This window comes from Zosterops lateralis (assembly GCF_965231275.1).
Source record: "Zosterops lateralis genome assembly, chromosome: Z".
Classification (NCBI taxonomy): domain Eukaryota; kingdom Metazoa; phylum Chordata; class Aves; order Passeriformes; family Zosteropidae; genus Zosterops; species Zosterops lateralis.
The window spans coordinates 13,411,761-13,689,576 of record NC_139800.1 but is presented as its reverse complement, the minus strand read 5'-3'; the positions used below and the strand labels follow the sequence as shown (position 1 = coordinate 13,689,576).

At 37.6% G+C, this 277,816-nt stretch overlaps 1 protein-coding gene across 3 annotated transcripts; it reads right to left on the bottom strand.

The window, feature by feature from the left end:
* Positions 1–45,322: 45,322 nt before the first annotated feature.
* On the bottom strand, positions 45,323–271,188 carry ARL15 (ARF like GTPase 15). Of its 3 annotated transcripts, none has more exons than XM_083883217.1 (8): positions 271,123–271,188; positions 261,959–262,013; positions 260,042–260,123; positions 259,366–259,422; positions 191,399–191,543; positions 188,554–188,613; positions 176,230–176,438; positions 45,323–49,170 (listed from the first exon to the last, which is right to left on the bottom strand). In XM_083883217.1, the coding sequence occupies exons 4-8, from the start codon at positions 259,417–259,419 to the stop codon at positions 49,018–49,020; spliced, it is 621 nt and encodes a 206-aa protein (XP_083739343.1). In that variant the 5' UTR covers positions 259,420–259,422; positions 260,042–260,123; positions 261,959–262,013; positions 271,123–271,188; the 3' UTR covers positions 45,323–49,017. The 3 variants fall into 3 exon arrangements, with proteins under 3 accessions (XP_083739343.1, XP_083739344.1, XP_083739345.1); XM_083883219.1 differs by lacking the exon at positions 45,323–49,170 and adding an exon at positions 167,339–167,438; XM_083883218.1 differs by lacking the exon at positions 261,959–262,013 and having other exon boundaries at positions 271,123–271,139.
* Between the last annotated feature and the right edge of the window lie 6,628 nt (positions 271,189–277,816).

Genomic DNA, 277,816 nt, shown 5'->3' with positions numbered 1-277,816 from the left:
TATTGACACATGATCAGTAAAATGTATTACAAATTAGGGAGGTGTACACATTTTCCTGTGCAACTGAGAGTTTTATCCCAGTTGTCACAAAAGATACAGTTGGAACGGCTCTCTCCACACAGACCTAAGTAATCGTGTGAGTGCTGTGTTAAATTTTAATTAAAAGAAGGCATAAAGCTATCTTGTATTGCCCAGGTTTTATTATTATATGGCATATATTCTTGTTTCAGTTTTTACCAGCTCCCTCTCTAGCATTCATGTAAGACATTGGTTCTGACCCAGTTTCAGCATAATCAAGCAGATGGATGAAGTTGCTATTTTCCTATCACAGACAAAAATTGATATTCCAATTCATCTTGCTGAATTTTGAATGCCTCATTTTGCAGTGGAGCCTGAAGTCCTCCAGGAATGCCAAATTTCACCAAATGAAAATCTTAATAGCCAGAATCTACTGCATTTCCTTTTATTCCAGTTCAGCTTAATATACTTATCTTACTAAGAAGACAGTAAAAAGAAAAACCATTCATTGGATCTTTTCCTTTTGTTTTTTCTAAGTAAAGAGCAGAGTTTTCTTAATTTAATGATCTTCAAGCTTTATCAGAAATCCACAGGTGTCTAATGCAGCAGAGACACAGTTTGGTTTTTGAGATGACATGGTCCATGGAATTGACTGATGAGTGTTAGATATCTTATCTTTGGACACCTAATTCATGAAATTGCTCTGTTAATTTATACTTATATATAACTAGAACCAATTTCACATAAAGCACAATTTCTTGTTTCTTTGTTTCTCCTGGAAAGATAATGGAAATACTTAAAAGGAGAATTTGATATATCCCCTCTGTTTCTAAGGAAGAAATCTCTTTTGTTTATTTCTTTGTTAATGATTTTGTATTATTCATGCCAACTTGAAGTCTTTAAGTTGTGTTTGAGCCCTGATCTTCTTTTCCTTTGATCATTTTCCTAGGAATTGAATTTTTTGATCCTGTTGCATGGTTTGAGAATGACCATGGTAACCAGTAGGAATGGAATTGACTGTAGTCACTATGGTCTTCAAACCTTAGAAGTAGTACTGAGGGCATGAGCTTGGAAAGGATCAGTTGCAGCAAAACATGTTTTAGAGATCAGAAGTTCTATTAGATACTAAATTTCTTTACCCTTTCATTAATTTACCAAATCATTACAGCTCTAGGCTGGGACTGAAATGGTACAAGATGATCTGGCTGTCTTTAGTTAAGTACTTTCAGAAGTGAATGTTTCATAGGTGAGCTCAAGCTTGTATCTACTCCAGAGTCTGTTGGGGTAAGTAAAATTGCTCCTGAACCTTAAGTATGTCAAAAGGCACAACAAGTAAACTACCACAGTAGGTCGTTAATGATTAATGAGATTAACAATTCCTCTTAAAGAGAATTAGAATGCTGAATGAGATTAAAAATTCATTTTGGTGGTAGACTTAGCTGTGCTGCAGGCAACTAATCAAAGCTTTTAATGGGAGGAATATTTGAAACCGATGAAAGTAACAAAATCATTACTGCATAAAGGGAAAGTGTAAAGCTCACAAGTAAACTGAAAATATTCTTTACCATGGGATTTGTTTGCATCTCATGTGTCTTGCCACCTTACATGACAATAACAAAAGAGTGTTAAAGAATATTACTAGACAGTTGCAGTATTGCAGAGTAATATACCACAGACGTTATATTTACATTTTTTCACTGAACTGTTTTGGAATTGTGGTCTTTTCTTTCCAATTTTGTAGATTCCATTATTGTGGAAAGCCCTGTGCAAAGAATGGGCTGATCTGAAGTACTTTATGCTTTGGCTTCAGTAGTTATGTTGTGTGAAGTACTGGAGGCAGTGTGCTGCTGCCGGGGACAAAGTCCTTTCCCATTTCTAGCAAAAATTGTTACATGGAACCGTCAGTTTTCTGAAAAAGGCTTATTTTCTGTCATTGCTGTCTCAGCCAGTATATCATAATGAGTTTCGGATTATTCCTGTCAAGTCCTGATAGAAGTTCCTTCTTTAAAGAAACAAGCAGCATCATAATATTTTTTCTCCCATATGCCACTACTTTTTACTCCCATCAACTCTACAAGGTACGTAGTATATAGCTTTGGGGGCTTTTAGTGTCTCTTGTCCACTTGAAATTTTCATACATGAGTTTTGAAAGGTTGACCACTCCTGTACTATAATTACTATGTAAAACCAAGAATATTTTGGTGAAATTTTAGCTTCACTAATAAACTACAGTTTCTGTATTTTACCATACATTTGCATTTCCACCTTCATGACAGCTGATACCAAGTATGCACCCGGCAGGTACCAGAAATATTGGCATCATTCATAATTCCAATTAACATTTTTTAAAATTAATAATAAAGGGCCTTTTAGTTCTTAAAATCATGATGTAAAGAACGTCAGGAAACTAAAAACAGAGTTTCAGATTTCTAGCAGAGTATTTCTTAATTGTGCAGTTTGATGGATAATTTAAAACAAATCAGACTATTAACAGATACTATGAAATGGAAAAATTATTTATCCATATATGCAAAGTTTCATCATGTGATAAAAAAGGAGAAGCTAATTTGGACAATTACCAGCTTTTTGCCTGTATTTTCAGAGTTTCGTAGTTTGGGCTTTGTGGCAGATACAGTTATCTGACTGTGTCTAGTTACCGGGGAGGTCAACGTATTTTGTTGTTTCAAAAAGAAAAAATGTGCAAGTAAAGAAACCTGAAGTAACCTAAGAAAATAATTTTAGATAATTGTATCATAAGTTATGGCATATCTGGTAAGGCAGGTTGCTTTGGTAATTCCTTTGTCCCATTCCTGCATTCTGAGAGAGATTTACATTTAGTTGGTACTTGATTAATGCTGGAGTATATCACCAACTTCACAAGATTGTGCTTACAGCAACTTTTAAAAAAGGGGAGCAAAATAATTTTGAATTGGTATTAAAATGTTGATTTTAGTGGATGTAAAATACTGATTTTTCGTATCCATGTTCATCATGAGGGAAAGTAGAGAGGTCTCTGTCGTGAATGCCTCCCACACAGAAATGTGAATTTAACACCCTTTAAGACAAGTTGATTAGAATAAGTACAAATAAGTTGATTAGAATAAGACCATAGTTTTGAAGTAACTGAAATTGGGAACTATGTAACTATTACTTGTGGTTTAACATTTTTCTTAAAACTCTCTCATCTGAATAACAGGTGACAGGTTTTGAGGTTTTTTGTTTATTGGCTTTTCTTTCATTCCTCCCTACACCTCAAAAATCTTTATAAATAATGCTGTGAACAGATACATAAAAAGGATGTGATAGTTTGGCTATTTTAGATATTACTTATTTTAACATTCTTCATTGTAGTTGGTTATTTTGGAGACAGGGTGATTTGAGTAGTTCATTTGGTTTTACAGACCATTTTCAAAAAGGTCTCTTAAAAAGTGGTCACTGAGAAAGGCAATAGCACACCTGAAGACCTAAGTATCTTTTGTTTGAGGAGCAAATCTCTAGCATGCACGAGAGAGAATTGAGGATTAGTATGGGTGGTCTCTAAAATCACAAGTAATCTAGGGAAAACTGTAATTCACTGGCTTTTAACAGGGACATTCTCACTCATGAGAATAAGTACATTTTCGCATAGCAGATTTTGAAATTCATTGGCAATTATTTGACTACCAAAACTAGCTTTACACTAGATTCAATACACGAAATGCATGTAACAAAAAATCTGCATTAAATATGAAATAGTATCTTGTTTAGTAAAATTATTGAGCGAAATGCTGTTGACAGCTAGGAAAGGTATCTTTGGAGTATCCCTGTTTTTATCAGCCAGTGCCAAAGCTGTGTTTCTTCAGATCTCTATCCTGATCTGGCTAAGAATGGCTGTTCTTTGTACTATTTGCCAGTATGGTGTTCCAACATTGTAAGCTATTGTGTTTTGTCAGTGTTTTGTGATAATTAAATATTTCCTTTATAATGAAGAAGTGACCACAAACAGTTTCCACTTCAAAGCTGAAGGACATTCGCTGTTGACCATCATGATCTTCAGTGATCATTAGGTTTCTTATAAACAGGTTATCATACTCAGATACCTACATGTGACCAAATTCCACTGATTCAAGAGTATTCTCTAGGACTTCAGAAATACTTAAATAAAGGTATATGTACAGTTTTTCTCCTAAAACATTCTGGTAAAACAGTGGCTAGTCTTGATAAATAACTACAATTCTTCTTAAAAAATTTATCACTAAGAAGAAGTGAAGAAAACTGTTTATTCTGGTACTGTACCTATAAATACTGGAAGATATTTTAATTTCTCTGTTATTAGGTAGAGAAAATGAAAAAATTCTTATCATGTCTATCAAGTAAAGCAGTTGTCTTCTTGGCATGCCTTGGTTGTCTGTTACAGGAATATGTATGCAAAGTTGTAGTCAGTCTACTGAGACGATTTCTATAATTGAATGCAAGCTTGTCATTGCTGCCTTCTTCCTTAACTAGCTAAGGGAAGTCAAACATCAAACTGAGAAGTCCTATAAATTTAAAACCAGGATATGTTCCTTATTACAAACAGTCCCTAATAAATTCTGTGCTTATTCCAGCACCTTTTTTTGATCAGTTCTTGGAGGCTTCACTGTTTTTGTTTACATGATCCCATGTTGCTGCCAAATATTTTTGTCAAAACTACAATCTGCCTATAAATGAAATTTATTTTTGCTTTCTTACCCTTTCCCCCACCTTACCACTTTCATTGCTTCACTTGAGATGTCTGCACAGTGCTTGAGAAAATATTTTTGAGTATGACTGCGGGAATGCTAGAGTTACAGTGCCCTTTACATTTCAGAGTGTCTTACTCATTACTCTTGCATGGAACATTCAGGTTTTAGCTTTTAAATGGTGCATTTTCTGTCTTTCCAGTTTATTATATAATAGCAAAGTTCTTTTACCAATCAACGCCTCAAAGTATAGCCTTCAGACATGCAAAATACACAATTTCTAGAACAGACATAAAATCTCATTTATCACAATCAAAGGAGTTTCACAGAGGCATTACAAAATAAACTACTGAATTGGGGGGGGAGGGGTGCAGGGGGAGTAATTTCCATTTTCTCATTATCCTTAGTTTGCAACTGTGTTTTTAAGTTAAGCATTAAACAAAACTTCGGAGTAAGAGATATGTTTGCTTCGACCCAGAATACTGAACCACAACATTGAGAATGTGCAGTAAGTGAATTCCACAGGCTGCACTTGCACAGGTGTAATAACTACCTAAATAAAATGATTTTTTAAAAACTACTAAAATAACTAGGCTATAAAAAAGCAAAACTTGCCACTCTTAATATAATCCAAATTTTTGAAATAACAGTAAATTGGACACAACTTTGCTGCAGCCCATCACTGTAACTTGGAGTAAAATTGCAAATCCAGAATCTTACAATATCTGTTTTAAAATGAGGTGAAGTGAGAATTGCCCACCTATCCACAATATGGGGATATTTGCACTTAAACTGGGTTCCTTTAGTAGCTACTGGATTTAGATTAATTTAGTTAGTGCACAAATCTGAAGAGATGAGATGCACAGAGCTTTAGAAATACTTTTTTGTCTATTGCCATGTCTGTGATGTGAACAGATGTTAAAAGTGCATATCTCAAAAGAGAGACTAAACAAGTTATTTGCCGGGGGTGGGGGGAGAGAAAACCCCTGAAGGATTTTTAAACACAGCAGCTACCTTCAGCATAGAATTCCCTAAAGCACAAATGGCTGAAGGCTGTCAGAATAAGCAAAGGAACACAACTCAGCAGGCATCTCTGCAAAGCTAGACGGCTGTCTACATTTGTTCCCCTTCTGAAACAGGACCTGAGCTAGACGGAGTCACCATAACCACCTTTTGTTCTTAAAACCACTTACCCAACTGTAAACAGAGACCAGTTATATGACTGCCATCTCAGGTGTAAACACCTGAAGTTCAGTCATCAATACCACTCTTCATGTCTGAGAGATAATTAATGTCTGTTGAATTAATTCATCACCTGAGTGATGATGAAACTGTTGGATTTATATCTCTATATCTGAAACTCCTTCCTTTGCACAGCTTAGGGTTGAATTACATATATTTTTTTATTTGATTATATTATCGTAAGTTCCTTCAGGTTTTTATCCTGCCTGCTTTAAATACGATGGCTAAAGCATCCTCTGCTGTTATTAAGAGTGGATAAGAAATTATTTTTTTGGTTTTTCTTTTTTTTTTTTTCTCCAGACTAGTAGTTTAGTTTGCTGTCAAAGTCCTGCCTGTGTCTTGAAATTCCATATGCTTTCTGAACAAGGTATAGATGCTACCAGTCAGTGCAACAGAGGAATGGAAAAAGTTGGGTTTACTCAGTTCTCTTGATGTGCCCTCAATAACAGCATCCTCATTTGACATCAGTGCCTATCTCCAGATTTCAGGCTGATTAAGAAGCACAGGGGAGAGAAATAGCAGGCCTGATGTTTGAAATTAAGTCTTTATTTTCCTAAAGAGAGCCAGAAGACCAAAAGAAAGATAATATAGGAATTTCATTTCAGGAAGGGCAGATGATTTACTTTATAACCTGAAATTATTTGAAAGAAAGAGCCAAGATAGTTTTTAGATCCACCCGTGCCTGCTTTCTATACACTGGAAAGCAGGTTATGAGGAAAAGTGGGATAGAAATACAATTACCGCTTCTTTTGCTGATTTTTACATGTTAGAACAGGGTAGAAAATAATCAGCACCTGGCTCCACCACCCACCAATCACAAAATGCACCTTAGGAAATTGTCTCAATACCAGGTTTAACTTCTTGCCTCCTTTTCCCACACTACATGATGGCTTATCTTCAAAGCATTCCCATTTCACTATCTTCAGACAATTCTGTTTTGCAGGTGGAAAGCAGCTTTTTGTTTTTCCTCAGCTTTGATCATTACCATATGGTCTTTCATACGTGCTCAGGGTCTCTTTCCAGGATCACAATTTATTTTTCTTTCTCTGGACCATTTTTCTGATCAGTTCTCTACAAAAAAACTACTCAAAGTGATGTGCTTCTTGGAAGTATTGTGGGTACCAGACAGAAACAGTTGTATAGTGCCAGGGACATAGATCCATGGCCTGGCCTGGAGATGAATGTTATCAGGTAGGAGGCCTTATCTCAGAAGAATGTTAGCCTAAGATGCAAATACCTGTAAGAGAAAACAAATGGTGTCACAGAAGCAAAAATCCACTTCTTACTGGCGCCTCCTGGGCCTTTTATTCTTTTCCATAGGCATTGCCTTAAAGATTCATATTCAGTCTTTGAGTGATGTGGTTGTGTGTGCTCTATTCTGCTGCTGTGTTTTCTGGAGTTTGGAATTTCTTTTTTGGCCAGTAGGCTCAGCATCCCACATTAGTGCACTTAAATGACCTTCACCATCTCCTGAGGGCGTAAAATGGCAGAGTGTAGCCAACTGTCTCATCTGTGATTAGAATTGCTAGTTGTGTCTAGGTGCTTAATTCTTTTTATCTGTGGCATATCACTAATCTAGTAGCAGGCTAAATCAAAAAGTTTTATTTTTAAGCTTAAGTTTGATATTTTTTTCTTACCTATTACTGCCCTGCTGTTTGAGTTGTCAGCAATGTAAAAAGTTCTGTGAGTCTTGGCAGCTTAGAAATAGTCTGTATAAAATTAGGTAATACTGGGAAATGTTAAGTTGTTGAAATCATTGTAATCTGTGGAAAAATTCTGGTAAGTAACATCAGTTTTGAAATATTTTGCAGCCTGGGAATGATTTCAGATCAAAACCATTAAACTAGCATGAGATTAGGCAGTAGCAGGAAAGTACAGCATCTGGGAAGGTACAGTTAAGGGTGTGGCACATGCTGCTGCTACAACCCAGGTGAATTCCCAAACTCTTAGGCTAAGGAATTCCGCTTTTTTGCTGATGCAACTAATACCCAGTTATTTTCAGGAAATAGGACTCTTCTAGAGAAGTGACTGAAGCAAGAACAATAGATACTGATAGGATACTCATTTTGTGTAGGAATGACCCAGGTCTGATTTGAAGCCAGAACTTCAGTTCTGGATCTTATGTCTCTTAGGAAGCTGCTGTGACTGTTAATTGCTGTAGTTTATGTCTGTCTTACTATTTTTCTGTTTTTCTTTGCATGGAACTTCAAAAGCTCCAGGTTTTATTTCCAGGCAAGGTCCTCAGGGATAATATTTCCCCACCCACTTCTAATTAATTTAGAGTATCTTTGCCAGATCACAGACAGAATATGCTGCCTCGCAATTCTCTGCCAAAATCTTGGCTTAGAAAAATAAAACCAATTTCTAATGCCATCTTACTGAAGGGAATTTGCAAACTTTGGCTTTCAGAGCATCAATAAGAATCAGTAAAATTTACTTCAATTTTAAAGAAATCCCTGGGCAATAATAACCTGAATCTGAAAATACTTAGTCGTGTGATATGGGGTGCATCCTTTTCTCTTGAAGCCAGATTTTGTCTTTGTTATATGCAAGTGTTTCTGGCCTGGCATCGTGGTTCAGAAACTAAAACATTCTAGCATATCAGGTGGAACAATCCTCTTGCAGTATATATAAGGCTGTTCTCACAACCTTCACTTGCAGTGATGCTGATAAAAAGATTTGCAATCTCATATTCATCCAAATAAGCTCTCCTGCTGTTTCCCTGAGACCTGAGTAGTCTGAGCAAGTTTCAAGGTTTCTTTGTACTTAATTTAGCAGCAATTAGTCCAGCTTCTTATAGTCTCAGAAGCATTATTGTGTGTACACTCTGCAGTTATTGAGCCCTTCATTCTTAGCATTATAGGTGAAATGTACAAGGACTGGTTTTTAACTTTTTGTTTCTTAAATCCTTGTGTGAATATAGGATTCTTTATGAGCATTTTGATTCTGCTTCTTGAAAACCAAGAGAAATCCCCCTTACCTTAATTCCCATGCAAAATTTCTTCTTAAAGTAGCTTCCCATGTCAATAACATCATTACTATTAAGAAAATCTCTCCTCTGAAGACAGTCTGAGAGTCAGGGCTGTACAGATTGGAGAAGAGAAGACTTTGGGAGACCTTAGAATAGCCTTTCAGTATCTAAAGGGGGCCTAGAGGAGAGCAGGTATGGGACTTTTCACATGGGTGTGGAATGATAGGACAAAGGGAAACTACTTCAAACAGACAAGGAGTGGGCTTAGATTGAATATTAGGAAGAAATTCTTTACAGTGAGGGTTGCCCATAGAGGTTGCCCCATTATTGAAGGTGTTAAATACCAGACTGAAGGGGTCTTCAAGCAGCCTAGTCTCATGAAAGGTATACTGGCAGGGTTGGAACTACATAATATTTAAAGTCCCTTCCAACCCAAACCATTCTATGGTTAGAGCACTTTACAGTTACTTGGATCTTATTAAAACATTCCCAACCCTGATTGAGGTGACTGGCTTTGTTGAAAGAAAAAACAAACAATTTCGCAAGCAGTACTGCAGATTTTTGCCCAAAATGAACCCATATGTGATTGCTAACTCAAATACTCTTATGTTAACAGATAGCTAAATGAGAACCTTATCCCCAGTCAGATAAAGATTTACTTCATAAAAGCTTCTGCAACTTCTTTTGGAAATACTCCCATCTTTGGAGTATGCGCTATGCCACCTGTTTATGTATTTATGAAACGCTGCTCCCTGCGGGACAAGTCTGGGTTGTATGCTTATTTTGATAAAGCACTACTTTAATCTTCAGACACTTAAGTAATTACCTCCTGCCAATGAAGTTATGTCCAGAAGTAAAATATATTATACCTTTTCTCTCTCATTTCAATTTCTCCAAATTAACTGCTCATTTTATTGTATATGTGTAGGCAGTGCTCTGCTATTTCAAAGCTTTTAACAGATTTATAAATGAGGGAGATATCTGGGTCTCTGTTGAAGACCGTCTTACAACTCAGGATGAAGTATTCTGACTGTGCATTTATAGTCTGTGTGCCACAGGTGAAGAGTCATGGCACAAATTGGTGTTACAAAACAGTGATCATTCGAGGAGCAACAGTGGAGTCTCCTTTTAGTGAGTATTTGTGTTTCACTGTTGGTACGTTGCAGATGCTAATCCAGTGATAGGAAGTGATGCTTACCATCCAGCTGAATAAAGATTGAAATGCTGTTTAATCAAATAAGCTTATGTTCAGAATGTTTTCCCAGGGGTGTCCAACTGGTTTGATGTCTACATACTGTTAGGCAGCTCTTGGTATTCTCTCTACATCCCATCCTGTTTTATCCATAGCTCAGCTGTAATTCCAAGTAGATGCTACTCACTCAATAATAACTAAGGATATATAAATTATTCCTCCTTTCTGGGATCTTCACAGTTCTGCTCAGGGAATGGGCATCATATTAGCTCCAGCAGGGTGGATTTCAGAGTAATTTCCCAAGACTGATCCTTTCTTTGTAACTGTTCTACTTCTGGTTAGTCAGTATGTTTAACAGAAAATTAACAGAAAATTCATAATATATTGCAAAGCATTTTTGGCTCTGGAATTTCTTATGTTTAAGGGAAAATAGGGTTTCCCATTGCTCTCTGTGTGGCAACATCAGTAAGATGCTGATGTACACAAAGAATGAGCTGGGTTAGCAGAAGTGACTGTTCTTACTCCTAAAAATGTCTCACTTATCATAAGTCTAATTGTAGCACTAAAGACTGACTTCATGCATCAGGAAGCAATAAAAGAAGTGGCCTATACTCTCCAAGTGTCAAGATGGAGATAGGAGGTGGTGAATGACATCTTAGAAAGCTGAGCAGAGTCCCTACTGCACGTTTTCCAATCTCTTACATTGCTTTCAGAATGGTACCAAAACCTATCAATGATAAGTAAGTTGCTGAGATGTTTTTTATGCCATCTGGCATAGAAGGCTATGACTCTGATTCACATCTTCAGAATCACTCTCCTAAGACCATATCTAGATGTATTGCTAACATGCCTACATGCTGGAGTTAGAATGGAAACCTAGCTGAAATAATTATTATAAACCTCCATCCCCAGAAGCTAGAACTTACTCTTCTAGCTGATGAACTGGTGAAATAGAGTTCAGGAGATTTTAGTGCAAGAGGATGAGGAGTGCCTACCTTACAAAAAACCAAAACATATCTCCTGTGCAAACTCCACATTCTCAAAATGTTCAGGCAAAGGACGTATGGAGCAGTTCACTATGCCTAATGTTCCTTAGGGCATCAAGCATTTTCCAGCTTGTCAGTCACAGAGGTTCAACAACTCTTTGGTGAACTTAAATGATAAAGAAACACAGGTCTTGAGGGACCTGGAATCAATCACAGCCAACCATGGATATTTATTCTCCTGCTGTAAAGGAAAAGGAAAAAAGGAGAAAGGGGGGAAAAAAACCAAACAAAAAAACACACTGGAGGGTTAAAAAACCACAGTGGAGGGTAATATGTGAGAGCAAAAGTAGAAAAATTAAACATGTCACCAGTATCCCAGCCATGGCCTTAGCAACAGGACATTTTTGAAGAGAAACTCTCTAGTGGATCCTAGAAAGGAAACACTGCCTAACTCCATGTATAAGGGCAGAAAACAGACAAGACTGTTAATTCCATTATGAAAACAGGGCAGGAATCTCTGTGACTACAGATCTGACAATCAAGGTCTTCTCTGGAGCTCTTTGAACAGAAGCAGGCAAGGGTTTTTTTTTTTCAATATCATGAAGATACTAATGAATTCTGCCCCAATATCCCATCACTTTCTGTGGCCATTTTCTGATGCTTCAAAAGAAAGTAACCCTGTCTACCTTCATTCTCCAAAAGCCAAATTATACACTGAAGGCAAATGTAAATCTGGACCCTGCAGGTAAACAGCTGGCAGCATTAAAGTATTTAAAACATGGTGCAAAAAAGATATATGGAAATGCAGTCTCCTTTCAAGGCTCTGTTACAGATATAAGAAGTTAACCACCCAAAGATAAAAATCACGAGTTTTAACTTTGAACAAGAGAATCATTTCTATCCTGTCATCAAGTCCCACTTACACACTTGTGAGTTGCTAGCATGAAACATTTCATTCCTTGTGGACATTATTTCAAATACTACTCCAGAATGGCTTATCTTCAAAACTCTATTCTTATTTCCAGACTAGTTTTATGTATAACAGTTTGTACACCTTTCCAGTTAGGTGCTCTAACCGATACTCCCTCTCTGGTAAGGGCTTTATGAATTAAAATACCTAATCAGATTCCTTTCTAGGCTTTGATTACAAACTAAGCACATCAAACTCTTTCTTTAATCTCTTCTCAGGCCAATGGCTTGTCATTTGCCAAATCATTTTGGTAGCCATTGCTTTAATTTCTTTTATCCATAAATCATGCCCAGTGCAAAGCTGAAACATTACTCAGAATGGGAATTGTAATTGGTTGTTGTCCTTGAGCTGATGAAATGTGTTTCTGCCACAAAGTGCAGTTAACCCTAACCAGCATTTGATTAAGTATGAAAGATCACAGCCTAAGAATTTTCTTAGAAGTAGAAAAGGTCGTAAATTTGGTAGTGACTTGCAAATCAGGTTCTGAAGTGGGGAGTCCAGAATACCAGTCTCGTCAATCTATCAAATGGAGACACTGAAAATTTTCAGCTAAAAACTGGGAAAAATTAATTGCTGCTCTGATTTTTATTGTTGTTTTCAATGAAGTAATTTGTAGCTCATTAACAAGTTGCAGTCAAACATGGAATTGATTGAGTAGTTTTTAACTGCCTTCTGATGGCACTGAAATACTTTGGGTTTAGCAATTTCATTTTAATGTGTGAGACATGTCCAGAGACCTAGGCTAGAATAAATAAATACATACATAAATAAATCTTAAAACAGATAAGTCATTTAGAGCAATGAAAGTTCTGAGGGTTGGTCTGCATTTTCACTTTCTTGAGAGTTGGTATTTTTTCCAATAAAATTCTATCATCAATTGGCCTGAAAATGTTGTCACCTCTTTCTACAAACTTTGTCTTATAAACTTCAAAACAACAAGTAAAGAGTCAGCTGAATATAGTCAATAAATAACAAATGGGAGTTGTTTTCTTTCTAGAACAGCAGTGCCAGTGGTGGTGATTGGCCTACTAGTATTTACCTTCCATTTGCAACAGTTTGCCAATCTGATGATTATTTGTGTGTAGTCACAAATAAGATAGATGAAGGAGAAAGGGAAGTTATTCATCAAGACTGCAAACTGCAATGTGACAGTGGTCAATGTATATCAGGATTGCAACTGTTTGAAACAAATGCTGATTTGCTAAGCCCAAACTGTTAAGGAAAGGCAAAGTGTTAAGATATTCCTTTGATAGCTTTACTGTTCTGGTCCTTATTTAAGGGCTGAAGAAAGAGCTGTTGATTATAAAAAGTGTAATCTTTACTTGAAATGATACTTCCTTAATCAACTTAACTGCAACTTAACCTTGGAGCTAAGAATACCACCATAACTAAATATGTAGGTTTCAATTAAATTAATATTAACAACTCAGTTTAAGCATCATGCTGCCTGTTTCCAGTGGATAAAAGGCTTTACTTTACAGCAGTAGCAACAACACTTTCTTCTAAAAGAAGCCAAGTATATAGGCAAAGTAAATTGTCATCAAATTTTCATCCAAATCCAGGCAAAGTTCAGTTTTTGTCAGACTGCCAAACAGTATGTGAGCTTTAGCTTGAAATTCCAAAGTTCTGTGACAAAATTTATGCTTTGAACTTGTTAGTTTTCAAAAACTGACAACAGCAATATACTGAACAGGTTACTATGTAGCACATAGCTATTTTAATTAGACAGCTGCTTTACTTTACAGTTTCTAGGAATTTTAAGTGCACTGCCATATAATTTCTTGAGGTAGCTTTTTTACAGAAGGAGGTGCCAGGTGAAATACACATAGATACATATTCTAATTTGGATAAGAAGAGAAGAGGAACATGGGTGAATGATCAGACTCTATAATCTTGAAAGTCTTTTCTAACCTCAACAATTCTATGAATTGCTAAGACTTGGCCATGTCCACAAGACATTCCATTCTGTTCTGGCATTGAAGTGGGTTTGGAAACTACCTGTCAATGAGATGGTATTTGCAACACTTCTGTTTTGTGTGTCCATGGTTTCAAAATTGTATCAAGAAAAAAAAAGGTTGCTTATCACTGATGTAAAGTATTAAACCTTCATGTCTCAAAGTTTCGTAGTACTGACACTGGCCACTTTGGAAGACAATGAGAAAGAAATGCATGATGGAGTAAGAATAAACAGAAAAACAATTTCTCTTATTTAGAAATGCAAGGGCTATATTTTGCCACAAAATCCTTTGTTGGAGTGTTTCAGTGAAGAGGAAACTATTGCTCCTTGCACAGGAAGAGCTGTTGGAGGGAGATTAATTATCTGAGTTGTCAGAAATAACAACCCTTGACTATCATATGAAATAGCAGCATACAAACAATGGAAATAAAAAGATAAGAATAAAATGCAGTGTGTTAGCTAACCAATCCTCAGTGCTTTGCCAAAGTCCCCTTGTCATTAAGAGCAAGCTGAAGGATTCCAGAAGTGAGACAAAGCTGTGCAGATGAAATCTCCAAAAGAGGCCATGACTGGCTGTTCATTGTTGAATGATGAAGTTGCTGCTGTGTTTTTGAACATGGTATCTTAAGGAGCGTTCAGAGCTAGTAAACTAGAAGGAGAAAGTGTATTCATCTTGTTGCCTTTACACCATCTGCCAAGAAAGCATCTGGCCTAAGCCATCAAGACAGCCCTGCATTTCAAAACACCAGCAAGCATTCTTTTCTTTATGCATTTCATGTGTGATTAAAACTGAGTTGTTGGTACTCTGGGCCATGATAACTTCTCAGTAAGCCCCGTACCAGAAAGAGATAGAATGACGCTGTAATGGAAAACAGACCCTGTGAGTGCCTTCTCCAAGGCAGGGAGAAAGACTCATCCTTTCAATCCAGCATGGTAAACCAGTTAATACCAAAAGCACTGTTAGCTCAGCCAAGCACTGCCTGTCACTTGTGTTCTTTTCCACCTGTTGTTTTTTATTGTTGGGTTTGTTTATCTGATGCCTTTGTCATGAGGCATGGCAGAATCTTATGGCAAGATAAAGTGACTTAAATTAACCAGGCAAGGATCAGTCTAAATGTATTTGATTCTTAATGTGAAAGGATCTACATGACAGTCAGCATTATTGTTGTAAAATACCTATCAGGTGCACAAGTTTAAGAAAAGGTCCATGCCAAAGATCATTCCCATAAAAGGAAGAATTCATCAATAGCCATAAGCTGAGCAAAATTCCTGTAGTCTGAGCAAACTCAAAACATAAGGTGCCTCTTACCCAGGTGCCTGTTCCACGAGAGCTGTATAAACCTTGCTCAGTCTTTGTTGTGCCTCAAATAGGGGCTGTAACCTGAGAGACCATCTACAAGAACTGAGGCAACATGTAATGCATTTCCATAGACTCGAGGTCTTTCAAGGCGTAAGTGTTTCAGCCAGTTGCTGTGCATTGGTGTACCTGGGCAATGCCAGCTCTGGGGATTTCAATGGCTGCCCCAGAGCTTGCAGAGAGGAGCATTAAGCTGTGTGCACTTCACATGAGAGAGTCGCAAGGTAATGGATATTTTCTGCATTCCAGTGTATAACAACAATTTTTCCTCATCCTGATAGTATTATCTGTATAATGAATTGTCTGTTGTCTTCTTGTTTTGCCCAGTAGGGTTTTTAAAAGCCTCCATTGCCTGACATACTTACACTCACAAGTCTACTACAAAACTTTCTGTTGAATGCCCTGCCACTGTACAGCACCATTACAAGGAGCAGCTTGTCATAGTTTCTGGTATTAAAATCCACTTCCTCAGAAATAAGTCAAAGTGCTGCTAAAGAAGTCTCAACAAAAGCTCTTAGTCTTCAGACTGGCAATATGTGAGTAACAGTTAAAGCAGGCATAATTATTCAGTAGGAAGATGTACAAAATAAAATACCTTTAGGCAGGGAGAGGCATGTTTCTTTGACATACTCTGAAAAAAGGTGACATATAATTCAGGTCTATCATTTTGGCTGCTATGCTATTATTTTACTACATTATTGCTGTACTACAGATAAGTTGTGATTTCTAAATAAGTCAGTAATTGAAACTTGTGTGTAGAATATAAGTCCTGTATGGATTTTTGAGCACATCAAATGTCAGCACTATAGAGAACAGAGAACTCCACTTTAACAAGAGAATAATGTCAGTTTACTCTTCTATTAGAAAATACGTCCAACGTGAAAATTGAAGGTTTGTTGTAGCTCCTGGCTCCTGTAATGCAATATATAGCAGTTGCTCTGAAACCCCAGTGGTTGTAGCTCTGAGTTGTTTTCTTTTATTACTTCGCACAAGCTCTCTTCTAGAACTGGGAGGAAAGGAGGGATTAGAAATGTAAACAAAAAATGAAGTAGTCAAGGATACCTATACAGATACATTCATTTTCAAGTCCAGATTTCAGTTTTGACTCTCAGTGTTAGAAAGGTGCTGACTCTGCTGGTTTTTGTGCATTCTGTGGTCCACAGTTCCTGTTTGTATCACTGTTGCAGTGGAATAACAGAAAGTGTAACTATTTCTATATTAGCTAAGAAAGATTGTTTAAGACCTCTAATACAGAATTTACAAAACAAATAAATAAAAAGTATTACCAGCAAAATTAGATGGGAGCTAAGAATTCCAAAGAGCCCATAAAGTAAAACAGTTTACAAAAGTCACTTTTTTTTAATCTGTTAGTAAAAGGATGTTAAAGTACAGCTGGGTATATGATTGCAGAAATTTAGAACATTATTAGATATTCTGTGTAATGCCTTCTTGCCACTCTATTCCACACTCCCCAGAATGCTTCACAGCAGATCAAAATGGTCTAATACTAAATTTCAAAATTCCAAATCTCTATGTAAGTCGATCTAGATTTTTCCAACAAAATGACTCACTTTCCCAGAGTTCTTTTATACCCGAAGAGAAGTAAGAGCTCCTTTCGATCAGTTATTCATTATGTAACCTCATGCAACATAGATGAATAGGTATCCTAATTTTTTTCAACTTTCAAGCATTACAAGCAAGCCATTCAGAGAAACAGACAGGACATGAATAATTTTATTCTTTTCATTGGCAGACTCATGACTTTTATTTTTCTGTGGGACTCTGAGGTTGTATGGAAAATTCAGTTTCCCTTCCTTTATACTGTGTGTATATGAATGCCAGGGATCAAACTTCGTTTGGGCTTTTCAGCAAAGATTGAAATGTTACTGGAACATATTCCCCTAAGAATCATGGCAAGAAGATGATGATCCCCAATAGAAATTAGTATTAATGGTCCTGCAGTGTTTCTAAATATTTACTTTTGCCAATAGTTGACTTATGTTTTTCTGATAATAACATGGAAAACATGATAATAACATGGAATTTAATGAATAACTAGATTAGATGTTAAACTTACCATCATTTTCACTTACTATCTGTGAGTTGGTCTGTTCCAGGGAATGATTGCTGGCAATTGTTTAATACATCAATTATTCTAGTATTGTATATTAGATAATAACTTGACCTTATCGGGAAAACACATTTCTGAATGTCTTGATCCACTGAAGGATGATAATTGGAATTTTTTTAGGAAACACTAGAAGAAGACTGAGAATAAAATAGCAATTTAGCTATTTCCAAGCTGGTTTTGTACTTCTGGAAAAACAGTGTGGGTTTCAACAGACCATTTTGGTTAAAGCAAGACCCTTTTAGTCACAGATTGCAGCTTTAGATTAATTTTTTTTTTAAGACATGTATTTCTGAACTCTGCCTATGTAGAAATATTAAATAAAAAGGAATTGAAGAAAGTAAGACAGAGGCAGGAATGTAATGAACTTTTTTTTCTCAACCTTTGGAATTTCTAGTTGTTTTGTATTAATGCAGTACAGATCCGGGGAGGATAAACTGTTGGAAATTGATCATAACGGTCACAACAACCCCAGAACACTGCTGATGGGGGAAGCATGGCTGTAAAATTGACCAGTGAAAAAGGACCTGGGGGTGCTGGTGACAGTGACTGAACATGCGGCAGGGTGTGCCCAGGGGGCCAAGAAGGCCAAGGGCATCCTGGCCTGGATCAGCAATGGTGTGGGCAGCAGGAGCAGGGCAGGGATTGTCCCCCTGTGCTGGGCACTGCTGAGGCCACACCTGGAGTGCTGTGTCCAGTTCTGGGCCCTCACTGCAAGAAAGACACTGAGGGGCTGGAGAGAGTCCAGAGAAGAGCAATGGGGCTGGGGAAGGGTCTGGAGCACCAGTCCTGTGAGGAGCAGCTGAGGGAGCTGGGGGTGTTTGTCCTAGAGAAAAGGAGACTCAGGGATGATCTTAACCCTGACCTTTCAGAGTTACCTCCCTCTGAAAATCACACCCTCCCCAATATGATCCTCAGGGTGCACCCTCCAGAACTGCCTGAAAGGAGGCTGTGATTGGGTTGGAGTCATCCTCCTCTCACAAGTAATAGGTGATCAGATGAGGAGAAGCGGCCTCAAGCTGTGCCAGAGGCGTTTTAAATAGAAATCTAGAAAAACTGTCTTTATAGAGAGAATTTTCAAGCACTGGATCAAGTTGCTTAGGGAAGTGGTAGAGTTGACCTACCTGGAGATACTTAAAAGGCATGTAGAGGTGGCGCTTGGGAAGATGGCTTGGTGTAGACTTGGCAGTGCTGGGTTAAGTTGGACGCACAACCACTATGTGAAGATGATGTCAAAGTGGGGAGGGGGGGGGCGTGTTCCTACCTTTTTTTTAAGGCAAGAATTTGCATGGAAATTTAGAAAGAATATTGGTTCCAAAACTAGTTATATACTGCCATCCCATAGGATTTCACAGAAGTACCACTTAAGGCTGCGTGTCAGGAAGGTCTTGTGGCCTTAATTAGCATAGTCTAGCAGGCACAAAACAACATGTTCCAAAACTCATGTTTGACTTATGCCTATAAAAAAAGATTAAGCTGTGAAGAAATGCAACTCAAATAACTGAAAGGAAAAGCACTGGAGCTTAAACCCCTTGGTAGATGATGAAAGGCTTGAATGGAAATGTAGATGAGAGAAGACCAGAGTAATTAGCAGTACTAAAGTAGTTACAGCTATGGAAAGGTGTGACATAATGTGAGTTTAGATGCCATAAGGGCTATAAACAGATCAGTTATCCTTAACTGGGAACACAAACCAGACAGGAAAACAAACAAAAAAATAGAGCAACAGGCAGGAAAAAAGAGTAGGAAAAGGACATGGGTGATAAAGGTAGAAAATGAAGAGAAAAAGAAAGATAAGAGAAAAATCATAGTTACAGTGAGACAACTGATAACTGTTTATTTTTCAGTCTGAGGTGGGGAGGCGGTTGAAAGGTGGGGAGTATGGTGACGAGTGTGCATGGGAAAAGAAACTGTAGAGAGATATTTAGGGGAGACATTTTAAGGTCATTCATTTCTGTATATTGGCAGTAATCCATTGTGGAGAAGAGACAGCTACTGTACTTGTTAGTAAAGATAAATGTCATTGAATTATAGATGAACATAATGGAAAAACTTCATGTCTAGCCATTGTGTAAAATTAGGAGTGGGACATACTGGCTGTGTGGGCTTGGTGAATGCCAGGTGCGTGGGTGAGTCGTGAGCATTGAGAAAGAGTCTTACTCAAGTGGTCTATTCAGTTCTTACACCAGCACTGTAATGTCATTATTTTTTTCCTGCTCTGTCTGCTGCGTACAAACCAAAGAATAGTAAACACTAAGTAACTTAGTGACTATCTCAGCACGTCCATATGTTTCTGCTTGCATGTTCAGTGCAATGGCAGAGGGAAAATTACTCAGCTTTAATGTGGTGATTGTTCATAAAGGCCTGTGTAATCACACCTGCTAACAACATGACATGACACTGCACTGGGTCACAATGCACAACATGCTAGCCAGCCTCAAACAGTCATCCTGAGACTACAACTCATTAACTATTACAGTCTTTATCTCATCTGGCATACAAAGTTTTCTTTACCTAAAATGCATTATTTTTGCATATATGAACATTTACTTGCCAGTAGTCTGAACAAAGCCATAGTGAAGGTGTTTCTCCCTCTATGCCTGTTGCCATACAGCTGTTACTTTCCAAGTACCATTCTCACCTTTGGCTATTTCCCTCTCACACTATTCTTTATATCATACACTATTTGTCCTTTTGCATGTATGTTTGAGAATGACCCAACTACTTTTCCAGGAACCTGATTCTTCTGTCCCATATAACCATTAAAGGTGTTAAGCCTCATTTGCTGCAGATTGCACTGCCTCAATACAGAATTCGGTTTACAAAGGCTACCATGAGTTGTGTCTTATGTGAAGAATGACCAATTGAAACAACTGACCAATTCAGACAGAAGTTTGTATTATCTACAAACATAGTTTAAGAACCCAAGCATATTGAAACATACTCACTAGCAGCATACTTAAGGCAGTAACTGAAAAGCAGTTATATTTTCTAAAGCAGTTTTTGGATATTTTAGTAAAATACATCTGGTTTAATAGTACCTAGTAGGGAGAAACAAGGAGTAACCTAGATTGCATTAGTAAAAAAAATCCTTTTGAATTCCTTTAAAAGAAAAACCCTACGAACTAAATCATACCACTTCCTTTTGCTGTGTATCAGCACAGAGAGAGAATTAAAAATGGTGTTTGGGAGTGGATAGCTTAGAGGAAGTATGTCCCCCTCTCTAACATTCAGTATGAGATCTGGTAGATATTTCCAGGGTGCATCTACCAGGTTAGGATACAAGTAAACATTCCCTGAAGTCTGACCATCACCACCTCCTCCTGGTACTCCTTCCTCCTGGAGACAGAGCAGTCACCTCACATGTTTAAGACTTGAAATCATTTTGCTTTGCAGCACCTCCCTGACCATTTCTGCTTGGCTTCAGTTCTGCTTGAAAGTGAGAAAGGGGATAGTGGTATGTGATTTGGGTAGTGGCACACAACTTTCATGATTCACACTCTCTGATTTAGGGTAGAAACAAATCTACTGTCCCTACATCTGCAATTGTCAGATATTCAAATATCACTTGTAGAAAAGAAACATAAGAGATTTATAGAACATAGAAAAGTAAACACTGCAATTATAATAGCAGAAAAAGGGAGATGGGGGCAGAGAATGCCACCTCAGAATAGGGAAGTTTCTTATCTACAAGTTACTGCAAACTAGAAGACTAACCAAGGAGCTATCACTATATGATGCCTGTATGTTTTATATAGTCTTCCCAAGACATTTGCCCTCAGAGACAGTAGAGGTGCATTGTTGCGTTTACATGGTGCATCTATTCTTTATACTCAGAGATTTAGTTTCTCAGATCTGGATTTTGCCTCCACAATAGTTACCTCCCTCTGAAAACCACACCCTCCCCAATATGATCCTCAGGATGCAATCCCTAGGAACTCAAGTAAAGAGGCCTCTTTCCTTCCAGCCAGGCCCATCCCCTGGTATCACAGGAACACAGTCACTTGGCTCCAGTTCCAACATATATTATCACTTATTCCTGACATGAACACTTCACAATCTGTGCCACTTTCCGGCCACTCAGCCACCCTCTGTTTCTATGATTCAACTTCTGAAGGTTGCCGCCAGCCTGAGTGCCTCCTCCAGGACAGCTGCACAGTGTGTCCAACACAACGTAGGAACTAAACCACCCAGGGAGGAATAAGGTGTATATCTCTGCCATGGTCAACTCTTGGATCTGGCATAATGAAGCCAACTCAATTAAAAATGGCAAATAATCACCTGAAAATGAAGGAAAGCATGAACATGCATGTCTAATCTACACTTCTAATCTACACTGAGGAAAATATAGCTCACTCCAAACCAGACCAGCCTGGAAGAGAGTACTTCATTATATGCTCTGGCTACAGAAGACAAACACACCTGCAATTTCCTACCTTCTTGCATAAGCATTCCAAACAGTTCCATCATGGAAGAAACCCTTGCCACATCCTTTCCCAACCACCTAAATGTTGGCCTGCACCTAAAAAATGTCCACGCTGGGCTCCATCCAGCCCTTTGTGCTGCCCCACCTACTGGTGTTAACATAAGAGCTGCTCCCAAACCACAAGACCATGGCATGGCAGGGGTTAATGGGGTGATGGGGAGGGGAGGGTGAGACTAAAGAAAATAGCCCGACACTCTTCCCAGCTTGTTTGATGGAGATGCGACCTGGCAGCATTGAAAAGCTTCAAGATTAATGGAGAAAAGGCGGAATCTGACAGCTTTTCCGCTGGTTTCACTCCTCCTGGGTGGGCCGATTGCTCTTGAATGTCACTTGCTACTTAATCTTGTGTATCTGAAACAGACTGATGTGTTTGGGGAGCCCTGCTTGCTCTGTATAGACATCAATTGGCAAGGCAGATAAAAGGAAACTGCATTGAATTACTCTCATGCCTTTTATAGAGCACTTTCTGACTACAAAATAATTAGTAGCCTCATCCAACGAAACCCATACTGGTTAGGGTGCTCGTTAAACACCAAAAGTGAGGAGGAGAAAGTATTGCTTACTCACTTCCAGCTCCTTCCTAGAGCTACCATCAAACCAAGACTCAAATGAAAACATCTGTAGCTAATATTGTCATTTAATATCACCTCACTGTCTGTGAGATACTTGCATTGATTTTTTTTTTCTGGATGATTATTTCTGTTTGCATATTATTGCTGCAGAGTTAACAATTTATGTTACATTCTTTCTCTGCAGAGCAGAAATTACTCTTTAAAAATGAAATACATCTCCCACTCAGTGAATATGATACATTCTCCCTTGTAGTATATAAAGGAGGGCATGGGAGACTAAAACGTAAGGGCTTTTTTCTCCATCTGCGGTGAAATCAGATGGCAACTGTCTTGCAAAAGACATTTGATTCTTTTTTTAATTCTGGAATTTCAAGTCAAGTTCTTCTATGTCTTTCACCCATGTCACACCATCTACACCAACCTAGAGATGGCAACAAAATTTAAAAAGCTGGCTCTGATAGTTTGTAAAATTTACCTTGTGTCTCAAATTGATTCTCATGCTATAAATCTGAGTTTGTCCCTATTTGTTACTAAAACTTCATTTGGAGCTATACTAGTGGTATAGCACAAAGCTGACATTGCTGTTCAAGTCTGCAGCCTGCAACACAAGTAAAACTCTGTCACTGTGTGAACTGAAACTTAACATTTTAACTTTTTAGGCATCTAAATATTTAGGAGTGCTTTGTTGCCACACAAATTAGCTTCTGCCCTTTGATAGACAATTGTCTGAAATAGATGCACCGAGCCAATTTGACACAGGATGTATCTGTCATAAAATTCTATTTTTTCCTTTTCAAACAGCAGAAATAATCACAGTTTAGTCTTAAAACTGTGGATTGCATCACACCACCTTCTAAGTAAGGAAAAGTATCCCAGATTAAACATCAGCACCACCACTTTATTTCAATTGGCACCTGAAAAACACTTAATAGGAGGCAACTGTGCCTTCAGCAATTACGTAGACCTGTTCAGTTGGCAGTGGGAGAGAAACAGCTCTCTTCTGTGCAGTTTTTTTACAATATTTTTTATCAGACTTAAGTGGCCCTTTATAGGAAGAAAATTTGATTTTATACATACACTTATAACAAGGTGGAGAAATAGCAGCCATTTTAGTGGGGGATTTTTTATCCATCTAATTTCTATGCCTTTCATAGGAAGGCAGGAGACATAAACTGAATAATGAATCACTAAAGGGAAAACATCAGTAAACTCTATATTATATTTATTTACTAGTGTTTTTTAATAGGGGAATCTGTAGACACTTTAGTGTTTTTAAATGAGCAGCTGTAGTTTTCCAATTTTTCTGTTTCAGCTCATGGGACTACTAAGAGTATAGTATCTAATTTAAACAATCTTTAAATTTTTTAAAAGCTATTTGAGAAATTAAAATTAGTAAAGACTTCATAAAGTCTAGCCATTGATTTTTTAAAATGTTTTTTAAATGTAGTGATTGTGTTTTAATAAATGAAGCATAATCACACATTTAGAAATCATATCAATAAAATATCTGTTTTCTCATATTGACATTTCAAAGTTCAGATTCTCTACTTTAAGTTTGTTGCATACATTTCTCAGCCTTAAAACTCTAACAAACCTTGGAAAAAGGTAAAAAGAGCAACTAAACCTAGTAATGATAATTTATAGAAGATGGATCCCATATCAAGTATATGTTCACTTTATATAGCTTCAGAAGTGAACAAAGAAACACTAGTGAAAAAGAGGCTATTAGAACCTTTTGGCAATATTGTGAAAAACAAGCAGCATGACATCCTAGAAACTAAAGGATCTTCACATCGTTTCCCTTCCCCCTCCCCCGAAGGATGACATTTGCATTGTTAAAAAAAATACACAGGACTTTAAAGACATTTACGAAAGTTTTTTTACTAAATTGAAGGCTCTTAAAGAATTTTTTTTCTGTAAATGTAGTCCAGCCAAATTTTTATACCATTTGTCAGAATAAATCTTGATCTTTCTATATTTGGCTTTGTTTACTAAACTTTTTAAAGATTTTTAAGAGCACTGATCAAATTCTACATGCACGTTTAACTTCACCAGTTAAGTTCACGAGACCTGGCAGAAATGAAGGTGAACATGTGCACAACTGCTTACAGGACCCAGATCTTACAAGTAAAACAACCTGAAACAAGTTATTCTATTCTTTTTAAGGATTAACACAAGACAATCTCTGTTAATTATGTGCATATCCTTTATCTGTTAAATTTATCACTTGTTAACATCATACTGGTGTGTTAACAAAGTAAGAGTAGGGGATGCAGTCAAACCTTACGTAATTCATACAAAATGTCTTCACAGTTTATTGTCACATTTGGCCACAAAACAGAATTTCTTCCCTAAAGATTCTTAGTGCAACATGTTGCAGCTATGCTTTGATTTGCAGCCTGGTTCAGGCTACTTGAAATCGTGGGTCACTAACACAATACACCACTGCCTTCCCTGCGAGTCCTCTTCCCTGCTATTTGGGTGCAGTGTTAGTTCCTGCTGCCTAGCAGGATCCAGGCATAGTGTCGTGCAAACCTCTGATGTGTGCAGATACACACAGACAGGTGCATAGATCAAAAACCAGAAAGAGCTTTGTTTTCCTTCTGTTGCTATTCCACATGAAGATGCAATCACAAACCAAGAATGCCTGGATGAACAACACTGGTGGTAAGCTTAAATGGCAGACAAAACAAAGTCTGGTCTGTTTAGACTTTTATGTTACTACAGAAAAGCAAAAGACTTCCAGGGCCAAGTTAGGCTGCACATTGACACAGCCAAGGGCAGCAGAGATGTCTGGAATGGTACTGTCCAATGGAAGAGACCTCCACATGCACCTCACAGCCCTTGTGGGGCTTCACTGCCCAGCACAGATGTGACATCCTGGCAATTGTTGTTTCCTGTAAAAAAAACCCAACATAATGTTTTTTCAGCCCCACCACTCTATATTGAAACCCATGTGTTAAAAGCTGATTTCAAACTCCTGAAGGCTGATAAATCTGAAGGTAGAACTTGTACTGTTGCAAAGACCTTTGGCTATTATTCTGAGCTGGAAGCTGCCAGAGTGGGATAACCTTCAGGATCCTGTCCTAACCCTCCTATTCCAATTACATTATGTCATAGTGAGATGAGAAGGAGACAAAGTGGTCATGGTGCAAAAACTACTTTCTCTTTTTCCTAATAGGAATGTGCAGTTATGAAGACAAAAGTCATACTCATAGTATGGTTCTTTACAAAGATATTGTAGTCAATAATTTTTTTTTTTTAAATGCTTCATTGCAAGAATTCCATAAGAAAAACCTTCCCTTTGCAAAATGGGTCAAAATTCCATTTTACTAATCTCTAGATATCTTTTGTGAACTCCAAAATATTATTTTTCCTTGTGCTCAAAAAACTTGCTAATATTTATTTCAACTAAACAGTTTAAAATGTATTAGCTTTTTCCTGGAGTTCCAAGGCAATATTTTTCCCTAGTATTAAAAAGCAGGAAAGGTACATTACAAGTGTAGGAGGAATGACACTGTAATGGCTGAAATGCATGTTAGAGCCAAAACTCAGCATCACATGAGCACAGATGGGCTGCAAGGTCCCAGAGAGGACCTGGAGCTGAGAAAGCCCCAAGGGATGTCCTCTAGGCATCCTCAAAAACACTGGAACAGAGCCAGGGTTGAGGGAAAAGTGTGGGCACATTTGACCCTCATTCAGCAGGAGAGAAAGCAACACTAAGGCAACATCTCTCATCTTCTAAGCAGGGGACTGACAGTCCTTGAGGGAGATCCAGCCTGCTGGAGTGGGGCAGCTTGAAGGTGTTGGGTTTGGGGGAAAACAGTTGCTGGGGCCCATTTGTGTAACTGCTAAGGTGGAGGATGGGTAAGTGTGGTCTGTCAGAGGAAAGAGTAAAAACTTGGGAAGGGTAGGAAGGGAGCTCAAGCAGAAAGGCTGTGCATCACCAAGCACACATTTAGTTTTGGTGACACAAGCCAAAATATAATTTAATTCCAGATATATGAGAGAGCACTGAGACAATTAAGAGGTTTCCCTACACAAGCATTTAGGTAGATATTTTAAAAACTAAATAAACTATATGTAATGGTCCTAAGATATAATATTTTTGTCAAGATTTGAACAAAGTGGGAAGATGACCAGGACTTGGCAACAACTTGATTTTTTGTAAAACCACCCTCCTGCCCCCATAACTCCTAAGGCTGGGAGTTTTTCTATTGTCCTTTCAAGGGGCCCCAGCCTATACCCAAGGTCTTGGCTCCCATAGTGTTGTTCTGGAAATATACATTGAACCTCCTTTCTCATGACTGCCAGGGAAGCAGGGCTCTTGCAGCCAGTTTCAGTTTCAGGAGCCCTTGCCCAGGTCCCTTTGCTGCTTTGCTCCTTTTGAGGCCCAGCCTGTATCCAGTATGCTCCACTCTGCTCCTGGCCACAGGCTGCACTCAGATGGTCGCTTTCCAACCCCCTGCTGCCTGGCTCCATGGAGGAGTAGAGGGAGCATGCCTTGGAATTCAATTACCTCCTCCCCATGGGGAAAGGAGAGGAGGTAAGAGGCAAGTCAGAAGAACAGAAAACAAAAGGTTGAGCAACTGCCTGCAGCAAAATAGGGAATTCCACGAGGGAATGTTGAATTTGGTGGCACCCTGATGAAATGCCAAATTACGTAGCCATTGCCTTGCTGAGCACAGGGGCCCTGAGCCTTAGGGAACAGAATTAAGATGAATTGGATCAATTCACACAAGTTAGAGGCATTGTTTCAGATGCTCATTGGAGTCACGCACATGACATTGCAATGGATTACACCATATATTTTTAAGTTCTTCAGAACTAAAAGGGTTGTTTGTTTATTTTCCCCTCTGAACAAAATTGTAAATTCCATTGCTATGAAATACATGGAACTATTTTAACAAATCGTTGCTGCACATAAACTATTGCCAGTCATCTAATGGATTATTGATGATATTTTAATTAGGCTGGCCACAAAACTGAGACCAACTGTCAGTGAATCATATCTTGTCTAATTTTAAAATCCTTAACTCATTAACCTCCTTCTCCTCTCCTCTCTTACTTTGCATCTGTATTTTATACATATTTTTTTATATACATGTGTGTGTGTGTGTGTGTGTGTGTATTTACTACAGCTACGTATCTTTTTCACATTAGAGTAATTTTACTGATACATCAGCCCATGGTCCAGTGGGAGCCATCTGCAGCACTGGTTCAATACATACTGTTCAAAAATCCCTCACACTGCAAAGCTGTGGTGCAGTGAAAACTCCCAGTGGGTCTAGTTTTCTGAAGTGTTGCTGGGTAATGCTGCAGCCACAGGCCTTGTCCTTTCTGCAGTTAGTGTGAAGCCAGCATGTATCTCACTTTGTGTGCTGTGATCAGTGTGACAGAAATGATCTGAAGCACAGATTAGGTGAATGAGCCAGGGGTGGTCTTGTTCTTACTTCAGAGACTACTAAAACAAGCTGCTGCAACTGCTTCTGTTTCTAAGATGCTCTGTGAAAAGTCATTTATCTGTCTTATCCAAAGGGAAAAAGAGCTTCCTACTGTTCAAGGGTACTTTCCTCAAAGTAGGAAGTAGTGTCATGTCAGAGACTGGACATCAACATCAGTTTTTATAATGAAGCTTTTTTCTTACTGCGTCCTGTGAAAGCATGTAAGCTGCAGACACACCCAACTGGACACAAATAAAAAATAAAGTTTATGGGATTTTTGCTTAATACCTGATATTTAACACATCTGGAAGGATTGTTTCCCTGTTTTCACTTGTAAAACATGGTTGGAAAATGCTTAGTCTGGGGCAGGGAGAAGCCCATTGCTCAACACTTCCCTTTTAGTTTTGCAGTTTTAGAAAAGATGTTGGTCATTCTTTTCTCAATCCCTGAGTGATCTTACAACTACCTACCTGATGAAGTACCTCTTTCTCTTTATCTCATTGCAGAGTTTTCACAATCAGCTTCATTCACTTTTCTTTGTGATTCATGGTGTTTTATCTTCAAGGACCAGAAGTAAGGCAGTTCTGGGATGGACACTAATGAGACGATTCTTTTGGTCATCTGCCAAAGATTGTGATTGTCCAGTTTCAGAAGACAGTAAAAATCATGGCTGTTTATATCAGCCTTTAATTAAATTTACAGCAACCTCTAAAGTTTACTAATTTAAGGCAGTTGCCTAAGTTAGAGTCCTATGTTTATGTCTGTTCCCATTACTGTTCAATACATTAAAGGTGCTGTGAGGAGACACTGTTCCTGCTCTCACACCTTACAATCGTTCCTCATTGATTCTCACATTTTGTCTATTCCAGCTTCCACTGTTCCAGCAGCCACACAATGACTTCTTATTTTATAAACAGAGAAAAATTGTTACTCCCAGAACACATGATCACAGTTAAGTTCTCAGTGCCTGAAAAGGTGGTCTGTGATGGCTTTGCTGGCAAACTCATAACTTTGATTAGTGATGGTGAGATGTTAAATCCCCATTCCATTAACCTATAATCTGTCTCAAGTACTTGGAATACCACCAGGCTTGCAGAACAGGATTTCTTTTCTTTCTCTTTTTCCCAAGTTTCCAGCACAGCCTGGAAGGGCAGCTGGCTCTGCCTTGGTGTATGAGAGGCATGGTGCATACTCAGCTGGCTTTTTGACAGAATTTGCTGGGCAAAGACACAGAGGAGCAGCAGCACAGTACAGAAAGCTCTGATGAGCACTGTGATAAAATAAAGGGAGTTCTCATATGCCTGAAGTCTGGTTTTGGTATAAACAATAAACTCCAATTGTCTTGCTTTGTCCAATTGTCTTGCTGATTTGCTTCCCCTGCTCTTGATGCCCTCTCATGTTTCTTTTCTTCCTCCTCTCCTCACCACCCTGCTGTGCTATTTTCCATACCCTCTTCCCCTACCTGCCTCCTCTATGCCCTTTTTCTGCCTCTCCTGGAGTTACCCTGTGTGAGGAGCAGCCAGTACTTGGATTCCACGTGCAGTCCCTCATGCCAAGCGTGGTCTGGTGCCAAAGCAAATGTCTGGTTAAAGTGCTGGTCTGGCTCTGGGCTGGTGAGTGCTGGTGAGATGGGATAAGACCTGATGGGGTTTTGACTGGGACTTGGCAGCAGCACCTGAGACACCCCTGCCCACCCCAGCTCACCACACCTCCCCTCCTCACCACTCATGTCACAAGGACAGGGCATGTTCTTCTACCTTCCAGCCTGGGGCAGAGCAGCTGCCATCTTCCCTTCCCAAGGTATGGGATTTTATAGGGCACCTTTGATTGTTTGGTAAAAAGCTATTTTGCCCAGTTTTTCTGATTTTTTTTTTTTTTATTCCCAGTAGAAAAATTGATTACATACTTTATACATCTCACATACTTTCTTCACTCCTTCTTTCAGGCATATTCTGTTTCACACCACTTTTATTAACAAGATTATTACTGATAGTGGATGAAGTATCTGACAATCACAGCAGGGTTTCTAGGATTGTTGACCCTAAAAAGTTTAAATTTCCCACTACAGAACTATTTCACAGGCTGATCAGAAAGCAGGATCTGCTCTTTGAACTGTCTTTTCTTAGTTAATCTGGTATTCAAACAAATTAAATTAATAAATTTATATTTGGCATGCTGATTTATTTTCAAGAGCAAGGTCTCACTTAGTAATATTGCTTGAGAAGATTGTGATTCCTCCTCAGTTTTATTTTCTGAGTTCCAGACAGAGGTCATATAAAAATAGTAACACATATAAAAAGATGTTTTTTCTTCAAGCCATTATTCTTAATTACACACATCCTTGAATCATTCTTTTTTTTCCTTAACAGTTACACCAGTCTAATGTTTGTGCATTGTTATCATCTCTCCTATCAGTCTCATAGCTCCACATGACTAACTCCCCTAATCTTCGTGGCAGGGAGGAGCAGTGGAGATTGCAATTGTTGTGTATCCCCTGGCAGCCTGACAGATGAAACAATCCCCACACAAGGCTCTCTGCTATCAGCTGGAGAGTCTCATTACCTGGCAGCAAACTGGCCGCCCCTGAGAGGCTGCTCACGGACCAGAAACTCCGCCGTGGCAGCCCCGAATGGGCTCCGGCCAGATTCCTGACTTCCCTGCTGCTCTCAGCTCAGCACTTTTACAGCTAACTAATTTTACAAGTGTCTTGCACTGATTGCTTATATGCAACTGCGCACTGAGCTGGGTCAGGGGACTCATCTAGCTGAAAAGTTATGTGGAAAAAAGGACACTGGTGCAAAAGAGAAGGAGAAAGGCAGAGCACACAGCAGCGTAAGCTGTGGAGGAACATGTGCTGGCCAGAGAGGCTGTCCTTACAGTCACTGATGGCAGGCTGTCCCTGACCTGCAAAAAACCTTCCCCCATTGGGGGGCAGATTCCACACCCACCACTTTTAAAGTGGAAGGAAAATGGCATTTCCACAATCAGATATGCAATTACTCTTTAGTATCACAATAGATGCAGCTCAGGTAACCAATGACTGCTTACACTACGGGCACAGCTCTGTGTGTATTCCCACAGAGGCTACACAGCTCTTCCTCCATGAAGTGTGGAGGAGAAAGCATCTCTCTCCTTCTTTACAGAGGGGTGATGTAGGTGTTTCCATTCACTTAGAGCAGGACAGTCCTAGGAATAATACTAGTGACCTGGATGTTCCTACCAAAAATTTATCTTGGACAAAACACCACACCACTGCTCTCCACCTCTTAACAGGAGGTGGATTTTCTCCAAACAGTGATTGAGGTCTGTCTCAGTCTTGCCAGAACGGGACAGTGGTGGCTAAGGAAAGAGGCCAGGTCCCCAAAAGTCCCCATTTCCCCAGCTTATATAACAAATAGTTTAATTTCTGATGGCTCAAAGTGAGCCTATATCGAGCCCATTAATAATACAAGGTTGTCCAAGAAAAACTGGGAGAAAAGCATTAGGAAAAAAAACCTCCCAAAGAATCTAATCATGATAGGGTGAGAAAAGAATGTGGCTGTGGATTGATGGATGATGTGTAGATATTTTTTGTTAGAGACTTATGAAACAAGTAGAAAGTCCAGATGTTTCAGAGACAGAAAATAGTTCAATGTTTCTGAAATGGGTGTTGTCAAGGGAGACAGTTAACACTGAGATGCCCAAATAGGTTACATCTTCCACTTGGCTTTATTAGTTGGTTTAGCTGAGGATTTCTTCTATAAATAAAAGCATTTTGAGTTTCATCTAAGTAATTGTTTTTTAGTTTTTTTCAAATAAACACATCAGGCTGGCAGTTGTAACAGAATTGGATCCTAATGTAGGACCAGGTTGCTCCTGCACATGACCAGGGGAGTAGTACAAACAGCATGATTGTGGGCTGGTGTAATCTTCAGTCCAGTTTTATCTGTATTGCAGAAACCCAGACGCTGGACATTTCACTCAAAGGCAGAGAAATTGCACTATACTCATACATTTCTAACTTAAAAAGTCACTTCCTGTCCTCCTCCCAGTTCCTTATAGATTTGCACCTAGCCAATTCAGCTTGGAAACATTGTTCTGCACTTTTACTATCCCTGTCTTTTGTTTTCCACTGTCAGTAGCCCTGTTGCTCTTTCTGTTCCTACATATATTCAGCCTTGGAGAAATTCTAGTTCACTCAGCTCACATTAGTGATAGAGACACTGTCACTTAGTGAGAAGAGACTAACTTAAATCTCAGGTTTGATTTGTGATTTGCTCTGCTAATGCTTAATTTAGTAATAGTTCTTCAATTCTCTGACAACACTTAAGTAAGCACAGTTCTGCAATAGATTTGTCTTGACTTTTTTTTTTTTTTGGTGGATTTTCAAACAGAGATCAAACCTTGCTTCCAGGCTTTGGTCCAGTCAGCCCAGTGGCTTCCCTAGTAGCAGCACACCTGGCAGAGAGTCTTCTGTAGTCTGCAGGAAGTTTTCTCCATCACTGCTGGGTGGCTGGTTCACTGCTCCTCTCAGCAGGCTCTGACTGCTTGGTGCCAGGATTTTCATCTGCAGTCCCTGGGCTGTCCTTCCACCAGCTCTGCAGGGATGGAGGAACAACTCTGCCTTCCAGAAAGTACTCTGTGTCCTTCACAGATGTTCTCAGGGATCTTTTTGAAACTCCCCACCAATTAATCTTGGGTAACTTCTTGACCTGAGAAGCACTGGGTATTTTGACTTTTTGTCCTTTTTTTCAGACCCAAAAGTCCTTACAAACTTTCATACATGCACTAGTGAATGCTCTTCCAACGGCTTGGAAGATGCATATATACTCTTTCCCTGGCAAAAAAAGAGTGAGCTGTACCCATTCCTTCCTCCATCACTTTGCAGGCTTTGTGCTATTTATAGATGAGCACCCACCTCCTGAGTCTGTTCCCCCAGTTTACTACAGCATATTCCATATCTGCACTCAAACCCCAAGGAGTCACAGTTTCTTGAGAGGAAGACACCTTATACGGCAAGTCAGATAGATTATACTTTCCCCTTAGTTACTGCCTTTCTTCAAAGAATTTTAAGTCAATTCTGAACACAAGGCAGCTCACACTGACACCATCTGAGATAGACTGGCAGGTTTTGCTGCTTCTTGTCCTCTCTACAAGGAAAATATGCTCAGAAGTAGAATTTAATTTAAATTTCAAGATTTCTACCTATTTTTCAAAATCTTTTTTCTAATTCCTAATGGTGATTCTGAAAAAAACTTTTATCGTAAATAATATTTTCCTTGGACCTGAGGTGTGGCATATGTATTTGTGTGAGTGAGTGTGTTGCATAAAGACAGATTCACACCTCTTCCTTTTTATACAAAAATGTTGTTCCTCAGCCCCTGAGAGCACCTGGAGCATTAGTAATGCAGAGAGCAGAACAAAGGACAGTATGTAGGCTTGAAGTGTGACCAGTGTATACAAAATGTAATCATTGTTGGGACCACTAAAAATTGCATGACGAGCAATGATTTATTAGTAGTGCAGAATCCAGGGAAATACTCCCCTCTAAATTATTGTTTCTCTGGCTCTAAGCATTCAATACATTCCCAGCTTGAGCCAGGGAATTTATTTTCTCCTCTCCTCTGTATTTGTCTGTGGTTTGCATTATCATTCACTAAATATACTTGGACATGACATTACTTTTCTTGAGCTACAGATTTGAAAACTTCTGTGACTCCCCCTTTGACCCTCCACCATTTCAGGAATTTCATAATTAAATCAGTAACTTACACTCACATGATGAATGGGGCCTCTTTTTTTGGTGTTATATAAATTACATACTTTTCAAATAAGGGCAGAGTAACAAAAGTTATCTAAAACTCACTAGATTGAAAAGCTTGAAATATATAATTTTCATATTTTCACAATTCTTCCCTTTCTTCTAGAAAATATGTGGAAGTAAAGTGGATAATCTGCCACTGAGACAGCTTAATGGTAGATCTAAAATATAAATGTCTACCATTTTGTCTGAAAAGCTACCATACTTCTGTCACCAACTATTTTCCTTAAAGGCTTACATGCTTTATGGAAGTCTTTTTCTTTACTGATTACTCCAATTTTCAAGAAACCAGAGGGAGGAAGCATTTGTCATCAAGGGCCAAAAGGAACAAGTTACTTAGGTCTTAACTGAGCCAGACCAAAAAGTTTCTCATGTTGCCTAAGCTGTAACTACATGCTCAATTTCATAAGCCACTGATGTCAGGTTTGGTCAAAATTAAGATTGTCTTGGCTGTGAATTTGCTGAAGATGTTACCAAATACACTGAGGGTTGGGGAATCTGCTGATTGCAATTTGAGAAAAGGAGGGGGCAGACTCAGCTTTCAGAGAATCAATCCACAGAGATACCCACTGGTGTTTCATGGTGGCCTTTGCAGAGCTACTGCTTATTGTGAGACGTGCCCCACTATTGCTCTAACACTAATTAAGGACAAAAAACAGTACACAAAGTGTAATTTTCAAAAGTAGTATACCTATGCTTCACTGCTAAAGACAGAGATTCCAGTGTGTGCTGGATCTAGAGGTGGGTAGTCCATGTTACCTCCTTTGCAAAGGAGGAAGAAGAAGCAGAAAATATCTGCCAGAAATAGGATAAGATGGGGCACCTAAAACAACAGACAAAGCTGAGCCAAAAAATCATTAATTGAGATTCTGGTCTGGGAGTTCATGGCTTTGTAGCCATGTAAAGGCTGGTGCTTGACTCTTTCTTTTGCTAAGATGCTAGACAAGTTCATCTTTTGAAAATTAGCACATGTGACTAAATACACAATGATAAAAGCACTTATATTATTTCCATAAATTCCCCTGACAGCCATTTGAATGCAAATTGAACAGAAAGAAACCCCGTTTAAATGAATTAACAAGGAAAGGCAGCAGGGGGATGTGGGGGAAGAAACGGGACTGAATACAGACATACTAGATACAACCTTTTAAAAATAGAGTGGGTTCATATTCAATATAATTGAAGAAGGCATTGCATATACCATTATTTAGGGTATTTAATTTATCCAGCTTGAGAACACTGATACAGACAAGATAGTGAAACATTTTGTCTATTTAATCTATTTCAATACTGCAAACAAGGGACTGCCTCTTACATGTTTGCTTTCTTGCCTTTGTCTCCATGAACAAAAGAAACAGCAACCTCTTAATTGAAAAGATAACATCACAAAATTGAAATTATACAGCCCAAAAGTTGTGCCACACGTTTAGAATCTGCAGTAAACTTACCTCATTTTGGTGAGCCTCTGTTACTGTGCTTGCTGACCTGGCATGTGCAAGCTGTAGAAGATTGATGACTGTTAGAAGACTCACAAGAAAGCTAAAATTAAGCAGGTAGCCAGTTTATTTTATCTTGAAAACTGTGAAGTAAGATGAAAGTTTATACCATTTCAGTGTGTGCTGGATATTTAAACTGTTTTTTTCTGACAAAAGGGTACACTGGTGAGTGTGAACTTTTGGTTCCCAGTGCTGCTGCTCTATATTGCCATAGTAGAAACTGAGGCTGTGACACTGGTGTTAACACCAGGGGTTGAAGATGAGGAGTATGGGCAGAAATAAACTTCTCATAAACCCGCCACCAGAGAAACCAGATGGAGACTGCAGGTTAATCTGGAATCATCCCAAAGCATTTCCTCGGAAAACATCAGTGAAAATAAGATGGATGGAATTTAATCTTGTATGAAGTAGTATGGCAAAAACAACTCCAGAGAGAAACAAGAAAGAAACAAGGCATACCCTCTCTCCACATGTACATAAAACAAGTATCTACTGCAATATATCTGCATGCAGTTCTTTCAGATCATGAAGAGCAGTAGGTAGGAACAGGCCTATTGAAAAACCAAGTATGGATTGCAAGAAGTGGCACTAGTGACTCACTGCTGAACAATGTTCAATTGCCATTCAGCTCTGGTGAGTCAGGGATAACTGTACAGATGGATATATCATGTTCAGAAGAGATGTAATATCATGGCATATCTAATTTACAAGTGTATTTTCATTTGAAAATAGTTACTTAATCATAAATAACTTCCATTTAAAGAATATTTTAATTTCTTTCTCTATTTTTTCAATAAAATTGTAAATTATTTAACATAGTTCAAAATATTTGAGGCTGAAGTAGCTACATAGCACAATTCAGTTGAAGTAGGATCAGTTTGATCTTTGCCTTGAAATTAGAAAATATTTGATTCAAATTATAGCAAAAAGCAAATCACACATTTAAATAACTGTGCATCAATCCAATAGCAAGGGTTTGAAATAGGCAATAGAACAGATTCCAAACTGTGAACAGATATCCTTTCTTTATGGCTAACTGGGTTTGACTTCACATGGTTTAAAAGATATATGTGATTGTCTAGCTACAGCTGAAAAAAATTAACTACATTCAACAGATCCTCTCTTGTACAGACCACATAAAAAGATAAATCTACGAAATGTTTAGACAAAAGACTCTTTAAAATTCAACTTTCAAGAAAACTATCATTCAATTTTCTTCTTAACGTGACCCAAGATGTAAATATCCAATGCCTGTACCAGGTGAAATTACAACCCAAATTACACCATTGTACACTTTGCCTACACAAAACCTTAGTAGTGCAATGCAAAACACAGATCTTTCCCCAAGGACTATGGCAAAACTAAAACTCAAGCCATGCTGGGGACACAACCTTGTCTCCCCTGCAGAATAGCTGCAGAAGAGAGTCAGAGCTGTCTGCAAGGTGCAAGAGGACTGCATGCTAGTTGTGATTAGTGAAATCGAGCCCCTTGTTACCAGATAAATTTCATTGAGTTACCAAAGTGAAAGTGCCTCAGGAAGCTTAACATGAAAGGATTACAAACTTGCTTTGCTGGTCTCATCTGTGGGAGGCCTTAGTTACATAGGGAAAGCACTGCAGTGAGAGCCTATGCTCAAGCACCAGCTCTGCTTCAGAGTTCAGATGATCTTTAGGTCAAAATCATTCTGCATTTGATCTCTTTCTCTGCCAAATGGAAGAAAAAAAAGTCCTCACTTTTGTAAAGAATGGACTGAGGCTTAATACTGTGGGCTTGTAAAGCTATTTGAATAACAAAGGAGACAGAGCCATAGTAGAATAATGATGCTAAGACAGGATATTCCAACAACACAAAACTATGGCACTGATTAAATATTGATGTGAGAAAGAGAATTGGTAGAAATAGATCACTATATCAGGCAAAACATCTTCCGTAGAGAGCTAATAGCTAGGACTGCCCAGACGGATATTCAAAGGCACTCCATGAAACCTAGATAAAAACAGGGAAATATTGACACAACTTCATCTGTTTTAACTGCTGTTCTGTCTGGGTTCCAAGATAGCTACAGGTCATACAGCAGCTTCTGTCTGAAAATATGCATGCTTCAAACTGTTACCTACACCTGTAAACAACTGTGCATGTGATGATGGTCTGAGAGTCAGCAGCACAACGGGTCTCAGCTCAAATCCAACAGACAATGGAAATTCTGTGGAAGGCTCCAGACAAAACTAGCATCCTTGAAAGACAGCACTACATCCTTGATACTCTCCACACTATGTTGTATGTAAAATTCTAAAAATTGCCCTTTCTCCCAGCAAGATTTCAATTGCTTGAGAGGGGCAGAGGGAATCTGGGATAAACAGTCAATTAAGAAAATATTTCCCTGAATGATTTTGTCTGGCAATGGTCTGAGCAGAGCTACTGGCATTGTGCCATGTTTTTGAGGGAGCTAAGCTGTGCTGTTGAGCAGCCTTTGTGTTGAACTGTGCCACAGACACCACCTTCCATGGAGAAGATGTTGTCTGCAGCCAAATCACTGCTCAAGGCATTCCCAGGTCTCACAGTTTCTATGGCTGTACAAGAAGGAGGACCCATCCTTTGGATGTTGGGGGCTTATTCAGGATCCTGAAGATCAAGAAATTAAGCAATAAATATATAAAAGTTTAGTTGGCTTTTGTGCTTTTAGCTGAATGGGTAAGGTGAGGACCAGTGTTCTGGACCAGTCTGTTTCTGGGCAGGCACCAGACCTACCTATTCAAGGAACTGCACAATAGCCTTGAGATGGAAAACAAATAAAATAAACCTGCCTGTCCTGAGGGAAAAAGGCAAGCAGAGTGACCTGGCCAGTCAGAGAGAAAAAATTAGCCTCTTCTACTTGATCCTCAAGAGCCACATCCATGATACCATGACCAAGGATTAAGGGGTTGTTTTGAAGGTGATGGATTAATAAATTAAGCCTCTGTTTCTGAACTGCACTTGTCCCATGTGAGAGAAGTTGATACTCATCATCCCCTCTAGTCAGGTTATATAGATTTGCTAGATTCACCCTGCACTCATTCTCTGCTAAGGAAATGCTCTCTTGCTCCAAATATTTTTGTCTTGTCTTTTTATTCATTGAAGACTTATCATTTACTGGACACTCACTCCATGCTGTGTAAATGCTGCAGATACGCAGTGAATTCACAGATGGAGGGAAAAAGGTATAACCCAAATGGTTTGTTAGACCACCAGCACCACAGGGAGCTGTAAGTCTCCATAAAAGGGTTAATAAACTGCCTTACCATGAAAGTAGGCAATTCATGACCTAATTTTGACATTTGGGATAACTGCAGGAGGACAGGGAATTTTACTGGGCATCAAAACCAGCCCATGTGCTGTTTGCAAAGGTGTGTAACAAAGACATACAGAGAAATAAGAATAGATGACAAATTTTCAAAATAAAGTTAATTATAGGTATGCGTATCTGACACTAAAGTAGCTCTGGTAACAGAATCTCATATTTACATCCTTTGAAATAATATTTTTTACTGTTTTTCAACACATTTTCTTGGAGTGCATTTTGAGCATATACAAGGATTTTTCCTACAGAACTCTTTAACTGAGTTACTTTGGTAATATTTTTCTCTGAATTATCTATAACTTTTAGTTCAAGAAACTGAATCTGAAACACTGTAGCCCTAAAGTAACCACAGAACCACATGCAGAACAGACACTGCTCAATAGAAGCAAGTCATCTGACAGGTGAAGAAAAATCCGAGCAATTCTGAAGGAGAAATAAATTGAAACAATTTATGTACTCCAGCTATCACAGCCCATAAATGATTACATGAAAGAGATATTTTAGAAAACGCATGTAGACAAGATTTTTTTTCCTTTGTTCTGTAACCACACATACGGCTAAAGTTTCCTCATAGGAAACTTTAAAATAGGGAAAAAAATGATGGCATTCACTTTACCATATGGAGGTCTACATATTTCAGTGCAGTGGTGGTATCCAACATGCTTATCTGCACTCCCACTTGATTCTACATCTGTCTGACTACCCAGGAGAGTGATGCATCTGGAAAGGTTGAATAGGCCAAGGGAGTTTACATGTATTTTGCAATGTTCTTGAGAAAATTTACTGGAGAGAGGTCAACGTGTCTTTTTTCTTGTATCTCTTCACATTAAATAAAAACACATTGTATGTTATCTGAACATCCTGACATCTAGGTTTATTTGTTAGTTTGTTTGTTTTCACTAAGAATGCAGAAACGTATTCATAAGTCTTTGCTTTTGAGAACCTTGTGTGCAAGGGGAATGCTTGAGAGGACATAATATGAGGGTTAGCACTGAGTAACAGATGTAGATGAAGAGAAAAAGCAGGTTTCTGATGGAACAGATTACAGCAGAAAATGCTTTTTAAAGAAGTTCATAGAGTTGTGCTCCAAAAATTAGCATCTTTGTTATTTATGGTAGTGATTCATGGTAACCTGTGACAGGATGCATGGGAATGGGGCACATCCCTGACAGAAGTGGTGGGGAGGGTTGAGCAGTGCCAGGGAAAAGGACTTGCCTGGGGGAGGGGAGACCTTTCACATGCCTCCTCTGTCCGTGCAGCCGGCCAAGGCACAGGCTTTGATCTGCCCAGGATGACAGTGAGCCAAACTGTCCCTCATTCAAATGAATCCACCAGACAGTTGTGAGACATTCCTCAAAGGGTCACCAGCAAAGGGCTGCGGAGGAGGGCAGCTCCGGCCATGCTCCTGTGTAACATCTCCTCACAGCCTCACCACCTGCTGCAATTTCCCCCCACATCAGGCTCAATTTGTATGCAAATCCTCCCTCATTTATTCTTGCTCCCTTTGGAAAGGACAAATTAAGTATAATAACTGTAATTGCTTTAATAACATGAAGAAAATGACACCTTTATGGGACCAATAATCAAAGACTGAGACTGTAATACAGCATGACAAGTGTGAAGGCATGCCACCAGCAGTGATTTTCCCATTTCAGTATTTCTTTCGTTGCCTTGAAAAGTGCTTGTCTCTGTAAGCCAGGCACGGCTGGTCTCTGGCTGTAAACTCCACATGGATCCTGACGAGCCAGGTGGGGTTCCCCTGGTAGAGGCAGCATGAGCAAGCAGCAGCTCCAGAGTAGGAGCAGTGACTGTAGGACATCAGCACCCAGCTCTGGAGGACGTGGCTTGGCACTACCTGGTGAGGCAGAGCTGCTGTGAGGCCTCCTCAAACTGATGTCTCCCCTCAGCTCTGCAGCAAACAAACATCTTATGGCTAATAGGTCACAGGCTCAGGCACATGGCAATCCCTGAGGAGGCCAGAATGATGGAGGTCTCAGTGCCATTCAGAATGGTGGCCCACACCTTACCAGGCTCACTTTCTACAGTCCTCATGCTGGAACAGACATTATCTAATTTTGGCAACATTTTTCTGGTTTAATTCTGGTATTAGTAAATGAGAATCAACTTTCAGCACAGTCACTGGAGCAAGGCACAGTTGATTTTGGCTTTTAGTTATACTCAAAGCCATCTACTTACAGTTGCATTTTCTAGCTATTTGTATTATAACCTGTAATTTTGATAATAAAAGAGTCATAATAGTCCCTGTTTTGATGAAAGATAAACCCAGCATCAAAGATCAATTATTGCATGAACCAGGGCTCCCACCCAAAAGTAGCAGATATGGAAAACACGAGAGATGATAAAATGAGCCTTCATGCATACTCTGATGAAGAAAGTACTGAGTACTGTGTCTCATGACAACCATGAATGAGCTGGTCCTTGGGTGCCAGGGGAGCTCCAGATCTGCGTTAACTGCTCCAAGTGCACACTTGCGTGACACGGGAGAGAGATGTGCAAACAGGTGTGAACATCAAGGGGTTTTAAGATGTTATATGCAGGCAGAAATTAAAAAAATCCAGTCACTAACTGGAAACATTGACTTGTAGTGAACACCTCCTCAGGCCTCAATCAGGTTAGATGTGAAATGGTTTTCACAGACCAGGTGCCTGAGAAAATGCTGATCACTGGTATCCACATAGCATAAAATACCACACTTGAAAGAAAAATACAGTTTCTCTTGAATTTGTTTTGAAACAAAACTGCCTTCTGAATCTCTCATAAGCAGACAAAATAAGATTCGCCATCCCATACTGGTTTTATGGAAGATTTGTCCTCATTATTGAGAACCTAGGGAACAAGATATTTCTAATCTACAAACACCGTATGCATTTTCTTAGATGTCTATGTCACCAATACATATGAAACCAACATATTTGACCTTGATATTAAAATACTTCAGAGATCAAAAGTGAGTGCTAAAAATAGGCAAGATATTTATACAGCCCATAATAGTAGAAGCCTATATTACTGGCACCTCTCAGTGGAGACAGGCCTGAACCAAAATCTCAGGTCTGCACATCATACCAACAAACAAAAATAAACAAAGAGCTGATGTTCTCTCTCAGATCTCAGAGGCTTACTAGGAATGCTCCTGGTTCTGTTAAAGACTTTGGTGCATGGATGTTTGGTGTTCTTAATGCTCCAGAAATTTAAAACAACAGCAACAACAAAACAACCAAAAAAACCCCAAAACCAACCAACCAACCAAAAAACCAAAACCAAAACCACCCCTCCCACCCCCTCCCCAAAAAAGAAGCTCTCTTTAATCTGAGAGTGAGCCCTGAAGTCAGCTTGCCATGTGAATCAAATGAGAGAACCCCAAAGAAATAGCCTCAGCAACACACTGCTATCTTTGGGTAAACATTTGTTTGCAATATCTTTTAAAAATAATACTGTCGACTTCAGTGATTGACGACTTTACCCCATTTATCACTGACAACCAGAATTATTTTTTCAGCTGTGGATCATGTTAATTGTGGAAGCTAATAGGAAGGAATGTGAGGTAAATGGTCTCAATACCTTTAGTATATGTGATGACTTTCACAGACTTGCAATACTGTATTTACTGTAACCAAAAGGTCATGCTCTATAGCTTAAATGCAAAAATGAACTTTCCTGGATCAGTCACACTCCTGTGAACCATGCAAAAAATATTTTTACAAGGCAATTAGCATTTTTAAACACCAACTTTAGCTTCAAATACTTCAAGGAAGCTCAATTCAACTTTTTCAATTCTGACATCCATGTGTAAATCAGAGAGAACTACAGCTACCTAGCTAGCAAACTAAGCAATTTATTAAAAACAGACTAATGCTGTTATAATTTATATTACTGAAATAAAAATTTAAATAAATGAGAAGCTGACAAAAGACAGAAAATGCTATTTCAGTGTATGTTAACACAACACAAAAATGGATTAATTTCTATAGATAAGATTTTTAAAGTGCCAGCTTTAATGCCCAGCAGGAATTATTGCTTTAAAGGGACTACATCGAAACTGACAAACCTAAAATGTAACCTACTATAAAATTAGACTCTTTAAATTTTTTTACAGAATTACTTTTTGATCCTGAAGTATCTATGAACCTTCCTAATTCAAGACTGTCATGTTGTGAAACACCAAACACTTTGCTGTGTGATTGGCCATTAAACTTGTTTTCATTTTGCAACATTCGTATGCAAGTCATGATTTCCTCTTTCTTACACACCATCTCTGGGATTATGCATTTGAAGAGCAGCAGACCTTTTGTTTGGGATTTCCATGATTTAGCATTTCAGCTGGCAGTGTTTTATAGCAAAGTTATAAGGCTCGTGTACTTCAATGTTCAATGCTTCCTTAGAAAGATGGCAGCTCTTCATATATGGAAGTTGTAAAACCACAAAAGGATTTTTTGTCTTCTTTTACTTAGTGTATGCAAATGCTTTCTAGTGCACAGTGAAATGTAATAAATTATAGTTACATGGCATGCTAATAAAATGAACAACAGTATATCACTTTTGCAAGGTGATAGGTAAAAAATGAAGTACCTGTGTTGGCTGGTTTGATTTGTTGTCATTTTTAGGTACAATTCATGCCTCTTGCTTCTTAGCAGGTGGGAAGGTTTTCAAATATACATATATATATAGTTATATATATAGTTTTTTCATGTGTGAGTAAACGTTATGCTTAGAAATTAATTACAAGAGCTTTTAATTACAAATATGGCCTTTACCAAAACCAGCCTGAAGAGGAAACTGAAGAGAGATTTCATCAGTCTACAACTTCCTTGTGAGGGGAAGCAGAGGGGCAGGCACTGATCTCTGCTCTGTGGTGACCTGTGACAGGACCTGAAGGAATGGCCTGAAGTTGTGTCAGAGGAGGCTTAGGTTGGATATCAGCAAAAGGTTCTTCACCCAGAGGGTGGCTGGGCACTGGCACAGGCTCCCCAGGGAAGTGGTCACAGCACCAAACCTGACAGAGTTCCAGAAGCCTCTGGACAATGTTCTCACACACATGGTACCATTCTTGGGGATGGTGCAGTGCAGGGCCAGGAGTGGGACTTGATGATTCTTGTGGGTTCCTTCTAACTCAGAATATTATGTGATGAAGGCTATTTTCAGGTGAAGAGTGTCTCTTTTGCCATAATCATCCCAAACCAGTACTGAGCCTTTTGCTAATCACTTCAGTTGGGTTTTCTGTAAACCTGACAAGAAGATTAGAATTTTTCTGTTCTCTCCCAGTTTACTGCCACAGGTAACTGGAGCTCCATAGACTGCTGTTAGTACCAATACTGATATTCACATATCTGCCTTTCCTAGAGAGACTTGGTGATTAAAAAAATTAGGATATATTCAAGAAATTATAAATGGAAGTGCTGAACATGTTTGATGCACAAACACCCTCCACAAGAAAGGCTGTCCTGAATATGTCCCTTTATAACCCACCAGAATAACACATATTACCTTTTCCTATGAAATTCAGTGAATGAACAAGCATTACATATAGCCAATTTTGGCTTCTCTAAACATAGCTGTGATAAAAGTTAAAACGCATTACAAGCAGCTAGAATTAAGAATAAATGTCTCAGAACTATTTAAATTAAACATCATCTTCAGTCAAACCCACACAATGAAATTAGTCAGTACACTCAAGAGGGCAGAGGATTGAAAAGGGTAATGATCTTCTTCAGTTTCTTCACCTAACAGAATTCAGTGCAGCCTACTTGATTTCAGGTGTCCTTTTCAACTACAGATGCTGAAAAAGGTATGTTTTTTGGTTTTTTGCAGGATAAGGACTCCCTCTTATCCTCATGTTAACCTGGGCCCTGGATGACTAACCCTACAGCTGACACAAACAGATGTTTTTATTTGTTTAAACTATTAGGTCAAAGGGCTAATGAGCTAATGAAAATTCTTTTAAGAGCTATCAAATGAGGCATGATTAGCTGGTTTTCAGTTCCCATTTGTATGAAACAAAAGAATTAAAAATAATTCTCAATTTACAAATCTTTCATTTAATTCCTAGTCTTGGTTAAGAAGCAGATTTAAAAAACAGTGACATGAAAAAAGCATACCTCAGTAACTGCATTAGCAACTCCATTCTGATTTAGGAGTGGTGTTCTTCCATCAGCTGTTGCATTGTGAGAGCACCTTCTACTCAAACAGTGTTTGATAGGACAACATTGAGTTGTTTCAGCAAGCTTCTATTTTTCCCAGAATAATTTCCTTTGCTCAGCTTCTGTAACTTGTTTTGTATATGTACTTTGCCACATCATTTATTTAAAAAGAATTTCTAGTCACATAAACATGTCGCTCAGTTTAATATTATGGAATAATTGTGTAGGGATTATTCCAATTTGCTTCACCAATAAGCCTGCAATATCTTTCAGCTGTACTTCCAGACCAACAATAACTTGCTTTGGAAAGAAATCAGCTGATTTCTGGAAGTTTCTATTTCATACCTATGTGAATGTGCAACTATGTATGATGTACCAATGATTATACAGTAGTATTTGTTTCCACTTATGAGTAAATAATTTATCTTGAAGAATCCAAATCAATGTACTCCCAAACTGGCTACTTACTCAAGAAACAAAAACTTATCAAGTCAATTCTACACAGTGTTTATTTTCTTTTTTTTTCTTTTTTTTTTTCTTTTTTTTTTTTTTTTGATAGTGGAAATCATGTATAAATCACAAACAGTACAAGTTCCCCACGTCAGCAGTTGACCCCTTGATTGGGTCAACTTCTGTGTATAGACACTATTTTTAGTATAAAGTCAAGATAATATGGCAGTTAACTAATACTTTCGACTACAGTAAAGATACAAACTTTTGTAATATAAATTAATTGCCATTACAAAAAGGCAACTGTATTAAGTAATACGGTACAAAAATCTGCAACTTCTATAAATATAATGAAATGCAAGAAGTTAAACGAAATAATACATCACAGATTTTTGTATAGCGCATTTGAATAGGCAAGCTAAGATACACATGGAGCATTATACAGCAAGAAAGAATATCAAAACCCACTAAGACTTAACTTTTAAGCCATACAAATGCTAGAAGTACAAGTACAGGACACAACATGAAGCAGTTAAGATTACCAGCTAAGAGTGGGCAGACAAAGAAGCCTTACTGATGAGTTGTAAAGCATTAGGCAGCAGACAGAAGGTTGTCAAAACCAGCTGTTGTTGGATACTGATTGATAATGTTTTCATTCTGACGGCTGAGACACTGCAGACAGCCACAGGTCTGAGAAGAAGCCCAGTGTGGGCGCACACACATACACACACAAAGTAATTTAACAGATGGCTAAAGAACATTAAAGCACAATATCTTTTTTTAAAAAGACAATGTTCACTCCTTAATGAACTTGCATGGAAAGTAGAGCCTAGTGCCCAAGTTTATTCCATCTAAATGACAAACACATGCGAAAAGATTAAAACAAACAAACAAAACAACAAAAAAACCACAAAGCAGTTGAGATTGGTTATCTGAATGAAAACTGCATGGTGCTTACATACTCTACCATAGCCAGAGCATTCAACAACACTATAGACAAGGAAGTGTGACATGAGCTGCTATGAACATTTGTTATCCCCTCATAAAAAGGTGAAGTTGTTTATAGACATTAAAAAGGTACACATCCATTAAGTCCATCTAGAACACAAAACCACAGAAGTACTACATTCAAAGTAAAGTTAAGTGTTGGTCTTAGCCTTCAGCAGTTATGAGGTATTGTTTCAACCTGTGGTGAGGAATGATCGCTGTATTAGTAAGAAAAAGCATACTGAAAATAATTCTGAAAATTAAAATCACTGCTTCTGTGTAGCTGACATTTGCTTAAAGAGAAAACATTGAAGTATCAAAAGGTCCTAGTTTAAGTGGCCACTGGCATATTCCAAAACCACATTATCATGGACTTCTTGGGCCTTTCCATGTTAGTCATGTAGCACCTTCAAACAGTGCATAGCTGGGAGATGATGACCAAAAGGTAACTTGGAGCCACTAAAGTTGTTGGACCAGACAAACTCACTGATGGTAGAAATAAGTACAGTTTCAAGAACGCAATACAGTTGGGCTTATTTTCATTTCCTGTACTTTTTGGTCCATAATAAAACAAAAGCAGGGGAAAATAGTAAATAATGTTATTTCACATCTTCTAAATAATGGCCAATGAAAAAGCAGTAGAAGCTTGGAATCCCTCATTTTGCCTCCCCAAACTGCCTGCCTTCTCTGGGAAATAATGCTCCTACTCATCCTCCACACTTATTTTTCATTGTCCCTAAAAAGAACAGAAATTTGGGGACCTTGTGGAAATCTGGGGACTCTGTAGCCTTTAAGCTCGTGTCAGCAAAGAGAGAGTTTGGAAATGTAAATTAGATCCAGTTCCTCTTTAAATCCAGGGAAAGGAACCTTCTTAGCCCCCACAAGAGAAACTGATGGGCAGCTGGGTCCTGACTAAAGTGTGCAGAGAGAACTGAATCAAAGCAGGGCTCCTCCATGCTTTAAAATGAGCAATTCCAGTTCTTGGTTGTTTCCAAGAGTATTAGCAGTGAGACGATTGATCCGGCAGGAAAGAGAACATAAAACAAAGCAAGGACATGCCCTTCAGGCTTCCTGCCTATTCCATCTCAAAATTAAACAAGGAGTTTACCAGTTTTTCCAGCTTCTTTTTGATAATAGGAAGCAGTTAAAATAGTGGGAGCAACGCAAGAAACTGATGGAAATTGCAAAATAAACTAAAATACCTATGAGAAACATTTTGTTTAACAAAAAAGCGAAATTACAATTAATAGAGAAATGGCTTTTATGAGCCTTTAAAAGCTTTCTTTACTATTTTCTTATCCCCAAATAAACTAGTGAGAAACTATAATAAACTTCAAACAGAAGATAAATGCTCAGAGTGGAAAGATATGTTGCTGAAAGCCTCAAAAACAAGGCGTTGTGTGCTTCAAGACAGAGCAGAGTTGATGAGGAACTAATGACACCTCACTCGAGTTTGTGTTTGCAGACACTCATGCACAAGGGTAGCTGAATGCACAAGGCACAGCATTCAAGGCATGCACCAGTCCAGTGATCTGCACATACCCTGTTGTCACTGTGAACCAGTGGCCTGGCACGTATCTTTAATGGAAAAAATCAGTTTATGAGGTTTTTAAAAATCAGCAAAAGGCAGCCAAAATACTGCAAATCTACAATGGGGAAAACACGGAAAGAGGAAAAGTGGACTGTGTTATGCAAACCAAATCAACTTTTTCTAAATGTATTACAAATGTTGTTTTCAACGACTACTTTTTTGTCTTCTAAGTAACACTTAGCCCAGAGGAAGTTTGAAAGAACAAGATATAATCCCCTTGAAAAGAGAAGCTTTTAGTACAAACACTGGAAGACCCTTAATTAAGGGATGGATGCCTTGGCAATATTACAATAACAGTAACATAGTAGTCTATGAATGAGTGATAAAAGAAGTATTTAAAATCACATATACTTCTAACTAGTAGTAAAGCCTCCACAGATGAACTAAGAGATATTTGCCCTGCTTTTCTCCTGGAAAACTACTTCCAATGGAACCTATTACTTTATCCAACTTCTGTATATTTCTAAAATCTTTCATATACTTCTAAAAATCTTTTACTTAGATCACCTGTTTATGTCAGCTATTTTCCCCAAGTACTGCTATTTGTGCACATCTGTTTGTTAATTTAATTTTAAGCAAACTTCCAGGAAAATACCATACTGCCTCTGGCAGGGTTGTGCAGTGACTCTGGAAGAGACTCAACTACCTTGTTGAGTCAACTACCTCAACTGTGTTTTCACTTAGTAAAACCTCAGGAATAACCTTTGCATTAACATGAAACTGCCTACCTTTTAGGTATCCTATTAAGGTTCTCAGTGGCTGTGCTTTTCCATAATGTGAGGTCAATAAACAAGCTAAATTAGATTCATAAATTCTTTAGACATCAGTTATTTTTTTTAAAACTCCAGGTAACAAGTGGAATTCCTCCTTTATGGACTATGCTATTTTTGAGCACGCAAAATTTTCTACCCAGGATGATTGTGATGCAAGAAAGCAATATGCAGTGTGCAGATATAGTGGTAAACAAAGAGGAACTTCCTACTTCAGTAGTGTAGACAACTTTACTGGAAATAGCTGTGTACCTGATTCACAGAACATTTATTTTAACCAAAGGACATTCTGTATTAACTCTGTATGAACAACGTATCACAGCTCAGCCTTGATACTATACTGTAATTAAGCTGTGAGAGAGTGAGCAGGTACAGCGATGCGTGGGAACCTCTTCTTTCTCTTGGCTTTCACATTCTTGAAGGTTCGAAGTCTCTCTCTTCTAGCAAGTTTATTAGAAGGGAGAAGCTGTCTTTTACTGCCTCCATATCATCCAAGGAGCAGGGTTTAAGAATCCAGCGCTTTCCACGTGCAAGTGGCTCAAGTTCAAAATATTTTTTTATCTATTAAAAAAAAAAAAAAAGAGAGACCAATTATTATATACTATGACAGCTCTCTGTCTCTTATCAAAGAAACAAACAAAAGCGAGCAAAAACATGTAAAAAAATCAGGATATTCATTTTTAGAATCTTACCCACAGCTGCTCTAATAGTACAGGTTATTTGACATGACCTGAAAGTGTTTTCTTTAAGGGTGAGTGACCTGCTTGGAAGCTACCATTCTACCCATACATTTAACAGCATGGGAGGTCTGAGGAAGAACTGTACCAACTGAGGCAAACAGCAAAGCACATGAAACATGTGCTCAAAAACATATCCAAAACAGCAAAAGTAAATAAGAAATTTTAGGTTGTGTTTGTATTTCAATGTTAAAAATATGTGTTTCATTATACCCTTATTGGTAAACACTTAAGATATAGAATTTATCACCATACTACTGTAACTTCACAAATTAAACATAAAAAATGAATCCTAAACAGATCCTAAACATTCCAGTCAAACATGAGTTATATCACAGCATGTCTTTGTGACCAAGAAAATCCTATAAAAATAAGAATTCTTCCAAAATTACTTAGTTTTCTTGAAATTAAACACGGAAGACTAACACACGAATGTTAGTAGGATAGTAATAAGTATGATACATGAAACATGCTGCAGTTTCTTGGAAACACCAATCATTACTGACATTGTAACAACTGTCAAGGCATAAATGCAGACTCAGAAAGAGTAAGAAAAGAAACATTTTAATTTACTAGCATACTCCAATCACTTTTCAAATAGAAAACATGTTTTCAAAACATGTTTTTCATGTCTCTTAGAAGAGAACAGCAGCCTGCAGGTTATACTGGTCCACAGTTTACTGTTTTCATTAAAATATTAGTCTTTGAAGGTACTTGACCCAAAAGTCTACTCATACTTGACTTGTCCAATAGACTTTTAGTTTTTACATTCAAAACTATACGCTTCAGTTCTTGCTACTGTCCATATATCAACAGAAATACTTAGTCTTGACTTAGTTTGCACATTCTTATTCATTGTAATTATTGTCAAATACTCTTAATTTTCTCTTAGCACAGATTGTGCCAAAAAAATGCAGCACAATTACAGGAATGGTTACTCACAACATGGTAGGCAGTAGAGGCCCTAGAAAAGCAACTGGAGCCACACTGTGGCTCCATGCGCAGAAGAAATAAAAAGAGGAAGGAAAAACTCCTGGTTTTCAAAGTCCATACAAACTGCAACATCCCTGTGTAGCTCTTACAGTGTCTACTGATAGATAAATAACAGTTTTGTTTATTTATTAATGTATTCTAATAGAAGAAACTAAGTTGAGTTGTATCAACTCTCAGAATTCAACCATGATAATGCGTCAGGCAGGCTCTCTTATTTTGTAGAAAGGAATTTCAAGCAGAATGTTTAGTAACAAATATCGGGGAAAAAAAGGTGGTTTTGAGATGAGAACTTCTGCTTACCCAAAAATGACACTATGAAAAAATTTAAATCTCTTTTCATCAAAGTAAAATTGTACCAATAACATTTGAAAATGAAGTGCGGTACTTGACATTCACTTCCTCTCAAATAACTTTTAGAAAACATACAAGTTGAAATAAATGAGGCCTTAACAAACCAGTATTTTAATATCAACATACCTACTTTTTAGCATTGCTATCTCAGTATCACAACCAGTATCTCATATGTTAGTTAGCACAATTATATGTCATAAAAACCAAAATACTAACATCTACAAGGGATGTATTCCAGCTTTTCCAGCAGCTTGAATTTAATAGACTGAGTTAATGGCACTGATGACAGCATTGGAAAAGCAGGGTAAGGAAGCTCTATTGCCTGTTTCACCAGCAGCCTCCTTGACTGTCACCCGAGGGGAGGAAGTAAAAGCTGCACAGAAGGATAACAAACCAAGGTGTCAGTGCAGCTAGCAGACAGAGCTGCCCGCTGGTGTTAAGCTGACAAATATGGCTGAGTAATCCAAGATGTTTCAGACCCACAACCCAGGGATGTCCACCACACCCCCTCTACTGGAAGACTATTGCCATCAGACCCTGGAGCTCACTGAAGTCAGTTTGCAGTCTTCTTTACACAGCCTCTTGAATCAGGGCTCTGTCACATGAAGGAAGGTTATGACACTGTAAGGGCAGCACTTGGGTTTTAAAGTAGAAATGCACGCTCAAGGAAATGATGGCAGTAAGCAGACTAGCACTGAGTCTTGTGCATTTGTGGGCAAACACAACACAAGTTACCAAGGTAGCCTCTAGCCAAGAAAAACACAATGCCTTTGAGCTGTACTTCAGTGACTGCAGATGCCAACAGCATCAACCGATTTAGTGAAACAAATTTTGCAGATAGATTATTTGGGTACCCAAAGTTGATCAAAATGGGTTTTTTTCTGTCTCTACCTGTGTAATCAAAATGTTACTAAATTAGTAATGTGCTGTCATCATTTTCTACACTAAGAAACAGTTCAGAATATCTGCATTAAAAGGTCCTAGATGAATGCTGAAATGAAAGCGTTAGGCGGTTGTTTTAAAAATGTGAGGGTTTGATACTGGCATGAAAGCACAGCTGCTTATATTCACAAGTAAGAGCTATTTCATTCATACCTTCTGCAGAAAAAAAAAAAAAAGATTTCCTAGATGACTCCTGTTTAATACAAATCTAGAAAAATAATACTAATTGGCTTACAAATAATAACTAACTAAACCAGAAGTAGCACAGAAGTGATTTTTCACAACCCAAGGGACACTTTGTGGTTTGTGACTATATTTCCTCATTTAAACTTCACACCACAATGTAGTTTGCTAAACCTCAAGGTTTTGCAAGTGGGCTCTCTGGACTTTGAAACTTCCAGAAAGAAGTTTGCAGACACAAATATTTTCCAATTTACTATAACTTCTCCTCCCTTTAGCACAGAAGAAGTCATTCTGTTCTAAAAGCAAGTACTTTTTTTAGACTCGAAAAAAGAACCATTTTTTATATGCAACAGATGAAACATGAAAAGATTGACACAATCAGATGCCCAATTCTTTTTATACAGTTGAGTTTTCCACTGGAATGCACTCAGCTCTCCATCTATGTTTGTTTTTGCAGTTACTTTCTGCCCCACTGATCCTCATCCACACTCATTCCCTGCAGATTTCCTAAGAGGATGACACTGATCACTAAAGTATCCAAAGAAAGCTGAAATTCACTGAATACTCACACACTGAGGTAGCTCTTGGATAATCAGCAGTTTCTATTTTACAGCTCCCTTCAATCACACTCACACAAAGGGGTGAATTCCTAAGAGAAGCTCTTCTGTCTTCCCCTCTGCACAAGCAGTGAAGTTACAGAACAGTAACAGAAGTAACAGAAGTTTGTTCTGCCTGTTCATGGAAGCTGAAGTGAAATATAAAGACTCAAACACGCTTCAGAAGTCTGACGCATTGGATGCACATTTACATACTGGCTTTGCATTTTCAAGAGTTTACTTTGCGGTTACTAAATTTTTGAGATATAATCTTTGAAGAAAATACAACCAATTAAATCTAATTTTAAGATTTCTTTACTAATTTTTACAGGATCTCATTGTAGGTCTTGATTCCACATGGGGGCCTTGTTTTGTAGAGAACCTGACATTGCATTTACGTCACATACTGAAGTCAATAAAATCTAACAATACACGTTTGCAATTCCCACTCTTCCCACACTCCACCTTCTAAGTCCTATTCTACTGGCACAATACACTAAACATATGGTTATCAAATGTTGCTTAACCTACGTGCTAGAAAAGTCAGGACACAATAAAAAGGATCAGTGCCCAGAACCTCAGCTGGTGTAAATTATCATAGCAGTGTGGAACTGATGTTACTAAATTGATATATGTAAGCTGAGTAACCAGGCCCTGCTGAAAGCTTTTCTATGTTCTATTACTGAACCTCATCATCTAGTCAGTTCACCACCCATGTGAACATAAGATCTATAGGAAAACTTAGATGGTTGAATATATGAGAAGAGTAATCTCTATTATTCAACATGAAAAAAAAAAGCTGATTGAAAGCATTATTTTTCATTCAGAATCAAAATTATACTACCAAATTTCATCAACACAGAAAAGCTTCCAGCCCACTGTGACTAATCTGTTGTAAACAAATACAAAATTCAGATAGTCACTTTACATTACCAGACTGGTAAACAGAGAACTTAATGAATAAAATATTTTTCATTCACTGCTATTTTATCGAAAAATTTCACTGAGACAAAAAAATTTTAACAAAACATGTATATCATATCAAATCAAAGGCTGCCTGGTCTTGTCTGTGTCTCCACAAGACTAAATTTCTGAAAGACTTTCACAGGATTTACCAAGTATTACTGCAAAAGGATGAGTGATGAAGGTATGAATTAAACTAAAATAATCTAATTTGCTGAATCTATGTATTAACCATAAAACATGGTTCATTCATCCATTCCAAATCTGCATGGACAAGAAACAAAGTAATAATGGGAGACCAGAGTAGCCCATATTAACAATGTGAAAGTTTTACTGAGCTGTGATGCTGATAATATCTTTTCAGACATCATAAAAATCTGCTTTTTGGAGCCACTGTTTAGAAGATGCAGGAGAGAAAGAGAATTTTGCTTGCTGGCTCTATGAACAACCTACAAGCTGCTATAACAATTCTTGTGCAAATTCAATATATTTGGAAAAGAGAAAAAGCCAAGAGTACTTTACATAGCATTAAGTTTTAAAAACAGAAACTACATAAAATTTGGAACTTACAGAAAATTAACTGTGCAGCTAAAAAAGTGAAATGCTTGCAGGTGGCACAGAAAAAAAAATACCATAATTAGAGGCTCAGAGTATATTTATACTGCTTCAGAAGACTTTAAAATAAACAAAAAAAAAACTTTCACCAATTGCAGTAAGGAAAAGGATGGTATTAGAGGTAAAAGAAGTCATGTCTAAAAAAAGAATAGAGAAAACAAAAAGAAAGGAAATTCTGGCAAACTAAACAGAAACCACAAATGTTGACCTACTAACCATAGAGTAAAACTCATTACTTAAATCACCACTGATGCTAAAAAGTAAATTGAAATCCACTCTAGCTTATGTTGGTATGCTCAACTGCAAACTGCACTGCCTCCTGAGCTGCTACATGTATTTTTCTGCTGGTTCTTTTCCGAATACAGTGATTTATAGGATTGTGTGGAATGGACTGATAGCCATTTAATCTTAAATCAACTAGTTCAATCCACTGTCATACAGGAGTTAACATGTCCATACTTTTCCTGAAAAATCTGCTAGAAAGCTCCTTATCTGACAGTCCACTTGGCTAAAAAGGACCTCCTGTATGACCAGAGCAGCTGTAATGTGCACAACTGTCAGCCAAAGTTTTGTAATATTTATTCATCCTACAGAGACACTTCACTTCTCCTGAAAAGATACTTCATATATGCCTGCTCGTATGCTTCTTCTTAACAGTGATCTCATCCTTGTCTAGAGGGATTCTTGTAATGCACCTATGCATCATAAGCACTCCTCCTAAAGCACCTGTACCTCATGTTTATTGATTCCATATGTAATATCTCTTACACAACAGGGAGGGGAATGAAAGTGCCTCAGCTGATGAGAAGGGATGGTGATGTGCTGTGGTCTGGAGCAAACTATGCACAGGGCTACTCCCAGGAATGCCAGCTGAGGTCCAACAACACTATCAGCCTCAGAAATGCTTTTATATTCTAGCTCTTTGAGGATACATATTTCACTGCTCACCATAATGTGCTAAGGAATCCAAAGTCTGTATGTACAAAGTTAAAGAATTTGCAATGAGTCCATTAAGTACATCATATGATAATCAGATTTATGTAATTGAGCTGCCTTTTTTTTTTTTTTTTTTTTACTTCAAAATATAACCTGCTGAAGTAAAACCAAAATAAATAAAAATAACAAGTCTTCTTCAACATTTTGGTGTGATAGCAGGGTAAGCAGTTTCTCTAGAAAAGATTACAAAACCATCACAGGCCTTTTAGTACATTTCACAAGTAGTGGTGAATGCTTTAAAAATTGGTATTTCTATTTCATACAGGTTTCTCTTTTTTTTTTTTTTTTCTTTAGATTTTGCCTTTTATAAAAGACTACCTGAAACACATCCAACTGAGCTTTGTACTTAGCTTTGTAAGAGAGCCAGATGATATTTTTGGCTTCTAAGTCTTTACAAAGAGGAATACAGTCACTTAAAGTAATGTATACAGTGCTTTGTGCACGTTTCCATCCTTGTTATCTCCAGTGGCCACAAGTCACAACATTTTTCAAATTGCAAGTGATAGCTGAAAGAAATGTATTTTAAAGAAGGTAACTAACTATTCAGAATGAAGAAATAGGATGCCTGACAAATCTGCATAGCCACACTATTCCAAAGAGCACAGAGTATTGGCAAATGCAAGTATGAGACAAGAAAAAGCGGAGTGAGCTAAAGAGCTGGAAGGTTTTTTAAAATGGAAAAGCTGGGCTTTATTTTTTTTTTTACAGATAGACAGGGTCATGTTACAATGGGTCTGAAAAAATAAGATGGATGAGAGTGAGAAAATTGCAGAGGTTGCAGAAGTACCACTGAGATTTATATGTGGATGGAAGCAAAGACAGGCTTTGAGAAGCTACTAGGATCCATCAACTCTTTGCACACACTTTTTGTGTTGCCACACAACAGTTTATTATAATGCATTAGATTTTTTGTTAGATTCTGTTATTTTGTACAAAAGAAATAGTAAGTCATGTGTAGCTGTCAAAAACATGCACCTGTATTTTGCCTTCCATGTCTTATGCACCCAGGATATTCCTTTCATATAAGCACATGCTGTTTTTACAACTGAAAGAAATAGAAATGACATGAGAAGAGCAGCAGCATACCTATATAGAGAAAACCAGACTTCCAGATTAAGGTTCACATAACCATATAACCAGAAAAACAAGACAAGGGCTCACAATTACTCAACCTAAGAGTGAATGAAACAGCATCTCAAGTAATAAGGGAAACAACAAGAACAGAGAAGAGGATACTGTACAAAAATGCATGCAATGAAAGCATGGTAAAATATTTTTCTTTAACACCACTTTAATTCTTTATTTTACTTCAAAGAATTACTTAGAAATGAAAATCAATCATGACTTTAAGTTACTGCTTCTTCTGCTTTCTCCCTTACCCACCGTGTTTTACTAATTACTTTGGGTTGCCACAGATACTGTCTGACAGTTACACACTTACAGGTAAAATGTTAGAATAAAAAATCCTGAAGAGTAATGCTGCAAATTAGCCCCGTTAAAGATAGCTATTTGGAGGATATCTAAAACTGACAGATCTTTTTTCCTCCGCATAGAGTGCAGACACAAAAATGCCAATTTACTGTATATAAGGACAATTTTCTCTTTTAGTGTTTTCTCAGCACATCACAGTATATTTTTAAGCTGTGCTGAAAATGACTGATTGAATATAAGATCCATTTAAACTTAGGATAACTCATTTAAATTACTATCATTGCCCTAATCTGTTAAAAAGAAAAAAAGAATGGAACATATCCAAAGATAATTTTACAGGAAATCTACTGAAAGATTTTACTACATCACCAGTCATCTCCTCTCTACTGCCTCTCTCTCGGGTTTGTTTTTTGCTATAACTTCAGTTAAAAAGTTTAAGGATAACTGGTAGACACTCAACACTCAAGACCTTTAGGAAAATCATTCAGAGACAGAGTTTTTGTAGCATCTTTTTTTTAAAAAATAGACTGCAGGTACTCATGGTTTACTTCAGAGTATAAGACTGCTGACAGAGTATGCTGATTTCAGCAGCAAAAATATGCTAGTTTTATCTACAGATTGTGGTTCAAACTAGGAACAAAATCTGAGACACAAGTACACAAGTGCTGAGATTTTACCCTCCTCAACTCAAAAAAGTTTACCTATGATCTTGAACGTCAAAATAACCTTTAGAGTAATGAGAAGTCCAAACATAATCCTTATTATGACATCCTTTCTGCAAATAGCATGTTTTCTGTTCAGATAACCATTAAACAGTATTTTCTGGAGAAGTGCATGTGTGATGATTCATCTGCATTTGCCTGAACATGAACATAAATCTAGCACTTGAACAAATAACATCTGTATACTGTGCCCACGTCTGCAAAGCACCAAAACACTGTATGGACATGTACCCTTGTATCAGCAGCAAAGAACAGGATTTCTAAGGGCTTTGTGGTTGGCTCCCCACATTCACACTGCTGACACTGTTCCAAGTCAGACTGAGCACAAAAGAAAAGCCACCCAGCAGCAACTGTGGTTCTGTGAGGTGTGTGCTCCCACAAGCAGACATAGACAGTAGCTGTGCCTATCTGACTTGTTCCTTACCAGGTACAGAGCACAGCATGCTAGTATAGGATGGTTCCAACCTCCCTTCAGGTCCTTTGCCAATGGCAGAATTATTTGTCACACAAAGTCTGCATAGAGGCAATGGAAGCCCTGAACCAACTGCAATTAACCATTTCTTGTTCAAAAGCAGAAACTGTGTAATAGATCAATTTGAAAAAGTTAACGTAAAATACTTGTTAAGTACAAATCACAGAATCACTAGTTTGGAAGAGAACTTCAAGATCATCGAGTCCAACCCATGCCCTAACACCTCAACTAAACAATGGCACTAAGCGCCACATCCAGTTTTTTTTAACACATCCAGGGATGGTGACTCCTCCATGGACAGACAATTCCAATACTTTATCTGTCCTTCCATAAAAAACCTCTTTCCTAATATCCAACCTATATTCTCCTTGACACAGCTTAAGACTGTGACCTCTCATTCTATCAGTTGCTGCCTGGAGACCAACCTCCAGCTGACTACAGCCACCTTTAAGGGAGTTGTAGAGAGTGATAAGGTCACCCCTGAGTCTCCTTTTCTCCAGGATAAACAACCCCAGCTCCCTCAGTCGTTCCTCACAGGGTTTGTGTTCCCAGCCCCTCACCAGCCTTGGTGCTTCCTCTGGACATGCTCAAGTGTCTCAACGTCTCTCCTAAACTGAGAGGCCAGAACTGGACACAGTACTCCAGAGTACTGAGTACAAGTATTCCCAGAGAATAATGCCACTGCCAGGTTCAGTTCCTTGTTTTCAGAATGTCACAGGCTGTCACCCTCCCAGCTTCTCCAGCACCAGGAACTTCTGTGGGACCTCTTTCTGAGGATTTCTTCCTGCCCTGTGGTTAGAGGATGCAAGTCTGTACTTAGTGTTTTCTAGGTCCATGCTTCTGAGAAGATTAATGCCTTCAAACTCGCAGCAAGCCACCACTTAGAACTATTCCAGACAGCTCCAGACTCATCTATTTCTTGATACTTTTTAACTCTCCACCTAGAATTAGGGCTGAACCCCTCAGGGCTCTCTGACCACGGCTTGCTTGAGTAAGGCTCCCTCACTGCCTTCAGCTTTCTTCATAAAGCACAAGGATACCAAGAGGAAAATTACATAGCCCAATTCAGACACAGTCCTGTACATAGGAGAACATCCATGTGCAAAACAAATCTGCCACTAACCTTAAAATGATTAGAAATGCACAAGCAATCATAGCTACAGAAGAAAAAAAAAGTGAGTACTTTACAGCAAGAGAGCATGTTTTAAGTCAAGTAAATGGGAGGTAATATTAGCAAACTAATGCAGAGATTTGCAGCAGTGGTGCTGAAAAAGTCATGGATGACCAGATGGATTTGGAGAAGATGGGTGAATGCAATAAAATGCTGAAGTACATTGTTCTTTTTTGACTCAAACTTAAAGGTAAAAGGCTAGAATTTCTCTGCTTTTTAAGTGCCAGAGGTATTCCTTCCATTACCATAGGAATGGAAGCATGGAATTTCACCTTACTGAAAAGTCTTTTCATAAAAAAATTCCATGGGAAAAGATAAGAAAATGAGAAATTAATATCTTTCTCTTACTGCATCAAAGTATCACTTCTCTACATTTTATTGATACACACTTCAAGGAAAGAGATTAAATAATAGGCACTTGATCAAGAGTTGCACATACAAGAAAGAAGAGAGATACACAGATATCTCAGAAAGGATATTAACATTTACATTAAAAAATCCAAACCAGCCCCAAAGTACCATAAAGTGGCTTGGGTTGGAAGGAACCTTAAAGACCACCCTATTCCAACCCCACTGCCATAGGATGAAGAAATCTCCCACTAGACCAGGTTGCTCCAAGCCCCATACCACCTTGAACACTTCTGGGGATGGGGCGTCCACAGCTTCTCTGGGCAATCTGTTCAAATATTTACCTCCCCCACAGTAAAGTATTTCTTCTCAATATGTAATTTAAATCTGTTCTCTTCCACCTGAAAGCCATTCCCCCTTGTCCTATCATCACATGCCCTTATAAAATGTCCTCATCTCTCCAAAGAATGGCTAAACTCTGACTGACAGCATTTGCAAAATTTATGGTCTCCTTAAAGGGGAGCTACTGAAAATAATATTGAAGGAGCTTAAAACAGGTTTTGTAATAAAGCTACTATTACTTTAGGTGAATTAAGGCTTTTCTTTGTACATGCCAAGTGTGGAATACCTTTAAAATCATTGAAAAGTCAGATTATTTCTGAAGAAAAGCACCTGGAGGCAGGTGCTATGTCCTAGTAATGCCCCAATTGTCATGACTGCACCAGTGAAAAACAAAAGCAGATACTTGTAAAATGATTCTAGCAGAAAGGGAAATATGGCTTTTGCAAGCTGACAGACAGCTCCTTCCCTCTACCTTTGGATGTGACTTGCAGTTTTACCAACAGGCCCTGGTGTTACACCTGGGGTAAGCACTGCATTTATGAAAATGAAATAAAATATAGCAAGTATATAGCTGACAGTAACTTTTTGTGAGTATGAGAAGATTAGTATCAGTTGACTAAAATATCTTCAGGCAACAGATTTTTCTAAGCATTCTCCACTCACCTTAGAGAGCAACCTCTCTATTAAAAATCTAACAGAGGTAAAATCACCACTTTAAATTCTGAGCGCCCAAGTCAAAAGTCTGAACATTTGCAATTGCTATTTGAGTTTACATTAGAAATCATCATAGGCTATGTTGGCTGACCACTAGTGACAAGCTAAAAGGTTATAACCACTAGCTTTTATAGAACATACTCAAATTTGTACTATTTTACCACTGCTTGATAATGAACTATTATATATGTCTACAGCTGAAAAGACCTTAACTAAATACTCCTTACCAAGCCAGGAAAGGTTCTGTACATTGAAGCTAACAAGTTTAAGTTTCAAGCTCACATATGAGAAACAACCAATTATCCTGTCTGAAACACAGGCTTGTAAAACTCTCAGTTACTTGTAAAACGGTCTGCTACACACGAGTAAGATGTTGTTTAAATGAGTTGTTTGACTAAATGCATTCACCATGAAATTGATTCTTTTAAAGCATTATTTTTAAACTTGAAACAAGTTAACTGTGTAAACTGAAAATGGGAAAAAATCTGGCATTATAAAGCGTAGGTTCCAGTATGAGTTTAGTATTTTATGAGGTCGAGGGTTACTTGAATGAGAAACCCATCAAGAACAAATAGCCATTTGTGAGGCAGTCATTGAAAGGTTTAATATGATTAACTATTCCGCTATTTCTATGCTGAGATGTGTAGTATATTATCTATTGTTATATCACCATTGCCTGTGCAACCCCAAAGTATTACAAAGGCAATAAAACAACAAATAGAACATCTTTCAAACATAAACACCAAAAATTAATCTGAGTTGTGATTTTCCTATAGTCTGAATGTAGCACTATATCACAGCTTTTTTCTTGGCACTTCCACTTAGATTTAGTATTACTATCCTGTTCTGCTTATTATTCAGTGGGTGGCATGAGAAGGGGGTAAGTAGCAACAGGTTACTGAATATTCTTCAATTTGCAGCTCAGAGACACAGTTTTCAGCTTTACAGTGGTCCAGACTTCAAAGAAAAAGAAACCATTGCAAGGAGGTCGTGGATTTAAATATATATATCTAAAAAAACCCACAGCTAAAAATATGTTCTTCAATAACATTTTAGATTTGAATGTTTAGTACAGTCCTATATAAACAGACAGATAGAACATGCCAGTTTTACTGAAAAGACTAGAAATTGCAGACTAATATTTTATGTTTCCTTCCATAACTGGAAAATGGCTCAATTTTTTTACAGTAGATCATACTGTTAATAATTCAGATGCTTTAGTGACTTATAACATGAAAGGTCTGTTTGGTAAAAAAGTTAGAATTTAAGATATTAGTAATGTAACATTTCTAACTCTCCTCTCACTAACAAAATTACCTCCTTACAAGATGAAGTACTTTCAACAATTTAAAAAAAAAACCCTAACATTACAAAGTTTTTTACACACTGCTCCAGAAAAGCAGGAAAAGATGCTAATGCTGTCTACTGCAAAAATGTTTTGGAGATGGATCAAATTATCAGGACTTCAAATAAATAAGTATTGCACACTGTGCAGCAATTTACACAACATGCAATGCAGAGTGCCACCAGCCACGCTGTTTTATAAGACCAGTTGTAGACAGATTAATAGAAGGGACGGTGTCATCATCATGTCAGTCAGACCACAGGCAGTGCAGCAGGAATTGGAAAGGGTAAGTAGAGATCAGCCATATAAAATGGCTCTAGATGACTTACAAGCAATAAAACATCCTGCTTCTAAAGATGTCTAATCCATGACAGTAGAAATTACTTCATATTAAAAAAATTCCAGTCCAGCTGGTAGTGCATCAGCTTGATGTTTGCCAGCTAGAAAGCACAAATCTGCAAAAGGACTTGACAACATTTGAAGAAAAGTATACTGAAAAGTGAACAATGCTTAGAAAAATCAAGACTGAACAGTGACATTTGTCACAGAAAACAAAAAATATTTCCTTTGTTTCCTTGACAAGAGTTTAAATGTATTAACAGGATTTATCAGTAAAAAGAAGGCGTAAATTCAGTCACCTGGGTTTAGATTAAAGACACACATGGACAAACAGAGTACAACTGTATCCTATAAAAAAATCCACTGGCCAGTGGTCTGGTTAGATCTTCAGCCACTCTTGTGGGAGAGGAGAGAGAAATTCTGCTCGTTTTATACAAAACATATGCAAGACCATAATGCTTCTAGTAGGATTTGAATACTTCATTTTAAATTAAAGGTTGACATATCTGACTTCTCTGAATTTTACCAGAACTGTTAGACAAAACTCGAAGTTCTTTCCCTTTTAGCCTTGGCTGTTTTTATGGATACAGTATATGAGGACAAAAAGCCAATTAAACTACATTTGAAGTTATACTGTTCTAGTAATATAGCCCAGACACTCACAAGGCATATATAAACCAATCCTTATTTCTGTTAACACACTGTCATTTACTTTGCACAATGAATTTTCTAACCTAAAGGGCAAACATGAACAGTTCAATTATTTTGTTTTCAGTATCCACAGTGCATGATTGATCAGCTAAGTTGTTTGGTTTGCCTTCTTCACAGGATGACATTTTAAAGCATATGAGTAACTAGACAGATAACTCAATAAACAACAACATTAGTGTTTGTGCAAAAATACCCTGAATAACGTGCAACTTCTCATTCTCTATTTTTCTTTCACTATAAACATTCCTAGAGATTAAGTTTATTATCAGTTATGCAGTTATTGCAGTAATATTTAGTATTATTATATTCATGCTTGATACAGCAGTGTAAGAAAGATACTGGATTGTACCTTAGATATCAACTATACCTTAGCCTACAAGCAAGAACATCTCAGCTTGTATCGTATAAAAATATAAAGTGACGTTATCATTAAAACAGCTGCATAGAAATGCATAGCTGAAGCAAAAGGAGAAATACAATGTCTTGTTAATATCCTATCCAATACTGTTACGTCTTGTTAAGCTCTTCTAGTATCTTGATGGGCAGTAAAGAAGCAAAATCACTTGGTAAAAAAATATTAATAATACAGCAGTCCATGTACCTATAACCAGTACCAATATGCAAAACACCCCGTACAACAGAAACCCATTTTACAGGAAAAAACCCCAAATATGTTTTGTCCTACACTTTGATATTAGTACATACTTAGCACTTACACTTTACAAGACACTGTGACACCACAGTGATGTGGACCATGCTCTGTTTGATACAGACAAATCTGGAACATTTTGAACCTAGTTTGTGTTTAAAGCTGAGAACATTAAGAAGGAAACAGCAAGGAGAAAAATCAGCAGAGACATCAAAAAGACAAAAATAATCCTTTTGCCTACAATTGCTAGCATTAATATATTTTACAGACATGATCTAGGCCACCTTCCCACAGAAGGAAGCTAGTGCAAAGAAGTGGAGGTCAAACCTAGAGCGACATGGTTCACTGAATGACCAAACAGAGGTTTACATATTTCCTTTATGGCTGCTGGCACTGGTTTTGGCCTAGAAGCCTCTAATGAACAAAGAGAGCTCTGATCCCTTCTGGAGCCATTCATATGTGATTAAGATCCAACAATACAGCACTTTGATCCACTGAGTTACAGAAAGATTGGATGTTTCCTGAAGAAGTCATTTCGGGTGAAAAGGAAGGAGAAGAAAAGAAGAAAATTTTCCTGATTAGGTCAAACTTACTGAGACAGCACTCTTCTCACATTTGACATTCATTGTACTCTCTTGAGAGTTTTGAAGCTTTGGAAAGATGACAGATGACTGAGGTAAGAAAAAGAGGAGTGGAGTGAACTGTGGTATCAGTGTCTCAAACTCAAAGAATAAATTTAACTTTTTGAAGATGGAATAAGATTCATTTTCAAGAGAAGGAAATTGAGTTAGGTAACGCAAGGCATATTGCAACAGAGAAGGACATACAAATGTACAACCACTACAGCAAATTGGATGGCATCTTTCATAGATATGTTTGAAAAGCTTGCAGCACCATAGTCAAAATACATGCTTCCTTGTGCTGATGTAGCTGAAAACAGCAGGAGATACATGGGTAAGTCTTTAAAAAAAAATCTCAGAGAATGAACACCTGGTTTCTTTAAAGTAATCTTTCTATCTTGACACCAATATACTTCGCATAACCCAAGAGAATTAAAGGCCTGTTTGAAGTTAGAAGAGCATTTTCTTGACACACCATTTGGAGGAGTATTTAGTTTTTTTCAACAGACATAAGTATTAAGCACAGGTGATGGATTCAGATCCACAGGAATGAACGGAGGCTGGAATGTCTAGACAACCAGGAAAGCATAACACAGGTGTGACAACTCTGCTTGACTATCACATTCCAACATTTTCAGTATAAACTAAATAACTTCCATCATCTGTTGATATAAAAGCAGAAGAGGGAAAACATATTTGGCTTTGTCTACTACAAATGTCTACTCCTAATAATTTATTTTGGAAGCTAACTCTCCTGTTCATATTTGGGTTGGATGCTTCTAAGTCCACCTGGGAATGGCTCAGCTCTCTAGCTATCCAGCACAACAGTTGTTAGTTCAGAAAACACTTCAAGTTATTTGTCACTGGTACAGTCAGACTGCTCATACTTGAATGCTCTTCATGTGGCTGTCCTGTAGGACAGCAGGTGATTTTTTGCTCCAAAAAAAAAATCTTCATATTTTAAATTTAAACTCTAACTTCTTGAATCCTTTGCCAGTGTATGTGTTCTATGATTCCTCATAAACAAAACAAGCAAAACCCATTATCTTTCCAGATGATTTTTACAAACCAACAATGTAGCGCTGCATTGACAGCCAACCACCAAAATCAGGAAAGCTGAGGTAAAAACAAAGGAAATCAACAAGGTGGTAACCCTGAAAGTAAAATCTATTGTCTCTGTAATAAAAGGAGATTTGCCACCAGTCTCATACCCTGAAAGAGAAAACCACCCTCTATAAACTACTCAGTTTTATTGTGCTATAATGCCAGATGCACATTAAATAAATCTTGAACTATTAGGCGCAGTACATATGCAAGGCAATTAAAGGTTAATATGCTCCTTGAAACAGTATGACTAAAAAAACATATGTGAAAAAAGCATTTTCCATCTCTAAGAGATTGAGGTACAGTTTACCTATTTTGGAGTTGAAGTTATGGAAAAGTTTTACTTTTCCCGATGCCTTAGGATTTCAGCTTTTATATTTTTCATATATTTGTAATCCTGTAATTCTTCAGTGTACAACTCTAAACTCCATATACAGTGCTAGCTACTGTCTTCACATTTTGGACAGACAAAACAATTCCTCTCTAGTCCTGGGAATCAAGGACACCTTACTGTCTCAGGCCTTGAGAAATATAAACAAAAGTGAATTAGAGGGGAGCAAACTTGGGGTAAATTACTTCATTACATGAAGCTGCAATTGGAAAATTAACCCCCAATATGCAAATGGATCAAATTTACAAAAGTGTGAAAACCCGTGACCCGTTGTCCATTTTTAGATGTAGCCTCTGGGTGGGCTCTGTCTGCCCAAAATGTACCTGAAAATAAATTTAACTGCATTTTCTTCTCTTAATTTTGTCTGGTTTTAGGTAACTCTGAAAAGGCATCATTCTTATCACACACCTGCAGTATAGCATGTTCAGAAGACAGCTGATCAGCAAAATCTTCAGTAATTAATGTTTGATTACTCCTGTCATAATTTCTTCCACTTCACAGAAGATCATTTCTAATTAATCATTTAATTTTAATCAACTAATTAAAAATGTATTAGAGACCATTTGCTATTACAAATCCCTGAAAAGGAGACACTTTAACAAATCCATTAGACAAGTACAAATACAATTTTTGGAACTATAGAACTGTAGACAAAAAAACAGTCTCTTTTGAAAAACTGACAGTGGGTTGTTCCCTAGGACTGACCTGTGAATTAGCAGAGGGGTAGGAGTCTGGACAACAGCACTCTCCCATGACATTTACAAAGCTGCACTCATCAATATCACTGCTAAGAGCAGAGCTTGGTCTGACAAACCAAAACAACTTATTGACCCTACTTAGAATTAACAACAAAGGCATAAATTTTAATGGCAAGTAAGCAGTTAAACCAGTTGCTAATTACCACAATCTGCAACTGGATGCAGCAACACACCTGTGCTTTCAAAACTTCCTACAGTCACATACAGCTGAGAGGTTTGACAGTCTAAGTGTGACTGCTCTTCTTCACTTTTAGGAATTTTCCACTTTTCAAAGCTGTCTGTACTGCAAAAGTACCCCACGTGTAATTGTGTGACAATTTTCATTACTTTGCTTATATTGTCTGTCTTGGAAAGTCTGTTTTGTTCTTTCCTAATGACTGAGAAATTAACTGATTTTTTGACATAAGCTTTCAAACAACAACAACAAAAAAGCACTAACCTAAAGGCTGTTATAACAGAACATGATAATTAAAAATTTCATACAGAGTACCACTGTACTCCTATTGTAACCCTTCAAGAAGCTGAATTATGCCCAGCTTCTTGAAGAGGCTTTCCCAGAAAGCCTTCTAACTTCCTTCCTCATTTAAGTTCAAAGTAAAAGACATAGCAAACTTTTGACTGAACTTGTCTAAAATACATGTGGCAGAGTAGAGCTTTCACTTGGAAAGCTGCCAGCCCACCTTTGGCTCTCAGTGACAACCAAATATCCAGCTGCAGCTAGGTTGAAGGATGAGAATTTGGCATATCAACAGCAGTCAAATGGGAAAAAGGTTACTCCCAGGCTCCATAGCTACATGATCACCATTTTAGCTTTGACTGGCCACCTGGAATAAGGGAGGCAAGTTTCCTCAGCATTCACCAGCCATGAGCAAATTCTGCTTCACTTCCTATTCCAATTTAACTGTAGCAGTAGAATGGTCCGTGTTAGTCAGGGACAAAAGTGAATTTTTCAGGATTGAAGCCCGATAAAATGCTGGAGTCACAAAGGGTGACTCCAGTTGTGGGCTTACATTAAAATCGAGTATGCCCAACAGAAATGAAAGAGAGCTAAGGGGATGATACAGACGTGCAGTTGTGCGAATATATATTTATATATATATATATATATGTGTGTGTGTGTGTGTGGTTTGTTGTTGTGTTTTTTTTTTTTTTTTTTTTTTTTTTTTGGTGGGTGGTGAGGGGATGTTATTTCTTTTGGGATTTGTTGCTGGGGATTTTTAACTGCAGGTAAGTAGATTTGGGGGGATTATTTTACCTGGTTGATTGGTTGAGGGTTTTTTTTAATTTTCTTGTTTTCATAATTCAGCTTAAAAGAGAACTCAGGAAGACAGGAATAGATGGAAGAAATGGTGAAGAAGATAGACAGCAAAAGTTCCATTAGAAATACGTTCCATTAGAAACGATGGAAAAGATCTCAATGGAAAACTTACTCAAAGGAGTAAGTTCTGATCATGATTAGTTTCAGATTAGTTCTGTTTACTAGAAATTGCAAGAGGTCAATATGAGCCATTATTGTACAAGAATTCCATCTTTATTACAGCTACTCATTTCTCTTCAGGGTTTCCCATTCCTTTCAGCTGAAATCTTTCATTCCATTAAGTCCATATTTTGGGTCATAGTCCCAGGGGTTTTTTTTTTTTTTTTTTTTTTTTTTTTTAAACTAAATAGTACTGAGATATTAAAGGAATACCACACTGATCTCTGTCTTTAAAACCTACCTGAATCTGGAAAAGCTTCAGTGTGAGCAGAGCTTTTTATAATTCATGCTTACTTAATGCAAGTACCAACTGCAAACCAGTTTATTATCGACTCTAGTTAAACAATACCACTGCCAAATGTAAATCATCATCATGGTACATCTTGAAAGCATGGTTAATAAAACAATATGGTAACATTTACTCATACCCAGTTACAGTATCTAATATTCAACTAATGGAATACCTAGAATCCTATAGATAATAATATATATCATATATAGAGAGAAGGTAAATTATTTGAACCATGTCTTCAATAAATTAAAATTTGGACCTTGGAGTATTTTTTAAACATAAACATAACTGTTAGGCACTGTGAGTTCAGCAAATTTGGTTCCTCTACTTCTATATCACTTGGTTTCATTCTAAGAGCACACTTACTTTGGGCATCACTTAAAGAGGCATAAACAAGCTTTAGAATTAACACAAATTACAATAAGGATACCAGCTTTCTTTCTCAAAAATACTATTGAATTCTTCAAGACTTTTGTGCAAGAATACTATCTCATGCCCAAGATATTAATGAAGGAAATGTCATCTATCCCAGTGAGCTAAATAAGCACTGTTTTCCCAGCTTTGCAGATGGAAAGCGGAAAGGAAAGATTATAATCCTGAAATGGCAAGTTACTTCACCAAGTGTTTGATTACCAGTTTTGAGCAGTCCCACTCAGATGGGTAAATATTTCACTTCTGACTTGCAAGCAATTTTTTCCAATTTTTCCCAGCCACCCCCGTCCCAAGTATGTTGGAATAAGCTCAGCCAGGTAATGGCTAGCCAGAAGAAAAACAACACTTCTTTTTAGGAACTGACACCAGCTCAGACTTGTTCTTTTCTGAGTCTGTGCCTTGGAGAAGTTCAGGAAACTTGTCATTTCTACACAGAAACTGTCTCCTAAAATAGACTCACTTACAAACAGGTTCTGGTAGCACCTGGATCTGGCACATCTTATGACCTCAGAATGAAACAGGTGAGTTGGAGAGGAGCTGTGACATGTTTTTGCATTTTCCTTAGAGCTCCTTGTCATTTGGGAAAACATGGGGCACTATTAGTGCTTATCATCTAGCTATTCAATAAATTCCTTACAGACGAGTAACTACATCCAAATTCTCAGTCAAGTAGCTAGCCAAAAGTTAGACTGCCAGGGAGGGAACAACAGAAAAAGCTGTAGAGGGTTGGTTTGCTAGTAGGACAATGGAGTACCTCTTTCTCTTTAGATCACCTCTTTAGATGCACAGAATGGCCTAGGCTGGAAGGCACCTTAAAGATCATGTAGTTACAGCCACCCTGCCATGGGGAAGGATGCCACCCACCAGCCCAGGCTGCTCAGAGCTCCATCCAACCTGGCTTTGAACACCTGTGGATCATTCACAACTTGTCTGATCAACCTGTTCCAGTGCTCCACCATCTTCACAGTAAGGAATTTCTTCCTAATATCCAATCTAAACCCACTCTCTTCTCAGTTTAAAGCTATTCCCTCTTGTCCTGTCATTGCTTGACCTTGTAAAATGTCCCTCTCCTTTCTTGAGGCTCCTTTCAGGGACTGAATGGATGCAATTTGGTGACCTCAAAGATTTCTCATTTCCAGACTGAAAAATCCCAATTCGTTTAACTCTTCACAAAACAGACATGTTCCAGCCCTCCAATCATCTTTGTGGCCTCCTCTGGACCCTCTCTAACAAGCTGATGTCCCTCTTATGTTGGGGCTACCAACTCTGGATGCAGAGCTCCAAATGGGTCTCAGCAGAGCAGAGGGGCAGAACCCCCTCCCTCCCCTGCTGCCCACGGGGCTCTGGATGCAGCCCAGGACACGTTTGGCTCTCTGGGCTGTGAGTGCCATGGCCGGGGCATGTCCAGTCTCTCACCCACCAGCACCCCCAAGTCCTTCTGGGCTGCTCTGGGTCTGTTCATGCCCAGCCTGTGCGGACACCTGAGACAGTCGTGACCCAGGTGCAGCACCTTGGGCTTGTTAAATCTCATCAGATTCCCACAGGCCAACTTCTTGAGTTTGTCCAGATTAAATGTTGGGAAGCAGAAAATTATAGTAATTTAGAATTATGAAAAAATTTTGATTTGTCACTAAGTACTTTCCCAGTATTTACTAGTAAAATGAATTTTACATTGTAAAAACCTTCTCATCTACATGTCTCAATTTTTCAAATAACTATGCTATGTCCATATTAAGTGTTATTTTTTTTCCCCTTCAGGTAAGGTTGAATCCACAAATTCAGTGGGCTTAAAATAGAGTAAAACGGAGTTTATAGAAATCATATTTTGTTAGGAAATATATATTTTTTTTAATGGGTAAGTTTATGCATAAAGAATTGAAGTTTGTTGAAAAAATTTTTGCCATTTCCTCACATTAACAGCCATATTTAGAGTTCCAGTGCTGCATATATGTGACACATATAGTTGCTCAAAAGATAGCTGAGACTTCTGCTTGGCATGGAGCCAAGGAGAAGAGATTCTAAAGCCCATTAACAGTGTATCATGACTGGGAATTAAAGAATCTTGTGGAACCATAAACTGTCTAGAAAGAAAATGAGAAAAATAATAAAATTTGATCAGAGGGTTTATATACTTTTATTAGTTCCTGGCAGCAGACTAGTAATAGACCATTTAAATGTGTACAGCAATATAACTGTCTTTTGTCAGATGCACAGTGCTGAAAAGGTGTGTACACAGTAGAGTATTCACACTCTAGGCAGTAGAGTAATAATAATAAAAAAATCTCTAATCAACCAACCAACTAAAAAACTACAAAAAACCCCAAAACAACCCCCCCCCCCCCAAAAAAAAAAACGTGACTAGACTTCACACGGCTCTTATCTGTATTTATCAAGCTGATTTCCCTGGAACGTGGAGATTTTCTAAAGGAAGCAAGACCAAATGTTTCCAGGCTATCAATGTCAATAACTACTTAGCAAGCACTGCCAGGAAACTAGAATTCCCACATTAAAATCCCAATCTAAAACACTCAAAACATAACTACCCCACCAAACTCTGTTTAAATAAGGTAAAAATAGCTGTTGGATGCACAGCAAATTTGCTCAGTCCAGAAGATGAATGCTTCAAGCTAGAACTACCTCTCTGTCAGTGGCTGCAAAAAGTAATATTCTCAAGTACAGCTGGCCCATTAGTCAAAAATTTCATAGCAAGTCTCAGGAATAAAATACTACCTTCTTCATAACAGAATATAAAATGAATATAGAGTAATATTTAAGTTAGATTTTATCTTTCCTAAAACATTCAAGTCCTGAGAAGCCAGATTTTTTGGTTGCAAAGTCTTGTGTTTAAATACCAAAAGGACTGTATTTAGAAAACCAAGGATGTTTAAGAAGGTCCAGGCTCTTTTTTTGGCTTTCCCATTTAAGTTTAGTGACACTACAAACCTAAAATTAATTCATTTTAGCTAACAACACATTTGAGAAGTTTGTGGATATAGAGTTAATGAACACAACTGAAGGTTCTCCAAGTAAATACAAACAGAAAGTCAGAACTTTAACTGATTATGGAAACATTAACATGGTAGGTTTTTGTTGTCCTCCTCGCCCACGAAAATGGTCTTACTGTTTACTTGTTAAGATATTTATACATATTTATACAGAATTTAAAGATAGAAAGCAAAAACTTCAAAGAAAAAAGAGAAAATAAACATGGCTTGTTTATCCCTCTTCATTCTTTCCCCTCTCCCCCCCAGTCAAGTGCCTTTCCTGTGCTTACCTTGTTCTGATCTTTCAAATCCACCCAACTGGACAAGAACCATCTGCTGCAGCACCACAGCCCACAAGGCCAGGAATAGCATGGAGAACCATAGCATCACTTAGCCCACAGGCTGTTTTCTCACGACTGCTGAAAACATGTCCAACAGCCAGGTCATACTGCCTTCCATCTCCCACAGAACAGATTGCAGTGACTCAGGATCCTTCTGGGTCAGAAGTCTGCTGGGCCAACCTACTGCTGCCGTACTCAGGACTAATTCACTCTCTTAACACCACTCCACCAAGCCTATTTTCAAATAATTTAAATGTGTTCTGGCAGACAGCTATGACAAATAAATGCCTTTTAGCAGCACACTGAAATGAAGCTTTGGGATATTCAATGAATACAGACATGCAATTCAGTTCAGCACTGGACAACTTGTTTTTCTTAACATGCTTTTTTCTTAAATGATGCTTCACCAAACTACAGCAAGTGCTGTAGTGGTATCATATTTTCTCTGCAATTCTTGAAGACCTCTTAGAACTATACTGTGGTCCTAGCACCTTGCTGTGCAAAAACACTGTTTATTTTAGTGATTTGATTAATCCATTCAAGGTCAGTAAAGCATGCACACATTCATGCTAGTTGACTTCACGAGTTGACAATAAAAATGATACAAAGAAAGGGAGAGATTACTGCCAGAGACAGAAGAACTTTAAATAATAAAAATTTATAAATTCCACAGCAGAAGAATTCAGATAGAATTATAAATAATGCTTTTGTTGTTGTTTCTTGCCTACTGTGTAGTATAACTTATATTGGCAATTAAATCATAGTAAGATATATGTACTGAGGTTCCCTTATGTTCTCCTCATCCTCTCCCTAAACACACAAACTAAGAAGACACAGAAATTAACCAAACTACAAAAAGTCCAAACAACTCCTAAAATAGTCTCAAAACCATTTGCTAGAAAAAGATTCAGGTACCACCTGAAGTCAACAGAAGAACTTTCATATTGGCACTTTATGTGGAAGCAACTGAGACCTAAAATCTTCATACAGAAAGACAGCTATATTAAGCAAGATAAATAGCACTGTCTCTCCTTGCTCTTATTCTTCACTGTTCCCCATAGCCTTACTCTGATAATAATACATTGATAGCAGTATGAAAAAGGCATTGAGAGCCTCTGATACAAAGCAACATCATGACTACCTAATTAGTACCATAAATATTACGTATTTTTCCAATTAAAAATATAAACACTAGTTCCATAAAACTTTTGTATTATATTAAACCAAGTTTGGAATACATGAATTGAAGTACAGGAACAGTGAAATACCTTATTTCTCTACTTTAGAAAATATTTTGAAAGTCAATATAAAATTCTGGAATATCATAGAAAAACTGATTTCAATACAGTATAGTAACAATGATAGCTTAAGAACCAGTAAAAAGAGGCAAGAAAAAACACCAAGGAAATTATTTTCCCAAGCAATTGTGATGGCTGCAAAAGGACAGAAGGAAAGTGATTGGTAGCATCAAGACAAGTAATAAATCTAAACAGTCTGTGAAGTCACCATGCTCTGTACACCTCCATTGCAAATTAAAAATCACTCTCAGTACTGGTGGTTGGTTTTTTTTGGTGGGTTTTTTTGTTTTGTTTTTTTTTGTTTTTTTTTTTTTTCTTCTGAAAGGTGTTCCAGCAGTTTCAAAGACAAAAGTACTTAAAAAACCAGTCACAACTTTGCTGGCTGCTTGTCAGAGCCTTTTGCTGTTGACAGACGTCTCCTTAAGAGCTATAGCAACGGTGATTTGTAGGAAAGATGAACACTCAATGCTTTCCTAGCTGATCTGTACACAAATTTCAGGAAAGGTGGAAAAGCTCTTTGTCTGGGACAAATCCTCCTTTCTGAGGAGAAAAGCACAATGGAAGTTGTGCTTCAGACACATCACCTTTTTCCCACCCAGATATGTCTGCTCTTAAACACTACAAGCAACATGACTCTTTGCTGACAGCAGCCTTCTCCTTTCAAAGGTAAAAATAATCTGGTGCTAATGAAAAAAACAACTTATAAACAAACCTAGAAACCAACTAGATACCCCAAGTCACAAAGCAAGAAACTTGTAGGCAATGGGTTAAAAGCCAGAAGGAAGCATTACTAATCAGTCCACTGCAGCTGGTGCCCCTTTCTGCTTCTCCTACTGGAGAATCAGGATGATACTTTGTCCACTTTACCAGGACTGCTGAGGCATGCAGAAAGGTAGAATACAACTCAGCAAGTAGAGTGAAAACAGACAGCTACTATGCTACCCAAGTAATCATGTCTGGATATTGGCATTCTGTATCTCCACACAGGCATCTCAAGCTCAAAGGAGCTCATTCTCTATCTTAGAAGTCCTGATACTCAGAAAGACATACTGTGAAAACAACTGATGAATCTTTGTAACTATCACCAATGCTGTGACAATGAAGGAAGAACTGTTCATGAACACCGTGTCTTCTCCTGCTCCCTGTGAGGGCAATTACAAGTTCAGCTGCAACCATTCATGTGTGAAGCTCTGCCAGGTTATGCTTGCTTACAGACTGCTCCTGCAACAGCAGTATGACTGAGTGCAGAATCTCCCAACTGAGAATAAAGAGCTCTTAAGTAAAAAAGAGAGAAACATGAACCTGAAGAGACTGGGCTTTTTTCTAATGGGAATATCTCCATGGAAATTCCTCCAAATCTAATATGCAAGGCCACACTGTTTTTAACTAAGAGTTCGGAAGGCTCATTTAAATTATCTGCACAGAAAAAAATAATAACCAATAAAACACATATGAACATACTTAAAAAGTTGATTAAGCGAATACAGCTGTGAATGAACAAATCAACCATTGCAAAAAATGGATCTACTGAAATAAAGACCAGCATGTTTATGCATTTCAAGATCCAAACATTCGTTGTTTGATTTGTCAAAGTTTATAGCATTTTACAGCACTTTGCAGAGTCAAAGTGCCTACTAAGTCTTTAATATTAAACATCTTTCAATATTTACCACAGAAAAAGTTCTCTCAAGCTGGGTATCAAGAGAAGATAACTGAGAGAAAACACAACAAGGAACCACTAGAAAACACTAGGCTTCAGTGACCTATCTGGCATTAGACAAAAAAAATCAATGATAAAGGCAGTCAGATAGAGAAGCCTTCAATTACTACAACCACATAATTCTAAGTGCATTGCCTTGGGCATCCTCACAACTGGATCCTATTCCTTTCTTAAAGGATTGCCAGCAAATTAAATAGAACCAGGATTAAATAGAACACTAAGTAAAATTTCCATATGCAGTATGGATTTTAAGAACATGCTGAACTTCAAATATTTAAAGTGTAACATTAATACAATAAAAAGAATTTAAGATATTTAAGGACCAGAGATAGGACCCTTTATCATCTTTAAAAATAAGTCCTTGTTTAAGAGCTTTGCTGAATCAAGGCTTGAACACTAATAAATATTATTAATGGCTGATTCCTAAAAGAACCCTTGCTAAATCTTACTCCTTTGCCTTACCACTGAAGTACCTGCCTGTGCTTCAGACTGCCTGATGGCCCATTTTTGGCTCTCCACACTTAGTACTAAGCTCCTTGAAGCACATCTTCCACAAAAAATGCAGAAGAATCTGTAGAAGGAAGTTTAACAGCCAACAATGTCAAAAGTACAATATCACATGAATGACATTAATATTTCACGAATACAGAATGCCAAAAATAATCAGGAATTAATTTAGGCTCAATTTATCAAATGAGCTTGCAGTTATATTCCTAACACAGATTTCAATGCTGACTTTGAATGATGACTTAGTTTTCAGAGGTGTTGAGAACTTGAAAAGCTCAGGGTTTCAGACCTTGAACATCACAACATTTGTGGAAGTACCTAAATATAAATTATTTAACATAACTGGAGGTTAGCCGGACTTGCTTCAAAATTTTGTTGATGAAAAAATTAAAATTATTCACTATTCCAATGAAATAACCAATAGAAGCACCCAAAATTATGTGGTGATTCTGCTTTTTAGCAGTATGGAACCACAACTACAGTAGCTACATGAAATCAAATAACAGCAGCCAGAAAGCCACTTTCAAAACTATTCTCTAGGGCTAATTTTCAACATGGAAACAGAAAGAAATAGCAGTGATCTTTGTTTTACCCAATTTTGAACCAATTTTGAGGAAGATTATTGTAAATAATTTGGGCAGAGAAAACGTTTCCATAGATAGCCATAGCTGAAATGCACCCACACAAAAACTAAAACAGAATTATGCATCAAACTAATGCATTATTTTTTACAAAGTGCAAAAAGAATGCAGGTCACATTGAACACAAACCATAACATGCTCAAAAAGAAGACCACACTATCCTACATGTTACCAACTTAAAATCTAAAATTAATTACAACTTTAAAAAATTATTACACAAAAGTCACCTAGACATGGGTCCACATAGACTTCAGTTAATCTTGTCACTGTCATTTGTTGTTGATTAAAAAGATTAGCAGAGAAACAGAAACTTAGAGAGGGAAATGTGCCTGAAGCATAAGCCCTCTCTCCCACATACCAACAAGATCCTATCTCATGTACTTACTGGAAGCCACGCACACAGGGCAGAACCTTAGTACAGGTTCCAAAAAAGCAAATTAACTGTTTCTCAAAATAAGTAATTAAACAACCAGAAGAGAAGACATTTCTATGAAAGAGAGAAATTCTGTTCAATGTGGCATCACTGGCCACTAAAATCACCTACCAATAACCATCAATGCCTGACAAAGTATGATTCTGTAATCAAATGAAATTGCAGCAGGATGGAAGAGGATATAGAGGCAGCAGTATTTCCCCCTTAAAAACAACAATTCTAATAATGTAGCTGCAGCAGGCATGTTCTCAGACATTTCTTGTTTACATTTATCTATGTATTAGAAAATCCAAACCCTTTCACTTTACTTTAGGAAAGAGAATGTTTTTCTCCTTCTTATGCAAATATGCATCAATCTACATAAAAACAACTTCTCATGGAGCTGAGATGGAAAATTCTCTCCCTCCTACAATTTCCTTTTTCACCCCCAAATGTCATATTATACATAACAGCAAGTTACACATATGTATAGAGAAATAAATGACTTCATACACTGTTGTATCAAAAGACACAAGGAATGTTTGCAGTGGTCCTAATAAAATGCCATTTTTAGGATAGCCCACATACTTGAGCATTTGCTTCGCTTTCATCTGCCAAAAAATGTAATAGGATGAGTGTTTGGTGCTTAGCACTATTTTTTGATTCTGATTTGTAACTGCAATTACAAAATATTTTATTAGGAGAAAATGTGCTTCAAAACATAACTTATGGAGAAGAACTTCAGTGTTTTCACTCAATCTATTTCCTCTTACACAAGCCATACACAACATGTATGAAATGGATAAAGCTCAATGAAGGAATTTAGACATCTAAAACCAAATACATCCACATCAGACTGATCTAGTTAAACAAGACTGCATGTTGCAAATTTTGTCTTCCCAGCTAGTATTTTTGCTGTCTAAATTTCCATCAATGCAACAAACTACCTACTCATGAACATGGGCCCTTTAAAAGGATTTCCCACACACAGAATACAACCAAACTGTGAAACTTGCTGCCACAAAATGCTATGGATGCCAGAAGAACAAATACCTTAAAAAATGAATTTGAGAAACTCATGGAAGCACATTCTTTTAGGTGGAAAGGCATGAATGCAACACTGCAGGATCAGAAAGTACCTAAAGATCACTTGAAACCAGGACAAGATGATGGGTGAAGCATCACTGTGTACCTACACTGGTATAATGGTACTGAAATCCAACCATGGTCAGAAAAGGGCAATGGGGAAAATGAGCCTTTGGTGTGATTTAGTGCAGGAGTCTGTGTCCTGCAGTTCCATACCAAAGCTTTTATCTGAAACACAATCTACTTCCATTCTGTGTATCATACCTAGATCTTTTATATATAAACTGACACAAACATCAGAGTGATGAATTCTCTAGTGAAGCTGATGCACAGAGAACTGCAGGAACCTGTCATATATGCAGTCTGTATATTCATATTTTATTAAGAACAATTTGGTATACCTGTCTTTATACTGTCTCACAAATCAAAACGCTAATATTGAACCTATATTAAAAAAGTTTTAAAAATATTTTAAAACAAGAAATTATTTACAATAATTTAAAAAATAATTTCAATTATCAGAGGGCATCTTTGCCATAATTTAAGTCTGAGATGAGATGGGGCATCTTTGCCATAATTTAAATCCAAGATGAGATGTTTCTATTTAAAACAAAGAATGCCCCATATTTTCTGAATACACAACATTATGCTGAAGTATCTAAGACAGTTACAGAAGTTTTGGGATGTGACAGAGCATAAAAACACTCATTCCAAGAGCAAAAGACCCTGGAGTATGGAAGATTTCTCTTACTCAGAGCCATCATACATTAGTTTCCTTAAGCAAGAAAATACAAGTAAGAAAATACAACAAAATTCGCTCTGTAATATTTGAATGCAAATGAAAAGCAACCCTTATAAAATCAGATTAAAAAAATCCAATTATTTTTGAGAACGAAGATTGTCCTCAGATGGTAGAAGGGGAGCACAGTTTTGATTAAAGACAAAATAGAATTCCTTTAAAGAGAAAAAACTTCGTCAAAGCAATGCCAAAGCATTGACTGAATGGTGAAACCACCGTATAGCAAATGTTCTTGTGGCGCTACACTCCTCTCATGATCTAATGTAAATAAGAAAAATTATCAGTAAAAGAAAAGAGAGCTAGAAATCAGAGTTGTGACTTTGGTTTTCCAAATTTGACAAGGAAAAATAAAGTAAAACATGAAAGAACGGAATGGTATTAAAGGTCTGGTTGTTTATACAAGGGAGCCAACCAACTGAAAGTAATGAAACAGAAGTTAAAAAGAGATTGAAAATAATTAGCAAAAATACTAACTCTTGAACACCAACTGCAGATTTCTACCAACTTAGAATAGTTATAAAAATTTCAAAAGGTGTGTGAGGCTGAACCATCAAAAGTGTAAAAATCCCTGCACTTCAGTGGAGGATTGCAAGCTTGAGCCAACAGAGCGCAGCTTCTCTCCTACTTCAGCAGAGAAGGAAGGAACATTCCTCAGGTATAAACCACTAGTAATTAGGGTACTATATGATACACATGGCAGTTTTTAGGTTTTTATCACATTGCATTCCAGTTTATATTATTAACATTACTTTAGTAAAAACCAATAGTAATATGGGCTTTAACCTGGTACTCTGGATAGCTGCCTGTTGGACTTGACTTTCAGAGGCTTTTTGAGGGCAGGATATTTGACATAGTGTGAAAGGCCATAAATAGTTTCAACATCACTCAAAACCACCAAAAGTTATCCACAGATGAGCTACAAACTAAAGTGGAGGAACTCATGTAGACAATGCAACCTTGGCAGTCAACAAAACTGAGACCTCCCAAACTTCTTGGCTGTTTTTCCTCTTGCTTTGGGTATATAAAAAAAAGAGGAAAACACAACTTTTTAAAACTCACAGACTGCTATTAGGTTTCTTAGCAGTCAGCCCTGGGTCAGTTATGGGAAGATTATTTTCACATGATGGACAATAGCAGTAAACTGAATTTATGAAAAGCATTATGTGAGAATCTAGACTAAATTTTGTCTTGTTTTCACCAACAAGCAGCTTGAGAATTAAACAGATTACAAGCATTAAGTATTTTTAAAAAACAGTAAAGCCGTGTGATTTTATGTAGGATCTCAGTAGGGAGTCAGTGTGGGCAAGGAGGCTCACTTTGCAGGAGGTATCACTGCAAGAGTGAAGCACAGGACTGCTCACTATGTTCCTTGACCGTGTCCCCTGGATTCTTGTTTTTTCTAGCTTTGTTCGGTGTATGGGCATAAAATCTTAAGGAGACTGAAAATCTCTGACTGATAGAGATGTCCATTGGCATGAGAGCAAGTATTGATGGATTAATGGATCTCTGACGTTACTGAATTTTTTGCACAGTGATTTTCTGCAGCAACAGAATAGACCAAAAAGTTCCATTAAAATAAGTGCTTGAGCAAAACTACTGTTATCATACAGTCTTAAAATGATGTTAAGAAACCATACATTTTCCCTCACATATCTCCATGTCCTCAAAACTGTTCCCAGAATTTTCCTGTTGTTTTTTTCAGCACAGCTTCAAAAAGCTTTCCTTTCAGAAGGACTTTTCTAAATCACACCATATAGAGATACCTGCACAAAGTAAGATCTTATTATTTTAGAAAATACACTTTCCAAATAAAAAGTTCAATTACAAACCATTAGAAATGACCACCTTAGTTTTTCAAGACCACCCTTCAGGAAGTGGAATTACTTAGTATTCCATATTTTAAAATATTTGCTATTAGTTTTGTAGAACTAACCATTGCTGTACCACTGCCATATGTTTTGGATAAGTAAATTTTGCAAGGTTATCCTATTTTCAGAAGAGTCAACTAGAAACTATATTTCCTTGTCTGTAACATGTAGGTGACACTTTGATTAATCTTTCAGAAGGCAAAATCATGTTCATCAAATTATTTGGAATCCTGAAGCCTTATAAAGAAACTTCTTATTAGAACCTATGAAGAACAGTGGTATGATATAATAAACCCCTAAATGGTCTTCAGCTGACCAGAACAGCTTTTCGTGTAGTAGAAGGAGATAGTGGCATGTTTCAGCAATCTCCTTTCTAGAGGCTTAGTATCACCACAAAGCACATGATCAGTGCAATGAGATCAGACTGTTCATTGAGTTACACAGAGATCTCATTTATCTTTGGTTTTGGAAGGCAGTGTTAGGTAGGCTGTATTTTCATGCTAACAACTGCAGAGCAGTACAAAATCCTGGATGGCCAACGACATGGAATTTTCAGGTCCTATGATTTATTCTCCTCCAAAACACATAAATTAGTGTGTGTAGATGGAAGCCTTTCACTTCAACTAAAGTAGATAATGTAAAATAATTTTCGCTGACAGATCTGTTTCTTCACCTGTTTTTTTAAAATTAATTTACAAGTTATTATGATTTTGTTCAGCATATATGTATATTCACCGCCATCCTCCATTCACTCATTTGGCAGAAACAAGACAAGAAACAGCTAAATAAATCCTACAGTGCATTGTGTATCACATCTCTGCATTCAACAGGTAAACCTAAATCTAATAATAAATACTGAATAAGAATAGAATGAATACATGTATGTGTATAGATGACAAACTTGATCACAAAGCACAAAAGCTTTACTGAAGGTCACAGTGAAGTGCTTCCATTATTCACTTTCTTTTATACATGGGAAGGATCTGACATTTCCTTCAGACTGCCCAGCCGTTTTAAGTTTGTCTGGTCAAATAATTTCACTGCAGCCTTCATCTGAAACTACAGATGCAGCTATTTGTAAGTATACATAACTTGCAATGATTTTTATTCAGTTACATTTTTAATACAACAGGTTTAAAATTAAAATTGGGAAGAATAAAAGTATGAAAAACCACATTTATCAAAATGAAACTTCAGCACGGTGTCTCATGCAATTCAGGGAGACACAGCATATTACTGCACCATTTTTCCCAGCAGAGTTAACCATCAAAATACCATCTCTTGTAGTTTATACAAAGGCCAGACACAGAGAAAAATGCACAAAGTATGACATTAGCCCTACTGGAGTTATTAATGGAATAAATGCAGCAGTCAAAGACCCTCTGAAGATAAAAGCATCACTCTCTCCCATCTGTGGAATTCTGCCCAAATCACAAATATTTTCGTACTTGTCAGCCTTTTTTCCACTGTAATGAAAGAGTTTCCTTCATAATAGTAAATAAAATTTAAGTGTTCCCTTCTGTGCTTCAAAGTAAAATGGTTTCAGTAGTGATGCAGACAGTACAGTGTGCATCCTTCTAAGGAAAGTTTTACTGCTTCAATTTCAATCTAACATTTTGTATTGCTTCAAGGTTAAAAATACTAGGACATGGAATCATGCAGAAATCTATTTCTTACAAGCGAATTGGTTGCTTTTTCTGGTATCTAGCTCTATGTTTGAGAAGGGTCACATTTACGCATTAATACTCTGAGAAAGAAGTTTTATAATGTAAACATATGTGCTGTAAAACTATGTCTTGCATAGTCAACAGTAAAATAATCTTTAAAATTTCAGTGTAGAATGTTAACTAGACTTGGCCTTAAAATTCTTTCTGCAGGAAAATTAACTGAGCGAGAAAGAACAGTTATGTCAATCACTGATTTGACAGACTGACAGCTACATCAGTTATGACAATTTCTGGTCTTACAGACAATCCACAGAGTTTCTGTACAAATCACAGCTATTATTGTTTGAACTAGAACCAAACTTTAAAGCAAGATATCTGGTCTAGTTTTAAAAACTGCAGAAGCTTTGACATAGGAATAGGTCACTGTGGAACAATGAGTTATGTTTCCAAGCATCATGCTGACAGTTTACCTGGCCCAAGACAAATTCAAGAGTTTGCATCCTCCGAGAATTAACCTCATTTAGATTATTTTGTGCACGCTGAAGGCTAAGTGGGCATGGACTATGACCATGAATGAGCTGACCTGTAGCAAGTTCATATTGCATTGCAATCGTCTTTTCTCCCACCCCCACCAAGCACTTCCTGGAGCATGCAAAATTATTTCTGTATTTAACTCCTTTACATTCAACATCCCTTTCTATTCAAAATCTTCCATGTGTTCACTTACAGATGACAGTCGTTTCTAGTTTATTTACTTGTTTACATAAGAGACACAGCTTTTTATTTTAATGAATAGTAAGTGATTTTGCTGTATCTCAAATCACATATTCTTAACACTTGACTCTGAAAAAAGGCTCCAGATCTGTTAGAAATGGGGGCAAAAAACATTAGAGAAAGTATTTGGATCCATAAAGACAATGCTTTCTTTAGCTGAATGAGGAATGGCAGTTTCAGTCTTTGGTATTCAAAGACAACTTTGCTGTTACCATTTCCCAAGAAAGTCATGCTGTCTTAAGGCAAAGCTCAAGCATCAGGGAGAACATAGAAACGCCAATGTTACAAACGACATACCACTTTGTCTGTGCAATGTTTCATCTTATCATGATTGCACATTAAGTTAAATAATATTCTTAAGTGGTATTATTAATTTTCTAACTTAGCTCTCTGATTAAAAAAAAAAAAAAAAAAAAAAAGAGAGATAAAAAAAGCTGTGGCTAGCATATAGTAGACCTTTAAATCTCTTTTGGATTCTTTTTCTACATACTGTAACAGTGAGCTATTTTCTGTCCTCCCACTCTCACCCAGAAGCAATGTCTGCTTGTCACTTCGATAGCTGCTCATGAAAGATATAAGTAGTAACAAGTTGTTGATTTCAATATTTAATTTATTGCCAAGACTAGAAGCAATAAGCAAAAATCTGTTTGACTACAAGCAGTCAGCAAACTAAATACCACCACAAACAAGCCTGCATCCTTTAAGTGTAATTTAACCACACCTTATAGCTCTTCTCCTTTATGCAGCAAGTCCTTATATAATGAATGTCTAATGAAGCTGGAGTGTCTCTACACTGTCCTGGATATCCAGCCCCTTGACATAATGCAGTCAAACTATTTTTTGCTTGCTACATCTATAATTCTTTGTATTATTAGCAAATTTGGTGTCACACTATGACTGAGGCTAGGCAAGGCAGCACACATGCATGCCTTTCTCTAGCACACATTCCTTGGGGGCCTGCAGTCTGAATCTCAAGCACAAAGATGAAGACTATGAAGACTTGCAGAATATTACCCAGATGTGTTGTAACAGCACTTGAAGGACACATATTATGGATTTTGAAGGCACTTATTCACTGCAATGCATCTCTTTCAATGTGTGAGGGAAGAGCAATGTCAACTATCCTCAGAACCTAAGAGGATTTACAGTTACAAGTAATTATTTCTTTATATTTTCTTTCAAAGTCATATGCAAAAGATTACATTTTGAAACCATTATTTTTTTCATGTTTTCCGAAAGTTTTTAATGGACGTTATTTTCGATCTGAATCCAAGTGCCATTTGTTTGAATGTTCAAACACTTTTTGTTAGGTATCTATTTCACACTAAATGTTCAATTTGGTAATAAGAACAAGTTTCCTGAGCTGAGGTTCCTTTCAACCATGGTGCATGCTCTACAGATCACAATAACACATTAAATAAAAGCTGGTTTTGAAGCTTCCTGGACTGAAGCTAAGATTTTTAATCTTATTTGCAAAATAAACATGAAAAAATATGAAAATGAGCAAACGGGTTATCAAAAGTTTTCAAGCTGTAGAAATTTCCTGCATATTCAGAATGAAGGCATATTCAGCATTGCTACTGAGTCTCAGTATGGCTGTAGGAAAATAAATCCAAAGTCCACAAAACCTCTACAAGCTCTTCTAATTCCTGCAATAAACTTAGTAAGACAAAAATAGGGGCAATGAGAAAACTGCATTGCAATATTGATTGAGCATTGCCAGCTGCTGCTCTCATTTAAATGGGAATCTTTTGTTTTAGCTCTCTTGCTCACTGCTAGAACAAACTACCTAGAGAAGTTCCAAGCCTTCAGGTGTTCCATAGGCCAAAGTCAATATTTTAAATACCACTCCAAGAATACCACCAGTATTATTGACTTACAATTTTATCACGAGTCTCAGGATATTTGTTGACTTTTTTTTCCACATCCTAGTTTCCAGAGCCACACAGTGACAAGAAAACCCCTCTTGTTGAATTAAAAGAAAATAATTGTTGGAGATAGATACACTTAAATAAGCAGCACACCATGTTCCTTACCAGCATTGGGTTATGAAGGTGGGTTAAAATGCAGTTCAATAAAATTCATGCTGCAAACATCTAATCACAAGCAGACAGAAGTCTGCACTACACTGCTCCATGCTCAGTGTTCTATAAAAATACAGATGGAAAAACGGTTTTTTTGGCCATTGATTTACTTGATCATTGCCAACAGCCAGAAATCTAGCAGGATTTGTAGCTCATGAATACTTCCACCAAATTTTCTGGTAGTTTCCCTTAAACTAGAACCAGTATTTTCTTTCTTTTCTTTTGATTGAGCTTCTGCCAACCAACTTACTTTTGTGCATCAACCAGTTCTCCAAAATACAGTGACAGACTGCTGAGACCATCTTAAAAGAAAAAAGCTCGTGTTGATAGGATTATGACAGCAACAAGCCTGTAGCTCTCTATTCCTGTTGGATTTTGGTGCCAGGAGAGTTCCCCTAAGAGAGAAGAACTTCTTCAAACTCCCTGGGGGAACATTTTGCAGGAAAGGAACACTTGAAATTTGATTTGTCCACTGAATGAACAGTACTAAAAATCTGTTCAAATGCTAAAACAAACACATGAAGTACAGCACAGCCAAGTAACTTTACTTTATAAATCATATCGTTTTCATTTCCTGAATTCATAACCACAGTGATGCAATAATGGAAACTTTTGTATGTTTATAAGTTAGATGACCCACAATCATTCCCTACAGTAAACACTAGTAATTTCTGACTATTAAAATAATTGTCATATTCTATTGCTATGGTTTGCTTAACATTGTAAGGTGAGTTTTCTATTTCACAAACTGTATTACATTGGCAACAAGATTTCTGACCTTAGCCAACAGTATTGGATGTGATTAATTTCTAACATTCTTTTTGGAAGTCAAAATAAACATCCACTCAATTTTCTTTGTTTGCCATCTCAACGTCCTAAGCTGGCTGGCCTTCTCACAAATTCATGTTGGTTGTCCCTAATTAACTTCTTTTTCTTTTCAAAATGTTTGAATTACATCCAGTTACGTTATTTCCATTTAAACTCCCTTTCATCTAACATTATTCCCCAATTGTTGCATTTCATTTAAATAACAATCCCACATTATATTTAAAATCAAACTATCAATTAAAATAGACTTCAGACTTACAACAAAAGTCATTGATGTGGCAAATAATGATGGGAAAAATGAAGATATCTTTTACAAAAGTCTATATACAAAATACTGTGTTATAGAATCAGATCTTAAAACACCATCACATCTCATCAAGAAAGTTAATATGTATCATTTTAGACTATTTAGAGGAATTGCTTTAGGATATTATTTTGTAACCCTTCTTTCTTAAATTAGTCTCCATCTTAGGATCTTGTGCTGCTTAGAGGTAAAAGTTAATTTGCTCTCTCAGCTTCTGCCATAGATTCCTCACCTATGTAATTAACAAAAACTGCTGAAAAGATACCTTGCAGATTTTCTCAGAGTTCTTTGAAAGAAGAACAAACCTGTCCTTTTGTAGAATAACACACAAAGTAGCCGTGCAAGGTTGGATTCTACTCTTCACACTTCTAACTAATATTCACTCATCTGCTTCACACCTTCAGTGTAGTAGCTGCTTTCCAGACACTTGAGAAGGGCAGCTTGTTATCTGTCAGACAGCAGATCAAACTAGATGTGCCATTTAAGCAAAATAACCACAGAATAGCTTGCTGGAAGTAACAACCACACTATGAAGCTCAACAGATGAAACGCAATGAAGAAATTCTGTCTATACAATCTGCTTCATCTATTTCTTTTCATAATTAACTTTAATCTTTGCATCCTATGTCTCATTCTTAATTTGTTTAATTGGCTGAAGTCTAGAATGGCCTCCAGCTGTCTAGACCATTGAACTAAGAATGCAACCCTGCATTAGCTCAAAGTACAGTGCCTCAAGTTTTGCTCCTGGAGATTTACGCAAGCAGTTATTCACACTGCTTTCTAGTTTGTCTTTGCAAGGTACTTCCTGTTCTACTTGTTTTAATTGCCTACCTGTTATTCTACCAAAGCATTATCTGACTACCAGCATATTTACCATAGATATACATTTGTTTTGCAAACAATTAAGTTTTTTCTTGGTGTGGATCTTCCATCATTCTGTTCTTTCATTCACTTACAAGGTATATTTTATGTCCTTCCATGATGTTAATTACATTATTGTGTATATTTGCTACAGCACAATGAAGTATCTTTCTCTTTCTTTCTCTCCTCCTTTCCCACATCATAATTTTTCTTTATTATGGGTGCATGACCCTGTGGCTTAAGAGTAGAAGATTTCTGCATGTTTCATCTTAACTTTCCCATTAACTAGCTCTGCTGGAAGTGTTATGTGTTACTTTTTTTTTTTTTTTTTTTTAAGTCAGTTCTCTGTAGCACTTCAGTAAATGGTTATTTAATTTTATATCTAAGAACAAGGTGATTTTAAAACACCCATAGTTACATATTTTGATTTTTCAACCAGAAGACAATTTACCACAGCTCGTGAAGACTTTCATTCATTTTTCTACTTTCTGACATAGAAGATACAATTGGTAGTGTATCTGTATCTTGGGGTGATACGCAAACATTCCCAGGCTTCATTTCACCATTTACATCAACCAATAGTCCCTTTGAAATGCCAATCCCTAAACACTTTTAAAAAGTTCTCTGATAAGCATCTAAGTCAAATTAGTTGTCTCCCTCTCTCTCTTTCCAGCAGAAAAGAGACTTGATACACTAAGAGACTTCACTCAACTGACTCTATCCACCCAGTAATTTGGTAGATGAGGTGTGTCACCAGTATATCAAACCTCCAAGTCTCATGAAGATCAACAAGTGTGCAGATCACTATATTCACATTAACTGACCCACTCTCTCAAGGAATGAAGCCCAGATCCAAACCTCATTAGAAACCGAAGAAGCCACCAAGGGACGTAACAGCATATGTACTTAAACTACAGAAAAGCCAGAGATAATCCTCAGATCAGTTTTAAGACTCAAGTCCATTAGAAGTCTGTACCTTAGATTCCTTCCAAGTTTTTTATCATCTTCACATTTTTAATGTAGCATCTGCAGATTGTGCATCTCCCTTCTTGTTTCCAACCTTTTTGTCTGCTCATCTATACTGTTTGATAACTTGAAAGTTTATTTTCTTGGATTGCTATATCCATGAAGAGTGTCACCTTTCTGTATGACTCTCCCTCTATTATTAAGCAGTAAAATCTCAATGAAGTTTTCAATAAACTTTCCTTCAGCTTGTTTTCATTCGTTTTGATGATATCCACCAAATCTCTTTATATTATTTTTCACCACAACTCTCCATAGGTTAGGACTTCTGTTTTATCTATATTTTAATAATTCTCAGTTATATTTACCAGATTTAAAACCTATCTTTACGTGTCCCAGAAAGCCCATCTTATTTTCTTCCAGATTATTCTTCCTATTTGATCCTTCTTACTCTTCCATTATCTCCATACATTGTCAACATATTTTGGACAGCCTGTAAAGGGATTACTCACTTTCATGATATTGTTACTTGTACTTACTTAAAAGTACAAGCTTACCACGTATAAGTTGAGCAATCCCCCCTCCCTTCAATTTCATTAATGTCTTCCTTTTTTCTTGGGCCTCTCCATGGAGTTATTTCCTCTTCACATTTTACATGGTCTCCTGATTAATTTTTTCAGCAACAAAATTCAGACACTCAGTAAATAAAACTAACAACACGTATCTCAAGTATAAATTACTGTAGTGAGGCAAATGGGATGGAGAAACTATTTTATAAAGAAAGTGACTCCAAACATGGCCCAAATAGTGGAGATAAAGATGCAAATCTAAGCACAATTCTGAACAAGATCAGCTAAAATGATAAGAAAACCCAGACAATTTAAACTTGATTATTAATAACATCTGAGCATCTCTATGAAAATTTCCATATGTTTACCACTTACTTTTAGAGTGTCAGTCTTAAGGTATAATCAGTTAAAAAATAAATTGAAAAAACTAATTGAAAAACCTAAAATGCACCAAATCAACACACAAATGGTAAGGAACAAAGTAGCAACATTCAAAAATATAAGTCTTTACCTTTGTATAAAACCATGAGATTTTAGAAAAATGGAAATGCTTTTGAACAGTAAAGAACTGCATAAGAAATAAAACTGTAAGAAGTTCAAAGTCTGAACATGTCATGGCAAAAAGTGCATAAATGTGGACTATAAAACTCCGTGTAAATTGCTACTATCTGTGGTAATGCAGAATACTGAAATAGAAGTGAAAGTAGCAACCAGCCACAGAATTTATTTCAGACTATAATGAATTATCATTTCAATTAAAATATTATCAGAAAGCTATACCACTTTATCATTAATAAAAATTGCCTGTACTCAATAGTGATTCTGTCCAAAGTACTTTTAGTGTGCTCATTAAATATAACTGTAACAGCATAAGCCTCCCCAAGTATTTTATCTTGCAAAGGAAGAAGCTGAAGTCTCAATTTGAAACTGTAATAGTAGTCTTAATCAACATTTAAACATTAGGTCATTTAATACATAACAGATTTAAAATTTGTTGCTTGATTTTGTGGAATTAAAAATAGTGGTGCAACAGATTTATCTGGAGATTACTTAAGTCGGCAGGAAATAATATCAGTAGTCTCCAGACCTCCTGGAGCACTTAAGTACAAATGGAGAAAGAAGACCTGCATTTAAATAACACAGCTGGGAATGAGATAGGAACTTCCCAAGTATCAAGGGAATCAAGATAGAACAGTGAAAGAAGTTGCAGAAGTTAAAATTAATATACACAAGAGTATGCATATACTGAAAGAGCTTGTCTGCCCACAATATCAAAGCAGAAGCAGTTTCAGGACATAAAACATGGCTGACATGAAAGGACTTATAGCTCTGAATATTACTACCACACTTTGAATTTCCTTCAAATTAGGGGCTAACTCACAGCAGCTGCTTTATAAGATTCAAAGCTTTATTTAGTTTCAATAATGATAATATATATTTTTAAAGCATCCCCCACTCCTGTAGGAAAATTGCCAAGTTTAGTATTAAGAACATCATCTCTCTACCATATGGAAATACAGATAAAATCTAAATAGAGAGCTCACTTTCTTCAGACACTTTTGGAGTCAATCCTGAATGGTAACTAACTACTCCTGATTATGATGCAGAAAGGAACAGACAGAATTAAAAAAAAAAAAAAAAAAAAAAAAGAGTTAAAAAATACATCATCAAGACTAGAACTAATAGAAATCTTTGAGTTGTGCATATTCTCGTGATCTGCAGAATACTATTTTGATTTTTTTTAATTTTACATTCAATGGGTATTTTCCAATTTAAATACCTGGCAATTACTTTAGACCTTCATAAGCTTTACTTAAGATACTACCTACTTGGACTCAGCACAGTACTCTTCTCTCTTTCTGCTGAAGTCATTTTCTATTCACACAAAGGTATAAATCAGAAACCAGTTTCCAAATATCAGATTGGAAGAAAAAAAAATGCAGTAATTATTAATGGAACTACTTACTTTAGTGTAGATCAAAATAATTTACTGCTATTAGTTTTGGTTATTTTTTTAGTGAAGAGATTGAAATAGCTAGAAATTCAGTATGATCCATTTATACTAAACAGAAAGAACATAATCATCACCCCTGAATCTTTACAGGATAGTGTTCTGTCAAATCAATTTCTAGGGCTCTAAAATGGACATGAAAGTAAAGAACAACTCTTTATCTGCTAATACAGTATCTTGATTGAAAAATACACGTCACAGTAACTCAAGGTAGTGGGTGTAAATTTTTTTCTACAGACAAATAATGCCTATGGCCAATGTGAGAAACTGGCATTTAGATATAAATCCTAAATTCTATGACATATGTTTTTATTTTGAGTTTTCCCCCATCCTTGATTCAAAGCACTGGCAAGAGAAATTACATCAACAGATTTTTGGCACAGCCATGACAGATCCCACATTACAATGAAAAAAAAAATCCCCCAAAAACTGTGTGCGACATTTTCTCTTTGAGACCAGTGAAAGTCCAGCATAATCAAAACATGACACGCCAGACTTTCAATATTACTCAACTGAATACATAAAACTCCTAAAATGTTGGTGTGCAGAGTAAGGATGCAGTCCAGGCATTTAAGGTTCAGAGGGACCATCAGATCACTCAATTTTACAATCTGTGTAACACACACATAGCATTTCAGGTGGTATTTCATGCAGTCACTACAATGACTTGTATGACTTGTAACTCATGGACCCCATTCCTGATGGTTTAAACAATTGGAGATAAAGGCAATGTGCTGCACTCCAGTTGCTCAGAGGGACAATGAGATACCATCCAGAAGTGCTGGGCATGGGAATGTTGGAAGAGAAACTGAAAAGTAAATGGAAGCAAAGTACTTTAGCCAATGTTAGCATCTCAAGTCAGCTTATAGTACGAACACAGAAAACCATATTTCAGGTTGCCATGGTAACAACCATCAGATTAGAACATTTTCACCAGATTTACTTTTTTGAAAGGAGTAGAAAAACCCCATGAGTGTCATGAATCCCCTGGGGTATTCTCTATATAAGCAGAAAGCCAGGTCAGAAAAGTATGCGCTGTGTATATGAACAACCTGTACCTTTATCTAGAAGTACTTTGCCTAATCCATATACTTTCCCAAACAAACTGCTATTGTTTCACAAGAGCAGGAAAAGGAGAGACGAACATTGGGAGGCATCTTTCCGCACACACACATGGACTAGAAGACCTTCTTTGATCTGCAATGGAAAGCTGACTAGGATAAAAGGCATATCTGAGAACAGTGTTCTGCATTCAATGGTGTTCACCCAGTGATGGATCCTTCTGTCACTGAAATGAAGTCTTGGATCACCAGCAAACTGCTGGCTGTGAGTTCAGTTGATGTCTCCTGCTGAGCACACAATTGCTTCACTGCAGTGTATCTCAGGCTTGGTGGAAGTACACAAGTTTTTAGTTCATCTGTCCACACAACCACCCCCAGAGCCAAATACAAGGTATGCTTCCAGGGTCCCAACAACAAAAACCAGAAATATGTGAACAACAGTGTTTGTCATACCTTTACAAATACAGATTTACCATACCAAGAAAAAAATCCCAGCAATCCTGGCTAAGTTTTAGCTTTTTTCCGAATACCATAAAATAAATTCTTCAGTCTTTCTAACACTCTCCATGCAATTTTGAACACCTTTGTGATCCTACCAGAGGCTGTGACATAAGCTCTGTTTGTATGTTTGCATTGTGCCAGCCAATGTGTCAATGCCCACATACTGTAAGACTGTTCAGGAAAATTTCTTTGCAATAAAATACCCAAAAAATTTTTATTCACATCAAGCAACTCAAAATCCTTGCAACATCCCATTTCCTGATCAGGACTGAAAATAGTAATGTTGATACTCAGGCAGTATTATACCTTCAAATTTTAAGCTCCGAGCTTGTCAAACTGCTGTAATAACACTTTTGTCAGTGTAATAACACTTTTTGTTGTCCAGTTTGAAATTCTTCATGGCTCTATCAATTCTGGCTATGTTTTTCTCTTCTTTCATATAGTTTAAAAGGAAAGCACTACCATACAAGGGCAGATAAAAGAAATGGAAGTTGCAAAAGAAACTCAGGTTGACTAGAGGACAGGTAATCATATTTACAAATAACACTGATAATCAGACTTTAGGAGTTCTGACTAACACATAGTTAGATACCTCTCATTTATTTGCATATTTCAATGCTACTTTACATCTAGTAAGGGCAAGACACTTAAGTAAGCACACAGACAAGCAGATACACAAATTAATATCTGCACTTTGTTCAGGGGTACGTGATCAAACATAATTGTATTTTCAGCATGCCTAATGAAGTGTCTGTCATGATAAAAGGATAGAAAAAAACCCCTTACCTTGACAAAATGAATCCTGCAAAATGACAATTAGGAAGAAAAAGATCTTCTAAGCAACTTTGCACTTAAGAGAAAAGGACAAGACTGAAAAATTACTTACAATATGACAAAATAAAACCTTGAAAAAAAAAAAAAACAGCAATGCTATAATATAGGAAGTGCTTCTATCAGTTATACCTGAAAGTATTTTCCTAATGTAGAAAGTAATTTCAGAAAGAATTGAATAGCTCCTTCTTCCTATGCCATTCTGTTCAGACCAGATTGACTGCATTTGCAATCATGAGCCTAAATTTCAAGCATTTGTTTTCTATGCTCTTTCATTAATTACTAGCCCAATGAAACTGGAATTTCAATGTGATCATTTCTATCAAAGGGACTGGGATAATTTAAATTAAAAATCACAAAACGGGATAAATGAAGTTTAAGATACCATTAATTCAAACACAGCCTGGAATTTGACAGCTTAAGTGTGATCTTTTATTGTTGCTCATGCAACAGAGAACTTGTACTTTGCAGAGTCCTTTGCAAACTCTGTCAAGTGACTGACCTCTGGTAGCACAAATGTCAAAATGCAAGCCAGATTTGTACTGATACTGTGGAGTTAATAGAAAAAAAATTGAAATGAAAATATGCATTTTATTACAAGGCAAGCAGATGCAACACTGACTATATACAAGGAATAGATCAGTTGAGTAAGGTGACATTTTACATAGACACTTTTGAAAGTAGAACTACATTTTAAGGGCTTTTGCATATGTTTTACCTAGAGACCTCTGTGATGATGTGCCAATATCAACTTCCCTTTCTCTTTAGTTGCCAGTTTTATTTGATTTCTTTCTTCAGATATGTGCCAACCAGTTTCAACTTGTTTAACAACATTTTTTTAAAATCAGCTGCCTTGCTGGAATGTTGAACTGATGCATGTGTGGGTGTGCTTATAATGCATGTAAAAATACATTAAAGCAATATAAAGGGTCTAGTTTAAACCTATAAAGGTTAAAAAATTAAGCACGAAGGCCAAATACTTAAGCAGACACCTCTTTATATACCATAATACCTTACAAAAACAATCACCTAACTTGCATAGAAAGTGCTGTGGAAGTGGAAGTGCTATGCTCATTTAATACAGCTGTGGTTTATACAGTTGAACTGCAAACCCAATGGAATATCACAAGCCATGTTATTATTTAATGGAAGGAGTTAGATTTGCAAAATGTTTCACTCTCAAATACAATATGAAATAAAATTATGCAATGTAATATATTTGATGATTATGTATATTGGATTGCACACTTAAGTTCTTTCCAGAAAAATTATTTAATAAAATGCCGATGACGTGAGGGTAATCAAGCAAAACAACAGAACCAGGATGTCAGATGGGGATATACTGTTAATGAAATCAAAGCTGCATCCTGATCTGGAAAAGCATTAAGATTTCCTTATTAAGTCAGCTTGAGGCACAAAAGCTTGCCTGTTTCAGGCTCAGATCTCCAAGTTGTCATAAGCAGCAATTAGAAATCTCTTAGGAAATTTCAATTGTTTTGTCTGACCTTTATGTTTCTGCTTGAAAAAACTAGAGGGTGAGAACAGACACATAAACCTAGTCACAGAGACAAACTCTCAACAGTCCACACCTCCACCTAACCCTGGTAAATCACACCAACTACAAGTCTTCATACTTACGAAATAAACTATTTTGTACTGTTTTGATAAAATATTAAACAATAAATCACAGAATAATAGAAAGACTTGGTTCTGAAGGGACCTTAAAGATTATCTCACTCCAACCTCCAGCCACAGGTAGCAACATCTTCCACTAGATTGTATTGCTCAAAGGGGTTGCTTCTGAAGTGCTTAATACTTAACTAGATTTATTTTTGACAACTGATAAAATGCCAGATTCTTCTTGTTCATATTGGGAGAGAGAGAGTAGAGTTAATGGGAGGTTTTGAGGAAAACTTGTAGGATTTTACAGCTCTAACAGTCACTTCAAGATGGCCAGCATCACTTTGATAAAGAGCAGCTATTTGCGCAAGTCCTACCTTGTTCTTATGTGTGACTTCTATTTGCTAGCAGAGTTAACAAGCTTTTTTGCTACAGGAAGTGGAAATATACCAAGAGAATTTTTCATCCTCATATAAAAAGAATTGTTCAGAAAAAACCTTTCCTCCAGGTATCTGTCTTGCCATATCTCTGTCACCTGAATATTTTCACTATCTCTGAAGTATGGTCAGGTACTTTTGACCTTCTCTAATGCCTCTGATTTCTCCATTTTTTTCTCCATTTTTCACCTTTACCAGCTGTCTCACAGAATTTATTTTTTTCCATCAAGCACATTGCTGGGGTTTTCACAAGAAAAGTGAACAAAAAAAGCCACCCATATCATCTGCCTGGTCTTGACTTTTGGACAATCACAACGGATCACCTCCTTGAACTGCTTAATGATTTTGTGAGGGTGGCAAGAGCAGTAAGGTCCTGCTTTTTTAATCACTGCTTGATTTTTTCCATTATGTGAGGAGAATTAATTTGTTTAAATGAAACCTTCTTGGTAACTAGAAGGTATCTCGCATCAAAGACATTTTAGGAGTCCTCCTAACTCAGTAATTCTGCTTGCTTCTACCTGCCTCACTACAAGCAAATTTTGTGAGGAAAAAAATGATGCTTAAGCTTGTCTAAACCTGATTAAAGACACATGGACAAAAGAAAATGGTAGTCAGTGGAATTTTTTTTACTTTACGCTTGTTGGCATTGTTTGCCTTTTGCTGTCATTCACCCAACAGTGGATCCAAAAAATAGTAACTTGAGATTTTACTCATGCACTACTTCAGCAGACGTTCTTGCCACATGGAGTTCATAGGAAGGTCTCAGGGGATGTAAACCAACTAGTAGTTGGCCCAGATTGGCCCTTTGTGTTTATATACATTCCTTCTTGTAAAAAAATAGAAAGTTCCCTCAAACAGTCCTCAGTGATTGCAGACGCTGACCTAGCAAGTTGGAAAGATAATTTGCTAACAAATGAAGTGTTAGTCATAAAAAGTTGTCTATGCTCATCTGTTAGAGTTGTAAGGCTCTATAGGCTGTTATTTTTAAACACCTAAATACTCAAAAAGTCATAGTATAGCTTAAAAATAAGAGTAATTCCTGCAATATTATACACCTATTCAGATCGCATGCATTCTTTGACCTTTTGCCTTTAATGATGCAGGGTTGCTCTTTTACCAGTCTGTTTCTATGCCTTTGGAAAACTTCATCTATATTTGATGACTATGGCTGCATAACCCCATGCTTTGACATGGCAGATCTTGTACCACCTGCAAGAACAACCAACTCATCAGGCACCAGCCCACCAGCACACTCTACAGAGAGGAATTTGCAAGTATACATTAACCATGGAATAAAAACCAGCCCCACAAGTTCAGCTTTGTACTGTGATGGTAGCTAAATCTCACCCCAACTTTTGCTCAATATTCCAAATTTTCATGCCAATTTGACTACTTAAATCTCAATAATCTTGAGCAGAATGCTTTCTGTATCATTCCAGAAGGCAAGGGGACATAACCATCTGATGTAAAACCATTCAAACAAAGAACTTTGTCATCACGGTTGTAATTAGATTGAATTTAAATTTAAACCAGTCTCTGCTAGTAAGTACAGCAGATCAACATTAAAATGGCTTTAGTTGAATAAGATGTACTGACACAGATATTAGAGGATACCACTGTCATTTCACAAAACAATCCTCCTTTATGTTACTTCTTTGCAATTCGATCAAAAATACTTCACCATTCCAATTTAAGACTTATTTCCCTCATAATTATGCCTCTTTGACAAGCAACATAATCACTCACCTGTGCAAAGAGTAAACAAAGCTATGCTCAGCCTCCATGCTGTTGGAATACAATATCACTTGAAGTTTCTAATGCATTTCTCTCAAAATCTGTATAATATATGTATTCCTTGTCCAAACCAATACTTAGATATGACTGTTTTACCAGCATTTCTGTAAAGCATCCAGCTATAATAAAAAAGTATAACCCAGATGTAAGAATCAAAAAAGCATATTTGATATAACAGGGGGGAAGGTTTCATATATTTTTCACTCCTTTTAATGCCAGAGTTAAATTTATGTCAGAGCTATCCAAACTATCAATAGGTGAAGATGTCAATCAAAATAGGTTTTTTTTTTCCTATGGTTGAGTGCAATGAACTAGAATGAATGAAATTGCATTTAAATGCTCAGTTTAGGTTTTGTAACTACAGATTTCTCAAATTTATATTTTTTTTGTTTCCAGTAGTGTGCAATACCTGTCAACCTATGCTTAATACTGTGTTACATAAAAATTGACCTTTTTCAATTACAGAATACACAAAGGAGGGAAATAAAATTCTTGATTATTTCATGCCATTTACAACCATGTACTTTTTAAAATTTGTATGTCTGCCTTTCAAAATACATAGCCCATGTTCGAAGTTAAATGAGCAAAGCCATATGTATTAAGAACTTACTTTTCATTTAGTTCTAACATGGAAATTAGTTCAGATACTAGCAACTTTCCTTTTGTTAATGAACATACTCTTCCCACTTTCTTCCATGAACATTTTATTTTGAGTCTTGAAAAACAAAAATCACTTTTAGTTCCAAGAGAAGATATTAGGCACTCAGAGGGTATTGGTCAGGGGTCTAAAGCAACAAAATTATTTTTAAAAACTCTAATCACTGAATTTCAGGCATTTTTTTATCCAAGTGGCAAACACATTGAACATTCAGGGTCAGACAAAAAATAGCTATGTGAAGTATTTGCTAAAAAAGGAAATATTTGGGAGAGTTGGGTGGGAAGAATCTACCGAGAGAATAGGAGTCAACAACAGATCGTAGATAAAGGAGGAAATAATCCATAAAACCTATCTGCATAAACAAAACAAGACATACTTTTTCCTGCAGAAGCTCCTAGCACATTTCTTACTAGACAAAACATCGGTGTTTTAGTCGTGGTGGAGAATTAAAAAAACTAAAGCAAATAGAACAAGCCTGACATCAAGGTGCTAAGTACAGCGTAGATTCAGTGTCTGTCCTGCAGCATACGTTTAAAAGAAAAATACTACTTTATGCTGAACAACAATGTCTTGGAAACACATCCTCAAAGTACGAGTCAAACAACAAAGTTTTATCATAAAGTTTTTAACAACCTCCTTATCATTCATGTCAAATAGTAACAAATGAAAGGAGCAGAAAAAAAGATGGTGTGCATGGGGACACCAGGACCTTATCAACCCTTTGCTGTACTGCAGTTTTGAGTAACAAGGAAGAATTCTTCCCTAAATTCTTATCATAGATACCAATAGTAACAACTCTATATTACTTCAATGTAAAATATCAAAATAAATTACAGAACAAGTACTATTTGATAATTTAGCAAGTAGAAGTCTCAGAACATTAGTAAGTCTAGAAGTCCTACTCCTTTTTTTTTGCTGACAGTTTAGCAAAGCTATATATTTCTAATAAAATTAATGTTCTTTGATTTTCAAAGACAGACAATTTATTTTTGGTTAGGCTAATGATCCGAATGGTCATTCCTTTATGTCTTAAGTAGCAGATTTTAATAGCATCCACATAATGATAAAAGTGGCTCCTTTTTAAGGAAAGTCCATGGCCTGAAGCAAAGGTGAACAAGAAAATACAGGTCAAGAGGAGGAGCACAGGTGAGGGAGTGCATTGCAACTGCCTGGCTCCCACTAAAGAGACCCATGGGAGCTCTGTACTTGCTCCCGGGGAGGGCAGAAGTACATGGGAAATATTACACTTGTCAAGGTGGAAGACTTGGATAAAATTGTTACAAAAACAAGGCAAAAACTGGCAAGTAACTCTCCCAGCTTCCCTAGGACCAATGCAGGGGACACACTGAACTGAAAGCAGAAGGTAAGCAGAGTTCAAAGGAGAAATGCATCTCTCCTCTGTTCAGCTTCTAGTTAAAGCTTGGAAGCAGGTATGGCCTGCTCTGCTCTAAGCTGGTGCAGCCTCACCTCGAGTCCTGTGTGCAGCTTTGGGCACCACAATATAGAAGAGACATGAAGCTATAGAGTGTCCAAAGGAGGGCAACAAAGATGGTGAAGAGCCTTGAGGAGAAGCTGTATGAGTGACTGAGGTCACTTGGTCTGTTCAGCCTGGAGAAGAGGAGACTGAATGGAGACCTCACTGCAGTTACAACTTCCTTTAGAGGAGAAGAGGAGGGGCAGTCACTGATATCTGCTCTGTGGTGACCACTGACAGGACCCAAAGGAAAAACATGAAGCTGTGACAGTGGAGATTTAGGCTGGATATTAGGAAAAGGTTCTTCATCCAGAAGGTGGCTGGGCACTGGAACAGGCCCCCAAGAGAAGTGGCCACAGCACCAAATCGGACAGAGCTCAAGAGGCATTTGGACAATGCTCTCAGGCACAGGGTGTCAGTCTTGGGGTGATCTGTGCAGGGCCAGGAGTTGGACTAGATAATCTTGATGGGTCTCTTCTAACTCACCTTATTCTGTAATTCTATGATTCTATGGATAACTGGGCTGGCAAGGATGGAAACATCAATGGTTTGCTAGTCATGCTAGACAGCAGACAGTCATGCTAACACATCCTCAAATAAAACACAGAAAATCTAAAATATCTTTTTGAAATAAAAAGACTCAAAGAACAGCTGATATGGTCACTTATATCAGACAAGGGTCCACATTTTCAAGGCACATCATACCAAGAAACTGGAAACAGCATCCACACAGTCTATGTCAAACAGGGCCAGATCTCCTGGCTTGCTCACCTGTATGACAACTAAATCTGTCATCTCACACCTCCCCATCAAAGCAAACCAGTCTAGACGAAGACAAAGTCATGCAAGCCTGAGTTTAAAAAGAACATTTCCCAACTTGGAAAAGAAACAAATTAAATCCATATGTTACATGTGAACCAAGTGTTTCCATAAGCAGCTGAAAGAGTATTATTTGGTTTTCTGTATCCTGCACTGATTCTTTGTTATCGAGGTGAACTTGTTTTTCAGAAGACTGCTCAGAGATGTTGAAGTTGGACAAGAGTCAAAAGTTATTGCTAGTAGGGCACACAGACAGGCTCACAAATGCAGACAACACCATCACATGAGCATTGTTTTCTTCGCAAAACACACTCAAAAACAATTCCTTAAAGGATATTTATTTTAAAGCAAAACATCACTGGTGACATGACAATAATAAAGAATCACATATTTTAATAATGAGAGTTCACACCACATTCTTGGGACAAAAATCTAAAATACTGTTCCAGGGAGTAGAAAATCTGAAGGAAAAAAGTCATCTTGCTGCAATTTTCTAAGCCATTGAGGCATTTCTAAGGCTGAATTAATTTCTAATTCAGAATTAAATACTGGTAATAGAGAGAGTACTGAGATTCATAACCGGTTTGGTACCCCAGAACCCAACTCTCTTAAATTAATTCACCTCAAACTCATACTGTCCTCCCAGTACTATGTTAAAGAAGATTGTAAAAAAAAAAAAATAAAAAAAAAAAAGGTGGTCAAATAATAAGTGGTTTTTCCATTACCTCAGCTGTTCAACTGATTGTCATGAGCTCCTGTGCAGAAGCTGAGAACTTCACTATCATACTTCCTGTGTTAAATATTCAGTCACATTTGGGTTCAGAGAAGAAAACAAAATTGTATCTATCACTCAAAAGATTTCAGTCTATAAAGACCATGTCTTATTTAGCATACAACAGCTGGAAAATAATAATAAAAAAAACTTTAATAGTATTGTCAGAAGCTTTTTACTTAGTTACAATATTTGGAAATTTTACATCAATTATTTCAAAAACCAAGATTGTGGGAGTCTTGGCTACCAAAAAAAATCATTTCACTACTGGATGAAGAAAGTTGCTAGATTTAAATTTTTTGTTTGTTTGTTTGTTTTGACGTACAATGTTGCAACTGTTATTTGAATACTTTTGTTTCATCTTCTGTATTATTTTACTGCACAGAACAATCTTTTAAAAATAAAATAAAAGCAAAGTACTGGGCTTTTTAAGAGCCGTACCATTAAGCCAACAAGTTCACACAACATACTTCAGTTTCAAAAAAAGATTTCTTCCTATTGTAAACAAAAACTTTCCAACATAATAATTCAGTGGACTTTTTCAAGACCAAAGCCACTCAAGTTTCCTGACCACCACACCCAAATACAGCAGTCAAGCTGGATGAAGAACTAGTATGCAGCAGGTGCAATGACCCAACCAAAAAGACATCTGCCACCAGCATATTTACAGTTACCATTAAACCAGAAGCCCCAAACACATCATTGTTAGAGCACACACTGGCATGCCTAGAAAAGGCTTCCTAGTTGCCTAATTAATCTATTAAAAAGTCTTATTAACAAAATAGTTGACAGTATTATCTTATAATACTTAGAAAAAAACCTGACTGGTAAAATGTACACTGCTGTTGGTTTCAATATTTAATAATTGAAAATATATTTAATATTGTCTAAGCCCTAATCAATTTCTTTCTAGATCATAGGAACCAAAAGAAGTTTCTGCTACAAACATAGATTTATATGTCAACCTTAAAATCAGTCAGATGCTGTTGTCAAAGGTAACAGCCATTAACCAAGAGGATGTAGCTATGTAAACACAGGCAGGCTCAAAACTCTACAGTAGCAATAACAACCCCTCCAAAATACAGAAACAAAGATAAAGAACTATCCAGTAGTTACAATCTGAAAACCTTGTGGGCGTAGGGGAGAATCAAGTCCTTAGACAGCATCATCCTTCTTCTAACAAGACATGAGGCAATCACTCATTAACAAGAGTAACACTAACAATTTTTCCTGCTCCTCATGGCAAGTGCCACAACACCAGCCATTTCTTTAAGAATATGTTTGCAGAACAGAGCATGACACATCGAAAATACAAAAATCCAGGTTTCTTTCACAGTGTCATAAGAAACATACCACCTCAAGCATTCAGTATCTTGCTCAGCTAACATTATTGTTCTTCTTACTGGAAATTATATTCAACTATATGTTAAGAAAAGCTTATGGGCTGATTTTCTAAAGCAAGCAGCTTGCAACTTGAGACAAAGCTCAGAAATGCTTACTCAAGACAAAAAGACTTAATAAAGGTCAAAGGTTCAGATAAATTCTGCCTTTTGGCATAAGCATTAGGTGTATTTAAAAGTATTCAAAGGGACTTCAGTCACTTTTATGCTCAAGTAAGATCAATTTATAGTATTAAACACATCTGTTCTAGTATCTTTAGTAACTATGTTTACATAACAAGCATTCTCTGTCACAGAATATTATAAAGCTAGTATTACTTATTCAAGGATCAGAATTCCCTAGGAAATTATGTGGGGCCAAACAGTATTATACAGTTTTTCGTAAGTGTTTATGGCAGAACTTCAACTACTTTCCTGTTAATGAAGTGTCCAGAGTGGGCTTTTTTTTTCCATGTTTATCTTAAAAACATTAATTTTCAGAAATTAGAAACATGTGACAATAATGACTTCTGCATACTGCCAGAAGCTAAATGCAGTCTTTATAATGAGAAAGATTAATAATAACTTATGTCCCAGTAAATCAGTTAGATTCACAAAAAAGAATATTTTCACCAGCAGCACTGAAAATGCTGAAGGCTCTAGCAAATAGTCTCTCACTGCTCAGAGAGCCAGTGAACACCTATTCTGCAAAACAGTGAATACAGTACTTTTTTTTGACTTCAAAGTCTTACTAAATAGTAAGCACTCACTTTCTTAAAAGTGGTAAGATGTGACCTCTGACCTCTTCCTCAGAAACAGCACTAAATAAAATTTTATTAGACATCCTAAGTTCACAGAATAGTCACTAACATAATTTGGGGTTTGAAAAGTATTTTGAACCCCCCAATAATTTGGGAGTTCCAAATTTTCACTGCATGCAAAACTCATTCTACATTTCTGTTTAGAAACAGAGTATCCACTATATAAGATACTGGATACATAATACACATAACTCTATACACATGCAAAGAGTGTCATGAGGAGTGTCATATCTACATGCACCACTTTTTAGCAGAAGGGGTAATGTTCACTGTGTCCAGGCTTGCTGACCATCCTCATCTCAGGCTCCATAGCATGGCAAAAAAAGCTCTTTTCAAAACATCTTTTCTTTAAAAAATTACCTTTTTATTCATGTCTCCAACTCAAACTACACACACAGAGAGTTCAATGTGCAGCATATTTAAATTAGGGTATATAGGGAAGGTCAGAGAACATGGGTACTACCTAGGCACCTAGGTAGTTCTTAAACTCACTGCCAAGTTTTGCTGAATCACCTACAGATGATGCAAAAGCAAGTATGTTACCTGTAGATGAGGGAGGCAAGGGAAAGATTCATTACATTTTGCCAGATCTTTTTCCATAGAAGTTTTGGATTTTTGTTTTTTGTAGGTTTGTTTGTTTGGAAGGCAAGTCCACAGGTGTCAACTCTTTAAACATCTCTAAAAGACAATGGGCAAAAACTAGGAACTGCAGACCTTCCAAACATAGCAAACTGTGTTTGAACATAGCAGCACACAGCTCAGAGGCCCACTGTGGGGCTAGGGACTGCAGAAGGCAGCCCAGCGCCATGTGCTGGGCCGTGCCTGTTCTGACAGTGCTGAGCTGAGCTGTAGCTGAGCTCCATGAGAAGACTGATTTGTTAACTTGGCTGTCACTGCCACCTCCTTCCCTGGCATGTCAGAGCTTTTCTCTCCCTATGCTGGCATAACCGCTTAAGCAATTACTTGCTTAAAAAGTTCAGATAAAATTGCTTGGGCTAGCTTCAACAGTTTTTAAATTATTTTTTGCAAAATTTTAAGCCTAGAGATTATATGGGAGTAATGAGCAACCACATGGGTTGTGTGATGGATGCTAACTTGCAGCAGGGACAGCATCAGGGAATCCTGGAGCAGAGAGGCAAATAGAGTGAGCAGAGTGAGATGGGGTAACCAAATTTTCTCTGTTCAGCTGCAGAACAGGATCAGCAGCCAGAGATAGGGAAGAGGAAGAAGGAAGGCAAAGCTGAAGACCACTGGCATGAACCAGCAGTGACCCAGCACTAATAGGATAGCTCAAGGCCTTCAGAGTTGGGCCAGGCATAGGGCTGGGATCCTCAGAAGGGCTGCCATCAGTGCAGCACCATGTCCTACAAGTTAAAGCCACTAAGCTTGCTGAATGCCAGAGTACTCTGTGGCTGACAACGTCAAAGAGCCATTACTGTGTTAGTCCCAGTGCTCATGAGGAACCAGCAGCTGATGTCCATCATTGAGCACAAAAACACACTATTAGTGCCTCCATTGACAGAGACCTGGGCAACTCAAGTGACAAATGCTTTCCTGTTTGCTGGCTATTGTATTTAATACAGCACTTTACAAGTATGATCTAATATATTGTGAGATTTGGGACGTAGTGTTACTACGGTTATAACCTCCTTTGTTTTCTTCCTCTTACAGGCAAGAAATTAAAAATAGAGCAGGAAATATTGTTCACAAATATTAAATAGTCCAACTCTGGATTGTCTTAACATAATTCTCTTTCTCCATAATTGATTAAGGTTTATTAAAGATTAGAAGAAAACAAATGATCGTGGGTAAATAGAGTGGGGGATAAGTTTATTTTTGCTAATTGAGATGGAAAACTTCTGAGACTCAATTCCCACCTTAGGCTGCTTACCAGGTAGCTTGCCAATCTTTTAACACTATTGCAATTAGATTTATACTACCTTGCCAGACAAAACACATAAAGAATTAACTGGAATGATTAAAAGTGGATACCTTTCCCTCTTTCTTGTTTAAAAAAGTAAGTTACCCAGTTGCCAGAACCATATTTCAAATGGAAGATCCACCAAGAGCTTTCTATGACTTGTAATTTCTGTTCACCTATCTGAAACAAGCAGAAGTCTATTTAGGAATACGGCTGAGATATTTTAATCAATAAATAATATAGGAAACTGCCTAGGGAGGATTTTCAAAGGGGTTCATTGACATAGATAAGAAATTTTGCACTTGTAAATAGAAATAGTTGAAAACAATGCAATTTTCTTTGGATAAAAGATCATTCTATTGTCCAGTGTAAGTATTTTAAGAAAACCAAAAGAGACTGAAAGTATTGGCTCAGTTTAGAAATTATGACATTGAACAAATCAAAGTCAAAAAAATAAAAGCCCAAAACAATACTGGGAGATGAGAGGTCTGGTCAGGTTTTAGACAGACTATCCAAACAGCTGGAAAAGATGTAGATTCTCTGAGGGAAATTTGTAATGTATTTGACTCATGTTTTTGTGGAACTGTGGATTATCCTAAGGGGTTTGAAAGAAGGAACATAAGCCAAAAAGTTACAAACATTATCTGGAAAATGATAGTACTTTAGTAGTTTTCCAACGTAGCCAGCAATAGAAATTAAAGTTTAAAAATAATGAAAGAAAAAGTAAAACAGCAATTGGTGGGGTGGTCAAAATGAGAGATTACCTGTAGATAAAGGGGATTTTTCTGCTTTGTTTTCACAAAATACAAATAGGTTCATGTTTCCAAAAACTAAGCTTTCTTTAAAAAACACGTTCTCGGGATTATTTTTTTTTTAATATTATGAATTCCTTTCTAATTTTTGCAATTTTTTCACCCCTTAAAATGACAGAACAGAAATAAAATTCATCATTAATACAACTCTTACTGGCTTGCTTTTTCAAATCACATATGTACTACACTCTGTAAGTGACAGACTACCCTTAACATGTGTAATACTGTCTCCTCGAGTAAATCTGTTTTATAATGATTATGACTTTACAAACTATTTATTTTTAGAGATTTGCAATATGCTTCCTCTCACCATTTTCAAGTACTTCATAAAACTGGTAATTATGGAGATATTTTGTGTCTTTGCACGATTACATCTTCTCATGTTAGAAGCCAGTTCCATGTAATTAAAGATGGAGCTGGAATGGCTTACAATGTTACTTTTCCAGACAAAGGTTGCTATCTTCCCTGAAATCTGTCAAACACAGACAACTAGGGTGTGTCATCCTACTAATTACTAATAATTTACTAATTACTATATCAGTAATAAAAGTAAATATTCAGAAACTAGTCCAAGTAACTGCTTCTTGTTTCAATTAAAATATTTAGGGGTTTTTATTTCTACTTCAGTGACCCAGCATTTAACATTTGGGAGGCGTACTAAGTAATTGTCGAAGAATAATGCAGAATTTGCAAATCTTGCAAAAGAACTTAATTGTCAAGGGCCAGTGACAGACAAGTCTTTGTTTAAAAGGGTGTGCATAGTGCACCTGATCAATGACAGGTTGAGAGAGATGTGATGGGCACTCAGGGCTTGGAATGGGACACAATGCCACAGCAGGGTCCCCAAATACAGGGCCCTGGGATGGTGACACACACCTCCTCGAGCTGCACTGGTATCACAGCCTCACACAGCAATGGAGTTGACAATTAAAATACACCATTTCCCAAACAACTGTGTCCAGGTGGATGGAAGCTACAGAGAGCAAGTGAGACTGTGACATGGAAATGGCAAGCAGCACCAAGAATGCACTTGGAGTGATTAATATGTATTTTCACAATTCTCAGCACAAGAAACTTGATTCTCAGCACAAGAAATTTGAACCTCAGTATGCCAGAGCAAGGTGCAAATTATTTCTGTGTCAGGCAAAGTAATGTGTTCATTAAATTATTGATCAAACTGAAGCCAGCTTTGAACACAAGAAATTTTGATCCCCTTCTACTATGGGAAGCCTTTAGCTGCACCTCCTGAGAAGGGCTGCTGGGAGTGTCCATGTTGGAGGTTCCACACTGGGGTTTCCTGGCACAGGAGGGATTCTCATGTGTAGGTGGCTAAACCTGCTCTTCAGGGGTAGAATCATACTGGTGGACTAACCAGACATGTGGCCCAAAGACCAAAGCATTATTGCAAACAAATGACCAATACCAACCCTGAGTAAAATTCAGAAAGTTGAGCACATGGAAGGAGGTTGTAAGAGCCTAATTCTGTTCCCAGAAAAATTCAACAGCATTTCTGCCATTATTTTTTGTTTGGAGGACACAGCTCTGCAGAAGAATAATCAAGTTCAAATTGTTTGCAAGCTTAACAGTTTTAAAGCTGAATGATGAACACATCCAAACCTTCGGGGAAAAATCCTGCTTGCTCTTTTAGTCCAAAAATGACAATTAGATTTTAAGCGGCACAGTTGAGCAGATCCAAACACCAGTTTAAAATTCAATCCAGAATCCAGAACACAGCAGCCAACTGAGAAGCATCTGGGGACACCCTGATCAGACCAAAGAATTTATAACACAAACCCAGTATTTATTTAATAATCATAATAAATGTACCAGAACACATTAATAAAAAGGCCAAAAAAGTAATGGCAGATACAAAAAAGTAATGGCAGATACAAAATTTTAACCAAATTCTACTTCAAGCCCATTACATCTGAGAAAGTCTGAAACTGGGTTTTTACTTCCCTTTGAAAGTTACCCATCAAGAAGCAGAATTTTAATTTTCAGTAAATATTGACTAAAAAACATGTAATGAGAAGAGTTCTGCTAGAGTGGAAGACCTGTATCTACTTACAAATCACAGTTAGGTGGTTTTTTCCAGCACCCAAATAAAGAAATGCAGATTTACAAATTAAATCTTTAAAAAGAAAATGTTTTTCCAGTGTTTTTAATTTAAACCGTATCTCAGTGTTGGATCTGTTACAGAGGCAGAGGCAGTCTTTTTGAGATGTGCTTAAATGCTCATGCACAAATATTTCTCCATTTCAGTAATCAGATGGGTCTGTTTTAAGACAATAAGACGTGACAGGTAGCACATTTGTGGGAGATCAGTGATTCCCTTGGTTGCTGTGCAAAATGCAGGTCTAAAGGCATAGTGGCATCAACCAGCCAAGAAGTGCAGTAATCCCCTGGGACCAGCTGTCATGTCTCATTGTCCTTATGAAAGAAAAATGGTAAACAAGGAAGCCAGTCTGCAATTATGAATTTATGGATGTTTGTTAATGAGTATCTCAGACCTAGTCAGACAGCTCCTTTTGGAGCATTTTTCAAATTTCACAGGCTGTTTCAGAATGGTCCTTCAAAACTGATTAAAAATGCCACCATCATTAGATTATGTGAGAAAAAAAATCTACATCCACATTAAAATGTTAACACAAATACACTTCGAAAGCCTGGGGAACACATCCCCCCTTCTAAGTTTCAGCCACCAGCTCTTTCCCGTGAACAAATAATCCAGGGATGAAAAAAAAGGAGATGGAGAAAAGGATTTAATTCATAATGGTATAAAAAAGAATGACCCATGAGGACTTCAAGAACCAAATTTAATATATTTCTGGTTTAAGCAACACAGACAAAAATGAAATATCAGGAATCACATATTATGATTTATGCTAAAGGAATCCTTCAGAAAAATTGCCAGACAATTAAACAAAAAGATAATGAGGATAAGATGACACAATTTGAATACAGATCACCCAGACAGACACCTTCTCGGCCATTTAGTAACTCTAAACAGTTTTCAGCAGTTCTCTTACCCTAACTATCCTTAAAATCAGGGAAATCACCCAGTTAAAAAAAAAAGCCTTCTTAAAAAATATTTTTCTTAGTATTAAATTAAGTGTTATTAAAAAATAGAACATAACTAGAGTAGGAAAATATTAAGAGAGAGAAACACTGATGATTTATAATGAGTACTGGTACCAGACAGGGGAGTAGGGTTGGGATGGCAGTGGATAAGCAGTTCATAAAAGTGTCTTGGGCTACAGGTCATATACAATGTAACACAGTATCTTTTTTATGGGAGAGATTTACTTGCATGTCTGCTTAATGCTTTGCTGCATGCCTGGGTATACAAATGATCCTTTAGAGAGGTACAATACTGTTTCATATACGGTGTTTAACGGTATCCAGGCACCAGTCTGCAGCTGGAGTTTTATAATTGACCAGAATATATTTTCCCCAAATAAAATTAATTTTTCCACAATTTGTTGAACAACAAAGGCAAACATCCACTGAACTACCTCACAAAGCCTTAAGAGCAGTCTGTCTGTGAAAAAGAGAAGCAGATAACAGAACAGTGCTTACTGCCAACAGCTGAGACTCAACTAAGTTAACAAGTTTTGTCTGAAGTCACATTTTATTTTACTGCATTGCAGAAACCTACTGCTACTCATCCATTCGACACATTTGCCTTCTTGCAGATTAATCCAGGCACTGTACATTGCACAGCTCAAATTAATTTCTGAGCAGCATGCCAGTGAGCTCGTAGACATGAAGCCATTCTGGTTTAAGTTCAGAAGAATCTCAGTTAACTCCTCTGTGTTCAGTATACCTATTCAAAAGGTGGTAAGAGAGGGAGAGCATGGCATTGCAGCTGCAATATATTTCTACTCACCAGTGAACCCTCTTCTCCCCAAGTGCATCTCTGCAGACTCTCCATCTAACAGACACACTCAGAGTACTCACACACCCACAAGCTGAGCAGAGCTCAGCGGGAGGGCTGGTGTCCTAGCTCAAGCAATTCAAGTGACTTTGATAGAGCCACAGAAGTGCCGAGTGAAAATGAGAGATTGAGGTTCATGTAGCAGACTTGCAAGTCTCTGATGTGAATTATTTCACATTTTCAGGTCACCAAAGTGGCCACTGCTTCAGTTCAGCATGTCACAAAACCTTGTCACCAACTGCTTAGGAGGCACTACTGCCTGTCCAGTTTAAAGACATGGGTACATCTATTCACATTTAGACATTTCTGTTGCAATATAAAAATTATCTGATCCAAATATAAATATTTCTATGCAGCACCAATATAAGTGAACTGAAGAGGAGACTGGGTAAGTTTCTAAAATTATCTTAATTATATAATCATGGCAAACTCAAAGAAAAAAGATACATATATTTGGAGCATTTCATGTGCAATTACATGGATTATGATTAAAACACATAAAGAAAGTGAAACAGGCAAAAAATACTAATACCATATATTTTAGAATTAAAAAAAGAAAATTATTATGAATGATCCAAAACAGGACTTACATTTGTGTAAGTGACACTATTTTATCTAGGTCTAAGATACCATAGGAAAATTAACAAAATCTTTAAGGATGCTGGTTTATAATGCTTAAACATGACGTATCCCAACTCTTGCATAGTGCTTGATGTAGGTACTTTTCTTTTTCACACCTCAGATATAAGTGGAACCAAGGAAAATGAGATACCTTCTTGCTCAACAGTTGTATCTGTAGATACTGTGCTGCAGATGTTTCTACTGTCATTACACACTCTCATCTGAGCAAGATAAAACAATTATATATGCTTTAGTAGACGTCAGCTTATAGAAAAGGTTGGCTTAAACTGTCTTTATCAGTAGATTATACCAGCACATTTTACTTTGCTCCAAAAATAAAGAGGAGCCCTTGCAGAGCTGGATATGTAATTGCATTTCAGGCCTAGTAATCAGTGTTTTATGGGGTAACTTCTCAAACAGCTTATGGCTGCTCCCTACAAAACCTGACTTGGCTGCATTTTCATTTTAGTTGTTGCAATTATATTTTCAAGTTGAAGACAGTAAGATAGATGGTATTTTTTTGCTACAACAAATACATCACCTTCTTTTGGTACCAGGGAAAAAAGCTATGAAGAGATATCTGTTATTGTAAAAAAATATAATTTTTAAAGAAAAATTAATAGTATCCTTCCCAAAGGCAGTTGTAATAAGTATCCATATCAAGTGACCTACAAGTCCAGGATCTTAGAAAAACGAAGTTAAGAGTCTGCAGCAGCTAAAGCAAAAGCTTTTTTTTTTTTTTTTTTTTTTTTTTTTTTTTTCAGGGCATTAATATTTCTCCCTTTTCTCATGTCTCCAATACAGAATTACATTTTCTTGAACTGCTGGTATCTCACCAGCTCCCAGAGACATTGATCAAGAGTCTGAGTGGATTTCTGGAGCAGAAGTGGATGGTTTACTGTGAGGGTTTCTTTTTTTAAAAAAAATAGTTCATTTAAACAGGGATCTACAACAGTAAATGCACAGTGTACACACTCAAATTGTACTGGCTTGAAAAATAATATTATAGTTCAAGAGTTACCTAGTTCAAGAGTTACCAAGATCTTAGCATTGGCATTTTTTTCTCCTCAGAACAGGCAAAATTATTGTGAACAGTAGGAGCTGTGCACTGTCAAATTTAAACCATTTAAATCAAAACCTTTATTCTTAACTTCAAGGATGATAAACAACTTGTTGAAGGCATACAGACTCGAGACAAACCTTATAGGGAAAACCTGCCTGTGCAGCTTTTGATCACTTTGTCGGAGATCAGCACAGTCTTTGCAGACACAGCAAAGACCCATTGCAGCACATAAGAAACAAAGGCAGAGGTAGCGAATGGAAACTGTCTAGACAGACAGCAAAAACTTGAGCATTAGCAAGAGGCATCAGCATGTCTTTGAGCCACAACAAGGGAGGATTTTGCCCTTTCCCTAGTGAAACTTCTCTCTTTAGCACAGTTCCCACCTGTGAACAAAATGTATAATCTCTTCATAGGTTTCTAAGTGATCATCAGGTCATTCCTACTGTGCGAGCTGAGGCCACATGAGCAAGAGACCAAATCCCTATTCTGAGGACACAGCCACAGCATTTAACAACTCACACCACACAGCTTGGCTGCTTTAGCAGCATGCACGGAGTAAAAGTGAGGGAAGCAAACGGTTCTCATTTCACATCCCGCCTTCACTCTTGTTTCGAAGAAAGGAATGATAGCATAATGATTCCCGAATGTCTTAAAGAAGGAAATGTAACAGTGTCCTAAATTTCCTAATAACTCAAGCATCAGATTACTTCAATTCTAATCACCATTTCTATTTTATAACCAAAACTGTAACTTAATAGCAGTGGAACCACATGGAAAATAAACTGAGAAGAATGTTGATATTTAAAAAAACTATAAGTAAATAAGTATCATTTGATTTGGGTTTTATTTTTGTTTTTCTTTCCCATTGTAATTTTTAAAAAGGCCAGTTTGGTTTTCATGAGTATATTTCTTTTACAAAAATTGATTCTACAGATGTTTATGAATTTAGAAAAGTAAGGCAAGAGTGTTGCAAATCAGGCTTGGGAAAACTCATCACAGACTGCTTTCATCAACTGCAACACAGAAACACTTTAATACTGACCCTTCACCAGCTATAAACTATGGGAAGTATCTAGTACATTAGCTGTTTCCTGCTGGTACCTAAAGTTTAAACATTTGTGCACAGAATAAGAACTTGACAGTCAGCTGACTACAAAAATTGGTTTGGGACAGATTGCTTTGGTTGTAGTAATGCTATTAAACCTATTAGTTTTTATGAACATTAGCATAATATTTAGTATATTTGAACTGCTTTTTTTTAATCCAAAAAAGTTAGCAGCTTACTACCACTGGCAGTAAAAATGATGCTAGTCTCAGTGGCAGCATGCCTAACCTCAAAATCATTGAGGTTCATTGCAGCAAGCAAGCCACTAAATCTCCTCAGTGTCCAGTGGGGACAATCAGAATTGTGCTGATTGAGAGGAATCTACAACAAGGATACAAAAGGGTCACCACACCTAAACAAACATTGTGGCTGAAGGCAATTTCAAACTTTATATGTTTTGTAAACTAGAGAGACTTCTTTTTCCAAGGAAAAGTAAAATGAGATTCAAGTCTTCCCATGTATTTTCTCTTAAATCATCTGGTTTTCTAGTATTTATTCTTTACACTCTGCCAAGCAATATTATAATTTACAAAAGTTTTTGCTGATAGAAAAAAACCTGGAAGCCCTCTCCAATGCCAAGCGACAGCAGTTTAGAGTGTTTAACTGGTGAGTAATGCACTGATGAAATACCGCAATGCAAATTTTTTTCAAAATATTTAGGACTTAGAGATTACTTGCGGAAATGGTAATGTTTCCTAACAAATCAAGTGTTTCAAGAACAGACCACCCAAATGTATTATCATAAAAAGAAGTCAGTTACTTAATTACATAATAGAACGACACATTTCTACTTTACTTCTCTATTTTACTTTTTTTAATTCTTTTTTTTTTTTTTTTTAACAAAATGTATCCTCTCTAGAGAGTCAAAGATTTACAACAGGAGGCGGGTTGAATTAATTTGCTAGTAACCAACTTCCTCGTGTTCCAATTACTTTGGAAATAGTTTAGCTTGAACCATGATACTGTACATACAGCACAAGGGAATGAAAATGCTACCCCTTTTCCGCATCTGAAATGGCTTTACTTAGACCACCTACGCTGACTTAAACCATGCGCACTCCCAAATACATTCAAAAATCATAGAATCATAGACTTGTTTAGGTTGGAAATGACCTTTAAGATCATTGAGTCCAACCACTAACCTAGCACTGTCAAGTCCACCACTTATGGACCACTTCTCCAGTGCTTGACAACCACTTAGGTAAAGAAATTTTTCCTAGTATCCAATCTAAACCTCCCCTGGCACAACTTTGAGGGCATTTCCTCTTATCCTGTCACTTGTTATCTGGGAGAAGAGGCCAACCCCCACATCACTTCAACCTCTTTGCAGGCAGTTGTAGGGAGTGATGAGGTCTCCCCTGAGCCTCCTTTTCTCCAGGATAAACACTCCCATTCTCTCAGCTGCTCCTCACAGGACTGGTGCTCCAGACCCTTCCCCAGCTCCACTGCCCTTCTCTGGACTCTCTCCAGCCCCTCAGTGTCTTTCTTGCAGTGAGGGCCCAGAACTGGACACAGCACTCCAGGTGTGGCCTCAGCAGTGCCCAGCACAGGGGGACAATCCCTGCCCTGCTCCTGCTGCCCACACCATTGCTGATCCAGGCCAGGATGCCCTTGGCCTTCTTGGCTACCTAGGCACACTTTGGCTCATATTCAGACACTGATGACCAGCACCTCCAGTGCCTTTCCAGCCACTCTTCCCCAGACTGTAGTGCTACCTGAGGTGTTGTGACTGAAGGACCACCAGCGCAGGATCTGGCACTTGGACTTGTTGAGCCTCAAACTCAGGGCACTAGTCCAGCCTGTCCAGATGCCTCTGCAGAGCCTTCTTGCTCTCCAGAAGATCAACACTCTCACCCAACTTGGTGTCTGGTACAAAGTGACTGAGGATGCACTAGATCCCCTTACCCAGATCATTGATAAAGAGGTTAAACATGACTGGTCTTGACACTGAGCCCTGGCGACCAACTGGATGTAACTCCATTCAGCACCACCCTCTGGAGCTGGCCATGTGAACAGTTTTTCACCGAGTGAAGACTACACCTGTCCAAGCCATGAGAAGCCAGCTTCTCCAGGACCGTGATGTGGGAAATAGTGTCAAAGGCTTTACTGAAGTGCAGGAAGACAATATCCACAGCCTTTCCCTCATCCACCAGGAAGGTAGGTTGGTCATAGAAGGAGATCAGCAAGGATCTCTGCCTAAGCAGAGATCTGCCTTGCCTAAGCCCATTTTGCCTGGCATACCCGGTACATGCTGTGTGATGGCAGTCAAATGATCTGCTCCATGACCTTTCCAGCACTGAAATCAGGATGACAGGCTCAGATCCTCCTTCCAGCCCTTCCTGTAGATTGACATTATACTTGGGAGCCTCTGAGAAGGCTGTTTGGGACCTACCCAGTTTTCCAGAACTGCTTCTAATTGATGCAGAGTGGATTGGTGACCACTTCCGCCAGCTCCCTCAGTACACTTTGGTGGTTCCCATCTGGCCTCACAGTCTTGAGTGAACAATTGATCTTACTATCAAAGACTGAGGAAAAACAAATGGTAAGTACCACAACCTTTTCCTCATCCTTTGTTACTATGTCTCCCCCTGCAGTCAATGAAGAATGGAGATTCTTCTTAGTCCTACTTTGGTTGCTAATGTATTTATAGAATATTCAATGTGCCTTCTTTTGTCAGTAGCCAGATTTTTAGTTGGGCTTCAGGCCTTCTAATTTTCTCTCTGCATATCCTTGTAGATCCTTGTAGGCCCCCTCAGTTGCCTGGCCCTTCTTTCAAAGGTCATAGACTCTCTCTTTTTTCCCCTGAGTTCCAGCCAAAGCTTTCTGTTCAATTAGTTTTGTCTCCTCCACCACTGGCTCGTGTTTCAGCGCACTTGGAGGGCCTGCTCCTGCACCTTCAGGATCTCCTCCTTTGAACAGTCATCCTAGACTCCTTTGCCCCTCAGGGCTGCCTCCCAAGGGCTCTGTCAACTCTGCCTCTTCACACGCCAAAGTCTGCCCTCTGCAAGTCCAGGGTAGCAGGCCTGCTGAACCCCCTCCTTACCGGTCCAAAAACTGAAAACGCCTTGATTTCATGATACCTGTGCCTAAGACGGCCTCTGACCACCACTTCAGCCACCACTCCGTCTCTGTTCACAAACAGCAGGTCCATCAGGGCATCTTGCCTCACTGGCTTACACACCGGTTGTGTGAGGAAGTTGCTCTCCACACACTCCAGGAACTTCCTCAACTGTTTCCTTTTCACTACGCTGAATTTCCAGCAGACATGTGCCAAGTCGAAGTCCCCCACAAGAACAAGATTGTGAGACATCTTTAAGCTGTTTATAGAATATTTCATCTGCTTCCCCATCATGGCTGGGCAGTCTCTAACAGATTCCCATCAGGATATCTGTCTTGTCATCCTTCCCCTGATCCTTACCCATAAACAGTCAATCCTCTTGTCACCATTGTTAGGACCTAGACAATCAAAACATGCCCTAAAGTAGGGGGCTACTTCACTGCCTCTCCTTCCTTGCCAATCTGTTCTGAAGAGTTTACCGCACTCTAGTACAAGTCTTCCCACCATGCTTCCATCATGGTAACTATGTCATGATTTTTGCACTGTGCAAAGGCTTCCAGCTCCTCCTGTGTGTTGCCCATGCTGTGTGCATTGGAGTACATGTACTTGGACTATTGATCCACTACCATTTGGGGGAAAGAAGCCCTAAGTACTTTGTGACCATTCCTAAGGTACTTCCACGGTATCTAACACATCAGTAACCCCTGTGCCTTTGCTGCCACATAGATCTCCATTCTCTACCTCCACCAAGACAGGAGACCCAAGGACTTTACTAGCACACTTGCATTCATTCAACATATTTTATATCACTTCAATCTTTGGTCAAGAACTACTGTATTTCTGCTGTCTGTGCAAAAATGAGATATTTCTAGAGCTACTTCACAGATTTTACAACCGACCACCCAAATATATTTCTCAGATTCTCAACTAGTCTTCTTTGACAAAACATACAGCTAAAGATTGCTTAAGCAATAAAATGTGAACTAGAAATTATTTACGTAAAAATTAATCTGCATGATGATGCACCATGCTTCATTTATGCCAGGCTGCTAACTTCCAGCAGTCAGCAAGTCAGACCAGGTATTCCACTTAACACAAATAAACACACAGTTCACATTAAGACTTCACAAAGCCTTCACAAATACTGCCTTAATGCACACATATATTACTAAACCTCTCCTTCATATCTTAATTGTCCTCTAAATGAGGAAAAATATGTTCATAAAATGTATGCAGCAATGATATGTCTGAATGATCAGTTACCTACCAGAAATATGCCTTAAACTGGATAGCCTGGTGAATATTAAGCAGACACAAACTGTATTTTTCTATTTGAGAGCAAAGTGCTGAAACAACTACTTTGTACTTCACTACCTATAAGCCATATTGTGTGTTCATCACCATTTTACAGAATAGTAAAGTCTACTAAAGGGACTATCAGTATCTGATGAGAAAGCAATATGTATTGGCAATCCATTAGAAAAGGGTAACAAAAGGACAAAGTATTTAAATAATTGAATTTCACAGCAGATAACTTTAGTGGGTGCCATAAAACGTGCTATATCTGTAAAAACATGAACATACTGACGGGGAACATGGAATAAAACTGGATCAGAGGTGCTCTGGCAAAGAAAGCAGTGAAAGAATAGGGATTTGGTAAAAGAATTCAGCACTGGTCCTCCTTTTCTGGGCAATTACCCTACATTTCTTTCTGGGACTGTGACAAGACATTTATTTTTTTTCTTTTTTATTTTATTGCACTGCAGGCCTACCATTTATTTTAACATATCCAGTGGGTGACTATGTACTTTCCTTGGGTGGCTGTCCCATTGGTGTATTTCTTCTGTGAACCTGAATTTCAGAGGATCCTATACCTCATCTGAAACTAATCTACTGTGCAAAGAAACTTCTACTTATCTCCTCACTGCACTAAAACTGTTTAAACCAGATGTGTCAAAGTTATTCTGCAAGAAGGGGCTGAATTCCACATTTAATTATGCCCCATGGAGCAGGTCATAAACCTCATGCTATCGCTGACAAACTGTTTTTGATCCCTCTTGAAGAGAAGCTGCTTTGGCCCAATGACTAAACACAAAAAACAGACCTATACAAAAAATAAAAAATGTTTTAGACTTGCTTTGTAAACACAAGGAAAATAATTGGAGAAGAAAATGGTATTAGATGTTAATGTAGCATTGACTGACAAACAGCATAATGGGACAAAAAACAGCTAGCAGTGAGGAAGCAGAACTAGTGCAAGTTTTCACTTCTTGGGAAGTATCCCATTTGCCTCATTCTGCAACAGAATGACTGGAAGAAGTTTACAGCCTTCCCATGTTTCAGTGCAGTGTGACCTGTAAAATGGACCATGGAGACATCCTAGAACAAACATCTCTCTCTGAAAAGAAAGAAAGGCAAACGGGAAGATGCAGAATTTCACTGATTCTGTTTACAGCAAAGACATCTCTATCCTCCAGCTCCAAAAGTGGTGTTAGTACCACCACTGGGAACAAAAATTTGCAGCTTGGAAATGAGAAAAAAGTGGACAACTACATGGCTGGCAGAAAAAAGTAAGAAAAAAAGTCAAGATGGCTTGTTAAATCGAGTATCTAATTTAAACTTTCTCCATCTTTTCAACCCATACATCACTGGATTTGTTTGAGAATTTTTCATACCTCTCTACAGTACCTAGCTCCCAGCTGACCATCACTGCTTCATACCTTATTTGTTGTTGATGGCCTCCCCTCAAATCTGTTTCTTCTTAAATTATTGGCTGGTTCAAGTTTAAAAAGTCACCTTTTGCTAATACTGGTGGATTTCATGACTTTGGAGTGCTGCTTTTTGAACACTTTATACCACAAATCATGTGACTTGGACTGGCAGAATCTACACCATCCTATGTTTAGAAAACTTACCATAGATCTTTCAGAAGCAACACTAGCTCACTCTTTACTAAATAAAAGACCTTTACTTTTTGTGGATGGGGGCAGTAATGCCATCTGGTTTTCTCTCTAGTTTCGGTGTTTTATCCACAAACTATCACCTGTGACATTCTGTTAACAGCAAAATTATGTATGTTACAAGAATGAGATGGAAAAGACTATCTTAAAATGATCTTAGAAACAGCAGAAAGAACAGAAAAGTGCACAGTATTGTCAAAAGTTACTTTAGGACTTCATGCAAGCATTACTGAGTAGTGTATATCTGTGGTACAGAATATTTCACTCAAGTGCAGGAGACCCTTCAGCCTGAACTCAACTTGATAGCTTCAGCTAGACTTTCTTCAGGCAGCATGCCCATTAGCCTGCAAACTATCACAGCTAAACTTTACTCCTCAGGTAGTTTCTATACACTACAGCCAGGAATTAAAAATTCCCAGTTTAAGTGACATGTGGGTTGAAAATGTTGAGGAAGTTTCAGTTAAATTATAGCTACTTATCAAGGCTGAAACCTGTGGCCTGGCAGAGCATTTGTCCTGAGCAGAAAGTTTTGTCCGTGATTAACTGGTAGGAATCAAGATCTCGCTCAGGTTCTGTTCATGGGCATCAGGGAACCCCAGCAAGGCAAAACAGGATCTCTGTAGCTCCCTCAGTATAACTTCAGGCAGAAGCCTGGAATAACACCATTAATCACCTGGCAGGTTAGTTGTGGCTTTATTTCTGTGAGTCTTGAAAATCCCTGAAGGCAGACTCTGTAACTTCTCTGTCTGAGTGCAACCATGTTCTCTGGTTGATCCTCTCCCAATGTCCAGACTGAGCCACCCAACACACAACCTCTGGCATACTCCTTATGTCATCTGGCTTTACCAAGAAGTTTGATTTAATTATCTTCCCAACTGCTTCTCAAGTATTCTTACTGCATTTTAGCCTTCTCTTTGCCAGACTAGAGAAGCTCAGCTTCCTTGCAGTCTCTCTTGGCTAAAAGCTGGGTCCTGGTTACCCTGGCAGCTTGCCACTGGACCCTTCTCACTTTCTCCACATCGCTGCTGACTTGAGGACTCCCTGACTGAAATGCAGCATCCAACAGAGTAAGACAAAGGGCACAGTAACTTGTGTGCAGCTCTGCAGAGCTGCTGCTAACACCCAGGACAAAATTTGGACAACTCATTCATGGTACTAATCACTCATGTGCAATCTGTGCAATGAAAATGTAACCAGAAAGAGAGAGATCCAGATGGTAGTGGCTAGATCTGAAATGTAATTAGTTCAGTCAATACAGTAGTGTATTTTTAGATCCTCCACTAGTCAAAACAAGAGATGTTGCTCAAGCAAATTTAACATTGCTAAAAAAAAAAAGAAGAAAAAAAAAGATTGCAAAAACTGTTTGTATGTCAATTCTATAGAGACTTTTCTGACAACTTAGGCAAGAGCTGGAAAGCATATTTTAATTCATACAATGGCTAAAGGTAGGAGCACTGCCAGAAAATATGATTTGGAACAATTCTTGGAATACAGAGGTTCATCTGTTTTGCAAAAGAAAGAATCAGAAGCACATAAGTATAAGCAGTTATTTTAAACTTGCCAATTAAGCAAGGACACCAATAACTAACAGATGCAGTTATTTGCAAATGGTTTCAGCAAAACATACATACTACATATGACAAATCCTGATTGAAACCTGTGTCCCGGTAGAGACACAACTATAATACAGACCTGTCTGTTAAAGTCAGCATTTGTCTGAGGGCTATTACATTTAGCTATTTAATTTGTGTTTCTGTAACAGTATCTTTCAGATGTAAAGTTGGAATGTAGAAAAATCTAGATTGTCATTTCCCAGAACTATTTAAACCACTCAACAGAAAACTTGCCTTTGGAATTTTTCAGTGTGGACTAAGAAAAACTGTTCCTCCTCTGAAGGATCTCTTTCCAAAAAACAGACCTAATTGTTTCCAAACACACCTCAGAACACTGAGGAAACCCAAACCTTCACAAAGCAGTTTAAACACTGTGGCTTTGATTATCATTGACACATAACATCCATTACATTGCTTAGGTCTGTTTTGATAAGTGCTACACAAACAGAGTAGGAGTGAAAACACAAGAGGAACACATATCATCTGGGAGGAAAGAGAAGAAGGAGACACCAGCCAAGTAACAAATGGCTACTTCATGTCTCGAGCAGTGTAATAGGCAAATTTCAAGAAGAAGGAGCCTGGGAGCAGGGTACAAACTTCCAGAAGAAGGGCAGCTAAATGGAACATCCCTATGAGCAGGCCATCACAAGGAAAAGGTACTGAAAGGAGAGTCAAAAACACTCATACTGGAGAGCAAGAAAAATGGTGAAAAACTACATTAGTGCATTCTACTTATAAAACAGTAGTGTTAAGTTTTTCATTCTAATGAAAAATAATTTCATTCTAATTAAGAAATGTGAGTCTAAGGGCTTTCTATGGAGGGAGATCAATACCAAGAGCAAAAAACCCAACAAAAACTACACAAAGTCACCCCATCTCCCTCAAGAAATGAGACAAGGCAGTAAGGAACTGGGTTATCCATTTCAAAAAGTGCATAAGGTAAGCTACGGTGGTTTATATTATTTTGCATTTCAGTGGTTAGAAAACTTCCCACTGGAGTGGTGAACAGTCCCATTGGCTCAATGCAGAATACTGGTGGTAGCCAAGATAACAGTGATAAACACTTTAAAATGTCTGGTGCACCACAAGAGAGCTGTTTCAATGACATCAAAAATACATGGCAAACCAACCATTAAAATCATTCATTCAAAACACAGTCTGACAGTTTTCATGGGGCCAGTTTAAGATTATGGATTTTTATTTATTTAAGCATTTTTGTGACGAGACCTTTTGTACATAGGCTGAACTATGATCGCTTTCTAAATTACTGCAAACACAGTTCAACCTTTGTTGTTTTCATCTTTTGCTTTCACTTTTTGCCTTAACAATTTTATGAAATATTCTTAGTTTCTGCCACCTTCTACCCATATTAAGCAACCTAGGATTGTAAACGAGGGCAGAGTTTTCAGGCTGAATGCAGCCTATTCTCCACTCCCCTAATCGTGCAGAACCTCCTCCGCCTCACATCTGCAGGGCTGGAGCATTGCCAGTGGCAGGTCTGCTCTTCACGGCATCATTCCTTTGATGCCTCTGGGGATTTTCTGCAGAAGATAATTTTGACCGTATCTTGCTAAAAGTTGATGCCCTTTGATGGCATCGAGTTGATCGTTTGATAGCCTGTGCAAATTTGGTCGACTGTCTTAATTTCTAGAATTGCTGGCATTCTCAGTAATAAGGAAACAAACCCCTAGATTCACACTACCATGATGACTAGCAATTTTGGCAGCTCTGCAGTTCAGATCCAAGGCTGAAGTGGCACAGGAGCAAAACCACTGTTTCCCGTTCCTGCAAACTAGCTTTTGAAGTCATGGCTGTAGCACACTGGACAGACAGCTTCTGGGCATAAACACTGGACAGCTTTTAGGACTAACTACCATGCTCTCTCCACAGAGCCTAAACCAAGATTAAAATAATATTTGCATCAAGAGGAACCATAGCTGTAAAAAGAGCTAATTTTGTGCTAGTATGTTTGGAATATTATACCCGAACTTGCTCAGAAATTATGTACTTTCCTTTAACACAAAATTAGCTTTGGGTGTAACTATTATTTGTTTTTCAGCAGAAGCTACAAACTACTTCTATTTGCTTGTGCCTAAATGTAACAAAAAGATGTCCTCCACACCCATGAAGTTTAATTTTAGGAGCCAGAGGCTCCTGAAAGACCCAGGTGAGCTAAGAGCTGGCTCTCATCTTCATCCAACCACAAATGGAAAGGTGGAAAGTCCTAAAGAAGGAACAACCCTAATCCTATTACTCTTTCACACTGCTTCCATGCCATGCCAGCCAAGCACCTCAACCGCAGTCACATTCACTGTCTCCCTCTTGTGGGATTAATGACCCTCTCCTTGTTGCTGTCAGAAGGTAGTATTCCCATCAGGAAACTTCTTTTACTCTATCTAGTGTCAGATTTATCTGAGATTACTGTTTGTTTGCTTCTTTGTTTTTGCTTTCTGGCAGGACTTTACAAGAGTGGCTGCATTTTAAAACTTAAAATTAACTTGCTAAATACTGTTCATGATTACTCATTCATTCTGCAAGATTATTGTATTTCAAGCATTGCTCCAATTCTACCAGATACTGAAAATCACTAGAAAATATCTGAATTAATATTTTCCATCATATGAATAAGATAAACAAATAATTTTTAAAAAAATTGGTTTCTATGCTTCATCTTTAGTTTTTGTTTTTTTAAATTAGGAATATTTAAATTTGGAATATTTTCATAAATTTTAACATTCCTCTATTTCAAATGAGAAACTAATGTTTTTTTAGGTATTATACCAAAAATTTTGGCTGAACTGCTAATAACTGAATAGCTGAGTTTGTGTGTGTGTATGCATATATATATATATATATATATATATATATATATATTTATTTATATACATGTGCATGCACAAAAAGGCAACACCCTGAGGTTAAGTTATCTTTACAAAAAGATTCTCCTTTATTATTTTTTTTCATGGTAGAATCTACAAACCCCACTAGAGACTGGGGCCCCACTGCATGATGTGCTGTACAGACATCTATTAGAACTCAGTTACAGCCCAAGAGAGTTTACAAATGTGTATTTCTCCTATGATGCACATAAATACAGTGTGGCTGTTCAGTTCTTCAAAACTATCCTGAATAATACCCTTGAGAGCACAGACTCTCAAGGAATTACTATGATTTGAGTTAGACTATTCTTTTTTTTTTTTTTTTTTTTTTTTAAAGACTAAGTAGCACTTCAGCCTAAGAACATTTTGAGAAGCAGTGTATTAAAAGACAAACATCAAACGGACTTTTAACACTTTTATAAAAGCAAGCCCAACTAAAAACTAATCAAGTTTTTAACTGCTGAAGCAGTCAAAAAAGGAATGCTTTTGCAATGGCAAACTTTTTTTTCCATATGGAAAGAGGTGGGGTAAACGTTTCAGTTTAGCTTTAAGCCAAGGAAATTAAATCAGCCTCTCACACTATCATGAATAAAAAATAACTTTGTGGGTCTTCTCTCTTTCATCCATCTCACAGTGTTTTTTAGTGTTGCACATTGACAATGACAACAGCTCGTCTGACACACACACTTGTTAATTATTCAGTTTTACTGCATTGCATGATGCACAGCTGTTGACTTGCACCCAATGCAATAGATACTGCACACAGAGAACAGAGGCTCAGTCCCAGAGCTTAGAATGCATGTGCAACAACAAAAACAGCAGATGGATGCAGACAAATTCCAAAAATGAGATAAAGTTGGTCAGAATATTCTCAGCACAGCGGCAGATAACTGGATCTTATATATCTCTTTATATAAAGGAAATATATATGGCAAACTTCTTTTGAGGCATACACAGAGGATGAAGATGCTTGTTTAAATGTTAGGTGAGAAATGGAATTTATAAACAGAGTTAGAACACTTCACATAGGCCTGCAAACATTCCTATTTAAATATTTCTTTTTATGAGAACTGAAGTAATGAATAAAGAGCTCTCCCTCTCTTAATATGCAATTGGATTCCATGAGGAATCCCCAACCAATCAGTCCTCCTTTTTTTCTCAACCTCTAAAAAAAAAACACAACAAAAACCTCTGCAACCAAACAAACCAAATGCCTCCCCCCCACTGTCCCCAGAAAAAAACAACAAAAACCACAACCAACCACCCACTGAATAAAAACCCCCAATGCAATCAACAGCATTTATCAGTCAAATGGATACCATGTATGGGTCCTGTGTATTTCTAAATATTACAGTGACAATGACAGGAATATAAAACATAATTTTAAGAGCACATGAATAAGAAAATTCACAAGAGTCTTATCATGATGATTGTTTACTGCGAAGTTACTGACACATTCCCTCTGATCTGATTTCAGGTTTGTATGAGTAAGCTACTGAATTGGTAACCCTTTAAGTACAAATCTTTAAGGTAAACTGGGAGCAGTAGTTAATGTAAATACAACACATGTGTTCTCAAAATTATCAGCTGAAAATTATTCACATTTTTGCCATTTCCTGGCCAAAAGCAGTACTTTCCCATAAAGTTACTAAGTGCTACACTCCAAAATTAAGTTCATGGTATCAAGGATATTAAAAATTAAAATGTTTACCATCAAAGTATGTAAATATTAAAATGATTAAACAAATTGGAAGATTAAGGTCCCTAGGATCAGAAAGGAAAGGTCTGTAACATTGCTTTTTCATCTGTATATTTCTCCCTCCCTTCTCTCTTTCACTTATCTTGCTCCTTTTCCACCATCTCTCCAGAACTCAACAGGAGATCAAAGGATGTTCCACCCATAGTAAATCAAGCTAGAGGCTGCCAGTCTGGAGAACACAGCCAAGCCAAAACTGCAGGGGAAATGAACACAACTACACTTACATCAGCAACAGAGGTTAATAATTTTTAAAGAATAGAAGTCACATTTTCACTGGTTTCACAATTACAAAAATGGAGTCTATGGTTTAGACATTCAATAACAAGGTTAAAACATATTATTCACTTTTTTAAAATAACTCAGAAGTTGTTTTTGTTCTTCTAGGAAAATACTCTCTTTTTTTGAAACCTGTTCTTTTAAAATGTTTAAGTTTATATTCAGCATGATTCAGTCTAATTTCTATTAACATGTCTGCAAATGTAACAATATCCGTATCCTTTTCAAGCTGTTTGAATGTGGGATTTTTTTCCAGCGTTTTCTTTAAAAGTTTAGCTGGCTGTTTTATAATTTGTCACCTTTTGTCTTCTTTCAGCAGTATGTCATTAAGTCTTTAATTTGGCGTTTCCTGTTGTCTGCAGAGGGATATATGCTGTTTTAAATCCAAAGGACTGCAGACATAGATGGTGGGTAAAATCTGTGAACCATAAGTAAATTCTTATAAGGAACATACAAAAAAGATTGTTCTTCAGTCAGACTTAAGCCATTACTTTCTTCAAAAGAAGAAAAGACGCAAGTTAAGAAAAAGGCACCGCCAAAGACCTTCTGCCCAAATGTGCATCTCCATGAAGTTTCCTGCTGAGTGCATATGAATGCACAGCGATCTGGGAAAAGGATCCAAATAGGATTTCAAACATCCAAAAATTTTAACTCAAACATTTAGGTATTTCACCATGCTGCTATTCATTCATTCACTGATTTTTTTTGTCTTAGTTTAAAGAGATGCTAAACAAAAGGAGAAGAGCTCTACATGTATTTACATTCCAAAACTAAGCTCCCCTTACCACCCCCCTAGTCTGTCATCCCTTCATAGCTAAACAAACCGTAAAGTCTAGCCCTATGTCCTTGAAGCAAAGTCACAAACACAGTAACAGAAAAGTTTAGTCTTTCAAGAAAAAAAAAGACAAAAAGCGGTTTTAATCTATTATAGCTGCCCATGCTGTTTTGACACCACATTCAGATAATATGTGCAGACTGAACTGGTGGACGAGTGGGATCAATTTCTTTATTATTTTGGCTCTTACTAGAGCTTTGTTCTTTGACAATTTCCCAGTCATGAATAGCTATTCCTGTCCTACTGCTAAGACTTGCTCTTAGATACAAGTGATACATTTACCAAAACAATTTCACAAACAAAACCAGAGGCTAAATATTTTACCATGTAAAAGGCAGGCAAGACCAGTGGTTGGCTCTTTGCAGCTGAGGGGTTTCCACGTAGATGAAGCTTGACAGACCCAGCCACCTGTGCCACAAGCAGCTGCAGGGCCCTCTTAGGAACTGCTGGGTGCTTCAACCCGGGCAGGTCACACGCTGCAAACACCAAAACCTGCCAAGTTTCCCCCATTTCTGACACAACAATACTTTTCACACAGTACACGCTTACAGGCAAGGGGCTGTTTCTATCCCAAGGAGGTGAGAACCTAAACAACATTAGAAAGGCACATCATTCCAGTGAGAAACTCCACAGCACTCTGTTTATGCTGAACTCTTACAGCACATGTGTTGTCTCCGGTGGAAGAGGCAGAAATACCCCATTTGAAGCAGGGCAAAGCATGAGAACAGAGTGTGAATGACTCAGTGAATTACAAAGAAAGTTCCTTCACACAGAGAATACATTTAACTCACCTCTTTTAAAAGGATTCATAATGAATTTTACCATCTTCTTTTTCTGAATCTTATTTTAAAACTTTAGTATAGTATATACAGCTGAAAGATTTAAACATGGGTCTTTTACTATAAAGTTATTTATTCTTATTGTGAAAATGCAAGATTATATATTAGAATAATATATTTATGTAACAAGGCCTCTGATGAGAGTGACAAACATTATTTTGGAAGCACTTACAAAATTACATCATTTAACATTAGAAGAATCTGTTGAGACCATTGTGACAAGGATGATAACTTGAATTGCATTCTGTTCTGTTTCAGTTCTTCTGGTGAAACATTGCTAAGCGTCACCTTTTTTGAGCATTAAACATGCAACAAAATTTTTCCTAGGCTGCTGCTAAAATATATTAGGCTTTCTGACCATGTCTGTGATATGTGTTTTGCTTTGTTATTCACATCCAGCCTTAAAAGCTGAAGGATTCCAGAACCTGACTTTCCATCTGGCTTGTTTGGAAAAGTTCTGGCCTTTTCTGTGCCAAAAATACAGGAGTTTTATGATCTTGAAAGTTGTACAGGTTGAATTGATTTCTGCTATCAAGTATGAGGCAGAAATTTATAATCAGTGTTTATATAGCATACTTAACTGCTCATGACCAGCATTGTTATATTCATACCATTTTAAGAGCCTTCATTTGTATGCTTATTATTTCATAAATATACTTAAAAGGTTTTCTGAAGCTGTATGTTGTCATTAATCGAAAAGGAAAATTCTCCTAGAAACAGTTAAAACTGCTGCAAAGACAAATCTGTGTGGGGAAGGTATTCTGAAAACAGAGAAGTACTACACCTCTTCTGTTCAACTTCCCCACAGACTCTTACTAAAAGCTTTCCTGTGGTTTACTAAATCCACTTTCAAAGTGGACTAAAAAAGATACTCTTAACATCCTCTCAGAGAGCTACTGTAGAAGAGCTATTCCTTCACAAATATTTTCAGCTAGTTCTTCATGTAGACAAGCCTTATGTGATACCTTGCTTGGCATAGTTCCTAATGTTACATCATCCACCACAACGCTTCAGTCTTTTGTAAACAATTTTGCGGGTAGACACAGGTATTCTTTATCCCAAGTCCTCTAAACTCTTATATACTTGTCATCTATAGAAGGCATTATGTATATAAACAGTTTTCCATCAAGCATTTATAAAGAAAATGTGAACTCTGAACATTCCTTTGTCATCCCCTGAAGATTCTCACTAATATTCTTCCTAGGTACAAGGAAATTTTCCATTCAAATTAAAAAGAAAATTCCCTAGCTGTATTATTTTTAAAAAACAAACACTGAAACTTGCTGTTTCAATCTAGGAAATTATGCATTTAGAACTCCAGAAACATATAATCTTTAGGATTCAGCTTGAAATTGTTCTTTTCTCTCACCTTTATAATAGAAATTTGCCTATTCTGATATAGTAGTTGCACTGCTAATCCAAAACATAACATGGTGCATTAAACCTGTTCTGTGATGATAGAAAACATGTGCAACTGTGCAGATACATCCATCAAGAGAAAGGCTTCCAGTAACTTTAAGATAGAAAACAGCAAACTCTAGACTCCAAAGGGAAAACAAAAGAAATAAAATGTAATTTCACACTTTGTCAAATGAGAAACTACAAAATAGGTAAGTAAGATGTCTCTCTCTTTTCAAAAGCAGCCAACTTTGCCAGCCAGCCCATCACTTCAGCCAAAGTAATAGACCATATCACTAGGTAGTCTTCATTCTCCAAGTAATAACCCTGTCTGCCAGCATTATCAACATTGCATTAAAAGATGATTTTATTTCACTTGAAAGTTTGAAACCTTTAACATGGAATTGCAATAATTACTTTTATTTCACATATATCATTGAAGATATTGCAGCATACATTAAAGATGCAACACAATCATTGTTTTCCTATATCCATAAACAACTTCAAAAGCAAATTCAAGCAAATCACTGTTGTTTTGGGACATGCTAAACAAAGTTTGAGCACACAAAAGGCAGGTCTGCTGGAAACCAATTATTCAGTCTCAGAGGATGGTCAGGCCAAAAAATGTACAACTCTCATTTACTAAAAAAATGTTCTCAACATAACAACAAACAGGGCACTGCCGAAAACAAAACTCTTCTGGACATCATCACAGGGCTGCTCATGACCTGGTTAGAGAAGATGCTCAAAGGCATAACGTGGGAAGCCTTGAAAAAAGATACATGCAGTCATACACCATGACAAAGTGATTATTTTTTTGGACTCTACAGTCTGCATGATTTCCATCTGCTGTTTATTCGTTCTCTTCACCCTCATCCACTCATTTACATTTTGTTAGAAATAGACACATTTCATGTCTAGCTGTTTTACAGTTCAGCTTTGTTCTCTTGCTTCCCTCTTTCCCACCCAAACTCGTACAGGCTTCTAGATTTTTCTAACAGCTTTTTTTCTACACTGTCAACCTGGTTGCTAAAGTGCAGAAGACTACCAGAGCAGTTCTAACTCTCAAACCTAATCATTGAAGCTTTCTCTTCTTCTACCCAGTCTCCCAGACACATCATTGCACTAAACCTTTTCATCTGGCCTGCAGGATTTTGATGTATTTGTAGGTGAGAGAAACATACACAGTGCAAGAATGCAAACCCAAACTACCTAACTAGCATGTCCCTGTGAAACACACTCATTAGTCAGCAGTGGCACTGCCTGGCTTATTCTTCCTCTAATCCAATAAAATCTTTCCAAGAATCCATTGCTATTTCTAGGTCCAAGTTGGCATGAACATTGCTCCTTTGCAGTCCATATCTATAGACCGTGCATCAAACCAGTTGCCAGAATACTGTCTGTCTCACTATTCAAAACAAAGACTAGAGCTCTTTCTCTAAAAGCCATGTCTTAGCAGTGAAGTTCCTTCACATGGCAACTCCACACCAATTATCATCCTCTGCTCCTGAAGCTTCAATAATGTTATAAAAGCCAGTACTCAGAAGCAAGTAAAACGGGGGGTAGACCTGCTTATGAAGACTGAATTTCGTCTTCTCAACTGCCATTAAAATACAAAAATAATTACATTATCAATAGGGCCATATTTTCTGTAGAGATGTTTCCTTGATTCCAGGCAGCCTCTGGAGAATGAATTCTCCATTCTATGTGCAGGTTAGACCTAATGAAGAAAGCATAAATTACCCAATTTGCATGACACTGTGACAAAAGCAGAGATCTGCTTTTGTATCTTCCAATTAGAAAGAGAGATGCTCTCAATTTTAGTTTAATTTTTTTGCACTGGAATTCACCATTACCATAAGGCAGTTAATTACAGTGAGAACAATGCATGGGGCAAAACAGACTGAGAACCAGCTGTTTTGGGGTTTTACTCCTGGTTTAAGGGCCAGCATGTTTAGGCATCTTCAGAAGAAGGATGCTGGTGAGGATTCACAGCAAGTAGCCTTGGGTAGGTCAGAATTCTTTCCTCAGTAAAGAGTGATTAGGAAAACACAGATTATTAACATCAGTCAGCAGACATGATACATGATCTCATGCTTTTCTGATTACCTGCCCCAGGACACCTTTGTCTGGGCCAAAGGGTATTTAGAGGGAGGAAAGCAGCTGCAGCCGTAGCCACCACTATTTTATCTGCGTCCTGTCTAGAGTTTAAATTGTGTGTGTCATACTGACGCAAGACACCAAGATGGTTCAAGTGTTGTGCTAATAATGCTTAGTGATTTTGGCAGGAATCCAGGAACACCCTGTACAAAGGAAAAACTAGACAGACCATGACAATTTTCAACAGTTTATAACTTGCTCAACTCTCAAAAACTTTTCAAGGAGCTAGCAAAAGACTCCCCCCCACATTCTACCTTTCTTTAACAGAAAAGGAAGTAGCTGCAAGTAAAAAAAAATCCTTTCAAACCAGGAATCATTAATATTGAAAGAAGTACCAATAACACAACAAAACTTCCCCTGAAAAATTCAGACACCGTCTGCATGACAAAACAGCAGCAAAATTCCCTTATAATAGTCAGTTATCACCCTGCAAAGTCCTTACGAGACTTCATCTTGTAAAATCCCAGTTCTACAGCTCTGATAAGACATTTAAAAAATGCCAGAAGTTGTTTTAAAATTGAGGACTTCCTTAACATGAACTTGCTCTACTGGTAATAAATCTATCTATCAAGATTTCTACTTAGAATAAGTAATTGTATAGAGATCCTCATAACTCTAAAATGTCATGTGTAGTTCTAGACATAAGCAGGGTTCACCTGAATCTTCAGGAGACTACTGCTATCTCACTTTATATACAGAGCCCTTAATCACAAACTTTCACTATGTGTCATACTTTTGTAAGGCATTTTAATTGAGAGGAAGAAAAAGAAATCCATTTAGTTACAGAAGCAATCAGTTTAATGATAGGAAATAATTACAGCACAACAGTCTGGAACAGTTGGCCAAGGCACTATAAAACTATGATTTTTAAGAAAAGGCTCTATATAAGCCTTGAACTGACCTAGTTAGAACCTTAAACAGAACCGGAATTATTCTGTAAACTTTTAAAGGTCTTGCCTGCAGGAATACATTTGCACAACTATCATCCTGAAGCTGTGTCTAGTCCAAACTTTAACAGATTGACAAACACGATAAGTGTTCCCAGAAAAGAAATCTGTTTAGATGTTTCAAATCCAGGTACTTCAATGCCTAGCAAGTGAGCTTGAGCAGTTTCATTACTCAGTTTTCAGGAGGAAACTGACAAAGCGAGATGCTGTTCTATACTGTGCAGAAATGGGTTTTGAGAAAGGAAGATAACTCAAGCATTGATTGGACTATTGCCAACAGGGTCAGTAGACTAATCTATTGGACTTTGATAACTCTCAAAATTCAAAATGTAAAATGCCAGGACAGCCATTGTATATGGCACAAAGCAAAAATGCAGGACTTAAGATTAATAACAAATACCTCAAAATCTGTGTCAAGCACCTAGTTTCAGATAAGAAAAAAATTTCCTCTTACATTCCCAAAAGCACAGGTAATAGTCTTACCACCTGCCATGCATAACTCAGTTCTTAAAGTGGGCTCTGTTACACACAGCTTTAGGTTTAGGAGGGAAAAAAAAAAAGTAAGATGATCATGACTCTTTGCCCCTAAATAAAAAGACAACAAAAACCAAAACTAGTATGGAATAGAAACCTTTAGCATTTTCTAATCTTTACCCTACTCATAAACAAGTAATCTGTGTGGATGAATCTATAGTATCAGAGTTCTTCTCCAGAAGATAAATGGACTTAATATGAGCAGTGAATAAAGCCTATGAAATTTATGTCACCTAGGCAGGCTAGGCTTTAAGTGGTGTTCTTGTAACTAATTTATTTTCCCAACAACTTGTATTGTACATCAACTCTTTGTATTCAGTTAAAATCTGACAATTTTATTAAAAAAAAAAATCTTATGAAACATATCATGCCTTGAAAATGAAACTCCAGCACAATAGATCTGTCTTCACTCTCTGAATTATTCACAGACAATATCCTGTTCATCTCAATACAATTTTATTCTTACAAAAAGCAAACAATACAACTGGTTTGGGGGCTGGGGGGAGAGCTGCATCGCATCTTGTCCTAACCAGTCCAGAGCAATTCTACATGGGGAGATTCCTCTGGATATTATTTAGACTTCCTTAATGAAATTCAGGTGTAATCCCTAAGGCTCTATAGCAAAGAGTATCTTTAACTCAACTACAGAATACAGTATTTGCCAAAAGGAGATTAATTATGTTTAGATGTGTCTACTATGAATACCAACAAGTCTAGAGTCTTGTCTTTAAAATACATTTCAAAATTCATTGAACTTAAAATTCAGTGGAGAACAAAATATAAGCAATTCATAATATTCACTGGGAAATCCAGTCCATAAAGACTTTGTTTTCATTAGTTTTAGTTCTAATAAAGTCAGTCACAATATGAACTCCCTCTATAGCCCATAGAAAATACTTATGGGGAGCAAAATGTTCAATTCTACTCCTAGAATGCCACAATGCAGTCTGGTGTAATCCACTAAGGTTTTCCACATGCACACTATGGAGCCCAAAAAACATGTGCCCTTTGTTTCCTCTCATGCTTTTCCTAAAGAGAAAGCTTTATCCATCAATACTATTTTGGTAAAGTTTCATGTTTTTTCAATAGTTCTCATGCAGTCTAGATTAGAAGCAGAGTAAAGTCAATCCCTGCATCTCTTCTGAACAAACATCATTTCCAGAAGCTTTAGCCTTCAGATTTATTTATTATTATTCTATTAATACTTTCAGCTGTCAATCCACCCTCTCTCAACCTGGGACCATAATGTACTCAGAGCGTTCCAGTAGTCCACAGGGTCTGAGATCACTTTTTATTGCCAGACAGAGCACATGAATAAGAAAAGTAAAAATATTGACTAAAGGAAAACAGACAAGTGTTTCTAAATGTAAAACTGTTAATGGACGTACTATTAAACCACAGACCTTCCCTTCTTTTGAATCAGGAAGATAAGGGAGATGATGTTTAGATTGTGCTGCACAGTTCAGGTAAATACCCTCGAAACCAATCAATATCTGAAATTCACATTTCCAAAATCCTGAAAATTGGCAGATACTGACAAAGGAGTCATTCTGCAGAAAGAGAGCTATCAATCCATTGATGAGAAGGGCAAATGAAGCATTTATAGAGTCAGGTAATACATGTGCTTTTGCATGGAAACTTAGTGCCAATTAAAAAAAAAAAAGGTACATTGTCTAGAAATACCAGATATTTTGGAGCTTTTCTTAGGTCACTAAATTAACTTTCTGTTTACTCACACAGGCACTGCATAAACTAATGCAAGTGTCTAAACCCAATAAGCAGTGATAACACTAACCGTAGTCCCATGCTGTACCCCCATCTGTGTCCAGCTTTCAAACAGTTTAAAAACACAGGGGAAGAAAAAAACACAGAAGAATCAACACTGACAGTCCTTGATTATCTTAGCATAAACTATTAATTATTAAACCCTTTATTTATTGACAAAACGAAACAATATCTTCACTTCTTTCACCACCTTAGTGTGTCTATTTTTCTTCTCTTAACACTTAAGACTTGATCCTCTTACCTGATAGTATTGATGCATGCTCATGAATGGTGTGGTTGTGGGGAGGGCTCTCTTAAATGAATAGAGTAGGAAAAGCCTCAAAGGAATAGTGCAGTACAAATACTTGTCTAGACATTTGAAAGTTAATTTAACATTGAAATGTGATTTAAACAAGCTTTGGACACAGACCCTTCAAAAAGCTAAGCTGCAAGTTTTATGTTGTATCTACATTTATAATTGTATTACAAGTCCATATTTTGAATATTTGCTATTACACAGGCTACTAAGGCAAGTAAGTCTGACTGAAGAGGTAATTGAAGTACTTTAAAATTTTCAGTATTTTTAACACTGAGAAAAGCCTGGCTCACCTAATTTTTCAATTTTAACAGCTGATCTCTCACCGTAACACTTCCCTTCCCATAGACTCACAGAGATCTGTGCTAATAATGACTTTTGTGTATAATGGAACAGCAGATCACTGAGGATTGAATTTGATTTTAAAAGCAAAAGTAATAAAGCAATTCAGGTTCTTTCATAGCAGGATAATGTATTCCCACATCTTGTAGTACAAAATCACGGAAAAGCAAATAGATGTCAGCAGGAAAACAAGAAAAAACTATTACCTACAGAGTTCTCTTGTCTCTCATTTATATATGAATAAGCAAACTGTGTTCTGTTAAGAGAAGTGTTAATTTTATAGCTTGTCAAGTTCCCAGAGAAGAAGCTTAATACAGACTAAACAGAAAGACCCTACTCGCTGAAAAAGGAATGATTCCAAACTGGGAAGGTGAAGACTGCTCTGCTTAAACACCATAACTACAGAGAGATGTACTCCCGATGACCAAAGAAATGACCAGGTGAAGAAAAAGACCCCATACATATCTCTGTTCTTCTCAAACTTAAGGTCCAGGAATAGCTAACCTAATTTATGTACGTCTGAATGTCAAATTCTTCAGGCTGACATAACAAAAAAATGTATTCATACATTATTCTAGTTGACAAACCCTTTTAGAACTCATAAACTGGTAATTAATTAAATTGTCAAAAGAATATTAGAACGTACCATTTTTGATTTTTATCTACACAGAGAGGAAGGTTCTGTCACCCAATTATTTTATCAAATACCCTTAAATTTTGCATTTATTCTTACTCTGACAACTACAGTATGTCCCAGCTTGTTGTAAAAGACCAAACAAACATAGTGGCAAAAAGGAATGGAGGCAATAGACACCACCTAATCAACCCAGTTCAAGCAGTACAGCCAGTAAAAGTAATTACACAATAATGTAATATGCTAAATCCAAAACCAACAAGCTTTCAATGGATGGTCTTCAAACTTCTAAAAGTAACTTTCAAAAAATGAAAGATTGTACACCAAGTTTTATATAAAAACTAAGAGTAACAATATTATTCCCTTAATATTAATACCTCTTATTTATTTAAAAGAATAATGCATTTTATTGCTCTTTATACTGCAAGACTAGGAGGTTTTGATAGACTGCATCCTTTAATTAGCTTACTTTAATTAAAGTATTTAAGTTTTCATTTCTTTGGTGTTTTTCGCTGAAGAAATCTACCCACATTTGCCAGGAGTAAACTTGGATTTTCATAAGGTGCTTGTGATGCACTCTTGTACAATAGTAAACAAGTAGTATTTGAGATGAATTCCTGAAGCATGCCATAGTTTATAAAAACTGTGAAGAAATCAACAAGCAGGCAAGCCTGAAAATAAAAAGTAGACATGATCTATCCTCCCCTCACCCAAATGGAGCATCTAGAGAATGTGGCATCCCCCTCCTGTTAGGGAGACAGTCACCTTGTCTTCTTTTCTACCTCCCTGGGAATTTTGTTATGGGCTGTGTCTGGAAACACATGTAGTGAGCAATAAAAGGCTAATGAAAAAACTCATACTCTTACTGAGTTTCAAAATATCTTCTTTTTGCCAAGGTCAATAAGAGCAACAGTTAAGCTTTTATAATAGACTGCCCTTTTTTTATATTTTTAACTAAAAGCCCCGTGTGTTTGATGGGAGAATAAAGGTAGGAAAACAAACTGGAACAAGCTACGTTTCACAGGAATTCTAGGGAGAAAACAAGAGCTTTTTCCTTAAACAAACATGTTAATAGGATATCATTGTTAAATCAATAAAACAAAAACACCCAAACAAACAGCCAGTCAACCAACCAAACCAATCCAAACTCCTTTAGTTATTACATGTGAATTTCCTATATTCACATATCAAGGCTTTACATACAGCTCTGACCATCAGCACTGCCAAGGACACCAGTGAGATTGACTCATATACACCCAGTTTCCTATTCCAAAATATGCAGGACTTAGTTTTCTCTGAGATACTGAAACATAAATAATTTTAAAAGTCCAGTTTCAAACTAACCACAGGTAAAAGGGAGGCATGTTAATAAGTGGTCATGCTCCATGGCAACAGTAGCCTGTGTACACACAGCCCAAACCTCCTGTTCATTCACTTGTTTTTACGTGGATAACTACACCATTTTACTTCCTTCATCTGTGTCCTGACTCTACACAATCTTCTCACACAAACATCCTGCAGATGAAATCCTACTCTCAAACCAAAGGAAGGCAAAAAAACCCCTAAGATCTGCTATGTCCTGTTTTCTATAATTTTTGCCCTTCTTGTCACTTTGACATTGTTTTATGATAGACACAATTCTTGGCCATAAAGATGCTAGTTGTAATCTAGTGTACCTTTCACAAAAGAAAATTTAAGAAGAGGAGGCAGGAGGGCTGCATGTTCTTCCAGTATTTTTTCCTGTAAGAGTAAGTGAAAATTATCAAGAACAGTGGCAGTTCCTTCTAGAAACTTCAGGCATGATCCTAGAATATTGCTGCTGGGCATTTCTGTGGAAGACCTGAAAACCTAAATTTCATTAGTTATACTTCTTTAAAATTCACTGTTTATCTCCATGTTCAGAAAAACTTTGCTCCCACTGTACATGTGTGGGGCAGGGCAGAGCTTTAAACTGTGGTGCTCCAGCCAGGCCGTCACACATTTGGTTCTGCAATATAAAAACCCTTACACCACTCCAGGACAACACAACAGGAAATACTTGAAATCCTCTAAACTAATAGTGAAAATAGTGAAATAATAACTTTGATCCTTCAGTACTATTCAGGAATTTTTATTTTAATAACACCTAGAATTCTACTGAAGTATGATTACAGTAAAACACATATTCTGGATTAAATATGTTCCCTATCCTAAGACCTTGGAGTCTATGAACTGCAGCATTCTATATAAGAGCTCTCTGGTAGAATACCTGTATGGACTTTTAAACTGTAATGCTCCAGTCTCAGAAGGATTGAGTCCTGAACATGGACTGTTCTATTTTAACTTGCCCTGGAATTTATTTAAATCAACATCTTCTTATCAAAAGGATTTTGGGGTATTTTTTTCTACCGACAATTTTTCTAAAGCATGCAGGACTTTTAATTTTACATTTAACATTTTTTGAATGCATTTCACAGTTTTTGTAATGTATACAAATAGGTATTAACAACTGAAATTGAGAACTGCAGCCTTAGCTCAATGCCACAGAGAAATAATTTCAGTCACTATATAGATGGGGTTTTTTTCTGGATGCTAAGGACTGATCAAATTCCCAAATTCCCAGAACAACTGCTCAATGTATTTCATCATGATTTTAAAAGGACTCCACCCTCTTTATTAAGCCAAGCAAAAAAACACTTTCAAGCTGCCTTCAAAACGAGGAAGGCGAAGGTGTGAGAGTTTTGTAAAGGGTTCTATATAAACTGAAGATTTTCTGTAATGTTATTGCATACTGTTATATAGTATGAACAAGTATGAAAAGCAGAAGCATTGGAACTGCTTTTTTTATTTATATGGTAGCCTAAAACACTAAACACACTGGGAAAAAGGTCAGTAACGAAGACTTTATCTTAGCAACTCTATTTCTAAGAAGACAGCTACTGGAACAAACTTAGGTGCATTTAGAAGAGGGTATCACTATTTGTCAGCACACAAGGGTATTAAAACAAATATCCATACAATTCTTAGATGCATTTTTCTTGTTTTGGAAAGACCAGGCTACCCGATCTACCTCATTGAGCTTGACATAATTTAAATACATTATGCCATTTTGTGCCTGTTTATTTTGCCATTACAAAACCTGTCCACCATGTTCTCTTTTTCTTTTTTAAGAAGAACTGAATGCAATGTCGTGACACTTTTATAATATTTAGTAAGAAACATATAATTTGATACTGAAGTATTTATTAGTCTTTGCTTCAAGATAAAGCTTGAGGTCTGGATTTTTTAGCACCCAGTTAAATATTAGATGATGACTTCATTCAAATGACAGAGTAATTATGGAAAATACATAAAACTAATTAGCTTGGACACATCACCAGCATCCTGAAAATGTGTTAAATGATTATGACGGACACTGCTTGACAAGGCTAATAAGGCAGACGGACATAAGTTATTTCATTGCATACTAATGCTGATGGCCTTAAAACTATAATTTTAAAAAGTATAAATGACATACACTTTATTTATGTATATATAATATATACACAAACATTTTTCCAGCTGAATCAATTACTATTTAAGAGTTAATTTTCTACAACAGAAACGTACAGTCTCATTAGACAATTTAGCTACATAGAAATAGTAACTACACAGAAAATAGCAATTTCTAAATTTATATAAGCAAACTAGTATTTTCAGACACTGGAAAACAAACTGTTATCCAGTGAAGTGTTTATTTCTTTACTAAATTGTGGTCAATCTTTAGATGAAAGTATTTTCACAGTTCATCAGACAGCATGAGATGCAAAAGTGAGATAAAAAAGGATGGTCCAAATCTGACAGGGTAAGAAAGTTCTCTGTTTTTCCTTCTTCCAGAGACCTAAGGTGTCAAAGAAAACACTAACGTGATTGGGAGATAGAACTCCTTTTTATGCCGTAAAAACAATAATCATATAATAGCAGAAAGGAGTCACGTGAATTTGCTGTAAAATATCTGCAGTGAAAGATCTTAACACTTATAAAACTATCAGAATGATGAAGTATGTGTCTGCCATTAACAAAACAGAGAATGGCAGGCAGTGAAATCTTTACTACATGTCAAATTACTATGAGACTTAAAGTAAAAATATGGAACTCTGACTTGATTAAATTGAAGAAGTACAATATCTGAGAGCAGGGGGGAGAAAGAATGGAACAGGATTCATTCACACTGACAAAACACTTTTGGTTTATATGGGGTATCTAGATATTGCACGTAAGAAAAGAAATTGTGACAAAATGGTAATGACCAGGTAATATTATAGGAAACAGTTTGGGGCTTTGAGGGGTATTTTTTGTTTAGTTTGGGGCTTGTTTGTTAATTTGTTTGTTTAAAAACTAATTACTGGCACCAACTGATGAGGGAGAATTGAAGGACAGGGATATCTCTAAATGTTTCCTGCAACTAATTGTTCCCAGCAACTAAGGAAAGAATTTAAACTCCACACAAAAGATAAATCCAACTGCCTTTTTCCTTAAATATTTTCACTGACAGAAACCTGAGTACACACTTATATACTGAGAGAAGCAGCAAATACATTCCAAAACTAAAATACAGGGATTAACTTGTTAACTCACATTAAAAAAAAATAAATTATGTGATATTCTATGTACTCAGCACATCCTTTGCCATTAAGTTTTTCTCCCGCTCATAATTTTCAAAGACTTCAAAATGCATACCCTATAATTTCTCTCATTAAAAAAGACGTAGTTTTATATGATATTACAATTACAACTAAAAAGCGCTTAGCAGAGATGTTGGTAGGCTATTCATCTATTTAGCTCTCTTTCTCTGAGGAATATTTTCTGCAGATTTTCCTTTTGCTCTTGTTCAGTTCCCCAAACAGAATGAATTTCGTTAGTTCCCCTGAATTCAACAAAACATTGTTTGCTTTTTTAAAAAATCTATCTGCCTGAGGAATTCAGAGACCAAAATCTACTTCTTAAGAAAATATTATCATTGTTCTAAGTAAGGTTTCCTGGAAACATAAAAAATAAGGACTTCAGGCTGATTGAATAAACTGTGATAATTTAAGTATTTACTTCCCTATATTGCTCTTAATAAAAGCAGCAGAGGTGTTGCCAGTATGATTTTACCACAGTTACAAGAGAACAGGGAGCTTCAGCCAGTGTGGCACTTCAGCCAGCACTTAACAGAGATCCTTAACAACCTTTCTTAAAGCAAGTCCATAAGTTTGTCATTACACCTCTTCTTTCCCTTACCCTAGCCTACTACTTGGCTAAAAACCCCAGTTTGAAATGAAGAATGTTCAGTTCCCTTACAGAACTACTGGGAGTAATTTTTCCAGTATTTTGGAAACACTGAAGAAAATTGCAATAAAAGCGTGTCAAAACAGCTAGAGCAAAGTATCTTTAAGGACACGTATTTTGCTTAACATTCCCAATACAAAATAACTTCTTACAATAAGATTCTTGAATTTGTCCTGCTCTGGTTTTAAAGATTGTAATTATTGTGCTTTATACCATTTCTCCTCCAACACTTTCAGTATCATTTGAAAAAAGAATCCCACAAAACGAGACATCTTTTAATGTCATCAATACTAATATTAATTACTGCACAAGTCAGAACAAACCCTTCCTTGTTCTTTTTAGTCTTCAATAATTCATAAACAGTTGTTTCTTTCATAGCCTACATGTACTTCACTAAGCTGTACGTATTAAGCCTTGTTACTCATTCCTCACAAACCAGTCCCAGCATCCTCTTTAACATGGGGTCAATCTGTATGCAAAGAATGCAGGCAGTTATTGTCCTGCTATGAGATGTTTGAAAGCATCTGTTTGAGACATGCAAGGTGATCTTGAATACTGTCGCATACTTCATTCTTGGGTAGGTCAGATATGTTTCACTTCCCAAGTGAGATTTATTGGCAGCTACTACCAGGATTTCTTAATATTTGCTGATGGCTTCAATTACATATGCCTCATGTTTACTCCTACCCTTTTTTTTAGAAGTTGTTATGGATACATTTCCCTAAGTTCATTAGCCATTTGCTCATTCATTAGCAGTAGCATATATATTTAAAGGAACCTGTTAATAAATTGCCTATCTCCAACTTATAAAGTTGGATCTAAAATACCCCGAGTTTTGTGAAGAAACACACAATGACAAGCATGATGACTACATATTTTCACAAACTGTTACAGACAAGCTCTTTTCCAGCATTGGATACTTCCAGGAATGTTCTTCAAAACTCAAGGCAGCCACTGTTGTGTATTAGAAGCCACACCTGTTACTAAAATACATCTTTTTATCATAGCAAAGTGCATCACCATCAGTCAGACGATAACCAGCTTCACGAATGATTACTAAAATATTTAACCAGCATTTAACCCTTCTAAGTCTTTGCTTCTTGACAATTTTTGAAGCATTTTATCCTTCGGAGCCAATACCTTCTCTGAGAATGAACAGATACATAGAAGAAAAGCTGCAAATAGTACAAATGACTTACATATATACACTATGCCTCAATTCTATATTCTCCATAAGCTGGTCATTTTCTTCCCTTGCCAGTTTACTCTTCTTACTCCTCTGCACAGCTTTCAACTATGTGACAATGAAGAAATCAAATACCAAAATAGCAACAGCTACATATCCTCTGTATGACAGTGTAATTTCTTCTGCCTTAAGGCAGTGTCTAGCACTGAAATCAAAGCCTGTGTACTTCTAACTCATTTATATTACACCAAAGACTTAACTCTTGCTTAGATAAAACTTGCAGAGAGACCAATTTACTCACAATAGTTCTATTTAGCTTTTAGAGTCCAAGGCAGCCACATATTTCACAGCCAAGGCAGTGACAGTAGTTGAACAGAACCCTGGTTCTCATGCAAAAGAACAGAGGAGCTCAAGTCCTACTACTACTTGTATTCCTATACAAAGGAAACAAGAAGGCAATGCCTACACACATTTATTCTTGTAGGTTTTGATGCTGTTTTGAATGGTGATAAGTTTAATATTTTAAAATAAATTTTCTCCAAGAGTTTTAAAAACAGTTTTTATACTTGAAGTCCAATTTATTTGAAACAGATCTTTCACCTACTTGTATGACAGGATCTTGGGAATAGGTATGCTCGTCTGAATTGGGATGCATGATTCTGATAATCGCATGAGAATCAAAGGGAGAGAACTTCAACTAAAATGAGCAAATGAAAACGCAGCAATAAAAACTGTGACCTCTGAAAGAGCAGAAAAGTAAAATTGTTAGCTTCACATATTTTACACACATCTGCAAGATATTAGCAGAGAGTTGAGAGGGCGACGACATTCACGCAGAAGTTGTGCGGGTTAGAAGCACAGCACTGCACAGCACTCCACAAGCGCTGCTGGCTCTATAACTCAGCACACGTGAGCAGTGCTCCATGAAGGTGCTTGTTGCATAACCAGATGAAGTCACTACTGACTACCTGTTCATTGTCATCCAGCATGGAATGGTACCACACAGTATTTACTTAACCAAAATGGTTCATATACAACAAATCTTTCAGAAACATCTGTAACTGTAAATTAAACATGTCCATGAGTATCTTCCAGGGAACTGAGGCCAACTGGTACAAAATGACATGTGTCTAGGGTGGTAAACTCCCTTAGTCTGCAAAACAGAGTGGCCTCACAGAAATGATCTTTAGGGAATGATCCTTGGAACACTGACTACCAAACAGTGTCCAGAAATTAGCTCAGTGGTTTTGGCATCAAGTTAATCAGGACATTTTTCTCTAAAACTTTTACTATGGACATAGCCAAGGAAATTCAAAATGTCCCCAGGTCCAGTCTGCAGCCACAGAGAAGAACTGCAACGCATCTTCAGCTGGTAAAGGGGAAATAGTTCAACATAATTTTAATTCAAAACAGGCAAAATTGGAGCCCAAAGCAGAGGAAACAGACACTACTTTGTTTCTGCAGTGAGAAGGCAGATGTTTTTATCTCTGAGGAGGGCGTCTGGTTAAAAACTTCTATACACACAATGCAGATAGACAAAGAAACAACCGTATCCCTGTGTTCATAAACTACACAGCTACCTGACTCACCATGGTTATTTTACACTCCCATATCAGATGACATGGTCATGCTACTTTGAGGGACTTTTCCTATCCTACCCTGTTTCCTCAGTCTGGCAATCAGGTCTCAGGAACAAGATGGGACAAATGATAACTGAACCACCATCCAGGATCAATTAGGAAATAGTCAAGATTTTGCACTGCAAGTTCTAAAGATTTGATGAAGCCACAGGCTCAGTGAAGGATGGATGTCACATCATGGTACAAAAGGAAACACTCCTGGCTGTGGTTGAGTCACATAAAGAATGCATTTCACAAAACTGTATTTTTGTGGGGCACGTTTCTCTGTCCTTCTATAAACAGGTCAGGTATCCAACTTGGGCCATATTCTATGAAATTCCTTAAGGCTACGGTATTTATATAAAACTACATTTTATGACACATATTAAAGCAGGAGTTTCCACATATCTACACTGTACAATATATTAGGAAACTCCACCACTGTCCTTTGGCAGATCTCTGTTTTGTCATTGGTTATATTCTATTTTACACAAAGTAGCTTCATTAACTTACATAAACTCAATTTTCTCTAGCAAATTTTGCATGTTTGGAAGCCAAAAATCTCTGGCTTTTTTTAACAACTAAAATTCTACAGTGAAGCCCTTTATCTATAATAATTGATAGAAATTATATATGTACAAAAATCATTTTAATCAACAACACTTACTTCAATTATTCCACACAAGTGTTTTTCTAGCTAGCCACCTTAATGAGCACTGCCTCCTAGTATTAATCAAAATAAATATATATATTCTTTACCTATTGCTATAAAGACTAATTTTATATTGTTATGTTGAAAATAAACCCCACATCTTCTGTGAATCCAAGTGCTCTTGAAGCAAGCGCTGATTTTAGGGCACAATTCCTATGCCCAAACAAACAAGATGTATAAACACCCTTTATTATGCACAGAAATTAAGATGATTTCCATAGCTAGCAATTGGTCCTTTAAGCCACTATCAGTAAGTGTTTGGCTCAGAGCTATAAGCCTAATCTTTTGCTGTCTAGCATGCGCTAATTAAGTCCCTATAAAGAAGACACAACTAGATTAATAACTAGATTAATAAACAAATTTTGATTTCAACTTACTAGGTCTCAGAGAGTAAAGACTATCAGGAACTTCCAGAAAGGATGACCTACAATCTTCTGTTCATATAATGCTGGGTCTTTATTAGGTTGTACTCTGGGAAATATCTAAATCTTTTAAATATATCAAAGTCTACAAATATCTCCCATCAAAATGTCTATTTGGGATTGAGAGTTTCAGTTTTCACAGAATGGGTCATGTTGGACTGGCCCACAGTGGTCCAGTCCAACCTCACTGCTCAAGTAGGGTCATCCTGGAGCACACGGCACTGGATTGTGTCCAGATGGTTCTGGAATATCACCAGGGAGGGAGACTCCACAGCCTCTCTGGACAATCTGTTCCAGTGGCTGGTCACTTGCACAATAAAGAATTTCTTCCTCACATTCAGGTGGAATTTCCTGTGCATCACTCACTGCCCCACTGTCTCTTGCCCTGTTGCTCGGTACCACTGAGCAGAGCCTGGTCCCCTCTGACACCTCCCTGCAGACACTGACAGACAGGGATGGGGTCCCCTCTCAGTCATCTCTTCTTGAGGCTGAACAGGCCCAGCTCCAGCCTTTCCCCAAAACAGAAACATTCCAGTCCCTTTATTGTCCTGAGCTGGACCCACTCCAGGACTTCTGTGTCTCTCATGTCCTGAGGAGTCCAGAACTGGACACAGCACTCCAGCTGAGGCCCCAGGGCTGATTTGGGGTTTGTTTTGAGTTTTTTCTTATTTCAGTCTTTCTAATTATTTCAATCTAGCACTTAAACTAGCAATTTTTTAACATCATGTAGCTCATTTATAAAACTAGGTAAGTGCATTTTTATAGAATGAACGAATTATACAGCATCAAAAATAACTATATGAGACTGTAGCTTACAAAGCATTATTCTTTACACCTAGAGGGTTCAGTTGATTAAATAGAAATATGATCAGTCTAGTGTGTGACATTTTTAGATATTGATCTCCAATTTCAGGTACGAAAAAAGAAAGTCAAGGGCTTTTTCAGTCACAGAAGATTTATTAATATAAATACACTATTCTAAGATTTTTTTTCCCTTTATATTAGAATAGCTAATTTCTGAATTTAAACTATGTCTTAAGCATAGCACAGGGGTGCCCTCAGGTTTTAGTTTAATTATTTTATATAATGTGCTGAAGTACAGCTATAGTGAAACCGAAGTGGTGATACACAATTTCTAAAATACTACAACAACAGAAATTCCTGTATTAAGACCACATTATCAGTAAATCTTCCTTTTGCTGGGTCACAGGACTCAATAATTAACATCAAGGCTCTGACACTGAGTAAAGCCTCAGCTTTCATCTAATTCAGATGACCTCTTCAAAGCTTCATTATAAGATTTAATTGCACTAATTAACAGAGATCAGAGTCAATTAGCTATTTGCAGGCTGCACATCACATCACAAGGCACCTATGTTTGCAGTGATGCTGCATGACAGGAAACTAGATCAATTAATGTAACACAACACTTGTTTTCTTCCCCAAATGTGCATCTCCAGATTTTGGAAGCTTCTCTGCAAATGTCGTCAAGGCTGCTAAACTTAGCAAAAGCTAAGTAACATTAAATCTCTTTACAAATAGGAATTACTGGGGTTTTAACTGTAACGAGAACTTCCAAAAAAGCACCAAAAAACCCAGTAATAAAAACCCTCAGCATTCTTTTAACATAGCAATACAAAGGATCAAGCTTTCTGCACAGCTACATTTTTAACTTCAGAAGACATTCTGGAGAAGTAAATAATAAAATAATAAACTTTTTCACACTGCAGACACCCTTCAATCTCTCTGTAAAATGCACCTTTGCCCTGCAGTTGTGCTGGTCAGCAATAGCATGCACAGCACCAAGCACTGCATTCAGATCATGGAAGTTTCCTCTCACAAGTGGCTGCAGTGCTGAGGCAGCTAAGACACTCATCTGCCAGGCCTTTGCAAAATACTTGTTTCTTCTGAATGCAGTGTAACCTTCTGTTCTCTATTAATTACAGGCTCAGAGACCAGGAGTAGAAAAGTCTCTTCACATGTATGTATGAAGTAATGACATCAATTAAAACAGTGGCTCAAACATTCAGCTGAGCCAAGACATGCCTAAATGATCGTGATCTTCATTTCACTCATTAGAATATGCACAGAAATTTAATCCTAAATTGTTATATATATATTGTACTAGTACATTGCAATGACCATAATTTAGGTATCCGAAGTCCATCTTGAAGGCTGGCTTGAGCTTCTTTTGCCTGAGCTTTAATCATGTATAGCCAAGTCGTGACTGAAGACCAAGAGAGGAGCGCCTACAGTGGTGTCCTCTGTGCCAGGAAACCCTGAGCTCACTGCCACACAAGTGGCTGCAGGACACCTGGTCTGCCCGTACTCTTCGTGCAGCTGGAAAACACTGTGTAGACATGCTTTTCCTCTCTGGATCATTTTACACATTATTTCTTATTTGGTCTTAAAATATTAAAACATTTTTTGGTAGAATTCTGAAAACTGATTGTTGCAGGAAACTTCTGAGTGCTTTTTATTTTCTTAGCTTTACATCATATGGAAATTAAGCTGGCTTATATTCTGCATAATAAACACCATATCAAGTTCACTTCTAAGTGGGGCCCAGTGAAATTCTCATACATCAAGAGACCACTGAGATGCCACAAAGCCACTGCTTTAAGTAATGAAGCTGAGTTTACAGAACTATTATGCAAAGTGACATGGGCCTGAAAATCACTTTTGTATGTTTTTAATGAATAGATAACAATAAACTCAAAAATATTATTCTGCTGATATTAATGTACATGCATATTTCAATTATAATGATAAATATTAATAGGATGTTATGTATTCTTATACGGATATAAATTTAAAATTAAACAATATTGAACATGATTAAGATTGAGAAAGGAATCAAAGAGATCTAGCCAAAGCAAAAGAAGGACTATATAAGGTGAAATGCCTCCAGTCACAATAAATGCACATCAATGGCTTCTGAAAGGAGTAAGATCAAACACACATATATTTTACTGAGCTCTAAACTGCTCACCAGCTTCTCAGCTAGGGCAGGAGTTGATGACTGGTGGAGCCAGCCAGGACAACCAAGTGCAACCCTTCCATCCTGCAGGTAATCCCCATTCCCACTTGGAAAACTGATGAAACTACATCTTTAAAAGTAGTTTGATCTGTTGACTTGGCATTATGATTGACCTTGATTATGATTGTAGGTTTATTACTTAAAGACCCTTGGGAAACATTTGCATTTTTGCTTTGCTAACCAAGTCTTGACACACTGCATCTCCACAAAATCCACCAAAGCACTGTAGCAGGTCCAAAAAAAAAGGAGGACAACGAGAAAAAAAGAGACTAGACCCTAAGAGGAATTTTTCCTTGGGAAAGTAGTACTACTTTGGTGTTGATACTGACCGCAAAATGCTTTTTCTGCAAATAAAGAAAATACAGTAAAAATCAATGAGAATAAAGTATGCTAGGAAGGTTTAGAGAGAAAAGAAAGGATATAGGAACCCAGGGAAAAAAACAGCCATGTCAGAAACACTACCATAAAAATCCTGTCCTGTCTATTTACCATCATACATATAAAACCAAATGAAAGCCAGAATCACAGAATCAATTAGGTTGGAAAAGCCCTCTGAGGTCATTGAGTCCAACCTATGACCAAACACTACCATGTCAACTAGACCACAGCATTAAGTGTCATGTCCAGTCTTTCCTTAAACACTTCCAGGAACAGTGACTCCACCAGTGACCCCACCTAACCAGCCCATTCCAGCATCCAGTCACCCTTTCTGTGAATTCTTCCTAGAGCAGAGCCAAGAGACAAACTATTTTAAAAACACGAAGCCTGCCAGAGTTCAAGAAGTGTTTATTCAATGCTCTCAGGCACATGGAGTGTTTCTTGGGGCTGACCTGTGCATGGCCAGGAACTAGACTTCAATGACTATTTTGGGTGTCTTCAACTCAGAACATTCTATGATTACATGATGAACAAAAGTTGGGGCTTTGTGATTACTTATTTATCAAAACTCCCCCCACCCCACCCCCACCCCCCCCTTCCATTCAGGTAACACAGCAATTAAATTAACTACAGTTCCTTGGAGCATTTGCTCTGGGTTTTGATCACTAGACCCAAAAACCTCAGTGCAGTTCCATATTCCATCCTTATCCTTACAAAGGAACCTAAGCAGAGATGCTTTCTCAAATGCAGAGATGCTGCTTCTCTTCTCCACTGGGCAGAGATGGGAAGAGCAGCCAAGCAGCTGCACAACTGCAACAAATGCAATTGACTGACCCCTTCAGAAAACTTTTCCCCCTATTATCTTCTAAAACCTGAGCCAAAGTCTTGTGTATTTTGCTTCACTTTCAGAATCCTTAAGTATGTTCATGAGAAACTTTCTTAGAAGAGCAGGCTTCCATTACAAGTGATTTTAAGAGAAGCTAGTACTATTAAAATTCAAGCAAAATTCATACTGAAAGAGGTAATTAACCTTATTCTAAAAGCTTCTCTAATGAATAAAATTACATTCACAAGTCAAATTCATAGTTCAGCTTCCACTGTTCATGCCTGACATTTCTGCCTGAGTGCAAAATCTTGCTCAATTTGCTCAGTTATAGTAGTCTACGTTTTACTAAGAGAAGAGATGGAAGAATAGAGGCCTCTTAACCAGTCTTTACTTTCCTGAGTATTTTGGTATTTTTTATATTCCTGAATATTTTTCTAGGTTATCAAAGGAAAATTGTTGGTGGAATTTTTTTTCTGTATTAAAAAATAATAATTACTTTAGATTACCAAATCATTAGAAATCTCTGAGAGGATACACATGAATAGTTTTGCCCTTAACTGCAATTACTATAGATTAGTACTCCTGCTGGGAGTATTCCTGTTTTCCCTTTCATATTATCTGAGAGGAGCAGATTAGGTGATCAGTCCTCAAGTTTTCTCTTAATCCTCTAAAATCTCCTGTGCTTCTCAAGTCCCTCTCTCCTTTCCTCACTGTCTTGTCTCCCACTTATATTAAGCTGCAAAGTAGCTTTCTTCAGGATGCTATAATGTTAAACAGTCATTACTGGCACGATAATGTGATTCTTCCTGTCACTAGTGGTGTTCCGGTGGCTTAAGAGAATTGAAAACAAAAATCAACCCAAAAATTAACTTCCCAACACTCAAATTCCTGCGAACAACTGAAACAACAACAAGAACTTGTAAAAAACTTTCTTGGTGCCATTAAGGGGATACTGCTATGTTGAACACAATAGGATTTGAAAATATTGGGTAAATTGAGACTGTTAAATCTGCTGTGCACAATACATAAATAATTCGCAAATAAAAAATTTAAAAATAAGATACAATTTAAAAACTACTGATTCTGAGAGATAAGTAAGGTCTGGGATTTCCCTGATTTCTTCTAAGCTATCCCCTCTTTAGGGACCTCTCTATCACAAAGAGAGGAAAGAAGACTAAAACCAAGATGAATGACACAGCTAGACTGAAGTGATTCTGTCCCATAATTTTTGCTCAATACAGATTCCTGCACCAGACATTCAACAACCAGTTAAATGCTTTGCCTGTATGCAAGAAAGAAGCACGAACATAGCATTTCTTCTCAGAGAAAAGTTTAATCCAACTACTTAAAGTACCTATGTGTGGCATTCACTTCTTGCTTCATCTTGAATACGATGAAGATGCTCTCAGAAAAGCTTAACCTTTCCAGAATAGCAGTAGAGGATGTCAAAGGGATTAAGGTTTCCATATAATAAACCACACGTTTTCTTGTGCAAAGTGCAAGTTCTGTAAGACTAGCAAAAAGACCAGAAATTAAGACCAGCACAGATTTGTACATCACAGCAAGACAACTCATTCTTCATAAAAGCACACATCTTTTCAGCACAGGAAAACTCATGCTGGATGTTATAGGCTTAGGCCTCTGTTATAATCTCAAACTTCTTTACTTCTAGGAGTAAGTGTCAAAATTCTTTATGTGAGGTTAGTCTTACATATTTCAGTTCTCCTGCCATTTTCGTACTCCTTTAGAAGAATGTTATCTAAACATCTGTTGTTTTCTCCGTAATATAATGAACAGTATTTTATGGGTTGCATATTCCCCTAGAAATATTGTATATGTCTGCAGTTATATGTACTTTATTGAAGGCAAGAGTGAAAAGTATACTGCTTATTTTCCTTACACCTGACTGTGTCTTATGTTTCTTATGATGAAGAACAGGACCAGCAAAGTCTACACACATTGGAAAGGCCTGTTGAAAAACTACTCACTTCATGATCTAAACTGCTTGCAATAACAGATTATCTGATTAAAGCTCCTCTAACATAAGTAGATAAATTTATCTTGCCTACAGGCATAAATGAGAGTGCATCTGCAAACTTGCAATAATGTTTATCTATTGGTCTCTTTCACAGCTCAATAACATGCACTAAAGTAGTATTTTAATAAATTCATCTGCCTTTTGTAGTTCAGTGAAAGGGGGGAAAGAAGGAGAAAATGCAGACATCTCTAGTTTTCGTGTAAGCCAACAATTTAAAAAGGGTCTATTACAGTACACTTGGCTCCTGACAAACTACTCGAGAACCTGTCATATAGCATGCCAAGTTCTTTTAAACCTCTGAACAGGTTTATTATTACTGCTCTACAAAGTCTGCAACAAGTCTTGGCAGACCTACCATTCAGCAAGAAGAACACTAGAACAGATGTGTTTAGAATTCAAAACTGCAAAGTTGCCATTTTCCATTTACAAGTCACCTTTAATCTTTTCAACTAACCTTTCAAACTACAGTCAATCCAGGGTCTTGCCTACTTTAGCAAGACAGATAGATGGAAATGTAATGAGAGAGTTCAGTTGTCAGGCTAGGTCTTCATGAGCCAAAACCACTTTTCTAGTACTTTAATTAGTCTTTGGGTAAATATAACTGAAGACAAACTAAAGTGACTCAATGCTGCTGGGCAGCAGAACTATGGTGCCAGATATACACTATTTCAGATAATATTCACTATAGCACTGACTGAAAGATGTATGTAAACACATACACACACCCAGATTAATTTTGAATGATCTTTCCTCTCCTTTCTGTCCTGGACTCCACAAAAATATCACAACGACAAAGCTATAATATTAGAAGTGGCCAGGATGCCACTAATATTGACCAAATGATCAGCGGTAAGAATTTCAAAATGCCACAATTATTAACTTTCAGATGGTCATGTAATGTAATACTGTAGTAACATTTATTAAATTTTTTTTTCAAAAGAGTTTCTGGCGCACAGAATTAAGACGTAAAGAGCTTAAGAAAGAAAATTAACAATTAAGATTCCGGAGCATAATTCGTTGGACAACTCTGAGAGCTTTATCGTATTCAGGACATAACTAATCAGAACAGAAGAGACTTTTTCATGCAAGACATACGTCTGTGGCTTGTGGAGCCTGAAGGGTTCCCAGAGGTTTAAAAAACTAGCTAAGATACAAACAATGGAAAATATCACAGTATTTCATAAAGTGCAAGCATCAGTACATATGTGAGAATTCACAATAGCATTTTCTAAAAACACGTATTTTCTCACCTGGCATTCTATATAAAGAAGCAGCTCTCTTCAATCTGTAGTGATCAAATTACAGAGTATATTTTAGTAAATAATTATAAAACTGAGGTAAAATACAGTGAATGCACATAAATAAAGGAGTGAATTAATCCCTGAAATATGTTGCCTGAAGGAATATCACATACTACAATTTTTTTTGTAATGTGTGAGTTTTGGGGTTTTTTTTTTTAATGAGTGTGTGTATACGTGCATGAATTTCATGCCATTTTGCTAAAGATTATAACAAAGGACAAAACACCAAGAATCAATGAGAGAATAAAGCACCAATAGTTTCTCAATCCCAAAGTATATAAATTCCAAAACATGCCATTTACACTTTTGAAGAAAGTTTACATTGCAAGGAATAACTGTTGAAATAAGGTTTCTTTTCAGGTGCAAACTGTTGCTTTGCTACAGGATACATAGATTTCACAGTATTTCTCAAGTGCAAGAAGCTGTTCCTTCACAAGAAATAAGGACAATACCTTCAGAAAATGTGCTTCCGCATATTTCGCATGCTACTAGTCTTTCATCAGACAAGTAAACATTACATAACTTTTAAAATTGGTCACAAATTGCATTCCCTAGAAAACAGCTCAATATGATGATCAATTCTCAGAAGCAGCTAAGAACACATCATGCAGCTTTGATTTCACTGTTTGACTTGTTTGTTTTGAAAGGACAGTTTCTAATAGAGTAGCAACAGCACAGGATAATGAGCACAGTGGTTCCAGCAGCAGTGGATCAATGTTAATCTACAATCAACTTATGTAAGGCCCTAGCAACTTCAGATGATTTTGAAATATTAACCAACACCCAACAAACTTGGCTGAAGAAGCTTCCCGACGTTCTTGCTTACTGCTGGCATTTGTATGGTAGTACTCTTCCACACCATATCCACACAGCCTGCATCTTTGAGAACTTCAGCAGTGTAACACCCAGGAGCATTGAATCACTATTTCAACTTAGACCATGTGAATTGGTTAAGCTGAAATCTTAAACAGTAAAGTTAACAAACAAGGAGCTTGCTTCTACAAACTAGGGAGTGTCTTCAGACCATTTCAGCAAAGACACCTTCTAACATGATGGACTTATACAGCTGCATTACCTTGTCCAGCATGACAACCCAATTTCAGGACATTATGTAGGCATTCTGCTTCTTCCTAGTACAAACCAAGATGAGCTGCTTAAATGTGGATGACCTTATGGAAATAAGAATCACACAGTTGGTGCTCTCAATAGCTTATGTACACCTATTCTCATCTTAATGACAAAGATCAGCAGTTGGAAAGGTCATGACTGAGACCTCCCAGGATGATGAAGAAGAGCAGCTAATCATGCCACAAGTTATGCAACTGCTGGGGGGGGGGGGGAGTTGAAAAAACCAAAGCAGATCGCTACAAAGACAGGCCTATGTACAACAGATAGATATCTATATAACTGTAGGGATAAATAGTTACCTGTATGCACAGGAACATCAGACAGTGCCAGACACCTTTCTCCTCAGGGAAAACTCAGAACCATGAGACACTGCACATTTTGCTCTACATGACCACCATATACCTTCCTATATACCTCCGAGGTGTGCACTGGGATCTGACCCAGAGATTGATGAATGTGAGATTAACTATCCATGTTAATATTCTGATAACATTATGTCAATGAGGTGAAAGGATAAGCTTATAGGAAACAAAGGGGGGTTATTTCTATGGATCAAACAACAATTTTGTTGGCAAACAGAATTTTGGTGTAGGAAACTCATTGGACAGAAACTTTTTTACATAGGTATTTTTCCACTTGGACCATGTACCTCTACTAATCAGTAAGTAACTTTCTGAAGACAGTCGAAGAACAAACACACATTGCAAAACATTCCATAAAATGGGAGTTGCTTCTTCCGATTATATGATGAAATATTCCAAATGACACAAATGCCCCCCTACAAAGCTTTCTGAACCTAATGCCAGGACATGTTTGGTTACTGCTTGTCAAGTTAAGTTCATTTTCTTCTTTCAACAAGCACCTCATAATAAAAAAATCCTTATTAATGAATGTTATTATTCCATAGCAACTTCCCTTACACAGTCACAACAAATATCTGTCCCATCATAATGAGATTACGTAAAACATGCATACACCTTAGTTGTATAACACCACCTAAGATGGGCTTTAAATATGCTTTTAAGGTTTTTCCTGAAACTGCATGCTTTTTTGGACAATCGAAAACTGAAGTTGCCTTCTTGAGTTTAAGAAAGCTGTTTTTATGGTCTTGCTTCTTCATATCTCCTTAAAAGAGTTATTAGTATTATTCAAAAAGATAGTTGATAAAGAACATTTAACTGTTTAACAATACTCAACAGACAGTTGATTATAGAAAGACATGTCAGTGCACATATGGCAGGCAGATAAATTATGCACATCTGGATTACTTTTGGCAAGAAACACAACTAAGTGTCTAACGCCAAGTTTAGCAATCTGTCACTATCAATATGTGCATTTATTTAAAGACGTCAAGGATTCAAAGTCATATTTTCTATTCTTCATAAAAGTTCCAGCTCTTCAGGAGACAGCAAAACAGGTGACAAAACACATTGCTTAAATTGCCAAGAGCTGTATAAACAGGGAAATTTTTAAACTTACCATGCTTATAGGAGTAGCCAAATTTTCAAATCAATTCTACTCTTCACCAGTTTATATTAGTATTTAATATATAAAGTGGGTATATAATCAAATTCTGAATACCCAGCCTCAAAACTTGGATGAAATTTTTCTGTTCAAAGAAAATGAAATAATATGAAGCTATCAGAAAAGTTTCAATTAGGATCTTGTTTGTAGAGTAAATGATTCTTTTTCATGATAATGAGAAACTATATTGCCCAAAATTAAGTAATAGATTTAGCAGCAGAGGGAACTTATACTGAACGGCAAGATAAAACTGAAGGTTGAGAAGTCATGCTTGTTCTTAACTCAAGTTTAAGATAAGTAACCAAAAAAGGGAAGTACAATTGATATGGATTAACCTTTGCCACAGAAAGCAATATTTGCATATTAAAAAAATTATCAAAAAGCCAGAGCAATTTTTTTCTCAAACAAGCAGAGAGAATGATCAAAAAGGCTTTTATAAATCCATAAGTAACTTAAAAATATGAAAATCAAAATCAAATTCTGTGGCAAAAAGCCTACTTGCTCTTTTACACGTTAAACTCATTCAGCTTATACTAAGCAAAGGAAGAAGGGAAAGAAGTATTACCACTGTCTACCATTTTTAATGTAAAAAAAGCTACAAAAACATGTTGTAAGAATACTCTTAGCCTGATGGTGCTGTTTCTTTGGTATAAGAAATTCCACTCAGGTTTAGCTCAATGATCATAGTAGACTCATCCACGGTCCTGTCAGGATTTTCACCTCTGAAAGGAATAAAACCTCATTCTGTCTGGCTTACACTGGCTAGATGTATGGGGAAACAACATTAACCCTTCATAAATAATTTTATCTTTTATATTCATATTAATATATGAATACATGAAAAATAAAAAGGTTTTGATTTACAGTTTGTAATAGAGCCTTAATTATATTCACAAGAAATTGAAATTACTTGAGCTAGGTCATAACATTTATTACAAATACCTACTCAAAGTTGCATTAACATTTGCTATACCAAAATATAAAAAGTTCATTACATATTTCAAAACCTGAAGCCTTGGTGTATTTTCTACAAAAGCAGTAACCATTTACATTTTATTTCACACACATTTTACCTCTGTGGTAAACATGTAGCCACAACATTTAAAATTTTAAAAAAATTTAACTGATTCACCACCTTACTGAATACCGTATCTGCAGCTTTGAGTGAATTTTAACCTAGCCAAACATAAGAAAGAGAAGCTGGAAGAAACCAGTAAAGACACAGTAGAATTATCTGACTTCCTGATAAGCAATCCCTCCTGTGGTAGAGGAAAAGATATTGCACTGTTGGGGTTACCGAGGCAACAGATTTCATACCAGCCTCAGGACAAGCACATCAGGCAGCATGAATTCACCCAGGTCTTTGAGAGTTTCACTTAGACAGATTTTTGTTTGTCTTTTCATTTGTACTTTCCTGCTAGTTAACTTTCTATTGGATAACAGTACCTGCTTCTCACCATACATAACCTACTTCTCTCGTCTCCAGCATCTCTCAAATTTTCACTCTTCTTCACAAGTACTCAAAGTAAATACGCAAAATTTGGCCCAAGCAAATTCCCACCACAGAAGTTGAGAAATTCTCCTCACAAGCATGCATAGGGGTATGTTTTAAGCAGATGATTAATTAAATCAAATTGAAAATCTCTTATAAAGGATAAGCGAAAAGGGTTTGTTTACTAGGACAAAAGTCTTGAACAGCACTGAAATGGGTAAATACCAAGCTGAACAGTCTCTGCTTAGGTACTGACAACACAATAGTTTACACTCCCTATTGGGCACTTAACATGAATTACTTACATGCCAGCTGAAATAAATGGACACGGAACTTGATAACCTCAGTTGTACTATATTTCGCTTTAAAATTCTTTTAGCAGATTGGCAATAGTTTATTCTATTAGTGTAACAGTGGCTCTTTCTTTGCATACATATGTTCAGACCCAACCAAATTTACCTGTGTCTAGACACACTGAAATGTCTTGAATGTTGAACTCTCCACCAGCAGAGGGGGAACCTCTATTGTGATTTCTTTCCTTCAACACAATCTTGAAGGCAGACTTCTAAATCCTTTATTTAGCTTCTAGTGCATTCTTTTTACAAACTTCACATACAGGACTAATTTAATACTCCTACTTCCAATGGGCATTCAGGACAGAAGGCTCAAATTGGCTGACTGTGCTTGTAGCTTTGGTCACATCATGAGACAGCATTTCTAAAGCTACTTCTATAATTTTAGCCTATACCAGCGTGACTGTATGTTAAGTGAGCAGTACACATTCAGATTTTTCTTGATCCTTGTTTTAAATTACCTCTTATCAATAACTCATTTCACTGTCACAATCTCTTAGAGCTTTTCTTTTGTAGAGAAGAAACTTCACCTTTCACAGAAATCAATGTTCATTCTCCTTGTACTTGAATTTCCAAGATAATCAGAACTTCGTATCTTCATTATCATTTAGAGCACTTACAAGGTTCTTCTACATAGACATAAGCTGGAGAGCAGAAATAACCTACTCCACAAAGTCTTGCACTGCAAGTCAAAAGCAAATACAAGAAATGAACCTATATTTCATATAGCTTAGTAATTGCAATGATTTCTCCTACTGTGGTTAATTCTCATCTTAATTTCTTTCCTTCAAAAGACCGCCTCAAAATAAAGCAAATTGTATTAGTTATCCAAAAAAACAATGGATCACTAGCTCTTATGCTCAGAAAGCATTATATTATATTCTGTTAAAATCTCTTTCTGCCAATAACAACTGAAAAATTGTAGAGTGGGCATTTGCTGGAAAATCCTCAAGGTGGAAGCTTTATATATAGAAACAACTTAAGAATGAAAATATTTTAAGTACACACAGGTTTTATTTCATTTATGTATTTTCATCTACATCACCCACAAAAGATGCTCTAGATTGGGGTTATGAAACAGTAATAAGAGACATAAAACAAGAAAGACAGATCTCAAGTAATTGAAGAAAATATTGTAAACAGATATTCTTTTTTTTTTAAGGGAAAAACATTTTAAGTGCAAAACATTTTTCTCACTAGAAGACAAGTGCCAAAACAAGAGAGAAAAATTAAAATAAAATTTCTAAATCCCCATCTAACTTTGCCAAAATCTAATCTGAGTGCTTACATTGTGCTCAAACAAAACTTTGATCATAAATTTCTTTTCAGAGACCAAAATGAATGACAATAGGAAAGCAGGTTTCTATGGCAGGGCAGCTCTGTTAAAGCTTTCAATAACCATGTCAGCTCCCAGGGGCTTTAATTTGCTTCTGTGGTGGCCTTTGTTTTTATCTTTAAAGAATTCAGGAACTACATGACATACATGTACTTAATTTTTTTTCAGTTTTCTTTGGTAAAATTCTAATTGCTCTCAGACACACATTTCTGAGGGATGATGGTCACCAGAGCAGATTTGCAGAGCACCAGACAGGTGAGGATCTCAGCCTCTGACAAGGAGTCCCAAACGCTGACAATTTCAATTCTTTTGGGGAGGTGAACAGGCAAGCACAGCTCTAATTTTCTGCTTTTTAGTATTCTTCTTTTCACTCAATGCTTGGTGACATTAGCTGGCACACCCTGTCTGTCAATATATTTTTTTTCTGCAGAAGTAGCTTCATGGGGGAAAAAAAGAAAGAAAAGGAATTTTCTAGGCCTCTAGTTTGCTTTTCTCCTCTTCATCTCTTCTCTCTTGTTATTTGCCTCTTAAACTTAAGATGAAAACCTCGGGTCTGCAAAGACAAGCAGGAGCTTACTACTGCATAACAAAAACACCCCCCTCTTGTATTTTCTAACAATAGCCTGCCAGCCTCAGAAACAGACTACAAGAGACATGTAGATTGGCCTCTCTAAAGCAAAACTTTGGATGCTATGTGTAAATATTATTTTCCTAGTGTTATGAAATACAAAAAAGCTGATATGGCCCTAAAATATAGTACTATAGTACAGGAAAACCTTGCAGGCTCCAGTACCAAGCACACAATTTAAAGAAGTAAAATTGAGTGATTAGAAGGGCTATATTGATCCATGCTTGCCATAGAAAACTATGATGATAACGTTTAATTTTGGAAATATTCCTCAGTGCCTGAAAGCTTATGAACAGAAAGCTTATGGTGGTGATAGCCATAATTCTTCGTTTGCAGGAATGGCAAGTATTCCATTAAATGTGTAGATAAGGCCAGGCTGGAGGGTGGCCTGGGCAACATGGGCTAGTGGCTAGCACTCCTGTCCAGATCAGGGGGCTTGGAACTGGGTGATCCTTACAGTCCCTTCCAACTCAGGCCATTCTATGATATCTAGAAATCCAAATTAGAATCAGACAGGTTTTAAATAATAAGGTGACAAAACCAAACTCTTTTTGAAAGTCTTTCAATAGCCAAGAATTAAACATTTGCTCAACAAGAATGGACTTCAATTTTCCTCTTATGAGAAAAAAATTTAGATTTTCAGAGTGGTTTTGAGTAAGATACTTATAAACATCCTGGTACTGAATAATCACATCTGTTCCAGGAAAAAAAAAAAAAAAAAAAAAAAAAAAAAAAAAAAGCTGCAGACAAGAAAACGTTTTACTATTTCTGAATGCTGCACAAAGCACCCATCTAATGAAGTCTGAAGATGCAAGAGGGACAACTGTGATAGTGGTTGTTAAGACTGATGTCCTAATCAGTCCTATCACTGTTGTAGAGAGAGGGTAGTTGTCCAGAGTCCAGTCAGCTGAAAAATGCTGTATTTGTGGAATCCTGTGGTGTTTTGCAGGATTTCTGGCAGATTTTTCCCATATTTCAATAGAACTACATCACCTTCTTGGTGAGCCTTTTGTGGAGCCCAAATAGCAATCTCCATAATAGGTACAAGGTTGTGACAAATTTCAAGTAGTAATACTTTATAGCAGTCCTTAACAAAACTCACACTGCCTTCTGAAATGCACCATTGGTCTAAATTAAGAACTAAGTAACTGATAAAGGAACATTTAAGTTCCACAGAAGAGACCTGGCATTCAGATTTACAGCTTTCTTTTCATGGGTAGAAAAATTCCGAATTTCATCAAAGCTTGCAAACAACTCCACTGAACAAGCTAGCTGACACTACCTTTTGCAGATTAATAAAAATTAAAGAGCTGTTATCTATTAGCAATTACATTCTGTATATTCATGCAAGTAGTCTGAATAATTGCCCCAAGAGTATGACTTAGGAATTCTGAAATAGAAACAATTTCTTTTTGCATACAAGATGAATTAATACTCCATTAAGAACATAAAGTCAAACAAAAGAAATGGAAACAACTGAAATAATCTAAACAGTGACAGGAAATTTTAAATCTCAGAGGTAAGGAGAACTATGGTCTTTGACTTATACATTAGCAAAATGACCATGGTTTATTTCTGCATTCTCTAACACCATAGCTGAACTGCCAAGGAGAAAAATGACCACACAAATAGAGAACATTAAATCAACATAGTTCTCAAAAACCATTAAATTCAGAGAATGACTCAATTGTTTCTAGGACAGACATTCTTCATATGAAAATTTGAATGTAATACTAATAATACATGGTACTGAAATGAATGAAGCACGCAGAGTAATTTCTTTACAACAGATAACTAATTAGAAGATGCTCTGTATTTTCTATGTCTAAGGAAACTCAATTACTACAATAAAAGAGAATATAAACTGATATAAAAAAATGAAAAACTTTTTCAAAGTGTCAATAAAGGTTTTGAATTACAATGTTGAAGTGTCAGAGAACATCACTACCTCTTTTAATTAATTTGCGGCTATTGCTCTCCAATAGGTTATCAAGTGATATAGTTATATAAGTACACTATAAACTGTTTTTTGAATATAAATTCAAAAATTAAACCCAAATTTAATTTTTAAAAAATTATTTTCAGATGCATAAAATAACCTAGTAAGTTTCAGCAGATTTTCCAGCATTTGATGTATTTTAGTCAACTAACATACTGACTGTCTGGCAGATAATCCTAAGCAGGGCAAGTCAACTCTTCTTTCATTGCCTAATCACAATACCCTGGAACCTTACCTTACCCTGGAATCTGAACCTTACCAAACACACACTGTATTCTCAAACACTCCTAGTTACCTGTTGCAGATTCTCAGAATACTTGAAATTGTGCTTTTCAAAAAACACAAGTTGAAATAATTGCAAAGCCAGGACCAGAAGACCATCATACTGGTTTATTGTTTAAATTATTTGCATTACTCCTACAGTGAGAGAAAACAATACTGTGACAACAACAGCAACATCTGTGTGGTGTGAGATTCTCTGAGACCACAGTTCTTATGACTGATACCACGTTTCCTTAATTTGTGTGTATCAGATTTTATGTATATAAAAGCACTGTGAAGCAGCTAAAAGCACTGTGAAGCAACCTGAATAACAACCACGTCAGAAATTGAGAAAATTAGAAGTATTCAATCATTAGAATGATAGCACCAGTTGGTGCTAGTAGTCTTGTTTTCTTTTGTTTGTCCAAACTTTTGCATTAAGCTCTTAATTCCTGTTAAGATATAAACTCTCATTGGAATCACTAATAATTAAAAGGCCATTAGCTTTGTGGTTGTATCTGATATGTCTACAGTGCTTAAATTACTGTAAAATTAATGGCAGACTGCTTCCATACCTCAGAGATGACAAGCAATTACATTGAAAGACTGACATGCTCCAATACTACACTATTACTTCAGTGAAACATGTAAGTACAGGGAGCAAGATGCATAAAAAAGACCCAGACATCCTCCCAGCTAAAAACCTTGAAGAAAGGTGCAGTGTAGTCACAGATGTAACTCCAGTCATCTCTGGTATAACAACTCATAACTGAGGTCTCTCTTTAATTCAGATTTTGCAAATATGAAATGGAAAATGGAGTAGAAAGAAAAGAACCACAATTACAAATCTGAACCTTACCAAGAAGGGCAGTTTTGCAAAATATTTTGTAGCCAACAAGCTAGATTTCTAGTCTCCCCTCTGGCATGCTTCTACCTTAGACAATAGTCAAGTTTCTCCTCTTTCATTTTATCTGATTCCTCCCTCCAACCCCTCTCTGTCTGAACAGTCTCTGGTTTAGGGCTCAGATACATATGCGACTTGTTCTGTCCTCAAATGCCAAAGCAAGATTCAGACCTATGCACATCCTGACCAATATTACACAGAAGAGGACTTAAACATCAGACCATGACTGAACTAAACTAAACTAAAAAAAAGAGGCCTTACATGCCTCACTGCCAGACATAGGAAACGTTTTAATTCTCTCTTACCTAGGTTCTACCAAAAGTAGAGCAGGTGCTATGCCATCATTTGAATGCAGTCCACCTCTACAGCATCCATCCCCCTGTACAGCGGTCAGGGATTGGTGATCTGATGCCTTTTACATGCACAAAAAACATCAGCCAAACTCTGAGCTTTACTATCCACAAGAGCAGACCCTTTGAGCTTTGACCCAGTTTGGTTATTAGCAGCCTGTAAGTATATTCATAACTAAACCCTGCTGTCAAGTAAATATCAACAAACCAACATGTAACAAAACAAAAACTTAATTCAATGTTCCTGATTTCAAAACAGGCAGTTCTTCAGTCAATAAACATTTCTCCTAATGCTACAAGTAAGTGAAAGGTGACTAACAGGCGAAAGACTTTTTAAATGTCTGGCAAGTTTGGAGAGCATTTGGAAGGAATAAACTTGCCAGAAACTGCTGGCAAGCACACTCCCTACAACAGCCAGCAATGGATATCCAAGCATGCATTTTTGCTTCCTTTCCCAGACACAGTATTACCACCCCCACCTTCTTATTTATGCAGGGAAAGGGTGGCATTATTGAATTTGTTTTCTTAGTTAAGCAAATTTTTTTCCTATTGCACAGAAGGAATTACTTCCAAAAGGAGAGGTAGCCAAATACATCTGGGGAACATTTTAAGCCCATTTTACAGGTACTAAAAACTGAATTGTCAGAGTCCATTGGCAGAATGTAGCACTCTACTTTTATGCAATACATTAGCTACTGCATTCCCAGTTTAGAACAGTTTGAGAGTTATACTTCTCAAATATAGCCCTAAAATGCAAATAATGGCTTCAGAGAAATATAAGAAGGCACGCCCATTTTCTTTAGAAAAAGAGCACCTGCAACTACTTTTATATTTTGCTTCCTCTGTTTTGCTAAACTTTCTGTTTGCACCCTATCCATGATGTGGATTAAATCATAACTGCTTCACACTATTAAGGATTTTACAGTGGATAACCCACAGGAAATGGACCTTAACCTGCAGGAAGGTTTTGCTGGAGGGTTTGTATCACGACATACAGATAAAAAGGAAAAACTTCTCATGCTGCATGCTATCTCCTAGATCAAAAGTTAAAATCTCTGTCTTAAAAAAAATGCTTTCTAAAAATGCAACTATGAACTGGGAAAAAAGAAATCCAAAAGTCTGCATTTGGCCATATCCCCTCTTCTTCTGTCAGCTGTCTTCCTGATGCAAGTACAATATTACCATCAAAAAATAGCTTAAATCATTTCATATAATACCTGGCAAGTTTATGTGAAAACGGTTTATGTTGCAGCAAACTTTTTGTGCTTTTTAGAAGTATTTCCAAGCACCAACCTGCAAAAGCTATTCACATCTTAAGGAAATCTAAGAAGAACATATGAAAATTTCCCTTTTCTTCAGATGAGTAATTAATATTTAATCTTCCAGAGCCTATGACTGTAGCAGTATCAATAATATACCCTTGGACTGGCTTTTTTTATAAGCCATACTTGAAATACTGCTCCAGTGTCTTGATTCCAAAACACACACCCACAAAAATTAGTCCAGCAAGATGACATTGGTCTCTTCCCACTGACCAAATGCTTTGTAATACGCAGATTGGCAGAGATGACTTAATTCAGACACACTGAGTAACTGAATAATTAAATCAAACAGAAGAGCTAATAAAGAGTGCACAGAGACTGCACAGACAACATTATTTAGGGAATGGAGAAAGTAAATGGAAAGAGAGTATACTAGTAAGGCTTAAATGTGCCTTGATTCAGTATTCTGATTTGTTAAACATTTTCCCATCATTTTATGCCCTAATAAGTTTCCATTGACTAACATGACCTAAAGCTACAGAGAAAGCTAGCTCAATGCAGAGTTTCCTAGAATGTATCTCCACCAAGTTGCTGCAACAAAATATCAGTTAAAATAATCGAGAAAATGGAAGCATGCATACCATAGCAATTTTTTTTAAAACTAGTCTTTGGGTATAGTAACAACTAAGCCACTTTGAACACCATGCTGTTTCAAAATAAACTAATCCTATTTCAAATTCTAATAATAAGTGAATTTTACAATGTGTTAAAAACAGGAGTGACATACTGTGAAATTACTTGAGAAATGCAGCACTGAATATAAAAATGTACTTTGTTACACACATTCAACTGTCACTTAAACCTCAGGTTATCAGGAGGTAAAACTATACCATATATTCACTGTAAACAAAAGATGACCAAGATAAACCAAAAATAATCTGGCACCACATATTAATACATAATCCAATACAAGTTAAAACCAAAAGTTAATGTTCAATGTGAACACTGAAGCCTGACATCGTGTTGTCTTCTCTTCCCTTCAACCAAGAAGAGACACTCCCTTAAATGTCAATGAAATTATTTGAATGATCAGTGGGAGCATAGCCCCTGAAGTCAGATAAGAAATATAGTCTTAATTATGGGTCAGCTCTTCTCAGCTGTTCAATTTTATGTATTTCTAACTGCAACAAGACATGAGGATCAAGACAACCACCTCTGTCTATGCAGTACAATGTAGAAGTTAACATAGTTGTATGACAATAGTGAAAATCTGACTTTTGACAGCCAACAGAAGTAATAATCAATTAGTGAAACTTCTGGTAGCAGACAGAAGAAAGTACCTTACCCCTAAGACCACCCATTTGTTTTATTACCTACTGCTACAATGCACAGTGATAATGTAGCTAAAAGGCTCCACTTCGATTTTCACTAAAGCCAGCCAGATCAGAAATAGCAATGACAAGAGTTTGCTATGAGTTAAAGACTATCAATGCAACTGATTATACTCTTCAACTCATGGGAGATTCAGGCCACTGCCAATTAAGTGAATGAAACAGAAGAGTACATGTAATTTCAGGAATAGGTAGATTCAACATTTTGTTCTTGCAGTCGCAAGGCAGCAAGCTGTCAAGTCCAATTCAAGTGTTCAGAAGCAAGCTTTATTATAAGGAAAAATAATTTTTTAGTACCAAAAGACCATTTTTGTGTGCGTCTGCATTTGCAAATGTAAATTTAAGATAAATCTATGCCTATTTCAATACTAATGACATGAAGATGAATGCTCACTCCACGAGAAACAATCAAGGATATGAGGGCAAAAAAGTATCATAACATGCTACAGAAGATTCAAAATCTACATTCATGGGCAAGTAGAGCTAAAATTTTATTTTTACATATATATGCGTATGTGTATGGATTTAATAAATACAAATAAAAATTATATATTATACAAACACGTGTACACATACACTCTACAGATCTCAAAATAAGCAGCACGGGCACATAATTAAGGGGTCCCCAGGGCTCATAAAGAAAGTGCAACGACCTTGTTAGTGTTTGGCCTTTCTTTCGCACCCAGTCTCATTGTAAAACAGTCAACCATGAAAGTACTTTAAAAAGCTGGTTTTCTTTTTATTTACAGCATGATTTTATAATGTACCATTCACGTTTCATAGAAGCTGGTACTTCTGTATATCTTTCTGCCAAATTCAACATGAACCACAAACTTTCTAATTTACAACTTTCAGAAATTTGAATGCTTTTGAATACCGGGATTTTCAACTTTGCAATTTAATGACAACCCTGTCTTTGGCCTTTCCTGACCTGTTGTGAAGTAAATCAGGCACACTAATGTGGGCTAACAAGTCTTTTTCACACTGTTCGATCACCCTGCATCTTTTTTCTCAGCAGACACCGCCTCTCTCCCACTCTCTGTCTAGCCATCCTCCCTCAAAGCAAACAAAATGGTCACTGTAACCCTGCATTACTGCTCATTAGATCACAGGTTAGTCAAGTGGAACTGCCTGAGGTTCCCAAAGGAGAGCTATACTTCAAAAATCTGTCCATGTCAAATGAAGAAAAAACCCCTGAGCGTGGGGTCACCCAGATCAATGATCAAAAGAGACTGAGAATAGTGGAGGGAAAAAAAGGGAAAAAAAAAAAAAAAAAGAAAAAAAAAAAGAGAGCCTTTTTTTTTTGTAAAAACACAGCCTTCTGTATAATAAATCAGAATAGAAAAGTACTAAGCTTCCCCCCAACTCTAACAACACTCTATTTTGGCTTTAAAATGTTTTTCTAGTTTTTCAGAAGATTTTATAAGAGTAAGAGTATCTTTAAAGTGCGAAGATTGAGGTGTCAATAAAATTCAAAATTACTTTAAGAAAATTAGCAAGAGGAATAATAATGAAAGATAATGGAAATTTTCTCTCCATCAAACAAATATTTCACTATTCCAAAATGAGTCAATATCCATTTTAACTCAATTATGACTTTAATTTAAACAAATCATATATTCTGAACTTCATGAGAAATTATACAGGTAGCATGTCAACAAAAAGGTAGTCAAGCAAAATTACATAGTCTGAACTCGTCTGGTACATGACAGATGTGCAGGCACGTGCAATACTTCAAGAATGTGCATTTCTTGTACCCTCTGTTCATCTTTTAAGTACATAGGGCAATTTTTATTAACAACCATAAAAACAAAAAACCCCAAATTGAATTTAAAAAAAGTTAACATACAGTAAAAATTTTAAATAAGAAATTTTGATTCACGGAACAGATCAATTTACTCAATGAAGAGCATTGACTGTTTAATAAGGTTCTGTGCAAACACAGATTACAGATATCACATGTATTAATATTGCTTATTCAAAATGAGTTATCTATTTCTAAAACAGCAAATATACACTGTGCCACTAACAAAGATGCTCTTGCAGCTAAAGGGACCTGATTGTTTCCTGCAATATTGGTGACAGGGCATCTTTTTGTTTACTGCTCTGAAAAGATTTCTTCTCCTGCTCTAGAGAGAGACTCAAATTTCACTCTCTTACTCCCTTTATCCTCAGCCATGAGTAAAGGCATAATTAGCAACAAGGAACAAAGGTAAACAAATTGGAACAGAATATCTGTAGTAGATTTTTAGTTAATATATGGTCTGTTGTAAAAGCATTACTGCAACAGAACAAAGCTATAAGAAATCAAAGGAAAGAAATCCTTAAAGTACTTCAATGTTTCATATCATGTAGTAAACAATTTCCTAGTATTTATTACCCAAGTAACATAAAAACCCAAATGAGACTGTAAATGATGTGATAATGCATTATGAAAAAATATTGAAAAAAAATTTACAGAATAAGCCTGTATTAACAGAGAGAACAACTTATTTTTAAATAAATAATGCAATTGTAGCAAATATTTAACGATATATGCAGTTATGCCAATTATCCACCTCTGTAGATGTGTGGATGAAACCAACAGTCTTTTCAGCAAAGCTCATTCACTAATGCAGGTTGGGTTTTTCGTTGGGGTGTTTTTATTATCAGTTTGCTAGATGCCTCATACATCTATTAATAGGCAATAGATACCTATTAATACTTGAAATGGAACTCTAGCATGCATTAACCTTAAAGATACCCACACATTAATACGGAGTCTTTACTTTTAAGATGGGATTAATACAGCACAGGCTTTCTGACCCTTGCAAATCTGCATCTAATCAGAATCTGAACAACTAAATACAACAGAAAAGGTCAGAAAAAAACCAAAGATATTGAGATATATGTAGTTATAGCAATGGATTATTCAATACACTGTAAAAACTCTGTTTTTGAAAACAATAGGGAAAAAATATAAGGATGATACGTGTAAATCTGAAAAATAAATGAAGACGTTCTCAAGTAAAAATGGCTTAAATTTGTCCTTTTTTAATATGTTATCTAGTTAATTTGTATGATCCTTTACAAAGCTCTTTTCTAGACTAACTCAAAATTTCAGGCTGTTCAGATTCTAACAGAAGTTACTGTTTCATGTCAGACTGCTGTAATAGATTTTCTAAACATTTAAACTATTTTGAGAAAACATTTATGCTTATAAAGATTCCAGCATGACTAATGATATGCTGCAGTATCAACAAATCATCATTAGAATAATGTCGTTATATTCAAAACCCTGCTTCTAGTCTTATGAAGACGATTGTTCCCAGATGCTAAAGTGGATAATTCATGTTTCTTCAGAAGCATGTCGGCATCTGGTGCTGAATCACTGCAAGAAGCGGATGGGAAAATGGTTTCCTCTTTTTGAACCAAATGTCATTATGCACTGAACAGAAGTGGTTTCTGAGGAAATAATGGACACTTCTCTCAGCCTATATTGCTATAGAAGAAGGCCTTTAATGGCTCCAATTTTCTTTAAGTAAAAACTCATAGTGCTGCATCCTCATCGTCCCTGAACTGTGGGGCCCTTCACTACTTTTGAATTTGCAGAATTCCATTCCATTCTTCATTTTCGTTTGAACCTCAGAATGCTCTCTACTCATGTCCTCCGCTTCTCTGCCAGTAAAGTCTTTGGAAGTAACAAGCAAAGAGGCACATGAGACTTGTCAGCAGTCCCTTTCCCTTTCTCCTGTTACTCCTTCTCTCAGGTTCATTCCATTCGCAAAAACAGCAGTATCCTATTCTAGCAACCAAGCTCATAACAATCTCTGATTTTTGTATTCCACCACACCCAGAGAGCATCCAACATTTTTCCAGGAGCGTAATGACTTGAAAGAATCCCAGGGTAAAAAAAAGGTGTTCAAAACTGAGAATGGATAGGAAGGAATTTAATCTCACCTTACAGTAGTAATATGTGTTTCCTTCCTGGCCTTTGACAATTGTAGCATTGTTCCAGTAACATCCAGAACACTGATGCAAAGACGACCCTTTCCATGTCCTGTCACATGGGAACACATCATTGTTTCATGATTTCTTACATACGTGCCAACATCCTCATCTCCAGAGGTTTATGGTTTGTTTTCACCCATAGGAATTTTACACTCAAACATCGAAAGAAGAACCAGCCTCTGATGGGCCAACGATACATCTGTTTTCAGCTTTGCTTTCCCTAATGTTGCAGCTCATATTCAAGAGAAATTCTTCTCATGCGTCTTCAGAAATGTTGAGTTTGATAAGGAACAGAAAGCCTTCCATGCTCAGGGTGAGCTCTGAGCACCTCCTATTTGATGCAGGTTTTAAGAAACTCTGCATACACATATTTCCAGCAAGGTCTTCAGGGTGCTGGTAATTACAGACAATAATAACCTATGCTGTGTCACAGTGCAGGTAGTAGTGATGCAGCTGAAATTTTTTTACTTTGTGGTACATAATTAAAATTCAACTTGAAATACTTACATAGATATAAAATTAATAGATTTTTCTCTTGTTGTGGTTATTGTCAACCTTCCCTGACATGACCAATAAAGATGCTCATAATGATTTCCCATGTGCATGAGTGTCTAATTCCTGCAGAATGGACTGTGGCCAGAAATTAATTTCATACATTAAATGCCTGCTCTAATGGAATGAAGATTATGTGAAGTTGAAAAAATTTATTTTAAATCAACTTGAAAAACATTTCTTTTAAAATTTACTTCTGTTATATTGAGTACCAAATAGAAATTATGCAGTTCAACTACAAAATATGACTTTTTCCTTGCTAAATACAAGGTTCACAGTATATTTAACTTGTCTTTAATCAGCAAACTTATTTTAGCACTAAAAAGAAAAATAGCAGGATAAGTCCTCATCTTTTAAAAAGTGGCAGCTTGTATTACTGAACTCAAGGTTTCATTCTAATACATTTACATACATATATCTATATAAGATGGGTGTTTGAAAGAAAAACACATACTAAGTCACTTTTACAATAGAAGAGTTTTCACAAATTTGATCCAATGCATTACTAAATACTTTTCCATTCTTTTTCAACTGATCTTGAGACCATTTTTGCTAAAATGGTAGAGTTATATTTGGAAAGTAGTTAAATAGCCACTATTTAGTTCCATGTGTAATAGTTATTAATTCTGAAAGAAATTCATCTTCTCTTGTTAATGTAAGATGTCACTAACAGTAACTAAATTTTTGAGCATTCAAGAATTCCCCAGAACAGCAGTATCACAGACATAGAGGCTCAAAAGGGTCATAATGATTGTGTGGTCAGATTTGTATCCAACAGGCCTCAGGATTTCATTTAATTCTCTACTAAAGCACGTCAACTTTTTACCAAGCTAAAAAGGTTTCAGAAAGAACTTTAAAAAGCTGTGCTCTTCTCTAAGTCTTTACTGAATATCACATATGCATTTGTAAGCATACAAATATTTATAAAAAACATTTACTGAAATATGCATATAGACTTGTATCCAAATGCATTTTAAACTTTCTTTCATAAATTTACTTTTTCTTTGTAGAAACTATGCTATATCTTTACAGTCATTGTGTTTAGTTTTGCAAGTGCAGCCAACTCCTCTCTTTGAATGACATTTTCCCTCTCCTTTCTTCGTCTGGATGCCAACAAAGATACTAAATTTTCAAAGCACATAGTGAAAATAAATGCTCCTTTCCTATCTCCCTCGTAAGTCCAGTAAAAGTAATTGCACAACTACTCTAGAACATTAGTTTTTAAGTAAGAGGGAAAAATTATTTTCCAGTATTTCCTGTATAATCTTCCTTTATTGTGGTTCACTGCAGGGGGATAAGCAAAAAAAGCATTAGAAGTAACGTGGTAGATAGAAGGGTCCAACTCTCATTGGATTTTAGAGTCCCACACCTCCAACCTTCCACATCAGCTCTAGTTTTACACCTTCCTCCCAACTCTTGTTTGTGCCTGTACACCAATTATCCAATTGTCTTCTCATCTGAGTTTATTTAAAAATAAGACCTTGAGAAAGGATGGTAGTTAGGTAATTTTAGGTCCAAAGCAGTTCATCATATGGTTGTACAGCCAGACTGTCACACCTGAAAGATGGGAGAGGCAATGAAGCCAGCAAGCAAACCAGTACTGCTGATGAAATAAATACTCAAAGTACACAGCATCTATCTACATATAAAGCAACCATTTGAAGACCCAAATAGTGCTATAAAAATTCATGTCTGATGTTCAAAACTATATACAGCAATACTCTTAAAATTCTACCCCAAGACATGCAGCTTCTTTTTTTGCAGACGTGTACTGGGCACCATTTGCTAAAAAGGGCCATTAAATAGATTTATTTCTCTAAATATTTTCATGTTGTGAAATAAGTGTATGGGGATATTACTTCTGTGTCTTAGCTACCCTACTCCTACTCTTTATCTCCTTGTACATTGTGTAATACGTGGACATTTGCAGGTGTGCCCAAGCATTTGTTTTGGTATCTTCAGGAACACCATCCCAAACAGAGTTTCTAAGGGCAGTCTTTGAACTCATTTCCTTGCAGACTTACATGTTTTTCAAGAGCTCAACAAGGAATTCACTATTCAGAGAGATACTTTTCTTTGTTAAGTTTTTGTTTCTTTGTTCCACATACACTGGGACAGCAATATTAAACTATAGTAAGTCATATTATTCACCAAAATATTATCAACTATACCAATTCATCTTTTTATCTAATGAATAAATATATTGACGATTTTATCTGTTATGGATTTATTTTAAAACTTGATTGAAACACAAATCCATGTAAAGAAAAGATGTGGTTACTGCTTGGATTAAGTCCTGCAACTGTATGAAATTCCTTGTTCACATTTAGCTAGGATATGAATGTACTCAGATTTATTTATATTGCTCATCTTTTTATATTGCATTTTTAGATATGATTTTTATTATAGGATCATTTTATATCTAAATCATTTTCCTAATAAGCATGAAGAAAATTTTAATCAGAATGGAAGTTCATATGAGAAATGCAAATAGGAGTTACTTCTGCATTGTTCTAAACAGGGAAAAACTAATATTGTCTAAACACCAGTTTAATAATCTCCTCTCCTGCAAATGTGCTCATAACTGAAGTCTGACAAATAACTCTTCTGTTCCCTCAAAGGCCACAGTTGTGAAGGAAGCAGCCAATACTCAAAATAGCAGAGTCCAGCTCCAAAACAATCTTCAAATATCAGGGGATACACCTTGGACGAATAGAAGTATTTGCAGTGAGGGGATTGCAAATATTAAGGTCACTAAGGTCACTATGATCTCAAAAACAGGGTAGGAATCTATATTTTGGCTATTTACTGCAGTAATCTGAAGATAAATCATCTCAGAAACAGTTTCTTGAGGAACCAAAAATCTGTCCCTGATTTAACTTTGCTCTGCATGTCCCTGTCACAAATACACAGATTTGCAACAGCTGGTCTGAAAACTCAGATTTCAGAGGCTTGATCAGGGTGAGGATGGGACAGACCACAGAGAAAACTTTCATTTTCACTCTTGGTTGTAGGCTGGTTTTGCAGTATCTGCTCCTGGAGAAAACATTTGCTCAAAACTGTTAGCTAAGATACTGCATACTCTCTGAAGCTAAATCTCTTTAGGTGTCACTGTTCCATGCAGTTTTTCAGATTGCTAGTAATGACATCTATAACTCATACACTGAAAGGGTTTCCAAAGAGAAACCATTTTCTCCTAACTAGCAGAAACCACAAACAGCATGAATTATGGGGGAAAAGTACAAAGACATTGGGAATATAAAGGAGTGATTACATCCTGGAATTGAGCCTGCCATATGCAGCCAACTTAGACCATTGGCAGACCCAGAAAGCCCAGTTTGCAGCGTGCTCCAAATCCCCACCACCAGTAACACCCTCCACAGATGTTGGCAAACCTGAGCATTCTCCTGCAATGGTTATTTAGCTTTAAGATATTTAAGGTCTCAAGAAGACATTGCTTGTCTACAAAATTATTTCTAGACATAAACAACAGAGAAGAAACCGGTAGAGTAAGAGATAAAAGCTCTCACAGCACTAAGATGGCTCTTTTCATAAGGAGAGTCACCTTTGACTATTCTGCTAGTAGAAAACCCAGTTAAACACTGTCAGTGATTCAAAATCCATACATTCTCAAAAATATAAATACATCACAATCTATTTAAATACGCAACAAACTTTTCACACTCACTTTTGAAAAAACTGTTTGCATTTTAAAATATTTTTTTAAATCTTGCTCAAAGTAAACAAGCAAAATCAAAATGAGTCTCCTACAGCGTTTCACCCCCCCCCATCAACTGAACTTTAAAGTAAGGTCCTGTATGTAAGAATAAAATCCAGCACTTGTGATCAGCAAAAGCTTTCCACACTATTCTTTTCCTGACAGCTATATTCGAAACAACACTATAATCTTAAAATAGGCTGAGAATACCTTGATTTACTATTAACTAGTAAGTCTATATTAAAAAGTTCTAGCTTTTTTTTTTAATGGGAATTTAGAACAGATCTTCAATGACTTCTCCTGTTGCTAGTGGTCATCAATTTAAATATATGGAAGAAATTTATTAGTTGCCTGAATTATTGGATAACTGAAGAAAAACCCACCAACAGGTTATATTCTATGAATGTCTTCACATATATGGTCTTAGAATAGAATAGTTCAAATGGAGTGGACCTACACTGATCATCTAATGATCACCTACAGTCTTAAAAAGAGCCTTAAATATAAAGATAGGAAGACCCTAAAGTCAGCACACTGCCAAACAAGTATCTACTTCACCAGTGAACTGGAAAAACTAGTTCAATTTGATTCCTCCTTTGGTCAGTCCTATATGGCTTCCAGGAGTCCTGAACAGATTCAGAAAAACATTCAGAATAGCCTGCTCCTAAAATATAGTGGCTACGGATAACTTCCAACATATGCAGGTCCGAAATATTGCTGTGACCTGGGAAAAAAGTGTCTCTCTTTGCACACTGGTTCGACTGACAAGAATGCACTGCAATATCCAGTTTCTGATACTCATACACAAAGCAGCATTCCAAAATAAAAATTGGTAAAAGTTGATAATCACAGTAATGCCTGCTCCCTTTTAAAGCAATTTGAAGCACTTTTTATCACCATAACTCTCCTCCAATATTTTAAGTCTGTTAGAGAAAACTGACTAATCAAAACCAGTTTTGATAATCAAAAGTATTTCTGTGTGGAAAAGCAAAGGCACATTCTGTCAGGAAGTTACTTATTTTTAAAAAACATATTATTAGGTAAATCGTTTTGGAACTGTACCCTCTATTTTGGAAACCATGACCGATCTGATATGCCACCACCTTCCCTCATATGCTGAGTAACTACATTTATTTTTCATTTGTAAAAGTTTTTATTTGCTATTTCATGAGGTTTCCAAAACTAGAGTCAGAACTGACTTATATATGATTAATTCTTCATTACTATAATTTTAATCTAAAATAAGGTTATTCTGGAGCAAATCTATTGAAACAATTGTATCAGTTTTACGGACTCATTAATATATGTAGTCTTTATTTCAACATGGCTCAGTTGAAATCATTTAGCAGATATTGGAAAACATCTGAATTAGTGCTATTTTCACAGGAAAACCAAAATAAATTACAAATATCTTTGAAATGGGAAGATAGAATAACTACCATAGAAGTCTAACATAAGAGAAACATGAGGGATATCTTCATTTATACTTTCTACAGTGAAATGCCATGCCAAGTTTACTTTCTTGATTTCATTTTAAAGTCAAAATATAACTAGGAAACAGCTAACCAGCAACAGAACTCAGGGGGAAAAAGAATTACATTTACTGATTAGTATTTCAGTTTGGCTTCTCCTGTAATTTTCCCTGGTCACTTCAGTAATATAAAGTATATTCTGCAAAATGAATTAGGTTAAATTGCATTTCATAAACTAAGTAAGTTATTTGGATATTTTTGCAAGTATCTATTATAGCTGTGAATTGAACTATTCATGACATTTCTTATTACTTACAACATGTAGATTCTATAGTATCATTTCTACCTAAGCAATGCACGAAGAAACCACATTAAATAAAGTACATTTTGAAAAACTGAAGCAACTGCACTTCCCAACAAAAAATATAACTAACATCTGTTGCAGAAACTGCTTGGCACTTACACAGTTTTGTGAAGAATTTTTGTTGTAGATAAATATTTTTCTACATTTCCTATAATGCACCACTCAACTCAGACATTTTCCTTAATTATACTCCAAGGAGTCCTTTCATATCCATTAAAGACAGGCAATTTGTTGCGTAAAAGAATGCATACATATTTTTAAATTTCAACTGTGATTCATCTATCTTCTAACACATGAAAAAATCAAGAAAATATCTATAATTAATAGACTGAGTTCTGCAAAAATGTCTAATAAAACTCTCAATGCTCAACATATTATATTTGTTACATACTTTAATATGTTGATTTTATATAAGCAATGGTCTTACGATTCATCATTTTACTTCCATTTCACATCTCAGTAATGAGGACAATAGCACAGCAAAGCCTTTAGGAAAGTTTTAACTGGTCAAAATGACCGAAGAAGGCTTCTACTTTGTAAATACAGGAAACACAGATCTTTTTTTTCAGGAACAATGTAACAATTTTGTGACATTTTCTTTGTCTCTCTTTTTTAATTTCCCTTTTCTTCCGCCTTTTTCTTTTAATTCCGCTTTCCACTACTCTTAATTAAAGAACTTCATAATCACTGAGCTCTTGATACAGTGTGGTTTTTTTTCCTGAACATATGCATGTGCTGTGCACATTTAACAAAACTGTTGTATTCGGCATTTCGTACACACTCACATTAGCAATCAAGACTCGTCTGCTATGATAATAAATGGTAAGATTATTTTTTAAAAAAGCATGCAGTAGAAACCCATTTAAATGCTATTGTAAGCATACAGAGATCTATCACCCTACTGAGATTTCAAGGAACTGGTAATGAAGAATGAGGTGAAAATGAGGGTACTGCCAATAAAAGAAAAGAAATGCTAACTCTAAATACACAAAAAATTCAGTTCAGGCCCAAAAGTCTATCCACAAGGGCTCAGCTGCAAAATGAGAGTTGCAAGTATAATTTGCTATAAAGCAAACCAACTGGCATTGCATTCATTATTAATTTGAAATTGGACAAAGAATATTTCCTAAATTTTATTTGCTATCAAAAACTTCATTTAATATTGAACTAAATTTGGCCACTTTAAAAACAAAAAATATAGTAAAATAAGAAATACTTAAATCATGTAAGAAACAGCCCTTCTGTCGATGAAAAATGTGATCTGTATTGCTCTATGAAAAAGTTAAAGCCAAGGCACGTAAACTATACTTGGATGATAAAATCAAATCAGTTTTGTCTCAGGATATTGTCTTTTTTTTTAAGTGGGAGGTTTAGGACTGCATGCTTTGTTTTTATGCTGTAGAATAAAGTAGGCCAAATTATTAAACTTATATATCAAAATCGATATTACATTTCTTTTAAATATTCATTACTTATTTCTAAGTCTGTTTTTATATGAACACGATCTAGAACTTTTAGGTTCTATCCGTGCATAATTTTTGTTTACGTTTTTATGTAACTTGATATATTAAATCCAAATTCCATTTTTTTTCCTTTTTATTAAGAATGAATTCTGAGAGAAAAGGACCAACAATTTGAAAAAATACTTTACCATGTAGTTTACATAGCTGTCACAATCTCTTCTTAAAAAAACTGCTATACTCCAGTCACATTTACACCACTTCCTAACATGTAATAAGCTGAATTTCTTTTGACTCAGACAGGAGACATAAGTAGCAATAAAGAAGTAAAGGCTGTATGTTCAACTATACAGTACTAAGAGCAGCTATTCTACAGATCAGTTTGTTTAAAGTTTAAAACTTTATATTTCAGAAAAAGAAAATCTAAGAAAGAATCAGCTTAAATACAAAGCAGCAACACAGTAAGGTGCTGAAACAGCTTTCACTCTGCTGTACTCATAGAACAAACGGATTTCACACATAAATCTTTAGGAGAAGGAGTCCTTTAAATGACATTTATGAACAGAATGACACAACCAGATTTTAACTTCTTCCTACAATTTCAGAAGTAATTTTCAGCATTTCCTCAAATGTATCTGACATGATAGGAATGTAGACAAGACAAATTTCTCAGAAACTAAAGAGCAAAAGGTACACTGAATAGAACATTTACATAATTTACTGTGTGATAGCTCGAAATTAGACAAAAACATTACTCCTTGGAACAGGAAGATCAGAACCAGTTAAGGACTTCAGAACAGGAATTGAAACTCTGACCTCACATCAGCACACAGCAGTTCAGAAAAAAGCTTTTACATAAAAAAGACAATGTATGGCCGTAACGTATTGCTTTAAGCAGTTGAAAAGAATGGAGTAATGGAATAGTGCAAAATTAAAACTAATAGCAAATAAAAACCCAAGCTAAACAAAAAAATCACTGTCCCAGCAGCTTTTCATAAGAGTAGTTCTAAAAACATCTTTTCTCCCTTAAGCAAAATATGGTGAAAGCAGAAGATCTGCTTGTATCCAAGTATTACTTGTCTGTTTTCCAGAACAACTAAGCCTGTATAGAGTGCAGTGGACTAAGATTTTAGGGATTGGGACTGTTCCTGGTCTGCGTACTTACAGTAAAGAAGAAACTGAGGCCAGCCCTTAACCAGGGTAGTAAGTGACAGTGGATCACTGGTGTGCAGAAAGCAAATACAAACAGGCAAGAAGCTGCCACATTAACATACCTCTTGTACTGAGCGAGCTGCTGGCTTGTCTTGGTGATTGGCCAATATTAAAAACGGCAAAGTACATAACTGTGGGTGCTGGAGAGCAGAATGCAGCTCATTCCTAGCAGTTTCTAGATCATCTTCAGAGGAGGCGCTGTCTAGTACAAATATTACCCCTTGGGATCCTTGGTAGTAACGACTCCAGTATTTCCTGATATTGTCAGCTCCTTTCAAGACAATAATGAGAACTAATTAAAACAAGAATAGTTTAACAAATGTAGCACTTGTAAATGAAAATAAACCATCTACTTATGATCAAAACAATTAACAAAATTAACTAAATTTCCTCTCTTAATCATCATTAAAAGAATGAAAAGGGAAAAAAAGCAATAAAAAATCCAACATACACACACACACACACACACCAATGTCAAATTAACATTGTCTAAATAAGGAAGGCAGTTGATTCAATGCAGCCTTCTTCCATTAAAGCTTCTGCTTTATTAATGAGTACTGGTAGAACTACCATGCTTACAGTACCAGACAGCCTTATCCTTTACCTTCTCACTGGAATATCTTGGCACTAATACCTAAACCTTCACTCATTCTTTTTCACTTTGCCCTGCAGCTCCTTGTCATAACCTGCAGCTTCTGTCATGGCAGTTGCTCATTTCTGATAAGGTCTTCCAGTTCATCTCCAAACCATCAGGCAACCACTTCATAATTGGGGAAAAAAGGTGTCAGGAAAGCCTATTAAAGTAATTAGATACTTAATGAGGAGAATGATGATACAATAGTGAGTTGAACAGTGAATGAGGAGCTAGGGTGACAACATGCAAAGGCATTTAGTTTAACTACTTTTGCTCTGTCAACCACACTAAGGATTCTGGAAGAGCCCAAGAGCAGACACATGAGTGACTGTACAGGCTTATATGCCACAGTAATTTTTAGGACACAGTTCAGCAGCACTCAGCCATCTCAACAGAAGCCAAGCACTAAGGTTATCAACAGAAAGCTTTTGTCTCCCCTGGAGAGCAGCATATGTTGTAGCAATGAGGTAGGAAAAAAAAAATTGTATTTGACAGCTGTCAAGCTATCTAAACTACGATTTGGATATGGGCTATTCTTTGTACGTCTGGATCTGGCACTACACTCATGGGGACAAACACTAAACAGTGAACAGCAGTAGCAATAGTCTAGTAGAAAACTTGACATGTCTGCCAGACAGTGACTTGCAGAAATGTGTGGAAGCTACCTTTTATAGACACTTTTCTTATTTTGAGACAGGGAGAAGTGAACTTCCAAATATACACAAGAACCAAGAGCTGAAAATAATAAAATTCTACTTTTCAGTGAAACAAAATGACACAAAATTTCTGAGCAATATAACGAGATTTTAATGCAATGTAATGACCAAATAATTGATAAAATATTAATTTAATTTACACACTGTGCAACAAAAAAGACAGTCGCTAAAGAAATGTGAAAGAAGACATTTGCTTCATCAAATTTAGGTATGCAACTCAAGAGTATTCAAATTTCACCTAATGGAGTCTTGTCTTTTTACTAGTCACATTGGAACCCTGAAATACTTTGTTTCTGTATCTCCACCCAGCACAAGCTGTCAACACACAAACACACACACTTTTTCCAACAGAGAACACTGAAATCATACCCAATCTTTTTTTTTCTAAAAGAGACCTACAGAGTTGACTACTGGAAGGCAAACGGTCACGGGACTTAGTGAAGACCTTGCTTAATCTCTTTGCTAATCTAACCAGACTTAAAATAACAATGCACAAATAGGATGGATGTTTTATTTATTTTATCATTAAGATCACAAGATTAATATATATATACAGAAGAGAGACTGCATTGAAAGCTAATTCCATGCTTCCGTAGCACACGAATATCTGTCAACTGTACTTGCAAAGAACTTTATAGCATCTGTTAGATGCCCCAGTTTTTCCAAACAGCTGTCTGCTTCAGAACCAAGTAGAGCAAGCTGCCAGAGGGACACTATTTACATAGCCACACACAGTAGTGTTGCAGGCATCTGAAGTATCACATTACTTTAAAAACTAGTAGAGAATCAATTTCGATGAACTTAAAGACCAAGACCATGATCAGTTCTTTGAAACTTTTTTTTTTTTCCCTAGCAACATAACATCTGTCTTATTTGCTCTAAGCATCAGTCAGCTACTTTTCAATCACATGTCACTGGTAGAATCTGAGTCTTATCTTTGTAACCATACTCATCCTAAAAAGAAAATCTGCAGTAAACAGCAGAGCATTTGACCTCTTGTATCCAAGCACTTGGAGGAAAGCAGCTCATGGATCCCTACATGGGACATTGAAGCCAGAAAAGGAGTATGCTGATTTGCTGACCGTAAGGTCCTGTCTTTTTGGTTCATGTTCTTTAGCAGCTCAACTTTGTTCCTCCATGCCAGCTGTCCCAAACGAACCACCACCAAAATATAGTAGTCCTTTTCTCTCTAGCCCTGGTCAGTCACCATGGCATAATCATAAGAACCAACTTACAATGTCCCATGAAACTTGGTATTTTCTTTGGGATCTTCCATTACTCTAATGACACACCCTGAAATTGCTCACCCTTCAACTCTGAGGAAATCACCTGAGGTTTAAGAATAAAAATAATTTGCACTAAGCAGACAAGAAAAAAGACTGATAAAGCATGTACCTTCAAACCATTTTTCTGGCAAATGCACTTGAAAAATAATTCTTGGCATCAATAAGCTATCAGCAGCTGGAAGTCAAAATTTCTACAAGACAAATAACATGATATTCTTTTGCCTTAACTCTTCATATCCAGGGAACAGAATCTGCTGTCAGCTTCTTTCCTTAGAGCAGTGGAGAAGAGTTATCTGGGGCAGGAAACACTTGCCTATGTGTTTCAGCCATTCACACTTTGTGGTGTACAAACACCTTAGAAAGCAAGCAGTTGTTTAGCAAAACTATCTTAGTAATTTATTTTTTCATCTATTTGAAAAGTTTCAAAGACAGGATGATTCAAAGTCTAAGGTCTTTGGAAATCCAGAATATAACGTGTTCATTAAACATCCTTAGGATCTCAGAAGACTGATGTGATAAAAACAGGAATTTAACTCAACTAGTACCCAAAACATCAGACAACAGTAACACATAGAATAAGCACCTAGGTTTTTCAGCCTGCTATGACATGTTTCTCTAACAGCTTTGAACCATATGCCTGTTTCTTCAACCAATAAACTGCCTAAACTAAGATTTTTTTAAAAAGAAGAGAAGGAAAAAAAAGAAGAAAAAAAAAGAAAATATCTCCAAAACATCAGAAAAACATAATTCACATCAGACCTAAGAAACATGCTATGTGACAGGTTCACGAAAATGTGACATTCAGGATAGCAGCTTCCTCAAACACAAGCAAGAGCCACTACTTATAGCTAAGCATATGATTTGTTACCTTCAGCACTGAAGGAACTTATAAGAGTGGGTTGAGTCCTGTGATATGACTAAAACAAGCAATTTACAAATAAACTAGTGGAAAAAACTGAGCAAAATTCGAACTACAACATAATCACACCACTTATTCTAAAAGAAAAAATATTATTCACCAAATGTAGGCTTGAATTACTTTATAACAGTAAAAAACCCAAACCTCTCCTTACCGAAAAATGACAGGATGCTGCAGTTAAAAACCCCAAACATATAGTATTACTACAGGACAGGTTTACTCAACTAACTGTAATTTCAAAGATCTTAATTTTAATATTTTTAAATATCAAATAAGTATATTTTTCTTTATCATCAGTCAAAGGAACAGTGTGCCCATATAAACATTGCAATTATTTGAATCAGTGCTAACAGTACCCCTCGGGAGCTGGGAGGAAGATTTTGAATTATGTGCAGTTTAACATGCACCTGAACCAGTACACCATAAGTACAAGTACACACTCCTGCAAATATTATGGAAAACACAGAGCTGCAAATCTTTCTTTCAGCTATGAATACTTCTATTTACATCTTCATTCACAGTGGTGATTTGAGGCTACCTTCAATTCCCTCCTTTTCAGTACTTTCAGGAGAACAGAACATAGCATTACAGAAAAAAAAATCACTGAAAGAAATTTACATGTGTCAAATTTGTTACTTGTCAGACTTGCAGCAACTCTCCATATAGAGCACAATGAATGTCACAGAGTCCTTGCTTCAACACAGTCTAGTCTGCAAATGAAAGCTCTTGTTAACCTCAAAATATATCACAGGTCTGGAGAAGTTATAGTCTCAAATAGAGGGAAAATCTTTTTTTCTTCCTTCCCATCAAGAACAGTTAACTTAGGGACATGAAAGAAAGCAGGCTGCAAACAGCTCTTCTACCATTTCAAATACATCATCCACTCACCTACATACTCTGAAGGTTTTATAGTTAATTAAAGTATTAAATAGATCATTCCTCTATTGATAATAAACAGAACATTTCTAATAAGCATAAAGGTGAAAAAAAGCCAAGGAGTCGGCCACTAAATTTTTTGTATATAGCACTGGCCCATGAGTGAGGAAGTAAGAAAAGAAGGAAAGGGAAAAAGAAATCTCTGATCAATTCTTGCAAAATCTGTAAATTTATCCTAGTCTCTCACCACAAGAAAACCTTTGAAAAATAAGTGTTTCTATATCTATGTAGGGTTTATACCTTCATTTCACATCATATCCCCACAAGTAAAACTGACGTACTTTCCTGAGTAGTCAAGAAGATGCCCCTTGGAAATCTTAACACATTCAAGAGATGTGGCTGTTCCTTATCTATCTTGGGCAGGTTTCCCACAATTCCACCCTTGAATAAATCCCGTATACAGATTTTTTAATTTTTTAATTTTTTTTATGTGCTAGCTCCCTTTTATTACAACCAAATCTATAAACCTTGTTTAAGACACCTGCTGTGAATGTGAATGGACTTTGTCCCATCTGACAGAGACATCCACACAGAGATAGAAATGTTTTCATGGGTGTAATGTCTATGCAAAGCCATCATTCTATGGCTACTTTATATGGCTACTGTGACAACACAGATGCTAAACCAAAACTTTCTCTATTTTCAGAAGACCCAGGACTTCTGCTTCCTATGGTCTAAGACCAAGTGATCACAGCCTACTTTCTCTAGACTTTCAGCAGTACACTCCTGCAATGCACAAAACATGGCAGTGGGAAATTGGCACTTTTTCCCCAGAAAGAGGAATATTTTGAGATTGCCAAATCAGCTATATTCACTGCAGGAATTCAAATACAGTATGAAAAAACAGCATAGAAGGAAAAAAAGACAAAAAATGTTGAGGAAAATATTTTCTGCCTTTGTATTCAAAACATACAAAATCTGAAATGCATATACGTTTATGATACTTAATTTTCTTTTTCTTATCAAACAAAAGTTTATGGAAACCATTGCTGTCATCTCTTGTCTGCCTTCCAGGCTTTCCCAGAGAGATTAATCTGGAAGTCAAGCCTTCAGTATTTTCCTTATTAGCTAACTTCAGTGCTGTTTCCAACTTTGAATCTCCACCTTATTCTGATATTTAAATCTGTTGGAACAACATTCAGGTTTCAAGCATTTAGATGTTTTAAAAATATTATACTTGCCTTTAGAAAGTCAGTTTTGATCTGCTTGGGTGTGTGTATTATACTACCATGTTAAAATAAAACTTACAATTTGAAACAAATATCTCCTGTTCTAATCAAGAACATAAAATTCATTATAAAGCTCATTTTAAAATATACAAATTAATTTAAAAGAAAGAGAAGGACATGTGTGCCCTGCAATATGCTTTAACATCTATTTAAGTGCAATATTTAAAGATTTAATAGTTTGCAGCAGGTGGCACAGACACCCATTCTTCACCCCTTCTTTTTTCTATTTTTTTATGAGTTTGGGGTTGTTTGTTTTTTAAATTCACAAACACACAGTATGCCCTGTAGGCCTAGCAAAGACTGGTTGGCAACAAGACAATCTGCATCTGTGTCCTTCTCCCACATCTGCTAGAGGACTCTGAGACAGACTGCCAGGGTCTCAGAAGCAGAGGCACAACTCCACAGTGAGACTGCTGCCAGCACCCAGCAAGGTTCAAATGTACCCTCCCCTGAGCTGCAGTCACAGCTTTGATAACAGTGCAGCTAACCTCAAATCAAGCTTAAAACACATCTTTCACTATGGCACTTCAAACTAGTAGGCATACAAAGAATCAGCAAGTCTGCCACAGCTGTGTATTTCTGGGTATTTCTGTTTAGCCTTTTTAGCTGTCTAGAATCATAGGTAATTTTTTTTTTTTTTTTTTTTTTTTTTTTTTTTTTTTTTTTTTTTTTTTTTTTTTAATAGAGAGAGGGGGTGGGGGGGATGTTCCCTAAGCTCTACACTCTATCCTTTGATTCTGCCTGAAGAAAACGGCATTGCAAGCCCAACAGGAGACAGAGAATTTTAAGCAAACCAAATGTTTTGCTTTTCTCTCCACAAAATATCTCACAAACAAAAACAACCTGTCCCCACCCACAAAAAGCTTAACTAGGAAATTCTGTATTTTGCTTATCCTATTTACACAGCTGTGATAGGCATTGCTTGCATGGTTCCTACTTGCAGTGAGACAAACTGCAGCTTGTCTTTTCACACTGTAAAAACCTAATTGTAGCGAAAGGGTCGCATTTCCAAAGAACAGTGGTAAGATCACTATGCTGAATTACAGTTTCCTCAAACTTGTATTAGAAAGGTCCATAAGCAGGTGTAAATGAATTTTCTTATCTATGAAGTGAGGAAACTATGTGACAGGGCCTGGGTTTAGGCACCATTTTGAACAGCAGGCTGGGCATGACTGATAGCAAACAGATCTAACTTTAATGCTTTTGGAAGTGGAATGTCTCTGTGCAACTCACAGCATGGACAGCTCAACAGGGTCATCTAAAAATTTCATCTGCTAAGACATTCTGTAAACTGTTTGATGCAGCTATGTCGCAGATGGCATTGCATGTACTCCACAACCAGATTTTGTAGAGGTGTCTAAGTGCCTTTTAGTCAAGTACACCATGGAGATTTTATTGCTTTGTGTTAGCTCATCCCTGTGTAGATGACTTAGGTTGGCATTTACTTGTGGGATCAGTTTTCTTATGACTAATTTGATGAAATGTTAACTAACCTCCATAGAGCAAAGGAAGAGAGAAATTTCCAAAAACTAGTTAGATTTTAAATTTTAAGTAATAGAGCAACATTATTTTCTCCAACATCCATCATTTTTTTCACCAGGCAAATTGTATTTGACAACTGTCTTCTCCAGAATTTCGTATTTTCCATTTACATTGGAAACTGCATTCAACTGCACAACAGTGTGGCTTCTCCTCCTACTCCCTTTTCTGCTGCTCTTTACTTCCAAATTAAGGCAAAATAGGCATGCTTTGTTTAATCAAGCCTATTTAAAGCTATTTGTTCTCAAGCAGTCACCTAGACAATTAATTTAGCTGGGCTAAGAATGTGAATTTATGACTTTGGTAATCAAGCTTAAGAAGTAACAGCAGTGGGGAGGCAAGTTCTCATCCCTTTTCCTGGGCATGCTCAACCAACTGGAGACAAGAGCATTCCTGATATTAACCACTCTGCTCTTGCTAAGTACTTAACAGATTTTTGTCTTAAATGAATGTCCAATATGACTACACAACATGTCCTCTCTGAGAAAATGGCTTTAGGGTGTATCACAAAACTTAACACAAACATATACAATATATTTTAATATATAAAAGAGGGAACATTATTAAACCCTATAGCATGCTGTTAGTATTTTTAAACTTCGTAAGAAGAGCTGCTCACACCCACAATCATTCTTTTAAATTTGTCTTGCCTCATTATTTGGCATCTCACTTGTAGTTTCTAAGCCTGCATTTACAAGATACCAAATGAAATTATTAAAAAACTTATCTTAAAAAGACAAGTGAAAATTCTTAGTTGACTACCAGGATAGACGTATCTTGATATAGGCCTGAATAAATATCTAAACCACAACTTTATATTCTGTTTTGACAGCATTATAACTGCAAATTACTGAAAAAAAAAAAAAAAATTGAATAAATGGTGCTTTCAGTCACTGTGTCTCCAGGTTTGAATTTGTTAGAAACAAAGAAAAAGCTTCCTATTGCCTTTACACTTCCATTATCTATCTTGAGAACCAACCTCAGCAGTCAGAATCCCAGACCTTTTTCAGCAAATCACTGTTAGAATCTTCTAAACAACAAATATTATCATCTGCCTAATTTTTTAGTCTTCTCCCAGTCTTTTCTATGTTCATCATACACAATGTCATCCTTAATTCCCACAAAAAATTACTATACCATAAAAGGAAAATATCACAACTGTAGTTTCTTTCCATGCCATTACTCAGCTGAATTGCATAATAAAGACAGATATTTCCAATTGTCCTGGTAATAGTACATTCTGAAAGAATGTGGACTAGGGCATGGCACATCTCCACAGTAATTTAAATTATACATATTATTTTATAGACCAATTTTTTTACCAATGGTAATTTTTTTAGCTTCTTGGGGATAAGAAAGAGTTTATTGGTAAAACAGCATTATTGCAAAACAGCAACTTGGAGAACAGGCAGTTCAACTTAGTCAGCAAATAAAGCAAGACTTTCTTTTCAAGTAATTCAAGAAAGCCTAATGTTAGATTTGAAAGCTCTATATATTCTTACTTTTTCAGGATCAACTTCATTGTTTTTAAAGAAAATATTTACCATTTATCAAATTGGATAAACCCTTTGTTTTCTGTTAGGACTGCAAGTTCCTGTCTTAGGAAACAAAAACAATTATAAAAATGCCCAGAAATAGGGTTCAATTTTTAATATTCTAGAATCACGTACTTCAAAGAAAAACTTCTGCAAAGAGAGCGCAACAAACTTTGCTCCCTGTCCCTAAGTCTTAAAGGAGGATGAAGAGATAATCAGTGCTTGAAGAGACTAAAAAAGTGAGACTATCTTCTATATATTTTGCCTGAAAATTTACAGTCCCTGTAGAAAAGAAGAAATAAAACCTGGCTTCATTATCAGCTTTGAAGACAACCAGCACAGTAAAAACTAGCACCATCTTTGACCTCAAGCAAGAATACTACTTCAACAAAACAGAAAGGATACTACACAGTCAGCATCTGTTTCACATAAATGCTTGGGTGCTGAATGTAAAAGCCTTAAGCAGTCTAACTTCTGCTGTGTTTTAAATACTGGCTGTTAATATGTTACTGTATGATGACATATGAAGACTTCTGTTACCTAAATCCAAAATGACAAAGCAACAAAAATTAAAACTGTATCGAACTTCACTCTGTAAATAACACATAACTACTGACAGCATTAAGAAAAGATGCCTTCATTCAAGTTTGCAAGATCAAATGTCCAGACAAGATCATCACATTACAGTAAAGAGAAATTATATAACAACTGCATAATGACTGAAGACAAAATCCAGGAATAAGACAAAAAATAAAAAACCCAGAAATCAGGCAAAACATGGGCTTCTCTCCAACATCAGCAGCAGAGATTCCAAAACAAAATTTAACAATGATGTCTTGGGTTGACAAATGTAAAATGCTTTGGTTTATTTTCATATAGAAGCAAGAGAGAAACCATGCCTACTCCAGAAAGCCCAGGTTTTACCCCCATCAAACAGAAACACATTTCTCAGCTAAAAGGTTAAGTGCTGACTAGAGAATCACAGAATGATTTAGGTTGAAAAAGACCTCTAAGATCATCAAGTACAACCTTTGACCTATCACCACCTTGTAAACTAGATCATGGAACTAAGTGCCATGTCCAGTTGTTTCTTGAACACCTCTAGGGATGGTGACTCCCTCGGTGGTCATTCCAATGTTTAACAACTGTTTTCATGTAGAAATTCCTCCTGATGTCCAGCCTGAACCTCCAGTGGTACAGCTTGAGGCCATGTCCTCTCATCCTGTTACTGGTTGACAGGAAGAAGAGAGCAACCCCTTTTCAGCCACAACCTACTTTCAGGCACTTGTAGAGAGTGATGAGGTCACCTCTGAACTTCCTTTTCTCCAGCCTAAATACCCACTCAGCTGAGGAGTTTCCTCAGCTGCTCCTCACAGGACTGGTGCTCCAGACCCTTCCCCAGCTCCACTGCCCTTCTCTGGATTCTCTCCAGCCCCTCAGTGTCTTTCTTGCAGTGAGGGCCCAGAACTGGACACAGCACTCCAGGTGTGGCCTCAGCAGTGCCCAGCACAGGGGGACAATCCCTGCCCTGCTCCTGCTGCCCACACCATTGCTGATCCAGGCCAGGATGCCCTTGGCCTTCTTGGCCCCCTGGGCACACCCTGCCTCATGTTCAGTCACTGTCACCAGCACCCCCAGGTCCTTTCCAGCCACTCTGTCCCAGCCTGTGGCCCTGCCTGGGGCTGTTGTGACCCAAGGGCAGGACCTGGCACTTGGCCTTGTTGAACCTCCCACCACTGGCTCAGCCCATGATCCAGCCTGTCCAGATCCCTCTGCAGAGCCTTCCTGCCCTCCAGCAGATCAACACTGCCACCCAGCTTGGTGTCATCTGCAAACTGAGAATGCACTTTATCCCCTTGTCCAGACCAACAATAAAGATATTAAACAAATCTGAGACCCACAATAAACTCCTGGGGAACACCCCTAGTGACCACCAACTTTTGGAACAAAACAAACTTTTGGAAGCTTGCTTTTGCTCTCTGCCTTGACAATGAAAAAGTGACAGAACTAGCATTTTTATGCAATATTTCATATAAGAAATCAGATTACATATTTTTTTAATACAGACATCCAAACATCCGTAGTCAAAGAAAAAAGGAAGTACAAGTGCAGTAAAAAATTCTGACAATCATTCTGTCTTTGAGAAGAGATAAATGGATGAAAACAACATTCTGGATTAATCCTCATCATGAGCCAAAACTCCACTAAGATAAGCTTTCTCAAAACACATGTATCAGCATAAAAGTCATAAAATAAGAAAAGGTTAAAGGACTTTAACAAGGATCCGCTATAGACTACAGAGATTATATAAAATATAAAAATTTTATATAAATTGATATTGATAAAATATCAATTGATAAAAAAATTTATTTACCTACATGAATTATATATTTCATATAGCTTAGGTAGCAGAACATACAAACTGGACTATAAATGATTCACCCTACTTCTAAAAAAAATTGAAAACCTGACATTATGACTAAGTGCACATAATGCACATAACAACAAGCAGTTATCTACACTAGCTCTGGGGAGTGGTCCCTTTGTGAAAGAAAACTTACTGGGCTGGTTTGTTTTTTTTTTTTACAGAATGCATGCTCAAACAGGAACACGTATGTTTAAATCCATGGACCAGCGGTAGTACAGAGGAAATGTTATGCCTTCCACACATGCTTATCTCAAAGCTTCCTTGAAACAAGTCCAGGTAAGACACCTACCATGCAAAGAGATCTCCTGAAACTTTCCTCAAGAACCAGGTCAAATTCTACCCCACATCATTTAAGAGAGGTTACAAGCTTGCTGAAAAATCTAATAAATATCCTCAATATTAAGTCTAGTATATTTACATAAATGTAATAAGAAGATATACAGAAATGCAATACAATTCTGTGTATCTACACAGAAATTATAGAATATGAAGAAGATCTAAGTGGGTTTTAAATTAGAACGTTAGACTCCACCAGAACTCTCATCAGGAGAGTGTTTTCTTGCTTGTAACAAACAACCTCACTTGAGAATCAGAACTGGGAGCCAAATAGGTTGCCTGTATACAGAATTTTTTTTAAAAAATCCTACAACCATAAAACAACCACTGCTCCAAAATCTAATAAATCCAACAAGAGAACAGTTCTCAAAGAATATAACTCATTATAAGTTGGCTGCCTTTGCAATACTTTCAGTGGTGCAGTAAATATATTGGTTTTGACAAATGTTCACATGGTTACCTGAGCCAGCTCTCATAAGTGAAAGTTTATGCATACAGTAAACACAAGGAACATATACTTCCTTGAGCTGCCACATGAGCCACACTAAAATTACAGTCCAGTTTGTCTTTCTGTATAACTTAAGCACTGCAATCCAAGAAATTACATTAAGGAGATACACCACACGCCTTCCACTCCTCCTGCTTTTTACCCTTTGTTTTTTGAGGTCAGCATTTGTACAACTTTTCTCAACTTTATCTGCTGAGATTTTTAGCTCCAGCTGGACTGATCTATCATTTTAAAATTTAAAATAACTAACAATTTAAAACTGACAGTTATGATGACATTTAGACATTGCATGTTTCATAAACAAAGAATAAATGCCATACCTCCAAGTTCTTTTACGTTCAAAATTGCATTCTGGAATGGCACTGCTTTTATACTAAAACCTAAGAAGAGAAAGAAAGAGCATTAGTAAGCTATTTGTTAAAGGAGCCTTTTGGAATCAATTGCATATATTCAGAAAAAACAACTTTTTCCATCAGGAACCAGGATTTTGCCTGAGAAATTTTGTTTCAATGTGTGGATGGAAAAGCGGTAAGAGGTGGAGGAATGCCATGGAGTGGGACAAGAATAAATCAGGATAAGCAATGCAATTTTCAATTATAAGTACCTGGCACACAACATTTAGCACAAAATTTCTATCCAGACCATCTACCACAATATACTTCTACAAAATAATCTTTTACTGCATCTGGAGCTAAAGTAGGTAATTCAGACTACCAGTAATATGAGTTGATCATTCTGCAAATTTTAGGTGACATTGAAGACAACGTGCAATTCAAACCACTGTATTCTTCCATTTAAACTTCATAGGTTTTGGTTGCACTTGGATTATTAACCCTTTCTATAAATGTTATTGACTGAGAGATCCTTCTACAGACCTTAGTTGGATATATTAAAATGGTCATAAGCACACTGGAAACATCCATGAATCCTCTATTAGCCTGATTTTTGCTTGAAATTAAAAGAAAAATTAATAACAAACAAACAGAAAAACACCACAAAATGTGATCTTTACCCTTAACTCAAAATTCAGACAGACAAGAGAAAGGGACGGTGAAAGGCCCCCAGTCATATCAATGTATTATACACTAAATTTTGCATGTTCAGTGCATACATATATATAAGTGTACATAATACTTCATGTAGGAAAAATTATGTCTGCTCTTTCAGCAAAAAACATCCTGACAGACGTTAAATTTATTTCCATCTAGCACAAGTAGTTTCAATATGATTACATACCTGTGAACTGAGTAAAGTAGTTTTGAGAAAATGTGTTTCACTTCACGTTTATTGGCTATCACTTAACAGAAACAAGATTTTTCTCTCCTTGGTTAGACCAGTAAGATGTGACAGCACTCCTACTATGGTCAGTGCTATAAGCAATAGGGGAGAGTACAAGAAAATCTGTAGGGAATAATCATGAAATATTTCAGAGATTGTTGTCTTAAAAGAAATCCTAAATTCTTCCAAAAAGAAAGGAAAAAATGGTACAGACCTGAGTGGCATTGATGAAAAAAGCAATAATATATGTTACAGTTTGAAAGCTGAGTGGAGAAATTGTCAGACTGTATTCTTGGACTTGGATTCACCACAATATTTTCTGATATACCACATTTAAGAAGATTAATTATAAGCTGAATACCCTAGATGTGCATCATTTTGGTTTGCCTGCCTAGTATTCTCCAGAGTTCTTTTTCATTCTTCAAGTTGCCTAGTTACATAATGGTATTTTATTGCATCTCTCCAGAAAAACTGAATCAATTTAATTTTTAATTAATGGTCTTTTCATAACTTCCTCTGATAGTTTCCTCTGATAGCTCATACTTCCATTTATGTTGCTGTAACTGTTCCTTTCAGGGTCTAGTGTTAAATTTGTTCTAATCCCAGAGATAAAGCTCAAGTGAGGGATAAAAAAAATAGTTATTAAAAGGCCCATTACTCTACAGTTTTCTTCTAACTTTTTGAGGTAGTAACCTTCTCACAACCAACTGTCAGACCTCTCTAACACTGCCAGTACAACCACTATGGAGGCCATAGGTTAATTATGCACAGGTTAATAAAAACACTATTTTCTTATACCTGTTTTACATTTACTTCACATTTGTATTAAATAATCTTATTTTCTTGTAAATGAAGGAAACATACACTGAAAACCAGTTAAGGTTGCTAAGGCACCATCATGAAATCCAAGCCCTTGAACCACAGCTACAGTACGAAGCCATGTAACCATAAACAGGAGGTACTTGTACTTAGTATCTGTTCCATCAGCAAATCAACCATAATAATTGCTGCAGCCACTGAAGCAGATTTCTTCAACCTCCATGACCTAATATGCCCTCTTTCCAGCCAGGTATTCCCTCTTCTTGCTTCATATGTTTGTTTCTGGTTTTTCTGGTGCTGTCTCCTTCTTCGTTTGTTTTTTGTTGGTTGCTTGGTTTTGTTTGGGTTTTTTTTCAATCGAAACATGCTTTTCACTATTAGGCATTCTGGTTCACCATTATCAGGATGCCTATTTAAATTTCTTGGACTTAAGATATCTCTTATCTGGTTGTACTGTCTGTTTTTATGTATCTTCTCAGTACCACTGAAAGTTTCTGTAAATTGAATCTTTGATCACAATCTGCCCTTACTACATAAACAAGCCTATTGTTCATGTAAAAAGCTGGGATTATCACAAAAAAACCCATATTTCCATTACATTTATTCTTTTGGTTGCTAGTTTATACCACAAGGCAGTGTGGACCAAGTATGTACAGAAATAAATCCGAATTTAAGTTTCAGAGCATCAGTGTCTTTTTCTATTTTATGGCATATTATCTTCTTATCTCTCCAATATATAGGGAGATGGTCTAAAAATCAAAAGTAAAATGAGAAGAAAGAAACATTTTAATGTGTGTCAACAGTACAGTGCTACTGTATGCTATGGTTCTGCTTCATGGGACCACACTGTTCAGACTTGCAACATATTCTAAATTGCATGTTTTCATGGATATTCGCCAATGTATCAACAAATACTGAAAGAAAGTAGTAACAGCTCCAAAGTGACCCACCAGGTACTTTAAAGAGCAAGATAAGTAGGCTGAAGTTCTCTACAGCCTTTGCTACGTGTTTCAGGAGCCATCTTTGGACAATATTCCAGCACACCATGGAATAAAGGCAGCATCCTACCTGTGGTAGACACAATATTCTCCGGGCTTTCACTGCAGAGCTGAGACAGAAGACTCGTCTTGCCAGAACCAGAGAGGCCTATGCAAACCAAGTCATACTCGGGTCGTGGTGGTGGTGGTCCCTTGCAGCAAAGTGCTCTAAAACACTACCAGGGTAGGGTAAAACAAACAGAACAAAACCAAAAGGAAGAGGTTACTTTTCTTTTTTGGCAAATGTTTATTCATTTAACCCTCTAAAAAGGAGTTTATAAACTTAAAGGCATTACAGAGAAGCAGATTATTTTTTCAGCTTATTATTTTGACTAAGTCAACAATTAATAGACTAAGACCACCTCAATTAAAATCTAGAATAACTTTATAAGAAAGCAAATATACATATTAACTTTCACGTAAACCTCAAAAAGCTGGTGTGAGGAATGACATCCATTTCCTAACTAGCACAAACTGCTCACACCACGAGACAGGCACGTGCCCTACTCGGCTCTGCAGCTGATTATGCATGAGTTTCCCTCCTGTGCCAATTTCATGCAATACCTAGTGTGAATATCAGAGCCAATCCTGAGCAGCTGCTGACCACGCTCTACCTGTTGTCACAGAAAAGAATCAGAGACCTTTGCTCCACTAATGTCCTTTGTGGGCTTGCTTTGTCATGCATTTTAGCTCAGAACAACAGCTGTTAAAGGGTACAGCTTGTAAATAAACAAATAAACAAACAAATAAATAAACAAATAAATTTTGCTGGACATAGATCTAATAAAAACAGATAGATCTCTCACTTTCCCTGGAGAAGCATAAATTAATCACAATGTAAACAAATAAAAATCTCTTACACAAGGCCTACTTCACATTTCTGCTCACTTTTCTTAAAAGGTTTTGCAGAAGTAGGCCAAGTTTATCCAAAAGGTTACTTAGGCCCTCATTAAGTTCTTCAATTTTTTGTTTACGTGCAATTTAGAAACATTTTATGAAAAAAATCTAAAATCGTACAATTCCAGTAAAGCTAGGAAGTTTGTATTTTATGTATAGAGCATAAATACTCACTAATTACCAAGGTAGATTTCCACCACCCTAATATATATACATAAATAACTTTTTCCCCAGTATTTGCCACCTTTATATCAAAGGACGACATTTGCTCTACTAGGGAAGGGAAACATGTCTGTGCAATCAGCCCTTTCTCACACATTCTGTTTTTACATAGCCTCAGCTCTTTATTTCCATCTTAACCACAAGTCTGCACTGCACTGATTGCAGGAAAAGAAATCCAGTCTTTACAACCTTAACCTAGTTTGCCTTGACAACTGCCCAGGTTTTCTCACTGAGGGACACTGGAGGAGCAGAGAAACTGAACTGATGTCAGTAAGGCTCTAATGCAAACAGTGGGATCTGACCCTGTGAGCAAGTCGTCCAGTGAGAATGTGATTATAAAATGACGGCTCACTCAACGCAGAACCTTAATTGGATTCTTTCAGTATAGATGGTAAGCTATTACACATGCTGCCAAAACAGTTTTCATTGCTTTGAAGAAGCAAAAGACAAATTCACTGAAAGCTACGAAACTACTTCAGCAGCTTTTAAAAGAGTGAAAGGAAACATTTTAGAAGTAAGAGTATGTAAAATAATATTTGAGCTGAATAAAGGCAGCAGATTTTAAAAATAATAGCTTTGCCTCCATCAAGATTTGATTCAAAAATTATTTTCTTTAAGAAGGCTTGCCCTTGAATGTGTCCATACCTTAAAGGAATAAATTCGCCCTCTAGCTTTATTTACTGATGTTTTATTTATTTACTGGTTTATACTTATCTCACAGGTTCTACAAAGCCACAGCAAACATTCTACTGTGGTACTTAAGTGAGAAAGGCCAACTGAGTTCATTGAACAAGATAAACTCCTTTAAACAGAGCTTCCACTTAATGGATATCAAGCTGAAAGCCACATAAAATCCTTCAGAGCTTGCCAGAGCTCCCGAGGCTGCATGTCAGACCCTCTACAGGCAGTCTTTAAAAGGATTCAATTTGTCCCTGTCATCATGGCATCTTTGCAACAACCTCTTGATGTCACATTGAAAAACATAAAGGAATAGATAAGCTGATGGAATCCTGTGCTTCTCAGTCCAGGCACTGTGCTGGTTCTTATGCAACCAGACATGACCCTCGAGCCCTGACAACACCTAATAACATACAGTTCTGTGAAAGACAATTTCTGCTCTTTGCAGAACATATATGTAGGCTCTGTGGGTGACAGGCAGGTTTTGTGGACCTCAGAATCTCTCTACTGCAAAAAACTAACTTAGGCTGGAGAATCTTTATATGCTGTGGATGAAACACATGATCAAAAATCCAGGTCAGATTGCATCTCCAAAGTAGCACATTTAGACTCCCCACCCTCTCACTTATCCTTCACTATTAAGCACAGTTAGGCATGAAAATTTCAGACAGACCCCTAGAAGACAGGAACATGGCTCCCTCCAGACCACTCTTGTATTTTATTTGGTATTATTCCCCTATCTTTGCTATATTCATGACTTTGTCCTTCTGCTAGGCTAATTTCCTTCAGTAAATTGGTTTGGTTGTAATGAAAACAATTTTTTAATACTCTAGCTTCAAAAAGCTGCTGAAACCTAAGCTATTGTGTACAGCACTTAGCAGCAGCTGAGATGAGAAATTTTAGAGCACATTGAAGGGAACGCTTGTAATAACAGATTTAGACTTTATAAACTTGTTTCGCAACCTTCCTTACTCAAGCTCAATGAACATCTTTCCCATTGGAAATACCACTACACAAACAGCCTGATCACTCTCTTCCTGTTCTCTCAGCAGCCTAGTTACCTGCTCCCTGACAAAGTTAGGGCCATTTATGCATCCATTATAGAGGCCTTTATTGTCACAACTGTGGCAGCTGCATCTAGCAGCTACACAGTATCTGTGGGGAGTAGAAAATTCACAAGTCACAGACCATGCAAATAAAATTGCATCTTATATTCTGCATTTTATTATAGACAGGAAATGCATCCTGAAATATTTTATAACCATTAACTAGAGCTACACATTATTTAAGATGTTGTCACATATTACAGTGCACTCTGAAAACCACAAAACTGCAAGAAATGCGTACCAGTAACTAAAGAAGTCATTCCAGAATTCCAAAACACAAATGTATCAAAAACATTGAGAGAGTTGCTCAATTCACAACTAGTGGTGAGTTCTTTCCCAAACCAGCATACTTTCCACTCCATTTAGTCAACCCAAAAGGCATAAAAGAAGCTTGAATTAACTTGCCAAATATAAACCTAGTAGTCTCCTCCATTGATTCCCAAACCTGATTTGCTCAATGGGCAATAAAATCCTGCCTTTTAGGTATTACGAAACAAACTCTAAACCCAAACAGTGCCTCTTAGAGGAAGTGTCAGAGCAGACAGAAAAGAAAACATTGGACTGCTGTAAATACAGGGTCAAGCAGAGCTAGTTGGCACAGAGACTGAAAAGTTGTTTGGGATATGGTCATGTATTTAGACCCCACTGCTAACAACAAAAATGAAACATTTTTTTGAGCCTTCTCATCCTATCAGGGTAAGACCTTACTTAGTATAAAGGAAATGACATGTCAGATTGTCAACTTCCACAATTTTTGAGAAGATCTCAAAGCCACCGGATGGGGAAAATAGGCAATGCAAGGAGAGGCAGGCAGGGAGAGTTAGGAGTTGATTTTTTAATGAGCAAACATATTTTTAAGTACTGAAAATAAAACAATAAAGTACCTTTAAAAATGTATGCATTTAATCAGTTTTTGGAAAAAAAGGATGGATTTATCCAGGAAACTGGGAGTAATAGGTGCTCCAGTCTGCAGAAATCTTTGTGATATTCAGCAGCACTGTCACTTACATTTTACTTGTCCGTGTGCCACATGTGCATGTATAATCATTTTGTAAGAGTTAAGGGAAGAAGCTAACCAGTTCTAATCCTCCTTACAGATTTCTAACCCAAGGAGATGATTCTGGGGTTTAGGCATATCAGTATTTATGCTAACAATCCTAGACAGTGTCCCTTTAAAGCCCTATGGAGATTTCTTCTGGGAAAATCATATTGTGTTTATAGCAGGGATGGCCAAACACTTCAGATATATGTGCCACTCGGAGATCACAGATTGAAGCTCTGGGCAGCAACTGTCCCTGAATTAGTACTCTCTACAACACATTAAACTGCCTCCAGCTGTTGAGTCTGTCTTTGCCTACTCATTGTACTTCTCGTTTCACTCTCCTTTTTGGGGTGAAATACTCCATTATTTCTGCTTTGTTCTGGACCCATCTCCTGTCTGTTTCTTTTGTTGCCACTATTTAATAGGGACAAACAGAAGCAAGGGATTTCATGCTTAGTTGGTTAAACACACACACTCTCATGGAAAAATACCCTAAGTTAGTGCAGCACTAATGCTAACAAACCAAGCATTCAGAACTCTGGAAATACAGAACGAAGGTGGAAAGCTCAACCCTAACTCTGCTCCCTTCCCCCCTCTTGGTTATATTTATGGATATGGTCTCTTTTTACAATTTTTACATTTATTTTTCATTTAAGGTATCTTTGAACAAACAGACTTCTAGTACTTGCACACTTCTACCCAGAGGACTGGTTAATCATTTAAAGCTGTTGATAAAACTCAAGGCGTTTATTTAAAAAAGTAAAATTTGCACACAGTAGGCTCCATAGCCCTGATGTTCTCTGAGATCACACAAGCACAAAGAAATGTCAAATCTTGAAGAGACAATGTGAAGTAGGGACACAACAACACAAGACAGACAATTACAACATTAATGATGGGAAATAACTGAATGCAAGTAATAAAACACACAAGGCACCAGAATGAAATTATACACTGTACAGGGGTGGGGGATGAAGGGTATATAAATAAACTAAATTTTAACCGTATGAATAATTTTTAACTAGTACAACAAAATTCCATGCATTTCACAGTGAGCTAAAGTTGCAGGCTCCTCAACTTCCATGCTGCTACTGTACAGGTGGTTATACCTCTACAAAAAAAAACAACCAAAAAGCCAAAACCAACCAAAGCTCATCTTTATATGACTTCAGTAGTAAGGGCACAACCTAAGACTGCTGTAAATTTTGTGGCTACCGAAAGAGATAAATGTAGATGCATGTAGCCACTGCCAGCCTGAGTGATGTTCAGCACAGATAAAAATCCTAGCATCATGACTAGACACCTTCTCTGACTGTCCACAACCTCATTAAGCAGTGACCACCATGCTCAAGATCCTCCACCCCAATATGGACAGGACAATGATCCGAAATCCAGGGAAGGCTCAAGATCTCCTAACTGCTACACCATTCCTTGCACAGGATAAAAAAATCCTCTTCTTTAACCTGGTTAAGGAGTGGTCACCCCACAGATTGAACCAAAAGCAGTCATTCTCCACACATATCTACTCCTCCTCAACTTTACATCAGCCTGTGCTGCAGAAAAACCAACAAGTATAGGCATTTAAGAATGGATAACATAAAAAAGGACAGAATAAAACTATTTCTCACGGAAATAAGGCAGTTTTAAAGAGCAAACAGTCCTGGTGATATCCTATCTCACAGAAATCACAGAGAAAGAGAATTGTTTGGGTTGGAAGGGACCATAAAGGTCATCTAGGTCCAGCTACCCTGCCAGGGGCCAAGACATCTACCACACCAGGTTGCTCAAGGCCCCACCCAGGGTGAAGGCTAGGATGAAGCACCACAACTCTCTGGACAGTCTGCTTCAGGGTCTCACCACCCTCACAGTAAAGAATTTATTCCTAACACCTTATATAAAACTACCCTCTTTTAGTTTAAAACCATTCCCCCTCATCTTATCACTACATGCCCTTGTCAAAAGGATGCTCCTTTCAGGTGCTGGAAGGTACTATAAGATCTCTTGAAGCATTTTCTTCTCCAGCCTGAGTGAGCCCAGCTGTCTCAGCCCATCCTCATAGGAGAGGTGTTCAGGCCTCCTCTGGACTTGCTCCCATGGCTCCATGTCCTTCCTGTGCTGGGGACCCCACAGCTGGATGCAGCTCTGCAAGGCGGGGGGTCTCACCAGAACAGAGGAGAAGAGCACATTTCCCTCCCTCCCCTGCTGCCCACGGGGCTCTGGATGCAGCCCAGGACATGTTTGGCTCTCTGGGCTGTGAGTGCCATGGCTGGGGCATGTCCACCCTCTCACCCACCAGCACTTCCAAGTTCTTCTCAGCAGAACTGCTCACAATCTATTCTCAGCTCACAACCTATTCTCTGCCCAGCCTGAGGTGCTTGGGATTGTCTTGCCGCAGGTGCAAAACCTTACACCTGACCCTGTTAAATTTCATGTAGTTCACACAGATCCTCCACCATTACAGGAGACCAAGCAACAATGCATAGTCTAGAGCAGGAATCCCAAATTTTGCCCTTTGACGATGAAGAAATACATTTGGATTCCTTGTTTACCATCTCCTATCAAAATCTTCTTGGTATTTCAGAGGAGCCAGATTCTAGAACCTCAAAAGAAGTAATAGCCTTAAAAAATGTTTCAACATCCCTTGTGGTCCCAGATAAACAAAATACAAGACACAGGCTCAAGCACTAAAACCAGACAAATGACACAGACACATTCATGTTCTAACATATTTGATAACTCTGCTACCAACAGAGAAGGCTTAGAGGAAATACAGTTAAGAAGAAAGAACTGGATGACTTCTGACAAGCCAGATACAACACTGCCGTTCAGAGCATATAATTTCAAAGGACTTCATGGTCATGATAATACAATTACAGTGGGTCAAATTGCAGGAGATAATTTGTTTTATCTGATATCAGATGAACTGCTCTTAGATGAAGGCTTGACCCAAAGTTCAGGAATCATAAAAATTCAATAAATGCAGTCACAGACATAACTTCGCTGGAAGAAGCTGTAAGGCAACAGGAGTCCTTTTCCTACCATCGGCCAAAATAAACCACAAACCTCACATCCAAAATGGAAAATGAGCTTCTCTGACCTTAATCTCCTACACACTCCCTATAAAATCAAAACCAAATTATGATTCTCCCTTACATTCACACTAGAAGAAAGAATGAAGTAATAAATATCAAATTCTAGATGTACTCAGATATTCAGTGAAGTAGTAGGATTTAAAAGCTTACATAAAATTAAATGGCAAACAGTTATGACAAATCAAAGCTGAGTCAGCAAACAGCTATAAACACATGCACAGGTGGTACTCTGAACAGGAGATGATCACTCGCTTCACTGCAGTGTCAAATCAAGCTCCAAGAGGACTTTTGGACTCTTCTAAGTTCCATCAAGTGTAGAATTATTGCTCAAGTTGTTTCCTCTCTGACAGTTTGCTTTCCACTTGTTTTATTACACAAGAGTAACTCATTCAATCCACCAGTCCATTCACATTTAACAGCAAGAGACAAAGGCAACAAAAAAGATGAATGAAAGCCTTTGCAAACAGTTTGTTTCACAACTTAAGGAAACACAACTATGCTAAAAAAGCCTGAAGAATCATCAAAAATACCAGCAAAAAGGCAGTAGCAGCACCACCCAAATGTGGAAAAGTTAAAGATGCGACACCTCCTGTCACGTCTAATTTCTGGCAAGGATAAAAGATGTATACTTTTTTTCTTAATACATTCCCCTCAAAAAATCACACAAATAACAGCAACTGAAAAAAAAAAATCACACCTTTGAGCTTTCAGGCTTGCTAAAAGGCATCCCTCTACAGTTTCTAAGTCAAACTACAAAAAGCTTTTCCATGATTTATCTGTGCTATAAGGTGGGTTAGCAAATTTTTTTTTTTCTAGCATAGAATGAATAATTCTGTTCTGCTCACATGGGATCACAAAAGCAGAAAGAAGCATATAGACCACTTAGTGCTCCATGATTTTTTTCTGAGCGGACTACACAACTACATGCCACCTAATGCAACAGCAGGCTTTGTTCCTTTTTTCTCTTCAAAAACTATTTACAAGTACACAAGACCTTGGACATTCATATTCGACACACATGGCACACACAGGAGTACTTTGGGAGTACTTTGGTAACAGTATCAAAAAGAGGATTTATTGAAAGAGTAGAGTGACATCTTCAAGCCCCATGCCAGAATGTGTCAAAGGAAAACAGTAAGAAAAATATATCTGTTGCAAAGAGAAATCTAGCTGTTCACTAGATGGAGGCAAATGAAGACTTGCATTGTATTCCATACATTCAAAGAGTAAAGAACAAGAAAAGCTACTGCTGCTGTCCTACTGTTAAAATTTGCAGGCAAATTCAAAATACACTAAGAGAGTAAGACCCACCATGCCCTGTGAAGTGAAACTTCTGAAATTTACAAAAGGATCTATATAACAAAATGGTCTCCAAAAAAATCAGTTAAGTTAAAATAAAAACAAATTCATTAGAAACATAGTTGAAAAAAGCATGGGAATAGCCAAATCCAAACAAGAGAAGTGAGTCCTCATGCACTAATGGCCAGAAGATCTCAAGGGGGATTCAGGTGATTTCAGTGAATAAATCCCTGAAGAAAGTAACAAGATCTTAATTCCTCCATCCATTGTATCAGTAACATTACAGAAACAGGCAAACTCCAGTATATTTTTCCCAACCAGTTTCATACAAAGCTTTCAGAGTTGTTCACCATCATAATCATAAATAAAAGAAAATAATTCCTGAGGTGAGTGTGTTTCTCTTGAGTATCAAAAAGCAAAGTAACCTAGAGAAACTCCAACAGTTTTGAGGGAAGAAGAAGAAGAAATAACTAATGTTTACTTGAGGCAAAGTTTCCTCTGAGATTAAGCCCAAAGATATGTCTTGTTCCTTCTTATGAAAGATTTCAAAACTAACACTTGACATCAAATCTGAGAAAAAAGAGGGGAAATCTCTGAGGACAGCAGTCCAGACTGTTTTCTATAAAGTCTGGTCTTACTGAACAAGTTCATAGCTGAGATTGAATAGTAAGTACAATGAGATTTTGAGTATTAAAGTTAAAAAAACTGTGCAAAAAAACCTCCAAACTATATCAAACAAACAAACAAAAACCCCAAAAACCAACTGCATACACACAAACAAACAAACAAGGGGAAAAAACAAGCAAAAAACACCACAGAGAGAAGAAAAGGATGCATTGACATTTGGGGTGCAGGGGGAAGCCACAAACAGGAGAGTTTTAGTCAATTTGCAAAATACCCTAAAAGCAAATTTAAACACAATCATGATAGTGTGACAATACATTAAGAAGCAAAGTACAGTTTCAAGTGTGACTTCTAAACGTGCTCAGGAACCCCTGCTGCTCTCTGCTCATGCAGTACACTGAGAACACCATGGTAAATTTAGGCATTACCAAACCAAGAAGTGAACAAACCAACAAGTGTTTGACTGCCCTAAAATTATCAGGAAATAAGGAAAGAAGATATAAGTAGAAAGTGATGCAACAAAAGTTGCTAAAATAGAAACAGTGAGTAGAAACTTAGGCAACAAAAGTTAATAAAACAGAAACCGGGTATACACTTAACATCTAAATAGCACTATTAGTATACACAATCCAACAAGAAGTAATCAGAGGATTTAGATAATAGAAGGAAGGGGACAGAACAAGGACAGCCTGATTTTGCAGACTGTGCAAGTCTTCCGGCCAAAGAATTCTTCTGCTTGGAACACTAAAGACAAGACTGCTTTTCAACACCAGAAAATGGAGTAAGAATTATACCAGTATTGATGCATTCACAAATCAAAAGGAGATCCAATAGACTATTACCAATCCATGGCATTACCAGTCTCCAGTGTTGAATTTGAAACACTAGATAATTGAAGGCTCTAAGTATCTCCTATTCATTTATCTCCCTTTGAATTATTTCAATCTTATGTGGCCTTTTCCTTTTACTTTCCCAGTACACTATATTTACAACAAATGAGAATCTTCAAGAGAATACCTGTTTTGACCAAAAGACCCTAGGGAATATGAAACATGCAGTAACATATACAGGAACCTCTCTTCCCTCCCCCTTATAGAGCCTAACAGTTTTACTTGGCTAGCACAGCACATTACTACCATGGGAGGAAAGAGACCAACCCACACAAAAACATTAATCCAAAATATACAATTAGAGGAAGGCATATGAGTCTCAAGTACCATTAAAAATGCAGAACAGGTTTAGCCTCAATCAAACTCTTAATGAGTTAGGTTTGAGAAACTTCAGCCATTGAAAACATCTCATGCTCCAACACAGGCATTTCACATTTCTCTTGTCTCCAGTTGCAAGTTTGGATCTTTTTTCTGCCTACATATCTACGATGGAGTTTCTCAGCTGACACCCTGCTGATGAAGACTCCATTGGCTATTTTGTTCACTTAGAACTGCAAAATCAGAACTGAAATTTATTATTCCTGAGCATGAATAAATCAAGGACTACATAGCCTTTAAACCACCTTAAAGACAATGCCAAGAGATGCCCTGCTTCTACTGTCTGAAAGTTTGGGGAACACAACTCAGTTTGAGATGGGGATTTTCAGTGACAGGGAAGGGAACAGATCCCACAGAGAAATGTGTCAACTACAGACAATAGTTGTTTTCATGAATTCGCACTGTTAAATAAAACTAAACAAAACCAGATTAAAATCAAATTAAACACAAAAAATCTACACATCAACCACACAAACAGGAGATCTATTTTTTTTTTTTCAGTAATCATTGACCAATGTCTATTCATCTTCTATAGTTAGATAGGAAATAAAAAGCAAAATGGAAGCTGGCAAGAACAAGCTTTATTTTTTTGTGAAAAACCCATTATTGTGGCTTGCTCACAGAACAGCCTGCCACACAGCTATGCAGACTCATGACTATGTCAGTGTGCCTGCTCTGTGGTGCTGACAGCCCAAACCAAGAAATTTCTCCTGGTGAAACAACCACTACTTTTTATCAATTAAGAGTCATGAAACACTTCAATCCACAAGAGTGTATCACTATGCCAGATTTTTTTTTTCTAAATCTCAGAACTGCTGAAAGCTTTTTAATGGGAATTTAATTTTTCTCCTTTGAGTAGGTGTAGCCTCCAGTCAGCTCTAGGAAACCAACACTTTTAAAAGGAGTACCCTTCCTGTGCAATCTGTTTCCCAGTGATATTGCTTTCCTTGAAAGTGTGATGAGTGTCTTGGGTTTTTTCAGATAATTATTACACAACAGTTCCATAATTTTTTTTGTCATTTAAAAAAGCAATACCAATTTTTTGATTGTTACTTAAGAATACACCTGATGTTGATAAATACAAGCAAAAATCCAAGAAGAAATACACTTAACATGTTCAGATAACTGAGCACAGCTCTGGGATGCTTAGTTCCTCAGCTGATTTAATACTTAGCTGTGGAAGATTTAATACATGTTCTAAGGAGCCTGCAGACACTTCAGTAAGAACTGACTCATTGCTTCTTACGGGAATAAAATTTTTATCTTTTATTCTAAATCAGCATAAATCTTGCCAAGCTGGGAAACTCCTTTTTGCTGGCATGAGAGAAAAAAATCACTGAGGACCAAGGAGAACTGCCATAATGATGAGAGTCTATCAGAGAAACATAAGCAATCTGTAGCTGGTAGCATAATTCAGAGTGAGACAATGAATAAAAACATGCTCAAGAAATGGAAGACAGTTGTCCTTTAAAGACTAAGACATAATGATTAGATGTAAAAGCAGTACAATGGCTTTAATCCAACTTTTTGTTTTAAGTATCTTAAATTTTTACACTCACTTTCCTAAAGACTAGCAGACTACTAAAGAATCTTAATAAAGAACTGGAAGCTGTGATTTTGTAGTATAAAGGTATAATAAACTTTAACAGTGACACCTCAGCTACTGCCAATTACCTACATATCATTAAATCAGTATTTTTGAAACACAGGGAACATGTAGAGCGTGAGAAAAGATGCACATAGTTCTATTCATGCCACAGAGATTTCTCACTGAAAAGGATGCTTTCACAGCTCACAAGTAATTCATCAAAGCAATTTATTACAATGAAAAGATACAACAAGGCACGGGATATTATCATACTATTTTATGCAAGGACCAAGGAGTGCAGTACACTTTGATCATGTTATTGGAGAATAAAGTTACAAAGTGTAGGATTTCAGAAGAAACTAACTGCTGTAAAACATGTCAAAAATCACAGTCACTGAAAAAGCACTGGAAGAATTTTACTTTCTTAAGTATTATTAATATAGTCCTCTTTATTTGAAGAAACGTGTAATTGATCAGGTTTCCTCATCCTTGCAAGAAATTCTTAAGATTATACTGTCAAGATTATTGCCAGAAATATAATCACAAATTATGTCTTAAAGAGATCAATGCTTAACCAGGAAGAAAAGGCAGTCTACAGAGCAGGGAAAGAGATGTCAAACCTTGGTTTCCTAGTGCACTGCACACAATCCTTATCTGACACCTGGAGGTGGAATCATAATATCATCATGCAATAGATGAACTTTTATGTGAGAGGTCTGCAGAACAGAGAAGAACAGTTGATGTACTTCTACATTGGAAACACTACCTCTGTAGACCAGTAGGAAAGAAAACTCTGCCACAAAATCCCACAGCCCAACAGAGTAAGAGCTGCTAGTGAGGCATCAGCTCTACATATAACCTTGGACAACCTAGCTTGGACTGGTATTGTTGAGCAGGAAATACCAGGGACCTTTTGGATAGATATTGAACCAAAGGAATGAAAAGAGGAGTTCCTCCAAGACTGCAGTCACTTCCAATTCTGAAGTTCAAAAGCAGAAAGATCGGATTTTGAAGTACTTGCTGCAAAAGAATGTTTTCTGCTCATTTTTATACAAGCATTTTTTAACGCCTATATAAATGAGAAAAAAATGCTGTTTGCATTCTCTGACAAGTCAAAGTTTCTGATGTCCAAAGGACAGCACGAGCCCCTAAATCTTCTGCAACAGAGAAGAGGCAAATTGTGTCAGGTCACTATCCTTAACTGATATGTACCAAGAAAATCAAATTAGAAAAATCTGGAGCAACATATCAAAAAAAGCATAATAAGACTGACCATTCCCCTAGACTCACCAGTTAGGCAGAATGATGAAGCAGAAGTTCTCCTGTCACTATTTACCATACTGATCAAATCTGAAAATTTGCTAACAGCTACTGGCTTTCCTATTGAAATTTTCAAGTTCTTTACCACAGAAAACTAAAATATCTCAGACTTTTTTTAAAGCATTAAGTGCTCTCTCTCCAAATGCATAAATAATTTCATGGAAAAGAACAGAATATCTAGGCCTAAGGTTCAAAATTAAGTAAATCAGGAGAAATTCTAGTGAATACATGCTGTCTTGAGTAATTTTCCTAAAAATGCCTCTCAAAGGTCCTTGATATTTGGAGGTCAACTGTGATTTCCAAAACTAATGCACCTTTGCCAAAATTTTCAAACTGACAATAGTAGTAATTTAGGTTAGTTTTAAGTTCATTCTTAGAAACAGATTTTATTAAACCTATTTTTAAATGTACCTAACTTCCCTAAGTTGAAGCTAATGTAAAATTGAGAGAAAGAGCAGGAAAAAACCTACAAAAAGTAGCAAGAATGGGGAAAAAACATATTGCTTTTAAGGTATTACTTCCAGTGAAATACCACTGAAGTTCAACATAACTGAAGCCACAGTGCAATGTGTGTAAAACAGACAAGAGTCTAAATTCCATACACTAGAAGAAAAGCAATACTTACATGGCTTTTTATAAAAATTTCGTTCAGAATTAGAATTTAGTTGCGGCACTGATTCAACCTATATATGTACTTCAAAAGAAAATGGTCCTTCCACACGGAAACGTAGTCTAAAGCAACAACAAAATGCAAATTTCATGCTAGTTTTTTGGGTTTTTTTAAGGCATCAAAAAATATGAGAACAGGATTGTGATGTCCATCAAGCACAAGGGAACCAGAGCAATTTAAAGTAGTTTATTGTAAGAGGACACAACTGAGCTGAGAAGTCTCATATTTGACTTGTGTCCAGAAACAGGAATCAAAATGAACTATTAAGCTGTAGTCTAAATGTTTGAAGATTTTTTCAGCTGGGGATATTACACAGCCTTAAATGGTAAAAACAGTTAAGTCCTATCCCAATAAAAATCCTTGGAAAAATAATCTTCTACAAATAAGATGAAGATAAAGTTCCAACAGACCATAAATTGATTTGGAAATGCTCACATTAGAAAAATCACATTACAGCAACAAGCACACCATTCAACAATATGAAGCCAGGTAAATATTTTTGCACTAAGCGTACATATGAAGTCCATTGTAAAAACATTAAAACCTACTTGGACTTCCAGGCACACTAAAGTATTTTAATGACAAATGTATCGTGATTCTTCTTCCTGCTGTCTCCTGCTTTTCTCTTCTGCTAAACCTTACATTCCAGCCTAATAGCAATGTATTTTCTCCTCCAATTAACCATACTATTCAGTGGTATTTCCTAGAAAAATTTTTCTTGTGTGTCAGATAAACACAGAAGAAAATCCTTCAGGGACAGCCTGATATACCACAGATGCCAGTTGAAATAATACCGAACCAAGAAATTAAGAATTTCTTTAGTGAACCTATCAGCACAGAAAATGTGGTAGAAGTACATATTTTAACGAAAATTTAACTCTATCAAGCATGTGACTTGGACTTCATTTCATAATTTTAAAGCTCTGTGGGTTCAGAAGCATCTGAAAAGTCATGCAGTGGGAAAGACCAACTGCGAAAAAAAACAAACTGAAAAGTCTACATGCAAGAAGGAGCCTGATGGTATCATGAACGTTTTATTTGGGAAACAAAAGCAGCTCATATGTGGCATTTTAGAATAACAAAGTCCTCTTCATAATTTTCTGGTTAAAAAACAATTTGGTGCTGCCTGGCTAGACAAAAACAGTGACAAAAAAAAATATTACCTTGCAGGTGCCACACAGGATCTCATTGAGGATAAACAAAAAAACATATTTCATGGAGAAATTGCTTAACTTCTATCAACAATTAAACACTCCATTAAATTAAACTACACATAACAAAGAACTGTGTGAACAGTACAACTCAATCATTAATGTTCTCATACAGTTCTGCACTTCCCACATTTTCAGGAATTAGACCTGCAAGTTTCCCCATTTTTACACATGTTCAAAGAATTCAACATTATTAGACTGTCATAAATGACTTAAGATTTTTTGGCAAGCCATCTGCTGTAATAACTTTGAATTTCCCTTAAGTGCATATTGTGGACAACTTGTTTTAACAAGAATTAACACTACCTTGAGGCTCAGACAAAATCCAAACTCTTAACTCCTTTCCACCACTAATATACCAAGTGAAGGTCAGTGTTATATATGTGTTATGTGCTTAAGGTAGATTAAGATGCGTGACATGCTACATATATTAAACATTCTCTTGATCTTAATTTGAAACTATTAATCCTTCTAAACCAGAGTAAGACCATCCCCATATACTTGGACTATGTACTTTGTATCTCTGGTCAGCAGAGTCAGAATTCTGGAAAAATTTCAAAGAAATACTTTTCCAGTCACAATAGGGTTAAAAATTAAGCAAGATTGCTCATGCCTGCCATTCCACAAATTCCAAATTATTTGAAAAGTCATACTAGTCCTATTCTGCATTCCAAATTCCTGCAATATTCATTAGTCTCAGTAGAAGAACCATCATGAGAGGAACACCAATTTGCTCATAACATTTCCTGTGTTGATTGCACTCTAGATCTACTTTTTTACTGTAGCATATTGGAGAATTTAATCAATCTTCCCAGAAAGAATGTCAGCAACTAGAGCTATTTCAGTGGCTCATTAGCTAGTTATTAGAAACAGACTTCATCACTGATATCTTAGGACAGTGAAAACAAAAACCAGATTGCATGGATTTGTTTTTAAAGAATTTGATGTCATCATTTTTGCCATTATAAATTGATACTGAAAACAAATATTGGCAAAGAAAGCAAACATCTTACACTTTCTGGACTTCTCCATTGACCACACATAGGGAAAAATATTGTTCCTACACTACAAAACACTCCTCTTCCAAGACAGACATGAGATAACATTATTTAGAAAATGGAACAAACAAAACCTTTGATTTTCTATTCTGTCAAAGGGAGAAATCTCAGTTTACAGTTTCTCACCAGGTTTTTCCCCTCCTAATGCAGGATCCTAATGATCCTGCAGCTTTCAACCACTTTACACTGCAGATCATGAGGCAGAAATGTTAGCCATACCCTTCAGCATTTCCTTCATTAACTTGGGTATTCTCCATGTTGTAAATGAATAGGCACATAACTTTGTTCATTCCCAACACTTGCAGCAGGCTGGAAAGTTTCATTCAGAAACCAGAGCATCTAAAAGCTCTAGAGACATTCAACATCATGAAGGTGAAGATTCCTGAATTATTTCACTGGATTTTTATACCCCATCTAGTAAGTACAGTTTTCTCTTTACCAGCAGAGCCAATATTAAAATAATTTCTGTTAAATATAATTATATTCACAGGTCTATAGGAAGAGACTTTGGAATATGGCATCAAGTTCCAGACAGCTTTTTCCTGTACTTTTCTATAGCCTGATAATATGAGTGCTTAACTCACTTCAGTCAATGCTTCCATCCAAACGACCAAAGGAAAATGTTTCAACACTGAAGAGATGCTATTCCCCAGTCATGCTTGTCCTACAGTCACATCATCCAAGGTTAAGCTGAACTGTGTGGTAAAGGTCAAGTTTTTATTTTCAATATCAATACATACTATGCCTATGTAGGGCCCACCAAAATGAACATATGAAGAAAAAGACAATCTCCTCGACAGGTAGTCTTGTTACTTCAGGGGGATTTTCTCATTTGTTGTCTGGGGGGGGAAATAGTTTTTCCTTTTGCAATTGCCAATTTTAAACCCTAGGAGGCTAGGGCTTCGAAACCTGACTACTGAAAGGACTGACATATCCCAAAGAACGTAGGAGGAATCTGATTAGGCTTTTTTATTGGGAACTATTTGCAGTACTCATAGATGCTTACATAGTAACAGTAGCTAAAAACTCTTGCCATCTTTGGCTGTCCAAGAGACTGCACCCCTTCTCCAGGAATGTGGATTGAAGCATAGCTATCCACGTATTCATCACCCCTAGGCTGAGCACCACGGCGCGCTGCACCCCAGGGACGAGGCGTTTCGGCTGAATCAACAGGCACCCTGCCCAGTGCCACGGCACGTGGGGATTGCTCACCGCGCCAGGCGGCCGCTGCTCCGCCGCCAGATTCCTTCCCAGATCGGGGGCTTGATTTCATGTTAACGCGTGGGAGGGGATCCGTTTCTCCATGAATTTCTCTGTTGATGATGATGGCAGTTGAGAGATCATTGCTGTGGGCCAAAATCAGGGTAGGGAGGCTCGTTTCCACCGCAGCTGACTTCAGCAGTGAAATACTTGTGGTAGCGTCTCAACCGCAAGACAATTATTAGTTCAGCAAAATTTCCTTTGCGATAGCATTGTGATTATAGGAATGGGTTCAAGGCCCACAAAGAGAAAAAGTAAAGCACCGTCTCGGAGTACCATATTGAATTTCACTAGGCACTCCTATCACATTACCATGCGTTTTGAGCAGAACATTCGAGCAACATTTTTGTCTTAACAAAAAATAGTATTTAATAAGTTGCACAAAAAGCTTTTAAAAAATAAAAAAAAAAAATGCTGCTTTACATAGAACTAAGAGTAGGGCAGGACCAAAAAAATTTTCAACAGATTTCTTTTATCCAATTCTGTTGGTTTTTAGCTGGAACAGAGGTAACATAAATAAGTAGATCAATCAAGGCAGAGACCATTCTGCAGCTCAGATTTCCCATGTCTTCCCAGTTCTACCAACCCCTAGTTTTCTGCTCTAATAAACAAGCTACTCACTTCAGTAAACAGTACATTTTGTTAGTCAAGCCTTGTATTACAAAATAATTTCTGGCCTTGATGCTAGATTTTTAATACTGGCTATTCACATGCAGCTCTGCACATCAAAAATGCTATTGTAGCACTGCTGAAAATTAACTACCTAAGGCACAGGCTTTAGAAAGCAATCATTGTAGATACTGTGCAAGACAGCAAAAGCTCCAGTGCATCTGGATCAGGCAGAGGAAGAGAACATGACACAGTCCCTTTTTAAAAGTGATTTAAAAATAAAACAAGTAATGTGCTTCACACAGGCCCTAGACAGCTCAAATGACAGAGAGGAGCTACACATAAACAAGTGATACTTAAGCCCTTTCAGGTAATGCACAAAAAGAAAGCAAGCATGAATTAAGAAGCAGATTCTCAGTACTTCCATACTTTATATACATACATCATCTAAGTTAGCTTAACTCAGTGAACTTTCACGGATAGATTAGTGCTTACGTATCTGAAGTGTTTTCAAATTAATTTTAATTATACTGCAAATTGTGCACAGACTAGACTGCAGCTCAGCATGTATTCATATAGCATGTAGCTCAACTCTATTTCCTTATGACTGTCAAAAAGTCATAAGGAAACAAAAGAGAAATATATTAACTACTTGCCTACTTGATAGCCATTGAAGAAAAATCTATCTGTGGAGCAGAGAAAATAAAGATATCTGTTTTTATAGAGCTGGATATTTTAACATCAATTTCAGGCTGCTCTGCTATGTAAAAACAGTAGCATACTAACGTGTTGCCGTCTTTTTGGTTCTGTTGACTTTTTAGTGTCTTTGTGGATACCCTAAGTTTCCTATATGAAATTAAAATCAGTCTCTCAACTCTGAGTCTTAAATGTAGAGGCATATATAAAATAAATAAACCCATTTCTCTTTGTTACTTGCAGAGACACTAATTTCCCTCTTTCAGAACAGGCATTTGTTAATGCAAATGCATCAAGGCATCACATTTTTTCCTTATGTTTCAGATGACAATATTGCCAAAAGTACAAATTTCTATTTGTTCAAATTTATTTTGTACTTATACTACATGTGGCATACTGAATGTGCCAGCTCTCAAAAATCAGACTGAAGTCTTGAGCTGCACCCTCTGCTAAAAGAAATCTCACTTACAAAATCTAAGAAAGCCACAGAAGTATAAACACGCAACAATCTTCAAGACAATCTAAAGCAATTGAGATATCCAGATAAATGTCCTGGGAACTTTCTGAAGGGATGCATGCAGCTGTAAATGGAGTGAGGACAAGAAACAATGGACAAATTGAAGCCCAAGAGGTTCAGACAAGATTGAAGAAAATACTTTTTGCCTACGGGAACAGTCCAGCACTGCCCAGACAGGCTCCACAACCCTTATCTTTGATGGTTTCTTCCACTTGGTTTCAAGACCAGAACTAAGCTGAACAAAGCCTTGAGCAACCTAATCAGACCTTAAACTGACCCTTCTTTGTCCACAAGGTTAGATTACAGATCTTCCAAGATCCCTTCCCTCCGCAACTGTCCTGTGAAAGCAACACAAATTCTACAGCACCCTTCTGTGATATTTCATTTATACAAGTCTTAAGTGACAACATTTTCCAATAAATACTGTTTGTAAGTCAACAGTGCTCTTAAAAATCTACTATCACTGGGCAGGCCCTCAAAAAAGCCTGAACAGTTTATTAATTTGAATAGACTTCCATAGACTGCTTGATCCAATGTAGGCATGTTGATTCACTGCCACTTTTGCCCAGGTGCTCAAACCAAAGCACCCACACCAGCTTAGTCACACTGTGAGTAGTCGGTACCCAATATACTGGTTTCTTACCAGCGAAAACATCTCTAGAGGTGTATCACAATGAGCAGGGTGTTTTTTGCTTTGTTTTTACAGTCAGAGGAAAAGAGAACTGTCTCACACATTAACTGGAAAGGAATCATCAAGCATCTATGTGCCTGTGCTTCTGGGAGAGCTGTGGGACAGCTCTAAAGGACTGCCAGATCTACTTACTCAGTATCCTCATTTGCACAATGGGCAGGTTGCCAGACTCAGTTAAACAATACCTGAGGTCTAGTTTATATTCCCACCTAGACCAGATAGCTGGGATTTAAAACACTTCCAAGTCTGGGTGTGAGGGTGGTGTGCGTTGACAAGGGAATTAGGCCACGGCTCTACAGGATTTCTCCTCTGATGCAAGATTAGCACAGGCAGCTCTGCTCTCCCCCTCACCCAATTTTCCTCAACGTCTGCACAGATGGAGGAGTGAGGGGGAGAACTGGAGACTGCACTGCCTCTGGGGTGCAGCTGATGGGCCTGGCACCTTCAGAGCAGTGGCCCAGCCAGAGTCCACCAGTCGAGTGCCCTGATTCTGCTGTTCAGGCAGGCAAGCTGCAGAAAGCTTCTGCCTTCGGGCTGGCAGGGACAGGCTGGTCTCAATTTATTTTAAAAATCAGGCCCCTCTCAGCTGCTCACTTGCTTTTCATCACTCACTCCACTCCTCTGCCCCCATGTCTCGCACACCAGTTGCCATAGTTTGTTTCCCCCCCACTCCCACTTCTCTCTTCACATTGTCAGAAGAGAGGGGAGATGGAAGCACCTTCTTTCCCAGTTCATCACCTGTCAAAAAGATCTCTTAAAAAAAAAAAGACAGTGACTCAGTCAAGCACAAAGCCAACAAAACGTTCTAAATCTTGCTGCTTGCACATCTCCTGAGTTAGGCAACATGGGTGGCCCACCTCTTTCCAGAAGGACAGATGGTGAGGGAGCACCTCTGGCCACTGCGACGGCAGCACCCAGCACCACCACCCAGCAGTGTCCAGTTCTCCCTCCCCGCTCCAGCCACGTGCTCACAGAGCAAACTGTCTTTGCTGTGTGGTACCAGGGCTCTTTGCCTCTCAGAACTGACAACAGTTTGTAACGCGCCGACCTCGGGCAGCACAACACACCATCCTGCCAGGAACCTGCCCAGGCCCACTCCTTTATTATCAGCCCCTCTGTTACTTTTTGTAAGTTTAGATTGCCCTGAAAGTGAGACTGAGGGGGTTGAGGGAAACCAAAACACACACACAAAAAAATGTGAACCTTTTAGCCCACCTCTGACAAATTCACTTGCAATGAACAACAAAGTTATGTTAAATCATGTTAATTAAAGCAAGCAATGCTTATATAAATGCTCATGTTATCTTGTGTATAACTAAGTAGATGTTGCTGTAGAAGTAACAGTTCTTGAAAATTTAAACTGTCTATGTAAAATTTTTAAGCTGACTGATACAAGTTAAGGCAGAATGAAGTAATATTTCATCCCAAGTTTTCAATACATCAAAACAAAACCAGAAGTATGCTGAAAGAAAAATTTCAATTCTTCAACTTCTAAGAAAAATTTTGCATCTAAAGCCTCCCAGGCCGTATATAGCTTTCCAGTGCACCATGAGCAAGGAGTAAAAAAAGTAATTAAGTATAATTCACTGGTCTTGAAAATTTTAAAAAAGTAAAAATAATAATTAAAAAAATTAAAGCCCCTACATTAGTTGTTTGTAGATACATCCAGTTAAAATCAGAATAAAACTATAGTGAAGTTACAGTGTTTACTGAATTATTTAAATGTTGTATTAATACTAGTTAATTTTAAGTTAATATAGAAAATTAGCAGGTTAATAAAATACCTGAACGCAACATATGCTTATTTTGATAAAATTGGAGCACAGAAAGGAAAATCAGAACCAAGAATGTTTATCTTACTCTGCTTAAAAGGCAGATTGAAAAATACGCTGCCACTGAGACAGGAGAAGGTAAAACAGAGAGACAAAGTTTGAAAAACTATTAGACCAAACAGCCACAGATAATATCCCTAAGAAATATAAAGAGAGAAAAGAAAAAAAAAAAAAAAAAAAAAAAAAAAAAAAAAAAAAAAAAAAAAAAAAACCAAACAGCCCTATACCTTTTCTGCATAAAAAGAATTCCTATTCTCCTATTAGATTTGTTTGATATTTAATATTCTTTTCACTAAAGAACTTAGTGGAAAACTGTAACAGTCAAACATGCTCAGAACACATAAATCACGAGAATCTACCAAGAAACATAAACAAGTATTATACTATCACAAATTTGCAAAGTATAAACTATCTGCTTTTTCCAAGATTTAGAAATACACTGCTGCTGTGTAGCAGAGAGGTTATGAGTCCCCAGTGCACAGGGAACACTGTTTTCTTGGAGCTGATTCTTGTCAATTAGTATTTACATATTTAATTTTATTTGCATATTTACCAGATATATTTACTTTTTTCTAATGTCACAGAGCTCCTTAAAGCAATAGCAGATAGCAAAAGCTATCTGTAAAATGGCTTTATATTTAATTGAATTCTTGTTCTGATTCATGATCAGTAATAATTATTCCTAGCAAACAGGGGAGACTTTCCAACGCACATACCACAGAGAGACTTGCAAATTAATTTAAGTATTGTGTAAAATTGTTTCTTCATTAAGTGGTAGTGCTCCTCAAATATATAGTTTATTATAACATCTGGATCCTTTCATCAGCCCATTACTCCCTTTGCTATTCTTGAAATATCCTTGTAACAGGAAAACACTTTCAAAACATGCTCTGGCATGTTAAAGCCCAGAGCTTGCCACTGCAATTCAGATATTTTAAATTTACACCACCTCTTGTTTCCACCATCAAATGTACCAGCATGTCTTAGCATAATTTAAAATTTCCCCAAAGCTCCTACTTAGCATTCCCACTGCAACACAAATTACTGATGCCCCAAAAAAATAATAACAAAAAGATACTTCAAAACATTTGGCTTATTTTAAATATGCTCTCCTCAAAATCATCTCTCCCCTGGTCAACCATCAGTGGTTCTTACATTGCATAGTAGCTATGACCCCTACGTTTGAGGTGGCATGATCAAAGGAGCACTGGCCAGACTTGGAAAAACATTTCCACTGAGAATGGACATACTGCCTGTCAAAAGGTTATTCCCACTGCGTACAGGGAGCAGCTCATATTACTGCAGTGTAACATGAAAGTGCAAAATCTAGCCGTAGTAATCCACATACATGTTTTTCTTTCTAAAAAGGGCATATGGGAGACACTGGCTAGAACAGAACATCCGTATTATCATTTGAAGGGAGGGGATGGACTGGCGAGGGAAAGCTTCCCTAATCAATCCAGCTGTAGGAATCAGCCTCTTAAAAAAATACTTTAAAAATTCTGCCTCTTACCATAGCAATTACTTCTCTTCAGTTGCTTTCCTTTCCTTTAGTTAAAAATTTATATATGCAAATATACATCTACATATAGATAATCAAACACATACATATGATCAGACTTTACACGCTGCGGAAGACAAAATAACTTTGGAGGCGTAAATCTTAATGTCAATGACAGGAAGGCTTTGGTGAACCATTACCATAAATCTGACAAACGCTAATTTGATGGGTGGCTGTATCTGTCTGCTGCAAGACCAGTCTAGACAGTCTATTGAGAAATCCTAAAACACAACTGTTTGTTCCCTGTAACACCATCTGGATATGGCAATAAGAGCCGACCCAGTGCCATTCACACATGGATCAAAGCACATGCTAATGCCATCATGAAGTCATACACATAAAAAATTCAATCTGAGAACTCTATGCAATTTTCCTAAGTCCTCAGTGAAGAAACCTCAGACTTAGCACAACTCAAGCTAAGTGCATGAAGAGGGGGAGAGGGTGGAAAAAAAGAAGAGAATATTTAATGAGCTTGGCCTTCCCGAGGAATGTTAGGCCACCCATTGTATTGGAAAAGGCTCATGTCACACTTCAGTCATGGCACCCATCAGGGTGCCCCTTTACAAAAATTGATCCGGAGGTTTTTTGTAATTACCTGTTTCAAACAGAAAGAGTGGCCAGAAAAAGGAGAAGGTTTCTGAGGTGTAAATCTTGCATTTTCTTATTTAAGACAGAGCTGGCAGAATTTGCAATATCGCAGACAATATTGAAAACCTCTCTCTCATTAAACTGCACCATGGCACTAGATCAAAGCACCAAGGGCCCCCTATTGAACTTCTCTAAATATTACAAACCTAAGAGCAAGCCTGGCTATGCAAAAACTAAAAGTAAAGCCAAATTTTTCCTGCTTCCAAAAAAACAAATCAGGGCTTTCCATGACACAGCTTAAATAGGTAAACAAACTACATAGCATACCACAAATTTTAAATTGTCAAAGCTTCATCTACTACAAAAAGAAAACAAAAACAGAACACAAAGATTACTGGGGGTTTTCTTCCTGCAAAGCTCACTTCTGACAGTTTCTGGGGTGCTTTTTTAATACTGCCCTTCAAAAGATTCTTGTAATTTTTTTTAAATATAATGCATTATGTAACCAATTGAATAATCTGCACAAAACATTTGGCTTTGTCATCAAATCCACCATTTTTTACTGTTAAGTATCCACTAATACTAGGCTTCCAGCAATTATATTGTTCCCAGCTTTTTGACCAGTGAAACTGTATTTCTTATTTAACTCTGTTTTCTTTTTATGACATATAAGTTTACAACAAACAGTCCTTAGTCTTTCTGGAAAAACTATGTATAAAACTAACTTGCTGATCCTGAAGATGCATCAAGTCAGGAAGCAAAGGCATTTTGATAAAAGTCCCATCTTTATAAGCTGACATCCTATCATTTAAGTCTTTTTCTCTAATCTTTTGAAAGCAATCTGAATACTGTTGGACTTCAGTGATTCTTGTGGGTCCCTTTCAGCTCAGGATATTATGTGACTCTATACTGTTACGGTGGTGTTTCATATCAAAAACACTTTAAGATTGCAATCTCAGGTCCTGGAACACTTTTCTTTGTAAATTTAAAAAAAAAAAAAAAAGGACAAGTAGCAAAATTTACTTCAACCACCATGAGCAGCTCAATGGAAGTTAAATAACTATTAAAAGTGCATTTTCAACTTTTATAAGCTGATGTTACTAATTTCTTTATTGCCCAAAAACAGAACTAGCATGTTAACATGAATGACCTGTCATAAAATACTGCATCCCTACAAGTCTCACAAAATTACTGCAGAAAAATAAACTCCATATTTACTTTAAAGAACTTGCAAAAATCCTGTATATCTGCACACAAACACACAAAAGTCACTCAAACTAAACTTCCAAACACAATTTAACTCTTAATTTAACTTGAAAAAAATATGTATTTGTAAGAGTAGGTATGAAGTCAGAACAGCTATATTGTACTCCATCAGTGGAAAAAAACTGTAAAAAAAAGTACACTACAGTTCTCAAGATGTTTTCATTCACTACTTCTGTGGAAATTACAATTGTCTTAACATTTAAATATCTGAGTTCTATATATGCAGTTTTCAATAACAACTTTAGAAAAGAAACAAGTTTAGACTGTTACAGAGAAAGTCTGAGGAACTTTCTGCTACCATGCCATGAGAAAATCAATTATAATAACCTTTTTTTAGTGACATAGATTAAAATATTAGCATTCCAAGAAAATAAACAAACAAAAAACTCTTAAAAAAACCCCAAAAATTAAAAAAAGGGTGGGGAACAGAAAAAATTTATTAAAAAAAAAAAAAAAAAAAAAGAGTGGTCAAGTACTCTTTCCGTTCAAAGTGTGTTCATGGATAAACAGAAAAAATCTCCATGAAGATTTCCGGTGCTAGAAAAGCCAAGAGATTGGCCCTGACTTATGACTCAAAAGACTGATACACTATGAGTCATCAAATTTTCAGACAGTAGAGATATTTCAATATGGGGAAGTGGGAGATTTACAGGAATGAACTGTGCATCACAAACCAACACTTGTTTCTGCAGCAAGCATTTCCCCTTGGAGGAAAAAAAGTTGAAAATGTGTGCATATCACAGTAATTTCTCATTACCTCTGCAATGGGATTAAATGGCATCATGCTAGTATTAGGTTCTTCCACGTCTGAATCATGTACAAAATAGATAACCAAAGGATACACATTTACTTAGTGTTCAGAAATACACAGAATCTCCTGTCTCCTCCAAATTTCTACATGGGCATTGTCTTAAGAGAACTAGCCTAAGTTTAGGCAGAACAATATATGCCCTAACTATCAATGTTTCAGCAGCAGACACGTAGTGAAAGGCATGCTTCACAGGACTTAAAACTTCCAATGACTCCCCTTCATGCTGTGCAACAAGACAGTACTGCCATCTACTGCTCACTGCCGCAGCACCAACATTTCACACACCTCCAAAAAGTCTCTTCCAGCTTAAAAACACCTCCCAAGCACATTCAAAGACAGAACCTTGAGAAGCCAGTCCCAGGGAAGACACCTGCATCTGTAACTCCTCTAGTGATTCTGTAATTCTGCATAATACGAACCAAAAGGCTGTGTTTCTTTACTGAAATGTCTTACAGAGCACAGAATTCACTGGAGCACAGAATTCACTGGAGCACAGAGGGAAGAGAGCTGCAGCTGCTCCCCAGAGGGAGTCACCAGGTAGCTGTGCAGTACCCTCTCCTGCTTCCCCACCAACGCAGCTGTACGCTCCCTGAACACAGAGTCCTTTTCCCATTCTCCAGTCCTTTTCAGAGTACAGACACTAATCTGTTTGTATTCTGAGAAGCTATCCATTTTCACACATACACGAACATTACAAGGTGACACGAATTACATATCCAGTGTTGTAACCAAAACAGTAATGAATTTTTCCAATTTTAGCACAACAAATTTATTTCCACCAAGTGCTATAGACTCAAGTCTTTTTAAAATAAAGCTTGTGGATAATCCATGGACTAACTAATAAAAAGGTATCTCATTCAGCTGCTTAAAAGTGCTGCTAGGAAATTACTGACATGTTCAAATAATTTCAATCACAATCTTGATATGAAGATACGACAAAGAATTTAGTAGAATATAAGCACAAGGACATATTTGTGCCACTGCCTTTCTAACTGAAAGAAATTAAGTCCAACCAGTAAGCCTGACAGGTTTTGAAGAATCCGTCCTCAAAAGTGCTATTCTCACTAACAACAAATTTGGATCCACTAGAAACTGATGCACGAAATCTGAAGAAAAGAGACTACAGATTTTGTTAATGGAGGCACAGGGCCATAATGATGATGAAGCTATTGAAACATAATCTGTAAGTACATTGAAGACAAATTGAACTACCTCATTTTGGAAAACAAAAAAAGTTATGACTGTTTTGCAAGATACAAATAGCCATGTAATCACTTCAATCACAAGGCAAGCATCATATAATTACAGTACACAGTTATTCAGGTCTCTCAGATTCCATGACAATAAAAGGTTACCTGTTACCATATGTGGTAATTTGAACTTGATGGTGACAAGTGGTAGAAGTGGAAAACAACTGAGGTGAGAATAATTGTGAAATCTGTAATTAGAATGTTATGAAGTTACACAGACAGTTTTCACTTGATGTTGCTCTGTGGTGTTTGGGGATTTTGTTTCTGTATAGCAGAGTCTATCAAAATGTGAATGACCTTTAACAAACTTCAAGAACCTTTAAGATCTTAAAACACCCTCTCAAAAACTTCTGCAGACACTCTACCTCTCTTTCTTCTTAAAACAATTCTTCAGAGAATGTGCAAATATACTTGCTCTGTAGAACCCCCAAAAGCAAGTCACAAAATTTTTGCCACGGTAGACAAAAAGAAATACAGAGTAATTTCTTCACAGGGGACATTATACTGGGAATTTGCTACAGGCCACTCAAACAGGAAGACAAAGCTTATGAGGTCCTCTACAGACAGACAGGAGCAGCCTCACATATACAGGTCCTGGTCCTCTTAGAGAACTTCAATCTCCCCAATATCTGTTGGAAGAACAACACAGCAGAGCATAAGCAATCCAGGAGGTTCTTGGAATGTGTTGGTGGTAATTTCCTTCCCCAACTGACAGGTAGCCTGTAAGGAATACCAAGCAACCAAGAATCACATTAGGAAAGCTAAAAACCTCATATAACTAAATCTGGTCAGAGACATCAAGGGCATACTTGTGTGACTGATAAAAGGAAGAGCAGGGAAAATATAGTACCTGCCCAGAAAGAAATGGACAAGAACCAGGAGAAGGCTGAATTACTCAATGATTTTGTTGCTTTCAGTCTTCACTGAAAAATGTTCCAGCCATACTGCCCAAGTAGCAGGAGGATAAGGCAGGGACTGGGAGAATGTAAAATCACTCACCCACTGTAGAAGATCAGGTTCAACACCATCTGAGGAACCTGAAAATACACAGGCCCATGGAATCAGGTATTGTACATCCACAGGTCCTGAGGGAGCTGGCCAAGAAAGTGGCTAAGCTGGTGTGAATCATATTTGAGAGGTCACAGCAGCTCGGTAAAGTTCCCACTAACTACAAAGGAAAAGTACAGTACTCATTTTAAAAAGAGAAATAAGGAAGAAGTGGGAAACCACAAGGCTGAGAATGCCACCTCAGTTTCCACCAAGATCATGGAGTAGATTCTCCTCAAAACCATGCTAATGCACAAGGAAAATAATTACCGTTACAAGGAATGGTAATTTCCAGCACAGCTTCCTAAAGCATAATTCATGCCTGACAAACTTGGTGGCTGTCTCTGACAGGATTAGGGATGGGTGGTGGATGAGGGAAGAGTAACTTACATCATCCACCTGAACTCGTGCAAAACATCTGACACTGTCCTACATGACAACATTATCCCTGAACTGGCGAGAATAGATTTGACAGGTGGGCCATTCAGTGAGTCAGGAATTGGCTGGATGGCCACACCCAAAGCACCACAGTCGATGACTCAGTATCCAAGTGGAGTGTAACGAATGCCATTCCTCACAGGTGACACTGGGACCAGCTTGGCTGAAAATCCTCATTGGCAACACGGATGGTGGGATTGAGTCTACCTTCAGCAAGTTTGTCAACAACACCAAACAGTGTGGTGCAGGGGACACACAGAAGGAAATGGCTGCCATCCAGAAGGGTCTTGACAGGCTTGAGAAGAGGACCTGTGCAAACCACATGAAGTTCAACAACGCCAAGTACAAAGTGCTGCACCTGGGTTGGGGCAAACCCAAGCACAAATATAAGCTGAGCAGAGAATAGATAGAGAGCAGCTTGGGACATCTAGTAGTCAAAAAGCTCAAAATGACCCAGCAATGTACACTCACAGCTGAAAAAGCCAATAATGTCCTGAACTGCATCCACTGAAGGGGCCAGTAGGGTGAAGGAGAAGATTCTGCTCCTCTGCTCTGCTCTCATGAGAGCCCACCCAGAGCACTGCATGCAGCTCTGGGACACTCAATATAAGGACACAGACCTCTTAGAGCAGACCCAGGAAGGGCCACAAAAATGCTCAGAGGGCTGGAGCACCCATCCTATAGGTAGGTCGAGAGAGCTGGGCTTGCTCAGTCCAGTGAAGAGAAGGCTCCAGGGAGGCCTTATAGCACCTTTCAGTACTTGAAGGGGTCTACAGGAAAGCTGGAGAGGGATTTTTGACAAGGGCATGTAGTGACAGGACAAAGAGAAATAGCTTCAAACTGAAAGAGGATAGATTTACGCTATGTATTAGTAGGAAACTCTTTACTATGAGGCTGATGAGGCACTGAAACTGGTTGCTCAGAGAACCTGGGGATGACCCATCCCTAGAAGTGTTCAAAAGAAGACTAGGTGGGGCTTTGCGCAACCTGTTTAGTGGAAGGTATATTGGCCCATGCCAAGGGGATTGAAGTAAATGATCTCATTGATCCTTCCAACCCAAACCATCCTATGGTTATATGAACTGGAAAACTAAAGGGATTCAATTTTCATACAGTTCCCATCAGGAAGTGCTGACCACATTAATCATTCTATCTCTCCAACAGATCTGCAAACAGATTTTAAGATATAAGCTAGTAGACTGTCAAATTCAACCTGAAGAATTGACTTGGAACACACAAAAATTAACTTTCATATTTTATATATGCAAATTATTACCTTTTTCTTACAAACTACTTTTTTTACTTGAAGTCACTTGAACAAGGGTATGCTGGTTTTTGCTAGAGTAGAGTTTTCTTGCCAGTGGCTGGCTCAGGGCTGTGTTTTGGAATTTTGCTGAACACAGGGTTGGTAATATAGAGATGTTATTGCTGAGCGTGGAGGGGGACATTTGGAATGATGGTGTTTGTCTTCCCAAGACACTTTTGTGTGTAATGGGGTCCTGCTCTCCCAGAGTTGAATGAAAACTTCCCTGCCCCTGGGAAGCAGTGAATTTATTCCTTGTTTGCTCTGCCAGAGTGTACACCTTTTGCTTTCTCTATTACACTGTCTTTATCTAAACCCATGAGTTCTCCAGCTTTTACCCTTCTGATTCTCTTCCTGACCCTGCTGGTGGAGCAGTGAGCGAACAGCTGCCAGGGCTTGGCTGCTGAATGGGGTTAAACCCCAACAAAGGGATAAAGGTAAACCCTACCTGTACAAATTCTGATAATAAAAAAGAATTCTAAATGAAATCTAGATGCTTCTTTTGGCCGTTTCCCCTTTTTATATCTGAAAAAAGATGATCAGCTTTACAGGTACCATAAATCACTTATAAATCTGAAGCCTAATAGTAACTTAAATTCTTTACCTTTCTTTACATCCAGTAAAAGGAAACAGGTTCCTCCACAAGCAAAGCTCTTCTCTCTCCAAAGTGAACATCTAACTTCACACGCATAGTCCTATGTTTAGATTTAGAATTAAAGCAGCCTAGAGTAAAGAAATAGTTACCAGTAGGATGCTCATACTTAAAATTACTTCAGCGAATTTTTTTTTCTTTAGCAAAAGATACTAATGAATCTTTGGCAGCCTGATTAAAATTATCTCACTTCATTAACAGGGTATCAGCTGTTCCCTCACCATAAGATGATTTCTGGGAACTAATACTGAAAGAATATTATGTAAGTTGAAAAAGAACAGAAAGAGAACAGCTAGAATTGTTAGACAAACAGTCTTTAAGTGTCCTCTGCTTCTGGGAAGAAAAAAAAATAAAAAAAAAATAAAAAAGGGCATTATTCGATGGAAATCGTAGCATTCCTGAAAATAACAAAGAAAAACGTAAGTTTAGTACACATAACTGTCTGAGAAAAAGCAAACAACATTCTTATGACAATGATTTAATAGTTTCCATTCCAACAGTAACTCACAATGATGTTAAACAGTGGCCATTAATTGGACACTTTTACATCAGCAAAGCTGATGTAGCTTGGATTCAAGCACGCTGAGATGGCATAGGTACCGGCTAGACTGGAAGTGCTACTGTCATTAAGGTTTGAAAAACTGGAATTGGAAAAGTTCACAAGAACAGCAAGAACAGAACTGCTATGCCAATATTTACAAAAGAAAAATTGGATGCACTAAATAATTATGCCTGTCAGCCTAAAGAAGATTTTGTAAAGAAAAATAATTTTTATGTAGTGAAATAGCTGATGAAAGATTTGATTATGAACAATTAAATTAAATTGCACTATGAATGCCAATCAACAGGTCTGCAGACAATAGACTTACTGTTCTTTAACTGGGTGTAAAAAAGCATGTCTTTATGTAATATTCTTCTTAGTCCTCTGTAATACCCTACAGAGCCAAACTGAGTGTATTTTCCTTAACCCACTAGAAAAATCCAATACTAACAAAACACTTTTAAAACTATGTAAATTTATTTGATTTATGGGCTCCTGGCTATACTATTAAACCAAGCACCTTCATGGAGTGATGCATTCAGGACCTAGCCCATATTGTCCGATATTTAAGAGCACCCATGCCAAAGAAGTACAAGATCATCAGAAACAGTGAAAGAACACCGAAAAAAAAAGAATGAAAAGCACAGGTTTTCAATTTATTAGTAGGTGTCCAGGAACACAGCAAAACTTGAAAGAGACACTGATTGAATGAATCTGTGGAAGGCAATTCTGTTTAAAGTGTCTGAATGTGCACTGGGTTTCTTAGAGAGAAAACTGTAAAAAGCAAATAGGCCACACTGAGTGTTCTGAGCACAGGCAATGAATGCCAGGCCTAACAAGAAACAAAGCTAGGCACATTTCTATCTAGACATTAAAAAGGTGATAGTACTTTCTGCCCTGGGAAATAAAGCCCCTGAAAATGTTTTTAGGCATAGCAACTAAATTTGCACAGGGCATCTATAAGGATCAGTCATAACCTCAAAGGACTGATGTCTGCTTTGGAGATTAGGCAAAAGTAAGAAACCATGATGTTTCCAGTTGACACAAGAACAATTCCCATGGCATTGCTGCTGTTCGTCCTGATGTCTGCAAAACAGTGTTCAACATGGAGAAAAACAGACTCAAATATGTCAGGGAAGAGTAAATAAAATTCAGTGGTGAAAGAGAGCAGAAAAAAATCTCAGATAATTCAGGGATTGAGTAAATCATAAAGTCACCTTACAAGATAAAGAGTAAGCAATCTTCCTCAAAACATGCAGAAGAGGATCAAAAACCCCACAGGCATTCATTAAAGGAGAGTCAGTTTAACACTAGAACTTCTCTCCCAGAGTACAGTGAATTTTTACTACTGAAACCCCTTAAATCAAAATTAAATCTTTTGACCTTCACCCCAAAATAATGTTGTCATTTGGAGGATATCTGAAGATTCATTGTGAATAAAGATGATCAGAACAAACCCTTCTGAATTTACACCTATTCACTTGGATATCCAACATATATTGTCTGGACAACCAGCAACCATGGCTTTACTAAAAGAGAAAGAAGTCAGGGCACATCCTTGAGATGAGTAGTCCCATGCTTGGTTCCACCAGCGCCACTGTGGGCTGTTCAACATTTCACAGAGCTGACAGAAGCACATATTATGCTGAACCATCTCAGACACAGAGAAGTAGCTGACATGGCCAACACAGAGTTCACTAAGTTACAGCTGCTATAGGCTGATTTCGGCTTATTACTTTTAAGGGGTTCAGAGAGAACGAACAGCATAAAGTACAAAACCAGCGTAACTCCCCATTTAAAATATAACAGCACAATCTTCTCAATGTTAAGAAAAATACCTCCTTCAGGAGGACTCTGGTGCATGTCAGACACAAAGAGAAAAGCAAACCTTCCATAGGGTGTCCTATGGGACAAAGCAACAGAAAAGGTTTCCTGCTAACCTAGCCTATCATAGGAACTTTGAAATAGGCAGAAGCAGAAATCATTTCTGCAAGACGAAAAAAGAAAAGGAGACAGAGAGAGGAACAACACCACCCTTTTGTGATTCTCACTTTCTCTCCCTGCTATAGATACAAAGCCAGCCACAGGCACTGGTTAAGGAAAGGTAGGAGACCTGCAGATGTTGAAAGTGAGATGGTCATTACTCCTGCTACATCTGAGAAGACACAGCGTGATCCTTTGCAGCTGGACACAAATGAGGAAGCATTTTGCTCATCCACTCCCACATGTCAAATGGAATAGGCCTGGAGGACAGAACCAAAAGATGGAACATACTGACTTTAGCGTATTTCATATGGCTGTCTGCTTCAGAAAGGTTTTAGTAAACTTTAAATTCTTGTTCCATGTTTGGTGCATTTCACCAAATTCTATAGAAAATGCATCCAGATTTCAATAGAAGAAATTCCGTTTCGCTTTGCAACCATCACACCAGAGAACTTCAGATGCAAAAGTTGAGATATGCTGTTCACCTCTCAAATCTAGTAAAAGGTTCTCCAGGCTAACTTATGCTGCTGGTCACATGTATGCAATCCCTATGATTATAGTAGATGGGCCCAACTCTGACTAGAGGTCAGTGAACTGAGCACCAGCAGCAATTTAGTCAGTGAAGCAAGCAACACCAGCTCCTAAGACAGAGAGCAGTTTGACTTAAACAGCTTTTATTTACTCCATTTTGAGAAGTAGAAAATTGTCTTTTTTCTATTTAGATCCAAAAATAGTCTATATGTCCATATAAACAGATTTGTACAGTCTGCACTGATTCAATAGTTGAAATGGCTCCTTGTAGATGACCGTGTTTTAGTTTAGACAGCTTTTATTCAAACCAATGCAAGAGAAGAAATTCATCCTAAGTGTAGTGAGCTTGAAAGAAAGACATCAGAATTGTCATTCAGAAAAAGATCAGTTTCTGCTGAAACCACACTTCCTTTTCCCATATGGGAACTTACTATAGGGAACCTAACGACTGAGAAAACATTTCAGAGAAGAGTGTGCATACACACCCACACTGGAACAGATTACCAATTGTTAGGCTAGTGAAGGCAAGCATATTTCTCTAAAGCAATCCCTTCTCCTCTCAGGAGATAAATCTTAGGCAAACAATACTTGCTAGCAATGAAAACATAAGATGTCAACAGCTTTGTAGTTTGTTATGTTATTTAATATCAAGTTTGTACGAAGCACAGTGTGGGAATTAAAAAAAAAGAGAGGCTGAAAAAAAAATGCAGAAAATAATTTCTAATGTTTTCAGGTCAAATTCAGAACATATTAGTTAGAAAAGTCTGGAATGGTTCTGAACTACATAAGGCCTGTAGGAGTCTTGGAGATGTTCTCATAAGCCAAACAGGCATAAACAAAAAACAGACTTAAATATGAGATAAATCTGAGTTTAAATTGAGCCAACATGGATAAAAAGAAAATAAAACAAACAAATTCTACCTGACCTGAAACTCTCAGTAAGCCACAACACAAATGTCAGCCCTTTCCAAAGAATAGAAAAATGAAACAGATGTGGCTAAATAGACAATACAGCATTCTAAGAAAGCTCCCCCTGGAAATTTGGTTTACATTTAATAACTTGAATATAAAAATCATATAAGGCACACTTTTTCCACAGCAAGCCTTAAATGTGATAAATGCTTCCAGTAATGATAAATTTTCTGTTTCAGGTAACAGTTTGCAGATAGAAGACGTATGCTCCCACCTTGCACAGTTTTATATTACTATTTAGGGATTATTTAGCACACATTAGTGCCACAGAATATCCTTCAGCTCCTACACACAGCAAAATCTAGAGTATGGCATTTGTCTAAGATGAAAAAACTAGACTAATTCATGATCTAGAAAAATACAAATAGTAATACCCAGAAGTATGATAGAGGACATCTGTGAACAACATTTGGCACAAATTTCTTTAAAAAGTTGTGTCTTGATGACTGATGATACAGGTCTCTTAGACATAACAACACAATTCAAGCCAACACTCCTCCTTTGAGCTTGAAGCCAAACTGAAAGAACAGCTCATGAGAATTTCTCAGCAACTTATATTGAACCAGGTGATGCAAAGTTGGCACTGGAATGCTGTCTTGGTTAACATCTTGATTTGGACCAGACACTTCTAAGACTAATATGAACAGAGCATCAACGTCACGTGAACACGGAAAAAGGTTTTAACAGGCAGGGAAGACTTATTTGGTAAATGCCAGAAGTGCAAGAGCATTCATGGATGCCCCATGAAGACTGATTCACTCTCATTCAAGCTGAAGAATACAATTTTAAGAGTACTTTCTGAATATTTAATATAATCTGATGAGAAAAGGAGTTTGATAGGAGTTTGAGCAGTTAAATAAAGGTTATCAGAAAAAAAACCAGGGCAAAGATAGATTTGGAAGAGATTATTGAGTCATCCAGCAAGATATGAAAGAACTGCAAGGCTTGAAACATCACAAACTTGTAAGAGCAGAAAAACGAACACTTTCCTCTTGCTAACACTGCAGCTTACATAATCAATACAAGAATTATGTAAGCAGAAAAAAATAACTCCATTTTAGAAAGTGCTAAGTTTTCTGGGCTTAATTTTTTAGACCAGTTTAATTCTGGCATTAAAATTTTCCTGAGTTAGAGTAGTCCATCTTCGATGTTGTACTTTTCCTCTATTTCTCCAACAATCAGCAATTAAAAGGAGCTAAGAGAAACAAATAATAAAGCAACAGGTGGGGAAAACTCAGAAGGCCTAGAAAGTACAAAGGAATAAGGCTTGTGGAAACTTGATGTTTGCAAATCAAGTTTTCACTCAGCAGCTGGACAAATTCTCTAAGGTCTCCACTGTAGATAATGTTATAATCTTTAGAAGTTAGGTCCCAAGACTTCACTATTCCCTTTCAAAGAAACTAAAAGATTTGCATTAAGAAACGTATTTTTCAATATATCATTCATTAGCAACAGGATAATATGAACAGAACACCCTTGATCACCTTCATTTGTATTAGCTGTCCTTTCACTGTTTTCTGTGAAACTTTTTTAACTAGCCTTTTCATGCAAAATTTTGTTGAAATCTTGAGAACAACTCCAACACAAACTTCATTACCCTGCTGCAAATGAGATGCTTACAGTGCTGGTAAAAACAAGTACACAGTACCAGTTTGTGAAATTATATAAGCAGTGCTATACAGACCATTTACATTCAACATCAAGGCTGACGACCTTTTCCTCCATAGTATGAAAAAAGAGCACACTTGGAGTGGACATTTTTTAGTCTCTGTTAACTCAAAGAGGTGCAGCAAAAGATGTCATGTGATATCTAGCACTCAGCGATGTCAAAAGGATAGGCTCATCCCTTCCTGTGTCTGTTCTGCACTCCACATTCCTGCCTCTCACATGCCACCAGCCCTTGGTGCTCATCTGGCCCCTCATACAGACCACTCACGTACACTGAACTGGCAGAAACCCCCCATATGGGTGAAAAACACAAACCAGCTTGCAAACCTGGCATAAAAGTAAATAAGGTAATACAAGCACCAGGCACACGTGCTTAATCTCCCATGTCAAACCAGATAGAAAGTTGAGGGAGGTCATAAACCTCAGAGCAAAATTCCCTTTTCAGCAGCACACTGATCCTGGCAGCTCAGCTGTCCCCCGAAGTCTAATTTTAACCATTCCCTCCATTTACAGTTTAAACATTTACCTAGAGAAGAATTCCAAAAGTATCAAGACAGCAGTCCATAACATTATGAACAAGGTAGGTGCTTCAATGAAACAAGATCTCCAGGCTCTAGCTCTCAACTACCTAGACACTTGTGCTAACTCTCACTCCCTTGAGTTTGAAAACTTATTCCTGGTTGAACAATGAAAACTAAAGAGTTAAGAACTCTTGATCGTCATTTGCTTTTGCCCCTCCACCCTCCTCCCTCAGATAAACACCATGCTCTTTCACATTTGGAGCCACAGCTGAATTTCAGTGCTGGCTTATTTGTTTGCATCCTGAGGTTTTCTTCTAGGCTCTGTTTGTGCTCAAATATATCCGGAATCTCTCTCCTCTGTAGCTCTTGGCATTCATCAGCTTTCTTCATGAGATTTGCAATGCTAGACCTAAGGTGAGACAATTCAGAACCTGCCTCTGCCAGTAACACAACTGTCTAACCAGAAGGGATTTACACTGGTCCTCCTTCCAAACCAGACAAATCTATCTTCCTGGCATGCCAGTTTTTCAGAGTGCCTAACAGCTTAGACAAGATAATGGAAATGCCAGAGTGGCAAGCAGAGGAAGAAAGGTGTCACAGGAAACTTCTGCTTGCCTCAAAAATCTTGCACCTATTTCAAATAAGTAGCTATGTAAAAACAACCCTGCCTTGAAAAGTCACAGAGACAGTTTTTCTCTTTCTCTTTTGCAAATACTCTGTAAGTGGAAACAGAAGATGGATAAGGCCCCTACTCTGGGGAAAACTACACAATGATCTGGGGATGATGCATTTGTAAAAATAGTAACTATGTTAAATGAGTGGCTACTTCAGAAGCAAACAAACAACATTCCCCTTTCCCAAAATGTACAGCAAAACCCCACTGTTATAAGATGCTACAGAATACAGTAACTGACAAGAACCAAATAGGTTCTACTCATCTACCCACCAGAAAATATCCTTGGACAGCTGCAATGCTAGGAAAAAGACAGACAGATTGTAAGGAAAACAAAATGTTTAAAACACAAATTCAACTATTCAGCACTGTAGAAAATCCCCATAAACTTCCACAAGTTCACATGGAGAATTTTTTATGTTTTTATTGAATGCTGGAGATCCCAAATGAAATGCAGATATGAAGAATGAGAGTTTTTATGTTATCTTCCACAACGATGCTCCAGGGAGTAATCATTCTACTATGCATTACTCAGATGCCCACAAGTGCTTTGTTTCTACAAAAATCAAATTTTAAAAACCCAAACACAAAAAACTTCAGGCAAATCACACAGAGCCTAACAAGATATACAGATATGCAGGAGAGCTGCAAACGAAACAGACCACTGTGAATCCTCCCTAGCATCCTCCTTCCCCCCTTTTCTCCCCAGTTTAGCCAAGGGGGAAGATTGCTGTGGATTGTCACTCTTCCTGCAGAGCAGCAGCACTGCAGACGGTGGCTGTCTCTTGGCTTCCCACAGGACAAAACCCTAGAAATGTTGGGGGCTCAAGGTAGAAGTGCTGCCTTTCTGTTCTCACATTTTACATTCCTCTGCCCATATACTGCCAATTTCCTGCTGTCACCATGTCTCTCAGGTGTCAGGCTCAGGCACTCACTCACCCAAAACTTCCTCTGTGCAGGAAGTGTCTGTTTTCCATGAGATGCTACACTGCACCGTTTCATACACCCCAAGGGAACTACTCCAGATCAGCTCTCACACTCTGCAGTCTTGGCTGCTCTTGCCAGCCTTGTAGTCTCAGACTCACAGGGCCAGGCCATCCTTGCTCTCCTTAATGAACAGGTACATTTACTCCAAGCGTTGTTCATCCAGTGTCCCCTGTCTCACACCACGAAGTCCCCCAGTAATTGCTTTAGATGCTTGCAAGCCCCAGGATTGTCCTGTATTGTACTGAAGGCATGACAATAGTAGGGAAAGGAGGGGAGACAAAACCCGACCAAAATCGGCTCTCCCACCTCACCCCACACACACACACACTCATGTTCCCCTATCCTCTTGACTTCAGGAAAATTCCAGTGCCTTCTCAGTCTGCTCCTCATAACAGAACCCTCGGTCCCACCCTCCCTTTTGGCACGGATCTAAAATTTATTCATCCCCAGTAGGAATGAAGGCTCCATGTCCTAAACTACGGCTTAAAACGAGGACTGCAAGCAGCGCCCTCACAAAAGCGCGGCAGGCCGGCTCTTCGCTGGAACACGAATCCTGCTCTTAACTGCAACTCCGAACGTTTTCCAGCGGCAGTGCCGGCGCACCGGGGCTACATTCCCACAGCCCCGCGCCTGAGGGGTGGAAAAGGCGGCGGGAGCGGCCGCGGGCCCCGGGTGACAGCGGGGCCCTCCGCGTCACCGCGCCGCCCGCCAGGGGGCGCTGCCCGCCGCTCGCCGCCGCGCAGGGCGCCCCCCGGTGGGCGCCGCGGGAACCGCCCGCCAGCCGCGCGCCGCCTCAGAGGAGGGCGGGGAGGAGGAACACGGACAGGCGGAACCGGGCGGGACCGGGCACGGACAGGCGGGACCGAACACGTCCGGGCAGGACCGGGCAGTACTGGGCAGGACTGAACACGCCCGGGCAGGACAGGGCACGAACAAGCAGGACCGGGCACGACCGGACACGTCCGGGAATGACAGGGCACGACCGGGCACGGACAGGCAGGGCCGGGCAGGACAGGGCCCAGCCCGGCACGGCCACCGCCGGCGCACGGGCACCGCTTGGCGCGCACGGCGCTCCTGTGGTGCTGCTGCTGCTGCTGCGGGTTTGGCACTCCTGGTTCAGCGCGCAGGCTGCCAGAGCCGGGCCCGGCTGGGCTTCCCAGAGAACCCGGCAGGCTGGGTATTCGTAAGGAAAACGATGCATCCCCTAGAGATGGGAGGGAACCGGGCGCGGTTGGTGGGGACGACACGCCACAGGAGTTGAGGTTCAGAAGAAAAATACTTTGGTTTCCTCGTTTGTTTGTTTTTGGTTTCTCTTTTTTTTTTTTTTTTTTTTTTTTTTTTTTTTTTTTTTTTTGGCGGGAGAGGTGGGTGTGTTGGTGTATAACAGACTTTATGGAGGTTTGTATAAAAATACATTTAATTGGTAACAGTTGTGAACTGCAGTTTCAGGGGTCTGTTGCCAGACTGCAGCCTGCTTTTCTGAAAGACAGAGCTGGTGCTGAGGCAAAGGCTGCTTAGGAGATGCACTTGCTGAATGCTCTCTATACCCTTGCTGGAGTGCATGTGTCAGTGTACAGCTCTTTAGTCTGAAAAATGTCATTTGCTAAACAAGTTCTAAAGTAATTTTCTGGTGCTGTTGTCTCCTAGCTCTTCCTGACACAACAGATCTGTAACTCAAAGCCATTATCTGTTACACAGGGAATTCTAAAACTAACTATAGGAATTCAGTTTAACCAATTTCAGATAATTCAAGACAATCATACAAACCTATATACTGTATATTAGAGGAAACACTTTTCATTCAATTAGCTCAGAAAAAGTGGGCAAGTTTTATTAACATATTCTAAAAATATGTACCCAGTCTCTTGGGTAGCTGTCAGTATCAGAAAAGCACAGAAGTATAGATACAAAGATTTCTTCCTACAGTAAGTCTGAAAAGTCCAATAACCACCTTGACTTTGACTTAAAACCAACAAGAAGCTATTGTGTATATCTGAACCAGCTACACACTTAAGTCATGTTCAGGTACATTCTTTAGAGATCATAACAATGCTGAGGGAATATAAGAAGTGGCTAGAAAATAGACTAAAAATCAATGTTTTAGAAGACTTTACTTGAAGTTTGCCTCTTTGCTGTGCTTTAGCTTCCTTTTCTATGTTACAAGGTTCAGACACATTCCCTTCGCTTTCAGAAAAACTGCTGGCACTACTGTGCCAAAAAGATCACCCAGACTGTTCATAAGGAGAATTTCCAGCAATGTGAGAGGACAGTAAGGGGTTGTGTGAGAGACTGTGGCCCACAGAAAGGCTGCACTCCAGGATCATCTCAATGGTAACTGAGGTGGGGTGAGGGGAAGATGTCCGAGGCAATACCAATGGCATGCCATCCTCAAAGGGCACTAGAAGACCTGTCCAGGGACCTACAAGTTGATTTGGTCTCTGGGAAAGTCACAGAGCAAGACCTCTACAAGAAGAAAAGGATTACAGTCTTAAGCAGACACCTTAGGATGGATAAAGACTGACTGGATGATTGGCTTAGAGGCAGCAGTTAATGTCTTGTACTCCATCAGGACTGCAATAACAAAGTGGAGCACTACAGAAGCAAAATCAGTGACCAGTCCTTCATCAGTGGCATGGCAGAAGTCATCCTTGTCAGGTTTGCAGATGACATCAAACTGGGGGGAAAAGGCAGTGCACTGGAGAGGAACCTGGGTAGGGCAGAGGAAGGTGGGGAGGGCCTTGTGCAGTTCAGCGTGGAAAAGAACTCTGCTCCCAGGAGTCGGAGCCTCAGGCAGCAGTGCAGGCTAGACATGGCCTGCCTGGGCAGCAGCTCTGCAGAAAAGGCCTCAGGGCTGGCAGCAACCAAGAGCAGTATCCATCACTACAGTAGTACAGCACAACCAGGAGATGGAGGAAAGTGATGGTTCCCACTTGATTCAGTACTTTTTAGACAACACGAAAATAAGATACTGAGTCCTCGGTCTGGGCTCCCCACTGCAGGACTCCCACTTGCCAAACTGGTGTGAGCCCAGCACTGGCCCACCTGGATGCTCAGGGACAAGAGCACCTGCAGAGTGAGGTGACCCTGACATAGAGGGCTGCCTCATCCTGGAGAAGGGAAGGCTTCAAGAGCACCTCAGAACAGCCCTCTTCTGCCCACGGACAGGTTATAGACAATAAGGAGTCAGGCTGTGTCACGGTATCAACCTGCACAGAAGTGCTGTGTGGTCCTTGCTCTTGGAAGTTTTAAAGACAGACTGCACAAAGCCCTGAGCCCTGAGCTCTGGCATCTTTGCTGACTGCTTTGAGCAGAAAGCCAGACTAGAGACACCCAAGAGTTTTCCATCATTAGCTGTAGTGTCCTCTTCAGTGCAAAACTGAAAGTCTAGTGAGCTTTTTAACTTTTCATTTACATTAATCTTGTTAATTTAGTGGGTGACCAGATTCCTACAAATCCAATCTATAAAGCTGACAGCACCTTTTCAAACCTATTTTCATGGAAGAAAGACACAGAAAAGTGAAAAACATACTAATTTGAATAACCAACTCTGCATGGTATCATCTTCCATGCTTTTGGAGATCAGGGAGGATGGACTTTCCTAAGAAACATCACACTGCCCATTACACATGGTCATCAGAAGTATGAAAAGAACAGCATGACTCTTCAAGCAAGTAACAAAACAAAGTCGTGTGAAACAGCTCAGTGCTGCTCTCTACCTGCAGCCAGTATAAAACACACATTCAAGAAAATCAGTACTGGACACAAAGCGTACAGGTTTTTTCAAACCAAAACTAAATTCCCTCTTTAAAATGGGGAGGAAAAAAAAAAATCAGTTCCAGAACTTTTCACAGGCGGAGTAGAAAAAAGAAGACCTGCATTCACCTGTACCAGAGAAAACAGGAAGCAGATGTGCTGCTGGCATGCAGAGTGGACCGAGTCCCTGTGTTAGCAAACAAAACTCCCAATGCTGCAGCAAGAGGTACATCATAATTCTTAAAAAAACAACACAGAACACGGGAGTTTCCCCAAACCCACCAGTCATTAGGAAAACCCTGATTTTTCTTTTTAAAAGGTCTGCTGTGTGTAGTTCTCATGACAGAGATTACTGAACGGAGGAGTTGATTCTTGCATAAGTAAACTGATTAAAACTTTGTACATGCTCCTAAGTTCTTCATGTGAGAAGTGGCATATGAAATAGGTGTTACTTCTCCAGTCTCCACAGGAAGGTGGGGAAGGCTTTGAGAGTGAACAGCATTTAGCTAACAAGCATGCTGTAGAGCAGTCAGACAAAGGGTTGTGCAAAATTCAAAAGTTTCCGAGAGGGCTGTAAATTACAGGAGTCTCCTAGTTTGAAAAACAAGTGGAAGGGACTGCATAAGTATCCACCATTGTTAAGAAAAGCTTTGAAAATGCCAACCTATTATTTCCATAACACACAAATCCTCAACAATTTGAGGAAGGCTCACAAAGAGGAACGGCTACCACACAACCAGCTGAGTTACTGATAACTCAGGTTTACCAACTACTGAGAATTATATTATCAACCCACACTAAATATGGTTGCACAGATTGCCAAAGCTTGGAACAATCACCACCTCGTCTGGTTATTAACCTCAAGACTCTGCAGGTCCAACATCCAGAAGCAGAGCTATAGCAACTGATCAGCTCTGGGCTAAAAAAGGCGTCACTGGAAAATGAGATCTTCTAGGGAAGGAAATGAGAAACAAAATTTAGCATTTGACCTTCCTGTTCTTCACTTAGACAGACTCTATCTAGACATGAATTTACAACTACAGTTAGTAATTACATACAAAACATTCCAAGAAGTCATCAACACGTTAAGACGCAGCAGAAAGGCTGTCTTCTCCCACAGGGGCACAAAGTCTAGGCAATTGCCTGGTTTTCCTGCTGTAGCCATGTGGCCTATACTAAAAGATCCTAAAAGCCACCTTTTATAGAATATTCTGTTTTGCCAATGGAAAAAATGTCCAAGATATGCAAACAACTGCAGGGAAAAAAAAAAAAAGATTGTACAAATACATAGATCATTCCTACAAATCAGTCTGCCACATATACTCTCTACAGCTACAGATCTATTTTTCCCCTCTCACACTGTTTGTCTTCCTTTCCTGTTTTCTTTGCTAGCTTCAATGAGTATTTCAGGTACTCTAAATACACCAATGAAGAACTATATGTGTATGTGGAAAAACAGCTTTACAGATGGCAACACTGGAACAGTAGAAATCTTAAAACAATCTACAGTGTTAATAAAAATCCTAAAAATATTTTCAAATTTCACCTGGGGAAATGCAGAAGCATGAAAGAGTGACTCCTGATTGAAGGAAATCCCCATTTTCTTACTTCCTTTCTCTTACTTGTTCCCTTACCCTCTGCCTCCTACGTCCTGCATGACAACAGCAATAGATCAGACAACTCTCTATTGACAAATTTAATTACCTACTGACAAATATATACTCTCACATTCAAGCTTAATTTATCACTCCCCAGCAACTGCAAGATTGCAGCAGACAGAAACCTCTTGACTGGTTGGGCTCCCATGTACCTTTAGGGCACACCCCAGCATGTGTTGACTACCAAAAATGTTGGGGAACAGAAGACCTCCTTTCACATGTCAAGGTATGGTGATCAAATCCAATTCTGTGCCAGATAGGAATAAAAATCTATGTGCATAAACCACCTCTTTCCAACCCAACTTTTCCACCCCAGTAAAACAGTGGAACAATGGGAATTTTCCATACTGTTTCCTGTTACACATCTACTTCCTGTTCCACAGAAACCTGTTTGGTTTTGGGGGTTTTTTAATTCTCTCAGAAACTGGAGATGTGTAATTCAAAATGCAAGAAAACAAATCATTAATCCAGCATTTGCACACAAATCCTGGGAAAAAAATATAAGTACAGTGAATAAAATGAAAAGTAATTTGCTATCACATTGTTGCCACATATCATTATGTGGATCAATCATTATATGGTGCATTGCTGGCCTTTGCTGTACTCTCTGTACACCATGCAATGCTGAATGGTGCCAGAGGACCAGCTGGTGTCATAAACACCAACCTCAGATTTGAAGTGACAAAGAAATGTCTCTGGTAATGATGTTTGTCTTTCTTACGTCTTTTGACAGTGAAGACAAGGGCACTGAAATAATCCTTGACCTGCACAGGACAAATTACTGCAAATTTAGTCTGTTTTACAAATCTATAGACTATACAACATCGTTTGTTGCAAAAACTTGAACAAGGCAAGAGATTTTCCCCCATTACAAGCAGAAGACTGCCAGCTTGGTAAATGTAATTCTATCACTTCTGCCACGGAGTGGCTCTGTTAGAACACTTACACATTTCAAAGATAGATGCTATTTTAGATACTCAACAGTATGATTTAGCTGGAGCATGACTTAAAGAAGAACTAGTCATTGCTACAGTCAGCACTATGGATATGTAGCAGAAATTATGGCATGTTCCAGGAGGATGAGAATTCTAGGGGAAAAATTGAGAGGAAAAAATTGAGTCTGAAACTGGGCAATAAGTTATTACACAGTTTAGACTTCAGCTACTTTATACTGAAGATGTTTTACAACATGAATAAATAAAATTCCGCATTTGTGAGGTACGCTGTCAGTAGCCACGACTGCCACAGAAAGACCCACAAAAGTATAGTCAAGGTGTATTTTCAGTAAGCCTTCTACAAAAGTCTTCAAAAGCTGAAGAAACCCAAGTCATCACGACAGAAAAAGAAAAGCCTTGTATGGATGAGTTATTGGTTAAGTGTCAGGAAACACAGGGTCAATTCTGCAGTGCAGGGAAGCCACTTGTAAAATTTCTCAAGGAGCTGTGATGGATCTCCTGTGGCAGAGGTAAGCAGCAAGAAATATCCAGTTACTCAAAACAGTACAGGGTAAAGCTTTATGGAAGGACAATGTGAGACTGAACAGACATCAGAATGCAAGGTGACATTCAACAAATAAAGTGATCTAACTGTAGGGAAAAAAACCAGCAGTCCTAATAAGTTGATATGGTCTATCACTCAGAAAAGAGATCTGAAGTTATGACAATCCCTTTAAAACAGGAGTTTAATCCCTTATTAAAAAGAAAATTAGAATTAAGGACAGGAACATCATCAAGCCATTGTGTAAATCTGTGTTTCAATGTAACCATATTTATACCTAAGACTGTATTTTTTATTCTCTTTATATCAAAAATGTTAACAGATGTGGAAAAGCTCCTAAAAGGACAATCAAAACATGGGATAACTTTTCCTTCAAGCAATCTTAAACCTAAGAATCTTAGTTTCTTTATTCAGGAAAAGAGAAATTTAGAGAGGTCTGACACCTATATGGAGGTTTAGATAGGTTCTAAAGAGGGTGGTAAGGTAACTGCAAACATCTCTTCCCATACAAGGATTAGGAGCCATTGAGTCCAGCTCATCAGTCACAACTTCAGAAGGACATCAGTGGTCCCTTGAGGAACTGGTAGTTTGTCCAAAGAAGCACCAGCTCATTTGTAAAAAGAGGCTATGTATTCTTCCTGACTTCTTGAAGAAGCTGAACATACTCAGAGATGCAAATCTACTGATGATAAAAGAACATAAGCCACAACAAACTCAAAAATCTCCTGCATTGCAACTCTTAAAAGAGTTGAAAACTTGTAACATATCAAGTAACATTAGTGCATACACATTTCTCATTTTTATAACTTCATAGGAATTTGTTTATGGCTATTGTAAAACACGTTGCTGGTTAAGCAATGTATTTGTACTGATCTGATATGGCCACCTTTGTGTTCTAATTCTACCTTCAGAACAGCAAAAAAAAATTGAGGCAACAACATCTAACTCGGTTTCTCTCCACAATTGTTAGCAGCAGCTAATTAAATTACCACCACCCATCCTGTGCAATGAATGACTCACAGGTTCAATGGGAAAAGGAAAAAGGAAAACAAAGCAATGTTAGGTAATTAAGGGCTATACCAAAACACACATGAAACACAAAAAGCAAATTAGGCAAGATTATCTTTCTTGTATATTTCCCAATCTGTGATAGCCTGGCTTTGCAACCAGACAATTCTAATGTCTCCTAATTTGGAATTGTCTGGAGGAGTTTGATGTATGGGTCTTCTGAGGGACAATGTCAGATTTAAAGGAATACTCAAAGAATCTCCACTTGCTTTCCTGGAAAGGGACAATACACAAATTATCAAAGACAGTGCTTTAAACTAAACTGGGTGACATGGACCTGAGCAGATATGGGAGCACTCTAACTATGTTCTAGCAGATAAGACAGGCAGCCACGCTTTTCTCCATCCATTCCAGGCAGATCAAAGGTGCATTTGACCATAGCTTTAGATGAAGAAATCAGATGCCAGCACACTGAAGGGGAAGTGGTTTTTTTCATCAGTACCAGAACATCCCACACATGTCTGCCAGTTCCAAAGATACTGCTGTAAAAGCCCTTCTGTATCTTCAGCACTGGATCATAACCAGAAGGTTATGGCTGATTATGTGTTAAATTTGGGCTGAGTTTACTAGTAGGTAAATCTGTCAAAGGGGAGGCAAGATGATTTTTTTTTTTTTTAATCCTATGACAGAACCTTCAGCAGTGAGCAGAAAATGCTAAGAGGGCTAAGTATAAATACACTGCAACTTCACAAAAGCTGATTGTTTTTAGGAACAGACATTTACAGACTGTGTTTTAGTAAGAAGAGTAAAATGCAGATTTCCATACAAATTTCCAGGAAAAGAGGACATAGTCTCAAGCTGCACCAGGGAAAGTTCAGGTTGGACATCTGGAGGAATTACTTCACAAAAGAGTTGTCAAGCATTGAAACAGCCTGCCCAACAAGGTGGCAGAGTGACCTGGAAGTGTTTAAGGAAAGACTTAGTGCCATGGTCTAGGTTGACAAGTCACTTTCCATGATCTCAAAGGTCTCTTCCAGCCTAATTGATTCTGTGATTCTATGTCTGCCAAGAAAATATGTAAAATAGAGAATTGTAGTATGCATGTATAAGGCTCTGAAGTATTGTTTGTGGACTACGTAATGAAAACCTGAGGTTTAATGTTGTCTCTAAAAGTGTTTGCTGTTCAGGGCAAAAATAATTAAAAACCCATATAAACATTTAGCCCTTCAAATGCTAATCAACTCCAATATGATCTTACAGCATCAAGCTCCTCTACATACTACAAAACAATGTACAACCCTCTACAAAAATTGATTTTCCTCTTTAATGTAATTATTCTAAGAAAGGAGTCCCAAATTGTGCAGTGGCTTCTGAAATCAGAATGGGAAAGATTTAAAAACTGTCAGGTTTTTTGTTTTTTAACAGAACTGGAGGTATTTTATTTCCATACTTTTTTAGCAGAGAGATGGAAAAAGACCTCTGTCACTCTTTAGGGTAAAGGAACAACAGTTATTTATCAAACTGTATCACTATCCTGTTTCTAGCATCCATGTTTGTTTCTTTTCCAAAGAAAAGAAAGGACCAGGAAGCTTTATCCAGTCATAGCAGTCCACTAATTGTCACAGCTTTCCAGTTTACACATCACCATATCACACACTATTTTGCTGAGTTAGCTACAATCCCTCTGTTCTAGTCTTCACATGTAGCTATTTCGTTCAATATACATTCATGCTGGTCATTTATTTCAATGAATGTCACTAAAATATGAAGCACTTAATTGTTAAGTGGGTACAGACTTCCCCTTTGCAACCCAGGTAATCTGTTCTCTTTTTAATTGCACTATACACAGTTCCTGGGTTTCATTAACATCCTCATTTGAACTGGTATCTAGGAAATCTCTTCATGTGCAGTATAGACAACTACACTGATTTACAATTAAATTGGTTTACACACCAAGGGTGCATCAAACTGTATCTCTATAACATTCAATTCGATGTCATTTCCCAAGAGTCCACTTGCTGTCTGAATTACAGCTTTCAAACAATGTATTTGTATCACAAACTTATTATACAGTCTGTTCAATTTCTGTGCACCAACTCATTTGACATCTGACAAAACAGATTAAATAGTATTTTAATACTAATTTTTATATCCAGAGTCTGCCACTCAACAGATTCAATAATACCAATTAAGATTTGAACCACACAATTCATAGTAGCTACTGAAGCACTTACATTATCCAGGGAACAATCATCTACCTTTAGCTGGCAACAGCTCAGGCACTTCAGGGCAAGCTGTGAACTTTGACACCTACATCCAGGAACTGCAGCTCATTCTCCTGACCTGGAAGAAATAAGCTACTACTAGCAGCTAAAGATAAATAACCATTGGTAATGTAGGCTCTTGCTAGACAGTGCTGGAGAATGGAGAAGGCTAGTCTGAAAGATTTTTTTTTTTTTTTTTGAGAAACACCAGTAGAATTTAAGGAGAACTGGTAATATTTTAAGTTCTCCATGATTTTCTGCAAAAGGCTTGGAGACAGTAGGAAAAATAAACTAGCATCATCTTTAATAGCTGAATGTCCACTTGAAAAATAAGTGGCAGAGAAGGACACACAGTCTCACAGTATCTAAACCCACAGTCCTGGAAGAGAGGGGGCAATCACAATTTCTCAGACAGGAATTGAGTGGATTATAACCACTCTCTAAAGCAGAGCAGGATTTTTCTCAGTAATTTTACATGAAACCATACACACTGTGAGTGATAAGCTCTTCTGAGTTTTAATAAGCAAACATTGCTTTGCAACCACAGTGTGCTAAGCCCTCAGGCAATACCCACATGGTGTAGAAGCACACAATCTTTACAAAATAGTTCTGTAGGACATGTCTCTTATGACCAGTCATGCAGCAAGACAACTGAAGCAGACAGGAATTTTACAGAATGTGGTATGAAACAGTCAAATTAGCAATGCACAGGCATAACCCAAAATAATGATTGGGACTCAGGAAGGAAAACAGACCATGTCTACACAAGGAATTTGCTTACAACAAGTATTGTCACTGCTTCTGGTACTAATTTTCAGAAGAAGTGCAGTTATGCATAGTTTAAAGATGGAAATGATCACCAGAGTTTTCAAATCATTAACATGTATGCCATTAATTTTATTCAAATATTACTATAAAACAGACCCTGAGATGTCAGTTATGCTAAATTACCTTAGCCACCAGGTACCTCAGTCAAATGCCCCAAAGAAATGACAGTAGGGGGCTATTATCAACACCTGAGCTTCACATTTAAGGTGCAGAGCAGGTAAAATTACCAGCTTATAGGCAAACCACCTCCCAACATAGTGGAAATGAAGGAAGCAACACAGGCCAGACAGTGTGAGCTCAGAAAAGAAACATATTCTTGGTCTCAGATCCACCAATCAAATTTAATTCAGTCATGTGAACCAGAGACCACGCAAACAACTAAGAACCCTGATACCACTGTCCTCCATTCTCTACATCCCTTCCAATGCATTAGAAAAGGCTTTCATAAAACTAACAAATTGCTTGTCACAAGTATATGTGTTTTACCCAAATCCCACAGATTACCAGATAAAAGGCTGAAACACAATTTTTCTTCCTCCCTGCCTCTCATCTCCCTTATTTTTTCTTCTTTTATTTGGGAAGGTAGGTGGGGTAGCTTTTGTTTTGAGCTAGAGTCATTGTCAGATTTCATTTTAAAATGTATCTGAGAATACATATTACCGGATTCTGAGAACCACAGCCCTTAATTTAGGTAAGTTTTTATGAAAGAAAACCAATGAGCAGTGTTTATCCAAAAAGCTGGGAATAAGAACTCACAGCAGCTTCAGAGAGGCATGAGAAGCATTCAGCACAAATGACATAGAAGGTAAAACCCACTTTTGGTAAACTCAAGATTCAGCATTGTGCTAACTATTTCTACTTTCAGCAGGAACACAGGACTATATGATCATTGTTGAGTCACTAATTTCCATCTTCCACAAGTGTAGGTATCCAAATAAAGATTTATTCATATAAAGATTTACCCATATAAAGAGATGGACAATCTCAGTCTTGAAGATTCACTTTGTTCTGTTCTCCTAACCTGTGGATGTATTGTGAGCTTCAAGTCATCTCTCAGTTTCTCACAGCAGATTAAAGATTGCCAAAAAGAAATTCCAAAGTCAAAAAACTAGCACTTCTCCAGAAAGTAAAAAGGATAAATTGTCAATGTTTTGAGCTTGCCAACAGCAAAAAAAGTCTTTGAGGAACAGTTTCTCAGTCGGAAAATATTTTAAGGAAAAAGAAAATCAACAGATAATAACTAAAGAGTCACAGAAACTTTTAGCCAGTCAGTAGCTTACAGAACACACAGCCAAACAAATAAGGGCTTAAGATGAGGAACTGGCTTAAAAGGAAGACCATTAAAAAAAGAGAATAAGAACATGAAGAGAACTGAAAGAAACTTTATAGGCATTCCTACTAACATCTTGCAGAACAAGCACTTGAGGCAGTAAGCATTACATTTTTAAAAATTAAAAGGAACCACCATGAAAAAGGCAATGAAAGGATGAGTACAAATTGCATGTGTACATCTCTTGGGCCTCAGAATCCTCACCAAAATCTCCTATCTGTACAAAACTGAGGGGCAGTAATACAGAATAATTTTGATCCACAGACAAAACAGATTAGCTTGAGTGTCAAAAGTGACCTTCCATTTAGACATAGTTCAAGAAGTAGAAGGCTAACATATTATTTCATCTAACCAGGTGACAGAGAGAAGCAGAAGTTGAGCCACAGAAATGCAAAAATAAGCACATAAATCCATAACACCGGGTAAGGGAAACGTAGAAGGCAAAGCACAAAGCCCTTACCAGCACTGTCAGAGAAGGTGATCCTGGCTCCTCTCAACAATTCAGATACTCAAAGAATTAGGCATTAGAAACTAGTCCTGACTAGAAGGAGAAACCACTTCTGCTGAGACAAGATGGTCCATCTTGAAAGGAATATAAGAAATTAGCAAACCTCTAAGGTTAGCCAGGAGTAGTGTTGCTGTGAGAATTAGCTCAAATTTAACTAGGAAAGACAAATAGGAGGAAAAAGAAACATTTTAGCTAGTTAACTTTACAGAATAAGATAATATAGGAGAATACAAAGGAATAAAATATATACAAAGCCTGTTGCATGGCAACACCACTCAAAGCGAGAAACAACTTAATACAAACCATGCTGCCAAAAAACCAACCAACCAACCAACACCAGCGTACCTAAATTCACTCTCACTTTGTTTTAAATCTGAAGACATCCCAGTGATTCAAAACTAGCCTGTCTGAACAAGATGTTATGAAATGTCAACCAGATTGTTAAGCATTTCTTTCCTGCCTTCATACAAAGGTATTTCCCAACTCTCCTATCATAGCCAATCAAGGGTTTTCCTATTTTCTTCAGGTTACATCAACCATGATATCTGCCCTCAAGGTAGGACAGTATCTCCAAGATGAAGATTAAACAGTCAAGCATACTGCCAGAATTAGAACTGGTTTCACATTCTGCTACTGCCTGTCTGTTAAATCTCTGTCTGTGGTAGCTTCGCAAAGGATTTCCCTGTTGCTTTGTAGAAAGGGCATGTCAGCAACAGTGATCTGACTATATGGAACAAACCACAGATAAGCTACTGAGCTGAGGCACATTTAAACAAAACAAAAATAAGGGGGCTTAAAGTGATAGAGTGGTTATTGTTACAATGAATCAGTATGCAATTTTTGAGGAAGGTTTCACTAAACTTGTATTCACCTTGTATTCAAGAACAGGAATGCTCTAAGAAGACAGAATCTAAACATTTGTTTTGTTAACAGGATATTACAAGAAGTCTCTACTCCAGTACCTTATCACCTTCTTGCTCAGCCATGAATATTTTGCAAGGAGTTGAGAAAAGTCAGAATGATTTTTGATTAAGAAAAAAAATTAGCAAAAAGAAATTACAACACCTTGGAAAAAAAGGTTTTAAATACTTTTTAAATGGTATGAATTCTTCTTAAGCACCATCCGGAAACTAGTGAAAAAACTGTTTCTGAAAGGAAACTGCATTTCTCAATATACAAGAAGCTGTGTGTGAGAAAGCTCCACCAAAATAAGTTTGTATTGAATTATTATTTATATCTACATCCTGTTTAGCCATTTAGAAAAAAAAGTTTAGTTCATGTTCCATAGATCCCTTTGTGTAAAGCTTTGAAAAGGCTTCTGCTAAAATAGGGAGGGCCCCCGTACTTATATCCTCCAATTCACACTCTGTGGCAACTCAGAACTTTCAACCTGGATTTCCCCAACAAAAATAAAGTCGTCCTTATCATTTCCTTATGAAGTTGGTTTTAAGCTTTAAACAAAGAAATATAAAGGGGATAAATAGTTGTGTTATTTTGTACAGGTCTACGTAGCTTGATCAAAATATTTGACTGAGACAAACCCAAGTTTTGCCAGAGAAGGCTATTGTTTGCCAAGCTACAGCTGTTTTTCTACATGTTCCCAAGACTCATAACCCTTGACAAAGGTGCATTAGGGCACTGCCTAAGGACTCTTTTCTGGCTTAATTATAGCAGCACTGCACTGAAATGTAATTGAGGCTTGCATGCACTTTGGACACTTGCCTACTTACAGTGACAGGCTACCTCAAAAAGTTACAGCTTGCCTTCAGGCACTCCTCATCTTCAGCTTTTTCTAAAGGACAAAAGGTACTCCAGATACATACACTCATCTGATGCAAGCTAGCACAGGACACCTCTGGACACATATGTAACTGCTTTTAATTTCTCTTATTACTATTGTTGGCACCAAGTAGAATGTCATATACTAGAATAATCCTGTATTTCGGCATAAAGAATACAATTTGAAGTTCAAGTTATATGCAGTACTTCTGTAAAAGAAGACCAAGAGAAGCCTTATCTGTTGGGGCATGGGCGAGGAGAAAAACCCAACAAGTTGCAAAAAAACACACCAAGCCAAATCAACCCTCAGAAACATTGAATCACAGCTGAAGTCCTCAGCTGTTTCTTTAAATGATCCTGATGCTACAATCACTGTAAAACATATTTCATACTATCAACCACCATTATGAAAGCTCTCAGGCTTTTTGGAAAAGAAACATATGTATGATGCTGAGTTCTATAAATATAATGTTTTCTTTCACAATTACAAAGGTACTTCTAAGAGAGAAATTGTATATAACTTTCTACTCAAATTATTAGATAATTGTCTCATGTGACTTCATTGAGAACAGGCTGACTTGTATACTTCAGCTTTATTTTAAATAAATCTGGCATTCAAAATTCAATATTATAATAGTACCTAACAATACAATCTACTTCTGTTTAATTTTAGAATAGAAACTAGCCCAAAACCAAACTATTTGCAAATGTTGCTCAAAAATATGCCAATAGAAATGTATTGTTTGAAAATTAGTTTTCATTCCTGTGGTTTTCCTTTTTCTGGGTTTGATTTTGCTCCATCTGAGAACTTATTCCACACTTCCAACGTGTAATTAAAACCGAAAAATTTTTTACTTCTCCCTAAACAGCTTCTTCTCCTTGCTCTTGAACTTCATTCCACTTTGGTTTTGACATTAAGTTCTCTACAAAATGGAGAAGTTAAACATTAATTTCACCTCGTAAGACAGTTAGGACCTGCTGGTCAGAAACTGTATTTGAGTATTTCAAAGATATGAGAGTCTAAAACCAGCTGCACAGTATCTTGTCTTGTAAACATACTGAAACAGTTTGATTTGACATAGCTCAGCTTTGTCATTTTGATAGTGACAGCACTGAAAAAAAAATGGTATTACTTGGTAAGGGCTGCTACTTGCTCCTTCAGCTCACAGGGGCAATCCAAAACTGGTGGGGGAAATCAAGAAACTCTCCTCTGCAAAAAATTACTACCCTTCTAACTGATTTTTACACTTCTAATTCAGGGAGGTAGGACCATATAAACAAAACAGAATTTAAGAGAAAACCTAGAAAACTGATAATTTTGTAATCTAATGTTATGTTACCAAAACATTAAATTACAAAAAAATAGCAAGAATTGTCTGAAGATAAAGTTGGAAAGAATCCTGGTACTGACAGACAATCATTGTCCTTTGGTGACATGCAAACAGAATGTGAAACAAACTTTTTGTTTCTTTCACAAAAAGTATTTGTTCAAATACTTAGTAATAAAAAAGAAAGAAAAAAAGAACATTACATTTCATTAAAATCACATATATTGGCTCAGCCCTATACATTTCCAAGTGTAAGCAACTTCCTGAGTATTAAATCACAAATAGAATGAGTTCTCTCTGTAAAAGATCATAGTAAACAGCTCCACTGGGGTTATTTGGTCTATAATAATAATTAAAAACACCTCAACAAACTGAATACTAAACCAAAACTAACTAACTAAATAAAAATTAAATAAATAATAAAAATATATAAATAAGAGGGAGAGTGATGAGGGCCAGTGGCTTTAAACTAAAAGAGAAGAGGTTCAATTAGATATTAGGAAGAATTTGCTGTGGGGATGGTTAGACACTGGCACAGGTTGCCCGGAGAAGCTGTGAATGCCCCATCCCTGGAAGTATTCAAAGCCAGGCTGGATGGGGCTTTGAGCAGCCTGGGATAGTGGAACGGTCTCTGCCCATGGAAGGGTCATCGAAACTGGATGATCTTTAAGGCTCCACATCCTGTTGGAAGTTATACCAAGTTAAATTTTTTTTATATAACTTTAGTCAGGGGTTTTGTTCACCTTTGCCCAGGGTAAAGGACTCTTAAGTTTCCTTTCAAAGGACTGTTTCACCACTCGAGGCCTGATGACCTTAACATCTCAGCAGACTGGGATTAGGACAGAAGATACACGAAAGATAAGAACCACTAACAAACATCAACTTCAACATCACTCTTGGCATGACTGGAGACTCCTGGACTGGGAAAAAATGGGTAAGAAAACAAAGAATGAGAACCTAATTAACATCAAAGGTGAAGGGATCAATAACCAATAGGAAACCAAATATTCAGAACTGTGTAACTTGGGACCAGTGAACGTTGAACCAATGAATTTCTTTGGGTTTTGACTGTGTAAGTATGTGAAAAATCCAGTAAAAATGTGTGATTGAATGCTTTTCTCTCCACAACCCAGGCAACATGGGGATGAAATTGTTTCTGTCGCACATCCTGGCCAGAACAACATCCTGGCCAGAATAAAGTAAAGCTTAAATTCTCTTAACACTAAAAACGTTGGAGAGTTTTTGTTTCTCCTGCAGTTTTGGTGGCACATAGCAAGTAATATCCCTTGTAAACCAAATACAATGATGGATGCATTTTGAAATGGAATTTTTAGTTCAAAGTTTACTATTATACATAGGAAAATCTTAGAAACATTTAGGTTTGAGAAGGTTTTTACGATCTTTAAGTCCAAGCATTAACCCAGCATGGCCAAGTCCACCACTAAAACATTCTTTAATGCCACATCTACACATCTTTTAAATACCCCAAGGGTTGGTGAATTAACGACTTGCCTGGGAAGCCTGTTCCAAACTTTGACTACTCTTTCCATGGTGGAATTTTGATGGTGGGTATTAATGGACATTAAGGACAAATAGTGGATATTAGGAACACATTTTCCTAATATCCACTCTAAAGTTCCCCTGGCACAGCTTGAGATAATTTCTTCTTACCACGTTGTGCTTGTTAGCAGAGAAGAGGCTGGTCCCTCCCACCAGCCACAGCCTCCTTTCAGGCAGCTGTAGGGAGTGATAAGGTCTCCCCTGAGCCTCCTTTTCTCCAGGATAAACACCCCCAGCTCCCTCAGCTGCTCCTCACAGGACTGGTGCTCCAAACCCTTCCCCAGCTCCATTGCCCTTCTCTGGACTCTCTCCAGCCCCTCAGTGTCTTTCTTGCAGTGAGGGCCCAGAACTGGACACAGCACTCCAGGTGTGGCCTCAGCAGTGCCCAGCACAGGGGGACAATCCCTGCCCTGCTCCTGCTGCCCACACCATTGCTGATCCAGGCCAGGGTGCCCTTGGCCTTCTTGGCCCCCTGGGCACACCCTGCCTCATGTTCAGTCACTGTCACCAGCAGCCCCAGGTCCTTTCCAGCCACTCTGTCCCAGCCTGTGGCCCTGCCTGGGGCTGTTGTGACCCAAGGGCAAGACCTGGCACTTGGCCTTGTTGAACCTCCCACCACTGGCTCAGCCCATGATCCAGCCTGTCCAGATCCCTCTGCAGAGCCTTCCTGCCCTCCAGCAGATCAACACTGCCACCCCAATTGGTGTCACCTGCAAAGTGAGTGAGGGTGCACTTGATCCTGTAATCCAGATCCTTGATAAAGATATTAAACAGAACTGCCCCAGTGCTGAGCCCTGGGGAGCCCCACCCATGACCAGCCACCAGCTGGATGTAACTCCACTCACGACCACTCTCTTGGCCTGGCAATCCAGGCAGTTTTTAATCCAGCAAAGAGTGCACCTTTTTGCTATCTGTAAGACAAAGAATGATAGAATGGTTTAGGTTGGAAGGGACCATTAAGATTATCTAATTCCAACTTCCCTCCAATGAGCAGGGCCAGCTTCCACTTGACCAGGTTGCTCAAAGCCCCATGTAACCTTGTGCTAAAAAGTTTAAACTGAAGCAAGAAAGATTAACAGGAAATTTAGGCTAGATCTTAGAAAAAAGTGTGTAGAAAGTAGGGCTAGTTGAGCTCAGGAAGTTTGTCAGAAGAGATTGTAGAACCTGATGTGAGGTTTTTTTAGAGAAGCAGTCTGGTCAGAACTGGTTTGGTCATAGTTCATTGTGCTTCTGAGCCAGGAATTAATTGGATGACTCTCACTCCTTTGAACTCTATTTGTTATGATGTTATCATGTGAACATGAAAAACAGAAACATTTGTGCATTAAGGGAGACTCCCTGTTTCTGAGCCTTTCTTATACTTCACCAATCTGTACCATGAAGTCTTGCATCAGCAACACATAAATCCATTAAGTCATTTGTCTATAAAACACTCCTCTATTAAGCCCTTCTAAAATATATTTCAACCTTGTCAAAGCCCAAACACCTGCTAAAATACCTTTACAGAAAGATCTTTTTGATATCCCAATTAATCTTGGAAAGCCCCGCCAAGATTCAAAGCCTATTCTTCAAATGAGGAGTCTGTTTTCAGTGCAAAACACAGACAAAGCCAACAGAAAGTTACTTAAGTCAGTTCAAGAGCTAAGGACTACACCAGTGTCCAGTGCATACTTACATACTGAGCATATAATAGTAAAAATTTATATACCACTTTTATAATTTATTTTCAGTCCTCCACTGAATACCTCCTCCTTAAGTCCTTCCTTGCAGCAGTTGTTACAATGAGCAGGCAACACACATGCTGAAATATAACACAAGCAGCTTTTCTTAACAAAGACATTCTAGCAATGAAGGGAAAAGGGAATCAAAACCAGAAAATCTTGAATCCTGGTCACACACAATATCACAGTTAACACCTATGGGGAAAAATGGTTACTTCATTAAAAGCAGGCGCTGAGAGAAAAAAAGGTGCCAGCTTACCTGGTACACGTATCTGATAAAGCAGCCTTGTAAAGAAAGCTTGAAAGGAGTCAGAGGAGGACAGAGAAGTGACAACATGAAATTAAGTGGCATTCTTTGCAATCTTATTCAAGAACTTGAGCAGATTACTAACATCTTCCTTCCTCAGGAAAGAGCTTCCCACACTACAGAAATTTGAAAGAGAAAATCCTTAACTCCCATAAAAGAAGCCACAAAATCCTTCTTTTCTGAATCCCATGCTAGAATTCACAAACAAATTTGCAATCACAACAGATTTTTTGTAATTATGTTCAAATTTTAATGATAAAAAAGCAGAAGGCTTATGTAAGTACTCAAATACCCAGACACCAATCACCCAAGGCATGCACTGTGATTCCACAAGATCCACAAGACCTTGCCTAGAACTTGCCATGGAGTATCAGTAAATTCTTTACATTTTACACCTCAGTTTAGCCTTCTGAAAAACAAAATAGCTTGTGTCTCATTCAGAAGTCTGGAAGTTGAGCCACCATCTGTGAGATTTGGGAATAGAAGCATATGGAATAGTAAAACCTTCATGAGGAAAAGTTCCACAGGCATTTCCAAATTTACTCAGGTTTTGTACTTACTAAGAGCTTTATTCATATTCGCCATCTAGAGCTAATTTATCAACCACTAAATTATTACTGGAGAGAGATAGCTTATAAAAGATTGATTAATCTTACATTACAGGCTCAGCACAAAACATGCCTAAAACAACAGTTTCTTTTATTGTGGTTTTCTTGCTGATTATCCAATAGTCCTAGAGCCTCAGTTCAGCTTAGTTTACTCCACAGTAGTTGTTTTTTAGGTTTCCTCATTGTTTGGGGTTGTCTTCTTTATTTTCCTTTTTTTTCCTAAATATACATTTTGACCTTATTATTTATGGGTTATTTGGATTTAAAAGTCTCTTTTATGGTCCCTATTTCATTCTTTCCTGCAAGGGTGAGGTCCAGTGTTTGGGGTTCTCACCTACTGTGGCCATTGCTTTTTAATCTAGTATGTGTATTTCTGCACTTGATCCCTTTCAGAGTCATCTTCTTGTTCTAAGTCAAGTGAGGTGGCACAGAGAAAAGCATTTTAGAACCACTAAAATTAAGAGTTACTTCTTTCTAACATCCCACAATAGGACCCAATCTGCTCATGAGCCCTTCTCTTAGTAGATTCATGCTCTTCCACGGCCAATAAATTTAAGCAGAGGAAAAAACAACAGACAACTCTTATGAAGAGCAAGGCAAAAGCATCTGAAACACAAATCCTGATGTCAGTAACCAGAAATCTTTGTCAAATCTTAGTCAACACATCTGCTTCACTTTCCCCTCATGGTTCCAGATCTTTTGCCTATGAAGATTCAACTTCACAACAAATCCCTCCTGTTTTTCCACACACAGACAAGAAGCGCACTTGGCAAGATCTTGCATGGTTTCCAGATACACTGAGGTGTTTGTGGTAATCCCTGTCTGCCTGTAGCTTGCTTGTCACAGCAGAGACTTGAGTCAGTATGGAGCAGAGTATGAACCTCTGCTGGGCCTCCAGGTATGATCCTGTACAGAAGGGTTATTACTTACACATGTATATTCCAGAGAATTGCACTGGAATGTCTTCCACTCAATCCAAGATGACAACAAAATGAAGTAAGCAAGTCTCCAAGACAACACTAATACAACACAGGCCTGGTTAAGAAACAAAATCTCACATGTTTTGGAAATGTGTGAACTTTTAAAATTGGGGTACAAATAATTAACTTCCATTAGGATAAAGTGTATGTATGTTTACTACATTTACAGTGTAAAGAGTGGTTAAAAAAATCCATTATTAACGGAATTTAACACAAAGATAAGCAAAACAGATGGGTCATAGTTTTTTTGCCCGAGATGCAAGAGTTATTAATGTTGAGGACATCTTCCACTTGACCAGGTTGCTCAAAGCCCCATCCAACCTATCCTTGAATATTTCCAGGAATGGGGCATCCACAGCTTCTCAGGGCAACCTGTACCAGTGCCTCACTGTCTTCACAGCAAATAATTTCTCCCTAATATCTAACCTAAATTTGTCCCCTTTAAGTTCAAAGCCTTGTCCCATTACTATATGCCCTTGTACAAGTCCCAGTTAGGGCATGGAAACACATTGCCTTGTTTGAAAAAGAAACCACCAGAAGGTTATGGATCTGTTCATTATCGTGCCAGCGTGGGCCCAAGGCTAAAATGAGGTTTTGAAAATGCTACTGAGCAGCTAGTCTCTGTTCTATCTGCAAAATCTGCATCCTGCTGGAAGCCCAGGAAACATACAGCAGACTTGTGTATCCCTCTCTTAAATGACACTTTGATTTGGAGAAGAGCAGGAGAAAGTGGGACATTTCATTCCGTTGGCTGTTGCTGCTTTCCTAACTGTAATTAAAAAAAAAAAAAAAACCTCTTTCAGATGAGAAGCTCTGTGGGATTGATCTGGAGATCCACCAGTTTTATTTTTCTGTAATGTATAAAGGTCCCAGTATATGAATCAAGAAGCATTTTGACAGTGCACGTGCTAGGATCTTTTGGGTTTTCCTGTGCAGCACCAGAAGTTTGACTCAATGATCCTTGCAGGTCCCTTCTAACACTATTATTTATTATATTCCATAATAAAATAATTGCATGACAAATAATTTGTGTTTGTGAGGTCTTGAAGACACCAGAAGGACTGAGTGAAACAAGCTAGGTCTAGAACATTCACTGGTACCATTAAATAAAGCTAAAAAAAAAAAAATCAAGTTGTACATTTGGGAAGCCTTGGGACAAAAACTGCTGGAAACAGAGGTATCAGATTTTTGCCTGTGTTGACAGAGGCAATTGTGACAATACCAGAAATAGAATTTTAAAATCTTTGTCACACTATGTCAGAATTTTAAAATCTTTGTCACACTATGTCATAGCTGTATGCAGCCCTGACAAAAGATATTCTTACACCACCTCTCACATTTTCATATTTCCTAAATTTCTAAAAAGTCTATTGCCATTGTTACATTTCCTATGCTTTCTAAAAGTCTATTGCCAAAATGGCATTTGAGATCCTAGTAACACTCACTTGCTTAAATGCTTCCTTTCAAAATTTAAGTATATATAGTCATAGTAGTGGAACCATAGTATGAATTTATGGCATCTATTAAACACTGCTGTTTTCTTCTCTTATACAACATAATACCCAGCAATATAAACCCAGTAAAAATTCAATATAGTTTTGTACTTTATTAATCATTGCCATAAAAATGAAATGGCACTCAAAGGTTTCCATATGACAAAATATAACTAGCTTTATGATTTGTGTGCAATATAATCAAACTGATCAAAATACAAACACTGTAATAGAAGGCAGATCTAAAAGCACTATTTACTTTAAAAGGCTTTAAAGGGTGCTGTGAAACAGCCTTTCCAAAAGCATTTCTGGATTTAATTACACATGAATACAATCTTAAACTACTTTGAAGACAGCAGACTATAATTATAAAGAAGCTGTAGCAACAGATATTCAGATATTCAGCAAACCACTTTGAACACTCACTTCAACACCTAGGCAATCATTTTCAGGTGAAAAAGACTAAACACAGTGGATAGACACGTAGTGATGGTAAGACTTAGAAGTGTCTTTCCACTAAAAAAAAAAAAAAAAAAAAAAAAGCTAACTCATGAAAAGATTAAATTTTATGGTATTTGATGCACTTCAGTTTTTTTTAACTCTACTATCCACTTATAGGGATCTACTATCCACTTAGGGGAAGAAGTAATCTTCTTCCCTTAACAGATACCTATTCTTAAACAAACACAGGATGTCTTCAGAAAACAGAGCTGAACTATTTACAGTAGCAATCATAATAGTAACTTATCATTGATGCCCTCAGGATATAGTGCATGCATGTTCACAGGAAAAAGCAATCTTCTCTAAGACAAACAGACAACTTTTGAGCTCACAGAACAAAAGTTTAGAACCTGCTGAACAAACTTTTCCCACTTCTGCTGTAATATGGCATCTTGTGAAAGATGCAATTATTCTGCAAGCATATTCTGCAACCACAGTGCTCTGTGGTTGTCCAATTGCTGTTAAAGACAAATACAGATTAACAACAAATACTTTACAACTCACACTCAAAAACAACACAGTTTTTGGCAAAACTATGACTAAAAAAAACCCAGAACAATAAAAAAAAACCTGCAGCTACATGTAAAATATTATGAGTGATATATATTACTGTTGTTCTCTATTTCCACTTGCTTATTTATCCAACTGTACAAGGTAGATGCATGAACTGTACAAGCAATTGCATGAGCACAGACAGCAGGGCATGCAACTTTGACCATAATCACAGGGAGCTTGCTTTTCATCACAGCTTAGAATTCCTCACTCAGGAATACTTGCAAATCAATTTGCTTTTTTGCACATCTCATTGCTATACATGGTCCCAACCTCTGGATTACAGAACATGAAAAAAAAAATCACTTTCACTGAAGAACCACTTCTAGTTTTTCACCCTCTCAATAATTCAAATGATACAGTGAAAAAATAGATTTGCAATCTGCCACAAAAGCAACATGTTTCCCTGCGAATTTTCGAAGTCCACAGTCTCAGGGCACCTCAGATTTCAAATAGGTTGGTTTTTTCATAGAAGATTGTCAGAATTTTGAATATTTTCACTTTGTAATGTATTTACAAATTACATTTTTAAATCTAGTATATTCAATTAATTTTTTTTTTATATACTTAAAGAGGCTACTTTGCAAATTAAAAGGATGCACCATAAAAGGATGCTCAGCAAAGGCCATCAGAAAAATTCCATGCTCAAACCATCACCCTCTGCATCACTTGAGCCTAACAACAGTGGTTTATTTTCCAAATGGAAGACCATGAAGGCAAAATACAACACTTTGACAATACATTACACAACTGTTTTCTGGGGAGGCAGCAAAAGTGAGGATTAGGAATCCTGACTTCCAAAGGGAACAAGCAGAAGAGCACTTATGTACAGGATAACTAACCCCACAGCTTTGATAAATACAAACTGAACAGCACTTTTCTGTCTGAACAGAAAAGATTGGAGACTTTTGTCATGATGATCGGGGGTTTTCCTCTTGTCCTCCTTAAAGCTAATGGCCTGTGGAACAACACTGCTGTTCTCTAGAGCAGGAAGGAGCCATGGACAACAGAGACAAATCAGATGGAACAAAACTTGTACTCATAAAGTCCTTAGTCCAGGAAAAGGCTCTATTCCTAATTGCAGGTTTGTCCAGTGGAGATTCTGACAAAAATTAACAGGCTAATTTGGCAAACTATACCTTTCCAAGTAAAATGAATTACTGATTGTCAGAGGCTCTTAAAGAGCTGGAAACCCAGTGGATATCACTGAGTAGCCCAGGGAAGCAATGTTGTCACACCAAGCTGCTGAGTTCTTTGAGCAGGTCATGAGCTCTGGCCACAAGTAGAGAGACTCTCAGCAATGTCAGCACAGTTCACTTTAACCAACTAATTCTGTGCAGAGACAGGGAAGAAAATTGTATTCTGATCCACACTTCTGAAGCAGTCTTGATATTCTCTCCCTTCATCTGTCTTTACTCATTTGAAAAACTGTTACAACTGTTCCTTTACTTCAGGAAAAGGAGAAAGGAGAGTCTCAGCCCATAGTTCAGAACTCAAGATATATCTAACATTCACGTGCACAGAGTGACACATGCATCAGGACAGTCTGCCCCTCTTTCTCCTGTTTAGGTTGGTAGAAACACAAACCACAACCAGTATGGTTCAAGCAGCTTGACTACAGGTTTGCAACAACAAAGCAGGCACAGTCCCACCCAATGCAAGCCACTGCCAAGACTGGGGTGATAGCAAGAACCTTTTATTTAAGGCTGGAAGTTAAAAACATTTAGATCTTTCCTTTCCAACAGTCTATCTATCCACATAATATCAGCAATGACTGTGAATGGAATTATCCACATTTCCCCAAGGGTAGCACATAAAAGGACTTTTTCCTGCTGCACTTTTTTGCTTTTGTTTTGCTGTTCATGTCAAGGACACGACATAGGAAAGGGAGGAGTAGACAGGATATGCTATATGAACACTGTTATTACTTTAACTTAGTATTTTCCAATGGGAAACCATGTCAGAGAGGGGAAGAGTCTCATAGGAAGCTTTCCACACTCTAAGTCACAGGCTGGCTCCAGGAACCTCCCAGACATGTTCCCATGATTACCTGCTATTTCATGGTAGTTGGCTCAGTTGGTTTCTCTTCTTTTAAGAGTTTTCTCTCCACCATTTCTCAGCTTAGTATTATTTCTGTTTTGTTCTGACATCAGACATATTCCTTAGCACAACAGCTGATTCCAGTCAAACCATTTCAAGACATGAATTTATAATTATAAACAAAGACAAATCTAAGTAAGTCCAAAGTAAACCAGAAAACTAAAAGCACATTTGCATCATTTACTATACTTACGATATACAAACTATAACAAGCAAAGCTGTAAAAATGTGTCCTTTATTTCCACTTCTCATGGCACAAATCCAAGCCAAGAGATTACTAAAACTAAAATATCAGTTACTCATGATTTTCAGGAAGAAGATACTAACATTGATGCAATGTTGCCACAGTGCATCACTTTAGCCACACCCAGCATCTGAAAGCAGAAAGAACTACAGGGAGCTTTTTGTTATCGTTGTGTTGCTTTGAAACAAAATTATTTACCTACTGATGCCATATTTTGAAACCAAGAAAAACTTACTTTCTGATTTTCTGAAACAGTAAAATGTATTTTTCCAGTATTTTTCATTCTAATATACACCAGCAAAAGACCAAGCTTCCACTAGGCCTCCTTGGGTATTTTTGCATGGTTCTCACCCCTGTAGAAGCTTCTGTCCTTGTTTTTCTATCCAAAACAACAAGGGATGTAAAAATTACATTTCGTATGTTCCTGCAGTCACATTTAAAGGTTAGCGACAGGAGGAATGCCTTATTACCCCTGTTGAAAAAAGCTTAAAATTATATGAAAACAGATGAAAAGAAGAAAGTCTCAAGGGCTAGTACAGAGTATCAGAGTATAGTACAGAGTGCATGTGTAGGCACAGAGTCATGCACACTGTTTCCAAGATGGAGTCCTAAATATGTATAAAGGTGGCAAGTGTCCTATCATAAAAACTGGTTGACAAGAAAAAAAAAATGAACTCTTTTTCCTCTGAGGTTCATGTAGGTAGAATTCTCCATCATTATTTTAATAGGATCTTTACCTGGTTAAGAAAATTAAATCAGAAACAGAAAGGAAATAAATTTGTTACAAGCTGCCATATGCTTACAGTCTCCACAGTCACACAGATCCACAAATTTATCTGCCTGTTCCCACACATCCAATTGGCACATCTGATGCAGAAGAAGACAGTAGAAGAAGCAGAAACACGCACCTGAAAAACTGGTACTCCTGAGAGAAGTTACTAGCTATGTGAAACATGTTGAGTTTTATTTTCATTGGTTGGTTGATTTCTTAACCCCCAAATGCTTCCATATGATTTTATGATAATGTTTTCCTTTTAGAAGGAAACATCTATCAGTTTCAGATCCCTACAAATATCTTCAGTTTTTACATTAGCCACCTCTGTTTTGCTCCTCCTCCCTTCAAGGGAATAAACTTTAAAGTAATCTCATCTAATTAATTCACCTGAAACAGGCATTAAATCTCCTCCTGTACTCTTGCAAAGATGTAGGTTTTCAGGCAGCACAGGCTGTTTTGCCATAGATCACTATATTAACTCTTCCTCCATCTCATAATCCGTACGTGCCATAAAAACAGGAAGCCTATTTAATGGTGTAGTACAGTTGATGTCATGGGTGCTTTAGAGTGAGTGTTACTGATAAGCAGCTTGATAACAGGCTAACAGTTGAGATGCCTGTAGTCCAAAGGACTAAGAGCCTTGCTTGCAGCACTGTACCATGGGGACATGCAGAACAGGAAGTGTCCAAGTAACTCAGCACAAACTGAACACATGGTGTTGCTAAGGACTGGCATCTGAGAGACTGCTTGGATTTTGGATAAAAATCAATCAACTAGCAAACAGAAAACTGACTGAATCTGCAAAACAGCATGCAGCAGAAAGCACAAGACCCAAGGAATTAATTAGAAGGGAAATAAGAACTGGAGTTTTGTGGTTTGCTTCTTGACATTAGTATGGAGCACACAACACCTGATAGCTGCCAGACTGCTGACAAACCTGGGCAACAAATCCAGTGACAGTTACAAGCACAAGCACGGTATGGTGCAGAGGCAGAAACTATCACACTCTCTTTCTGCAAAGCTCTCACTTCAGCAGGCCTCTCTGTTTACTATGATGCCAAAGCTGTCCAAATCTATCCTCCAGATCATCTGAAACTCACCCTTCCAATGACAGGCATTTTTTATGTACCCTCTGCATCTAGCGTTTTCCTAAAGGAACTATTTAACCTTCAAATGCACTTTACATGGGACCTATGACCTGCCCCGTACACTATGGCCACAACATTGCACCTCCAGATTCTCTGAAGCCCAGTCATCATCCTCCTCACTATCCTCCCTTAAGTACCAGCAGTCAATGAAATCAATTTCTTTCAGCATTTAATGAATGAAGCTAGCTCTTTTTATTTTGCAATTTAAAACATTCGATAAAATTAAGTATTTTGCTGCCCAAAAGCTCAGAGTGAGATACCAGTTGTACAACTATGACTATAACTGCAGCCACCACAACTTAGCAGGGCACTCCAGTATATAAACAACACCTGACCCATTTTAAACTAAAGCAGAACCAATTACTGCCAGAGGATGTGCTTTGCTGTACATTTTACCTGCTCATACCCAGGCCTGCAATATACACACATTTATATTTGGACATACCCTCAAATTAATTTGAACAGCTTACTCTAGCCTTCTAAAGAACTGGCAGATCATTTGAGTACCTTGCAGCCATTGAAACCTCAGACTGTAACCCTCTCTGATCCTCCAAATAGTATACTCTTATCACACAGCAATTTTTAGACAGAAAGTCTTCCTAAGAAATTTAAATACCATAAGGAAATATGCCTTTGATCTTCTTTCCTACCATTTAAAAGACTTCTAAATGTTGAAAACAGAAAGCAGGCAAATGGAAAAAACTTCAAGCAGATGTTAAACACTACCGGGAACCAAATTCTATGAACAAAAGAAAATATTAAACTTTGATATTCTGTCCTCAAGTAAGACTTATTGATGGCACATAGCCCTCATCACTCTTGTTTAAAACTCACCTATACTTTTGACTATATTAAGTGGTATGTTCCAGGCTTACTCCTGAAAAGTGTTAACAGAAGGAGCAGCATTCCCATTTCAAAAGCTCCAGGATATGAAGCATGATTTGAGCAACTGAGTTTACATTGTTTACATTACATTATTGTAATGTATTCCTTAGAATGAATTTCTAAAAAAAACCCACACATCTAACTGTTCTAATCATTAATTAGAACAACTAGGAGCAGAAAAAAAAAAGCGCTAGCATGTTTGGGACATGTACTTGAAGTAAACTTCTCTTTTCTTTTCTATAAGGTTTGGTACGTTTAACTTAACAGCATTTCCAAAGTGTTAAGGCTCTCCAGACAAAACCTAAAATATGTGCATTTAGCTAACATGTTTCAATATGTGACATTACTCAAACATGATAGATATTTAATGGCAAATGTACATAAACCCTCTAGCAATTATGTTACGCAAGAATTCTCAGGAACTGATGCACATGAATTCTAAATTTTCCTTACACTTCAAGAGGTTGGCTGAATTTTTCTTTACTATTTTTAACTAAAATGGAAGATACTTTTTCTCTTCTGATTTTAGTAAATCTTTGACAGGACAAAAATCTACTGTAGTCTCTTTATGCAAACTAGCATGACAAATCCCTTTTCCTATTGCATTACTTAAATCCAATCCTAAAAAACTTAAGTAACTTCTTTTCACTGAAATGGCATTAACACTAACAAAAATACTTAGTTAGAACATTGCCTTACCGTGTAAATGCCAATTCTACAAACAGCAAATGAGAGCTGGATACATTCAGACATAGTCTAAAGGAATTAAAATAAAGACATTATCAAGAATGCTATTTATTAAGAACTACTTTTCCTCCCATCTCTCCCCTCTCCCCTGAAAGAAACACCTTCTTCAAGGCTGTATTAAACAACCTGAGAAAAATGCCAGATAAATTCAGGTTATACAGATACATACTACCTTTCATACAGAAGCAGCTAAGTACAGAGGTGACAATACCTTCACACTTACTAATATTTCAGTATTTCATTATAGATCTCAAATTACCTAATGATCACCAAAATACCTGTACACAACATTTATGATTTACATGTAAGCTTTCAGTCTCATTCATTTTTATCTACTCTGATTTAAAAACAGCTGCAAATATAATTTTAACAGAGTGCTTTTCAGCCTCTTAGTAGACTGTAAAGAGGTTCTGTGTTTATTTGTTTCAGTTTTTATCTTTCTTTACCATCACTGAAACTGTCTTCCTCTACATACCAGAATAATGCATAAAATTTAATGTTTGCACATTTCTGGAGCCTTATTCCTTTAGCTTTCTGATATTTTCATCTTCAAAGTAGAACATGAAAATAGAACATTTTAATTAATCTGTTCTTATGGCTGAGAATAATCATGTTAAAAAGTTTTTACCCTCAACTTCCAATCTGCTGTGATGCCACAATTCTATGTCTTCTGCAGTCACCCAGAGAGGCTGAGGATGGACTACGAATTTCTGATGAAACAGATGAAAAACATCTTCTTTAATTAGCACAACAAAGCCAGGAAATAAATTCAGCTCTACAACACCAAAATTAAAACTATTGTATGTTTGCCATATTTCCTATACAACTAGGTAATATAAACTAACCTTACAATGGTTTATTCAGAAGAGTAATTGAGGAATCACTTCATACAAGGTATTTGAAAGACAAAACTTAGAGCCTTCAAGTGGAACATTTTTATTACATGTTTAACAAGTCCACACATTATCTAAGGTAAAGTGCTGGGTGATACAGACTTCAAACGTACCAGTCAAAACATCTTTTCAGCATCTGCTTTCTAATTTTTCCTTCCCTCAAAAAAAAAGAAAATCCTTTAACTGAAATACCCATTTAATTAGAATTAGGATTTTTTAAAAAATCAAAAGAACAGATCTTAATAATTTTAAGTAATAAAAAATGTGTAGCAATATTTTTCTTTTGCTGTTAACTGTTACATGTAAATTTTAAATAAACAGTATTTCACTGAACTGTCTGAAAGTTAAAAAGCACAGCCCAAAAACCTGAAAGTAAACTTCAACAGCACAGTTGATTTTCTTTTCAGACTGGAAGTAATCTAGCATGTTATTAATGACAAGGAAATGTTGATTCAAAACACTATTTCAATTTTAGGAGATTTTTTTTTCAGCTTTAAGACCAAACATCTGAGTCTATCTCTTGTGCTTTGAGCTTCTCCCAGAAAGAAAAAAGTGACAGAGAAACAGGAACTGACTTCAAGAAATCCTACAGTTACAAAGTGGTGGGGTCATAAACCATACCCCTCCTGAAAGTATTTGCAGACCTTGTTCCAAAGGTTCCAGGGATGGATGACTTCCCCAAGCAATTTAGACCAGTCCTTCATTACCTTCTCTACTAGAAAGTTTCCTAATGTTTAACCTTGGTCTGTGGCAATTTAAGCCCATACTTAAACAGGGGGTGATACATTTGCATTTTCAGTATCCTGGCAGAATCTCTGTTGCTGCCAGACACAACTTTATATACAAATTAAATAATTATTTCAGCTTGCAGGAGAAATAAACATGCAGCCGTAGCAAACCATTATAGCTTCACCATGTATACAGTTTGCTTTTATTCTAGACTAGCACAGCATTATAAATTGTTTTCTTTTTTTACTTTTTGCTCAGGCTGTACATTAGTGGGAGAACTAATCTGCAGTTCAAATTCTCCAACAAGCCCCTGTAGATCCTTGCTTCACTAGAATAAAGCAACCTAAATCCCTCGTGTTACCTTACTCATCTGTTGTTGGGTTTGCTACTGTTAACGTTCTGAAACCACAGGCTACTGTTATAAGGCATGAATTCTGTCACATACAGTACCCTTATGCATTTCCCAGTGAAATATTAAGATAATCCCTTCTTCAAGCCTCCAGATAATGCTTATACACTAAATTCTATTGTGGTAAAAAAGGCTCATTACTACTGAAAATTTACACTCTCTCCCCAGTAGTATTTCAGTTTAATCCATGAAAAAGTGACAGGAATTGATTTAAACAATTAAAAGTTTAGTGATATTATCCTTCAGACTATCACTCCAATTGCTGAATTAGATATAGCTGATAATCTGCTGCTGCAATGGGGAGTTTATTCTTGATACTTGTAATCTTTCATTACTTTTGTTGTGCAACTCACTTGGGACCATACAATTGGGCAACAAAACAATTGTTGGAAAATTTGCATGTAATTTACTTACAGTTTATTGTTGCTTTCTGAAAGGATTTTACACGGTAAGCATGAAAACAAAAGAAAAATAATGTAAAAATATACCTACAAATACTATGAAAGAAAGATACCTTGTCTGACACAATTCTACAAAGACTAGTTCTTCACAGAAGTGACTTCACACATCTAAAGTGAAAAACAGAGTCAGATCAAATATGTCAAACAATATATGCATGCATCTCTGCCAAAAAGCACCTTTCTGCCTAGACAAAGGGTTATCTCACAAACATTAAATAATTTCTCCCACTGGAAAGCAAACTCATGGCTAACTTTCCTATTCGCCCAAAACTTTGTTATTTTAAGCATACCTTGTAAAAATTACTTAGGCCTTGTTTATAATGACTTAGATGTCTGCCCTGCAGCTGTGCAACATTCAATACACAACAAGCATCTGTTCTGTCCATTCTTTCAAGTATTCAGCTATCAGTACAAATATCAGCCAAAAACAGTTTCAGTATTTGGTGTTTAAAAAAAAATCTCATTCAGCTCTGACACAGGCACACAGTCTAAAACTCACAAAGCCATTGTTTTAAATAATATCTCTTTCGTCAGCAAACACAAGATTAAATCCCTACTCATAATATTTACAATAGACTAGATTTTGAAAAGATTAATTAGAGCATGTTCTGCAACTGATGACTTCAAAGCAAGCACTGAGTTGAAAGCATTAGCCTCAATAACCTTGCTGGGCAAAAGGGGAGGGCAATCCTAACCAAGTTTTCAGAAAAGAACCAAAAGGCTCAACACCTGACAGAAATGCAGGAGCCAGCCAATTCTGCCAACCAGCAGAAAGACCTCAACTCACTGCGACACAATCCTAAATAAATCACAGCACTGAATGCAGCTCCAAGACCACAATAAGAGAAAAAAAAAAAAAAAAAAAAAAAAAAAAAAAAAAAAAAAAAAACATGAGAAAAGGAAGATGTTAGAGGGTTTTTTCTGGTGATAGGTTTCTTTAATACATCTAAGATCAAGGCACACTTCTGTTCATTTATAATGAAGTGATACAACCCAGTAATCCCTTTGAATTGCTGGATCTTCCAGGCAGAAGTTTTTCCATCTCTATTCTTATCTGCATCTTTTTCAGTGTATAAAATTACAAAAATTAGCAATACAAGTGTATAAAATATGCAGGTTTTAAGGTCCCTTTATATATGGAGCCTTAAACAAATTCTCAGTGCTTATGTGTTTTAAGGAACATGTGGGTACCCAAAAGCACACACAACAACACTACAGTAAAGGTAGCAGGAACTTTGACCAGAACTGCTGTTTGCTAACCTTGTGCACTGAACTCCAACTAGGAACTCCAAGGCTCCCCTTCCTGCAAAAGATGTCACAGCCCTCTAGCACATTCCTTTAATAACATTTCTAATTTAAACTCCCAGCATTATTTTTAATACTGTTCATGGGGATAAGAGACACAGAAAATATTTTCATATTCTTCTCTAATGCTGAATAATTAGATTTCTAAAATACCACTCTTCTTGTACATAATCATTAGAAAAATAAATCATAGTTTAGAGACTAGAAGAAACCTGATGTTGATGGAAAAGCAATGATATGTGAACAGGAAATAGGACTAGATCTAAGAACTCTTTTGTCATCATAAAAAGTAATCAAGTGGATGCACCAGAGAACAATGCTCTCCTCTCTTTTAGGCAATACCCTCAATAAAACAGTTTTCCCTGACTGTTTCCAGGACTGCAGTGGCTCAGGCAGTGAAAGATGCAGATCAGCCAGCAGAAAATTAATAGCTGCAAGAACAGCAGAGATGTTTCTCAAGAATTCTGGACCTTTTCTCCAGTCCTGCTGAAACGTGAAATTATGCAAGTTTCTAGGCAAAAAGAGATCACTCATTGTAGAGTGCATCATCTTTCTGCATAGGCTGTCTGTAGAGTTTCAGGTTCACTCAGTGTTGTGGGCCTTACATACTAAGTCATAAATTTGTTAAAACACAGATGTCAGAAATCCAATAGCCTTTCCTCATACATGAAGGCAGTACCTCCAAGCACAAGGAATCCGTTAGCTATGTGCCCCCTGGAGCAGATTAAGTATCTTCATAAATACCTCTGAATTAAAAAGTCTCACCTCCTGTGCAGTCAATGCAATTCCGATTACACTGGAGAGCACTCCTGGACACCACTCAGAATATCTCAATTTTCTGTTCCAGAACTGATTCTCTTACTGTTCTCTCAGTAAGCAGGAATAATGGATGTACTTAGTCCACAGCAAAGCATCAGTACATCCAGGGAACCATACCCCATGGACCTATCCTTATGTTCCAGTAATCACAACTTCAGGATTTCCTACCATCACATCTGAACATCATGTTTAATACCCACCCACAATGGACCTTTCTTTGAAGACACTGTACAAATTCCTGGTCTACTCCTTTTGGCCTCCCTAACATTGATGCACAAGTGAGAATTCAGCTACACTCACATGAAAACACAGTTCCTGGATTATAACTGTCAGTGAGTTCTTCTATAAGGAAAAAATTGCTTAATGCCTAGTTACCCTCTCTCTGATTTCAAAGACATCTAGAATGCTGCTTCCTCATACCAGTCAGCTGTCTCTCCTTCAGACTGAAGGGCTATAATGACTTATCCCTGCTTGTATGGAAGCATTTGCTTTTCTTCAATTACCACAGTTTCTTTCTCTGTATTTTCTTTGGCTTTTCGATACTCTTTCCGATATGGTGTGACCAGAAATGTAGCATGTAAGACAAGAGCAAACCTTACATTTAAGCAGTGCAAAAATGAGATTGTTCCCTCTTTTTCCTTCTTAGTACTCTAAATTTGTTGACAGATGTCTGGGTTGAGATGACATTTTAAAGAAGGATCCTCATTCCCTTCCCTGAGCACTGATGGTATTTTAGGGCCTATCCATGCATCTGTACTGCCATGTGATATCTTCTATAAATATATGCAACTTTGCATGTGTCAACACTGAATTTCATCTGCCATTTTATTATGAATATCAAAAGAAGTACTATGATTTTTTTTCCTGGGTTCAGTATGCTTTTGTAATATTTATTTCTTCATCAACCCATCCAAAGCATATGCAGCATATGCAACTAAACACAAACATGAAATTTCCTTGTAATCTCTGCATTCACTTCTCCCTCTTATTCATTGCCAGAGCTGTGCTCTCAATGCTCATTTGTATTTCTCATGAAATTTGTATAACAGATTACAAAATGATTACTTCATTTTTAATTGCTTTTAAGTTTTTCACCTCTATTAGAGTCAAAATCATATAAAGGAGGACTAGGCAATGGTTGTTGTAAAAGCTAATAAAATGTGGAAAGCAGATGTTTCTTCCATACAAAAGCTCCAAGTCATAACAACAAAAAAAAAAGGATTCTGCAAACTTACTTCCCCCATATCAACAGTTCCTAGTGGATCTTGGATGCCATCTTGCTTACTCAGACTCTCCAATGCCAAAAGCTAATGTGGGTCCTGTGAACAAATTCTTCTTCTGTTGCTCCACCAAAACATACAGCAGAGCATCAAAGACTCATGTTCTTCCTACTGTTTGTTCTTATAAGCAACAAAGCTCTAGGGCAGGACTGTACCTAGTGTAAGAGCATGTCAGCTACATTTCCTGCTTTGTGTCTCTTCCTCAGATAGAAGGAACTTACTTACACAGTCGTTGGCAATTAATTTAGTCACCTCACCAGGTTGCCAGAGAGAAAAAATAAATTCTGTATGCTGAAGAGGTCTAGCATGAGATGAGCCATCTTTTATTAGATTGCAAATACCCTACTTATGTCCACAAGGACTTCTTTATAGTCACAGTCAGACAGTTTGCACTTCAAAAAGTTATGCTGCACACACAGTGAAAAACAGCAAAACCAACATACTGCAGAGCAGTATGAGCCAAAACACAAAGAGCACAAGATTTGAAATACTGTTGTGTTTTTTTTGGTAGAGCTTTACAGCTTTTGGGGCTCACATTTGTGGTTTTAAACTAAATTAAAAATGCTTCTTTTATTAATGGAGAGCTAATATCCTCACATAATTACAAAACTTCAGAATTCAGTTTAAGAGAATAAAGATCACAAGCTGGCAGTATTAAAAAACATGAGCTGATGATACTGACAACAAGCCAAAAATGTTAATCAGCATGTGGTATTAGAAGGAATATTTTGTCCTCACTAAATGCAGATATTCTCCCTTATTAAAAGCTTGCATTTCTAACCTTTTGTGAAATTCATCACCATGCTGCTTCAAGCTTGGAGGTCTGACTGAAGAATTCAGGAGCAGAGCAACATGGTGTGGTAGTACATAGCAAGAGCTGGAACTGAAGACCAAGAATTCTTATTACATACTTCAGACATGAGTTCTGATCTAGGCCTATGGTGTAAAACCCCATTAATGAAGTAAATCTTTCCATCTGGTTTCATTTGAAAAATATTAAGTTTATGTCATCTGTGATCACTCTGCAATGCCAACCTATGACCGTAAGCATTACCTCCTTCAATTAAAAGATTCACATCTGATCCAAACATTAATGCAGTTGCATGCACCCTTACAGCTGTTGTTTTCTTTCCTGCATTCAGTTACATCTTTATTTTCAAACAACTGTCAGACCTCATCCTTGTGTCTAATCAACTTCCCAAACTGAAGGGAGGAAAATAAGATAAAAGCCCTTGTGCTCTACAGACAGGATAAATGTTCAAGGCTGTTATAGCTGATCAGTCAACATAGAGCCCAAATAATCCTTATTGTCACATGACAAAAGACAGAATTCATATGAGAGGGGTGTTAAGCAAACAGTAAGAGGACATGGCCCTATATATAGACTGTGGCTTATGTTGCAGGCAATGCATCAAAATCACACATTTGCCACAGAACAAAAATTCAGAGTTGCTAGTTGGACCTTTACCCATTTTTTCTTATTCAAAGGACAGCATCTACGAGTTTACAAAGTTTCAGTGAAGTAAAACTCTTACCTTCAAACATATGCCTCTATAACACATCTGTGGTGTAAGAAAAAAATGTTTTCTATGACCTGCAAATACCAAACAATGGAACTGGCAACAGCAATGGGAAGACAGGATCTGAAGTATTCAAGAATCATTAAGTGATCTTGATCTGTCCCATATCGGCACCTTCAGAATCTAACCTGTCCAATTAAATTAAAGAGTAACTATTTAAAAGAAAGGTCTTAAAACTAAGTGTCCCAAGAAAGAAAAGTTGCTCAGAAATATTTTTTTTTCCCCTAACACTTTAAGAACACCAGTTTGGCATATGCAGCTTTCCCCAACCAAGACTTTGTCTGAACACTATCTAGAATGTAAGGTCAAGACTGTTCAGAAACCAAGCAGAAACTCTTAAGTCACTTTAAGGCTTACTCACATATTCGTCCAAAATTTGAAAATTTAGTTCAATTTACTCAAAAACTTACCAAATTTTAGGTTTCATGTGCATGCAGAAGTAAAATAGTTTGTATCTGCTATCAAATGTACACAGAAAAAAAAAAAAAAAAAAAAAAAAAAACAAAAAAAAAAAAAAAAAAAAAAACAACTTGTTACAGTTAAAAGAAACCAATCCCCAACAGCACAACAAGGATTCTAGCACACAGGAGCGTGCATTCTCTTGATATTGCAGAACTCATGTTTCTGTTTAACTCCTCAGAAAAGGGACAAAAAATTAAAAAAAACCAATTACTAAAGCTGAAACAGTTGATCATTCAAGAAGAGCTGTCTTCCATTTCAGGTCAGAATAAGCTCTTCAATACCTGCCCAAGAAATATTTTTATATACAACTAAGACAGTACATAATATCTTGGGATATAATTTAGGGATAAGCTATCATAATTTAAAAATGCTAGAAAATACAAAATTAAACAGGTTATCAATTTTTTTCTATAAACTTCTTAGGCTAATAAAACACCTTTCTTTTGTGAAGAGACAGATTTAAATTTCTACATCACTCTCTCAAGTTGTTTTTAAAAATTCTGTCATCAGGCTGACACATTGAACAGAAGCACATAAGAATTTTATCTACTGCAGAGGATGCCACTGAAGAAGTGTATTGTGAAAGTCTACTCAGGAGCTTAAAATCTGCATTGTAATTGTAGCACATAAGAAAAACCAAAGCATTTTTATTGCTTCCTTACAAGTTCTGCAAGCAAGAACTGTAAGACTGGTCGCATGCCATGCTTTTCACAAGATGCATCATGGCGTAACTCCTTAAATTAAGCATAGTCTACTGAACAGAGGCCAACCAACACGAGTCTCTGAATACACTAAAATCCGTCCAGACACAATGTAGCAAGAATGAAGCTGAAGAAGGTTGCAGACAGTACCCTGGATCATGTAGCCACAAAAACCTACAAATCTACATTGATGCGGCTGTGTTCACATAGTATGTTTTTAAAGAGTTAACTAAATACAAGAACAACATGTATAAGGAAAAAGCGCCTCTGAGTAAAGATGTATTCTTTTCAGGAGGTTGGACTTGCTTTAGCTATGTTGAGTTTAAAAAAAAAAAAAATAGAAAAAGAAAAAAAGAACCCACCACATTACTCCTAATATCATAATTATATCAACACGAAAAGAGGCACCAGGCTGAAGAGACTCTTTTGGCTGTCAAAGATACAGAGTCCAGTGATACTCTTTTGTTACAATGTAAAACTGCAAAAACAGACCAGAGCATCACAGAAGATGCTCTTGTAGTACCAATTTGTTATCAAATGGCATTAGCCATAAATCAAGGATCACACTCTGTGTAGGGGAGGCCTGCTCAGTTCTGGCTATCTGCCCATAAAGTTTCAGGCCATAGTCCAAGCTGGCTCCAAGTGACTTCACTCTGAGAAGGTTTTGAATGCTTTCAATAACCTGATGATACTGGAAGGTGTTTCAGATGTTCAGTATTTCTTGGGATCTACTTCTTAATGGAGAAAAGACATGTCCATCTCCAGTGTAGGTCCTATCCAGCTAAAATCAGGAAAAGAACTTTCCTATGCTAGTCTGGGAAGAGCTGGCTGAGGGTGGATCCTTGTGGAGATGGACTGACTCCTGGGTTCATGCTGCAAGCCTGACCTCATCTGTCCTCACCTCCTTACACTGAACTCCCTCCCTCAGCCCCACTGATAACCAAAACTCAAACACCGTCTCAGCACCACTGCAAGCAGAAACAGCTCATCCTTTGCTCTCTGCCTCACACTGCAAGCACAGGAGAAGCCCTCACTGCCTGCAGGCTGCAACACAGCTGCCCAACATGAGGAACAGCAAAGGGACCCATGTATGTGCAAGAACCCAACATAAATGCACAAAACACAAAATCCCTTAACATGCACAAAACAGAAAATTCTTCTTTTTGCTATGGAATTAATGAGACAATTGTTCTACAGCCATAAGTTAACATTCACACTGTAACTTTGGGTTTTGGATAGATAAAGAGTAGGCCCATCTTTACATCAGGGCAGACTGTGGCAACAAGCTGAAAATAGGTGTACACAACTAGTTGCCTAACTCATCTTTTTTTTTTTTTTTTTTTTTTTTTGTCAGAGAAGACTCTTGGAGGTGCCTGAACCTCATGATCAATGAGGTTTTTTAGAACTGACACCAAAGAAGGCCACACAACAAAAAAGAGAAAAAGAAAAGGATCAGCTGGAGAATAAGAGTCAGGGGAAGGAAAAAAAAAAAAAAAAAAAAAAAGTAGAGCTATTTAATCCCCTCCCCCTTTAGTTAATACAAAAACATGCTCTCAGTTTGCAAGGCTTATTAAATTTACTGTTCTCAGAGTGGTTGGCCTTCCACACAACAGCCTGTAGCACTTACAAAGGTTAATGCAAGCATTTCAAAAAGTACAGAATGGCCAGTTTCACCTGGACATAAGTTTATAAAGGAAAAAAAAAATCTAAGAAACAGCTCCAGGCTCTCAAGGAGCTATGAGGTTGCACTTGATGCCCAGCAAGTTTATTATCAGTATTTCATTAACTAGGTTCTTAAAGAGAAGTGTGCCTACCATTTCTGCCACACAGGACTCATTTTCTAGCGTCTCTCTATAGTATTCAAATTCAGAAAGGCAAGCCTAAAAATTTTTGGGGGGGTGTGAGGCCAAATAAACCAAATAAACCTTAGCTACACGGGCACAAGAATAGTCAAGTACGATTTTAATCTATTTCTGGTTTAGGTAGCTGCCAGAAAAGGAAAGGCCAGACACTGCGTGCAGCTCTCATCTCAGCATGGAAAAGATTCTGCTCATTAAAAAGAGCATCTCCAGAGATCCTGTTGCGTTTGAGCCTTTCTTGAAAGCTACACCCGTGAGCATCCCGTGCGAAACAGTCTGAATGACGAGTCAAGATTCTGACTCCAAACACTTCCTGGTGGCGCTTGTCACCAACACCGACCGGGGGTGGCCAGAGGACGCCGGGTCCTCACCGCCCCGGCTGGGGCTCGGCAGCACCCCAGGGTGCTGAGCGGGCACAGCTCACAGCCGGGCTGGCAGCACCGAGCCCGGAGCAGTGGGATGGCTCGGGACTGCAGCGATGGGATGTGCTCACCACGCCACCCCCCCGCCAGGCTGAAAGGCCAGGTGAGCGGGTACCACCCCAAAACAAAGCCCCGCTCCCCAGCCGGCCCCGCCACGGGGCTTTGCCGGCCGAGGGTGAGTGCGAACAGCAGCCACGGCCCCGGGGAGTGCTTTGCCCGCGATACCATCTAACACAGGCCAATGGAGCCAATACCCATTAAAGAGCCATAAACACTACCCCGAATACCAGCTGCCCGGGCGCCGGGCTGATCCCGCCCGCGGTGGCAATTGAGCTCACTGGAGCGTGCCCTAAGCTCCAGCGTTTAGGAAAAAAACAGCGACCCGGGTCACGGCTTTAGCGACCTAATAGCGGCCAAATGAGCGGGGCCCGGCCGCTTGATCGCCCCTCAGCAGCCCGAGGGGCCGGGCGCGGCACCGGGGCCAGACCCGGCTGTCCCCAAACCCGGGATGTCCCCAAACCTGGACTGTCCCCGGACCCGGGATATCCCCAAACCTGGGCTGCCCCTGGCCCGCCCCCCGGCTGTGTCCAGACCCGGCTGTCCCCAGACCCGAGCTGTCCCCAGACCCGGCTGTCCCCTGGCCCCGGCTGCCCCCCGAGCTGCCCCCGGCCCCGGGCTGTCCCCGGCTGTCCCCGGGCTGTCCCCCGCACACGAGTCGCTCTGCGGACGCCGCCCCGGCCGCGGCCGCTCGGTAAGATGTCCGACGGTCCGCCGGCGGCGGGAACCTACCAGGTAATCCATGTACCGGGAGGCGCCGGGCGCCGCGCCGCCGATCTGTGCCGAGGGGCCGCGGGCGCCCGCCCGGCTGACGGGGGCAGTGGCTGGGCCGGCGGGGGCAGCCCCGGCGGGGGCGGCGGTGGCGGGGGAGGCGGTGGCGGGGCCGGGGGCGGCGGTGGCGGGGCCGGGGCCGGGCGGGGGCGCGGGCGCTGCCCCGGAGGGCTGTCAGAGCCGCTCCGCCCGCACCGCGCGGCGCAGGGAGCGGGGCAGGGCGGCGGGGGCGGGACGCGCCGTCAGCTGATCGCACACGTGGGCGCGGCCCCGCCGCCCTTAAAGGCGCCGCAGCGCGGGGGGCGCGGGCGCTGTGTCCCCCCGCCCGCGGAATTCCCGAGGGGGGGAGCGGAGCCGGGGAGTGGACTGCAGCACCAGCCCTGGGAGGAGGGCCCGAGGGAGATGGGGGTGCTCAGCCCCGAGAAACGGAGGCTCAGGGGTGACCTCATCACTCTCCTGACAGGAGGATGCGGCCAGCTGGGGGTCGGTCTTCTCTCCCAGGCAACAAGTGACAGGACGAGAGGACACGGCCTTAAAGCAGCGCCAAGGGGGCTTTAGGTTGGACATCAGGAAGAATTTATTCACTGATTAGAGGTGATTAGATTCTAGAAGGGGCTGCCCAGAGATACGGAGGAGTCGCCATCGCTGGAGGTGTTTGAGGAAAGACTGGACATGGCACGTGGTGTCCTGGTCCAATCGAGGTCCTGGTGTTTGGTCACAGACTGGACTCGATGGATCCTGTGATCATCCCCCTGAGCACCCGTGAGAGCAACGCCCTTGTCTCCTCCTGCAGCCTGACATCCCGAACTGGCGGCTTTCCACACAGCTGTGGTGTTGGCAGGAGTGCCTGACCCCTGGAGAAGTGGGAGGAAACTTCTCCAGGTGTGTTGACGGTGGGATAGAAAATCTAAAAATGAGGTATCAAGTGGAAGAATAAAGGGTGCTTAGTTAAAAGTGTAGTTAAAATAACTAGGAGAGTAGGTAAGGAGCTGGAAGAAAGGAGGTGTGAATGAGGAGCCAGGAGCAACTGGGAATCAGTATTTGTAAGAACACTGGTAAGCAGTTCTCCTAGATCTAGTAAACTGGGGTGGAGGAGGGAAATTTCAGTTGCTGCTCTAAATTTTGTAAGGCCTGTTGTGGACAGTCTCAGTTACTGTATCCAGAGAGTGTTGGTAAGATGTTCCCCTTGTGCCTGCCCAAACACATCAATGGATAATTAATTTCTCTCATACATCTAGTCTAGAAAAAAATTGATTCCTTTGGCAGTCCTTAGTTTATTTGGGATTCAATATCAAATACATCTGTATAGCAAATTAAGTTTAATTTAGATGAGTAAAAATGATTTTTTTTCCCAATAATTTAGAAATTCACTAATTCTAGTGCTTTAATAGGTAATGAGTGGAAGGAGGGATACAGACTTGGCCCTTCCTGCTATTCAGCATTTTGACTGTTTTCTGTGCAGTCACAGCCATTGCTGGCACCTGTCTCTTGATCCTGAAATGGCCTTTTGACAGGGGGAACTACAGTGAAAAGACTACTTTAGCCACTACAGGGGTGCTAAAGTAGACCTCTCAATAGTCTAACACAGGAGCTGCAAGAAACTCTGATTTCATCATACTTCTGTCACCACATGTGATTTTTAACATTTTTAACATTTTACACTGCTTTCCCCTTAAACCTTTAAAATGCTTTATTTATTCTTTTTTAGCAGTCACATACCATTCTTGAGACTTGCTGCCTTTTGATGCTTCTCTAAATGAAGGGTGACTGAAATGAGAATATCAAGAACAAGCAGATATGTCAGAACTCACTATTTCCTGTGAGACAGATATGAAAGGACCAGGAATTTTTGCTCCTATAGGCAATTGAGAAGAAAATAGAATCTATGTGTAGAAAGTTGCTGCAGAGATGCTGCTGTGATAAGAAAAGGAGTAACTGGCTTTCATTACAAGAAGAAGATTGAGTACAGCTATTGGAAAATAAGGGGAAGGATATTTGAACATCGACATTTACCACAATCAAAGCTAGTAGAATTTCTGAAAGTAGCCATGAGTTATAATAACATTTCTCATATGTAGTGTAGTTTAGTTACTTAGAACTGTTGTACATCTGGAGAAAAAGAAAGAGAAGACCCCTCTGTTTTATATGAAGCTGATAGATCTGATTATGAAGATGCAGTGTGTTTACATACCCAAAGAAAAATGTTTATTCTATTTTATAAATGCAATTTTCATTCTGGTTTATAAACAAGACCTCATGATCTGAACACATAATCAGTTAAAAAAATAAATCAAGAAGTTTCTCATGCATACACTGAAAATCCCACAAACTTGATCAAGAGAGAAGCCAAGTTTAAATTTATGTATTAGTCATTCTGTTCACTGTAAACATATTATTCCTTTGGCCATTGCATAGCCTTATGGCACATTAATTTTATTACATAAAGTGGAGATTAACATTGAACAATAGCAGAATGTCAGTAGAATACAAGTCCTGTAACACATGCCTTCCAGCCTACATAGCAGCCAGGATTGTTGCTGAGATTTTTCTAGCAAGTCCTGATTTCTTTCATCTAAAATAAGGTTCAGTTTCATATTGGAATATATACCTAATGGGGTGTTAGTTATCTTCATAAAGAAGCTTGTCAGCAGCAACTCATATGTCAAGATAGGAAGGAAAAGATCAAAGTATTTAAATGGAGCAAACATCATGTGTTGGCTGTGAGGTAATTAATCTGGTTCCAAAAATGGAAGTGAGCTTATGCACAGAAGCACAAATTTATCTTTAGTGAAATCCTGTCGCAATAATAATTTTCTGCAAACTTGTATGAAAAATAATCAATCTCGGACGCAGACGTTGACCCTGAAAAGTGCTGAGTACAACATTTTATCATCCATTGCTTATGTCAGTGCAATTTAATGAGTTTGGACATTTTAACCTAAGAGCAGCACCTGAAAAATTCAAGCTTTTGTAGCACTAGTAGTTAGCAAACTCTGATGGAGGATTTGACATAAAAATGTGTTTGTTACTTAATAGATATCAGCAAAATTGGAATTTAAAATGTAAATACTAATGAATATGCCTATTTACAAACATATTTGAATGGAATTAGTACATTTTTTTTGAATTGCCTAGCCAGCTATATATATGACAAGTTGTCCAATGAGCATCATTTTGGAAAACAACTTGAATGACAGGCATACTGTAGTACATCTTCTAGTCATATTGCTCTAGTTTTCAGTCTCATTAGTTAAATAGATTCTATCAAGACAATACTTGTGAAGTACTATAGAAAGCAGTGCTGCTGTTCATCCAGTAGAGGCACATAGGCATAGTGTTGGCACATCATGGTTTGAATGACCTGAAAACTGGGTATTTTACAAAATAAAACAAGAAGACCCAGTAGCAAATGACCTGAAAACTGAGTATTTTACAAAATGAAACAAAAAGACCCAGCAGCACATCAGTGACTATGACAATCTAAACCACTTTGCCAAATGAGAATCATTTCATTCATTAAGAGGAGAAAGTGCATGGTATGTTTTTTCTCCCCTTGCTCTCTGCACCCTGCTCAATTTTTAATAGGGGAAAGGCAAGTGATAATTTTTTTATTACTAGCAAGAAAGTGGTTATACTAATCACCAGGTTTTACTGATATAAGGAGCCCTGATAGCTCTGTTTAAGAACATTAATTACTGGATGGGGGAGGGGCACCATAGTTTACCCTTCTAATTAAAATTGAGAAGCAAAGCATTTATTATCTTTGAAAGAACTGAAAGAGACCACTTTACCCATACTTATCAACATCAGTTTTCCATTGGTACAAGGTTGTTACAGCAGACCTGCACAAACTGTCATCTTGGCAACTCACAGAATAGTTAGCAGGAAAGCAAAACATAATTTTTACCTTCAGGTTAATACCATATACTTTGGAAAAATAAAATCTTTAGAAAAAACCTCACATAAAAATGTGGAGTTCTTTGACTCAGGATGCTCATACAGTAATATAAAGGCTCCCAAATGCTACAAAATCACTTTATTTATTATGGCTAGAAATTTAGAATTGGATGCCTTAGAAGGTACAAACTGTGGTTAGTACAAGAATACAAATGATGTGATAAAACAGTCTCTGACTTCACTGGCAGAACAGACAAAAAGTACGACCAAATAGGAAGTTAAGATTAGTTAGAAGAGTTCTCTTGTTCAGCAGCTGGAAAACTGATAGGAAAAAATATTTGAACCGTCTAATGGTAATAGATTTCTAAGTATACATTTTAACAATAAATGTATACTTAGAAATTGGCCAATTGTGACCAAAAGTATTTCCTAGAAATATCCAGAAGGGCATAAAACATAAAAAGAGCTGGACAGAGAAATGAAAGAATGAGGTTTTCATTAGGAGAGTTTGAATATTAAATAGATGCCAAGAGCAGTCAGCAGTTTTATTTGCAGCTCAAATTTCAGTAAGTGACTTGGAGCCTGCTGTTAATCAAACTCATGTAACTCACGGGGAAAGGGAGAAGATACTCTGAGTAAATAATGCTTGAAGCAATTTGCAGCTCTTTATCTGATATATTGACAAATGTCAACAAGCAGCAATACTACAGCCAAAGGTGAATGAACGCCATGAGAAGCAAAACCTCTCAGTCAAAAATCTCTTTCTCTTTGCTCTAATGCTTTGCGTTTTGCACCTTCTGGCATTTTGATAACCATGTGTACTTTGGTTATATTTTTTTTTCTGTAAAAGAACACATAGATATGAAAACAAGCAAACAGAATTTGAAAAGGATTTTTCACCTGTTCTCCCTCTTTTTGTTTCCTGAAATATTTGGCTGACCTTTAGATAACCTCACTGGCAAAATAACAACAGGCAGTCTAAAAGCAAAGGTTAATGGTGGAACAAGGTTAAAAGTAGAAACCAGTTTCCCACTGTAGTTACACTGATTTAAATTTAGTATAATTATAATGAATAATTAATTTAAACTCGTGGGATATGAATAAAGTGATTGTAACATTACGGTTGATTTTATGTAGTTTATTTACTCCTTCCTGTGCATCAAAAATGTTACTGTTGATAAAATGATGCAAAAAAATTTGCATGAGGAAATTTGAATAGATTATATTGCCAAGCAGGCTGGAATTTACATATGATATTTTTTCATTTCTATGTCACCCCAGCTCAAGTTGGTAGTGCTGCAGACTCATTTTTAATTTCATTGCTGTTCTATATTGGGCTTTCAAACAGTCCCACAGCAATAAAAAAAATGTAATTAAGAGTCCTAGTCCTAAACTGGTAACCTTGTTTGAATTGTTAGCAGAATTTGAAGACTAAATAGCCACAGATATCTGCCTTGGTAGCAGGGTTTCTGTGTTTGAGAAACTGAGGAATTTGGAAGCCTTAGATTTAGGGCTTATGGGTTTCTTCTCATATAAACTTAAGAAAGCATTTGCCATTTTTGGTTGATTTCTTTATTGTGAAATATAGAAAATAGTGGTCTTGTGAAGATTTTAAAAAATAAATTCACAGTTCTGATCAGGTTTAAAACTCCCTATTGCTTGTGGCACTGTGGAAACCTCCACTGGATGGATTAGAAGTTGTGCCTTACCTTCATGTCCCTGCTAAGAATCAACACAGAGGCAAACCATAAGAAATCTAGTCCTGTTTTTCATAATATCTGGTTTTCTGAGATGAGCTGAACCTTTCCATTTGTGTGATTTAAGTGTGGTACATTTTATGAAGACTACAGTTTTGCTTAAAGTTTGTAGTACATTTGTTTCTAATATTGTTTACAAAGTATTCTAATATTTATCTCTCATGTTCAGATTGTTTTGACTTTTTACTGATTATAGAAGCAGTACAGTTAGGCTCAAGTGTTAACATGCAAATACATGTGTCCATTTGTAGCTTTTTTCCTTTCTTTCCATGATGAGAGCTCTCTTAGACTGGAATTGTACTTGTGCTCCAAATCTACCCCTAAAAAAATGAAAGACACAATACTTGGTCTCCTTCAAATTATAAAATAGGGTGGGGTTGGATCCAGTTCTCACAGCCTTCTACCTTCCTATTTGGGCTCAGAAAATTCTTCTAATGTTCATAAGTTTTCTTATCATAGTCTTGCTAAGGTGTGAAAAAAATGCTATTGCATTACTAAAAGAAAATGTATCTTATGACCTACATCACGCCTCTGTTGTGTTTGAACAGTGCCTATCCCACAGGTCTGCCTGTCCAAAGGAGAAGAAGGTGATGACACTAAAGCTCTGGAGGACCCTGGAACAGGGGTTACTGTTGTCTGCATCAGTCTTTCTCTTCACCCCAAAGGAGGAAGATTCAATGGTAATATAAATTGCTGAGAGGAATTATAAAGTCTCAAAGCAAAGTAAAGTACAGATAATTCCGAAACAAAAGAAACTGTAATTTCCATATGACCTTGTGTTTCATATTTATACTGAACGTGTTATCCCATCTTATATACTTCAGCCTTGTCTTCCTTAGTAGTCATGTCTTCCCAAGAAGCCAGTGTGACTGCAAAATCATAAAATTAAACTTTGCCTGTAGTCTAAATATAGCATATATTATGAATATGCTTGACAAAGAATTGTAGCAATATGTGTAGATGACCATTTCATCTCTTACTGGATGCAATGAACATCAGAT

Bases quoted from the DNA above. Each gene is read 5' to 3' on its own strand.
- ARL15 (XM_083883217.1), bottom strand. From the start codon at position 259,419: ATGTCTGAATGTATCCAGCTCTCATTTGCTGTTTGTAGAATTGGCATT. The intron at 191,544-259,365 runs GTAAGGCAATGT...CTACCCTGGTAG, and splicing joins GTAGAATTGGCATTTACACG to TGTTTTAGAGCACTTTGCTG. The intron at 176,439-188,553 runs GTATGGCATTTA...TTGTCTTGAAAG, and splicing joins GAACGTAAAAGAACTTGGAG to GAGCTGACAATATCAGGAAA.